Source organism: Oncorhynchus keta, chromosome 18 (genome assembly GCF_023373465.1).
Source record: "Oncorhynchus keta strain PuntledgeMale-10-30-2019 chromosome 18, Oket_V2, whole genome shotgun sequence".
Lineage (NCBI taxonomy): Eukaryota > Metazoa > Chordata > Actinopteri > Salmoniformes > Salmonidae > Oncorhynchus > Oncorhynchus keta.
This window is the reverse complement of record NC_068438.1, coordinates 25,641,688-25,930,045: the sequence shown is the minus strand read 5'-3', so window position 1 is coordinate 25,930,045 and position 288,358 is coordinate 25,641,688. Positions and strand designations below refer to the sequence as shown.

Sequence of the window (288,358 nt, the reverse complement as noted above, 5' to 3'; positions counted from 1 at the left end):
GGTATAAATGTATTTGGCTAAGGTGTATGTAAACTTCTGACTCCAGCTGTATATAGAGCAGATAATCAAGGAGGTGATGGAGTCCAGGTGAGTGTTATTATCCACTGATGCGTGTAATGATGGTGACATGTGTGCGCCCTAACGAGCAGCGTGGTGACTAAGAGGCCGGAGAGGGAGCACACGTGACAGGCTGGGCGGTCTGGTTTAAATCTGATATAGATTATGTCTTGATAAAGACAATCAAAAATTAAGTCTTTTTACTTTATTTGTAAGACGTGTTCATTTGTTTGGCTATTGGTTACCACAATATTGATTATTGAATTATCATTGATCTATTTCAGTCTTATCAATCACTTAAACATATTTAATAATGGTCTCCTACCTAGCTTGATGGCTGTGGTCATTTTTGCTTACCATAATTGCTGGACTATTAAGCGCACCCGAATATAAACCGCACCCACTAAATTATTTAAAAAATATGTATTTTGTACATAAATTAGCCGCACATGTCGATAAGCTGCAGGTGCCTACCGGTACATTTAAACAAATGAACTTTACACAGCCTTTAAACGAAACACGGTTTGTAACAAAAATAAATAGGCTTTAACGAAACACGGCTTGTAACAAAAATAAATAAGCTTTAACGAAACACAGCTTGTAACAAAAATAAATAGGCTTTAACGAAACACGGCTTGTAACAAAAATAAATAGGCTTTAACGAAACACGGCTTGTAACGAAAATAAATAGGCTTTAACGAAACACGGCTTGTAACAAATATTAAACAGTAGCCTACCAGTAAAGTCATTGGTCACCATCTTCCTCCTCCTGTGCACTGAAACCACTGAAGTCATCTCCTTCGGTGTCGGAGTTGAATAGCCTCAGAATTGCTTCATCCGATGTTGGATCGTTTTCATTGTCGCTCTCGTCACTTTCATCCGGAGGCAAATACCCCGCTGAGCTCATGCTGCCCATTCAACACGCAGCAGTCCAGCCTTTCGAAACCCGTTGATGATAGTGGATTTTTTGACAATGCTCCACGCTGTCAGTACCCACTGGCAGACTTGACCATAAGTTGCTCTCCGCATGCGGCCCGTTTTAATGAAGGATTTCTCCCCACTTGTCATCCAAGCCTCCCACTGAACACGGAGCGCCACCTTAAATGCACGATTTACACTGATGTCGAGTGGCTGCAAATAATTTGGGCCATCTGCTTTTCTTCCCTCTGAAAGGTTTGTTGTCTTTTTGCACAGGGTCAGTTCCTCACGCTGCTGTTTACAAAGTCTTATAATCGACTAATTAAGGCCAAGCTCCCATGCAGCAGCTCTATTTCCTTTTCCAACAGCCAGATCGATCACCTTAACTTGAAAGCTGCATCATATGCATTTCTCCGTGTCTTTGCCATGATGAGGGTGACAAAATTACTACCGTATTCAGAATGATGGGAAGTTTGAGCGCGCTCGATTTACGTCACATTATATGACGGTGCTCAGTTTTTTGGCGGCATGAATCTTGTGAAAGCGGGAAAAATCCATAAATTAGCCGCGTCATTGTATAAACCGCGAGGTCCAAAGTGTTGGAATAAAGTAGCGGCTTATAGTCCGGAAATTACGGTACTTTTTGTTTTAAATAGAGATGGCTAGAAGGGCCATTGTCATATTAGATTGGGTAGAAATGTGAAAAATGGGTGGAGCCTCAGACCCCTCGCCAAGTTGTGTCCCCCCACTTCTAAAACCAAAGTTGCTCCCCTAGTGAGTACTCTATAGCAAACACAACATAATAACAAAATGCTACCTAATCTCTAAGCTCTGGGGACCATCCTGAAATTGTTCTTCTTTGAGGTTTCTGATGGTTCAGCCATTTGAATAAACTGCTTGTGTTCCAAGAGCCGCAGTAATTGAGGGAAGTTTGTGAGCAGGCTGCTTGTTTGTAGTTGTATGCAGATCACAGCATTTTCTCCCCCACTTTCTCCCGACTGGTGTTTCTAAGCTAATGCAGTAGCCTGGGTCAGAGGAGGAATGCTGATGATGCCGGCCCCATCCTCTGGTCCTGACAAGTTAATATGGACAAACAGAGCACTCCCTCCTCACTGCAACCATGGCTAGCAGATCGGGGATAGATCCCACTGGACTAGGGGGTGTGCATATCATTATGAAGGCCTCTCATTTCACATCGATGACCTAACTTCAGAGTGTTTGTGGAAATGTGTGGGGATGCCAGAAAAAGAAACAGAAAGTGGGTGGAAAAGACATTTTGGTTTGTCTGAACTGAACTGCTTACAAATTGTGTCACCTGGTAAAATATGAAACTATGAAACCTTCATTACTGTTTGTTTCTTATCCCATGGTCATTCTCTGCTTAAACAAGACCACTTCTTGTGTGTTTTTTCTGTCATTAGTAGTGTTCCCTATACATAGTCTGTCTGTATCCTGTCTTACCACAGTGGGGCCAGGAGAAGGAGTCTTGTTTAGTTACTTTTAAAATGAACACAAATCATGTGATAAATGAGCCAACACGGTTATTGGGTTAAAAGTAACAACAGGGTGGTTGTGTTAAACGTAACAACATGTGTCTTCCCTAACTGGACACATCTGTTCTAAGTGTTCAGGTTTGAATGCTGACGTGTGTTACTATTTTTAAAATGATATGGCATGGAGATAAAAATAGAGGCAGGAGGTATGAAACAACTGAATCGAGACAATATCCTCCACACAGCGCAGGTATGAGAGCCATCATGTGTGTAATGCACAAGAACTTTCCAAATATAATGAGAAATGTGGCAGCCTTTGCCAGTCGATGTGTATCTCTACAAAAATAGAGCTGAACTGGCCTAAGACTAGGCTATAACCCGGTTGTTAAAATCACACAAAGTAAACTTTTCCACCCCGTCAGTGCCTGATCCAACCTGCCTGGTCCACCCGTCACAGAGAGGATCAAACAGCTCAGAGAAGACAAACAAAATCCTACAGATAAGGCAACGGACTCGATCATCCTGAACTTTTTTGATGACTAATAGAAAAAGCTGTGGATGAAAGCGAGGTCCGAACAAGCACTGATGGAGAAAAGAAAACACATTCACTAGAAATGCAGGGTAGGCGCAAATGTGTGTTTGGGGAGAGGTCAGGGTAAAAATGCAGTGAGGGCTCTGGAGAGCGAAGGGTCCGCCAAATTACAGCATGACCCTAATAATTCATAGAGAATATGCTTATAAAAAGAATAGGGAGATTAGCCGTTTAATATTCATTATCGTCCCCCTGGACTACAAACTTGCAGGAATATGCTTAACTTTATTTTCAGCACATTGTTCTTGTATCACCTCTCTGCACACACAGACCATAGAGGGGCTCAATTGCCTTTATATTTTCACCCTCCCATTGAAAGTCACTGCTATTTCTCGAGGGTTTTGTGGGCCCTCTTAATAGAGGGTTCCTGAGTGTACTGTCAATGTCCCCTATTGGACCTTGGCAGACATGTTTGATATGTTCATTATGTTACTGGCTCTGTGAAGCGCTGATGTTGGTGGTGCTTTATGTGACGACCAGGTCCCAGGGACCCATTAAAAACATGTAACCAGAGAAAGTGATGCTGTAAGCAGAGCCACCGCTGCCAGATGGCGCCAGGAGAAGGGGAGGTATACGCTGGCTAATAAAATACCGAAGGTCCTGATCAAACAGACTTACGTATGTATCAAGTGCCACACCTTCAAGTGCATGAGCGGGAACACTGGAGGCCCTCTCCTTGACAGGTTTGAGGTGATTGGCAGGACCTCAGTCATCATACCTCAGTCATGTTTTAATCCAAACCTAGTTCAGACCTTTTAGGAACGAACTACTGATAGGTGGCTCCTCAACTGGAACTCTACAAGTGGAACAATGCCAACAGAACAGAGCCCATGCCTGCTAGGCAGCAGCAGGTAAAGTACCCTCAGTCGCCTGCTCAGCTGAACTGATACATTTCTATCATCCCTGTGAAATGAGGAGCGTATTCCTGGCAGATGAATGACCTGACGGCAGTGAGAGGAGAGATTAGGAAACAAAGACAGAGAGAGTGTTTCTCTTTGAAAGGACATTATTCAGGTCTGACTCAAGCCCATATTCTAATTGTAACTGAGGAGGGAGCAATCTGAAAAGGGAAAAAAAATGTAATTTAACATTAAGGGAAGGGGACAGCTGCCCTGAGGGAGCGGGAAAGGTATGTTAATTAATACAGAAATCATAAATCGCCACCATCCTCAGCACAGGGAACCCAGAGCGGCTGACTGTGTGTGTGTGTGTGGGTGGGTGGGGGGTGTGACTGTGTGTATGTGTGTGTGTGTGTGTCCTTGTGTAATTCTGCATGTAAGTGTGTGCATGCCTTCGTTTATTTGTGTGAGTGCATTTGTGTGTCTGCAGGTTTTTTTTGTCAGGCTCTTGGTTTGGATTAGAGGAGAACCTGCTGGCCCCCTCCTGGTCTTCACTCTCCCTCCGTTCCCACAGCAGCCCCCTGAGGAGGCGACGGGACGTGTCTGTTTCTAGGAGATAAAGGGTTGCTCACCGTGTCCCCAGAGCTAGCCCAGTTGGCACAGAACACACTGGCAGTCTGCTCATGTAAGAGGCCATGTCACTGAAACTGAGAGAGGGAGAGAGTAGGAGGGAGGGAGGGAGTAGAGGAGGTGGGTATGGGTAGGAGAGAGGGATGGTAGGAGAAAGGGATGGTAGGAGAAAGGGATGGTAGGAGAAAGGGATGGTATGAGAGAGGGATGGTAGGAGAAAGGGTGTAAGAGAGAGGGATGGTAGGAGAGAGATGGTAGGATACATTTATGGTAAGAGAGAGGGATGGTAGGAGAGAGGGATGGTAGGAGAGAGGGATGGTAAGAGATAGGGATGGTAAGAGAATGGGATGGTAAGAGACGGGGATGGTAGGTGAGAGGGATAGTAAGAGAGAGGGATGGTAGGTGAGAGCGATGGTTGGAGAGAGTGATGGTTGGAGAGAGGGATGGTAGGAGAGAGGGATGGTAGGAGAGAGGGATGGTAGGAGAGAGGGATGGTAGGAGAGAGGGATGGTAGGAGAGAGGGATGGTAAGAGATAGGGATGGTAAGAGATAGGGATGGTAAGAGAGAGGGATGGTAGGTGAGAGGGATAGTAAGAGAGAGGGATGGTAGGTGAGAGCGATGGTTGGAGAGAGTGATGGTTGGAGAGAGGGATGGTAGGAGAGAGGGATGGTAAGAGATAGGGATGGTAGGAGAGAGAGATGGTAGGAGAGAGGGATGGTAAGAGAGAGGGATGGTAAGAGAGAGGGATGGTAAGAGAGAGGGATGGTAAGAGAGAGGGATGGTAAGAGAGAGGGATGGTAAGAGAGAGGGATGGTAAGAGAGAGGGATGGTAGGAGAGAGGGATGGTAAGAGAGAGGGATGGTAAGAGAGAGGGATGATAGGAGAGAGGGATGGTAGGAAAGAGCGATGGTAAGAGAGAGGGATGGTAGGAGAGCTGTTAAGAGGGCACAATACATCTGGCTCAATAACTTTCAGAAGAAAAGGAGCAGCAGAGACAGAAATCCAATAGAGCCAATATCCTATTATATTTGCCAGAGATAGCTAACAAACAAATTACTAGCACTTAACTTGGTGCAAACTCCTTGGGAAAAAATGCCTTTGGATTCTTTACACGTTTCTTTTTCAGATACAGGTGCTCCATCTGAGGTAAGCATATTGTAACATGTGTTACTTTAAATCATAAAGTAAAAATAAAATTAGTCTATTATGCAGTAGAACATTAAGGCTGCAGGTATGTGTGTGGTTGGAGGGTGGCCATTCCAACCCATAAGTGCCTAGAATTCGTTGCAAAAAAGAGGGATTTCAGGCCTCTTTTCTCAGAATGTTACACAAATAATAGTTCAAGCCATCCATTATGACATTCTGTTACAATATACTTCTGTGATGTGCTACAAGGTACTCTTTCCATGGACCATCGCCAATTCTCCAGAAATGGATGTCTTCGACTTGGCGCTCCAGTTACGCTTGCCGTTCGGTAGCAGAGAGAACAGTCTATGACTAGGGTGGCTGAAGTATGACAATTTGTAGAGCCTTCCTCTGACACCGCCTGGTATAGAGGTCCTGGATGGCAGGAAACTTGGCTCCAGTGATATACTGGGCCGTACGCACTAATCTCTGTAGTGCCTTGCGGTCAGAAGCCAAGCAGTTGCCATGCCAGGCAGTGATGCAACCAGTGCAACCATGCTCTCGGTGGTGCAGCTGTAGAACCTTTTGAGGATCTGAGGACCCATGCCAAATCTTTTCAGTCTCCTGAGGTGGGGAATAGGCTTTGTTGTGCCCTCTTCACGACTGTCTTAGTGTATTTGGAGCATGGTAGTTTGTTGGTGATGTGAACGTGAAACTCCCGACCCGCTACACTACAGCCGTCGATGAGAATGGGGCCCTCCTTTTCCAGTAGTCCACAATCATCTCCTTTGTCTTGATCACATTGAAGGAGATGTTGTCCTTGCACCACACGACCAGATCACTAGAATGGATGGAATATGCATAGTATATGGAGGGAGATCTATAATTGTTTACAGGCTGACCAGGTTACCCAGAATACTGTCTCTGGTCAGGGGACTTCTAGAATCAGAATGAGAAAACAGAGAATTATGCAAAATTGAACTAAACACAGCCTTGCTCATTTGTCTTCGAAAGTTTGTTGTTTGTACCCTTGTTTCTTTCCGCAAACTGTCGAGCCAGGCACTGAATCCTTTTATTGATTTCACAGCTTCACAGGTGAATGTTCCGGCTGATTTCACACCGCCACCTCTGGGAGAAAGTGCTAATGGCACACCACTGGACGAGCTGCTGAGACAGATTGGTAACTAAAAAGGGCACAGGAAATTAAAGAGTCACATTGGACCCAAATTACTGTTTATACTAAATCTGAACAAAGGCAAAAAAGAGAAAATGATACAAAATCTGAATAGTTACCTCAGCCTCCTGTATTTGTTCATCAACACTTTTCTTCATTATTGAGGCTCCATCTTCAATCACAGCCTCCTAACTAATACCACTAAGCCATGAATCTCTCCAGCCTCTTCACACATGAATGCATGCGTATGGAGGGGCAAACACACACAAACACTCACACACAGACTCGTAACCCTCAGAGACCAAGCTCAATATCACAGACTGAACATTCTTACTACTCAGGCAGATCTGCCTTCATTTTACCAAATGCAGGGTGTCCTATATGCTCCACCGGTGGGAATATCAATAGCCAGCTATAGTATTAGCAAAAATCAATACAGTAGAGTACATGAGTACAAATCTCTCTCCCCAGACTATTGGGTCCCTTTGATATATAGTCACAGTGACACACATCCTAGCTGCTCTTATTCTGCACTCTCCTAAATCATATGCTTGGTGATCAACGGACCGTGTGACCTAAATAACAATGAAATGGTTCTGTCCATTGATGCCCAGGTTATAAGACATCTTGAAAGAACTACAAAGACAGTGTACTATATCATGTCATAAATGGAACATTCATGTATGCTTTATTACATCTATTCTGGGGCATTCCCCCCCCCCATTTGGTTACAGTATGGAGCATAGAATCCATGTAACTAGTTAAATAAGGCACCACTAAGCATGTGCTCATCCCTACATGCTTGGGGGCTTTCATGCTCTGCTGGACTTACACTTCAGCAAAGCAAAGACAAATGCTGTAGTCCCAATACAGTTTCCAAGATATGTAACTTTCAAAATACAGAAATCAACCCAAAATGCAAAATTCATCATATGGTGATGGTTTTCTATATTTTCAAAAAGTTACATATCCTGAAAACATTTTGGGACTATGTCAACCATGGATTAATAAACCAAATACCAAAAAAATGTGGTGGAGTTTCCTTTAATTATTAATGTCCATTTAATGCGTTTTAGCTAACATTTTCCATCCACAGGCTATTTTGTTTCAGTATGCCTGAAGACAAAACAATTCTCAGATAATACAACATCTTTTCCCTCTTTACTTTTAGCTATATTCAGCACTCGGATCATCTGCTCTTTCTTAGAGGTTGTTGCCGGAGTTTTTACTTGGTTTGGAATGCACTTGCTCGTCAGTGACCCGGAGTGTTTAATTCACCACGATTCATAATCGTTTTCAGTATCTACTCTATAAATGCACAAGCAGCCACAGAAAATATGCATCATTATCTCCATTTCATTCAAACATCCTCTTTCTCCTCTGTGGCATTTCTGTGTGCATACAATTCATTCTGAGCGTAATCACTCGATACACAGCAGATCAAAGTAATCTCCATGGGGCCTCTGATACAATAGATACATCCCTCCCAGCTAATTATTGATTGGTTGAAACTGGAAATATACACTGTCTATGTGGGTGTTGTTTTCCTCAGAAACAGGCTTGGTGTAGAAAGTATATTCATAGTTGCAATCTTTGTTTTCCAATTATGTAATGCATGTCTTGTTTATTTGTCTTTCTGATTAAGATTCAAGATAATGGTATGCATGCAATGTTTAGTATTCCACTTCTTAATTTCCATATTGAAATGCTAAAATGTACACTACCGTTTAAGTTTGGGGTCACTTAGAATTGTTCTTGTTTTTGAAAGAAAAGTATTTTTTTTTACCATTAATATAACATCAAATTGATCAGAAATAGAGTGTAGACATAGTTAATGTTGTAAATGACAATTATAGCTGTAAATGGCAGATTTTTTTAATGTAATATCTACATAGGCGTACAGAGGCCCATTGTCAGCAACCATCATTCCTGTGTTCCAATGGCACGTTGTGTTAGCTAATCCAAGTTTATAATTTTAAATGGCTAATTGATCATTTGAAAACCTTTTGTAATTATGTAAGCACAGCTGAAAACTGTTGTACTGATTAAAGAAGTAATAAAACTGTCCTTGAGACTAGTTGAGTATCTAGAGCATCAGCATTTGTGGGTTCGATTACAGGATCAAAATTGCTAGAAACAAAGAACTTTCTCCTGAAATTCGTCAGTCTATTCTTGTTCTGAGAAATGAAGGCTATTGAACGCGAGAAATTGCCGAAGATCTTGTACAAGGTTGTGTACTGCTCCCTTCACAGAACAGTGCAAACTGGCTCTAACCAGAATAGAAAGAGGAGTGGGAGGCCCCGGTGCACAACTGAACAAGAGGACAAGTACGTTAGAGTGTTTGTTTGAGAAACAGACGCAGTTCTCAACTGGCAGCTACATTAAATAGGACCCTCAAAACACCAGTCTCAACATCAACAGTGAAGAGGCGACTCAGGGATGCTGGCCTTCTCGGCAGTTGCAAAGAAAAGGCCATATCTCAGACTGGCCAATAAAAATAAGAGATGAAGATGTGCAAAAGAACACAGACACTGGACAGAGGAACTCTACCTAGAAGGCCAGCATCCCGGAGTCGCCTCTTCACTTTCTTCCTCTGATACCCATGATAAGACGGATGCATGCAGATCCCCCACGCAACCAACCACATGATTCACAGAGTTCATTATCAGTGGATTTGTATTGTCTGTCGTCTAATAAGTTTGGAGACATTATCCACAGTACAGTTAATAGAACACTCTGTTCAGTTTTACTCCTTTACACTGTAAAATGAAATAGCACATGCACTTGATAGTCGAGTCTATTTGATATGGACAGCTGGTTTTCCTTTCCTGACCATTTGGATTCTGGAAGTTGGCAAAAATACCATTTATTACTAATCAAATAATACAGGAGTATTCAGGGCTAAGTCTGAAAATGCCAACACTATTTAAATCCAGTCCATTTCAATTCAGCCGAGTAAATAGTGGCACCTGATATTGTACTGCATTAAATCCTAAGGAAATTATGAATTCTTCCTAGAACTAATCAGTTCTAATCACCATGATTGCACTAAGCAGAAAATTAATCTAATTCTCATTTAAAGCAGCTGCCAGTTATTTAAGGAGTGACTTCCCATGTCTCTCTAGGCCATGGTTAATTAAAATGGGAAGGGAAGGGGGTGTATTTAAGGATTTGCAGTCAGTAATTCAGGTCAACCTATTATACAATTTTTTTTATTGTGAAATTATATGAATAACCTTATCAAACAACTGTACTGATATCAGTGAAGAGTAAAGGTGCTAAGATTAATCTACAGCATCACAACCTCCAATTCAGTTTCAAGGTCATAGAGTAGATTGAGCAAGTTACAGTTTATACTGTATTTTCAATGAAAGACATACCCTAGTTGAAGTACTGTATGTGCAATAATAGCCTTCCTTACTTGGTATTTGTGATTGTAGCCTTGACCTGCTAGATTGTCCAACACACCTCAACATTGCGTATAACCTTACAGTTCTGGCACTGCTACATTGTAAGTAGCCTAACTAGCAGACAGAGATGGGCAGACAAAGAATAGCCAGGCTTGAAAAATGTGTAACAGTGACTGCAGCTACACAAGGGGTCTCTGTTGTTTGGTCCAGCCACTGGCGGCTTGCTTGACTAGCCTGGCTGGCTAATCGCGATAGATGAAGCAACTTTCTATCAGCTCTGACCTAATTGGCAGAGCCCACAGTCCCATGCTGGAAGCCAGACGGAGCACAATGCTGTCATTGTCAGGGCCCAGGCCCTAGTCTTGTTGTCATTCTGTTGGCTAGAGCAGGAGAAGCAAACACACAGCTCCCCCAGTGCCCCGCAACCAACACTCCCCCCAAAAAACACATTTTCCCATGTCTTGGAGGCAGACTTTCCGTCACGTCAATCATAATGTGGAGCAATGTGTCAGATAAAAGAAGCCTGTAGGCATTGCCTTTATGTTTTGATTGGAACCCTGACTGTATAGATTCTCATACCGTATTATTATTGCATAGAATACACACAAAAAGCAGGGAAACACACACACTAGTGTTAAACCCATGGTATGATATCCATAACACCTTATATATTTTTGGTTCATTGATTTGATAATAAGAACATTCATATGTATCATAATACTTTCCTGCTGCACTGGAAATGTCAAAAAAAATATGGACTTATGAGCAATGAGATCTGATTCAAATCTGAGTACACATAGCAACGTGAGTCTCATGCTCCTAAAGTAGAAAAACATGTTTTTTACTATGCAATAAAACAAATGTGCTGCTGTAATCATTTTGTATGGAGCCATATGGTGAAAATTGCCGACAAAATCATTAGTGGGACTGTCAAGGTATTGAGAGAGACATATATATCTGTTATAGAGTATATGTAAAAATATGCTGCATAGCATTATTCACCAAATGTGCACCATGTGATCAACGATTTTACATTTGAAAGACAAATCAGGCTCCAAGTTCAGCTATGGCTGAAAATGCAAATAATTTGAGGGAGCCCAATCTTCACCATAGACTCAAACTGGCAACACGAGGATACAAAGGATTTACATTGCTTAGCACAATTTTTATAAATCTGAGAATTTAGGAAATATTAGTGCCCTTAATAGAACTTAAAGCTGTAACAGTTTATATTGGTGCAGTTTAACCATGATCCAAAACAAACTTTGGAAGAAAATATGAAGATAACTGCAGTAATCTTATACAAGTACTTTATCTAATTAATTAACACATTTAAAAAATATTTATACTTTCTAATCCCAAGAAGCCCTTTTCACCATGTTATAACTTTTATCACATTTTGTTTTCATAAAAATATAACAGAACCATACAAGAAGAAGAAAAGTACTAGTGTAAGTCCTCTCCTGGTATGGAGATGAGCTTGAAGTATGAAGATGCAGTGATGAAGTCAGCTGTGTTGGCCTTCCTCTCTCTCTTCACAGAGGGTGGGGCTGAGGGGGTGAAGAGGAAAGGAGGGTTATTATCGGATTCTGACTCATGCCTCACTCGATAAGTCAATGCCGCAGGCTTCGTGGGTCACTGTGCTTGGGATATAAGGCCAGGATTAGATGTTTTGATATCCCTCCCATTCCCTTTCTGTGAGCAATTGAAATCACTGGAATTACCTTTTTTTTATTTCACCTTTATTTAACCAGGAAGGCTAGTTGAGAACAAGTTCTCATTTGCAACTGCAACCTGGCCAAGATAAAGCATGTACATTAGACACACTACCAGTACTAGCTGTGGCAGTTTCTACAGGAGCATGTGCAATAATGTCTGTTTGTTTTGCCTATTTCCTCTGTCATTAAATGTTTGAACAATTGGTCAATCAGTATTGAATACAGTCATATACAGGAGAAAAATGGTTCTAATGCATTTTCAATTCTGATTATTTTGCAGGAGAGAGAAATGTTAAAACATCTTATTGTAGGATATGCAGTATGTTTGAATTGTGTCCTTTGGTGCTCCTTCTACACTGAGTGTACATGGCATTAGGAACAACTGCTCTTTCAATGACATAGACTGACCAGGTGAAAGCTATGATCCCTTATTGATGTCACTTCAGTCAGTGTCGATGAAGGGGAGGAGACAGCTTAAAGAAGGATTTTTAAGTCTTGAGACATGGATTTTGTATTTGAGGGTGAATGGGCAAGACACAAGATTTAACTGCATTTGAATGGGGTATGGTAGTAAGTGCCAGGCAAACCAGTTTGTGTTAAGAACAGCTGGCTTTTTCACGCTCAACAGATTCCTGTGTATGAAAAATGGTCCAACCCCCAAAGGACATCCAGCCAACTTGACACAACTGTAGCAAGCATTGGAGACAACATAGGCTAGCATCCCTGTGGAACACTTGACACCTTGTAGCAACTCAATAATAGGAAGGTGTTCCTAATGTTTGGTATACTCAGAGGCCAACCAGTCTTGCTATTTTCACACCACCAATTGAAACATGGGCTATATTTCAACATCATCATCTTAGTGTCCTTTTTTGAGTAGAATGGATGGAGCAAAAGCTTCATATCTGACTTTTAAATGCTTTACTTTGACATTTAGTGAGGAAGAAAGACAGAATAAAAACTCTTGAGATAATTAAAAAAGTTCCCTGAAACCTTTGACTTAATTAATGTACAGTTGAAGTCGGAAGTTTACAAAAAAATACATTTTTAGTTTTTCAACCACTCCACAAATGTCTTAATAACAAACTATAGTTTTGGCAAGTCGGTTAGGACATCTACTTTGTGAATGACACAAGTAATTTTTCCAACAATTGATTGCAGACAGATTTAATTTACAATTCACTGTATCACAATTTCAGTGGGTCAGAAGTTTACATACACTAAGTTGACTGTGCCTTTAAACAGGTTGGAAAATTACAGAAAATTATGTCATGGCTTTAGAAGCTTCTGATAGGCTAATTGACATAATCTGAGTCAATTGGAGGTGTAACTGTGGATGTATTTCAAGGCCTACCTTCAAACTTAGTGGCTCGTTGCGTGACATCATGGGAAAACTAAAATGAATAAGCCAAGACCTCAGAGAAGAAATTGTAGAACTTCACAAGTCTAGTTCATCCTTGGGAGGAATTTCCAAATGCCTGAAGGTACCACATTCATCTGTACAAACAATAGAACGCAAGTATTAACACCATGGGCCCACGCAGCCGTCATACTGCTCAGAAAGGAGACTCGTTCTGTCTCCTAGAGATGAACGTACTTTGGTGTGAAAAGTGAAAGTCAATCCGAGAAGAACAGCAAAGGACCTTGTGAAGATGCTGGAGGAAACGGGTACAAAAATATCTATATCCACAGTAAAACGAGTCCTACATCAACATTACCTGAAAGGCTTCTTAGCAAGGAAGAAGCCACTGCTCCAAAACCGCCATAAAAAAAAACAGACTACGGTTTGCAACTGCAGATGGTGACAAAGATCATACTTTTTGGAGAAATGTCCTCTGGTCTGATGAAACAAAATAAAACTGTTTTGCCATAATGACCATCATTATGTTTGGAGGAAAAAGGGTGGGTTTGTAAGCCGAAGAACACCATCCCAGACATGGTGGGGGGATTAGTTGGATATATTGAAGCAACATCTCAAGCCATCAAGCAGGAAGTTAAAGTTGGTCGCAAATTGACATTGACCCCACACTTTCTTCCAAAGTTGTGGCAAAATGGCTTAAGGACAACAAAGTCAAGGTATTGGAGTGGCATCACAAAGCCCTGACCTCAAGCCCATTGAAAATGTGTGGGCAGAACTTAAAAAGTGTGTGCGAGCAAGGAGCCCTACAAACCTTACTGTTACACCAGCTCTGTCAGGAGGAATGGGCCAAAGTTCACCCAACCCAAGGGTCCCAGCTACACAATGAATGTTTGTTTTGTTCGATAAAGTCCTTCTTTATATCCAGAAAAGTCTATTTAGTTGGCGCCGTTGATTTCAGTCATCCATTGATTTCAGTAATCCAACATGCATACAAAGGAATCCAAAAAGCTACCAATAAACTTCGTCCAAACAAGTCAAACAATGTTTCTAATCAATCCTCGGGTACCCTAATATGTAAATTAATGATAATATTTCAGACGGAAAGAACGGTGTTCAATAGAAAAGGAAAATAAACAAAGGGCGCACCCTCATTCATGCGCGCCAAAAGCCTACCTTTCCTGATGAGAACACCTTGGATAAACTACAACTACTTTTTCGTTTTTCAAGAAACAAGCCTACAACCCTGTATAAAGACTGTTGACATCTCGTGAAAGCCATAGGAACTGCAATCTGGGAGCATTTTTTTTGTATATCCAATAGGTTTGCATTGAAAAGGCCTGTGACCTCCCCAAACATATTTCCGGATGGATTTTCCTTGGGTTTTCGCCTGCCATATCAGTTATGTTATACACACAGGCATTATTTTAACAGTTATAGAAATGTCAGAGTGTTTTCTATCCAATTAGAAACAGAGAAACAGGCAGTTTACTTTGGGCACGTCAGTCATCCGGAAATTCAGGAAACTTCCCACGTAGTCTTAAGAAGATTTGTTTAATGAGTTATAAAGCAAGAATGTATGGCATTCATTAGAAGGGGACATAGTCAGGGCATAGGATGACATGGTCTGAGATGTACTGTACTGCACAGTATGTACAGTCGTGGCCAAAAGTTATGAGACACAAAATGTATACATTTTATTCATCTTCAAAAATGTATTAATTTTCACAAATTCTGCTGCCTCAGTTTTTAAGATGGGAATTGCATATACTCCAGAATGTTACGAAGAGTGATCAGATTAATTGCAAGAACTGAATCCTCCAAAAAAACATTTCCATTGCATTTCAGCCTGGCCACAAAAGGACCAGCTGAAATCATGTCAGTGATGCTCTCGTTAACTTCTCTAGGGTAGGGGGCAGCATTTGGAATTTTGGATGGAAAGCATGCCCAAATTAAACTGCCTTCTACTCAGGCCCGAAAGATATGATATGCATATAATTAGTAGATTTGGATAGAAAACACTCTAACGTTTCCAAAACTGTTAAAATAATGTCTGTGAGTATAACAGAACTGATTTGGCAGGTGAAAACCTGAGAAACATCCATTCAGGAAGTAGGATTTTTTGTTGTTGTTGTAGTTTTCTATTCAAAGCCATTACAGTATCTATTAACTTAGGACTCAAATTGCAGTTCCTATGCCTTCCACTAGATGTCAACAGTCTTTTTCAGGCTTGTATTCTGAAAAATGAGGGAGTAAAAGCAATCTGAATGAGTGGAACCTGCCGTGTCACAGAGCTATTTCATACGCACGACCGAGAGAGTGCCTTTCTTGTTCACCTTTTATATTGACAACGTTATTGTCCGGTTGAAATATTATCAATTATTTAGGCTAAAAACAACCTGAGGCTTGAATATAAACATCGTTTGACATGTTTCTATGAACTTTATGGATACAATTTGGATTTTCTTTTAGCCTGTGAGCCATTTGAGCCTGTGGATTACTGAAGAAAACGCGCAAACAAACTGAGGTTTTCGGATATAAAGAGAGACTTTCTCGAACAAAAGGAACATTTATTGAATAAATGAATGTCTTCTGAGTGCAAACATATGAAGATCATCAAAGGTAAGTGATTAATTGTATCTCTACTTGTGTAACTCTTCTACTTGGCTGGTTACTGTTTGTAATGATTTGTCTGCTGGGCTATGTTCTCAAATAATTGTAAGGTATGCTTTCGCCGTAAAGCATTTTAATAATCTGACACCGTGGTTGGATTCACAAGAAGTTCATCTTTAAACCTATGTAAAATAGTTGTATCTTTTCAAATTTTCATAATGAGTATTTCTGTATTTGAATTTGGCTCTCTGCAATCTCACCGAATGTAGGCCAGGTGGGACGCTAGCGTCCCACATTCTCTAGAGAGGTTTACACAGGTGTGAGTGTTGATGAGGACAGGCTCGAAATCACTCTCTCATGCTGATTGAGTTTGAATAACAGACTGGAAGCTTCAAAAGGAGGGTGGTGCTTGGAATCATTGTTCTTCCTCTCAACCATGGTTACCTGCAAAGAAATATGTGACATCATCATTGCTTTGCTCAAAAAGAGCTTCACAGGCAAGGATATTGCTGCCAGTAAGATTGCACCGATATCAACAATTTATTGGATCAAGAACTTCAAGGAGAGCGGTTCAATTGTTGTGAAGAAGGCTTCAGGGTGCCCAAGAAAGTCTAGCAAACGCCAGGACCATCTCCTAAAGTTGATTCAGCTGCAGGATCGGGGCACCACCATTACAGAGCTTGCTCAGGAATGGCAGCAGGCAGGTATGATGGCATCTGCACGCACAGTGAGGTGAAGACTTTTGGAGGATGGCCTGGTGTCAAGAAGGGCAGCAAACAAACCACTTATCTCCAGGAAAAACATCAGGGACAGACTGATAGTCTGCAAAAGGTACAGGGATTGGACTGCTGAGGACTGGGGTAAAGTCATTTACTCTGATGAATCCACTTTCCGATTGTTTGGGGCATCCGGAAAAAAGCTTGTCCAGAGAAAAAAAAAAAAAAAAACACAAGGTGAGCGCTACCATCAGTCCTGTGTCATGCCAACAGTAAAGCATCCTGAGACTCCCCAGACCTTAATCCCATTGAGAACCTGTGGTCAATCCTAAAGAGGCGGGTGGACAAACAAAACCCCACAAATTATGACAAACTCCAAGCATTGATTATGCAAGAATGGGCTGCCATCAGTGAGGTTGTGGCCCAGAAGTTAACTGACAGCATACCAGGGCGGATTGCAGAGGTCTTGAAAAAGAAGGGTCAACACTGCAAATATTGACTCTTTGCATCAACTTCATGTAATTGTCAATAAAAAGCCTTTGACACTTATGAAAAACTTGTAATTATACTTCAGTACTCCATAGTAACATCTGGCAAAAATATCTAAAGACACTGAAGCAGAAAACTTTGTGGAAATTAATATTTGTGTCATTCTCAAAACTTTTGGCCACAACTGTACATCAAAGAGAGCAAATGAGATAATGGCACCATAGAGTGAGACATCATTTACAGTTTCAGTGTCCAACCTTTCTAGTGTAGGCCCCCATTTTCTCATTGTAAAAGAAAATAACTTGTAGTAAAGGGATTCCATTCCATCCAATGAGACATTCGATGGATGTATCACCTGTGAGTTGTTCTGGCAGAGAGGAGGAGCACTAAACACATTTAAGAGGCCTAATGGTATTGACCTGTCAACAACAACTTCCATTATTAGTACAACAGGTCAATGTCAACAAAGCCTCACTGTTATTAGCCTGGGACACTATATCATCCCTAGAGATTAACCACCATGTTGTTCCTTTCTGTTTACCTCAGAGACAGCTAGGAGCATATCTTCTTGGGCCAGTACATCTATAAGTCTGTTTTTTGTGTGTTTGTTTGTTTATATATTTGCTTGTTTGTTTATTTGCTTGATGAATACAGTAATTCTATAAGTTTCTTGTTTGTCCAATGAGCGTATTACCATTGACTCATATTGAAGGTCTGGTTAAAAGAGTCCTACTAAAAGAGTCCTACTCCATAGAAGACATTAAATAATGAATGTGGATCTGGCACCCCAGTTATGGTGATTTAGATGGCCTATGGACAGAGATGAGATTGGTCCAAACAAATCAACAGTGTTCTAGAAAACAAAAGGGGGATCATTTACTGGGTAATATATGCAGCACAATCTTGAGACAACGTTATTAATATGCAAACTCCATTTTCAATGTGTGCCTCACAGCACTGTATACATTTCAATTTACTTAGTAGCAGTGACCATGTTTAAATATTGGTTCTGGGACAATTTTCATAATTCATTCACTAGCACTTAATGCATGCCATGTATGAAAGCTTTCGTTTTCTCCCTGGGTGATTCTCTGTCGTTCACAATATATACATCTTGTTTGCATTGTAGTAATGTGCTCATGATTATGGAACAAAATAGAAAGCCTGACTTTGGAAGAGAGTGTTAATATTTCATTTGTCGAGGCAACTTTCTCTTAATTTGGTCTTCTGACGTCCTCCTTGAATGCTAACAAGCTGACATGCCCCTGCTTTTCCAATTATCAGAGTGACATTAAGGAATTATGAGTGAGCGAGAGTGAGGAAAACGGGAAAGGGGAAAACATTTACACAAAAAAAATATAATTAAGTGCCATTTAGATGGGAACAAATATTGCCATGCCATTGTTTTAATACGTGGAAAGGAGTTTGATTCAATTAGATTTACATAGTAGCAGAACTGTAGGCTTACTCTATGGTACTCTAGCAGTACAGGAAAGACTAATGAGTCCTTATTATTGTACTGTGCTGAATCAAATCATGCCTACTCACGTTTCCAGATCAGTTTAAGTTATTCAGTAGTTCATGTCACATGTCCTCGGATCATCATGAAACTAAATGCTCCTAAAATATCTTACAGGCTCTTCTTCATGAATCAATGTCCTTGCAAAGAGTCGTTGCAAAACAGTAATTTAGGGCACATAAAACAGCTGTATGTTCAGTTTTTAGCTGAAACTCAATGAAAAAACACTCAACTCAGTAAGTCTTTAAACTATGTACTGAGCGAGAACTCGATGTGCGTGTTCTTCTGGTCTGACCTATTCTTCTTTAGTTCCTAATAAGAACAGCTGTGTGGATGCAGCCAGGGTACATAAAATGCTGAGCTCTTCCAGGAAACACTTTCAGCGGGTCATCATTAAACTCCAGTTAACAGCTGTGTATGGTCCTATTAGCCTAGCCCAGACTCTTTGTTTGCAGCTCTCTCTCGTATCCCAGAATGAAATGAGTACCTGTTCTGCCACCCAAAGACATCTGCTTTATACACTTACAAATGCTTCACAGATTCCTTTCAAATACATTGGTTAACAAGTTTCTGGGAGAGAACTTCTCAAACCTTATGTTATTCAGAAGTAGGTATCTATTTTGTTAAAGGAGTAGGAGTAGGGCTTTCGAACCAGTCATTGATTCCAAATTATATGGGTGCTTGGTAGCATTGGCAATCATTACAGTTATCTACCTAATAATACAGTCACTCAAGCTGTTGATGATGTTTGCACAGACTGCTGGGCTCTGTGAACGGTATAACTTTATCTCAACCATGCATTTCCATGCACAATCCATAACTCGCTTTGTCCCCGACCAACAGTTTGCTGCTTTGTGAGCAATTGATGAGGCTGCTTTTGCGATTGCCAATATGCATAACGATAACGGGCGTGTAATGCGATGCACTATCTGCTTCTTATTATGGCGGGATGGATCTCAGAAGCCACACGGGGCACATCTATCAGGAAGAAGAGGGAAGGGGAAAATGCAGAGCCACATTCATCAAAAGGTGTCAGTGCCCAAAGCTCTCTCTCTCTCTCTCTCTCTCTCTCTCATATATATTGGACCCCTGGGTTCTTACAACAAGCACATATGCATCCAGCTGATTGGCTCCTGTCCCATATTTTCTATTCATGTTCCACAAGCTCAGCTGAAGATGGAAAGTTTACATGCTACTAAGTCTATAATACTTTTCTGAAGACTGATATCAAACTTTTGTTTGGACTGTGCTAGAGGTTGTTTACTTCTTACACATGAGCCTGCAGTACACTGAATAAAAATAGATTTTTACAACCTCAAACAAAAGCCAATAAGAGAGGGAAGGAGAGAGGGAGAGAGAGAAAATCAATAATTATCATGGCCATATTGTCTTATAAGAGGGTGCTTATGGATTCTCTTCCCACCCTATGGGTTTCTTTATTGCAGGGCTAGTGCATGTAGAATCCCCTTTTGCAACATAGAATGGGAATTTTCTCATTACAGCAATAGGCTACTGATAAATAAGTCTTAATCAATGGCACCAGATTCTAATAAGATTGACCCCCTCTGCAAATTGCATTGATCCCCAGTAAAAGGAGGGAAATAAACTACTGGTCAACAGGTGCATTGTTTTCCCTGAGTATTAATGTCTTCCCATTCCTTTAAAGGTGAGTCAGCAGTCTGTGTATTCCTCCTCTTCTGCAGTGGAGCGCATTTTGGTGCTGCCTGCCTGTCTGCCACAAACTCATTTTATAGCTCCCTCCATCCAGTGCCTCCGCAGATTGGCTGTCATTTGGAAATCCCTTGGGAAATGTTGAATAGAAATGTCTACTGAAGTCTATCCTGGAATGAATATAGGTGAAAAGCAGAACAAGAGCACCGCATGGCCAAGATACTGTACAGGTATGTGAGGAAGCTCATGTATCGCAACAAAATACTTTCTCCAACCCCCATCATTCTTTACCACATATTTATATTACATACTGTGAGTATTTTGTATGATTACATGTACCCAACGTATGTATTAGTTGGCTATTAATATATCAGATGAGGAGTCTGAGTTTCCTCATTTATTACAATAAAAAGATTGCAGACAACTTTGTAGACCAAAGGACTATGCATTAATCACATTCAGTGCGTCCATTTTCAATATAACCTTTAAAGTCACCCTGTTCTGGACAGTTAATTATGAAGTTGGCATACTCTGCTGAGGCCTGTAATTCTCAAGATCAGGGCACAGGTCATTGACTTCAGACCGTTGAGCCAATGTAGTTGATCTTCATTTTTAGTGCCATCTCCCATATACAGTACAGACATAAATGAATATGTTACCTAGATTATAGGAAACACCTACTAAAAGCTATCTTTTCAAGCAGATGAAATGACATGGGAACCTTTTCGATCTGATACTACTTCTGCCGCAGAAATGTATCAACGTTTTCCTCCTAGATGTGTGAGAGCATTGTTAACAGAAAGGTCATACTTGCTTGTTTACTGAAAATAAGACGTGAGGCAATGCTTTTTTGATCCTCCACTTCGAGGCAGGCCATCAGTTATAACCTTGCAGAGAGGGTTGAAAGTCATTTCTTGGAGCACAATGCCCTGGGATGATGTATCGATGGAATGAGGAGAAGTCAGGCCTGAGATGAGATGGGTTTAAAATGTTTCTTCCTTTCTGTGCAATGTCCCATATTCTGGAACAGTATTACCTACTGTATTTGTTTGGTTGCTTGTATTTACACATGTATGTCTTCATTTATTTAGTTATGGTGCTATATTACATCAATTCAAGCACATATAACAATCATATATCTTTCAAAACAAATAATGGGATAACCTTGTTATAACATTGCTATAACCTTGGTATAGCCGTTATTATTGAGTCAGTCAATCCTATAATACATATTTGATTGAATAGTGGCTCTAGCCCTTCAAATACTTAGACGACCTGAGCTGTGCATTGCTTAATCCCTGTAGTTATTGGCAAGACAAGATATGACATTGAGATAACACATTAAACTACGGTGGTGATTGGTGCAGGGGTGCCATAAACAATGACCATTATTTGACTGGTAAGAAAGACTAGCATGGAAAAAGCAATGTGTCTCCATGCTCTGGAGCACTGGGCTCATTTATTTTTATTTAAGGATAGAAAGAAAGCCCAGCGGACTTGAATGTTTTAAGAATCCCTGATTAATGAAACATTAATCATACATTTTGTAGGGGAACAGGAAGAGTTGTCACTTTCTATTTAGACCCAGGAGGAGGAGGAGTAGAGGATAGAGCATAAAGAGGAGGATGATTTGGGGGTGGATGTCAAGGGAGGAGTGGAGGAGGGGGCGGACCAATGGAAAATGAAAGGGAAAAGCACTTTGGAATTCATAAGATGTTGACTTAGTCAGCCCCTTTGAAGATGCAAGGCCTCACCAGAGTAGGGAGGCAGCAGTACGACAAAGCAGGCACCATGCAAGGAAGTGTCAGCCTCACTTTGGAGCCAGTGATAGTGACAGGGACAGGTGACGCTTTAGTGTCTGACACAGTGTTTCTAATGGCTAGTCATGAAGAGACAAATCCCTGCAAAGTGCTGTTGCATGACCCAACTCACTTCTGAGTGGATTTGAAATAGCAGGGTGGTGGTAGATGACTTAATATGTGTGATAGCTCTGATATGTCGGCATCTTTGTGGCAAACCGTAAGAGGACGGCAAAAAAATTGTTGCTGGAATAAGAGAGTAAGGGAGCTCCAATATGCTACTCATCGTACTGTTACCCCTGATTCCATTTAATTAAATGACTAATTATTAGATTTGCAAGTTAAAAAAAGGAATTTAGAGTAAAGCACTTGCTTCCACATAAAGAAGCCTTCCATATACAGTGCCTTGCGAAAGTATTCGGCCCCCTTGAACTTTGCGACCTTTTGCCACATTTCAGGCTTCAAACATCAAGATATAAAACTGTATTTTTTTGTGAAGAATCAACAACAAGTGGGACACAATCATGAAGTGGAACGACATTTATTGGATATTTCAAACTTTTTTAACAAATTAAAAACTGAAAAATTGGGCGTGGGGACATAAAACTAAAACTGAAGGGGCACAAGTTTCAACTGAGTGGGCTAAGCCTCCTTTTGTCCCATTGTGGATCCGTTTCCCTCATAACACTATGCTCTATTCGTAATATATCCAACCAAGGGTATGCAAATCATTTAAAAAAGCTAGAATAAAAAATAGCAATATTTTTGCCGGGTGCAATGGACTCCGCTTCCTCAGTCTGTCTGTGAATGCAAACTACAGAAAGAGAATGAGCGACAGCGGGAACATGAGACTTCTAAATGATGTTGCCTTTGAGGCAAACACTTCTGTGTTGAATGGACGGAAGAGGGAGAAAATAATCCAATAAAATAAACACTGCAGCTTCTTGTGTTGTAGACTTCCAGTGACTTCACAGCTCCCAAAATGTGACAGTGGTGCCACCATTGAGTGACTGCTGATAACAGATTGAATGCTTTGAGCGAACAACACAACATGACAATTTTAGTCCTGCACACTAATAAGCAGTCTCTGGACCCATTGTGTTTTTGTTTCTGTCTTTACCCTTCTAAAGATGTGATGAGGGTAATGGTATTGCACTAGAAGAGTGTTCACAATGAAACACAAACACAGTTGTCTTGGGGTGAAGACCGGTTTGGAGACATACATGGACAGGCTTGGAGCCAGTACAAGGACAGAGGAATAGATGGAAGGAGGGAATGTGGTGCCATGGAGCTGAACTGGATTTGACTTTCTCCATTTCACATTCCTGTCACCACTTGCCTAGGGGTCCACAGTACAAAGAGAGACTGAGACCAGAGAGGAAAGTAATTTCCTTCCTCCACCAATCTAGCACTTTGGCATAGCAGGCACCTGACACTTATCCCACATCTATCAGGGGTAAGTCCTGCTTGGCTCCTGATACCATGGTCCTCTCTCCTTGGCCCTACCCAGACTGGAGCACAAGCCAGGCACATTGGTCATGCATAACTGGGTAACATCAAAGACATGGCCAAAGCAATCTCCTCTTCTATCATCCCAACTAAATTACATCCAATCACAAATTATATATTTGGTCTTGTGTCCAGACATTCAAAGGCTCTGTGAATACTGCAGTTATAATATAACAATGATGAACACCTGAAGGAAAATGTTGCATCATGGATTAAGATCACTAATACCAACATCTGCGGACATCTATCATCCATGTATAAAACATAACTACTTTCTCTCTGTGTTCGCTTATCAAAGACCTTCCTCATGTTTTATTTGCAGTATTCACTGTCAGATGTATCCAACTCTCGAAGGCCCCCCATTGTGTCGCTCGATTTATCAAAAGCAGAAATAATGTGGCCTCATTTGCACAACAGAGGCAGACATCCTCAATCTGGCATTGATTTATTTTGATATACAGTTGAAGTCAAAAGTTTACATACACCTTAGCCAAGTACATTTAAGCTCAGTTTTTCACAATTTCTGACATTTAATACTAGTACAAATTCGCTGTCTTGGGTCAGTTAGGATCACCACTTCATTTTAAGAATGTGAAATGTCAGAATAATTTATTTAATATTTATTTCAGCTTGTATTTCTTTCATCACATTCCCCGTTGGTCAGAAGTTTACATACACTCAATTAGTATTTGGTAGCATTGCCTTAAAAACTTGTTTAACTTGGGTCAAACATTTCGGGTAGCCTTCCACAAGCTTCTCACATTAAGTTGGGTGAATTTTGGCCCATGACAGAGCTGGTGTAACTGAGTCGGGTTTGTAGGCCTCCTTGATCAAACGCTTTTTCAATTCTGCCCACAAACATTTTATAGGATTGAGGTCAGGGCTTTGTGATGGCCACTTCAATACCTTAAGCCATTTTGACACAACTTTGGAAGTATTCTTGGGATCATTGTTAATTTAGAAGACCCATTTGCGACCAATGTTTAACTTCCTGACCGACGTCTTGAGATGTTGCTTCAATATATATCCATATAATTTTCCTTTCTCATGATGCCATTTGCTTTTGTGAAGTGCAAAAAGACCCTCCTGCAGCAAGGCACCCACACAACATGATGCTGCCACCCCGGTGTTTCATGGTTGGGATGTGTTCTTCAGCTTGCAACCCTCCCATTTTTCCTCCAAACATAATGATGGTCATTATGGCCAAACAGTTCTATTTTGTTTCATCGGACCAGAGGACATTACTCCAAGAAGAATGATCTTTGTCCCCATGTGCAGTTGCGAACCGTAGTCTGCCTTTGTTTTTGCGGTTTTGGAGCAGTGTCTTTTTCCTTGCATCCCGGCCTTTCAGGTCATGTCGTTATAGTACTCGTTTTACTGTGGAAATAGATACGTTTGTACCTGTTTCCTCCAGCATCTTCACAAGGTCCTTTGCTGTTGTTCTGGGATTGATTTGCAGTTCTCGCACCAAAGTGCTTTAATCTCTAGGAGACAGAACTTGTCTCCTTCCTGAGTGGTATGATGGCTGTGTAGTCCCATGGTGTTTATACTTGCATACTATTGTTTGTACAGATGAACGTGGTACCTTCAGGTGTTTGGAAGTTGCTCCCAAGGATGAACCAGACTTGTGGAGGTCTATACTTTTTTTTCTGAGGTCTTGGCTGATTTCTTTTGATTTTCCCATGATGTCAAGCAAGGAGGCACTGAGTTTTAAGGTAGGCCTTGAAATACACCCACAGGTACAACACCAATTGACTCAAATGATGTCAATCAGAAGCTTCTAAAGCCATTACATAATTTTCTGAAATTTTCCAAGCTGTTTGAAGGCAAAGTCAACTTAGTGTATGTAAACTTCTGACCCACTGGAATTGTGATACAGTGAAATATAAGTGAAATAATTTGTCTGTAATCAATTGTTGGGAAAATTACTTGTGTCATGCACGAAGTAGATGTCCTAACCGAACTATAGTTTGTTAACAGGAAATTTGTGGAGTGGTTGAAAAACAAGTTTTAATGACTCCAACCTAAGTGTATGTAAACTTCCGACTTCAACTGCAGCTAATATAACTAACGTTTTGCTACAATCATGCAATACAGTGTAATGTCAGTAAGCAGGTTAGCAGGTCCCGGTGGCAATACATTCGTAAAACCAAAAGCTTACCTTGACTTGGAAGAGTTCCAGTGTTGGATAATCATAGCCAGCTACCTAACATATAGCATCCCTCGTTTGAGTAGGCTAAACTAGCTAGCTTCATTTGTTAGTTAAGTAAGTGAATGTGAAACAAAATGATGATATACAGCACACACACACACACACACAGAGAGAGTGCGGGAGCACTGGGGAAGTGGTGGGAGGTCAAGGAGGCACAGGATGAAAACTAGAGGGCGTGGCAGGAGCTCCTTCTCAAATCAAATAGTAATCTGTTGTAAGGAAGGCAGCAAGGTGTATCTTTCAGAAAGACACAACATGTATTTTCCATAAAGTATATGTTTTCTAGGGAAGGCAGATAAAGCACATACAGGCTTTTATCACAAGAGCAATAACGTTGCATGTGAAAACTCAGAATCCTGAATCTGTCACTTTGTTTTGAGCCGACTTTGCCATTGGCTTTAATCAGGGCACCTGGCTCACACTAGGGAGGCAGCCATGTTCAAAACAAATGCACTCACTTTCCACACTAAAATGAAATAAGCAAAATCATATTTTAATATTGGTGGATAGATGGGGCGGCAGGGTAGCCTAGTGGTTAGAGTGTTGGACTAGTAATCGAAGGTTTGCAAGTTCAAATCCCTGAGCTGACATGGTACAAATCTGTCATTCTGCCCCTGAACAGGCAGTTAACTCACTGTTCCTAGGCTGTCATTGAAAATAAGAATTTGTTCTTAACTGACTTGCTAGTTAAATAAAGGTTAAAAAATTGAAAAATTGTATTTCTATGTATGGTTCACGGATCATAGTCTCTTACATGAGGCATGTATATGTAATGGTCCTGTGAGTAGCTGGTGTGGAGAGTCAGGCACAGGACAGCAGATTTGAGTAATCAACGTGCTTTACTCAAAATGATACATTTACAAAGTAACATCACGAGCCCACTAAGGCGAACCGAATTACAATAAACAAACACAATGTGGGGAATAGCCGGTTAAATAATAAACAAGTAATTGGTTGAGTGAAGCCAGGTGTGATAAGACAAAAAACAGAACAAATGAAAAGTGGATCGGCGGTGGCTAGAAATCTTATAATATGTATATGTATAGCTGAATTGTAGACTGATCGCAAAAAAGGCAAACTCTGGAAAATAAAATAATATTATTTAAAGATAATATAATAATAAAAACCTATTTCTGCACATGGACAATCGCCTTTATTTGTCCATGTCTATTTCTATTTCCCCCAGTGTTTTTCTTTGTGCTTGAGTGGGCAAGCAGTCATTCAATTACCTCATGTGATTAGATGTGTAATCAAAGTTAAGGCTCACTCACACTTAGTTTGCCTGTAAAGTCAGCAGGGCTCAACCTTCCTCTCGTATCCCTCCTCTCCTCTGTATCTCCAATCACATCTAATCATTTAATGGCATCTATAATTTGAGTCACTGCTTATTCATCATGCCTGGCATCCTTGCAAATGTGTTTGTCTTGCCGTGACGACAGTATATAGATTAATTAGGTTGCTTGCGATGTTCTGTGCAGAGCATATTCATCACATTGCAAAGGAAGGTGTGGGTGTTTGAAATGACAGCATATGGATCTTGGATCAAGCAATCAACCAGTTACCAAACTTTGCATCTGCACTGCTCTTCAAGTAAATATGTAAATTCTTCACCGCAAATTGTTAAAAGAGGTCCTTGTACATAGAGTTGTGTGGTTTCTTTAACTTTGCAATAATGGTTTGGCATACATTTCAACGTGAACAATTGGAGTCCAGGCATCATTCTGTTACAGTGAAATTGTCCTGAGATCAACAATTAGAAAAAGCAATGCCTGCCTACGATCGCGGCACACACCTGATGGAAAGGAATCTGAAGAGCACAACATGGGGCATTGATTATGCCTGATCTCTGCTATTATAAATATCATAGCATTCAGATGAACCGATACTATATGCTAAAACAGATTTGAGCTTTCCCTTGAACTATCTTGAAGTTCCTTCTTTAACACAAGGAAATAAAAAATGCACAGTATTCTTGAATAATTAATAAACTTCTCCAGTCCCAGAGCCTGGCTATAATAAACATATTCATTGAAAAAGTCCTCTGAAGCCTCCCAAATTCTCAAGCTCCAGAGACAGTGGGCTTTGTTCCAACTTTATTGGGTTTTTCATAAATTAACTTCACGACAATATTTAGCACATGCTCTCTCTAGTCTGGTCTCTGTGAGCAGGTTTTTTTAATTGACTGATTTGTGGCTTGTTTTCTCTCACGCGCTCTTTGCAGAAGTTTAATAACACTGGCTGAGGATGCCTTCTGTTGAATCCATGGGCTGAGTAATGGCTAACCAATGAGCGCTCTTCTACAGGAAGAAAGGTGATGTGATGAGCACATGCATTCTACTATTAATGTGCTTTTAAAAAAAACTTTGCAATACAATATTATATCTTGGGAATCTTCCTTTCATACAAAATTGAGAATATTAAGTAATATTCATATATTGTTCGGTGTTGTACGTCATTTCCACATAATTTTTACCAGCTTAAGCCCTTCTCACATAATATCTACTTGTTGATCTTGTTTTGACCATGAATCCCAACATAACCTAAGCTGAATCTGTATGCAGTACTGTAAGCTGTTACTATGTGTTACTACAAACTCTACCATGGTGTGTATTGAGGCAGTAGATGCCGGAGACTCGGAGGAGTCGAGAGAGATCTTAAATAGGATTTAGCCTGCAAAGGAGGAATGTGATGAGTGATTCGGTTGCACAAGAGAGTGAAGAGATATGAACAGATAATTCAAAGTGAAACTGACCCAACTGAGTAAGAACTTGTCTATTTCTCTAAAATCTTCACAGCAGTTTAATACTGATGAAGATGACTATACCACCTCTCACTGATGACACCTTTTCAGATACCCAATGTAATCCTATCCTTTTCATAATATTAGGCAATAAGGCTCCTCTGGGTTTGTGGAATATGGCCAATATACCACATCTATGGGCTGTTCTTATGCACGACTCAACATGGAGTGCCTGGATACAGCCCTTAGATGTGGAATATTGGCCATATACCACAAACCCCCAAGGTCCATTATTTCTGTTATAAACTGGATACGAAGGTAATTAGAACAGTAAAAATAAATGTTTTGTCATACCCGTGGTATATACTGTCTCATATACCGCAGCTTTTTGCCAATCAGCATTCAGTGCTCAAACAACCCAGTGTATATATAATTATAAATATACTTATCATAGAATGTCAGCCAATGCCTTGAGAGACCGTAATATTTGGGACATACCAATGGTTCATTCTGTGTTGATGAACCAGAGGAACTTACAGTATGGTCCCAGGCTGAGCTATTTCTGCTCAGTAAAGCACACTATAGGCCACCCTATTGAGCCAATTGGAAAGGCCATGAGGGATGGAAGAAAAAGCTGCAAAGCCAATGACCAGGGGAAATGAAGCACTACCAAGGGAATATTCCCAGTTCAATTGAACTGCGGTGGGTGGAAATCAATCTGTCCAGTGGAGAATGCTGCTAAGTTATGTGTGTAGATTTCATTAGGAATGAGAGGATGAGAAATGGCATGGGGAGGAAAAAGAGTAAGAAATAGAGTTTAGAGGAAGACAGCTGAAGTGATGATGGTATTGATTACGTGTTTCTTTTTAAAGACCAAGGCTAGTGCTCGAGTCAAGGAAAATTGGGGATGAGACCTCATCAAAGGTTGTTTTTGTGGCCGGCTGCCATTTATTAATCTACATCCAATTAGTGGGGAGGCCTTGACAATTCATAACTTGATTGGAATGGATTTTTTGACAAAGATTAAGTTAGGGCTCGGCCCTCGACAACATCCGCTGAAAAGGCAGAGCGCGAAATTCAAAAATATTTTTTTGAAATATTTAACTTTCATACATTCACAAGTGCAATACACCACATTAAAGCTTCTTGTTAATGTTGTTGTTGTTCTTGTTAATTCAAAGAATTCAATCCTTTTGGTTTCAATATGAACCATTTTCTTTTACAGGTTAATATGTTTAGGCCTGGTCTCAGATCTGCGGTCTCCCCATCGTACATCGTGTACGATTTCAAAAAGGCTTTACAACGAAAGCTAACCATATGATTATGTTAGTCACAAAAAGCAGAAATAGAGATAAAATTAATCCCTATCCTTTGATGATCTTAATCAGATGGCACTCATAGGAGTTTATGTTACACAATACATTAATGTTTTGTTCAAGAAAGTTCATATTTATTTCCAAAAATCTCAGTTTACATTGGTGCATTATGGTCAGTAATGTTGTGCCTCAAAAACATCCGGCAAATTTTCAGAAAGCCACATCAATTTACAGAAATACTCATCATAAACTTTATTAAAATATACAAGTATTATGCACAGAATTATAGATATACTTCTCCTTAATGCAACCGCTGTGTCAGATTTAAAAAAAGCTTTACGGAAAAGCGAACCATGCAATAATCTGAGTACGGCGCTCAGACACAAACAAGCCATACAGATACCCGCCATGTTGTGGAGTCAGTAAAAGCCAGAAATAACGTTATAAATATTCACTTACCTTTGATGATCTTCATCAGAATGCACTCCCAGAAATCCCAGTTTCACAATAAATGTTTGTTTTGTTCAATAAAGTCCATAATTTATGTCCAAATACCTCCTTTTGCTAGCGCGTTTAGTAAACATATCCAAACTCATGAGGTGCGGGCAAGTCCAGGTGAAAGTACAGACGAAAAGTTCAAAAAGTTATATTACAATTCGTAGAACCATGTCAAATGATGTATAGAATCAATCGTTAGGATGTTTTTAACATAAATCTTAAATAATATTCCAACCGGAGAATTCCTTTGTCTTTAGAAATGCAATGGAACGCAGGTCGCTCTCACGGGTGCGCGAGTGATCAGCTCATGGCCTTCTGCCAGACCTATGTTTGAAACAGCTCTCATTCTCCCCCACTTCACAGTAGAAGCCTCAAACATGTTCTAAAGACTGTTGACATCTAGTGGAAGCTGTAGGAAGTGCAATATGACCCCATAGACACTGTATATTCGATAGGCAATGGTTTGAAAAACTACAAACCTCATATTTCCCACTTCCTGTTTGGATTATTCTCAGGTGTTCGCCTGCCATATGAGTTCTGTGATACTCACAGACATCATTCAAACAGTTTTAGAAATGTCAGAGTGTTTTCCATCCAATACTACTAACAATATGAATATATTAGCTTCTGGACCTGGGTAGCAGGAAGTTTACTCTGGGCACGCTTTTCATCCTAACGTCAAAATGCTGCCCCCTATTCCAAACAGGTTTAAACACCATCAGCACCAGGTTTACATGTTCAAATTCAATGCAATATGCATGCTGCACACTCAGAAGTCACATTAGATTAACTGTAATCTACATAGTCCCTGTTCACTTTTTTTAATGATTTGATCAAATATGATTATTTGGGCACAATGGTAAGAATATCGTAGTGTTGTAACTCTGACATTTGAAAATAGTACAACTTCATCACATGCGCTGCTGCTACTGCTTATTATATATCCTGTTGCCTAGTCACTTTATCTCTACCCATATGTACTGTACATATCTACCTCAATTACTTCGTACCCCTACACATTGACTCGGTACTGGTACTTCTTGTAATATAGTTATCATTACTCATTGTGTATTTATTCCTTGTGTTATTGTCTTTCTATTATTTTAATATATATATATATATATATATATATATATATATATCTGCATTGTTGGATGGAGCCTGTAAGTAAACATTTCACCATTAGTCTACACCTTTTGCTAATGAAGCATGTGACAACATTTGATTTGAACTTATTCCCACAGTGAAAACCTTATTTTAAGACAGAAAAAACATTAGTTCAAATAAGATACAGTTGACACACTCCTCAATCAAAATAGCTTGGTTTTGCAGATACTAAAGAGCATAATTACTGTAAAATAAATGATTAACACTTCTACAAAGACAATTGTTCAATGTAATGCATGCTGCACTCTCAGACACATTTGATGAGTTGTCATCTAAAGAGCGCCTGTTCATTTTTGTTAATGATGATTTGATTGAATATGATTAATTGGACACAAAGGCCAGAATCGTGTTTTGTTATAACTCTTACTTTGTCAACAACTCTTCTGTTCTTACATTCAAAAATAGTGCAACTTATTCACACAGTGAAAATCTTATTTTAAGAAAGAAAATGACACAAGTTCAAGTGAGATACAGTTGCCTTAATCACAATAACTAGGCTATGCAGTTACTAAAGGAGCCTAACTGCTATAAAATAAATGATTAACAATTAGAGCACGGTGTGAGGCGAAACTCTTTCATCCCAAACTTCAAAATGTTGTTGTCAAAATGTTTTAAATTGATTCACCATTTGCTCCCTTTACTTTCTTGGTCAAATTCTTATTTGAAGCATACTTAAAATAATGGTCCAGTGTTTCCAGATTTCTATGAAATATGACCTATAATTAATTACAATATGAGTGAAATAGTTTCCCTCGCAAAAAATGCTATGTTAAAAAGCAGCTTTGTTGTGTTTGAATGATGTGGGCGTACCCTAACAACAGAATGGTGTGGGCGTATACCGGTCATGTGAGTAGACCACTGATCAGCCAGCTCAGCCAATGAGCCAACATGACATCATGTTCTATGTGGAAAAAACAAGAAATGTTAAATGTCTGTTTGCGATACAAGCTTGGCATAGAGTTGTTGTGCTTTGGCCACAAATATGAGTATAGGACGAGTCAACAACATTGTGTGTAAGTTAACATAATAACTTTGAAAAGTGTGATTTACACTGGACAGTATCTTCAAAGTATAACATCTGGATGACATGACAATTGGATGATTAAAGAGATATTGCACTTTTCATATGACCACTTTTTGACATAGCTCAGTAATTTATGTAAAAGCAAAACTACTGAGTAATGTAATACACCTAATTTGCCTGATCTCCAAAGTATTTCAATGATTCATTGCACAATGTGCTAAATGCTATAGAATGCCACATATTTTATACATCTGGTCATCTTAATAATTATATTTAAAAAATGTTGTCGTTGTTTTTACATGTATGACAACTGTTCCACAGTCTTCAGTAGTGATGACAGTGCCTGGGGAAATGTGAGGCTTCTTTTAGCATGCAGGATCAGAGACACGGTTAGTGCTGTGATTGTTCTGAAAAACCCTCTAGTGAAAAATAGGCCTGTAGATCCCATCCTTCTTATGATTGACACTTTCAAGGTGAACTATTAGAAAATAGGTACTCTGCTTTCTTTGATGCTCTAACCATTGTGCCCGAGTCAGCAAAACACTTTACAAATGTTCCCCAGTTCCCCTGATGAGTATGAAATTAGTTCACATTGAAACCAGGCACACCTGCAGCAATGGAGGTGTCTCAGTCAAGTGATCTATCTCCAATGGAAAACCCAGAGAGAACAGTGGAGGGGGAAAACACTGAATGCCAAGCCATTGATGAAGAGTAAGAAATAGACAGGGAAAGCATTGTGTAGTTCGTACAGCATGTGATATTGATGCTGTCAGAGAAGCTACTCACTATCCTATGAATTGATAAAAATCAAGACTCTTTACCCAGTTTAGCACCAGCTACTTTACCTGTAAGTGACAAGCAGGCAATGCATTTCCTTAAGGAGAGTGCTCTATACGTTGGCTTGCAAAAGTATTCACCCCCTTGACATTTTTCTTGTTATGTTGTCTTACAACCTGGAAGTAAAATGTATTATTTTATTTTTTTTATTTTTTGGGGGGGGGGGTCATTTGATTTACACAACATGCCTACCACCTTGAAGATACAAAATATGTTTTATTGTGAAACAGACAAGAAATAATACACAAAACTGAAACTGCATAACTATTCACCCACCCAAAGTCAATACATATTAGAGCCACCATTTGAAGCAATCACAGCTGCATGTCTCTTGGTGTATTTCTCTATTAGATTGGCACATCTAGCCACTGGGATTTTTGCCCATTCTTCAAGGCAAAACTGCTGCAGCTGCTTCAAGTTGGACGTGTTCCGGTGGTGTACAGCAATATTTAAGTCATACCACAGATTCTCAACTGGATTGAGGTCTGGGCTTTGACTCTGCCATTCCAAGACATTTAAATGTTTCTCCTTAAACCACTCATGTGTTGCTTTAGTAGTATGCTTAGGGTCATTATCCATCTGGAAGGTGAACTTCCTCCCAGTCTCAAATCTCTGGAAGACTGAAACAGGTTTACCTCAAGAATTTCCCTTTATTTAGTGCCGTCCATCATTCCTTCAATTCTGACCAGTTTCCCAGTCTCTGCCGATAAAAAACATCCCCACAGCATGATGCTTCCACCACCATGCTTCACTGTGGGGATGGTGTTCTCAGGGTGATGAGAGGTGTTGGGTTTGCACCAGACACAGTGTTTTCCCTGATGGCCAAAAACACAATTTTATTCTCATCTGACCAGAGTACCTTCTTCCATATGTTCGGGGAGTCTCGCACATGCCTGTTGGCGAACACCAAATGTGTTTTCTTATTTAATTCTTTAAGCAATGTTTTTTTTCTGTCCACTCTTCTGTAAAGCCCAGCTCTGTGGAGTGCACGGCTTAAAGTGGTCCTATTGACAAATACTCCACTGTGTCTTTGGTCTCCACAGGTTATCTTGGGTCTCTTTGTTGCCTCTCTGATTAATGCCCTCCTTGCCTGGTCCATGTGTTTTTGCAGGTTTGTTGTGGTGCCATATTCTTTCCATTTATTAATAACTGATTTAATGGTGCTCTGTGTTATGTTCAAAGTTTGGCATATTTTTTATAACCAAATCCTGATCTGTACTTCTCCAAAACTTTGTCCCTGACCTGTTTGGAGAGCTCCTTGGTCTTCATATTGCCACTTGCTTGGTGGTACCCCTTGCTTAGTGGTGTTGCAGTCTCGGGGGCCTTTCAAAACAGGTTTATATATACCTAGATCATGTGACACTTAGATTGCACACAGGTGGACTTTATTTAATTAATTATGTGACTTCAGAAGGTAATTGGTTGCACCAGATCTTATTTAGGGGCTTCATAGCAAAGGGGGTAAACACATATGCACCACTTTTCAGTTAAATGTTTTATTTTATTTTTTAAATAAGGCATTTTTTAACTTCACTTCACCACTTTGGACAATTTTGTGTATGTCCATTACATAAAATCCAAATATAAATCCATTAAAATTACAGGTTGTATTGTAACAAAATAGGAAAACGCCAAGGGGGATGAATACCTTTTGCAAGGCACTGTAGCTTTTTCCTGCATTGTAAAGTCTGAGGTTACGACTAGTTATAGCAGGACATCCTAGTGTAGAAACAGGTCCTGGTGTCACCAATAACTAGCTACAGATGTGTGACTCATTTGGTTTTACATTTACAGTCACTGTCCCAGGTGCTGAGAATTCACAATACAAGACCCTCCAGGCCATATGTCGCTGTCCTGGTGCTGAACCCTGGTGCTGAACCCGCCTCTTGCTTACTAGTTGAGAAGTAAAAACAGAGGTGTGGAATTGTAATGCACAGTATTTAGAATACAATAGTTAAAACAAATTCTGACTATCCAGAAACAGGTGTTGGGCTGAAGCATGTCAAAAATTAAGTTGTGTTTCGTATGGCGTGAAACAGCAGCAAGATTTTCTCATAACATACAGATAAACTGTTATATCATTGTAAAATCTGCCCAACGTCTGCTGCCCTTTTACATGCTACTATACCTGAGGATAGAATATTGACATCTGTAACTCCTCCCTTTCAGTTCTACCCACACAACAGATAAAAGCAGGCATCACACTCAGTGTGTCATGCAACCTGCAGACAAACCTGAAAAATAATAAAAGAATGGGATGGTACACTATGTGGACTCTCTGCCACACCTCCTCCCCCTGTCTCCCTCTCGTCTTCTCTCTTCAAAGGGGAGGGGGAATATTCAGGGGCCAGGGTTAGGATCCCACGAGGGCCCACAAAGAAAATGATCCATGCTGCCGCTGCATGTAACAATTCACAATTTAACCACCTTGGATGATAGTTAAAAGTGGATTAAAGCACAGTGTTATTAGGAAGACACTGATTTGCAATTTAAATGTAAATCAATCCCCTTTTTTCTATTATTATAATGCTGGATAACTTCTAGTGGAAGACGGGAAAAAATGTACAGGATCCCTGGAAATTAATAGAATCCTGCAAGGCAGTGTGTGAAGAGAAGAGGCTTTAACTTAGTCAAGACTATAGCAGTTAATAGCTGGGGGATAGCATGGGAAGACAATGTAGAATGGAGCTATTCTTCAAACACAAAGTCCTGTTATACATTAGTATGGCATAAATTGTATTGCTATTCTGGAGAGTAGACAACACTCTGAGAGTGATCATATTTCCACCTAAACAACATATGTTGTTTCCTTGTTCATTGGTGAGTTCAAGGGAATACTGTTAATACTGAATAATGTTTGTGGTAGCTTATTCACATGATTTATTAGAAGGAAATCCTGTGCAGACAAAAACAGAACCGTTTGGGTCTTGGATCCTCAGACTAGTAAGATCCTGAATAGCTATCTATCCTGTATTACACAAAAATTCCAGTACCTAATCATAATCCACACATCATCTGAATGAATAGTATCTCCAAGGATTCACTAACAAAAACAGAGTAGCAACCCAGTTTAGCACCTCAGAGTTGAGATACTATCATGCTGTGTGAAGCACAGTCTGTTTAAGTGTGTTTGAGATGGTGATGTTACACATTTGGGAACAGCTGTCAGGTATCAGAGTATGCAACAGCAGCCTTCCAACAGTAACTGTAGAACTCAGTGGTTTGACAAACGACTTAACAACGGTTTTTTTTGCTGTTCACATAGTAATCGAGAGGCCCTCGCTATTGACATTAGGCACTGCATTTTGACTTCACAATAGGGCTATGACATGCGCACCATCCTCGGTATCAAGTGTCTCTCCCTGACAGACTCCCTACAGCTTTCAGACAGTCTGGCCACATCAGAGGTGAGAGCTGTTACACAAGGAGCCTCTGTCTCAAATATCCCTCAAAACCTTCAGTACGGTGTATGCAAGCAGCCAGATGACACAAAAATGGGCCTGAAACCCGAGCTTTGAGTGGAATGGATGAGGGCCACTGGGAAAGGGGCAGCAATCCAAGCAAGAGCAAAGAGATATGAGATGGCACCACAAAATCAGTTTGCTTCCGCAATTACCGCTAGATAACTTTTATTCCATCTGGGGAGGCAAGGGCGAGTGCAGCTAGGTCTGTCAGCAAACGCGACCTAAATCCGTTGCCTACAGTAAATCTTGTGGGTTTTTGAGGATGTTTTAATGACCTGCCTTGTCCCCAACATGGCTTGCAATCTGATTATTAGCAGCGGGGAGGACGAGAGGCTAATTGAAGTGTCACTCATAGCAGAAGTGTATTTCTTTCTTTCATTCTGCTGAGAGAGAAGATGATCTGTTTGAATAGGAAGTCGTCAGCACTTGAAATGCAGAGATGGTCACTGATTATTTTCAGCAGGAGCTCTATCATGAAAATGAAAGGAGCATAATATGTAAGAATATCCTTATATGGAATAATGACTGTGAAAAGCTATATATAGGGTAGAATAATCCACTGAATAGTCTGTTTTGTCCAAGGGAGTGCATTATTTTACCATTTACTTCTTCTTTGAAACTCTTTAAATCCCTCTGGCTTGAAATTCAGTTTGAAACAAAAAGGTTTTGAAGATTATGTCAACAGTAATGATTTCCATTAAAGGGAACTTTCAAAGGAAAACTTCATTTTGTACAGAATTTAGAGCATAGCTCCCTTCAGTACCGGGCAAAACATTAGTCTGAAGAGGTTTTCACTTCAGCTTGATAGCAGTGCAATACTATGTCCTGAAAGGCTGTTTACATTTCAAACTGCCCATTCCTGAACCATCATCTAACATTTTCTTCACTTTTCTTCTTCTAAGAACATAAAGTGCCTTTTCGCCACTTGAACAAGATAACCATCAAAGACTATAGGTAGCAATACAATAGTCTGAGCTGTGTTTTGGATCTGATGGAGGGAGGCATGTATAGAGCTTTCTCCATCTTCCATCTCTCACCCAGTTCAGTAAAAGTGTTATTTGTGTAACCACTGGGTTGGCGCCATTTATTTCATTTTCAGCAACGGGGCAAGAGGGAGGGAGGCACACGAAAAAACCACTCTGGAGCCTGTCAACTGCTTTTCTCGTTCCAAAGACATGTGGCGATGAAGACCTTCCATCTGAGGGTAGGGCCGCACTCAGCCATTAATCAAAGCCATAGTAGAGGCTAGCGGCACGCTGGAGGCTGTCAGGGGATAATTCAGACTGACCTATAAAGCTTCCATTGATCCAGGAGAGTCCCCTGTAATCCCACCGGGATTAGTGCTGGCTAAAAGTAACTGATATATTTGCAAACAAAAAGCTTCTTACATTCAAGACATTATTCCCTAAAATAAGTGAGAAATGCAGTAGCTCCATGGAGGGGAGGGTCCTGTGTATCATGATAACTCATAAAGACATCCATAGTGTATAGACCCGTTTGATTCACCTTTCAGTTGAACTTTTCTTTTCTCAATTTTCTCCAGGAAATAGAAGTATGGTAAAACATCTTGTTCATGGAATATGTTGGACACAGTTGTCTCTAAACTCTTGTTTTTTGCTATTTCAGGTTTCGTCTAAGGAACTATTTCTCTCTTGATGTTTGATTTGATCTATTTGCTGCTATTTTATGTTCTTGTTATTGATGGGGTGTCTCCGAGTAGTTGGAAGGGCTTGACGAGGTGGATAGGTGTCCTTCCCATAATATACATTGCTGAAGTCTTCATTGAAATGTATATTGTGAGTATACTTGTAAACAGAAAATGTAGCTCCATGATGACTTTGATGGAGACTGCATGGACTAGCATTATTTGGTCGATCACTTGTATGACAAGCTAGCACACAGACATATTGCACATCATTGTTCTGCTTTTCAAAACCGCTGAAATTTGTATGATATTCTGGATCGATAGCAAATTTAAAAGCAATCCAGAAACCACATTACCGTAAATCCTGAGTAGTTGTCCACTTGATTGATTATGACAACATAATAAACAAATATACATATTTGGCAGATATTATTGCGGGTGTAGCAAAATAATTTTGTTCCTAGCTCCAGCAGTGCAGTAGTATCTAACAATTCACAACAATACACAGCAATCTCTAAGTAAAAATGTTTTATTAAGAAATATACACAGTACCAGTCAAAAGTTTAGACACACCTCCTCCTTCAAGGGTTTTTCTTTATTTTTACTACTTTCTACATTATAGAATAATAGTGAAGCGATCTAAACTCTGAAATATCACACACGGAATCATGTAGTAACCAAAAAAGTGCTAAACAAATAAAAAAAATATTTTATATTTATGATTCTTGAAAATGGCCACACTTTTCCTTGATGACAGCTTTGCACAATCTTGGCATTCTCTCAACAAGCTTCATGAGGTACTGACCTGGAATGCTTTTCCAGTCCAGCTCATCAGAAACCATCTCAATTAGGTTGAGGCCAGGTGATTGTGGAAGCCAGGTCATCTGATGTAGCACTCCATCACTCTCCTTCTTGGTCAAATAGCCCTTACACAGCCTGGAGGAGTGTTGGGTCATTGTCCTGTTGAAAAACAAATGATAGTCCCATTAAGCGCAAACCAGATGAGATGGCGTATCACAGCAGAATGCTGTGGTAGACATGCTGGTTATGTGTGCCTTGAATTCTAAATAAATCACAGACAGTGTCACCAGCAAAGCACCCACACACCATTACACCATCACACCTCCTCCTCCATGCTTCACGGTGGGAACCACACGTCCGGAGATCATCCATTCACCTACTCTGCGTCTCACAAAGACATGGTGATTGGAACAAAAAATCTCAAATTTGGACTCATTAGACCAAAGGAGAGATTTCCACCTGTCTAATGTCCATTGCTCGTGTTTCTTGGACCAAGCAAGTCTCTTCATTTAATTTGTGTCCTTTAGTAGTGGTTTCTTTGCAGCAATTCAACCATGAAGGCATCATTCATGCGTCTCTCTGAACAGTTGATGTTGAGATGTGTCTGTTACTTGAACTCCGTGAAGCATTTATTTGGGTTGCAATTTATGAGGCTGGTAACTCTAATGAACTTATCCTCTGCAGCAGAGGTATCTCTGGGTCTTCCTTTCCTGTTGCGGTCCTCATGAGATCCAGTTTCATCATAGCGCTTGATTGTTATTGCGACAGTACTTAAAGAAACGTTAAAAGTTATTGTAATTTTACACTTCATGATGACAGAAGTGAGTACTATGGGGTGATAGTCATTTAGTTCAGTTAGTTTTGCTTTCTTGGGCACAGGAACAATGGTGGATATCTTGAACAAGCGGTGACAGCAGATAGGGATAGGGAGAGATTGAATATGAATATACAGAATATAAAGTAAGACTATACTTTAAAAAACAAGTTTTATTAATGGAATATTTCCACTGAAATAAGAAATGAGAACATGCATCGACATGGGTGTCACCTTGGCCTTTTCAGATGCTCATTCACTTATTTATCCTTGTATTGAGGACTTATTTCTCCTTGAGGACCAGTAACAAAAGGTTGCTGCTTCTGCCTGGAAAAATAGGTTTTTAAGATGGAACACATACACAATCTCTAATGGGATTGTTTTCACCTGCCGAGCAGAAATCGCTGGTGTCCTTCACAGAAGAAAGAAGGCTCCCTCTGAAAATGTGACATGCTTAATCCAGACAATAAGGACAGTGGACTCTTAAGGCAGGGCAGGATAATATTCCTTCATACAGCAATGATTATATGAAAGTATTTTCTAGTATAAACAGCCAGGGAAAGGTAAAGATCAATAATCGGTTGTGGCTAGTGAGCAGCAGTAGCAGCAGGTCAGCCGAGTGCCTTATTTAACAGCAAGATGTGACCTATTGTGATCCCCACTCTTGCCATCCTGTCCATTTCTGTTTACGTTAATGCAACATTAGAAAATACGATTTTACTGTCATCACTATACTTTGGAGTCCGGGGTCATGTTTTCCTTAGGTCTAAAAGGTGCCCATTGAAAAACCTCTGAAGGTCACTAAGGGATGTGGCATGGATTAGCTTACCGTCTATTAGAAAGATTTGGACAGCACAAATAGGTTTTATCCCCAAAAACTCCCTAGTCCTTGCCAATAACAAGCACACACATAACAGGATGCAGCCACCACCATGCGATAGTCATTCAAAATCATGTTTAACAATATTATTGCACATAGAGTTAATCCATAGAATTTATTAAGCACATTTTTACTCCTAAAAGTATTTAGGCTTGCCATAACAAATGGGCTGAATTAATGAATTAATATGTAAAATTGTCAAAAAACATAATTCCACTTTGACATTATGGGGTATTGTCACGTTCTGTCCATCGTTCGTATGTGTTTTCCTTGTCTTAGTGTTGGTCAGGACGTGAGCTGGGTGGGAATTCTATGTTGTGTGTCTGGTTTGTCTATTTCTATGTTTGGCCTGATATGGTTCTCAATCAGAGGCAGGTGTTAGTCATTGTCTCTGATTGGGAACCATATTTAGGTAGCCTGTTTTGTGTTGGGTTTTGTGGGTGATTGTTCATATCTCTGTGTTTTGCACCAGATAGGGCTGTTTTTGGTTTTCCAAGTTTATTGTTTTTGTAATGTTCATCTGTGTTTATTAAACATGAGTCAATATAACCATGCTGCGTTTTGGTCCTCCTCTACTTCACCACAGGAAAACCCTGACAGAATCACCCACCAACCAAGGACCAAGCGGCGTGGTAACGGGCAACGGCAAAAGCAGCAGCAGGAGAAGGAACAGAGGCAACAGGAGCAGCAGCAGCAGCAGCAGTGGGAGATGCTGCACTCTTTGGATAAATGGACTTGGAGGGAGATCCTTGACGGAAAAGGACCCTGGGCAGAGCCATGGATGGAATTGGAGCTGTCGGTGAAGCAGAGTGCTGAGTCTGAGAGTGTGGAGGATGTATTGGACAGAGTAGAAAGAAAGCTGTTGGTTTGGCATAGTATGCACGGCATACCAGTGCCAGCACCACGCATCAGGCCTACAGTGCGTCCCGCCTGTCCAGCGCTGCCGGAGCCTTCCTCCTCTCCAGCACAGCCAGAGTCTCCCGCCTGTCCGGCGCTGTCAGAGCTACCGCCCCTCATGCCAGAGGCGCCGTCTGAGCTACCCGTCTGCCCAGCGCCGTCTGAGCTACCCGTCTGCCCAGCGCCGTCTGAGCTACCCGTCTGCCCAGCGCCGTCTGAGCTACCCATCTGCCCAGCGCCGCCAGTGCCGCCAGTCTGCCCAGCGCCGCCAGTGCCGCCAGTCTGCCCAGCGCCGCCAGTGCCGCCAGTCTGCCCAGCGCCGCCAGTGCCGCCAGTCTGCCCAGCGGCCAGGATCCGCCAGTCGGCCAGGATCCGCTAGATCCGCCAGTCGGCCAGGATCCGCCAGTCGGCCAGGATCCGCCAGTCGGCCAGGATCCGCCAGTCGGCCAGGATCCGCCAGTCAGCCAGGATCAGTTAGATCCGCCAGTCTGCCAGGATCTGCCAGTCTGCCAGGATCAGTTAGATCCGCCATTCAGCCAGGATCCGCCAGTGTGCCAGGATCCGCCAGTCAGCCAGGATCTGCCAGCCCTACCAGTCAGCCAGGATCCGCCAGATCTGCCAGTCGGCCAGGATCTGCCAGTCGGCCAGGATCAGTTAGATCCGCCAGTCTGCCCGGTTCCGCCAGTCTGCCCGGTTCCGCCAGTCTGCCCGGTTCCGCCAGCCAGCCAGGATCCGCCAGCCAGCCAGGATCCGCCAGTCAGCCAGGATCAGTTAGATCCGCCAGTGTGCCAGGATCCGCCAGTGTGCCAGGATCCGCCAGTGTGCCAGGATCCGCCAGTGTGCCAGGATCCGCCAGTGTGCCAGGATCAGTTAGATCCGCCAGTCTGCCAGGATCCGCCAGTCTGCCAGGATCCGCCAGTCTGCCAGGATCCGCCAGAACTGCCAGTCTGCCAGGATCCGCCAGAACTGCCAGTCGGCCAGAACTGCCAGTCGGCCAGGATCCGCCAGTCGGCCAGGATCCGCCAGAAGTGCCAGTCAGCCAGGATCTGCCAGATCCGCTAGTCAGCCAGTCAGTCAGGATCTGCCAGTCAGCCAGGATCTGCCGGAACCACCAGCCAGCCAGGATCTGGTAGATCCATCAACCTGCCTGAGCTTCCTCTCACTCCTGAGCTACCCCTCGGTCCCGAGCTTCCCCTCGGTCCCGAGCTACCTCAGTCCAGTGGGGCCCATTGTTAGGTTTCCTAGGCCAAGGTTAGCGGCGAGGGTCGCCACTCAACGGACACTAAGGAGGTGGACTAAGACAATTATGGAGTGGGGTCCATGTCCAGCACCAGAGCCGCCACCGCGGAGAGATGCCCACCCAGACCCTCCCCTATAGGTTTAGGAGTCCGCACCTTGGGGGTTCTGTCACGTTCTGTCCATCATTCGTATGTGTTTTCCTTGTTTTAGTGTTGGTCAGGACGTGAGCTGGGTGGGCATTCTATGTTGTGTGTCTGGTTTGTCTATTTCTATGTTTGGCCTGATATGGTTCTCAATCAGAGGCAGGTGTTAGTCATTGTCTCTGATTGGGAACCATATTTAGGTAGCCTGTTTTGTGTTGGGTTTTGTGGGTGATTGTTCCTGTCTCTGTGTTTTGCACCAGATAGGGTTGTTTTTGGGTTTCCAAGTTTATTGTTTTTGTAGTGTTCATGTTTATCCGTGTTTATTAAACATGAGTCAATATAACCACGCTGCGTTTTGGTCCTCCTCTACTTCACCACAGGAAAACCCTGACAGGTATAGTGTACAGGCCAGTCACAGAAAATCTCAATTTAATACATTTTAAATTAAGGCTGTAACACAACTAACATTTTATGTAGAAAAAGTCAAGGGTTGCAAATACTTTTTGAAGGCACTGTATTGCTCATCGGGTTCCTGAGTCATTGGGTAGCCATTGCAAATCTATTAGTCCAGGCTGTATCCTGTACGTGAGAATAAAGAATGAATGACCAGTACAGATTATTATATTTTCAAAGCTGAGTCCTAAGGGTGCATTTGTCGTAAGCACTGTTAGAATGTCTGGAACTCATTGCCGAGGACATCTAGGACAAAATACTTCATTGTTTTAAATAACAGTAAAATAGGGTGATATAGGCTACTGTATAACTTAATTCAGCAAACAACCACCAACAATGAACTATAGTTCACGCCAGATGACTGTTTTCTTGAACGGACCATGGTGTTGTGTCACATTCAAAGCAGACTAGAGGTTGCCTCAAAGCTGTTGAAAAAACGGGACCAATTAATGCCCGTGCAGCATTATGGCCAGCTTGTAGGAACAAGGAGAGGAAAACAATGCATATATTAAGGTTTTTGGTTACATAAGTAAAGTTTATTTGACCTAATTACATTGTTTATGATGTCTATAGAAACAAATCAGATCAAATTGTATTTGTCACATACACATGGTTAGCAGATGTTAATGCGAGTGTAGCGAAATGCTTGTGCTTCTAGTTCCGACAATGCAGTAATAACCAACAAGTAATCTAACCAACAATTCCAAAACTACTGTCTTATACACAGTGTAAGGCGATAAAGAATATTTACATAAAGATATATTAATGAGTGATGGTACAGAGCAGCATAGGCAAGATACAGTAGATGGTATCGAGTACAGTATATACATATGAGTATGTAAAAAAAGTGGCATAGTTAAAGTGGCTAGTGATGCATGTATTACATAAGGATGCAGTCGATGATATAGAGTACAGTATATACGTATGCATATGAGATGAATAATGTAGGGTATGTAACATTAAGTAGCATTGTTTAAAGTGGCTAGTGATATATTTTACATCATTTCCCATCAATTCCCATTATTAAAGTGGCTGGAGTTGAGTCAGTGTCAGTGTGTTGGCAAAACAGCAAATGAGGACAATATGAATGCTTTTCTTGTTTATATAAAAGCACTTTACGAGTCTCTTAGAGAAGTCTGGATACAGTTACAGTTATTAGGATGGGTCCTAAGAGCATCTATTAAATATACTTAACATTTGTTAATGTTTTGGACATTGTGTGTTGTTGTACATTATGGGTTTCTTATTTCATTAACATAATTTATTTATTAAATATACTGAACAGAAATATAAAGGCAACATGCAACAATTTCAGTTCATATAATGAAATCAGTCAATTGAAGTGAATGCATTTGGCCCTAATCTATGGATTTCAGATGACTTCGAATACATCTGTTGGTCACAGATACCTTCAAAAAAAAGGTAGGGGCACGGATCAGAAACTGTCTGGTGTGACAACCATTTGCCTCATGCAGTGTCACTTCTCCTTCGCATAGTTGTTCAAGCTGTTGATTGTGGCCTGTGAAATGTTGTCCCACTCCTCTTCAATGGCTGAGTGAAGTTGCTGGATATTGGCGAGAACCAGAACACACTGTCACGCATGTCGATCCATAGCATCCCAAACATGCTCAATGGGTGACAGGTCTGAGTATGCAGGCCATGGAAGAACTGGGACATTTTCAGCTTCCAGGAATTATGTACAGATCATTGGGACATGGGGCCATGCATTATCAAGCTAAAACACGAGGTGATGGCGGCGGAGGAATGGCACCACAATGGGCATCAGGATCTGTGCATTCAAATTTCCATCGATAAAATGCAATGTGTTCGTTATCCATAGATTAAACCTGCCCATACCATAACCCCACCGCCACCATGGGGCACTCTGTTCACAACATTGACATCTGCAAACCGGTAGCCCACACGCACCATACACGTGGTCTAAGGTTGTGAGGCTGGTTGGACGTACAGCTAAATTCTCTAAATCAACGTTGGATGCGGCTTATGGTAGAGAAATTAACATTCAATTCTCTGGCAACATCTCTGGTGAACATTCCTGCAGTCAGCATGCCAATTGCACGCTCCCCTAAAACTTGAAACATCTGTGGCATTTTGTTGTGTGACATAACTGTCACGTTGGTAACAATGTTTCAGGAGACAGGCACAGGGATGCGTAATAGGGTTTTTATTATACCCCAAATTACGCTGTGCCGTGTAAGGGCATGGGAAAGACCAAACACACAGGATTGACACCCAAACAAAAGAGTGAGGAGTACCTCAAATAAATAGACACATGCACAATTATTAACACACGGGACGAGACCCGTAATCATCTGCGCAATCCACGAGGCACGAAAGCCAAAACACACAGCACAGGTACTCACACGCACCAACGGACATTAAAACAATAAACGAGAGCCCGGCAAAATTATACAAATACTAATAAGTGGGAATAGGGGACAGGTGTGCATAATGAAAGTTCTGGAGGGATGCCCCCAGCACAAGGTGCACCTGTGTAATGATCATGCTGTTTAATCAGCTTTTGGATATGCCACACCTGTCAGTTGGATGGATTATCTTGGCAAAGGAGAAATGCACACTAACAGGGATGCAAACAAATTTGTTCACAAAATTTGAGCGAAATAAGCTTTTTGTGCTTATGGAACATTTCGGTGTCCTTTTATTTCAACTCATGATACCTGGGACAAACACTTTACAAGTTGCGTTTATATTTTTGTTCAGTGCAGAGTCTACTATAATGGATGGTGATGCTTGCAGTATTTTTCATGTTAAATCCTTGACGTGTAGGTCTATTCTGTGTGTGTTTTTCTCTCAAAGTTCTAGTTTTGATGTTTAAAAAAACACTACGACAAATGCCCACATGTGCAGCTAGCACCTGCAAATAAATTAAGATTGGGATCCATCCATCTCCACAACCCTCCTTATGTTTTTAAGTGCATTCCTCCATATCTCAGGAGTAACGTTTGAGAGGGTGAGGGGTGGATTTAGGGCTGCCGGCTGCTTTAGAGGTGTGGAGTGGAGATGGAGCATATTGGCTGCTTCACTTTGCATTTTCAATTGCAACCAGTGGCAAAATACCTAAAAACGGAATATTAATGTATGCTAATAATTGGCTGAATCAGCGTATTTTACAGGGTTTTGCTTTGATGCCATATGGCACAAACATCAGCATTTTCCCCTCTAAATGTATGTGGAACCTCCTCCATCCCCCCACACATGTATAAAACAGTTACATTATTCACTCAATAGCAAATACTGCAATGCAATCTGCTTTTCTAACACGAACTGGGATATTGAAGTATCTCCATGATCTCAATGCATTCACTCATGTTCATATGGATAAACTATACAATATATCAGTGATGTTGTATTACAGTATATCATTTGGTATGTCCTGCAGGCCAATTAATACTTTTATGCTTGAACTCATTTGTTCAAGCATGCATTTTTATAATGACACATTTTCATGGAGTAGAGAAATACATCAGACCTATTTGACAATATTAGTGGTTGTCGCTGGAGAGAATCCGTAAGGCTAATAAAAACATCTGCATGAATGTTTCAGAGAGCTACTTTGATTTACAGTACCACCATAGTGTTAACCGAGATAAGCAGTATTCTATTACTGCCATGTAGAGAGAGTGTTCTTACCACAGCCTGAGTTCAACTCACTGTGGTTGTTTACAGCTGTGTGTCAGGAGTGGGCAGTCGTAGGGATAATACATGCAATGAAGATGTCGATAGTCAGTCTTTCAAATGTAAAACAATAATTTTTATCATTAACCTCTCAAGCAAGGAGTCAAGGAGTCACCTTGAGGGAACCCGTGACGAGTTCTCTCAAGGGGCAGACTGTTGCTGACCACTGCATTGTTCGCTTAACATTAGACCAGGCGAAGTAAACAAACCCATACAGTCTTTGCATAGCATGTAAAACCGCATCTCCTTCAATGCAATGCAGATTACATTGAAATGTTAAGTGGTCGGGTGGCACAGCCAGGCCTGGGGCTGTGTGATCTCATATGGAGTGGAGGCAGTGAAGGGTTGTGTCTCAGAGAGTTTGAGTTTGCTATTGATGCCTTGAAGTTGGGCTTGACTGCCTCAGAAGAGCCACCAGCAAAGTCATTGTAATAATTCCCTGGAGTGTGACTACTATGCCCTTGACACTGGTAACTCTATGATTAATATACTTTAATACTTAACACAAATGATAACTCATTCAGCCACAATATCCTATTTGTCGCAGGGTAAAACTTAATTCAAGAATAAGCCCCAACATCCCTGAACATTCCGCAATGCCTTTATCTTAAAAAGCGCGCCGAGAGAATACGAGGTCTCGTCTGTCTTCTGCTTCCTGATCTGTTGCCCTCCTATTTAATTCCATTCATTTAGCACCTCTGCTGCTAGGCTGTACAAGGTTTATTAAAATGAGAATCAAACACATCTGGGTTGGAGACGTCTCCCCTCCCGGGAACCTGACTGACAAAGATTGAGCCGATGTCCTTCCTTGAAGACAAGAGGCTGTTATACTAATTTCGAACACAAATTGCTGTAAACACACCGAGGTAATACACACACACACACACACACACACACACACACACACACACACACACACACACACACACACACACACACACACACACACACACACACACACACACACACACACACACACACACACACACACACACACACACACACACACACCGACAGGAACACATGTGCGTAGAAGCTTTAGGCGCTTTTCGGCGGAAAGTAGGGGATATGCAGACCTGAGATAAATAAACAGGCATGCCACTATCCATCTAGCTCAAACTGAGGACCTGTCCATCATCTTTATGTCACTGAGTGTGGAAATGTCTCCACTCCTCACAGTTAATCTGGTATTGGGAGGAAAGGAGAGAGCCAAAGTGAGTTTATAGTAACCTGAGCTTAAGAGGTGTACAGTACATCTTCAAAACACATCTCGTGTGTTTTAGGGGGTTTTCATGGTTAGCATGCTGTGACTGAATTGATTTATAGACTTGAATTCATATTTGTTAGCGTAGGTTGGATTCAGAGACTTTCATTTTTATTTTCCATGCCAATGTGGCATTATATCTTCCCTGGTAGACGATTCTGACATTCAGTGCTGCACAGTTACTCATCTGCTCTGAATTCGAGTTTTGGATTGATGCTCAATTCGTTCCAGGTAATGTTTAAGCTTTTAAGTTTCAAAGGTCACTTAGCAGCCCTACTTAATTAATGAAATGAGTTTGGAGCTGCTTCCATGCCTCTGGGCCATACTGCGAGTGGGGTGGAGATGTATGTGTTGTGCAGCACCTTAAGATTACGGGATGAGAAAGTATGCAGAAATAAGATTCATTGCCATTTCTCCAAGTGAGAAAACAAGTCTGCCTGCTGCTCGCATAATGTTGTTGTTGCTGATACCTGGTTAAAATGGAAATCAATTCCTCATCCAAGTGTTAAAGCTTTTGGGTTTTGCTATTTTTTATGCATGTGTATTTTTTTTCTAAACATTTACACCTTTTCTCATTAATTGGGAGTATTCTTCCCAGGCATGAAAATGGTTCTAAAGCTGGGTTTTTGGACCATATTGTCACATACATAAACAAAGCCAACTGTTAACAGTAAGAACCTGTTGCATATTTTCATGCTAGAATGGTTATTAGGAAGTACAAGTACAGCCAGTTCGATGATTCTAGACCAGCCTTTTATCTGCTTGTTATTTCAGCACTACATTCAAGTTGTGGAAAATGTGCTGTAAATTCTTAATGTCACACATATACCTTTGTCAAAGCATGACATGCATCTTTGATACAGGGTTGTTGTTTTGTATTGAGGCATGACTGTGATGTTTACATGGGCAATGTGATCTCAGTAACCAGGTTAAGATAGAATGACCTTGCAGTAACTTGTATAGTACTCAGTAGTATAGTAGGAATGACCTATATTTAAAATGATGGGAGATTTACTGAAAGAGTTGACATTAACATCGCTGTCTTCACTGGTTTCCCCTCATGTCCTTTTGACAGTGGGATCTATGGTAAAAAAAAAAGAAGCTATTAAACCTGGAAAGGACAGCCAGCATCGTGCAGGACCTTGGGTCAATACAGATTAGTCGGTTGTGGTTTGCCTTGTTGGCCTCCTTGCTTCACTTTCAAGTGTACAGTATAAGCTCCGTTGTTGTTTTGTTTCATGTGTCATACTCAGTTTATTATTGGACAAAATACTAATCTGTTTATGTCCCTTTCCTACTGTGTTGTGATGTTTCTGTGTGGAGCCCTAACTGATGAAAAGACCACCTGTCATGGTCTTTTGATTGGATTATAGGGTAAATACCGCATTCATGTAATCATCTTTATAAAACAGATATGAAGTCTAGACCCCATGCCTTGCTTACATGAATGATCACAACATGAAGGTAAATTTGATCCTACTGTATGCTATTTTTGTTTTAATTGACTGACGATCGCTTGCTTTCTGGAATGTTTAATTATTATCACACTCATCTTCATTAGTCATGGTAGACAAGTCATTTCAGGACATTGGACATAATGCACTGCACTGAATGAAGTGTCTAATGTTTAATATGAAAGCCAACTGGAATGCATAGTTTCACAATATGGTGTACAGTAGGTACTATATTTTCTGAACTGAAGTTGTGGCACAGTGGTTAAGGGCACTGTACTGCTCTGTCGTAACCGGCCGCCACCGGGAGGTGCGTGGGGCGACGCACAATTGACCTAGCGTCATCCGGGTTAGGGAGGGTTTGGCCGGTAGAGATATCCTTGTCTCATTCGCACCAGCGACTCCTGTGGTGGGTCGGGCGCAGTGCACGCTAACCAAGGTTGCCATGTGCCCAGTGTTTCCTCCGACACATTGGTGCGGCTGGCTTCCGGGTTGGATGCACGCTGTGTTAAGAAGCAGTGAGGCTTGGTTGGGTTGTGTATCGGAGGACACATGACTTTCAACCTTCGTCTCTCACGAGCCCGTACGGGAGTTGTAGCGATGAAACAAGATAGTAGGTACTAAAAAACAATTGGATACCACAAAATTGGGGAGAAAAGGGGGTACAATTCAACAACAAAAAAAGAAGAAAGAAAAAATAAGTTGTGGCACAGTACTGTGTCCTTCTACTAGCAGCAACGGAAGTGTATCAAGGACACAAAACAGCAAGAACTACTAAAACTGCTGCTGTTAAATATTGATTCCTGTCTTCTGTTTCTTGGAGTAGAAACAGTGATCTGTCTGAGTTTCTCATTTTGAAATCTGCCCAAACAAAAGCATTGATTGTCAGAACTAACAAACACCCAAGGTTCAAAACTACAATGAGGATTAAAAATAAACTCTCTCACAGAAGGTGAAAATTCTATAGTTTTTCTGCCTTTTCAGGCTTTCAGCACTTTGCTTGCTCAGTCTCTGTGAACTAATATCTTTCTGCAGAGTTAGAAAAAAACAAGTTCATTTTGCCGTTTATTTCAATTCCAAAATGATATCCCAGCATCACACACACAGAAACACAAACACTGGCACATACACTCACAGTACATATCCTCATCCACACATGCACTTCCGTATACATTCATTTTTAAGAGGCCAGTAAAAAACAATGTTATTATTGCTGAATAATTTATACAAATATAAAGAAGGTTTCCTTGACCTAGTAGCTATAAGCAACCCTGTAGCGCTATCCATGCACGCTTATTTCTAATTTCTATTTCAATCAATGAAGGACTGCAAATCTAAATCACTCCTGATAGAAATTGCAGACTAATGAATATTATAGGACATTAGTCTTGCATTCTAATGTATGTGTTTACATTATCCTCACTGCTCTATGGGGCAAACACACTGATTCAAACCCAGATCTGATTATGTGGAATACTAGTCCCATGTTAGGAAGGAAGCCAGGAGGGAAAGCAGCACTATTTTTGTGGATGTCTGTGTTATCCTTGGCCAGTGCAGCCAAAGCTGGTCCTCTTTTAATTCTAATTAGAGGAGCTGCCTTTCTGCCTGCCTCCCCTCCCATGGAAGTCCCTGTTCCCAGAGATTTGAGGGAGCTAATTCTCCCAGCCGGACCTGCTCCGGCACAGGCTCCGACACAGGCACTGAGACAGCCAGGCAGGCAGAGAGAAAGAGACAGAGGAGAAAGAGAGTGGGAGCTGGAGGGAGGAGTCTTATTGTGGAGCCTTACTAGGCGCCTCTACTGGGTGAGTGATTGGGCGAGAGAGTGAGAGAGAGAGAGCGTGAGAGAGAGGGAGAGAAGGGAGGGGTACGAGTAGAGACACTGGAACGGCAGTGAGACCGAGCGAGTTTACGAGCGAGAGAACACGAGAGAGCTCACACTGAGAGAGTCTACACATCAACAGGAGAGCAAAGCAAAGCTGACCACTGTCCACAAGAGTGACATAGAGAGAAGGAGCGAGAGAAGAAGAAAAGGAGGAGAAGAAGAGAGGAAAAAAGGAAAGAAGAGTTAAAGCTATATCCCTGGCACAAGGGAGATCATTGAGGGACTGTAGCACTCATCCAGAAGTGCACAGAAGAGCACTGTTGTGTGTGTGTGTGCCAACATCAATTTCACACACTCGTCCACTGTGTTTCAGAGGTTCACCCTCTTCCTCTCCAGTCATGATCCCCTGGGTCGTTGTGTTCCTGTGGATCTCCGGAAATGGTAAGTCAACTGGCTATGGTCCTCTTATCCACTGCATTTGTCTAGCATCTTTCTGTTATTATCTGTGTTAGTTGGTGACTGCATGTGAATCTTGAGCATTTTATCTGAAGTAGTCTTTGGTGTAAGCTGTCAGACCTGATGCTGTCAGATGTATCTCATTTTGCCTCAATGATATGTCCCTGTGCTATATGGGGAAGAAACTGGTGGATAATAACGGAATACTTGTGTTTATAGCTGTTAACATTTGTAGCCGGTGCTATCCTATCTCAGGAGTTCATCATGGCTTGTGCCGATTCAGACTGAATAACCTCATCAGACAAGCTCCTCTGAGTGTTCACATCCCAGCTTGGCGAAGCGTTCGCTCCCCGTGACTCACATTATTTTGAACCTGCGACCATGTCTTTGCTGGGGATGTGCCGGGGGATGGTCAAGACCACAGAGGACCACAGAGAATATAGAGCACTCTGAACAACACAATCGCCTTGGACTAAATATCCAGGTGATTTCATTCTTAGACAGTGTATTAGAAATGAAGATGGATGGATTGGTTGTTTCCCCAACTTGCCAGCAGGTGGTTGTCTTTGGAAACAATGTAACTCTCGCTGTCAGTCATCTGTGAGAATTCTGTAAATTTCACTATGTCGGGTGGGTGAGATGTGGCTGGTCTGAGGGCAGGTAGAGAGTAGATGGAGTGTGTTTGTTCCTCCGTGGCCACTAAGAGAGTAAAGGGAGTGTGTTTACTCCTCTGTGGTCACTAAGAGTGGGGAGAGTGTGTGTCAGTGGAGTCTACTCACAGGAAGAAGGGGAGGACCATACTCCTCAGTGAATTTCTTAAAAATACAAATATCCAAACATTAAAAACGTTATCCTTTTTAGATAAAACTCTAAATATATTCACATGTCACCAAATAATTGATTAAAACAATGTTTTGCAATGAAGGTCTACAGTAGCTTGACCAGCACTCTGTAGGGTAGCACCATGGTGTAGCCAAAGGACAGCTAGCTTTAGTCCTCCTCTGGGTACATTAACTTCAGGACAAAACCTAGGAGGCTCATGGTTCTCAGTCCTTTCCATAAACTTACACAGTAATTATGACAGCTTCCGGAGGACGTCCTCCAACCTATCAGAGCTCTTGCAGCTTGAAGTGACATGTTGTCCACCCAATCAAAATATCAGAGAAGGAATCTAGAACTGAAAGCATAAGCTACAGCTAGCACTGCAGTGCATAAAATGTTGTGAGTAGTTGACTTAAAGAGGTAGAAATACAGTAGTTGAACAGTTTTGAACAAATTAATTTATTTTCAAATTAGGGAGAAGCGCGCGAGAGAGAGCTAGCTATATTTGGTTGCACATTTCTTTTACTTTCACCTTCACTAGCTAGCTAGTTTCGACTACTTGAACATCCGGCTCAAACAGAGAGGGATGTTATGTTAGCTAGCTGCCTATGGCTATCCAACACTGGAACTCTTCCAAGTCAAGGTAAGCTTTTGGTTTTATAAATGTATTGCCACTGGGGCCCACCGGTGTAACTGCTAAACTGCTTTCTGGATGTACTGCATGACTGTAGCTAGCAGGTTTACTAACGTGTTAGTTCTAGTAACTGACTATGACGTGACAACGATGTAGCTGTGTGTAGCAGTTATAGCAGTCATGATATGAAGGTTTGGCTTGGAAAGGTTATTTTGCCTGGTCACAGACAGCTGATGTGTTGTGCGCTGAAGTCCACAAGCGATGGAAAAATGTGAGAGGAGGAGAGCGTGTAGATAGTTGCGAGAAGATTTATATTTACAACAAGCAAATTGATCACGCTGCTATGAAAGTGAAATGTGTTTGTGTGTGATCATTCTGACAATTCAGAAAAAAAATGTGTTTATTTTTTTCCCCCAGACGTTTCTTAAATGGAATCAAATAGAACGAAACGGGTATAAAAATACCTGAATTTGTTCCATAGAAAATCACATTTGCAACCGTTTCTCCCTAGATTCTCACACTCTCGCCTTGCACACTCTCTAGCAGGCGAGAGTGTGCAAGGCGGTATTGAATGTGTGACTGTCTGTCACCTTGATTACTCAAAATGATCTACGTAGGTAAACTGTCATTCATAGGCTAAGTTGTAACTTCAGTATCATCTAGTAGCCTAAACCTATTGACGTTACATTGAACTGGGTGAATGGAATATGAATGACTGTGTCATCATGCTGTAATAGAAATAAGGCCATGCTCATAAAAACATTTAATAATCCTCCCTCTTCTTAAACGGCACCGACCGCCACTGGTGTGTTAGCTCCTACATGGTCATGGTAACTGACCCACAAAGGGAGCAGGAGCTCATCCCAGAGTGTGTCAGGGTCAGCGGAGCTGTCACAGCTTATTTTCAAAGTTTGACCCCTCACGCTGGGCAGCCATCTAAGCAGGGTTCTGTCCCTCAGCTCTCTCAGTGTGTGTGTGTGTGTGTGTGTGTGTGTGTGTGTGTGTGTGTGTGTGTGTGTGTGTGTGTGTGTGTGTGTGTGTGTGTGTGTGTGTGTGTGTGTGTGTGTGTGTGTGTGTGTGTGTGTGTGTGTGTGTGTGTGTGTGTGTGTGTGTGTGTGTGCGTGTCAGATATAGAGAGAGGCATAACCTTTTTTTCAAAATCATCGGGAGGAAGAGGAAACCAAGTCTTTCTAGTTTGTGTCACAATGGACTGAATCTGACAGCTTTGAGGTTGGAACATTTACAGCGGAGGTCGTTATCAACACTTCATTTGTTTTCCAGAATTCTATTTTCCCTTGTTCTCTAGATCACACAGAGAGAAATCAAGTAAATCATTCAAATGATAGAAAAGGTCAAGCTTGTTTTTGCTTTCAAAAACATTCTATTGTGCCCTTTTCAATGTCTAGAAATGATGTATGCATATGTTCAAGTGGCAAAAAAAATATGTTCGGATGCACTTACACAACCCACTAATTTAACGTTGACTATGGTACTAAAGCTGTTAATATTGCTCTCAGTACTGCTGGTTCAGGAGTTGTACATCACATCTGAGGAGGTTGTCTGTTGTATTTGTTTTTATGCTTGTGTAAGTGTATCCTGGGATGTTGACACTAACATACTGGTGTCCTGTGAAGTAGTTTGAATGTACGCAGTAGCTATAGAGACTGTATTCCACAGTTGATGGTTATTTCTTCATGACCAGACGATTTATTTCTGAGATCATTGTACTCTGGAAATAAGTTTAAATTGCACACGTTTAGACTGTAACATTAGGTGTCTGCCTAATTTGTGTCCTTCACTGCATGTTCAAAATGACTGCCTCAAGCTATTTATTCTCCTTTAAGCTAAGAAGCTGACAATTTACAAACTACCTGATGATGATAGCCTATCTGCTGAAATACCATATAGACAGATTGTACATTCCAATCACATCGCTGCATAGATCTCCATACATCAGCTCTTTGTGCACAGGTATTTTACCGGCATGATATTTTATTTCCCTCATTACAGGTGATGCTTTCAGTTCTGGGAAAAACAACTAAAAACCAACCAGCACATATCTCAGATAATGCAGACAAGAGCGAGATTGCTCTGCAATTCAGCTGTTTGTTATTACCATAATATAAAATAATATAAGCCCTGGCAGGTAAACAGGTGATAACAACCTGCTTCTACTTGCCTTTGCCCATCTCTGGTAGAGAACACGTCACCCTGTTGCTCATTCTAGTTTTACAAATTGTTACTCGGTTTATGTCGCCAGCTACTGTCAGCAGAAAACATGAGAAAACTATCTATTTTATGAAGAAGGGACAGAGGGAATTGTGAGGCCAAGACTAGAGAGAGCCATCCTCTAGTGAGAGAGAGAGAGAGAGAGAGAGAGAGAGAGAGAGAGAGAGAGAGAGAGAGAGAGAGAGAGAGAGAGAGAGAGAGAGAGAGAGAGAGAGAGAGAGAGAGAGAGAGAGAGAGAGAGAGAGAGGTTCTGCTGATCTCAATCCTGCCTGTACTGTTTGTAAGTCACCTTTTCTTCCCCCATTCCATGGCAGTCGCCTGGTCCGCAACTGATGAAGTGAGCCAGGAGGACACAATGTTAGCCAGGAGGACACGATGTGAGCCGGGAGGATCCTGAAAGAATGCCCCCAAAGAAGGCAGTCAACGCAAGCAAAACCTATCCCAAACGTAGTCTGTCTCTCTCATTCCCTCTCTCTTTCTCTCTCTTCCCCTCTATCCCTGGCTCTCTTGTGTGGTACAGTGTGATTGAACACCATCTCTGCTGTCAGGGAAATGGTGCTGGAATTTCTGAGTACAGAAAGTCCCTGTGGAGGGAGCCTATTTAAGAATAGAGTCTTGTACTGGATGTGACTGTCCCTGTGGCAGACTGGAACCGAAAAACCACACAGAGGTATATGGAGTGACTCTCTCTCTCAAACTAGACCCAGATTGCTGGCCTCCTTATTAAATCCATCAGCAAACTGTCCAGTGGTTCCTTGGATGGTACTTATAGGCAACACGTCTAATCATTCTGCTGGCCTCGGATTTGCACACTGGGGGCAGTGCAGCATAGCAATGGACTCCATTTCTCTCTCTCTCCTTCTCCCACTCCGTCTTCTGGCTTCCTCCCTCCTTCCCAGCTCACAAGCACACTCCTAGACCTCCTAGTGCTAAGTCACCACCCTGCCATGACACTAAGCTGTTTCTCAACCCTGGAAAGAAGGTCTTAGCACACCACAAGCCTCTATTTCATTTGCTGCTGTCTGTTAACGGTCTGCCTATTCTGAACCTAAACCCGCTTTTCACAGAACACGAGCTTTGATACCAAATTCCTAATAGCTTCATAATTAAATGTCAACACAATGTCATGTTTGGTTTTTGAGATTTTGGAATAAATCTCTTTGCTTCTTTAAAAGAGAACACCCCCCCCCAACACATTTCACAACACAAATCATCCCAAAATGACATTGGCCAATTTTGTCTCCATTTCATTGCATCATGCTGCATTCTAAGTAGTTATTTGTAAATAATGCATGTGTTAAACCCCTTGTAAATGCATGGATTATGACAAAATAATCCAATTGTAATTAATAGATTTAGTTATTTCAACCACAAGCTAAAACAAATTATTATTTTTTTCCATATGCTTTCAAACTCCCTCCTTTGCTCATCATATAGACTTTCTCACACAGCTCCTGCTGTGGTCTACCTTCCTGTTGTCTGTGGTCAAACATGGTGGCTAAGAAGATAGAAGATATACCATGTGTCCTTCCTATATCTTAACTCTTCACTCACTCTTCATTGACGGCACATGCTGTAAGGACATTAACCTTTGCCAGGTCACGTCTTCACAGGAGATTGATATTGATGTCCTCCATTGGGGTGTGACGTTGTAAGCCAACCTTTGTTTCCTTGTTTGTGCTTTCTGTACCATCGAGGCTAGCGTCATAAGTCACCTCAGTCGCCCATGACCCCTGCTGATTTCCGTGTCATGCTAGATTAAGCCTAATCCAATCCAGCCTGACGTTTCCCAAAGGATATTTCTGGTAGTAAACATATGAATAAATAATCAGAAGCTGTCTCTAGAAAGCTTTGGGTCTTGGTCCCAGTGGTTAGCAATGGATAGGTCTTCAAAGGGGTCATTTGACAAAATGTTATTTTCAAGATTATCAGATAAAGTGGGTTTATGCTGGGTTTATATGGGTTTATGCTGGGTCAATAGACCATTTTTAGTAGGTTTTTTCCTTCAGAGTAAATGCCATTTTTTAGTTTTATTACATTCATTGATGATTGATAATAGGTTATGGCTTTTGTTAAAAATTGATTAGAGTAATTAGATCATTGAGTTACCGTTTAATTAAAGCTATGGCATTTTAATCAGCTGTTGTCTGTGTAGTTAATTGTAGTGCATCATGTATCTTTATGCTTGCATCATAGGCCTTTAGCAGACGCAAACAAGTGTACAGTAAGTAAGAGATCAATTCAGAGACGTAATTTTCCATTCATATATTTGTATTACCTTAATTTAACAAGGCAAGTCAGTTAAGAACAAATTCTTATTTTCAATGACAGCCTAGGAACAGTGAGTTAACTGCCTTGTTCAGGAGTAGCACGACCGATTTTTACCTTGTCAGCTCAGGGATTCAATCTTTCAACCTTTATGGTTATTAGTCCAACGCTCTAACCACTAGGCTACCTGCTGCCTAGTGTATCTGACTGCTTCATCCGATTAAATGGACGGAATCTCTTCAAGTCGGATTCCGGTCAGGGAGGAAAGGAAAATTATTAGTTTGGAAACTATTCTTCCAAACCAGGCAATGATCCACTTCCATGTAAGCAATGTTTACTGGAATTCATTACAATTCACCAATGGCATTCAGAATGACATACACCAATATGCACTCCAACCCCCACCTTCTCTCCCTCTCTGAGACTTTGCTCTTGGATCTCATTCCTAGGGGATGAATTTATCCAGATTGAAGCACTCTTGGCAAAAGGGCATTATCCCGGATTAAGTGTCTGCTGGGCGTAATGTTAAGTAATTCAACCAGATGCTGTTGTTATCATGAGGTCACCTGTGGAGTGAGGGTTAGCACCAACCCACACTCCTCTGTCCCACCCTCTCCCCTATTCCCCCTCTTTCCTTGAAGACATAGGGCAGCCCCCTACTTGGCCTGTCTGCCTTTCATAAGGAGTGTTAGGATACAGGGAGATGGCAGAAGAGGGAAGACGGGCACACTGGGCGGCAGCTGCCTTCTCTGAGCACAGTCGGGATTTTTTTGACAGATTAAAGAGGGGATTAATGGGTTCTAAATTGCAGCCTAATGCACAGGAAACAACAGGCGATGTTATTCCCTCTCAGTGGGAGCCGACTGCAGCGGCTTGGCAGGGGAGGTCAACAGAGCCGGAGTAAGGCGGGTCGTACACCACGCTTCTGTTCCGGCAATGTTTTTCTGTCACAGCTGGTAAAAAGTAGCTACCAGTCCTTACCTCCTTGTTCCTGTGTAGAGGGTTGTCCGGCGAAGAAAAGGGGTGGGAAGGAGGTAGTATAGTGGAAGTAATGCTATGACTTTTAGTGTAGCTTGGTAATCAGTTGCTAATAAGGATCTTACCCCTTTTTTTTAAAAATTTGACCTAAAATGACATGTAGGAGAAAATAACACGTTAGATCTGGTAAAAGATAATACAAACAAAAAAACAAGCGTTTTCTATCTTTTTTTCCATCATATTTGAAATGCAAGAGAAAGCCCATAATATAATATTGCAGTTTAGGCACTATTTCGATTTTGGTCACTAGATGGCAGCAGTGTGCGTGCAACGTTTCAGATTGATCCAGTGAAGCATTGCGATACTGGACAATATTTTGTATCAAGTCTGCCCAAATGTGCCGAATTGGTCAGTTGATATATTTTCAAGAACATAACTATAGAGAACATACAAAAATGATATGGTAATACAAAATGTAAGTTTACACACTCCCAGGAATATCATACATGATGGTTCATTAGCTTATACACTAACTTTCACACATCTAGATGGCCGGGCGGAATGGGTGGGGAGCCAGAGACAGCAGGGGTTCAAACTGTAGAAGCCAGTTCCTACATTTGAATATAAAAATAGATTTTATCCAACAAAACTATTCCACATTTTATCTCTGGGACTCTCAGGATGACAAATCAGAGCAAGACTACTGAATGTAAGTACATTATTTATCTTCAGAGGTGAATGTATCAAACCAGTTGCCGTGATAAAAGTGTTTTGTTGTTGTGCACTCTCCTCAAACAATAGCATGGTATTTTTTTCACTGTAATAGCTACTGTAAATTGAACAGTGCAGTTAGATTAACAAGACTTGAAGCAATCTGCCCATATAAGACATGTCTATGTCCTGGAAAGTTTGCTGTTACTTACAATGTCATGCTAATCACATTAGCGCACATTAGCACAACCATCCCTGTATAGGGACACCGATCCTGAATAGGTTATGAACTTGATTTTCTCCCCTTTAGTAAAGAGACATTTCTTTCAATTATATAGTTTAGGATGTATCGTATCGAAAATGTGTGCAGATATGATCAGCTTGACACTATACACTGCATTTTAGGATTCAGAGCACTGTTTCTATTGATTTATAAATGGCATATAATGGTGCCATTCAATCCACTTTGTAGAGTTCAAAAATGATAGTTCTAATGTGTTATAGTTGTCTTTTATGTTCTTGAGAACTCCTGATTTTGCCTCAAAATAACAATCCACATATGTATTTTCATGCCTCGGCTCCATTCGCTGCCCATTTCTATTTCAGAGTGGGGAAAAAGCTGCTCCCCGCATCGATATCGTTATCAGGGCAGATCAGGAGTCATTACCTTGGGTAAATTGCATGCCATCCTATTCGCTGCCTACTGCTGCCAATATAATGTTGTGTATCCTGGAAGCGACTGAAGCATTTGTGAGTAAGCCACCTAGCAAATACATTGACAGGATTGTTACAGGCCATGTTGGAGAGAGGATGGAAGATGCATTTGGTGTTTCGGCACAGGAGGCACTTGAGGAATTGGATTTCTGATCTGATAACAGCTTCAGAGTGTTTTGTGGGAAGTTTCTGGAACAACCCAATATTACACCTGGATGAACTCGGCTGTCTCTACCCCCCTCTCTCCCACCTTCCATTTCTCTCTCTCTGTTCTCCCTCTCTCATGCCAGTGTTACCTACCAGAGATGGAAATGTATTTTAAATTGGCCGATGCAAGTTAGCCGTATGTGTTTGTTCTGTGTGTATCGGTATGCTTGTTAGCGCATGTGTGTGTATGTGTGTCGGAGTTGCAGGTGTACGGTTGTGCAACGCCAATTACGCCTGCAAGCCTTGTGCGGCAATATATACTGAACAAAAATATAAACGCAACATGTAAAGAATTTGTCCCATGTTTCATGAGCTGAAACAAAATATCCCAGAAATGTTGCATACGCACTAAAAGCTTATTTCTATCATATTTTGTGCACAAATTAGTTTACATCCCTGTTAGTGAGCATTTATCTTTGCCAGGAAGCTGATAAACAGCATGATCATTACACAGGTGCACATTGTGCTGGGGACAATAAAAGGTCACTCTAAAATGTGCAGTTTTGTCACACGACACATTGCCATAGATGTTTCAAGTTTTGATGGAGCGTGCAATTGGCATGCTGACTGCAGGAATGTCCACCAGAGCTGTTGCCAGAGAATTGAATGTTCATTACTCTACCATAAGCCGCCTCCAACATTGATTTAGAGAATTTGAAACCAGCCTCAGAACCGCAGACCGTGTGTAACCACACCAGCCCAGGACCTCCATATCCAACTTCTTCACCTACGGGATCGTCTGAGACCAGCCATCCGGACAGCTGATGAAACTGATAATTATTTCTGTCTGCAAAAAAGCAATTTTGTGAGAAAAACTCATTCTTATTGGCTGGGCCTGGCTCCCCAGTAGGCGGCCCTATGCCCTCCCAGGCCCAACAATGGCTGTGCCCCTGCCCAGTCATATGAAATCCATAGACTAGGGCCTAATTCATTCATTTCAATTGACTGATGTACTTAACTGTAACTTCGCTGAAATTGTTCAATGTTGCGTTTATATTTTTGTTCAGTATACATGCAAATTAGCCTTTTAACTTGTATATGGGGAATCGGGAAAGAAAGGAGCGCCTTGCAAACTCAACTGTTGTTAAATATGTGTGTGCTTCCCTGCCAGTACAACACACATGCATCTATCTGGAAACAACAGAACAGCGGCAATATATAGCTCGCTTCTCCCAGTGATGCCTTGCGGCGGACAGCATTGACAGCAGGTGATGGCCTCCGATAGAACATGGGGGTCATGGTGGTCTGGATATGGTTAACAGATAGAGCCCTTCTGTAATGTTCCCCTGGCACTATTGGCTCATTGGAGTATGCCCAACTCATTCCTGCTCAGTCGGGGTCAATTCAACTGGATTATACTTTTTTAAAATAGAGGCCGCTGGGAACAGAATTGTCTGTGGGAACCAGGCATACAGTAATTGTTAAGAAAGGCTCTATTCTTTGAGCAACTATTTAATCCAGCACTGATCAAGAAAAATGTTTTATTCAGCAAAGCAAATCAGACACAACAGCTTTCACTGAACTTTTTCTTCATTCTAAACTTTTTAAATCTGGGGGCTATGTAAGCTTTGTCAATCAGGAGGCCTAATAGTGTCAGGCCTCATCCCCTTCATCAGTCTGTTGATGTGGATAGTATTTCACTAGCTGCCAAACGGGGGGTTGAGCCACCTGCTTGTCCTACTAAGACAATTAGGCAATTGAGGGAGAGGCCATTCAGTAGTCATGATCAGAAGGCTGGTATTAGAGTTAGACAGAGCCGCCCATCTACCATCTCCAACTAACGGTGGCATGATGCCAGTTTTCTTCCAGCCTAATTAGCATGTTTGTTGAAGGAAATGTAGGAGCGTTTGACACCAGGCTTAGGAAACGATGGAACGCTTGGTTGGTGCTTAGACAGAAAAATCCCATTGGCCCCCAGACAAGCCTCTACTGTAAGGCCTGTGGCTCTGTGTCATTGTGGAGTTTCTTACCATCCCACTCCGTCCTCATCAGTTCTTTCCTGGAGTTACCAAAGAGCAATCTGCCAATGCATATGCCTCCCTTTCACAATATGTCCTTTGGTGGGCGCAGCAGTAGAACACTGCTGCTTGAATATTGTGTTTGGGGGGTGATCTTCTGAAGTATATATCCAAGTTTGAATCCATCTCACACTGAACATTAATACAGAATTAGCTTGTATTCACTGAGTCGTCTCCACATGGAACAAAGAGGTCTATTTTTACATGTAGTAATTACTGGTTTTCAGACTCAGGATCAGCTATAAGTAATCAAAACATATTATGTCTCAGCCCCATCCTATACATTATATGATTTGTCTCTCTTCATCTTCCTCTAAGTCCTTAGTTTATCACCATGCCACTTTAAGGGGGTTTCAGAAATTAGTAAGTGTAAATATTGTAAATTAAAAATTGTAAACATTGTGAAAGTGTAAACATTGAAATGAAACTGTAATTATTTGGAGTTGGTATTTATATTTCTTTGAGGATTTGTAGCTTCAAGAGTACTTTTCACACCACTCTCTTTTTGTATTTGGAGCTGGAGTCCAAGTGCAATTTAATATTGTGTAGATAATTTTTTGCCAGGCCCAGGCGAAAAAAAATGGTTAATTCACGATCGGACGGTTAAATGATTTGCTATCCTTTCAAATCTGTTGGCAGGGGTTTCAATCTGGCAGGCCTCCCGGGTGAATTGACAGTGGTCATTGCTCAATCCCTAGGGGACATTAGTGCAAATCACAGAGGCACACCGGAGTCATCGCAGTTCGCCCCTTTCCCTTGGCCAGCACCCAATGCTAAATAGCAGTGCTCACTCTGGCTAACAATATTGGGCAAGGAGAATACCCTTAAACCTGATTTAATTATAACGCCTCAAACCAGGCCTGGCTCTAACACTGAGCGAGACCAAACAAAACATTGAAGGAGGAAGACCTAAGCGTAGGCAGGGAGAAGGGTCGTCCATTATTATTATATATATTTTTTTTATATATATATTTTTAAGGGGTAGATCAGCTTTAATATTGCAGATAGATTGTAGCTTCCATCAATGTAATTGTCTGCATCACTTCCAATCCCCCATATATTTTTTTGCAAATGTATGACTTAAATGTAAATGTAAATGTATGTATGTATATATATATATATATATATATATATATATATATACACATATATGCATCTTTAAAAATATATATATTTCCTTTAGTACCCTCCAACCCTACCAGGGTCGTCCATTATTTCCTGTGTAAGGGGAAGTGGAGGGACACAGAGGATGCTCCGGCAGGCCGATGATAAACAGACTCTATGTCAGAGATTGGATTAGAGGGATAGAGAAAACTTAAAAGCAGAGTGCAGTTTATTGTAGCCTTATCTAAAGTGATAATGTTACCACAGATGGATGAGTGCAATGACGGATGAGTGGATGGTAGCTCTTATACAAGATATAACAATGGGCCAGATAGCTTGGTGGATATGCAACAACTGCCCTTCTGAAAGAACAGGAAGGGCTCACATTCAAACAGCAGGGAATAGCTCCTCCGAAATTCACCATCAATTGCAAGACCTCTAGTTGGCCTGCGGTGTGATCATTAAACCAGGTGTAGACTTCGCTCAGAAGGGCACAGATAGAATCATGGTATGTTGCTGCCATTTGAAGGCTATTTTAGCGAAGATATGACCAAGACATTTCGAGAGTCTGAGAAGTTTTTTACAATGGAGAAGTTATTCTCAGATATGTTTAAGGTGGAAGTATGTATTTCTGCTCTAGTTGGGGGTTGCTATGTTTGAAATGAGTGTTTGACAAAGTTGTGTGTCTGAGAGGATCACTCTCAGGGAGGGTGTAGATTGCTGTTGATGCTCACAGAAAGCTGAAAAAATAACAATAATAGTAATAACAAGAAAGAGGCATCTTAGGTTCCCCGGTAGAACAGTAAGGTAACGTTTGGAGGTATTTAGGTAAGCCAACTGTTCTAGTTTTCCACAATGACTCCTGGGGATTTTCTCTCCCTTCTGAAGTCTATGTTATCTAATTGTTGGTCTGATTAAGAACATAAGAATACAATACCTCCCAAGGTAAACAAATCTATCTCCTGTTTGGCAGATGGAGAGAAAAAAACTCAATGGGAAGGGGGGGATTGTTGTCACAAGTTAAACGTATCTGAAGCTTGCAGTCCTAATCCGGGCTAGGGATGTGCATGTGTGTTTTTGTGTGACTTAGAGCAAATGAGATTATTCTCCTCTTTCGTTGGATGCTAATTGTATTACTAAACATTGTTTGCGTATCTGACTCATAGCAGCGTGACTCTCACGTTGGGTTTCTGTGATGTTGGACACAATTTTGCTCAGAGTTGAGGAATTTAGAAAAAAAAAAAATCTCACTGGGAAAAAACTTGTTGAATCAACGTTGTTTCCACATTTCAACAACAACAACAAAAATCTATGTGACGACCTTGAATCAACATGGAAAACCGATTGGATTAGAGAAAATTAATCAAGGAAATTTAGATTTTTTTTTTCACTAGACGTTGAACTGACATCTGTGCCCAGTGGGATGGGTTTTGAAATACCCTTGCATGACTTTTGAATAATGGTGCAGGGTGGTGCATGCCCCCAGGCCAATTCTGTGTGACACTAGCAAGGCAGGACATAAAAAACGCAGAAGGGCATCTAAAGTTGATCATGGCAGTGCACTGTGGCATGTTCAGAGGTGTCACAAATCCCCCACTCACCTCCTCCGAGTGTCCTTAAACTTCTCCAGGTCTTTGTGTTCATGGGGACCAGCTTGAATTATTAACAGTCTTTCATTAAAAGGCACTTTTCAGGGCTGCAGCCAGAGAAACTCGGGCTAGTTTGACAAACTCGTTTGGATTAAGGGAGACACAGCGCCGTGGTGGAGATTTACGACGGAAAAAGTTGGATGTCCCGCAGCCCAGAGAGTCTCTTCCAGATGGGCCTGTTCCACACAGAGTGGGGAGTTAATGGCTTGGAGTCTGCCGTCACTCCTCCTCTACTGCTGCTCTCTAACTGCCAAATGTGATCTTGTCCCCCTATTTTCTCTTTTCTTCCATGGCAGCCTATTACCTAGGATCGTTTCAACCCAAATCCTTTCTGTTATTTGTAAGGAACCATGGGTATTCATAGTGTGTTCATATTCATACTGAATTCCCTACTGAAAACATACTTTGTTTTCATGAGCCAAAGTACCAGAACAACACTAATGAGCAGTGCCTGTGTGGGCCCTGGCATCATTGTAGTATGAACTGTAATTATTCTCCCAAAAGCAGCCATCATTGCTTCAACTCTGCTGTGCATCTCTTGATCACCTCCATATTGGGAGAAAATGGGAAATGAACAACCCGAAAATACAAGTAACTTTCAGTGCCTCGGCAGCCCTTTGAAGGCTGACAAACAAGTGTCTTTCATGTTAAAACCAGCAGACGTGTGGTACAGAAAGAGAATAACACAGACAGTATCCAGGGGTAGGAGATCAGAGATCAGTATCCAGAGGTAGGAGATCAGAGATCAGTATCCAGGGGTAGGAGATCAGGGATCAGTATCCAGGGGTAGGAGATCAGAGATCAGTATCCAGAGGTAGGAGATCAGAGATCAGTATCCAGGGGTAGGAGATCAGGGATCAGTATCCAGGGGTAGGAGATCAGAGATCAGTATCCAGAGGTAGGAGATCAGAGATCAGTATCCAGGGGTAGGAGATCAGGGATCAGTATCCAGGGGTAGGAGATCAGAGATCAGTATCCAGAGGTAGGAGATCAGAGATCAGTATCCAGGGGTAGGAGATCAGAGATCAGTATCCAGGGGTAGGAGATCAGAGATCAGTATCCAGGGGTAGGAGATCAGAGATCAGTATCCAGGGGTAGGAGATCAGAGATCAGTATCCAGGGGTAGGAGATCAGAGATCAGTATCCAGGGGTAGGAGATCAGGGATCAGTATCCAGGGGTAGGAGATCAGAGATCAGTATCCAGGGGTAGGAGATCAGAGATCAGTATCCAGGGGTAGGAGATCAGAGATCAGTATCCAGGGGTAGGAGATCAGAGATCAGTATCCAGGGGTAGGAGATCAGAGATCAGTATCCAGGGGTAGGAGATCAGAGATCAGTATCCAGGGGTAGGAGATCAGAGATCAGTATCCAGGGGTAGGAGATCAGAGATCAGTATCCAGGGGTAGGAGATCAGAGATCAGTATCCAGGGGTAGGAGATCAGAGATCAGTATCCAGGGGTAGGAGATCAGAAAGGGAAGATTTTGCGGTCTCTCTTTATGTGCCTGTACACAAGGCCTCCTCAGGAAATGGCATCTACTTCATAGTTTCTCCTCACATTTATTCTGACCCGTCTCTCTCTAGCAAAGAAAGATGAAAAAAGGGAGAAACCAAACCCCATCAAAAGGCTCGAGCCCAATTAGGGTGCAAAGTGAACTGACCATTTACTAAACTGGAAAGTCACCCTGATGCTTTCCACAGTTAATGAGGTGGGATGATGAATTGGAACATGTAACTGATGCTCTGATTTCATCAGCCACAGCAGGTAACAGGCAAAGGGTATCAGAGACATAGAGCGAGTATACACTTGATCTGTCTCTGTATTGTTGTGAAATTAGGAGGGTGTTAAACCAAAGGAGACATTGTGTGTTTCACATTCTGTATTTCTTGGGGCTAGTGTGTCAACAAGGTTTAGAGATGGTTACACGTAATATTTTTCCCCGTCCACAACACACACAAGCACGCATACACAGAGAAAGAGCGAGAGAGTGGGCTGTTGCTTCAAGAATCTGTTATCTCTGCATTAATGATGGAGCGGGAGCTGTGGTGGCCCTCACCGAGACATGAACCAGATTTCAACCTGGGCTCCCATGGGTTGAGGGCTGCATGTCTCCAACATGTCACAACTCTATCGCTGCTGGGAGGGGGCTGTATGTCATCATTGTAATACCCCCCCCCCCTCCCCATCTCTAAAAGTAAGGCAGCTTTCAATGGAAGAGGAAGGAGAGTGGAGGGGGTTGGATGTGGGGGCTGTTTGCCTGGCTGAGATGGCTTGCCGCAACAGTTAGACCGACAGCTCTAATCAATTACAGGGACAGACCGCTGTGAACAAACAGCCTAATGGAAATAAAGTGGAAATTATCAACCCAGGAATGAGAGGAAAGAAGGAGGAGAGAGGATGAAAAAGATGCAGGCTCAGACTTGGTCGTTACAAAGGCAAATTGCCACTTTGAGAAAGGAAAATATGTTTTCATTTACATCATTATTTATAATGAAAATGGAGAAAGAAAGAGAATCCACCCGCAGACTGTCAAATGCCCCTTTCTGACTTCTTGTTCTCTAACAGCATCACCACCTCAGATCCCCATCCCTCCATCCCCTCCTCCATCTTCCCTCCCTCCCTCCCTCCCTCCAACACACACACACACACACACACACACACACACACACACACACACACACACACACACACACACACACACACACACACACACACACACACACACACACACACACACACACACACACACACACACACAAACTAACACACACACACACACAAGCACACCATGTTGCTCTGAAGAAGCCACGCTCCACTAATACAGCTCGGCTGGAGAAAGCCTGTGAGCATATGTCATTAAAATGCTTAGACATGTGGAAGGGAGTGTCGAGAGATGGAGAGGAAAGGAGAAACATCTGGGGAAGAGTTTGTCAGGTGCAATCAGCATGATATCTACCCACCTATAGACCCCTGCCAGACAGGTAGGTCAAGGGGGAGCCAAAATAGGACACCCCACCATTCTCCTCGACTTCTCAGAGAGAGAGAGAGAGAGGTGTGTGACTCATATGAGAGAGACAGATGTTTGTGTGAGAAAACAGAGTGTGATGAAGGACGGTGAAGGGGAAGAGAATAGTATTTCTTCTTAAGACAGCATGAGATGTAGAGGATTCAAGAAAATCTCAGATGGTTCCATCTTCAAGAATATGAACTGACAGGTGGGAGTGTTGTTTCACCTAATTTTATAAGAAAAGGGCTTGGGGCAAAGCCGAATGAAGATGTATCGGAGATTTCAGACTAACTCAGAGTGGAGACAGAGGTCAAACAGCTGAGCTGGTGTAACAAGAGAACAAGTGAGGTGAAGCCGATTAACAGAAGACTGAATTTCAAATAAGCTCTATTGGCCTCAGCCGTCAAATTTAAATTTGAGACCTTGTCGTCTGCTTTTCAAAGTGTGCCCATGCTGTTAGAGAGAATAGCCAGCCTTTTAACTGCAGGGATTGTGACGTTGTATCAGGTCAGGCAGGTGAAAGACAAACAAAGTAAGAAGACAAATAATGATAAAGCAGAAACGGTTTGTTCCTAAAGGGCCAGGGAAAGTTTCAGTGTTGTGCAGTTTCTCAGTAAGTGTTGCAAGGGCTAAAGACACCACCGGGGCAATGTTGTGTTACTGAATTAAATTGCTGAGGAACTGACCCTGTGGGGAGGCTCGCAACAGTCCGCTGAAGTTCTGCCCAGTTCCCTTTCTTAACCAGACTGTGCGGCTCTGGTCCAAGGTTAACCAACGCTGCTCTCTGTCCTGCTGCTTTTATTATGAGTCTGAAAAGGACTGATGTAACAGAGGTCAGGCTCAATGAGGCACAGCAGTGAAAGTTGATTTGAGTGTCACCCAATAACAAATGGTTGAATAGCTGCATTCCACAAAAGACTGCTACTGTTCAGTTTGTGCATGGAAGCTGTTTTCATAAGCACGTTAAGTGAAAGCAGGGCAGGAACAGAGGGAGAAGGATGTTTGGTTACGTGTGTGCATGTGTATGTGTGTGTGTGCATGTGTATGTGTGTGTGTGCATGTGTATGTGTGTATGATGGAACCACAGAGGCTGTGTGAAGGCGCTGTACTGCGAAAGGTGCCAGAGTGTGTTTGTCATGGGCAGCGTAATGTCGAGGAGAAAGGGGACTGCAGAGAGAGACTTTCCCTAGGCACACAGAGTCTGTCAGACTGATTAAGTCATACGGGCTGAGTGAGAGCTGGGAAATTGAATCAGTGCATGCTGGGGTAGTATGTCATGAAGGAAAAATAAATAAATAAATAAATAAATACAAACATAAAAGTATTAACATGATGGTACATCAGATATGCACTTATACCTGTTCCCAGGGGCCCTGGTGCACCAGTGTGCTCTCATTCCCCCTCCTCAGGCAATGTAAAGCAGGTCAAGACATCTTAAAGTTCAGCGAACGCAACATGACAGGACAACTCCAACATACGGCCTGTGTGACAGCTAGTGTTGTGGAGAGATGAGTGATGCTGGCCTGTGTCTTGTAGTAGAGGGAGGAATATGAAAGCCTGCTGGTGAGATAGGGACTTATCTATTTTAGCTTCAACTCACAACTAAGAGACATGATAAAAAACCGGATGTGAACCACAAGAGAGTTTCACGTAGGAAGTACAAGTACAAGATTAACTTTTTAAAATTCAAAGTATGAGAGAGGCATACAGTTTCACAGCTATCCACCCAGTCCGTCTCTAGGCTGAGGCTGTCTATCACGTTATGGGGTGTGGTACAGGAGTGAAGACATCTGATGGAACACCGGTCTCCACTGCCACTGGCACACCCTCCATACGAACACGGTCCCTCTCCACCTCTCTAAACACGCTCTCTCTCCACCTCTCTAAACACACTCTCTCTCCACCTCTCTAAACACACTCTCTCTCCACCTCTCTAAACACGCTCCCTCTCCACCTCTCTAAACACGGTCCCTCTCCACCTCTCTAAACACGCTCACTCTCCACCTCTCTAAAGACGCTCCCTCTCCACCTCTCTAAACACGGTCCCTCTCCACCTCTCTAAACACGCTCCCTCTCCACCTCTCTAAACACGCTCCCTCTCCACCTCTCTAAACACGCTCACTCTCCACCTCTCTAAACACGCTCCCTCTCCACCTCTCTAAACACGCTCCCTCTCCACCTCTCTAAACACGCTCCCTCTCCACCTCTCTAAACACGCTCCCTCTCCACCTCTCTAAACACGCTCCCTCTCCACCTCTCTAAACACGCTCCCTCTCCACCTCTCTAAACACGCTCCCTCTCCACCTCTCTAAACACGCTCCCTCTCCACCTCTCTAAACACACTCTCTCTCCACCTCTCTAAACACGCTCCCTCTCGACCTCTCTAAACACACTCTCTCTCCACCTCTCTAAACACGCTCCCTCTCCACCTCTCTAAACACGCTCCCTCTCCACCTCTCTAAACACGCTCCCTCTCCACCTCTCTAAACATGCTCTCTCTCCACCTCTCTGTCTTTGTTCTGGGGACCTCACCTGCTATCAGTGCATCTATCTATCTTTCTTGTTCTCTTTCTCTTCATCTTTCCATCCCTATCTTACTCGCGCAATGTTGAAACTAAGCATGCTGGTCAGCCGAGGATTACACAAGGGGAGCATCATTAACGCCACAGACAAGCCTCCCAGCACTGAAGCCAGGATGAGCTAGTGAACGAGGGACAGAAAGACGTGGAGATGTGAAAGGGCCTCTTGCCTCTGCCTCCCTCCCACGACTAGCCTACCTCCCCCACACTACAGCACATGGGAAACACTGGACCCTGTTGCAACCCCGATATACCACATTTCTATCTATAGCACTGCCAGCGCTAAATGGTCTCGGTACTCTGCAAGTGAAAAGGGCACATTGAATTAAGAGTAATTTAGCTGGAGATTGAGTTCGCTTTCGTAGCACAATGCCTAGCAGCTAATTCACTCGCCTACTGAACCTGGCCTCACACAGAGCAGAGCAGAGCAGAGCACAGAAGCTGCTTTTCACAGCTCAGCTGATGCTTACAATATTCACAATACAACATGTCAGTATACTACTGTAGCTCGGGGCTGACTGGGACCAAAAATCAAACCTGACATTTCTAACACAGGAAACCATTTTTTTCCCTTGAATTCGCCATATTGGCCCATTTTATTTCCTTGTGACCCCCATTATTAGTCAGATAATGATAATTTCGCGTAAAAACTATTTAGACAGGCCCACCAGGTTAAAATAAACCAGCCCATTTGTCATTTGCCCAAAATGCCAGATGCCCAATCTGCCCCTGACTGATGCCATTACCTTTGAATATAAAATGTTTCACTTCCAAACAATTACTGCAGTGAAACAAAAGGTTTAAGTAAGCTTCAAGGGTACCTTTGATACAAAATGTTTCTTTTTTGGGAGGGAACACATCCCCTATTCAAGTTCCGACGCCTCTTTGGTCTGTACATTGGTTTTAATTTGTCAGACAAGGAGTTGTTTCAACAACATCTCTTTCAAAGGGAATTGAAACAGCAATGAATAGACAAGTGCACAGCAGTACTTCACCATCACAGAGAGGAAAGTATCCCCCCATTAAACCAGGACAAGAAGTGGGGAAGAGTGTATCTTTGATCAAGGGCATGTCACTATTTGATCACAATGAGAAGTCTACTGGCTGTCCCAAGAGTGGCATAACCTCACCTTCAAAGTACTCTTTGTTTTTCCTCTCAAACATCCTATTTTCTGTGGGTTTCATCAACATGTTCAGAGAACACTCACTGCAGCGAAAGCAGTCAACAACAAACACAAAGCGATGTGCAGTTGACAGAAAACAAAAATCAATAACGTATTCTGATGGTATTCCAGTCCAAAAAGTGTTCTAAAGATAAATAATCAAGGGGACCAATTTATTTGTTTCTGTCTGTCTGTCGTGACTCAGGTACAGCAATCAAAATGGACCCACAGCTATAGAATTTAATTGAACCACAAAGGAATGTATTCTGTCACGGGTAACTTGGTGCGTGAGGGAAGAATCAGGAGCAGAGAGCATATAGTTCCACAGGAAGATGTGCACTTTTAATATCGCACTGAAATTAATGCCCAACAACACAGGGCGCGGAAAAATGTGGACCAACCCAACACACAGGGTACCAGGTCCAGAGCACGAACACCAAAAGACATACACACGTAACATACAGTATGAGTAATCCCGCACGAAACAAGGGCGGGTAAACGTACTTTAAATAAGGAAGCCCATCACGCACACAAATAGACACAGGTGCAACTAATAAGACAAAACAAACAGACAACGAAAAAGGGATCGGCGGTGGCTAGTAGGCCGGTGACGACGACCGCCGAGCACCGCCCGAACAGGCAGGGGAGCCAACTTCGGCGGAAGTCGTGACAATATTCTGCATAGAATAATGGTGTATGTGGTTAGGGTTATTAAGGAAATAGAGGAATAACTATCATCCAAGATCTTTTACTTTTTCTGATGAAGAGACACAGTGTCAGATGGTGTATGGTTGGCAAGTCGTGTGACAAAGATGAGGCCAGTTCATTCTGCCATCTCCATTCTCAGTCATCTAAGGGGCTTGCACTGAATGTCACTGACTCCCTCTCCTCTGCCCTGCTTGCTCTAAGTTGTGTCTGTGAGACGGGCACACGGAGCAATCCTCTGTGACTGGCATAGACCCTGTACTGCGGCTGGGTCAGGGTCCAGGGCCAGTAGCGCCAGATGGGTCCCTCTGTGACTCACAGTGCCCAGGCAGCGTCACACAGACAGACAACAGAGAGGGTCAGAGGAAGAGTGACAGGAGCTAGTGTCTCTGGAGTTTCTGCAGTGTCACTGTCCCTCCCCAGCATCATTGACACTGTTATTACGTAAAAGGGAAAGTTTCAGAAATTTCACCAATCACACTGACAGGCCCCACAGCAGTGGAACTTCTGTCCCTCTCCGTCCTCATCCAGGCCATACAGTGTAGAATAGGAAGTATGTGTACATACTGTACAAAACAATGGTGAACAGAAAATCAATGTAAACACGCAGAATGATATAATGAGGGAGCTAAGGGAAAGAGAAGCTATGATATTGTTCTTTATAGTCAGGCTGTGTCATTTGGTCAGTAAAATCCAAGAATGAAGTGAAAGGAATCGCTGGGCTAGACACAGCCATACAGCCTGCTCAGACACTCTTTAATCCAATGTTGTTTTTTTCCTTTCCGCACATAAAATGCTCTGGACCTGCTGGGAAATTGAATTTTCCACCCATGTGTGTGTATGTGAATCAGCCGAGCACAGCGTTGTCAGAGTACTCAATTAGCTCCCAATGCAGGAGCCAAAATGTTTCTCAACAGCATGTCTTGAAATATATTCTTTACAAGGAAAACACTCTTTTGCATAATACTATATCCTATACAGGAAATATATTCATGGTCCCCTTCAAAAGGCGAGAACTATAACGACCAAAACAGCCCAAAGCTCAGTACCTGTGCCACATCATCATCCTAATAATAATTTGGTGGGTGCTTATACTTGCCCTATTTCACACATGTACAAGCGTGTATAAATACGCATGTGTGAATGGATTATTATAATAATTTATTTCATATCCTAACTCTCCCTGAGGCATCCTTGGAGAGTGGGGTCACGCCCAGGGTCTTCCATTATCAAATGCGATGTAACGTAGATGCTGGAAGTCGAGAAGCAGGTGGTAACATGGAATGATACAACGTAGGAGTAGTGTCTAGACATGAACAACAGAAACAAGAATGCCTGGGGAAAGAACCTATGGGAGTGCCAGATAAAGGGAAGGTAATGGAGTCCAGGTGTGCCTAATGATGAAGTGCAGGTGCATGTAATGGTCCCCTGGACCGGTGGTTAGTAAACCAGCGACATCTAATGCCAGAGTAGAGGAGCAGGACTAGACATGACAGTACCCCACTCCAGACGCAGGACGACACCGGCCAGAGGGAGGGCCGGTCAGCGAAGATGGAAATCACAGATGATGTTGAGTTCCAGAATATCCTTCATTGGAACCCAACACCGCTCCTCTGGACCGTACCCATTGCAGGCCACCAGGTACTGGAGCCGACCTGGGAGTCCAGTTGGCATAGGTGGGAGCTCCCTCGACGTCCATGGGGGGCAGAGGGATGTTGTGGGGGAGAGCATCAGCCAGGGGATGAGGAACCACCGACCTGAGAAGGGAGACATGAAAAGAAGGTGAGATCCAGTAGAAACTGGGAAGCTGTAACCTATTCATCACCTCTGTGGGCTCAGCTTCTTGCAGGGCAGGTGGAGTGAGAGGTTCCTGGTAGAGAGCCTGACACGATCCCCTGGATGGAACACGGGAGTCTTAATGCGATGGTGGTCTGCCTGCTCCTTCTGATGGTAGACAGTGTGTTGGAGTCTCATGTGAGACTCGCTCCACACCTCTTCTGCATGCCTGAACCACTCATCAAATGTAGGAGCTTCAGTCTGACCCGGGGTCCATGAAACCAGAGCCAGCTGAAATCCCAGAACACACTGGAACTCCCTTCAGCCCGGTGAAGGAATGAGGTAATGAATTCTGGGCATACTCCGCCCATGGAAGGAATTGGGTCCACCCCCCCCTGCCGGTCCTGGTAGTGACTCCTCAGGAACCTCCCCAGCTCCTGGTTCACCCTCTCCACCTGCCCATTGGACTGAGGTCAATACCTGGAAGTGAGGCTGACCATGACCCCGAGCTTCTCCATAAAGGCTCTCCATACCCGTGATGTGAATTGGGGGCCACAGTCAGAGACAATGTCCTTCGGGAAGGCCATATTGCCAGTAGACCTGCTGGAATAGTGCCTCCGCGACCTGGAGAGCAGTAGGGAGAACAGAGTGGGATGAACTGACAGGATTTAGAGAATCTATCGACAACCACCAAAATGGTGGTGAAACCATCAGAGGAGGGGAGATCAGTGACAAAGACAATGGATAGATGAGATCAGGGATGCTGAGGCATGGTTAAGGGGAAGGAGTTTCCCTGCTGGAGCATGCCGGGAGAATTTGGTTTGAGCACATACAGAACATGAGTTGACGTAGCGACTAACGTTCTGCGACAAGGTAGGCCACCAATACTTCTCGGAGATAGACTGGGTTTTGCGAGAAATACCTAGATGTCCAGCGATGACAGCTGTGTGCGCCCAGGTCAGCAGCCGATCCCTTATCCCTGTGGGATTGCTCAGGAGGACAGTTAGTGGGTGAGGGCTCACTATCCAGAGCCTGGTGGATGTCCACATCTACATCCGAGACCACAGGGGCTACAACTCAAGAGGAAGGGATTATGGATACATTCTGGACAGGACCATCTCCAGAATCGTAGAGACGGGACAGGGCTTTGGTGTTCTTTTAAACTGGGCAATAGATCAGCATGAAGTCAAATCTTGTGAAGAAAAGGGCCCAACTTGCTTGGCGCAGATTCAGCCTCCTCGCTGTCTGTATGTACTCCAGGTTCCAATTGTTGGTGAGGATGACGAATTGGTCCTTGGCGCCCTCCAGCCAGTGTCTCCACTCCTCTAATGCCAACTTTCTGGCCAGGAGCTCTCGATCACTGATGTTGTAATTCCTGTCTGCAGAGGGCAGTTTCTTAGAGTAATATGCACACGGATACAATTTCTGTGGATTACCTTGTTGTTGAGACAGAACTTCCTCCATGCCTACCTCTGAATTGTACACCTCCACCACAAAGTATATCGTGGGCGGAGGTGAACGTCCCTTGAGTAGGCAAAAGGCCTTGTCAGCTGCTGGACTCCACATCAACCTACGGGGACCACCCTTGAGGAGAGAGGTGAGAGGAGCGGCGATGGAGCTGAAGCTCCTGTTGAAACGGTGGTAGAAGTTGGCAAACCCCAAACACTGTTGTAAACCCTTTATGGTGGTTGGAACTGAACATGACCTGACCACATCTAATTTCTTGACGTCCATCTTCACTCCTTGCTGGCTGATTTGGTAGCCTAGGAAGGAGACAACCTCCTGATGAAACTGGCACTTCTTAGCCTTGATAAACAGGTGGTTAGCCAGAAGGTGTTCCAGGACTACTCAGACGTGAGCGATGTGATCCTCCAAGGTAGCTGAGTAGACCAGAATGTCGTCAATATACACCACCACTTGGCATCTGAGCATGTACCAGAACACCTTGTTGACAAATGCCTGGAAAACTGACGGAGCATTGGCTAAGCCAAATGGCATCACCAAGTACTCATAGTGACCAGACGTCGTGCTAAAAGCTGTCTTCCATTCATCCCCCTCCCAGATGCGGATGAGATTGCATACACTCCACAGGTCCAATTTGGCAAAGAACCAGGCCCCATGGCTGCACGCACCAAGGGGGTAACGGTATTTCGTGGTGACTTCATTAAGTCGTATGTAATCAATACATCCATCTTGGCCACAAAGAAGAAACCTTCCGACGCAGGAGAAGTGAGGATGAAACCTTGTTGGAGCACCTTATGGATGTACTCCTTCATGGCCTGGGGTTCAGCCACTGACAGAGGGTCAATGTGTCTGTGCGGGGCGCTGAGCCTGCAAACAGGTCGATGGCACAGTCCCAGGAGCAATGAGGAGGGAGACAGGTGGCGCGGGTTTGGAAAAAATACCGCAGGTACTGGTATAAGTCTGGGATGTTTGGCTGAAGGGCAACCACAGGACTCAACCGACATGAACCACGGGGACGGGGAAGCAGATCCTCCGGCATTCGGGTGACCAGTCTGTGATTTTCGTCCTCGACCATGAGATGGTGGGGTTGTGGTGTTAAAGCCAAGGTAGGCTGATCTTGTGATCTGGTGCACTGGTGAAGAAGGGGATGTTCCCCTGATGGATGGACACCAGTGAGGGTGAGTGGTTTGGTGATGTGTGATGGTCCCGGAACATAATGGCCGATTATCAAGGGCTTAAACCAGGAAGGAGAGGAGAGTGGGTATGATGTGATGTTGAGAGAGAGGAGGCAAGGGTCTGGTCAATAAAGTTATCTGCAGCACCGGAATTTAGTAATGCTGTAGAAACAATACACGAGGGACAGTCAACTAGTGCGATCGCCACCAAAAAGGGTTGTCAGAAAGTGATGAGGAGGGGATACTCACACCTGCCCCAGGAGGTGGAAGATCACGTAACCATCCCTCTGCTCTTATGGATCTCGAGTTGAGACGTATCGTACGCTGCTGTAGCTGGTGCCCTCCTTGACCACAATAGAGACAGAGCCGCAGCTGTCTCCATCTGTGTCGCTCCGCCACAGGGAGGCGTGTGACCCCTACCTCCATGTATTTAGGCTCTGGTCCAAACTGTTCACTGAGGTAGGGAGAGAAGCAATGAGAGTGCCGACGATCCCAAAGAAGGTTATCCAGATGGATGGCCATCGCGGTAAGTGTGTCCAAGGACAGGTTGTCATCTCGATAGGCCGGTTCCATCTGAACCTCCTCACTCATTCTGTCTGCTGGATTCTGCAACTGTCCAGAAGGTGAGTGGATACTCGACAGCAGTCTGGTCCTCCTGCCGTAGTTGGAGTAGGAGCTCACCTCGCTCTCTGCTCTCTGGTGGATGATTGAAGATACCTCTGAACTGAGCCATGAACCCCTCATATGAATCCAGCTCCTCCTCTACTCTCTCCCAGGAGCCATGGCCCATTCCAACACTCGCCTAGCAAGCAGAGAAATAACCATGGCAACGAAAAGTAAAGGGAGAACTGTAGTAGGAGGCCAAGGCATTTAGATGAGGTGCCGTCATATTTAACCAGGAGGGACAAACGAGCATCGCTGACCTGGGCAGGTTGCTGAATCGGCTGGTGTGCTGGCTCGCTGGGTCGACTGGTGGTAGAGTATCCTTTGCTAGTTGAAGGCAATGCCTCTCGGGTATGTTTGAGATGTTGAACACTGCGATGAACCTCTTCCATAGCCGTCTCCAGTTGTGCCAGCTGGTCGTGGTAACGAAGTAGGTATCCCTGTTCGTCGACTGTCTGGGAGATGTTCTGATTTCCCGCTGCTTCCACTTGTGAGGCAGTATTCTATAATGTAGATGCTGGGAGTCGAGAAGCAGTTGGTATGTTTAATATAATGTTTAAAGTAACAAGTATACAACGTAGGCGCAGCATCTAGACATGAACAACAGAAACAATACTGCCTGGAGAAAGAACCTAAGGGAGTGCCAGATAAAGGGAAGGTACTGAGTGAGGTAATGGAGTCCAGGTGTGCCTAATGATGAAGCGCAGGTGCGTGTAATGATGAATGCCAGGTGCACGGAATTATGGTTCCCAGGACCGGTGGTTAGTAAACCGGCGACGACGAACGCCGGAGAGGAGGAGCGGGAGTAGACGTGACAGGCGACCCTGGAAAAGGTTTAGGATTCTTGCTCAAGGGCACAGCGACAGAATTTTCACCATGTTGGATCAGTGACTTGAGCTAATGACCTTTCAGTTACGGGCCCAACATTCTATATGCTAGACTACCTGCTGCCCATCATCTCATTTCGTTATAGCATTTACAGTAACACTCAGCACTCCCGTGGAGGAATATTTAACATGTGCTGTGGGTGACTCATCAACATTAATATGGCCACTTAAGTTCTACTTGCACCACTTGGCTTCTTAGATATTAAGCAAATAGGAATGTGTTACCCTTTCTCCTCAGTCCTTATACATACACTTTAGTATGACCCTTTCAGGCTGCACTTTCTCTGTTGACATGTACTCAAGTGTACTCCCAACATGAAGACAACAAGAGTCCTCAGAGTGTGACATTACTCATGCGCACCAATGGGAAAACCTTGCTCTTGTAAGTGTTTGTTCACAAGAGACATTTTCTGAAGCACAACGAGTTCAATCGATACATAAAATAGGAGCAAAGCTCTCCAGTTAGTTTTTTCATAATCTATAAGTCTTTGGTCCTTCAAAGTTTTAGTGAGATTGAAACATGTTATTTACTGAACAGACGTAACTGGCATTGACGAAGTTGACCAAATGACAGTAAGATTCCAAATTTTTTACAGAATTTTCAATTTAAAAAACAATTATTTCAATCAATACAATACAGATTAGACGCAACACTCAGTTTTGTTACTTAATGACCTTCTATTTCCATTCTGCAAGCAAAGGACCTTCAAAGTCGATTGAAATCTTCACAAAATGCTTCAAAAAGCATATGTATGTTCTATGTATATTCCATAAGGTCCAGATGCATGTAAAAAGAGATTAGAGACTGAATAGGAGATGAAGGAGAAAACAAAATGACGTGAGAGCTCCATATGTGTATGAGTCACCTACAGCTAAACAACCCATTGCACAATGGTGACTGACTGGGGCATGTGGGGAGCATACCGCAGAGTTCATCTCCAGTGTTCCATCACAGTGTCACAAAGAGACAGCTTGCATGGTCGTCCAATCATGGGCTTCCAATATTGCCCCTATCTCCTCCCATTACCAAGGTGCCACCACCTCCAAATTTAGAGCTCCTGTGCTAGCCACCTGCCCTAGGACCTGTACACCAACCCCCTCCACCCACAGACAGGGCCCACTAGCCAGACTGGGGTTGGCTCAGAGACAGAGGGGAAGAGGGCATCTCCACACCATGCCCCCGTGTAAATCCTCTGGCTTGTTTCCTTACAGAAGTCCTGTCAGGACGATTGGACACAGATCAATCATACACTGTCTGTACATGTCACTGTGCCAAAATAGACTGTGTGCATTTAGACATGTAGGGACAATAGGTGTTGATAATGGGATTTTCTTATTCTTACTTATTCTTATTTTTGACTGAATATTGTTTACCTGATTGAACTTGGCATTACCTTAGTTTCTATTGGGATTGTGTTTTTATTAAAATAAATAAAACATGAACTCAAATGGAGTGAACAATTGCTGTGAGGGAGAAGGCATGCCTGTGCTTATTTTGTCATCAGGCATATGATAGCTGTCCTGACTGCTTGATGTGATTGACAGGTCAAAATGTGTGAAATCACCCTAAAGACATACAAAATTGTATTGGTAACATCAAAATATTTATTAGATCGTAACCTACATGAAACACAACAATGATTATCAGAAGTTATACTTGCAATTCAAGAATCATATAATATTGTTTATATGTGGACTAAAATGAACAAACAGGAATTTGTTGTAGAAAACAGTGCTCTCAGAATTTGAATAGAATGAACTGACCAATGGCTTTTCTCAAAGGAAAGTGAGCACTGAACTGGCAAGGAAATGTCATGAACTGTAAGAACCAAGTGGACAAAACCATGTCCGTTACTGCCCATTGTATTGTAACTGCACAATTGTATCATGGCTCACAAACCTGTTAGGGTCTCCACACGGGAGTGTGTGTGTGTGTGAGTGTGAATGTTTGTGAGTGTGTGAGTGTGCGTGTGTGTGTGTGTGTGTGAGTGTGTGTGAGTGAGTGTGTGTGTGTGTCAATACACATGTGTGTGTGTTTGTGATTCAAAAGTGGCCATTTGTAAGTGTCTGTTCTGAAGCTTTTGAGTTAACCTCTCTGAGCTTTTAAATGGCGCGCTCATAAATGGCGCGCTCAGATTAGTGTACCCTATATAAGGTGCAGACAGAAAAAGGATGAACCTTGTTTTAAAGATGCATTGTGTAGAGATTGGTTGACCTTAGGATGACTGGGGTGAAATATCGCAGATGATCCCCTGGCTGCTGACGGTCCTCACTGTGCAAAGAATTGAGAAGTCATAAATACATTTTTGAGGTAAACAATGTTGTACAACAGCTATCAACTGCTCTCTCTCTCTCTCTCTCTCTCTCTCTCTCTCTCTCTCTCTCTCTCTCTCTCTCTCTCTCTCTCTCTCTCTCATTTTAAGCGAACACATTTCAAAGTACATTCGCTATAACAAAGTTTCTAAATGACTGTGCTCTAATGTTTTGATTAGTATCCATATCACATGCATGGTACCCATTGCCTAATGCTCTAATTGGCTTAAAACTGCAGGTAAAAAGTCAGACCCATCACCTTGTTTGCCATCCTATTTTTAACATACAAATTACAGGTGGTAATGAGAGGAGGGGAAACAAAGACCCATACAAAAGGTACTGTACATAAGGACACTTGACCTTTCTGTTTCGAGTGATTGAGAAAATTATTACTGGAGAGGAAGATGGGGAAAGAGAAATGAAGGCAATTTAATAGCTTGCAATAGACAGAGTATTGTGGAGGATGATGTTAGAGAGGAGAGAAAGATAGAAAAATCAGACAAGAGGAGGAGGATAGCTAGATACCTTAAATCCTTCCCATTAGAGGACTCCATTGCCAGGGAGGGATTGTGGGGTTTGATTCAGTGTCCGAGATGAACCAGGCTTCCTGGGAAATGAAACAGGATGATGGAGATCAGTGGAAATGCTGGAGGGATAATCACACCCAAAACACAGCCATCTGCTTTCAATCTCTACCCCGATCCACACGCACCACCGGCAATCCCTCCTTCCAAATCCTTAAATCCTGACAATCTGCAGCACTCAGTTTAGGGGCATCTTAATCCACATAGCACCCCACATTACTGGACAGTAAAACCCGCCATCCTCCCCTCCCACCCTGAGAGACACACACCAAGTCTGATCCCCACTCCAACACCTTCCAGACACATCCCTGATCCCAGTAATATCACTGATCCATGATCATTAGAACCTCAACCTAGACGACCACCAATCCTTTTGTTCTCAACCACTTCTCTTAGCCACCAATGACCTTCACCTCCCAAACCAACCCACCACACTATATCCCCATGCACTGACTCTTCCCCACTATCACATATATTCAACAGCATCAGTAACAGAGGGATGCTTCAACATTCTGAAATGAAAGACCTCACTGATTGTCAGAACAGGCAGTTAACCCACTATTCCTATGCCGTCATTGAAAATAAGAATTTGTTCTTAACTGACTTGCCTAGTAAAATAAAGGTGAAAAAAAAGATGATAGTTGTTTGGTTCTCTAATGTGGGAGGAATAGTACAATAAAAGGAGAGATGATAAAAAAAGAAAAACAGTTTGAATTCCATAAGCGCACAATTTCCTTGAGGGTTTAATAGACTACAATATTGCATATTATGTTGTAATTGCTTGAGTGTATCTCCAATGAGATTACATTGATTGGAATCAAGGTATTCGTTTTTGTATTGGTCCAGTAAGGCTTGTATGTTGCTAGTAAGGATCGGATTTTCTCATCTCTGTATCAATGGCACTATACAAACATGCTATCTTCAAAACTAATAAGGACGTTGCCAGTAAGAGGCAGTGTTGTAATTTCTGCCCTGGTGCACCACCGACAATGGGTCCTACTTCAACTGCATTTCTTTTTATCGAGATCCTTTATCCTATCCAATCCAACACTAAACCAATTCTATTTTATTTTGCCAAGATTGGAAAGCAAACATCCTACTCTGAAAGCAGAGAAAATACGGGAAGAAGAAGCAACTTCCCCTTAACTCAACCCCCAGGAAAGGTTTAGATAATGGTCTGAGAGACAACCAAACACAATTGAATCTTCCCCTCGCCCTGGCGTCTTAGCGAAGAAATGGACCACTTAAAAAAATGGTCATTCTGATCAGTACAGTATGACGTTTAAAAACTTGATATAAGATGAATTTATTGTTGTTGTCTTCCCCCTGCTATATATCTTAAGTGCCATCTCTGTGCTGGCTAAACACACAGTCGGCTAGCTAACTTGGTCTGTTTTATTTTCCCTTCCTCCCGAGAGCCTAATGCTGTCTGACAGCCTGTCCGCCTATCCAAGACCCATGTTAAAGGGAGGATTCTATCCACTGCTCCTTCCTTACCCCAAGGGACTGGAAGAGGAGGGTGGAGGGGCCCCCTCCACTCGGCCCAAGCTGCCACTCTCACAACAGGAGGCCTTTTATCGACATCTTGTTTGTTTACTCAATTTGTTAGCCCACGTCGTCGCATACACTCCGACGGTTTGTTGTCCGAGTCTTTTTCTTTTTTTCCTTATTGCATCCCATCTGGTTGCCTATGTCTCTTCATGGGTGTCACTTAACCAACTCTCTAAACCACACTGTCGACTATGTAGAAACGAAACAGTATTTATCGGTCTTAAATCCTCGACACGACAGAGACGACAAGTGTCCCTGTTTCTCCTTAAAAACAGTTTATTTAATTACAGCGTGGGTTTATGGGTAATACATTATTGATGTTCCCGTTTCCTGAAGTTTACACGTAACAGTTTAATGGGTCTCCACCAGGACATTATGTATTCACCAACCTATCAATCAAAAGCACTCTCAGCTGACACTTTCAAAATTAAAATAACTTAACAAAATGTTGTTCTGCCATGATCCACTGATTTAGTCTCTTTCCTTTGGGATGCATATATTGTGTTATGATGCTTGGGGTTTATTAAAACAATCTTCTATTAATGCAATCACTATTTTAGGCTTTCTGAACTTTGAAAGCTTGAAGGCACAAAACTATCAGAAATATAAGTTTTAAACCTGTTTCAGATCTAGAAGTTCCTGTCCTTATAAGACAAGAGAGTAGATCCACTCAACAAGGGGTGCTTACATCTCTCTGGTCTTCTGTGGTACCGAATGGTAATAGACTGGTCAGAGTCCTGGTCTTTAAGAGGGATTTCAAACAAAAGTAGCCCAAGAGCATTGAACCTAAGAGGGATTAGACACCAGAATAATACAGGCAAATGTGTTTATTTATGTCCCTTCTCTTCCTTCTCATCCTAAGTATGTTTGTCTTGGAAAGAGATTGGACGAAAGCTTCAAGACTCCTAGCTGAATCACTGCTGAAGAGATTCATTATCCTTTGACATTCCACCTAATCCTTTCGCATTGCACATTTCTGATTATTAATCGAGTGCCTAATGCCGAGCGGAGGCCAGGCTGTTTGTTGTTCGGGTTTGGCAGCCTGAAAGAATCTTGGTGAGGAGAGAGAGAGGACGATTCCAAATCCATGCCCCCCCTGCAGAGCCAAAACAGGGCAGAGGAAACTGTACTGTACACACAGTTGCTGAACAGTTCTGAGTGTATTTGCATTATACCCAACTTGTTTTGGTGCACTCACAACCCATGCGGCGCCTCATCTGACTGCTCCATGTATTTGTGAAATCAGAGGCAATTTTGGCCTTTTTCACAGTGATTGGTCTGTGTCACCATGGATATCCACTGGCGCAGGTCTTACAGTACTGTTTGGGTCAAGTAAATTACACTGAATGGGAATTCAGTCTTGAACTGACTTAGTTAAGCTGTTCATAAAAGCCCAAAAACATCCAAATGGGATTTTAAAATATCACGAATGACCCCACTGCATAGTCTTTATGGTTGAGAGACCAGTAAAATTGAAAAATGTTTACCTGCAATTTAGCCACCATTCAGTCACACAGCTCTCAAATGTGAAAGGAGCCCTATAGAGGGACCTAGGCAGTAAGGAGCTCTTCTGTTGGTCAGTTCCCTCTGCATAACAGATGTGTCTAGATGTCTCCATGTCCTCCCTCTCCCTGCTGCTAAAGCATGCACTCTGTGATGGATAACGATCAAACTTGCCCACTTAATTGTTTTAGATCAAGTAAATCATTAGATGTCGTCTCCTTTTGCACAGGTTTTACTAATGTAGTTAGGGCCAGATAGCCTCACAATTTTGGAGGCTTGTTATCATAAACAGCTTGGGAGCTCAAATCATAAGGCCAGCTGCACTGACTATGGCTGGTACAAGTCTGTGCTGAACTATTTGTTTATCATAACAAATGCTGGGGAAAGAACTTGGACTTAACTTATAAAGACACTAATTATTTAGTACATATGGGAGTGTTTAGATTATATGGCAATACCCCAGACAGGCTTGTTGATGGAGGGATTCAATGTGGTGTGCACTATGTATGAGCAAGATGTGCTGTGCCTGGCTGGATCCACAGATGCAGAGATCATATCTCAATGCAAGATTGTGCCTCTATGCATTTAGGATAGCATGGATGGGGTAGTTGAACAGACGTATCTCCCTATTTGAGAGTGCTCAAGGGATGTTATCTGGAACGCACTTTCAAAGAGCTGACAGCGGAAATCTCTATTTCAGTCCACACATCAATGTGAGGAAGATCTCTCCAAACCCTATTGGGGGGGATTAATGTACATTTTAAAAGACAGCTTACATTTCTAAACTCAGTCTTCAATTCAAATTTTGACTCTGAAAATCACATTCTCCAACACCATTACAATAAATATCCTGCCACAGAGATTCCATCCATGCTTGAATATGGAAAGTAAAACGACCATCATATGCCTTGTCACCGGAGGAAGCTATAATTTCACTTGTAATTGTTCATTTTCAATGAATGAGAAGCACACATTTTAACATGGCAAATATATGATCACAACAACCCTGTAGCTTAAACATGGAGCGCTTTGTTCTCTCATCGTCTTTACTTCCCCCATCATTCTACTCTGAAGATGCAGACCCGGGTACTATTCATATATCTACATTAAGGATAAAGCTACGTTTAGTGTTGTGTTCCAAACTGTACTGCATATTAACTAAGACGAGGTGAACACTTGAAGTAACGGAACAGCGGGGACCGCTACTCTCTGTCTCTATCTATCTGCAGCGGGTAAAAGTAACGGAACAGCGGGGACCGCTACTCTCTGTCTCTATCTATCTGCAGCGGGTAAAAGTAACGGAACAGCGGGGACCGCTACTCTCTGTCTCTATCTATCTGCAGCGGGTAAAAGTAACGGAACAGCGGGGACCGCTACTCTCTGTCTCTATCTATCTGCAGCGGGTAAAAGTAACGGAACAGCGGGGACCGCTACTCTCTGTCTCTATCTATCTGCAGCGGGTAAAAGTAACGGAACAGCGGGGACCGCTACTCTCTGTCTCTATCTATCTGCAGCGGGTAAAAGTAACGGAACAGCGGGGACCGCTACTCTCTGTCTCTATCTATCTGCAGCGGGTAAAAGTAACGGAACAGCGGGGACCGCTACTCTCTGTCTCTATCTATCTGCAGCGGGTAAAAGTAACGGAACAGCGGGGACCGCTACTCTCTGTCTCTATCTATCTGCAGCGGGTAAAACAGCGGGGACGGTCTCTATCTATCTGCAGCGGGGACCGGAACAGCGGGGACTACTCTCTGTCTCTATCTATCTGCAGCGGGTAAAAGTAACGGAACAGCGGGGACCGCTACTCTCTGTCTCTATCTATCTGCAGCGGGTAAAAGTAACGGAACAGCGGGGACCGCTACTCTCTGTCTCTATCTATCTGCAGCGGGTAAAAGTAACGGAACAGCGGGGACCGCTACTCTCTGTCTCTATCTATCTGCAGCGGGTAAAAGTAACGGAACAGCGGGGACCGCTACTCTCTGTCTCTATCTATCTGCAGCGGGTAAAAGTAACGGAACAGCGGGGACCGCTACTCTCTGTCTCTATCTATCTGCAGCGGGTAAAAGTAACGGAACAGCGGGGACCGCTACTCTCTGTCTCTATCTATCTGCAGCGGGTAAAAGTAACGGAACAGCGGGGACCGCTACTCTCTGTCTCTATCTATCTGCAGCGGGTAAAAGAGCCATCCATATAAGAGATTTTATCATTACCAAGCACAGTGCATGGATCCACACAGGGAAACAGGTTCACCGGGAAACTAATGGTACTTAACAGATACTGGTGTGAGATTGCATACTTATCTTTGTACTATGTGAAAAGGAGGCATTTTGAGAGATTTGACAGTGTGTGTGGTGGTAGTTTTTGGAGGGGTGTAGATAGGGATGTTACAGAACAAAACCACCACTGCACTCACACAGCTCTCTTCAGTAATGGCAGTTTGAAATAACAACAACAACTAACTATCCTCTCTCACTCTGTTTTTATCCATTTTAGTGTAGATGATATAAAAAGGTACAAAAGACCTGATTTACTCCCAAGAGTAGTAGTCTTCTTCTCTTGCTATCACCACTCCTCTACCACTTGTTTTTTTTACCTTTATTTAACTAAGCAAGTCAGTTAAGAACAAATGACGGCCGAGGAACAATTTCAGCTCAGGGATTCAATCTTGCAACCTTTCGGTTACGAGTCCAACGTTCTAACCACTGCCGCCCCATATTACTTAAAGATATGTTTGCATGAAAGGCTGCTAGCAATGTCCCCCTGCAAAGGAATTCACAGCTCTCCCTTTACCAATCACAGTGGGAAAAATACAGAACAGAATCATTTCCTCAACTGTGGTCTGAATGCAGATTATTTGGGACCTACCTACGATAGTGCAGAATACTCCACTCTGAGCTTTTCCATTCCTTTACACTGGTACTGTAGCCTTCCCTCGCTGTATCCCCATATCCACTTCCTCTTCCCCTCCTCATGGTTGATATATGTGTTATTAATTGCCCTGTCGGTGCTGCGCGATTCATCTGGTTTCTCTGGAAGGAAGACTGAACCCCGATTAGAGTCTGTGTGTGTCACAGTGGGGAGATGGGCCTCCTAGCCTACGTCAATGCACTTCATTAGAAGGTGAGCGGGCCCACTGATTGTTCACTACAATTAGTTATGATTCAGTTATACAAGGTCAACAACTTCATCTATCACTATGGCCTGGCACCGCCATGCGGCTTCCACGGTTAATCTTCAATAAAACTAGATCTTTGTGTGTTTCCTTTTTGATTTTTTTTATCACACCATGAAAAACACATCTGACATAAATTAGATGTATGACGATAATTTATTGTGGTGCCCTAGCATTGCTTCCAATTGAGCAGTCTGGCCACTTTGCCATGAATGATAGCTTGGCAATGTACTGTATATGCCTTTCTCATTTTTCCACAAGACTTGAATGAATAGCACAGTAGATTGAACTACCACCCAAAAACTGTTTCCAAAGCCCAAGTGATAAGAGAAATGACTTGGTATATAACAAAGACATCCCTGTAAGCTCTGTTTGGGAGACTCTCCTACTAAACTGCTGCCCTCAATTAAGAAAGATGTTGTTTTCACTGGATAGAGCCCTGTGATTCGGTGATACTCTCCCGTCAGAAGACAATATTTAATAGCATCTCTCTCTCTCTCTCTCACACACACACACACACACACACACACACACACACACACACACACACACACACACACACACACACACACACACACACACACACACACACACACACACACACACACACACACACACACACACACACACACACACACACACACACACACTACCCTCTGCTCTGCTCTATTGAAAGGTGATAGTCACAATTAAAAGAAAAGAAAAAACGTCCAGGTCTTGATTCAATAAACCATTTACTGAGGCCTATTGCTTTAACACGTTTATTGCCTGTTATACACTGCAAAACCCCATACATCTCCCTCTGAGTTGCCACCTGAGGAAATAAACATATTAGTCTGCACAGCTTGATTTATCCACTATAGCAATGACACATTTTGCACAACATGTTTGCCTTTTGCCAACACATATATAGTACAGAACATGTATTTCATGGCTTCTTGCTTTGATTGTATTTCCCAACACAATGTGGATAGTAAAGGCACAGAGTGTATGACAGACAAGTGGCTGTGATCCTTTCTGACTTCGACAATATCAGAACACGGTGGCCTTAGTACTAGTACGATAGTCCAGGGAGCATTTTATTGCAAAGTACCTATTATTAATGCATCGCCTCACAAGATGGAATGGAACGATATTTGCTGTTGTTTGAATGCGTCGTCCAAGGGCTATTAATAGAAACTGGAAGAAACACACCAGATAATTACTGCTGGGATGCTGCTTTTTTGTAAATATATTATTATTTAAAATAGGGAGTTTTAATGCTTCAGTAACTCCACTTCCTTGTAATTGTCCAATGCACCATTTTCTTCCTTCTCTCTTCTCTATTCCTCTCTTCCCCTACCCCTCCCCCTCCCAGCGTTTTACCAGCAGAAAAGTTCACCCTCTCCTCTTGCTGCTGTCCAGGTTCATCTGAGGCACTCAGCATGAAATTAGGAATCGATTATTGTAAGACACTTCTGCTTGGTTAACCCCATTCAGCTCTGTTCGCTCACACGCTCCTCCCTCCTTTCACCAGGTCAGGCATTCATTCTCTGTGTTTAAAGATTTACACAGGCAAGCCTTCCTTCACCTCTCCGTGTCCTTGCTGCCCAGAGCTCGGGCTTCCTCCATGTGTCCTTGCAGCCCAGAGCTCAGGCTGTCTCCATGTGTCCTTGCAGCCCAGAGCTCAGGCTGCCTCCATGTGTCCTTGCAGCCCAGAGCTCGGGCTTCCTCCATGTGTCCTTGCAGCCCAGAGCTCAGGCTGTCTCCATGTGTCCTTGCAGCCCAGAGCTCAGGCTGCCTCCATGTGTCCTTGCAGCCCAGAGCTCAGGCTGTCTCCCTGTGTCCTTGCAGCCCAGAGCTCAGGCTGCCTCCATGTGTTCTTGCAGCCCAGAGCTCAGGCTGCCTCCATGTGTCCTTGCAGCCCAGAGCTCAGGCTGCCTCCATGTGTCCTTGCAGCCCAGAGCTCAGGCTGCCTCCATGTGTCCTTGCAGCCCAGAGCTCAGGCTGCCTCCATGTGTCCTTGCAGCCCAGAGCTCAGGCTACCTCCCTGTGTCCTTGCAGCCCAGAGCTCAGGCTACCTCCCTGTGTCCTTGCAGCCCAGAGCTCAGGCTACCTCCCTGTGTCCTTGCAGCCCAGAGCTCGGGCTGCAGGCTCCACAACCCCCGCAGAGCCCACTGACAGACAGTATTAGTCCTTGGTTGTTATCGCAGGTGAAGATAGCGGTCAGAGTCACCCAAGCAATATCTCCCCAACTTATTTCTGATTGCAATTATAGTTGTGATCCCTGACATGTGTATTCCTACTGTCCATCATAATTTACTTAAGGCAGATCTACAGGAGACTGCAATGCAACATAAGAGAGGAAAAATAAACAAGCCGCATGCTGAGATGCCATGAAGGATTGTGACATGCGGCTAGGGAGTTGGTGATGGGTTTGACAGTGGTTTTGTCAACAATACACTTGAGGACAACATATATTTAGATTCATCTTGTTTAGTCTTTCATCGTCCTCACTGGGAATGTCAATTGCTCAAGAATACTCTTTGGACAATTGTTTTTTTGTTTGTTTTTACACCAAAAGAATTTGCCTTATTCAATGCATTACACAGCTACACAAATCCTGATATACTTTGTATTTTACTGTATGTGGAGCCATTCAAATCATACCGAAGAAGGTGGAAACTAAAACTTCAAAGATCCTCTGTGAAAAATGAAGTACTGAGCAGACTTCATTGCTCAGTAGAAAAGAGACACCTCTAAAAAGTGGGTCCCTTGTAATTCAATTCAGGGCTTCCATGGTGGTCTGTACAGTGTTGTGTGTGTATCTGTATGTATGTGCGTGTGTGTGTGTGTGTCCTTTGTAAGCAGGTGTCCCAAAGCCCCCTAATCCTGCTATCCGGCAGACGCCATGTGAGAATTCAGCAGGAGGTAAAAGTGATGGGGGGCCTACTACTGAGTCAAGGACACTCTACAGAGGCCTAACCTGCATCCCCATCCTCCCCTGCCTGGTCCGACCCCATTTAACACCTTTAAGTAGCAGTCTAGGAAATAATCTGAAGAAAATCAGTCCTGGAGACGACGATAAGCAGCTTCATCCTTCAATAAGACGAAGCAGATAAGTGCTGATTAAACAAAGGGTCGTGGGGGGGAGAACACAAAGTTATGGTTCCTAAGGGACATTGAGTGTGTTCAATCTCTCAAAAATGTAAGTTACTTAAACATGTAACTTACATTTAACTTACATGTAACTGTGGAAAGCCACAGGTCGAACTCTGAAAATGTTCACACACTTATGCGCTCGATTCAGAGCCTGCATGCCAAAGCCAAATAGAGAGGGGGATGGGTGCCAGACAACAGTAGGAGGCAAATGGTAAGCATGAGTGTTCTGTGTACCTCGGCCTCTGGGAAGCTTCTCTCCATGCCGTTTTACTGTATCTCTCTCTCTCTCTCACACACACACACACACACACACACACACACACACACACACACACACACACACACACACACACACACACACACACACACACACACACACACACACACACACACACACACACACACACACACACACATACAGAGATGCACAAAGATCAGCAACCCAAACATGTAAATACGTTTCTTCTTTATCTCTCCCAGCCGTGGGGTTGTGCTGACCTGGTGGTTATAAGAGTGATTTTTTCCATGATTCTCTTTGTTACTTGTTTTTCCTGACCACCAGAGGGACCCATTATAATCAATACATGCCAACAAGTGGAAGTCACAGTGGTGCTCTGCTCTGTCTGCTATCTTCTATATCCTGTACCACAGATGCCTCATTAACAGCAGGCCCATTCCATTCTCTCCATTCGGCCACTATTTCCTCTACTGTGTCCAGTGTATTACTTTACTCCTTCCTTCCTTTCTTTCTATCTTTCTTTCTTCCTTACTCCCCTCCCTCCCCCTCCTGCTCAGTGCTCTCTCTCTCTTTTAGTGTGATAAGATCAGGTGCCAGTGGACTAAGATGGCCACCCTATATTTTCCTCTCTCCTCGCTCTCCTCTCTCTCCTCTCCCTCCTCTCTCCTCTCCCTCCTCTCCCTGATATAATAATTCTACACCTGTGCCGGCCTGATATTTGTCAGCTTAAAGGCTGTAGCTCTGGCTGCTCTGGTTGTCATTTTGTGAGACAGCAACGCATAATTATTTTCCATTCTATTTCGAGGTCTGATTGACGGGCCGACAGGCTTGACATTCTCCGCAGCATTGTGGAGCCTGTTATTATGCGAACATTAACATTCTGATAAACACATGGTCTCAAACAGTGGGATGTTCGTGGACGTGTGTCTTTCTGTTCTCATGTGCATGTGTGTACGACGCGTTTGTTTTTCTGCACCATTTCCTTCCCCCCCTTTCTACCTCTCTTTCCATCTATTCAGGCCTTCATTATCTCAGTAGTGGCTCCTCTTATTCTGTAGGGATTTCATGTGTTCATTATATCCATGTCTGTCTTTCACTTTCTGCTGCTGTAAACATGCATACAACAGTCCTACATGCAACATGTTCACTGTATATGTTTTGAGGACTCACACATTCAACCTCTCCCATTATTCTCTCAAGCCTTATTATAATGTGCTAGTTGAAAGCAATTTCAATAAACCTACAACAATTCAAAGCAAAGAAAATATGATGTGAGGCATCCTGGAGACCTGTCTTTTGAATCCATGGCAAATGCTGAGAGCAAAATAACAACGAGGTAACAAAATAACAACAGAATGAAATAGATTCAAAATTAATGAAATTGACATTCAAAATCTATTCCAATGTTAGTTTTCTGTTCATTGGATTACCAACTCAGAGTATTGTAATATGCTTGAATTTCAGTACAATACCCTGAGTTGGTAATCCAATGAACAGAAAACTAACATTGGAATAGATTTTTTATGTCATTATCATTGTAGCTCCCTTCAGTAACCACGAGCACAACCGTTCCTTGATTTTAACTGGCGGCTTTATTCTGTAGTTTTAGTCAGAATTATCACCTTCCGTGAGAACTATAAAGTAAATGAAAAATACAGTTTACAACCTTATCTTACGGTGACTTATTAGCTTGGTATAACTTTGCTTATTCTTTAACCGTTATAACAGGTTTTAACACATGAATAAAGGAAAAAATACCTCATTGGCTGCTTATTACAGAAGGGAGGAAATCAAACTTCACACTTATTATTCCTGGCATGAATTCACACTTCATCCTAACATACACTCTTCAACCTTTATGAACTACACCCGATGACATGAAAACTTAGCTAACGCAGCGCAGGATTGCCTTCCCTCCAAAAGTGTGTTGCTACAATAAGGATCCCCGTTACAACAGTGTTAGCTACGTAGTTCCGCTTGTATTATCATTTCCCCCGCACAGCGGACACGTAAACAATTCAAACAAAAGACAACGACATAACCTGTAAGTCTAACTGTCAGTTACAATCATTATTCTTATCTCAGGGTTTTCTATGATCACATGAATGTGATGATTCAAAGCCTATTGTAAAGACATTTGGCTTCATTGTAATATTTTTGAAGCCATTGTGCTCTAAGCAAGTATATAATTCCCACTCACACACATATTGTGTTTCTATCCTGTACGTGGAACAATGACGACACCCAATGCTAAAGCTGCCCTATGCAAAAGAGTTGATCATGTCTCGGTGTTCTCCCAGCCTTGCCCTGGCACAGCACATTGACATCATGACATTTATAGTTAGACCAGTGTTCTTTTACGCAGCTTGAAAACTGATTCATAGTATGACCTTGCCCAGCAGTAGAATGCCAATTTAATAATTATAGTTTGGCATGGAACATATTGCCAGATGCTTTCAGGGCCACCTAAATCAGATTCCATTCACGCTAAAATTACACACGATATCAATCAGTTGGGTCAGAATCGTCCGTCACCCAGGATCTGATTTATGGGGCCTGGCAGTGAATGATTGTGTTTGTGTCAGCAGGTGTCCAGCCTAATCACCTGAGTGCAGTCCCCTGCTCCCATTTTAATGCAGGCACCGAGGTAGGTGCCATTTGCTTTCTGTGACCTGTCTTACTTACAGGTGCATAGTAAGTTGGGACATTTGTATTTTTTTAAGTATCAAGTATTGTGCATTATAGGTCCAACGAAACAAAAATAAAATATTGTACTATATCAATATAAAAACACAAACATGTTCAACTCTTCATCTCCACCATTGCAGAAATATTTAGTGGATATTACGACATCTTGGCTGGCATCATCTGCAGCATTGACTATATGCGAAATGTGTATGTGTCAGCACATGCCTGTATGCAGTCTCCACACAGCACCAGTAAAATGGGGCTACAGTAACAATATAATAGGGCATTGAGTTGCAAGCCAAGCAGGAGGTGTCAGATTATACTAAAGTGGAGCTGGCTAACTTAAAAGTAATACAGAGTGAAATGGAAAAAACCAGGCAGCAGAGAGAGGAGATCTAGCGTCCATACAGTGTGGTGTGAGTCACGCCTGCTCCCGCTCTGCCTCCCTGGAGCTCGAGGGCACCAGGCTACCTGTCTTTACATGCACCTGTCACCATTATTACTTGCAGCAGCGCTCATTGGACTCACCTGGAATCCTTCACGTGGTTGATTACCCCCTGAATATCTGTCTGTTCCTCAGTGATGTTCCCTGTGTCCACATTAATGGTGGTTCTTTGTTCCTGTCCAGACGCTGTTCCTGTTCTTTTTCATGTCCGTCACTCTCTGTACTTGCTTCTCATTTCCTGCGTCGATCCTTTCAGTGTGTATATGTGTATGTGTTCGTCAGAGAGAGTGAACGGGAGTCAATGTACAGTTCAAGTCAGAAGTATACATCCAACTTAGCCAAATACATTTAAACTCAGTTTTTCACATTTTCTGACATTTCATCCTAGTAAAAATTCCCTTAGGTCAGTTGGATCGCCACTTTATTTTAAAAATGTGACATGTCAGAATAATAGAAGAGAGAATTATTTATTTCAGCTTTTATTTATTTCATCCTAGTGTTTCAGAAGCGTGCATACACTCAATTAGTATTTGGTAGCATTGCCTTTAAATTGTTTAACTTGGGTCAAATATTTCGGGTACAAGCTTCCCACAATAAGTTGGGTGAATTTTGGCCCATTCCTCCTGACAGAGCTGGTGTAACTGAATCAGGTTTGTAGGCCTCCTTGCTCGCACATGCTTTTTCAGTTCTGCCCACATATTTTCTATAGGATTGAGATCAGGGCTTTGTGATGGCCACTCCAGTATCTTGACTTTGTTGTCCTTAAGCCATTTTGCCACAACTTTGGAAGAATGCTTGGGGTCATCATCCGTTTGGAAGACCCATTTGAGACCAAGCTTTAACTTCCTGACTGATGTCTTGAGATGTTGCTTCAATATATCCACATCATTTTCCTGCCTCATGATGCCATCTAGTTTGTGAATTGCAACAGTCCCTCCTGCAGCAAGGCACCCCCGCAACATGATGCTGCCACCCTCGTGCTTCACGGTTGGGATGGTGTTCTTCGGCTTGCAAACCTCCCCCTTTTCCTCCAAACATAACAATGGTCATTATGGCCAAACAGTTATATTTTTGTTTCATCAGACCAGAGGACATTTCTCCAACAAGTATGATCTTTGTCCCCATGTGCAGTTGCAAACCGTAGTCTGTCTTTTTTATGGCAGTTTTGGAGCAGTGGCTTCTTCCTTGTGGAGCAGCCGTTCAGGTTATGTCGATATAGGACTCGTTTTACTGTGGATATAGATACTTTTGTACCTGTTTACTCCAGCATCTTCACAAGGTCCTTTGCTGTTGTCCCGGGTTGATTTGCACTTTTCGAGTACGTTCAGCTCTAGGAGACAGAATGCGTTTCCTTCCTGAGCTGTATGACGGTTGCGTGGTCTCATGATGTTTATACTAGCATACTATTGTTTGTACAAATGAATGTGATACCTTCAGGCATTTGGAAATTGCTCCCAAGGATGAGCCAGACTTGTGGAGGTCTACAATTTTGAGGTCTTGGCTGCTTTTGAGGTCTTGGCTGATTTTCCCATGATGTCAAGCAAAGAGGCACTGAGTTTGAAGGTAGGCCGTGAAATACATCCACAGGTACACCTCCAATTGACTCAAATGATGTCAATTAGCCTATCAGAAGCTTATAAAGACATGACATCATTATCTGGAATTTTCCACGCTGTTTAAAGGCACAGTCAACTTAGTGTATTTAAACCTCTGACCAACTGGAATTTTAATACAGTGAATTATAAGTGAAATAATCTGTCTGTATTGTTGGAAAAATTACTTGTGTCATGTACAAAGTAGATGTCCTAACCAACTTGCCAAAACTTTAGTTTGTTAACAAGACATTTTTGGAGTGGTGGGTTTGGGATTTAAGATGATTTGTCTCTAATTTGTATTCCACTGAAGGCTGTGATTTTGCTCCTGCTTCTTCACACCTTCGCTGCCTAAAAGGATGGCCCTCTGGGGTCTAAGGGGGAAGATCCTGTCGGTAAAAGCTCGCCTGGCAACACGAATTGCGTCAACCTGACAAGCAGCCCCAAGTCCTGAGGGAAAATCGTTGGTAAACCGCCGTCTACAAAGCCCGCTATCTGTGCAGGTTGACTCTCTGCTCCCTTTGTCTTAGTGGGCCCGATCAGTAAATCAAAGACTGCAAACACTATCTCTCTCCTTTTTTTCTTACCTTGAATAGATCGCCTGTGGTCATGGGGGAAATAGGGTTTACGTGAAAGAATAGCTAATGGTTCACCAGGCCGCACAGAGCAGACACACCAAGTGGAAAAGTGAATGCGATGTGATGTGATCGTCAGGTTCTTTTGACACGTAGTCCTAGCGAAAGACTTTTAATTATTCAACCTTTTCTTTTCCCTTGAAGTGTACATTAATCTTGTTAGTTTTTTCCTGTGTTAGCAGGCGATGTCTGGCCTGTTCAGGCGAGGATGTGGCTGTCGCCACCATTTCACTTCATAGTGTTTTGGGAGCTGAGAATAAAGGCCAAAAAGAGAGTCCTCCACTGACAAATGGAACCCGCTGTGTATTTTTATAAAATACCTTTTCAGCTGTAAAATCACAGAGGCTACTTACTGTCTGTTGACTATATGAAAGGGAAATTATGATCAAATTGATGCCGGTAGGATGCTGGTGCATACAAGCGTGTGACTGTGTGTGTGTAAGTTTGCGAGCACATATCTGTGTGTGTGTGTGTGTGTGTGTGTGTGTGTGTGTGTGTGTGTGTGTGTGTGTGTGTGTGTGTGTGTGTGTGTGTGTGTGTGTGTGTGTGTGTGTGTGTGTGTGTGTGTGTGTGTGTGCAGGTTTTGTTAGTTCTAAATGTAATCCGTTGTAGTTACTAATTACCTGTCCAAAATTGTAATCAGTAATGTAACTTTTGGATTGCCCAAACTCGGCAATGTAATCTGATTACTTTTGGATTACTTTCCCCTTAGAAGGCATGTAGCCTAGTGGTGAGAGTTTTGAGCCAGTAACCAAAAGGTTGCTACATTGAATCCCCGAGCTGACAAGGAAATAATATGTCATTCCGCCCCTGAATAAGGCAGTTAACTCACTGTTCCCCGGTAAGCTGTCATCGTAAATAAGAATTTGTTCTTAACTGACATGCCTATTTAAATAAAGGTAAAAAAAGAACCATCAAACATTCGGTGTGTCAAAACAGTTGTTTCTGACTTCAACTTGTGCCTTTTTTCAATGCTGAATTAAATGTCCCATAATGTGTCATAATGTATTTTTTCCCAAACATCCTTTTTGATTTGAAAAGTCATCCAAGAAGTCAACAACTAGTTTTTCAAATGTATCTGTAATTGGATTACAATATTTTAGCTAGTAACGTTTACAGTTATGGATTACATGTAACTGATTACATGTAATTACAGTACATTTACATTTTAGTAATTTAGCAGACACCCGTATCCAGGGCAAGTGTTTGTTTTGGAATATGTACATAAGATACTCTTTGATGAGCTCGGGTTTCAGGTGCTTTCGGAAGATGGGCAGGAACTCTGCTTTGCTAGCATCAGGGGGAATCTGGTTCCACCACTGGGATGTGTCAGGAAAGAGAAGACCTTAGTCAGGGCTGAGCGGGAGCTGGGATGGGGTGGGAGGGCCAAGAAACTATGGAGTGCTCGGGTTGGGGTGGAGGGTTTGAGCATAGCCTGAAGGTAGGGAGGGGCAGTTCCTCTTGTAGTAGAAATGAACTTCGACTGGAAGCCAGTGGAGTGTGTGGAGGAGCGGGTTGACATGGGAGAACATCGGAAGGTTGAAAGCCAGACAGGCTGCAGCGTTCTGGATTAGTTGCTGGGGTTTGATGGGGAAGCCCAGCCATCAGCGTGTTCCAGTAGTTCAGATGGGAGATGACAAATGCCTGGATTAGGACCTGATCCACTTCCTGTGTAAGGTAGGTTCGTACGCTACGGATGCTGTAGAGCATGAACCTGCAGGTGTGAGTCACTGCTCTGATGTTTTCAGAGAATGACAGGGTGTTGTCCAGGGTCACGGCAAGATTATTTGCACTGGGTGGGCGACACTTTGGCATTGCCAACCATGATGCTCTTTGAGTGGACAGGCCTTCCCCGGGACGAAGAGCAGCTCCGTCTTGTCGAAGTTGACATTGAAGTAGTGGGCTGACATCCAATCTGAGATATCTGCCTGGCATGCAGAGATGCGTGTCGCCACCTGGGTGTCCGAAGGGGGGAAGGAGAAAAGTAGGTGTGTGTCATCTGCATTGCAATGATAGGAAAGACCATGTGAGGATATGACAGAGCCAAATGACTTGTGTGTGTGTGTGTGTGTGTGTGTGTGTGTGTGTGTGTGTGTGTGTGTGTGCGTGTGTGCGTGCGTGCGTGCGTGCGTGCGTGTGTGTGTGTGTGCGTGTGTCTGTGTTGGGAGGTTCTTAATTGACAAACACACAGGCTGGTGTAATGAACTGAGACATATCTCTGGGTGTAACCTACAAGTAGCAAACACGCAGCTACAGCTAATTAATCTGGCAGAAGTGCCTGTGACTCCCTCTGAAATGCATTTGCAGTATTTAATAGTTAGTCATTGACTTGTATCCTGTGAAATGTGAAATGCAGAGAGTCCCTCCCATGGGGAAGACTTCCTGTGGAGGGAGCTACACAGTGAGGTAATACAGTCGGGAAGAGGGGTTTCACTTTGTAAAGCACTGCCAAGAGATTTCAGAAAAGTTTTCTGTGTTGAGCTGAGACTCATACATCACATACCTGTATACAGCCCAGATACTCAAGCATAGTTTGCACATACAGATAAACCTTATGGAGTTAGTCACCCATTAGAGCAGTTATCCCTGGTGGTCCTTGTCAGTTTTGATGATAGCTCCACAATTGCACATCTCCTGTTGGTCTGCTAAGTCTGGGGCAATGCTCCAGAACAGACCCACCTGACCTGGATTCCTCCATTGTGTCAGGACTGGGTCATCAACCTGTGCCAGTGAGCACAGCTTGACTACTTATATTTAGGAAGCATTACCGTCTGTCCCAAAATGATTCAAGCTGTGTTCTCCCCTGGGTATCCAGTTAGCTCATCCTCCCACTGCCTCATCTAAAAGGTAAGGCTGTGACCTTTCATCATGACCCACGCTGTTTGTCTTTTGCGGGGTGCTGTACCTTGACCTTTCCAGTCCTTTTAGCCCCAGCAGGTAATCAATTAGCTTATATTATTACAGTCAAATGTGAGTATTACATGGCGGAGTGAGCCGGATGAAATATAGTTTTTAATGATTACTTGGTCTCAGATCCCTCGGGTAGTTGAGGCCGGCCGGTAAATGGGAGGACACATCCTTGAAGACTCTGGAAGGGTATGAGAAAGTGCATACGGTGGTTTTCAGATTGTTAGGTCGTGGCTGCACTGTTTACAGATGTGCGAATGGAGGGAGTCCATGGCGGGTTTTTCGTGGCAGAAGAATGGTGTTCAGATTTGTTGAACAGTTAAAAAAAGATATATATAGTCCTTGACACTCGTCCATCTTTCTTCTCTCCCTTGACAAGACTTAGTGTCTGGCATGAGAGGGAAGGAGGGAGAGAGAGAGTGTGGCAGCCTCCCTGGTTCCTGCTCACTGTCATTGCGGGATGTGCCCTCTGATTAAAGACGAGGTCGTCCCTGGATACCACAAAGCTTTTTAAGTGGCACGCCGATCTTCAACCTGGACCAGAACTACAGTAGCACCAGCCTAGTGCACCTGGGACAACACACACAGCTCCCTATAATTGTCACAAATCTCTTCTTATTAAGTGGGGGAGTTGGCGATGTTCATGTGACTGAGTGAGTGATAAGATGAGTGAGTGATAAGTTTGGCTGGAGGCATAACTAAAGCTGTGCCCCTCTTTATCCAAGACGATTGAGGGGAGGAGACTTGAAGAAGCTATATGTTGATGTCTGAGCCAGTGCATCAGAAATAGAGAAACAGGAAGCAACTAGATAGCTAAGCCTTCAGAGGTGTGACAGCAGTGGGTGCTGTGTAACAGCGGAACCATCCAATCCAGTTTTCCACATGACCACTTCTCTGCTTTTAATGACCTTTTGGCCTGCGAGGGCTGGTGTAGAGACAGCAGGAGTTAGCCCGGCAAATCTCATTCTCTTTCTCAGGAGGTTTACTGCTACTCCTGTGAGACGCAAGGTTTAGCTACTGTACCATGCTGATTTTACCAGCACCTGAATGACCAAGTCAGTCAACTATAAAAACTTTTCTGAAGAATATATGAGATTTGTCCTTACCCACTTGGTTATGTATTCATATTGTAATCCTTGGAATTAAAGCCTTGATATTTTGTATTTACTTTTGATATGGTTAGTTGACTTTTACTTATCAAGTGTGTTAAAAGTAGATTTAATTGTAATTTTTGGTCAACGATCTACACAAAATACTCTGTAATGTGAAAGTAGAAGAAAAATTCTAACATTTGTAAACAAAGAAACGGAAAAAAAACAAGTCAAGACATGTTAGAATCCCCTTTGGAAGTGATTACAGCTGTGAGTATTTCTGGGTAGGTCTCTAAGAGCTTTGCACACCTGGATTGTACAATATTTGCACATTATTATTTTAAAAAATATTCAAGCTCTGTCAAGTTGGTTGTTGATCTTTGCTAGTCAGCCATTTTCAAATCCTGTCATATATTTTCAAGACAATTTAAGTCAAAATTGCAACTAGGCCACTCAGGAACATTCAATGCTGTCTTGGTAAGCAACTCCAGTGTATATTTGGCCTTGTGTTTTAGGTTATTTTCCTGCTGAAAGGTGAAATTGTCTCCCAGTGGCTGTTGGAAAGTAGACTGAACCAGGATTTCTTCTAGAATCTTGCCTCTGCTTTGCTCTATTCCATTTCTTTTTATCATAAAAAGCATCCTAATTCTTCTCAATGACAAGCATACCCATAACATGATGCATCCACCATTATGCTTGAAAATATGAAGAGTGGTACTCATTGATGTCTTGTGTTGAATTTGCCTAAAATATAGCACTTTGTATTCAGGACAGAAAGTTCATTTCTTTGTAAATGATTTAGCTGTCTTACTTCAGAGCCCAATTGCAAACAATATGCATGTTTTGGAATATACTTATTCATTCTTTTCAGTCTTTTAGGTTAGTATTGTGGAGTAACTGCAATGTTGTTGATACGTCTTCAGTTTTCCCATATCACAGCCATTAATACATTTTGGAACTGTTTTAAAGTCACAATTGGCCTCATGGTGAGATCCCTGAGTGGTTTCCTTCCTCTCTGACAACTGATTTAGGAAGGACGCCTGTATCTATGTAGTGACTGGGGGTATTGATACACCATCCAAAGTGTAATTAATAACTTCATCATGCTCAAAGGGATATTCAATGTCTCCCTTTTTATTTATCCATATCCATCTACCAATAGGTTACCTTCTTTGCGAGGCATTGGAAAACCTCTGTGGTCTTTGTGGTTGAATCTGTGTTTGAAATTCACTGCTTGACTGAGGGACCTTTATGATAATTGTATGAGTGAGGTATAGAGATGAGGTAGATATTCCAAAATCAATGGTAAACACTATTATTGCAAACAGAGTGAGTTCAATTTATATGACTTGTTAAGCACATTTTTACTTTTGAAGTTATTTAGGCTTGCCATAACAAAGGGTTGATTACTTATTGGCTCAATACATTTATTTATTTTTTGCTTTTATTTTTTTATTTTTTTGTAAACATTTAGAAAAACATAATTCCACTTTGACATTATGGGATATTGTGTGTAGGCCAGTGACACAAAATCTGTTTTATCCATTTTAAATTCAAAACAAAATGTGGAAAAAGTCAAGGGGTATGGACACTTTCTGAAGGCACTGTATACACAATGGGAATTATGTAAAGAATTGGCTTTAACTGATGGTATTTTAGCACATGATAAAGCTGCAGGCATCATCAATACATCAATATACTGTATGGGGTGCTGACTGAGAGCATAGGCTGTGTTTACTGTGAAATCCCTGGACACATTCCTTCACAGCTATTGATCGGTTATCCCACAAAACACAAGCCTTAGACTTTCAAGGTTCCACACACGCTCACACACACTGAGCGCCCCTATGCCTCTTTTGGAGGAAGAACTCACTCCCGCAATGCACCAAAGGTCAGTGGACTTATTTTCTCTCTCTCTCTCTCTCTCTCTCTCTCTCTCTCTCTCTCTCTCTCTCTCTCTCTCTCTCTCTCTCTCTCTCTCTCTCTCTCTCTCTCTCTCTCTCTCTCTCTCTCTCTCTCTCTCTCTCTCTCTCTCTCTCTCTCTCTCTCAAGCAGTGAAAACGCCACTTTATCATTTTGATGAATCTGCTTCTCAAGGAAAGCCCATCTATGTTTCCCATGAGCTAATGCCAAGACAAATGCCCCGTCCTCCTCACCGGTTTTATGTTTAGGGTGATGCCGAGTGACACCTTGATTAAAGAAGGTTAAGGGATCTGGCGAAGCTGTCAGTCACGTCCATGACGGATTGGTGACAACGGGGTCAAGGCTGCAGTGGAGAGGGTGGAAATTGTCCCCCAGAATCTCTGTTGGCTCTACAGGTTTGGTGGATTTACGATTGCCCAGGTGTTCATGCAGAGTCATGGCAGCCATGTTTAAATTTAACCAGACGTCTGAGAAGGGACAGTGGGAATGTGACTTTGAGGAGAATGTTCGCTGGAAGGAGAAAAAGGATGATGTGATATACCTTTTTTTCCTACTTAATACCCTATGACTGACCTCCATTGTTTTATCAAATAACACTCTCGGGAATGCAGTGTCCGTCATAGATGTCCCTAAACAGACCCTTGTGGTTGCTGAAGGGTACTCTGTGCATAGAAGGGGGGAGATATTGTCCTTAGACAAAGTAGCCAAGATAGAGAGACAATTCTCATACATACCACTACACGGCAGAGCATTCTAACACATAATCTCTCTGTTACGTACTACCTGAGAACTGGAGAAGTGACATTGGAAAGAAAACAGGACCATTGTCGTTTGAATGTAAATGATGCACAGGGGTGTATTATGTTATTTTGCTGTAGATTACCACTGTTTTCGCAGATGGGTTGTTTGACCTTGAATAAAGCTGTGGAAAGTAGTCTCGGCAGAACTTGGTAGCATGGGAGGGAGAAGAACAACTCGCCTCGACGTGAGTAATTTCCCCGGCCCCACTCATCCATATCTGGACCAGAGAGATCTGCACTCTCACTGCAGAATTATGTATGCTCCTTTGAGAGATAGTTCCAAGCACAGAGAAAATAACTCTGGCCAGCTGCAAAGGCTTTGGGCCGCTGGGCATGTCTCTGTTCGACTGCTATATCTTAGATAGGCCATATTCTATATTTGAGTCCATTCTTGTTGTGAGGAATCTGAAAATGTGCTCCAATTATGTTAGTTTTGAGCATTATTGGCGTTTGAGGTTTTTTTTTCCAATGCAACTTTGAGACTTGAGGATACAATTGACGGTGTCAACCTTAGTTATCCTCCAATGTGGATTCTACATTTGATTGTTATTGAGCTTTTGTGTTGCCCAACTGTCAAACAGACACAGCTGGATACCTAGGATAAAAGTAGAGACACAAGCAAAAACATACAGTATCAGAGGCTTGTGTGTTTGTTTGATGTAAAGAACACCCTCAGCGATTGTCACTTTCTGACCATAGTTCTGTTATTTTATTATTTGTTTTAGTATGGTCAGGGCGTGAGTTGGGGTGGGCAGTCTTTGTTTGTTTTTCTATGTCGGTTCTTGTGTTTGGCCTAGTATGGTTCTCAATCAGAGGCAGGTGTCATTATTTGTCTCTGATTTATAATCATTCTTAGGTAGCCTGGGTTTCACTTTTGGTTTGTTTCCGTGTGAGTGTTTGGGCCACACGGTACTGTTTCGGTTTTGTATGTTTCACATTTATTATTTTGTTCCAGTGTTCAGTTGTGTTTTTTGAATAAATCAATATGGACACTTACCACGCTGCGTTTTGGTCCGATCCTTACTCCTCCTCAGACGAAGAGGAGGAAATCCGTTACAGTGATCATCATTTTCCTGATAAATATTTGAGACATGGCTCCAAACATCCAAACACACACACACATGTGCTAAGCAGTACTTTAGCGCGTGTGTGTATGTGTGGGCGTGTGCGTGTCCAGACACTGGTGTGTCCTCTCAGACTCTGGGCATTGTGGGTTTATATGTCTAACAGATCCATGCTCTCCTAGTAAGCCACCCTTACAGGCCTCCACCATATAAACACTGGGCTAAACAGCTCCACTGGTGCTTCCTCTAGCCTAAACACACCCTCCATACCCAGAGGGCCTTGCTGGCTGGCCTCAGTGTGCCTCAGTGTGGTATACCAAACACAACAGCATTCTATAATAACAGTCCTCCTTAACAGCCATGACTGGAAGCGAGAGGCTAATTGGCACAGACAGGGGGCTTTACAAAGAAGAAGACCTTAGGAGTTTTTCTGGGCTTTTGCTGGGTGGGCTGTGTGCTTGTAGATAAACACGTCACCAACAAACCCCTATCAGGGCTTTCCCCGTTGTAGTTGTTGGTGTTGTTATAGCTGAACGGCTGTTTGTAGTTCTGCTGCGCTAGCTGTTGAGAAACGTGTTTGTTTTTCCTATCTGTCTTTATAATGCATGAGAGAGAGAGAGAGAGCTGCTGTCATTCCGGATGGCTATGCCTTGTTCATGTCAGACATCAAATCAAATCAAATTGCATTTGTCACATGTGCTGAATTCAACAGTGAAATGCTTACTTACAAGCCCTTAACCAACAATGCATTTTATGAAAAATACCTAAAAAATAAGAAATAAAAGTAACAAATGATTAAAGAGCAGCAGTAAAATAACAATAGCGGGGCTATATACAGGGGGTACCGGTACAGAGTCAATGTGCAGGGGCACAGGTTAGTTGAGGTAATTGAGATAATATGCACATGTAGGTAGAGTTATTAAAGTGACTATGCATAGATAACAACAGAGAATAGCAGCAGTGTAAAAAGTGGGGGGTATGCAAATAGTCTGGGTAGCCAAAGGATTAGATGTTCAGGACTCTTATAGCTTTGGGGTAGAAGCTGTTTAGAAGCCTCTTGGACCTAGACTTGGTGCTCTGGTACCGCTTGCCGTACGGTAGCAGAGAGAACAGTCTATGACTAGGATGGCTGGAGTCTTTGACAATTTTTAGGGCCTTCCTAGGACACCGCCCAGTATAGAGGTCCTGGATGGCTGGGTGAGGTACTGGGGCCAAGCTTTCTGTCGGTCAATGGGTATCTGGAGGGGGCAACGCAAAGCAGACAGATATATTGTTTACGCTTTCTGAAGAAATGCTGATTTGAAACCATAGAGTACGAGTACATTATATACCTAAGACATGAAAATAAAGTTGCTCTGTTGACATGTAACAGCACTTTAGTGTTGGGAGAGTTTATCCTGGCTTTAGCATTTATTTACCACAGCTTTTGGTCAGGGATAATTCCTGGACTTAAATTCAGAGGAAATCCTCAAATTTCCTGAAGGGGAGAGTTGTGTGGGATTAAAACGGCCCGGTCTTCTTTTCTACCCTGTCTTATATGAACATTTCCCCCTCTGCCCCGCGAGGCTCTAGCACCGGGAACTTGGGTTGCTCGTCTTTGGATTTCCATGTATTACTCTGAGAAAAGTTCTCTCTCCAGCTGAATTGTAAATAGGGAAGCATGGGGACATTTTTCTCCCCTAGTAGCCCCATAGGTTGGCTTATCAGACCCAGCAGATGCACAGAGCTCATGGGACCTCATCAAGCAGTCTCTTGGAATGCATACCTGCTGCCGCTCAACCGTTACCCCGTCCCTGAGAGCCCCTTCTCTCCAGGGACAGGCACACCAATTACCTAAGCCAGGGAAGAAACCTAATGTAAGAAGTTCCATCACATTCAAAAAGTCTATGCGGTTGGAATTCGTTTTCTATAGCAGCATCATATCATAGAATTCCTCAAGAGGGTATATTGATATACAGTGGTGTGTGCAGTGTATCAGTATACTGTTGATGTATATACAGTGGTGTGTGCAGTGTATCAGTATACTGTTGATGTATATACAGTGGTGTGTGCAGTGTATCAGTATACTGTTGATGTATATGTATATACAGTGCTGTGAAAAAGTATTTTCCCCCTTTCTAATTTTATCTACTTTTGCAAATTCTTTACACTGAATGTTGTTAGATTTTCAAACAAAACCTAATATTAGATAAAGGGAACCTAAGTGAACAACAATGACATCATTTTTTCAGTTATTTCACAAACAAAGTCATGCAACACCCTATGCCCCTATGTGAAAAAGTATAATAATAAGATAAGATTAGGGAGATACCTAGTCAGTTGTCCAAGTGAATGTTTTCTGAAATGTGTCTTCCGCATTTAACCCAACCCCTCTGAATCAGAGAGGTGCGTAAATTGCCCCCTTACACTCAATAACTAGTTATGCCACCTTTAGCTGCAATGACTGGAACCAAACATTTCCTGTAGCTGTTGATCAGCTTCTCACGTCACCGTGGAGGAATTTGAGCACGCTCTTCCATAGAGAACCGCTTTAACTCAGCTTTCTAACCATTTTCATGTGGACTTGATTGTGTGTTTTGGATCGTTGTCTTGCTGCATGACTCAGCTGCGCTTCAGTTTCAGCTCACAGACGGATGGCCTTGACATCCTCCTGTAGAATTCTCTGATACAGAGCAGAATTCATGGTTCCTTCTATTAAAGGCAAGTCATCCAGATACTGAAGCAGCAAAGCATCCCCAAACCATCAAACCATCAAACCAACCAACCACATTTCTTACGGTTGAATGCAGTGTTTGGTTTTTGCCAGGCATAATGGGACCCATGTCGTCCAAAAAGTTATACTTTTGACTCCTCTGTCCATAGAAAATTCTTACAGGAGTATTGATGATCATTTGGGTGCTTTTTGGCAAACTTCATTCAATTTTTTAGACGAGATGGGTCCCATTATGTCTGGTGAAAACCAAACACTGCATTCTACAGTAAGAACCTCATACCAACGATGTTGGTAGTCTGATTGTTTGGGGATGCTTTGCTGCCTCAGGACCTGAAAGACTTGCCTTAATAGAAGGAACCTTTAATTCTGCTCTGTATCAGAGAATTCTACAGGAAAATGTCAAACAAATATCGCTGAGGTAAAGCAGTTCTTCATGGAAGAGTGTGCCAAAATTCCTCCACAGCGACATGAGAAACTACTGGAAGCGTTTGGTTCCAGTCATTGCAGCTACAGTGCCTTTCAAAAGTATTCATACCCCTTTTCCTATTTTGTTGCATTACAACCTGGAATTTAAATAGATTTTTATTTGGATTTCATGTAATGGACATACACAAAATAGTCCAAATTGGTGAAGTGTAAAAATTACTTGTTTCAAAATAAAAACAAAAAAAATGGTGCATGTATATATATTCATTTGCTGCAACCAATTACCTTCAGAAGTCACATAATTAGTTAAATAAAGTCTGTCTGTGTGCAATCTAAGTGTCACATGATCTCAGTATACACCTGTTCTGAAAGGCCCCAGAGTCTGCAACACCACTAAGCAAGTGGCACCATGAAGACCAAGGAGCTCTCCAAACAGGTCAGGAACAAAGTTGTGGAGAAGTACAGATCAGGGTTGAGTTATAAAGCAATATCTGAAACTTTGAACATCCCATGGAGCACCATTAAATCAATTTTTTTAAAGAATATGGCACCACAATAAACCTACCAAGAGAGGGCTACCCACCAAAACTCCCGGACCAGGCAAGGAGGGCATTAATCAGAGAGGCAACAAAGAGACCAAAGATAACCCTGAAGGAGCTGCAAAGCTCCACAGGGGAGATTGGAGTATTTGTCCATAGGACCACTTTATGCCATTACGCTCCACAAAGCTGTGATTTTACGGAAGAGTGGCCAAAAAAACCATTGCTTAAAGAAAAAAATAAGCAAACACGTTTGGTGTTCGCCAAAAGGCATGTGGGACACTCCACAAACATACGTAAAGAAGGTACTCTTGTCAGATGAGACTAAAATTGAGCTTTTTGGCCATCAAGGAAAACACTATATCTGGCACAAACCCAACCCCTCTCATTACCCTGAGAACACCATGGGGATGCTTTTTATTGGCAGGGACTGGGAAACTGGTCAGAATTGTATGACTTAAAGATTGCTGTACACCAGCGGAACCCATTCAACTTGAAGGAGCTAGAGCAGTTTTGCCTTTAATGGGCAAAAATCCCAGTGGCTAGATGTGCAAAGCTTACAGAGACATACCCCAAGAGACTTGCAGCTGTAATTATCAAGCCACAAGGCAAGACCCAAATGCAGACACAGGAGGCAGATGGCTGGAGTCTTACAATGTTTATTAATCCAAAGGGGTAGGCAAGAGAATGGTCGTGGACAGGCAATAAGGTCAAAACCAGATCAGAGTCCAGGAGGTACAAAGTGACAGACAGGCTCGTGGTCAAGGCAGGCAGAATGGTCAGTCAGGCGGGTACAAAGTCCAGAAACAAGGGTCAAAACCGGGAGGACTAGAAAAAAGGACAATGCAAAAAGCAGGAGGATGAGAAAACCGCTGGTTGACTTGAAAACATACAAGACAAACTGGCACAGAGAAACAGGAAACACAGGGATAAATACTCTGGGGGAAAATAAGCAACACCTGGAGGGGGTGGAGAAAATCACAAGGACAGGTGAAATAGATCAGGGCATGACAGTAATTGCTGAAAAAGGTGGTTTTACAAAGTATTGACTTGGGGGGGGGTGAATAGTTACACATGCTCAAGTTTTCAATTTTTTTGCCTTATTTCTTGTTTGTTTGACAAGAGAAAATATTTTACTTCAAAGTGGTAGGCATATTGTGTAAGTCAAATGATACAAACCCCCCCAAAATATATTTTAATTGCAGGTTGTAAGGCAACAAAATAGGACACATTCCAAGGGGAGTGAATACTTTCGCAAGCCACTGTAATGGTGGTACAACCAGTTATTGAGTGTAAGGGGCCATTACTTTTTCAGACAGGGGAATTAGATTGGATTTATTTATTTGCAAATGCAGGTTCCCTTTCTCTAATATCAGGTTTTGGTTGAAGATCTGCTAACATTCAGAATAAAAAACTTGCAAAAGTTGTGAAAATTAGAAAGGAGGCAAGTACTTTTTCACGGCACTACTTTGTCAGGACTTGTACACCTCCCACACTATACCCAAATCTAGGAATTAAATGCAGGCTTTATTATACTTAGAGGGTTGCAATTAGCTTGTTGTTAGAGGGTGGACGTTCCATGTATACACGATGTATGAAGCAGATTCTTTGCTGAAGATCCTTTAACTGCTTCGAAATGGGAATCTGAGGAAGCCGTTGAGTTCAGAGAATCTGTGACCTTTCGTAGTTCAGACTTCTCTGCTTATATTATTTGTCTGCCAGATATACATTTTTAATCAGCACCTCCATCAAATGAGGCCTCCAGATAAGGACCGAGCTCACATCTTGCTTAGCGGTAGGAAAGGAATGACTATCCGCAAGCAGCTTGAATCATAGACATCCCTCTTTTCATTTAACACAAAAAACATGTATCTCTAATACTTTTGTCAGTGAAGGTAAAGAAAAGTATTTCATGATGAAAACAACATATTTTCTTCAATTAACTTGTGGTTTTCCATAAATTCTGTCTACTCTCCAACCATCCCTTTAATATGGTCGGTGGTGGTGTCTATCTGAAGACAACTAACCTTTCCATTATCTGAAAGCATTCAAAGGTGAATAGAACAGAAAATTGAAGTGTGTGAACAAACACACTTCTCTCATTTACAAACATTTACAAACCCTACCCCACAATGATGTAAATGCTCATATAGTGCATTCAGAAAGTATTCAGACCCCTTCCCATTTACAAACATTTACAAACCCTGCCCCACAATGATGTACATGCTCATACAGTGCATTCAGAAAGTATTCAGACCCCTTCCCATTTTCCACATTTTGTTACGTTACAGCCTTATTCAAAAATTGATTAAATATTGAGCGATTGAGGGAAAGATGAACAGAACAAAGTAGAGAGAGATCCTTGACAAAACCTGCTCCAGAGAGCTCAAGACTTCAGACAGGGGTGAAGGTTTAACTCGGTACTCGGTACGGTTTAGCTTCGGGACTAGTCTCTGAAAGTGCTTGAGTGGCCAGTCAGAGCACGGACTTGAACCCAATCCAACATCTCTGGAGAGACCTGAAAATATCTGTGCAGCAACACTGACAGAGCTTGAGTGGATCTGCAGAGAAGAATGTGAGAAACTCCCCAAATACAGGTGTGCCAAGCTTTTAGTTTCAACTCAAATCAAATGTTATTGGTCATACCCATGAACACTCGAGGCTGTAATCGCTACCAAAGGTGCTTCAACAAAGTACTGAGTAAGGGTCTGAATACTTATGTAAATGTGATATTTCCGTTTTTATATATATATTAGCAATCATTTCTCAAAACCTGTTTTTGTTTTGTCATTATGGGGTATTGTGTTTAGATTGATGAGGGAAAAAATGAAGGCTGTAACAAAACAAAATGTGGAAAAAGTCATGGGGTCTGAATAATTTCAATATGCACTGTCCACTTTAGAAATGTGCGTATGAGCAGAAGAACTAGGGGATAAATTGTCTGAGAAAAACTGATGATTGAGAAAGTGGCAACAGTGCTGGGGAGTTGCCAGCTAGAGGGTCTGTTGTGTCCAAGGGGGAGATGGCCAGGTGGTTTTCGCTCGCTTTCTCTCACATGTTGATGCTTTCCTCACCTGTGCCAAACCGACTCACCACACTGGCCTCATTTACGCTGACATTCACATACTGTATAGCCTGGGCATCCACACAAGACATCTCAGAGAGAACGTGCACGGAGAAACCCATTCATTTGAGGATAGAGTGGGAAGGAAAGCCAAGGTTGATGTGTGACCTTTAGGTGCTTGATTAGCATTGATTCTAGACGCGCTCATAATTGTTTCTCCGATTTTTAAAATTGCTTTTCCCCAAAGAGCTCTTTCCATTTACTACAAGCAAGCAACCTGTGTAAGGTAGAAAAAAGAGGATAAACAGGACTTGTTAATTGGTGAAAACGACCTACCACACATGCAGCCAGGCCTTTTTGTTATTATTAGGAGAGAAAAGGGCTCTTAACTTCTCAGCAATTATGCTTACACATTACTTGCTTATTTTCTGCCTCCCTGGCAGGTACTAATTAATTGCTCTCCACTGTTGGAAGCACATGCAGACTATCTTTTAATTAAAACTGAGGTATCCAGGTAATTTACTTTCATTAAGCGTTAAATGCGGAGTAATTGGACTACAGATTGTAAAAAGATGATTAGTGGTGTTTGAGTCATTTGCCGAGTTGAACTATCAACGAACCTGCTGCTACACTCTGGTAGGGGGGCAGATGCTGTTTGACTCAAATGCCTTGTGTCCGTAGATCAAACCACACAGATGTACAGAATAGTAGTAAATCTGGTGTCAACTCAGGGCCAATGTTATTCTTTCTCTCTCCCTCTCAATTATCTTTCTCTTGCGTGCTTTCTCTCTCACACTCTCTCTCTCTCCCTCCATCAAAACCCTCACTCCCTTCTCTTTCACTTTCTCTGTGGTTACTGTTGCTCACTTGTGGCGGAAGCCTGTGTGTGCAGTGGTGGAGTTGGTGGGAAGACGGTCAAGTCTAACGGCTATAAGGGAAGGGAAGTGGGAAAGCTGTAGTTGAGATGGGGCTGAGGAGGAGTTGTCAGTTTTGATTTATTAAGTGTAGCTCCCTCCCTGACTGCTGGTAACTTGTCAGTCCCCACATAATGGATGGGGCTCAAAGCTCGCTGTGCCGTGATTGGCTTTTTTCCCTGGACGCCAGGCAATGTGCCTCCTTTTCTTTGCCCATCTTTCTCCATTCTTAATGAATTTGTTATTCACATCCCCAACCTCCTATGTTTGCCCCGTGTCGGGAGGACCAGGCAGGGCTTTTCTATTTCTCACTAAACTTCCGAAATCCTTCATTTAATTTCCTGCTCTGTTTCCGGTTTCCACCATTTTCTCTCCTCTGTGTTGAATCTGGCAAATAACTGCCTGTCTCGACCCCGTCATTCCACTACAGTATCTGTCCATTGTGATACCAGTTCGCTCTACAGTCAGTCAACAGAGATTGAAAGCATTTGTCTTCACCTTTCACACCTGGGAGTCAAAGACAACCATTGGCTCTGAGCAGATAAAGCTCCTAACCAACTCTGTGCTCTCCTGTTGTGTTGGTTGGGATCCCGTTACAAGTTAGCTGATCTTTTATTACACTAAATATCTAAGCCGAATCCCGAATCCCTCACCATTACCCCCGAGCCTGTTCACCCAGAGAGATGAAATGCGTATTGATGGTGAGGTACAAGAAAAGTGCAGTGTGGATAAAATAAAATAAAATAGAAATTGATTGCACTGAAATCGCTTGGCTCCTTTCCAGCTTGGGAGCCTTACAACTTGCCAGAGAGGCAGACTATGTGGGCCAGTTCAACCTATCAAATATGATCCATTCTGAACAAGGAACAGATACATTAACTCTGGCTGGCATGTTGGACATACATAATCAACTGTATCACTGTATCTAAAGTGTTAACAAAATATGATATGCAGAATTGGAAGAGGATGCATAGCTAGACAAACATTTTTAATAGAGAACAAGTTATATTGAACTAATAGCGGCAAAGGCAACTACCCAGACACGCTAATGTTGTTTGTCGTGTAGACAGTACGCCACAGAAAATGGGCAGTAATATCTGCAACGCTTGCCAAATCATTGTAAGCTGTGAATGGACATCCCAGTTGGGTCAACAGCTTGAAGACATATACACATACACCCACATGAGAGAACAAGGCAGAGAGGTACATCTTTGTGATATGTGGACCACGAGACTTACAGCCGAGAGCTTCTGGTCATAGATGTACATATCACACCCGGCATGAGCCCAGCTGCCCCGTGGTCAGCCCGTCCACAGTGATCCCTCTCATCGCTGTTGCTCGTCCCCCAGCATTAGCTTTGTCCTCACCCAGATAGGATGCAGCGCATGGACCTGGAGGAAGTAGCACAGCAAGCTAAGTTATTACTCAAAAAACATCCATCAAAGCAACCCCCTGATGCCATGTTTTTAGGTCTGGGCACAGTAGGATGGCACACTTTGAATGTGAAAGTGATTTCTTTTCCTACTATAGAGATTCATTGGTGCCAGCATTGAGCATATTTATCAACTACCTAAAGCACAATACAATTGCTTAAAGAGAATGCACCCCTTTCAATGTTAGGCACGATTATCAATTAGGCGCTGTCAATACTATTCACTGATATTACACATATCCAGAGATATGTAGTTTTTTCACAGAAAAATTGCAGCCCAGACAGGTTGAGATGGGACATGATTGGTCACTTGCTTAACTCTAGTTGTTGTGGATGTGTAGGTGAGGGGGATGTGTCAAGAACGCATCAGAGTTACCAAATAGAGGTGTGGTTAACAGACAGCACTGATGTCATTATTAGACATGTCTGCACCTCAAGGGAAAGAGGGTGGGCTCTGTTCAGGACAGGATTGCAGCTTATCGATTTGAACAGTTTATCGATTTGAATAACCATTCCCCACAGCTAATGGGGTGCGTCATTTGGCTTTTCCCCACAGCTCCCGTCATCCATCTCCAATCCGTCAAGCGTGGAACCGGGGCACACGCCATTGTTTAGGTGATTTATGAAGAATTTCGTCGAAAGGGCAGTTTGTCATTCAGAGGAGTCCGGGGTTCAGCATTTCAATAGGTCCAGGATCCGGAGGGGAGAATGGCAGGTTTGGAGAAAGAGGGTTCATGAAGGCATCGCGGGAAAGAAAATCAATGGTTTTTCAGGCTATCAGAGATGGAAGGGCAACTTGAAAATGGCACTCTCTGATGATTTTAAATGGGGTCACAGTTTTGGGTTCTATTTGCTTTGTTTTATTTCATCTGGCTCCCAGCCCACATCCAGCTTCTATCCTGACAGAAAGTGTTGAGCTGTAAAGTGTTTTTACAATTAGCTAAATCTAACACAAAATAATAACAGAAAAAGTTTCAGATGTGTTTGACCTGTGAAGGTAGCGGCAAGAACTACGAAGTCAAAAGCAAAGTTGTTGTTATTGGTGCCAGTGACATGTTTTACACTTTCCCCTTGCAACACTTTCCTCTGAACACCTCACACCTTGGCTGTGCCGAGAGCTTGTGTGTGTGGGCGTAGTGAGGAAGCCAGTGAATACAGAATGCAACACTCGAGCACATTTGCATCATCTATCTTGATTAAATATGAATCCACCTCTGGTTCTTCTCCCCATGACACCAATAGCATGGTTGGCATAATGTTCAAACTGTACTGCAACACCTGTTGTCTGATACAGAAAAGACTGTCTACTTTAATGTGTCTTTTATTCAGATCCCTTTCTACCTGCAGCATAGGGAACAAGCCCTTGACAGAAGTGAGCCGTGTAATGTAAGGTTAGATACAGACGAGCAAATTAGCCCAGAGTCCAGTCAATTTGACTACTATGTTTCAGGTTTTGTCAGGTGTCTATCTTTCCATCTTCCTGTGATACAGAACTTAAAGGAAACTGATCGCTGCAGCTGTACATAGTCCATCTGTAAATAGCCCACCCAATCTACCTACCTCATCCCCATACTGTTTTTATTTTATTTACTTTTCTGCTCTTTTGCACACCAGTATCTCTACTTGCACATCATCATCTGTTTATTTATACTTTTAGTGTTAATCTGCAAAATTGTAATTATTTGCTCCTATGGCATATTTATTGCCTACCTCCTCATGCCTTTTGCACACACTGTATGTAGACTATTTTTCTACGGTGTCATTGACTTGTTTATTGTGTTATTGGCTTGTTTGTTGTTTACTCCATGTGTAACTCTGTGTTGTTGTCTGTGTCACACTGCTTTGCTTTATCTTGGCCAGGTCACAGTTGTAAATGAGAACTTGTTTTCAACTAGCCTCCCTGGTTAAATAAAGGTGAAATTTAAAAATGTAAAAAAATCAATGCATACAGAGTTAGTATTGACAGGAGCGTCTTTGTGAATAGTTACAGTGAAGATAAATCTGATGAGCCACAGTTATCTATTATCATCCATCAGCCTTCAGATGGTGAAAAGTGATGTCCAATGACAATCTTTCACTCAAACTCCTAAGTGATTGATGCACCGTGACTCAGTGTGTAGTCACATGCACAAGAATCTCATATTCTTTTCAAATAACTATGCTGTAACTTCTATTTGCTAGGGAAGAACATGTTACTATAGTGCCCCACTATATAAGTCACGTGGAGGGAGAGGGAGAATATAGTAGCCATAGAATAAAGATTTACAATAATTGCCTCAACTAACCTGTACCACCGCACATTGACTCAGTACCATTGTTGGTTAATGGCTTGTTTTTCTCATTTCATTTAACTAGGCAAGTCAGTTAAAAACAAATTCTTATTTACAATGACAGCCTACAGAGGAACAGTGGGTTTGCTGCCTTTTTCAGGAGCAGAATGACAGATTTGTACCTTTTCAGCTTGAGGATTCGATACAGCAACCGTTCGGTTACTGACCCGAACGCTCGAACCACTAGGCTACCTGCCACTTTGTAAGTAAGCATTTCACAGCACGGTTGTATTTGGTGCATGTGACAAATAAAATGTGATTTGATTTGAGGAGAATAGGATCTCTGTGAGAGTGACCATACTAATGATTGTCATACACCATTTAGTGATATGGGAGTGTAGCCATAGCTAATACATGTATGCTCTTTTGGGTTATAGTGTTTAAGATGTTCTGCTGGAAGATGCAACAACAAGCTACAGTATGGGACTTTTGCTGTCTCTCTAATATAGTAGATCCACTCTCCACTAGATGGCCTACTTAAATTAATAACGCCATATTCTACAAATAGATGTTTCTGTTGCCATGTTATTGATCGACATTGGCCAATGTAAACAACATCTGAAGAAATTGTAAATATTCAGGAGAAGAGTTGCATTTTTAAAGCTGTCAAAAAGTTACATGCAAATTGTAAACTTGACTAATTGTAGAGGAGCAAGCTTCCGTGTGCACAGATGTGAGATCAATCAAATCTAAGGGAATGTTTCCTGGTGGTATTTATTATCTCTACTCTATCTGTCTCACAATTCGCTCGTAAGCTGATGCTATTTGATTAACATATGCCAGTGGAGTAATTTCTTAGCAAAATAACTATTCTCCAGTGGCTGTGGACCAAGTCTTTGAAGAGCCATTAGTCCAGAAAAGCTCAAGATGTATCTCCCTCCCTTAAATGAGCTGTCTACATCTTGCCCATGTGAGACCATTTTATTTCAATCTTGAAGGTTCAAATTTTAACCATTTGTTGCAGGGGCGTAACTTTCACTGGGGAGGAGGGCATGACCCCCACCCCCCTCCATTCTGAAATTGCATTTATATCATTGGAATGTGATACATAGTGAGGCAACGGTTTGCTTTCGGACCATTTTCCATCAGGGTAATTCACCTGCACTCCGACACCTTATGTTATTGTGCTCAGAGGCTATAGTCACTATCCTTATTGGGTTGTTGGAAGGCTGTTTACACTAGGTTTTATATATAGCCTTGTTTTTTCCAACTGTGTTTGGGCTTTGGTCTCTGTGTAACATCTTATGTTAGACAGATCTGTCTTCTGTCCCTTGACGTTTTCTCCACTCCAACAAAACACTAGCTCTAGCACAAGCTAAACTTCTACTAATAATTTAAGGTCAGTGAATGACCTTTAGGTGAGTGGAATGTATCAGTGCAGAGACGTTTGGAAGATCACACACAATTGAGCCAGGGTGAGAGTGCATTGAGTCAATTTCACTGGAGTCAATAAAGAAACACATTGACTAGAGTGATTGGAAGAGTAATCAAGGAATGGGAATCTGAGTCCTATTCACCATTTCACCCTCTATCTCTCTTCCCTTCGTACTCTTTCTCATCACCCTCAATCTCTCGCTCACTCCTTTGCCAGCTCTAGCTATCCTCGACAATCCAATAATTTATACTTAGGATGGAATGGGCCAGGGGATGCAGTAGAGGGAGAGCCAAAAGAGCTAGCGATAGCAGCTAATTAGCCACAGCTGCTGGTGGGACCACCGCATGTCGGCTGCCAGAAGAGCCTTGACAAAATTGTTATCAAATGCAATTAGAGAAAGACAGACATTTTTAGGGGGATAAGACCCTGGGTAAACCTGGATGACGGAGGATTTGTGTGTGGTCAGGTTAGATTTGTGTGTATTAGGTAGTTGTTGTGGAATTGTTAGATTACATGTTAGATATTGCTGCACTGTCGGAACTAGAAGCACAGGCATCTCGCTACACTCACAATAACATCTGCTAACCATGTGTATGTGACCAATAACATTTGAATTGATTTTAGATACTGTTTCAGCAGGTGTCTGCTGGGAAGCTTTGTTAGCTTAATGTGTATTCTGCATGTGTCTACTGCATGTGTGGGTGCATGTCTCCGTGTGTGTGTGTGTGTGTGTGTGTGTGTGTGTGTGTGTGTGTGTGTGTGTGTGTGTGTGTGTGTGTGTGTGTGTGTGTGTGTGTGTGTGTGTGTGTGTGTGTGTGTGTGTGTGTGTGTGTGTGTGTGTGTGTGTGTGTTGGTGTGTGGTCAGGTTAAACCAGTAGGTGAACCGTTTTTTTAATGTTTAAATGAGGTCACAGAATACGTATCAAAAACACCTTACAGATCCCTTTACAGTACAGTGTTTCAGCCCTGTACTACGACAGCACTGTACACAGACTTTACCATGACACAGTCACAGCATGGCAACTTGTCACAAAGTTAAGGCACCAGATGGGATCGCTGTAGTGTGTGTGTGTGTGTGTGTGTGTGTGTGTGTGTGTGTGTGTGTGTGTGTGTGTGTGTGTGTGTGTGTGTGTGTGTGTGTGTGTGTGTGTGTAGACATGAACATGCATGCTTATGTCTGCATATGTGCGTTCTCATGCATGCCCACTCATCTTGGTCTATATATGCACACGTTGACGTTGGGAAGCTAGCCGTTCTGTTCTACCATACTGCTCTCACAGACCATCCAGATGGCCCAGTAGGTAGAGAGGCCTGGTGCCTAGCCAAGCATACAATCATCACTGTCTCCAGAAAAATATTTGAATAGCAATCCATATACTGTATCCCCCTCCGCCTCACATGCTGTGACTCACACAACCACATCAAGTAGGTATGGGTGTTCTGGTGGTTGATTTGGACTGGGCCAGCACTGGTTTAATGAGCCTTCTGGACAGATAGACCTAAGGGGAGCTTTCTGAACCCCAGGTTGCACCACCAATGGCTGGGCTGACTTTGTGAGAGAGCAGCTTGAGGGGAGAACATGAGTAAAGTCCTGGAGCCACAATGCCGCTCGCATTGGAGAACCAAGTCATCCCTGGTAACTTTCTCTCTGCTGCCTCTGTCACAGACACACATTTAAGCCTGAAATGAGCAGCAGCAATGGCTGTCACAGAGGGGTTTCACGTTGCCCTCAGGTGGATACCAGACGCTACGTCCCTAACCACTTCCCTGGAAAACATGTAATGGCCCTTGATTTGGGTCTGCTGTTGGATGAGGGATGTGAATGGATGTAGTCTCGAGTCTAAATCCTTACTGTGTTTATGCGAGTGTAATGCCTTTTTAAGGTGAGTGTATTTGTGTGTGTGTCATTCCCAGGTGTGGGCTCTGGCCGTAGGCCCCTGTCCAGGGAGGCCCAGTCAGGCTGGGGTGCTGGCAGAGGTTGGAGAGTGGCAGCAGATGTGAATTGTCAAGCGTTGTGTTTGGCTCATTAGCTGCTCTTCCACTTGCACCAAACACAGCTGTTGCCTGGCCAAGGAAGCAGAGGGGAGAGTGTGTGTTTGCACAATATGGAAGTGAAATATGATTTAGGAACTTATTTATATGTAATTTCCTGATCTTTAATGCAATGCAATGCTATGTGTCCTTTAAATTCCTTTATACTATGTAGTGTGTACCATCTCTCTCATTCCATTATCATCATATCCATTTCCTATATCCTCACAGACAGTTCAATACATCCACATGCAGGTTATTCAGACTGAATTAGGGGCCTCATAAGGAACCATACAATAATGAATACAGTGTGCTATGTGTTGTGATTATTCTGCCTGTCTAACCTCCCCAGCCCACTGATATCAGCACGTTATCTCCCATCTGGATGAACTTGCAGTAGCTGGCTGTGGATATTGCTCATGTAGCCCAGTGTTTAGCTATGTTATTGATGTCCCTCTGACCACGGCAGGTATCTTGTGGTCATTAGTTTGCTACATAGTCAAACCCAATGCCCTGCTAGTTCTATGATTGTAGCCCTAATTTACCTCATAGCTGGCAGTCGATGTGTTTCGGAAAAACCCCTAAGAGTGTATTGACATTGTGGTTGTAATTAATATTCAGGGAAAACTTTGATATTTCAACAGTAGTTACAGTATCCTAAAGACTGGAAAGCTGCCGCGGTCATCCCCCTATTCAAAGGGGGAGACACTCTAGACCCAAACTGTTACAGACCTATATTCATCCTGCTCTGCCTTTCTAAAGTCTTCGAAAGCCACTGACCATTTCAAATCCCACCGTACCTTCTCCGCTGTGCAATCCGGTTTCAAAACTGGTCACGGGTGCACCTCAGCCACGCTCAAGGTACTGAATGATATCATAACCACCATCGATAAAAGACAGTACTGTGCAGCTGTCTTCATCGACCTGGCCAAGGCTTTTGACTCTGTCAATCACTGCATTCTTATTGGCAGACTCAACAGCCTTGAAATCTCAAATGACTGCCTGGCCTGGTTCATCAACTACTTCTCAGATAGAGTTCAGTGTGTCAAAGAGGGCCTGTTGTGAGGGCCTGTTGACCTCTGGCCGTCTGGATGCAGTCTATCACTGTGCCATCCATTTTGTCACCAAAGCCCCATACACCACTCACCACTGCGACCTGTATGCTCTCGTCGGCTGGTCCTCGCTACATTTTCTACGCCAGACCCACTGGCTCCAGGTCATCTATGTCTTTGCTAGGTAAAGCTCCGCCTTTTCTCAGGTCACTGGTCACCATAACAACACCCACCCGTAGCATGCGCTCCAGCAGGTATATCTCACTGGTCTTCCCCAAAGCCAATACCACCTTTGGCCGCCTTTACTTCCAGTTCTCTGCTGCCAATGACTGGAACGAATTGCAAAAATCGCTGAAGTTGGAGACTTATATCTCCCTCACTAACTTTAAGCATTAGCTATCTGAGCAGCTATCTGAGCAGCTTACTGAGCGCTGCAGCTGCACACCCAACTACCTACCTCATCCCCATATTGTTTTTATTTACTTTTTTGCTCTTTTGCACACCAGTATTTCCACTTGCACATCAACATCTGCACATCTATCACTTCAGTGTTAATTTGCTAAATTGTAATTACTTCTCTACTATGGCCTATGTATTGCCTTACCTCCTTACTTCATTTGCACACACGGTATATAGATGTTTGTTTGTTCTCAACTGACCTACCTGGTTAAATAAAGTTGAAATTATTTTATTTTATTTTAAATGTTCAGTACAGCTCTACACTCTTAGGAAAAAAAAGGTTCCAAATGGGTTCTTCGGCTGTCCCTATAGGAGAACCCTTTTTGGTTTGAAGTATAACTATTTTTGGTTCCATGTAGAACCCTTTTGGTTTCCATGTAAAACCGTCTGTGGAAAGGGTTCTACATGGAACCCAAAATGGTTCGACCTGGAATCAGAAAGAGTTCTTCAAAGGGTTCTCCTATGGGGACAGCCAAAGGACAGTTTTAGGTTCTAGAGTGTAGAGGAGATACATATTGTATAGCACGCTTTATATCAGAGATGTGGTTTTAATATTTTCCTCCTCTTGTCTCTTATTTAAACCATTTAGAGCCCTATCATTACTGTGGTATATGACCATCTATCAAAGTAAAGCAGTGACATTTTTTTTATTGAAGTTACAATTCAATTAAGGAGAATTTACAGAGAACATCAATTACTTTTAGTTCAATTTGACTTGTCAATTGCTCAAACTTTTGTAAAACACTTGAATCTCCTAAAGATCATGTCAATTCAATGGGATTACAGATCATTGAACTAGCTATTGTAAATCTTATTTTGTGTTCGAGCAAGTTGATTTATAAAACGTGAACTCAATATCAATGTATTTAATTGCTATGTCTATTTTATAAAACTTAATCTGTATTTACCAACAGAGGGTATGCATTTAGCACTTGTAAATCAGAACACCCAGCTGGGATATAGCGATTTGGCTCCAGGAGATTAAACACCACGTAACGTAAGGCCTCTACTCCACCATATCTCAATTATCTGAGTATTCTGTTATTTTATACTGTACATATTTACCAGGTGTTAACGTGCAGTCCACTGGTGGAGCATCAGCCTGTTGTACTGACCAAGCTGGATCTGCATGGAAATTGTTGTACAAATATTTACATAGAGCTCAGGCCCGCAGTAAGTAATGGGTAGGAGGATGGAGGAATTCTATTATCCTCTGCTGAACCCAGGTCAGTGTCCTGGGGCTGGAGCGGGTGTGGAGCTGGCTCGGTCGACAGGGGAGTGGGGAGAAGAGGGGGGCATAGAAGACAGAACCATTAAAGGACTGGAATAATTGCATTCAGATTAGTACTCTCTACTCTATAATCTAATTGGACAGTACTGTACATTTATTTTGCTTCTTGCATTATGCTGTAAGAAAGGAATTCAGTTAAAATCACAAAAGTAAACACTTTCTCACTTTATTCATGTTTGTTTTGCATGATTAGGATGGCCAAACTGGCTAGTAGTTCAATTTATAAACTTGCTCTCATAATTTCTATGGAATAAAAATATACAGTATGAATTGTAAACTTTTAATAGTGGATATGACCCCTGGAGATAATCAAACAAAAATCTTAAACTGTAGCCATGCACCAAGCAGTATACATACAAAATATAATTTTTAATGTTGTTCATAAACACTTGGATGCTGATATGCTGTTTGTAATTGAGAGCTTAGAGAGAGAGAGAGAGAGAGAGAGAGAGAGAGAGAGAGAGAGAGAGAAAAGATAGAGAGAGACAGGGAGAGAGAGGGAGAGAGACAGGGAGAGAGAGAGAGTAGAGAGAGAGACAGGGAGAGAGAGAGAAGAGAGAGAGAGAAAGATAGAGAGAGACAGGGAGAGAGAGAGAGACAGGGAGAGAGAGAGAGAGTAGAGAGAGAGACAGGGATAGAGAGAAAGAGAGAGAGAGACAGGGAGAGAGAGAGAGAGAAAGACTGGGAGAGAGAGAGAGAGAGAGACAGGGAGAGAGAGAGAGAGAGAGAGAGTAGAGAGAGAGACAGGGAGAGAGAGACAGGCAATAGCTAGATTGCTTCAGTATTACTGGTGTAAGTAGAAAGCCCCCACGCCAGTGTTTTTAATGAAATCCCTCCAGCCTAATTATGTGAAAAAGCACAATATGTTTGTGAAGCACTCTCTGTAGCCCTCGATAGGCACTAAAGAGCCATCGACAGCTAAAGAGCGACAGGGCGAATAGACTGTACACAGAAGAATGTACCACAGGGGTATTCACCTCAAACCAGCAATGTTTGCACATATGACATCTTAATAAGCTAAGCACCATAGAACAGGATCCATTTTGAATAGTGTGAGGAGGCCTCTAGAGGGCCATGTGCAGTGCCAACATCTAATTGTTTTTATGTTACTTAAAAATCTCTCCAGCGTTTCATTATTACAATAAAGTTTTACCTTCATTCCCAATGAATTCAGATGTAACTTGCCCAACAAATAACATAAAATAGCCAAACAATTCATTCTGTTTTGCATTCTTCCTTGAGTTATGGAACAATGACGTAATTGACTAAGCACTTTCTGTATAAGCACCTTGTGACAACTGCTGATCTAAAATGGGCTTTATAAAAAAAATATATGTATTGAAATAAATTCGTTGGATTATGCCACATTGAAACACATTTAAGCTTTTATACTCCCATTCATTTCTTCTCATCAATTAATTTAGGCTCATGTAAACCTTGAAATATGCTAACTATACTGAGTGGTTGTTGGTATTATTGCTGCAGTAGTGAGTGTTAGACATACAGTAATTCACCCAGTAATACAGTTGTGAAGAGGAAGCCAAGGTTATTCGACAGCAAAGATGTCAGAGCCAAATGTTTCCTTGTCACAAAGCATCCATTCTTCCCTTTAATTGCTTTCATATGAAGGAGTCCATTTGGAGTTAATTATAAAGGCATTCATTGACTGTCTAATGAGTTGAGTTTGTGTGAAGGGGACAGTGGCAGGTCAGAGGCACCATAACAACTGTGTTCACCTGTTAGAAGGCAATCACAACTTTATTAAGGGGAGGACAAGAAGTCACCAACAACATCATGGTGTATTGTCTTCATTTGAATGAAACAATAGAAGGGATGGAAAGTGGGAGTTGAGGGGAGTGGCCGTTTTTAGCATCTGACACTATTGGTTTGTGATTCGGATAGATGCCAACCATAATATTTCTACCATCTCCCCCATTGGTCGAACGAGAACATGCGATTGTGTCTCCTCTCATTGTTTTTGTTGAAGTTTTATTTTTCTGGCCTTGCCACTTCAGAGAACTCTGTGTCTGGAATGCTGCATATCAAATGCTTCCCAGGTCACCATCATGCTGCACCATCAGTGTGTAGCAATGTGGAGCCTTTGTCAGCTGAGACAACTGTATGTTGGAGGGGTAAAAAAAAAAGTGGGCAATTGTGTCACGTTTTTAAATTGACACACCTAGTTGCAGTGGCTCCGGGCCTGGTGGTTTAGCCATATACTAAAATAAGGTGTCTCTGTCTGCTGCCTACACCGGCTGCTGCCTGCAAATCTGTTAATTTACCCGTGCTAATGGTTGTAATTGCAGGCGTTGGTGAACCCAGCAGCTGAGGTAAATGCTAGGTTTACCACGGCTGCCAGGATTCAACTGTCTCAAAGATGAGAGTACCCTGACTGCTGTGCGTGGGCACAAAATGCTGGGAGGGAGGAAGGCATTTGTTAGGTGAAAGGGGAGGGATATTGAGGTTTTACCTCCTGACTCCTGCTCTCCTGCCCCAGGCAGATAGCAGCTGCTCCCAGCCAGATGCCCAGCTGTTGGCGCAAGCCCCAGTCCTCTCCAGGGACCAGAGATCAAGGAGCAGGGAGAGAGAGATGGGGTAATGCAGGAGCTCATCCAGGACATGATGTATACAGTACAACAGCCCACCAGACCAGGTGTGGGGGTGGTCAGCAGGCTAGTTTGCTACTTTGATCTGTTGTGTCTACTTATACTATAACTAGCAGGACAAGCTGCCATGTCTGATTGATGGACACACACCTCACAAAATGCAGTGCTTTTAGCTCACACAGTGAAGTACGTATTTCTGGATTGTGGTACTTTGGGTAATTGGTTTCACTGCCTGCAGAGAGAGCATTACTTTATTCTCCCTTCAGGAAATAGACTGTTAGTGGCATATGTGATCCTGGCAAAGACTCTATTTGATGTAGCGGATCTATAGTGTCTATGGTGCTTGATACACAACATTATTTTTGGACAGGTATTGGTGGTACACTGTACCTGATGACCCTGTGGTCTCATCTGTTGTGGTAGAAAGTCATTCAGAGGATTTGAATAGCATCAGCTCATAGAATCCCCTAACTCTCGATAAAATAGTATTTTTCATGGAAAATTCACAAAAGATACCCTTCGCTGAAGGACCACTTAAGAGGGGCTGAAAAGAAAATAATGTGTATTAATGAAGCTTTTTTTATTTTTTATCCCCAGGTCTGCATTTCATCTGTCCCCTTTCATGTATTGAATCCGGATGAGGGCCTAGCACAAGGCATTTCTGCATTCTACTTGAACTCATTGAGAGCGAGCCATTTTGATTCTCTAATGGTCTTCAAAGCAGGTTCTGGTATGAGAGAGAAGCTTGGCTTTTGTATCATCTCCACTTCATATATTTAAACTCCACTAAATACATTTATATTCAGTCTTATTCTCTCTCCCTTGCATACTATTCCATTTCCTTCCCCTTATTCTCCCAGTCTTTCTTATGAAAGCTGGACATTAATCTATAATGTTCTGTCCAATAATGGGAGTAGTGAGAGAACATATTATGCCTGTGAGGCAGGGGGACAAAATGTGATGAGGCCTGGAGAGCAGAGGCAGAGGCACAGGGCTGTTTGGTCTCCCTCCCAAACCCTGAGGCGAACGAATTAAGCCAGGGGGCCTTTGGATTATACAGCTCTCTGATACCCCTCGACTTCGATTGACGACTAAATAAACGTGTGATCATTTAGCAACTCCATAACAAAGGCATGATAAAGAGGGCGGCGATCATTACCGGTGAGGTCTTGGCGATGTGCAACTCTTCTGTAAACCCACCATGCACCCAAGGAGGGACATACGTTTGCAACCCTGAGGAAGTTTGGTCTCATCTGTAAAACAGAGAAATCCATTACAGGGGACAGATCCTCATCAGCCAGACCAGAGAGAGGAGAGCTGTAATGTGCTCATTTGGACTTGTACCCTATGTAGTTAGAGCTGAATTCAAATCTATATTTATTCATAATTGTATAAGATAAGAGTGATTTTTGTGATTTAATTTTTTTTTTATTTATTATTATGTTCTTTCTAGCATCTATACCCATTGGATTTACGTTATTGAAATACTCAAAGTAATCACTGGTAAACTTAATTGCTATATCATTACTTAAAATTGCATAAATACAAAACAGCCAATGATGACGTCAGCCAAGGGGATAATACATGTTTGCAGCTCTAACCCTCCTTGGCTTGGTCCATAAACCAGTCAGGCTAGTGTAACATGCAGTAGCCGTTGATGTTATAAATAACCTTCCCTGTTAAAGTCAATAAGTCATTTTACGTTACTCCTCAATTGATCTGAGAAATCACACGGAGTGATTGAGGGAGAGGAAAGGGAAACGGCTGTGTGCGCTGTACTGAGAATACGCTCTTTGTGTATTTGTGTGTCCTCTCTCTCTGTCTCTGTTTTTCTCTGTGTCTCTGGTTCTCTCTGTGTGTCTGTATCTCTCTCTGTCTCTGTTTTTCCTCTGTGTCTCTGTTTTTCTCTGTGTCTCTGTTTCTCTCTGTCTCTGTTTCTGTCTGTGCCACTGTTTCTGTCTGTGCCTCTGTTTCTGTCTGTGCCTCTGTTTCTGTCTGTGTCTCTGTTTCTGTCTGTGTCTCTGTTTCTCTCTTTGTCTGTTTCTCTCTGTGTCTCTGTTTCTTTCTGTCTCTGTTTCTGTCTGTGTCTCTGTTTCGCTCTTTGTCTCTGTTTCTCTATGTCTCTGTTTCTCTGTGTGTCTGTTTCTCTCTGTGTCTGTTTCTCTCTGTGTCTCTGTTTCTTTCTGTGTCTCTGTTTCTGTCTGTGTCTCTGTTTCGCTCTTTGTCTCTGTTTCTCTATGTCTCTGTTTCTCTGTGTGTCTGTTTCTCTCTGTGTCTGTTTCTCTCTGTGTCTCTGTTTCTGTCTGTGTCTCTGTTTCTGTCTGTGTCTCTGTTTTGCTCTTTGTCTCTGTTTCTCTCTTTGTCTGTTTCTCTCTGTCTCTCTGTTTCTCTCTGTCTCTCTGTTTCTCTCTGTGTCTCTGTTTCTTTCTGTGTCTGTTTCTGTCTGTGTCTCTGTTTCGCTCTTTGTCTCTGTTTCTCTCTTTGTCTGTTTCTCTCTGTGTCTGTTTCTCTCTGTGTCTGTTTCTCTCTGTCTCTCTGTTTCTCTCTGTGTCTCTGTTTCTCTCTGTGTCTGTTTCTTTCTGTGTCTCTGTTTCTCTCTGTCTCTGTTTCTCTCTTTGTCTCTGTTTCTCTCTTTGTCTCTGTTTCTCTATGTCTCTGTTTCTCTCTGTGTCTGTTTCTCTCTGTGTCTGTTTCTCTCTGTGTCTCTGTTTTTCTCTTTCTTTGTTACTCTCTGTGTCTCTGTGTCTCTGTTTCTGTTTCTCTCTGATTCTCTCTGGTTTCCATGTGTGTGATGCCATTCCATTAACTCCGTTCCAGCCATTATTATGAGCCATCCTTCCCTCAGCAGTCTCCACTGACACATACACGCTCCACACACACCCCTCCTGTCCTCTCCTACCCTAATCGTGTTCATCTGTCCGCGGTGCCGGGTCGGGCTTTGCTCTGCGACAGACAGCCGAGTAGTGTGTGTGTGGGGCTGATGATGATGATGATGTCAGATGGAGCTGATTAGCCTGGCCGTTACCTCAGCAGCTCCCAGGAGATGGGGTCCTGCCAGTGGCAGCAGTGAGGGATGAGGGGCTGCTGTGTCATTACTGCCAGCCAGCACAACTCACTGGCTGCTCAATAATCCCCCACTAGCTACCTATCAACCCGCCCGCTGCATTGGAGGAAGAGGAAGTTTCTATCCAATGCTCTCTTATCACATCACACTTCAAGACAACTTTTCAGAGATTAATAACTCACTTGGTGCTGTGGACAGTGTACATGGACATATCTCTGTAATATGAATAGAGAAAGTAGGGGGACTGTGTCTATGCAATTGGGGAATGGTGCTTCTATGGGGAATGGTGCTACCCCCCCCAATCCCCACCCCTTGGTGTACCGAGGACCGATTTTGAAAAACGCAGGTGTACAGTTTGTGTAGAGTATGTGCATGCCATTTTTACCTCTGTGGTATTATGAATTGAAAGAGTTTTACAGACTGGAGGGTCTCAGAGGTACTTAGCTGTCACTATCAGAAATAGGCCAGAGGACACAACAATGGTCAAACATCAAGATATACCCTGTTGGCTTCAGGGTGGGCTCAGATATGGAGCTCCAAATTGCTTGTTTGTAATCCATTCATTCTCAATGGGCACCTCAAGCTGCAGATTATTCTAGTAATCTCTTCCAAAGACTCCTTTGTTCTCCAGCACAGTGTCAGTAGTACTGTAACATACACAGGAATTGTAGGGACATCTTTTTTTAGCTGTGCAGAAGACAGACATTGGGGTCACCAGGACCGTCCTCATTGAGTAGAAAATATCCACAATAGGACATAATGTAGTGTACAAAACAGGGCACAGCGACTGGGTTCTGTCTCAATCATAGCAGAGCCCAGTAATGACTCATGAGTGGACAGATCAAGCCTGTATGCTTTAGAGACCGTGTAGGCTCTCAGTGCCACCAACAGGAAGGGAACAGGGAACAGGAAGACAGAAAGACAGGAAGACACAGGCCTATTAATCTGCCAAACCCTCTCTCCTCCCAGTTTCAGACAACAGGGGCATACCAAACGTGTAGGGAACAGGCGTATGAGCCATCGCTACTCTCCTGTGGGTATCCTCCGGCACAGGTATCAGAGACTATTAATCTGTTTGTCACCCAGCCCCATGCATTTGTCACCAATATGAAAGGGCCGGGAGCCTGGACAGGTAGGGAGGGGGTTAGAAGAGGGGGGAGAGGGTGAGTGGATACAAATGATGGCCTGCAGGCCATACTCTGGATCCTGAAATCTATTGTGAGAGAGAAAGGGGGGGGGAGTCTTTGTATATCAGAACTTATGGATGTCTCTTCTCTGTTTTCTTTCTTTCATGTCTCCATTGGATCCACGTCCTATATTTCTGCTAATCCACAATAGGTAAGTACCTTGATCCAACTAGCTACCCTGAGTTAACCTGGTGATTTGTCAGTTGAAAAACCTTTATAGTAGCACGTGTCTATAGCGTGGTAGTGGAGGGGAGCTGTGTGATGAGGCAGTATGTCTGTCACTGGGCTCACCGCTCCAAGTATATGAGAGAAAGAGAGAGAGAGAGAGAGGTATTTACCATTGTCTTATCTTTGTATCTGTCAAACGTGATGCTTATGAAGTCTCCATAAGAGCGATGCACCCCGCTCTCCAACTGATGAGGCCCTGGCTCCTATTGCGATAGAGGGGATATAATAAAGGTACAATGGGATACCTAGGGCCTATGAAATGCCAGACACACGTCATAATAAGGATCCCTCACTGGGATCCGTTGCCTCTCCACAGCCTTTGGCCACTCTCTCAGTCTGGCACCACGCTAACGGCATTAACACGTAAACACTTGTTCTGTGAGGTGTCTCTTCTTCAGAAGTACATAAAAGGCATCCCTGTATCCAGCTGGTGCCATGTCCTCATTCTGCTGACTCGGGGAACCAGTTCCTAACAGGGGGGAATGGGTACACCATGTGTGAAGGCCGATTAAAGGATAGAAAAAATGCCTAGGAAAATGTAGCGACGGCCTGGACAATTACAGGCAAGCAGAGCAAGCAGAACAGGGATGTTCAGGGACGTTTGTGGCACATGGCTGGTAAGGTAAAAATTCCTGGAGTCTTCATGGAGAGCAGGTTTGTCACTGCAAGGCTAGTGGATACCATTAGTTACCGGCGGCAGTTGCTCTGAAGTGAAACTAACTAAAGCTGAGAGACTGAACAGTAACCTCCCTGAGCAACAAGCACAGGTGGCCACAACAACCGCTGGCTTTGATGTGCTGGCTGCAGAGAGATATCATCACGCTACCTTTGTCCTTAAACAGACTGACTGGCCAATCTGCTTCATCTCTCCTCCCCTGGCGGATCGTTTGTCGAGAGGCACTTTTGCAAATGAAATGTGGCAGGCTTTCATTTTGATAGATGTGTGTGTGTTCGGAGAAAAGGAAGAAGGGGCAGAGCTTGGTTGCTTGTGGATGCTTGTGGGTGCTTGTGGATGTGCGGGGGCCCTTGCACAGGTAAATATTTATTCAGTGATTTAGATTTGGTCCCTGGTCTTTCCTCTGAGAAGGCCAGGTACGTCTGGATGATTTGTTCTCCCTGAGGAGAGGATGTGTGGCACAGTGTTTATGTATCCCCCCTCCTTTCACAAACACACTCCCACCCACCGCTGCCTGTCTGCAGTCCTGGGGGAGACAGAGAGAAGACAGTGGAGGTGGGAGTAGAGCACTCGTTTACATTTCTCCTTCGCACATTTGAATGTGGTGATGTCACAAGGGCATGCCACAAATAAAACACCCAAACCTGTTATTCTAAAAAGGTTTCACCCCGGATCCTGCCTGACCCCTCACACACGAAAGTGGTGATTCATGTTTATGGCCATGCATGCTTAGGTCTGTCCTCAGTGTATTCAGTAAAATTCTACCATGATACATCTTACACATAGAACTCTGCTACATACCTATGAAAGCACATCCATTATCCACGCTGTCAAGAAGTCCATTCAAAACCGTACATCTACGTCAGAAATAGTTATACCCTAACAATGTGTTAATGTTGATTGAAACGCGTGTGATTAGAGATATTTTAATTTGTATTAACAGAGTCGGTAGCTTTGTGCTGCCATTAGCTGATCATGTCAATTAAGCATTCATTACTGTACTCTGCTCCCTTTGAGAGATACATGCTACATGCCTTTGAGGTAGCTAATGGTAATTGTATTTTAGTGCTACCATATCAGATATGTGACCTTATGTAATATGTGACAGGTGTTCTAATTCTGGCCATGCCATTCATTAGTGCTGTTCAAACAGAAACCCCATGGGAGAGAAGCACATACTGTAACCACATATGAATCACTAGTCAATATGATGACCTTTATGTAGTGCGGGAGGGGTCACACACACACACACAGACAATGATGCTGGGCTAGGGATTTGGGTGTTAGGATGACTAGGTCTGAGAAAAACAGCCTGGGTATTTTAATCCAGCATGTCACCAATTAAATCCCAATCCCTTTCATTTAACCTCCTTTTGGTTAATTAACCCAAGTTTGAGCGCTAACAAGGAGCAGGTATTAAAGACAGACTATTTCTGCCAAGGCCGACCTCCTGGAATGAGTGTAGATGCTGTTTTCAGAAGACCATGGAGATGAGTGTGTCTCGGTACAGGTCAGATTAAATGGGAGGTAATTGGGATTTGCTCAGTATGGATGCATGCCCATAGGACAACCCTTTGAAGAACCCTTATTCGTTCCAGGTATAATCATTTTGGGTCCATGTAAGAGCACCTTTTGGTTCCATGTAGAGCTCTTTCAACAGAGGGTCCTACAACAACCTGAAACCAAAAATGGTTAAATGGTTTTCCCATACCTCTGACAGAAGATACAACGCCAACAGACAAAATAGATCAATCTGAAAAACAATGACGAGACAAGCAAAACAACTGATTCATACAGTACATCATCTGAGTGGAGAAAGTCATTACTGATATCAAAATATGTTTTCTGTTGTTTCTCCCAGTCTCTTTCCATTATACTTACAAAAAATATCATGACTTCGAACTATCAATGTGATAAAGGCAAAGCTTATGCACAAGCAACATCACCCTTCACCTCCTCTCTATCACTCTGCTGCCTTTCTTCCCTCATCCATCCTCACTGCCACCTAAAAGCTAGTTTCCTTGTATCATTGCAGCACATTAAAACCTGTTGACGGTACAGGTTCCCCAAGGGGTACAACACCCCCCCCCGCTCAACTGAAACAGTGGCGCACAGAATGGAAAAATATTCTTAGAAATATTTAACCTCCACACATTAACAAGTCCAATAGCTCAAATGAAAGATAAACACCTTGTTCATCTAGCCAGCGTGTCAGATTTCTACAATGTTTTACGGTGAAAACATAGCACATATTTATGTCAAACCACCACCAAAAACACAGACGATATACAGCCATTTTGTCGAACAAAAGATGCAATCACAAACGCAGGATTAAAAGAAAAATAATTCACTAACCTTTTGAAAATCTTCATCAGATGACAGTAATAGGACATGTTACACAGTACATTTATGTTTTTTTCAATAATATGCCATTTATATCCATAAATCTCCGTTTACATTGACGCCATGTTCAGAAAATGCAAAAAAATGTCCGGAGAAATTATAAATAGCACCGCCAGATAACAGAAATAAACATCAGAAACTTTGACTAAATATACATGTTCTACATATAGTTGGAAAGATACACTGCTTCTTAATGCAACCGCTGTGCCACATTTATTTTTAACGTTACAGAATTAGTTCACTACGTAATAATCTGAGACGGCGCTCAGACGTAAGCAATATTTCTCCGCTATGTTGGAGTCAACAGAAATACAAAATTACAACATAAATATTCCCTTACCTTTGATGGTCTTCGATCAGAATGTAGTGGAAGGAGTCATACTTACCCAATACATCGTTTGGTTTCAAGTCGTGTGTCTTTGTATTAGCATATGCTACAAGTTCCAGCTGAAATGCATCCAAAATTACTTCTGGTCCCGAACAGTTGCGCATCAAAACTTCAAAATTACATATTATATGTCGACTAAACTGGTCAAACTAAGTGCAGAATCAAGCTTTAGGATGTTCTAAACGTAAAAAACAATTCTTAAATCTACCGGGCAATCCTACTTCTTCTCAGGCATTCTGGAACAAAGGAAGATCTGTTCCAAACGTGCGCTCTTGACCCCATGTATTTTCTCGCGACACTCACTGTTTTGCCTCCCAAAGGGTCAAAACTCGCGGGATTTGCACAATTAAACGCTGTACTGAATGAGGACATCTAGTGGAAGACATAGAAAGTATCTCCAGATCCATAGCTGGTTGGGAAGGGTGGGGCGATGCCGTCAAAGTTGCCCCAACTTTCATGATTCCAAAACTAGTTTGGGAGATCGCCTGCCCTGTGAGTTCTGCTATACTTTACAGACATAATTCAAACGGTTTTAGAAGCTTTAGAGTGTTTTCTATCCAATAATAATTATTATATGCATATATTAGCAATTTTGGTCAGATTATTTTTCAGTTTACTATGGGCACGCAATTCATCCAAAGGGGGCAGTATTGTCCCGAGCCTTAACAGGATTTATTAACATAATGGAAAAGGCCCTTGTTAATGGCACCAGGCAGAGAGATAACGGAGAGACACCAGGGTTTCACCACTGCTTGTTGCTCTCACATAATCACTGAAATGCCTATCAGGACTTCAGAGGATTTTGACCTCTGTCTGTAATAAGGCCGTAATGGCTCTAGTATGGTGCAGGGACTGAGAGATTGGCCTAGACATACATCTGACAGACCACACGCACTGTGAGCTGGTCCTCGCCCCACCGTCGGGCTGTCATGGCACACCTCGTTAGTCTGGTGGGAGATCCATGCCCAGCGGCCCCCATACTAATCCCAGCAGCCTGGAAATCAATGAGTTCACAGCGAGGTGCAGGAGGAGGGGTCTGGGCTTCGGAGCAGTGGCACGCGTCAGCCACATCCTTTGGGCTGCCAAGCGTGGGTTAATTATCACCATGGTGATTGCGGACCGCCGAGTTACTTATGAGTGGAGCATCAACAACGACAAATTGGAACAGGTATTACATGGCGTCCAATTTAGTCCTCCTGGAGGGCCTGTGCTGATTACAACAATCACTGCATGTGTCGCTGGGACAGATGAGTACATGGAGTGGTACTTATCAGTGGCTTATCACCAATGTAATGGCAGAGTTCAATTCATCCATCCACACAGCTCATAGAGCTATTCAACTGCTCTTCTGACAGATGAAGCTAGTTCACAACAGAGAACTTTCATTATTACAGATTTTTTTTTTTTAAAGAAGAAATTTAACACTCCATAACAGAGGAAAGGATATTTTGGGAGATGTTTTTTTTATTTTTTATCCGGTGTCAAGAGTTGCTATGCTATTTGAGTTGCTATGCTATTTGAGGTCCAGAAAATCCATTTGGAGCAGTGTTTCATTTTGTAAGTGTGTCCTTTTTGTGGACATGCTTCTATAAACCATGGCAAACACCATGGCAATTCATCAAACACGGTTCTTCTTGATTTCCACTTCCAGGTGTACAACCAGCAGGTACAGGCTGAGGACAAAGACCACTATAATCAGGTCAGCTACAACAAAATGGTAGCAAATGAGTCATAGATTGATCATTGGTGGACATTTGAATGTACTGTATATGTTGTGGTAGCTCTGTGTGTATTCGTTGTGTCTTAACACACTTTAATCTGGCTCCATGTTTAGTCAGTTCTCCTCTTTAAGTTGCATTCAACTACAATATATTCATATGTGTAGACACTCAAAAGGAATTTAGGGCACTTCCATGGTGTGCTCCAATCTTATTTTCCGCTCCTTTGGTTCCTCCTTCACAAGCCAGTCATCTCCTGCAAAGGTATTGTCATACGTTTGCACAGATCAATATTCAGAGATAGGGGGAAAACACCAAAGCCTGTAAGTCATTTACAACACCTGGCTCAGTGCTTGAAAAGGTTCCTGCCTTTACCTTTTAATGTCTCTGATTTCACCTCCTCTGAGAGTTGCAGATACGGGGCTGATAATCAACGTTTTTCACACACACTTCCCTCAAAACCTTCCCATCAACCAAAAAAAGAGAGAGAAAAAAAATGTATGCACATTTTTCATCAAATGTGTTTAGCATTTCATGAGGGGCATATTTTCCTCAAACACACATACCCATACACACCAACATATTAACCAGCCTTTATATGCATCAGAACTCCCTGTAGCCAGCCCATCTCATAATACAAGTTTAGCTAAGTTTTGTCAGCAGTATGCAAGCGACCGGTAGTTTACCAAAGTTACCTGAATCTTCAGTAATTTTGGTTATTAACAGAAAATCTATGGCAATCTATCGATGGCAATCTATTGTAACTTTGGTCATTAATACTTGAAAACTTAACAAATAAAAACCATATGTAGTATTTATTTTTTATATATGTGTACATATTGTCCATGAGTTTCTAGTAAAAAAAACATATGGGTCAAGAGATAGACTAATTCATTTTAAAAAGTATCTACTCAACAATGGCATCATTTCCGAATAACTCTGCAACTCTTCCAACCAATGACTGCCACCAGTTTGACGCCAAAACACTGAAAACAAATACATTCTGACACAGTGAAATATGTCATTCCATTAATTATTTCATATATTTGACATGTGAAAAGGCCACACAGAGGGCCAGAGATAATTACAAATGCCTGTGATCCTCTAAATTACCCAAAAATGACCCATAGATGTCGTGTAATAGATTACATAAAATCCATAAAACCAAAATTCTGTTTACAATAATATAACCTCCCTTTGCAACCCTAGTCAGAAGTTTCTGAGTTTAAATGAGGTAAAACACTTTTTAGTTCCTCATCGACTCTCTCTGGGACCAGTCTTCTTGGTCATGTGTTTACGGGGTCATGGCTGCCCCTTAGCCGCCCGACAGAAGAGACAAACACACCACAACAAGCCTGGCTCTGCCATAATTAACTGGAGAGGCTGAGTTTAGAGATAACTCCAAGAGGAGCGGCAAATTAAAGCTCAGCTAATGAGTTCAGGTTTCTTAATTTGTTCTCCCCCGTAATTCCAGAATGGATTAACGTGGCTTTATTTGCCTCTTTCCCGTCGATTAGCACGGCGCTCGGTTTAGGAGTTTAGGGGGGAGAAGGGGAATCGGGTTATAGAGCTTATGAAGAGACTGGTTCAGTGGCTTCCGCAGTGTTTAGCAGATAAAGGAGTTCACCTTTTCTGGAACGTCGGAGACAGTATGTCGGGGACTATTATTTAGTTGGCCTGATAAAGGGAAAGCGCAATTCTCAACAGTGATCCCCTATCTTTCTGGGATCTTGGGTTGGTTTGCCATTCAGGGCCCACCTCACAGATGCAGCCACACTGCATCGTTTCTTTCCTAGTTTACAGAGATTTGCTTAAGCACTTTACCTTTCTTTCACATCTCATCAGTCACTCAGGATTTCTTGGCCAACGTTCTCTCTCTCTCTCTCCTCTCCTCTCCCCTCCCCTCTCCCCCAGGCCAGGGGTGCTGCAGGCTGCACCAGAAGAGTGGACTTCAGGCTGTTAATTAGGGTTAAAAGGCTGGTAGCACGGCAGTGTGCAACAGTGTGTGGAACCCAGACCTGGCATGGCACCTGATACTGCTTTTGATTCTCCTGCTGCAGGCCAAAACTCCAGCACAGCACAAAACAGCCGCAGGGCAGAAACTCACATCTCCAGGCTAGATGCTTCTCCCATTAGGGTAGTGCCTGGATTGTGCTGGAGAGCAATGTGTTAGTAATACACAGTTTGAAGTGCCAATCAACATCAGTGAGAAGAATACACCACGCTTTGCCAATACTGATAAAACAGCTCCACAACACTGCCTTTTACCTCTCCATTCTCAATAAGACAGACCTGTGTAGCCTCTTCAAAATAGTTCAAGCAGTTCAAACTGTCTTAGATACACATATAGGGCCTCCGAGTCACATTACCTCCCACCTGATAACTCCCAAATCTCCCAAAATAACTGATCAAATGCTCTCATGGCCCCAGGTGTTTATAAATGCATGGAAACCAAAGCCTTAAAGACAATTTCTAACCCAGTGCTTTGTTTGAGAGGTAAATATACACTCTCCATTTGATTCCATGCTCCTGGAGAGTAACGACAAACACACCGAGAGACAGTAGGTTGAGATGGCAGGGAGATTTCAACTGTGTTGTTTGTACAGGCCTGCCTGGAGTATATATTTACTCAGATAGGCAGGCCTCCTTTGACCAATTTTACATCTCAAACACACTGTGGACATCACCTTTGTTGGAATATCTCTCTACATCAGTCACCATGTTGCTGTGCATTGGTGAGTCATGACTCCTATGCCGGTCAGCGCTTTATACTGTATCCACTCTCTCATATTGTCAAAACGTCTAATAAGAGAGGTCAGCCGCAGGGGGGTTTGGCCAATTAGACTGCAGTATCAGACAGACCTGAGGTGGTTGTAATATTGTGATATGGCTTCTCATTCTCGTCATCCTCAGTATTTTTACCCCCACCACGGCTCTGTGGTTTTGAAAGGTATGTGTAAATGCACCGGAAAGAAGGCACATCCACCCCCCTCCGGCTGGTATGATGTCAGAACCACTCTTAACTCCAGAGCCGCACATGTGCGTTTTTGTTAGACTCTAACGTGGGGAACATGAAAGGGCTGGGATCCTAAGGAGGATCAGAGCTGATAAATTAATACGTAGACCACCTCCCTTGTGTGAGTCTGTAGCGTGTCAGCCAAACCATGACTCAGAGCTTGCAAAGGTGGACAGCTTGTCATCAGAAGATGCAAATCGCCATGGCGACGGCTATGAGTCACAGCAGCCAGGGCCAGTGAGCGGTCGCTCGGATACATTAGCAGCCTGTTCATGTTGTTTGGACAGTCTGATGCCGTCTCACTTTGAATGGGCTGCTCAGCTTCTGAGTGTATTGGTTTATTATTTTCTTTAAGTGCATTTTAGTGATTTGGATTCGCATTACAGGATTTCGAGCTGGAAGGCATGAGTATCATGTATGAGTGTTGTGTATGAGTATCATGTATGAGTGTTGTGTATGAGTATCATGTATGAGTATCATGTATGAGTATCATGTATGAGTATCATGTATGAATATCATGTATGAGTATGTGACAGATATGCAGGGACAGGGAGGGAGTAAGAATGTCTGAGAGAGATACATTGAAAAAGAGAGAGAGGGGAGAGAAAGCACTGTGATCCTGACATTAAAAGAGGAGACCTTAGCTTTAGCCTGGGGCCAACGGCACTGACCGTAGCCGTGACCTCTGCCGTGACCTCCGCCGTGACCGGTGTAGACAGCAGACACACATCAGAGACACTCCCTCAGGTCCGATCTGTCCACAAGCCTCTGAGAGAGAGGGGACGAGACGTTTGCTCGCACCCGCCTGCCGCCGAGCCTAACATAACACCATACACCATGTTGTGCCATATCACTCATATAGCACATGCAGCCAGACTGAGATCAGTTCCTCCGGTAGGCATTCATCTCAGTGGGCTGCCTGTGCCCGTCAGGGAAGATATGAAACCAGAGCAAACATAAAGTGCCAACATTCGTGCATAGCATTGTAAGCCATCGACTCCAATATTAACTTCAGGGTTTGATCTCATTCATGTTTGCTCAGGATTTTGTCTGTTGCTTTCCGCTGCTTTCCGCTAGGTTTTGGGGAGGTAGAAACAGCTTGTGTTCTGTTCAGATGCAGAGCCAGTTGGTCCTCCACTGGCGTGATGTAATTAAGCAGCCAATGTGTTTCTATAGTATTGGGGGCTTGGCTCTTGTGTCCCAAACACTAGCCAGCAAGCTTTTCTTGAGCTATTTTTATTTATATATATATATAAAAAACTGTTTTAATAAAGTAACAATTTAACAGCCACCCAATTTAAACAGTATAATTTCATCTAATTGGAAAAGAAGAGCCAAGGAAAAAACTACAAAATAAACTGCTTCAGTTGAGATGGCATCGCACACTGTTGGATTTCCCCAGGTTTTAAGTATTCATAAACTGGCCTCTGCACTTGAATTAATTCCTATATGGTAATTAACCATGTGTAATCATATTCCACACCATACAGAGCAAAGGTTTCCCTCTGCTCACATAAATGTCCATGCGCTTATTATGTAATAAATGTGGCAATTAATTTTATGGTAATAAGAGTCCCATTTTCCCAAGGTTATTTGCAGGTCTCATCTTGGTCCCTTTCCGTCAGTGGCGTTATGTTGAGTTGAGGTTGGTACTGGGGGTAATTGCTCTCGTTCAACACAATAAAAACGGCTCCGGGAATCCTCAGGTGAACTGATAATGGGGACAAAAGTGTATGTTCATTATGTGTCTAAGTCCATTCTTTTATGGGGCAGATGGGAGATAGGATGACTCCTTTGGACTTGTGTGTGCAGAAGAAAAGTCCCCCACCACTTTCATTACGCCGTTCCATAATTCATTCTGCATAGTGAATTTTTTAAGAGTCCTCCAATGTCGGATTGGAGATTTCTATCTACAATGGGCTGCTTTGTAGTTCACTGAGTGGCGCTCTGCTCAGACTGGGTCAAAAGAGAGACAAGAAAGAAACATGAAAACCCCTGTCAGAGAGAGGATACCTGCCAAACCTGTCAATGTCCCACGTCTATTCTGCTATTCAACTCCTGTGATAAATGAGTGATGAATCATGTCCAGGAGAATGATACAAACGATTAAAGAATAATGATTTACAGAGCAAATTGCTCTCAATCATGAATGTATATTCAGAATTATTAAACAGTGCACATTCACCATTTCCAAGCCTACTATTACCGTGCTAAGTAAAAACACATGATATGCTCAGCAGTCTAGTCAAGAACCATTTCACACTCTTTACAGCTCAGGTGAACGAAACCATACTGGTACTGTACTGTACCTCTCAGTAAATGTAGCCTTATTATCTCCATGATTGGACTTCTTGTGTGGGAATAGTGCTGTACTCTCCTCTCCTCTCTTGCGGGTTGAGTCTAATGCTGTGTGGCAGGGCCGGCACCCCACTGTCCAAACACATCTGTCATGTCATGTATCAGTGACACCGCAACCAGTCAGACTCCCACCTCTACTGTACGGCAGGAACCTACGCCACACACTCATACAGAGGCACACACATTGTGCACAAACACATGAGACACACACACAGGTTCACACACTGCACACAAACATATGACACACACGCATTAGCTCATGCATGAAATACGCAGTGTTTACCTTCAATGCGATCTCCTTGATCGCGGTAACATTGCTTTTAAATGGTCCATGGCCGAAAAGGGCCGATCGGATTTAACCCCGGCCAATATCAGACTAATGTGAAACCTTTAGTTTGTAGTGTTTGATGTATTGTTATTTTAATTTTTCATGTACAATACTGTGGAGCCATCAAGACATGAGTGATGTCAGGGAAAATAGCTCTGACCTAGAAAATACGAATAAATCAAAAACAATATCTGTTGGCCAACATTGCATTGTAATGTAATTCACTGTTTTTACCCTATAGCATCTGCAATGCAATTTTGACTTATAATGTAAAGAGATTACCAGATAAAGATTTACGTTTTGCAAAAGATGTTCCAACTTACTTTCTAAGGTCTCTTTTTCATCGCTCTGCATATATCTGGTTCAGCTTCTGAATTACTTTCATAGTAATTACATCTCCCAAATAGCTGCGAGAGGATTACGTTTTTTGCTTTTACTTTCCCATTAGGAATGAGGTGTGAGTGAAGCTTTTAAAGAACATTCACGGAATCAAGCAAAGCAGGTTGAGTACTTGGCTTGACATGATTAGGCTGATTCCTTGCTAACCCTGGTGTGGGTTCTGTAATACAAGGCAAGGCAGCACTCTCTCTCCTCCAACCGGGCCCCCTGTCAGGCTTTGACAGGCAGGCAGGCATTGTCAATATGGGTCACGTTGGCATGGCAGAAGTGTGTGTGTGTGTGTGTGTGTGTGTGTGTGTGTGTGTGTGTGTGTGTGTGTGTGTGTGTGTGTGTGTGTGTGTGTGTGTGTGTGTGTGTGTGTGTGTGTGTGTGTGTGTGTGTGTGTGTGTGTGTGTGTGTGTGTGTGTGTGTGTGTGTAAGCGAGTGAGGCAGGAAGCCCCGGTGTAAGTTAATTACCAGGGCTGAACATGATACACTCTCTCCACCCCTGCTGTTCTGTAGAGAGAGAGAGAGAGAGAGAGAGAGAGAGAGAGAGAGAGAGAGTCCCTAGCTAGATTGGGAGTAGTGGAGCAGTAGACGCTTCACTATTACTGGTGCAAGTAGAGTGTGTATACGGCCTCTTAACCCCACATGGTGCAGTATGTGCCAGATGTTGCAGTGTGCAGTGGAAGGAAGATGTGACTACATCTAAATGTGTGAGGGGATGATATGGCACCAGGGTCGTAGGAGCCTTCGAACTCTCAGTATGTTGTTTCACGTTGTTCTCTCCTCTGTTCTGAAGAGAGCTGACTATATGGCAGGATGCAGGCATTTATTAGGTAGGAAGGAATTTATCAAGCCAGACTTCAATGCTGTCCACTTCTATGATCATCTAAGCTTTTATCAAATCAAATGTTCAAATCAAATGTATTTATATAGCCCTTCATACATCAGCTGATATCTCAAAGTGCTGTAAAGATACCCAGCCTAAAACCCCAAACAGCAAGCAAGAAAGGCCAAAACCTAGGAAGAAACCTAGAGAGGAACCAGGCTATGAGGGGTGGCCAGTCCTCATCTGGCTGTGCCGGGTGGAGATTATAACAGAACATGGCCAAGATGTTCAAATGTTCATAAATGACCAGCATGGTCAAATAATAATAATCACAGTAGTTGTCGAGGGTGCAGCAAGTCAGCACCTCAGGAGTAAATGTCAGTTGGCTTTTCATAGCCGATCATTAAAAGTATCTCTACCACTCCTGCTGTCTCTAGAGAGTTGAAAACAGCAGGTCTGGGACAGGTAGCACGTCCGGTGAACAGGAGCAGCAGCACGGCCATGTGGACTGGGGACAGCAAGGAGTCATCATGCCAGGTAGTCCTGAGGCATGGTCCTAGGGCTCAGGTCCTTCGAGAGAAAGAGAGAATTAGAGAGAGCATACTTAAATTCACACAGGACACCGGATAAGACAGGGGAAGTACTCCAGATATAACAGATATAACATCAACCACCAACTTACCATCCTGAGACAAGGCCGAGTATAGCCCAAAGATCTCCGCCACGGCACAACCCAAGGGGGGGCGCCAACCCTGACAGGAAGATCACATCAGTGACTCAACCTACTCAAGTGACACACCCCTCCTAGGGACGGCATTAAAGAGCACCAGTAAGTCAGTGACTCAGCCCCTGTAATAGGGTTAGAGAAAGAGAATCCCAGTGGAGAGAGGGGAACCGGCCAGGCAGAGACAGCAAGGGTGGTTCGTTGCTCCGGAGCCTTTCCGTTCACCTTCACACTCCTGGGCCAGATCTAGAATTGGCTTCCTATTTCACAACAAAGCATCCTTCACTCATGCTGCCAAACATACCCTTGTAAAACTGACCATCCTACCAATCCTCGACTTTGGCGATGGAAACACTTATCTCCCTCACTAGCTTTAAGCACTAACTGTCAGAGCATCTTACAGATTACTGCACCTGTACATAGCCCACCAATAATTTAGCCCAAACAACTACCTCTTTCCCAACTGTATTTAATTAATTTATTTATTTTGCTCCTTTGCACCCCATTATTTTTATTTCTACTTTGCACATTCTTCCATTGCAAAACTACCATTCCAGTGTTTTATTTGCTATATTGTATTTACTTTGCCAACATGGCCTTTTTTTGCCTTTACCTCACTTCTCACCTAATTTGCTCACATTGTATATAGACTTGTTTATATTGTATTATTGACTGTATGTTTGTTTTACTCCATGTGTAACTCTGTGTCGTTGTATCTGTCGAACTGCTTTGCTTTATCTTGGCCAGGTCGCAATTGTAAATGAGAACTTGTTCTCAACTTGCCTACCTGGTTAAATAAAGGTGAAATAAAATAAAAAAATAAAATAAAAACACTCAAACATATGACCCACTGAAGAGATGAGTCTTCAGTAAAGACTTAAAGGTTGAGACCGAGTATGCATCTCTCACATGGGTAGGCAGACCATTCCATAAATATGTAGCTCTATAGGAGAAAGCCCTGCCTCCAGCTGTTTGCTTAGAAATTCTAGGGACTATTAGGAGGCCTGCGTCTTGTGACCGTAGCGTACGTGTAGGTATGTACAGCAGGACCAAATCAGAGAGACAGGTAGGAGCAAGTCCATGTAATGATTTGTAGGTTAGCAGTAAAAGCCTTGAAATCAGCCCTTGCTTTAACAGGAAGCCAGTGTAGAGAGGCTAGCACTGGAGTAATATGATTAAATTGTTTGGTTCTAGTCAGGATTCTAGCAGCCGTATTTAGCACTAATTGAATTTTATTTTGTGCTTTATCCGGGTAGCCGGAAAGTAGAGCATTGCAGTAGTCTAACCTAGAAGTAACAAAAGCATGGATTAATTTTTCTGCATCATTTTTGGACAGAAAGTTTCCGATTTTTGCAATGTTATGTAGATGGAAAAACGCTGTCCTTGAAACAGTCTTGATATGTTCGTCAAAAGAGAGATCAGGGCCCAGAGTAATGCCGAGCCTTTTATCACTCAATGACTTCCAAATACTGTTTGCAAATGATGTAGAAGAATGCTTGAGTGTTGACAAAATCATTTGCAAACTTGTCCCCAAGCCATGTAGTGTAGAATGTGAAATCAAATAATACACAACAAAATATCAAAAAGTGTTATTATTTGAAAATGATATATTGTACAGAGAGGCAGGGAAGCATAACAAACAAGATTGCTGCACTCCCATTGCCTGAAGGTAGAACCTGGAGTTTGGAGAAACACAACAATAGATTAAAGAATATGCCATTGGGCAAATTTGGAGAGTCCCATAGGTGCTAGGCCCCGCTTGTTGCCCCCCCCCCTCGGTTAACATAAACTACACTACATGACCAAAAGTATGTGGACACTTGCTCGTTAAATCTCATTCCAAAGTCATGGCCATTATTATGGAGTTGGCATCCTGGTCTTTGGAGGGGATCAGGGAGAGAACATCCTGGACATGGGACGAAAAAATGACAGGAGACAAAAGCCTGCCATGGAAGCAGGCGGAAGCAGCGAAGGAGGGAGAATGACGAAGTCGGGGAGGAAGGCCACAGAAGCCGCAAGAAACATTTTTTGGGGGGGTCACATGGAGCAGTCGGCGGAGCCGAGGAGTGAACCAGAGCCAGTCTGGGAGAAGAGGGAGAATTTGGAGGAGAGAGAAATGTGTTCCAATTCATCCCAAAGGTGTTCGATGGGGTTGAGGTCAGGGCTCTGTGCAGCCCAGTCACATTCTTCCACACCGATTATTCTTCCTCCAACAAACTTTGGCACCATGAATTGGGACAGGTAGAATCGTCCGTCGGATGGTGCCAGATAGTGAAGTATGATTCATCACTCCAGAGAATGCTTTTCCACTGCTCCAGATTCCAGTGGTGGAGAGCTTTACACGACTCCAGCCGACACTTGGCATTGCGCATGATGGTCTTAGGCTTGTGTACAGCTGCTCAGCCATGGAAACCCTATTTCAAGACGCCCCCAGTTCCTGTGCTGACGTTGATTCCAAGGGCAGTTTGGAACTCGGTAGTGAGTGTTGCAGCTGAGGACAGGCGATTTTTACATACAAACAGGTTCTGTGCGCTTGTGTGGCCTATCACTTCGTGGCTGAAGTGATAGGCCACACTCACTACCGTTTCCACTTCACAATAACAGCACTTGCAGTTGACCGGAGCAGCTCGAGCAGGGCAGAAATTTGACAAACTCACTTGTTGGAAAGGTGGTATCCTATGACTTTGCCATGTTGAAAGTCACTGAGCTCTTCAGTAAGGTCATTTTACTGCCAATGTTTGTCTATGCATGGCTGTGTGCTCGATTTTGTGCTTGATTTTATAAACCTGTTAGAAACCAGTGTGGCTGAAATAGCAGAATCCACTCATTTGAAGGGGTGTCCACATACTTTTGTATGAATCAAAGAAATAAACAGAAGTTGCTGTCATTCAAGATGTTTCCTTTGTTATTAAGAATGATGCATACATTGTAGCACAATGGGCAGTGCATGGAATAGAGGTGGAGCTAAATAAAGGATTTAGCAATAAGGAGAAGGAACATTGATTGACAGAAAGAACAGTACTATTATAGTACCTGCAAAGCTAGAGGACAAAGGAGTGAGCATTATTTTGCTATCCCTCCACCTCTCCTCTCTTTCTTTCACTCTCCTTCCTTCTGTGTGTCAGACAATCTCCCATGCACACCAATATATATTTTGTGTTCAGCACATGTTTTTAACACAATGAGCCCATTTGCTCAGCAATTACAGAACAATGAATGCTCGTCCACATGAATATCTATTAAAAACCCGGATGCCTCTAATTTCAACATACATACTATAACTGCCACATTGTTCCTCATAGCAGCAGCCGGTCTGTCCTGTTATTTCCTTTCCTGACGGTGGTCACGTCAGAACAGTAGAGTATGATGATCTGTCCAGGCCATCTGACAGTTCAGTGTGGCCTTGCCATGCTAAACAGCTGGAGACCAATATGGCCACTCTCCAGGAACACAAGATGGCAGAGGCAGATGGCCAATTACATCCCATAATGCCTAATTGTAAATGATGAGGCAGGTGTCAAATTAGGCATACCTGCAAATGAATAGGAATTCATTAACTGGCTCACAGAATATGCTCTAATTCAGAGAAACAGAGGAGTAAGCAGGACTCTCAGGATCTCTCCATAAATTCCTGGGTGAGATGAAATGGAAAGGTAAAATGATGTAAATGATTTATCGGTAGCAAGTCCTTGTCATGCTAAAAGCTGTGGTTCTAATGCTCTACTGTCACGTTATGACATGATTCACCCAAGGTCACTGTAATGAGCTCTTCTCAGAGGACACATAGCGTCTCCAAGTCATCAATGTGGCTTCCTCCTCTCTGTTCCTGGGGACGGCAGCTTTGTCCCACCCTCCCTCCAACCCGCCATCCTTCCTCACAGGTTAGCGCGCCCTCGTTCCCCCTCCTCTCTAACCCGATTATCGCCTCTCCATCCAGACACTGCCGCCCTCTGCCCTGTTAATTAGAGCAAACCCTTTAGTCACAGAGCACACAGAGATGTCCCAGTCACCCAGACAAGGCAAGACAGCGCCCGGCTCACCACAGACAAACAATCATTAACTTAACGTTGACCCTGTGATCTCCCGAAGCCCTCAACCTCAGCCAGAGTGACTCTATCTTAAAGGACATAGGTGGCTGCCACATCCACCCTTCCGGAACGACCCGGCAATGAATATTAAAAATCCATCAGGCAGCAAGCAACAAGCCAATACACGGCAACACTATTATTTCATCCGGTAGTACAGTTACCTTTGCCCCCCCATTAATGCCACAGCGTTATAAAGAAAGTGATTTAATGCATTACCGTTCCTGTGCTAGTCCCAACAACCAATTGACCCGCTGGATTAACAATCTGTCACAGCTGTGCTGCTTTGCAACCATTATGTTCAAAAAGGAAGGAAAAAATGTAATCAACTAATGCTGCATGTCCACCTAACTGCTGGAAAAGTGGAGGATGTTAGAGAGCTTTAGAAAAGTTTGATTACAAACACAGATAGCCATAGGTTGTTAAGATAACAGCTTGGCCTTTCGTGATGATCCAATCCTCTTCTCTCAAACACACTCAGATGCTTTTAAAGATGCTATTTAACGTCCCTGGCCTACCCCCCACACAAACAGATTTGATGATGCCGCCTGCTTCGCATGGAGAATGGAAGCTCTTCTGCTCCAATTGTGTTGGTGGAGGATCTCTCAGCAAGCCAGGCCCTGGGCTAACAGGTGTTGAGGCGGATTAGAGATTGAGCGCTGGCTTAGAGGGGGCAGAGTGAAGAGAGACCTAGGCTTGAGGAGAAATGAGCTACTGTACTGTGATGAGGAGAGACCCCGGCCTCTGGATAGATGAGCCAGTGGGATGAAGCGAGACCCAGGCCGGAGGACAGATGAGATACTGGGATGAGGAGAGAGACCTCAGCTGTGGAGCTCAGCTCAGTGTACTGGAACAGAGACAGAAGAGCACTAACGATGATGATGGATGATAGATGATAGATGATAGCGGTTGCCATGCATATGTCGGGAATCAACCAGATCTCTCCTGGGTCAGCGGTGGTGAGATGGAGTCAGAGATTGAAAAAGACCTTCTCCCAGTCCTATCCCAATGTGACGTGGCAACTACCTTTCAGAATGACTTGGTCTACAGGGAAGGATGCTCTGTCCTCTGCTATAGGCACAGTGTGTAACAACAGCAAAGGCAGGAGGATAAGTCTTCTGGAGAAATACATTCTCTGAGTCCTCTCTGAGTTAACACACTCCCCCATATCCATCTCCATCCATGGCTGCTGCAGCCTGAGGTCCAGTCGGTGCCTGTGCTCTGGGCTTCTCAGCCTTGCTCTCCAACTCAGTTAATGAGGGCTTGTATGAGCTGCCAGTTTACAGCGAAAGCTGTAAACACCAAAGAGACAGAGTGTCCCCAGCTGTCCAGCCCTGGACTCACAGACCCCAATGCTCACCTCCGCAGGCAACAGCTGAGTGCCCCAAATCACCCATGTGCTCCACAGCATATGGAGGCAAAGCGCTGCCAACGGGTCGAGAAAATGGTGGTCGAGCGAGGGCCATCTGAGCCCCTCTGTCACTCTGTGGCACCTACGGCATCTGTCTCACCCCACTGTGCCACATTCAGGCTGTGGGCGAGCATTCAAGTGGGAGAGAAACTGCCCCAATATCAGGTTAAGGATAAGCTCTTTTATGGCCCACTTTCCAAAGCTATTCACGTCAATAAAAAACAAAACAATAACGACGAATCGCTTGTGAGAGCTAGTGTTATTGTTGACGTACGCTCCCAAGCATCATAACGGCCCTAAATTGGATTTTGACATTATTAAAGTATATGTTTTTTGACTGAGCATACTTCTGTTCGCTTATGCAAATAAATTAATATTCCCTGGCGCTGATTCCCCAGCCTGCCACAGGGCAGGCATTAATGTCCCACTCTGTTCAATGGAGGTTTGTCATAAAAGAGACATCAACAACCAGGACGTCTAGCTGTTCGGCAGTATACAGTATTAAGCCATTATTATTATTGTTCTTTAATGCTGGGTTAGTTTGATTTAATTCCCCATGCTTTTTTTTGCCCGTCTTTGCTTATCTGCAGAGTTTCATTAGCATGCAAAGTCCTCTCTTGGTGGTGGGGGGTTGAAGATAGCAGTGAGCGAGTTAGCTCAGCTTCCTACTCCCTCTGTGCTGGCAGCCCGCGGGACACTACAGATGATGGGAGTAGGGGGCTCTGGCACATTATGGCTTCCCACACACTGGTCGCAGGAAGCCAGCCTCCGGACCCAAACACTCCCACCCTAGAGAAAGAAAAAAAGACTTGATTTGGAAAGCATGGGGATAAGACAAACAGCAGTTGGCTGGCAGAAGAAGGGGCATCAGCGAAGGTAAAAAAAGTCACTCAGACAGCAGTGCTCACTCAGCTGGGGCCGGTGAGAAGCGGTGAGCCTTGCTGTGCCTCGACTGGGCTTTATTTTCGGGAAGTCGCTCTCCACAGTGATGGGATCTGCCAGGTGGTTCCTATTCCGAGAGACGCTGGCTTTTGGAATGCCACTGTTGTCAGGAGTTTGAGGGCTGCGGTTTATTCACACAGCCAGGCTTGGCCTGGAAGCAGAATACATCTCAACCTCCTATCTGGAGAGCTGCTGTCTTCAGCTGTATGCCTGTTGTTCCCCTGGTCCAGGCATCTCCACTGTCTTCAAGTCCTTACCGTTTTCTGTTTCTTTAAATGGTAATTGTCAGGGAGAGAAAGAAGGTGCAGACATCCAGTCAGCAAACTACATATGTTCTTCAGTCCTTGCCTCCCTAACCATGACAACCCAGAACAAACAAGAACACACATACCTAAATGCAGACTGGGGCCCCTCCAATGTGTAGAGAGGGAAATGTAATTTTTTGTTCATAAATCTGGCTTCATTATTTCTGTATGACTTGGAGCCATCCTGCTTGCTGAACCAGCCCTCACGCAAATGAACAAGTCGGCCTGATAAAGTGGTGGTCTCACTGGGGTAGCATTTGCTGTCATTCCTGCAGGTAACACTTTCACACACAACACTCTGCACCTGTAACCTGCTGCCACAGGGGTAAATTGGCTCTGCTCTAATTGGTTTGTTCCAACCTGGCGCCATACGACCGCACTGGGCTCTTTTACAGCCAGCGCACACCAATTGCTGTAGAGTGGGAGGGGGTGGGGGGAGGAGGTGGGGGTGGCTCCGCGGATAGAATTATGTGGCAGACAGGAAACAACCATTCATTATGAGGTGTTATTACCAAGTGTCTCTGTGAATTGTATGTTACTACTAGCAAGGAATTCATAGTATTTACAAAGAGAATCTGACAGTTACTTTTTCCAGCTCTTATGAACACAGAAGAAGACAGAAGTCATATCAGGTCTTTTCTCATCCCCATAGCGTGCAACATCAGATAGTGTTTCAGTGTTGGATGTTAACGGCTCTCTTCTTTCCCTTCACACCACTGCCCTATGGCTAACCAAATAACATGCATTAACTGTAAGCACAACCCCAAAGGGATCCTCCTTCTTTTGAGGTATTGGGTGCATCTATGTCCTCCACTTACAGCAGCATCCCTCACTCTGGGAACCCTTGGACAGGGAGCAATCTGGGGCACCCAGCGTTCACGTGGATCTTATCGCACTCGTGTAATTCTCTATCTATGTGTGTGTGTGTGAGTGTGTAGCATTGTTCTGTGACAGGGCCTGATGGTCTGTTGTTAATTCTCTATCCCGTAACTAGATGCCTGCTGCCTGTTGACAGGGAGTCTAGGCACTGGATGTGTACTGGAACGTAGTGGGAAGCTGACAGGCCAGTGTGCCTGCGTATTAGCGCCCTCTGTTTTGGTGGCTGCATAATTAGGCCAATCTGTTGAAAGTGCTGGAAAATGACCTGCTGCTCTGAACCCCACCTCCTTCACCATCTCCTTCTCCTTATCATCATCTTCCTCTTCCAGTGTGTGTACTCCCCATGTTAGGGCCAAATGTAAATATCCAAAGTACTAAATGGGTTTTAGATAGACAGGTGGCAAATTAACTAAAGTATTCAGGTATTCTGGTGTGGAATGGGACATAGTTAAATCATGGATACAGAGGTTCTGCAGCAAATAATGTATGCATGTGAATGGAGATGGTGAATGGTGATTTTATCCAGTTTAATACAAAGTAAAATTCTCTTGGCCTTAAGGGAGCGAGGGATATGATTGAGGGAAAAGAGAGGTTGTCACGCCCTGACCATAGAAAGCCTGTATTTTCTATGGTAGAGTAGGTCAGGGTGTGACTAGAGTCTAGTTTATTATTTCTATGTGGGGTTCTAGGTTTAATTTTCTATGTTGCTGTTTGGGTATGATTCCCAATTAGAGGCAGCTGGTAATCGTTGTCTCTAATTGGGGATCATACTTAAGTTGCATTTTTCCACCTGTGGGTTATGGGATATTGCTATGTTTAGTTGCCTGTTAGCACTGCATTGTCCTCACGGTTTGTTTATTCTTTATTGTTTTTTCTAAGTTTCACTCTCTAATATATGTGGAACTCTACGTACTCTGCATCTTAGTCTGTCTATACTAATGAACGTGACAGAGGTAGAGAAGCCATGCATTTCGATTTCCACCTCTGTCTGACAGAGGCTCTCCCTTTCATCAAAGTGTTCTTGGGGGTACTTGCGCATCGCAAGCGTCAAAAATCTCTCTTCTCTTACTCCTTCTTTTCTTTGTATTTCACTTTCTTTCCCTTTCCTCCCTCTCCTTAGTTCCTTCCAACTTCCACTGCGCTGTGTTTAGCTGAGAGCCTGAGCTGTGGATGCAATGTCTACATGTCCTCTCAGGACAGCCGTCATGCCTAAACTGCAACAAATATCTATAATTGAGCCACACGCCTCAGTGCCGTCGTCTTGCCAGAGTCAGTCAACTACCCCTGACATAGAGGGGGAAGGATTTCTGAGTGAGTGAGTGAGTGAGTGAGTGAGTGAGTGAGTGAGTGAGTGAGTGAGTGAGTGAGTGAGTGAGTGTGTGTGTGTGTGTGTGTAGCATTGTTCTGTGACAGGGCCTGATGGTCTGTTGTGCTCCAGGTAATGGCTGACATTTCTTCATTTGTGAGGCTAATTGCTGATTTACACTGCCTCTAATGACATGTGAAGTCTGATCCAGAGTCTGTAATGGGAACGGGATCTAGCCCGGGGTGCAATCCTCTCTCCTTCCTTCTCTTCCTCTGTCTATTTCACTCTTCTCGTCTCTGACATCTGTTCTGCATCCCTTATTTATCTACTCTTTCATCAGGGTCCGTTCTCCTGGCATAACGGCAAGGCAAATCGTCACTTAAGATCAGAGATTAATTTATGTCTCTCTCTTTCCGCCTCCATCTCTCTTTTCCTCTCTCTCATCCTCTCCCAGTGTCACACTAGTGGTCCCTGAACACGGCGGCTCAAAAACGATTTAGAGATCAGTTGGCTGGAAAGAATGTCATGCCGGCTGGCGTAAAGAGATTCAATACCTCAGCTCTAACTGACACTAAGCAGAATCTTATTTTTACCTTTTACTCATACGGTACATATATATCACATCTGGCATTCTAGACATAGCCAGGCTCAGATGGACTAACATTTCAAAATATTAAGCAATAACGTCCAAATTAACACCTCACCATCCATTTTGCTAATTTACAGTTCACTGTACATGCATATCTTCCCACACATTTTAATTTTCTCTATATCTGAAAGTGTTCTCCTAAGATACAGTCTGCATCTCAGCCAAGTAAAGAATCAAATGAAGATGTTCTTGCATCCCACATATTTCAGTTTGAAGCTATACTCTGGTGCAGGGAGAGGAAGATTGGCATTGCACCATACATCACAAAATAGGGTGGAGGAGGATGGGGGAAATATTCTGAGGTCTACTTCCATGTAACGGCAATCTCATTGTCCTTTATGTTTTAATTCAAAATCCATCCGCCATGAATTTCACACTAAACGAATTAGTGCAACATGATCGATTGCCCCCCTGCGAGGTAGGAAGGCGGAAGTCACTCTCCCAGCACCAGTGTTTCTTAATTATGGTGCCTAGCTAGGAGTTTGTCCTGCTACGTGTCGTAAAATGGCCCACCAGTTGTGCAGTGTGGGGAAGTGGAAGGTGTATGGGTAATGGCTGTGGAGCTCCCTCCATCGTGGAACTCTGGCTGGGGTTTACGCTAACCGGAGCTGACGTTAATGGCTGCTTTAATGAAAAGCTGGAGCCCTAATGAAGCCTCCTCAACATTGCCGAGGACAGGCAAGTCACTCTCTTTCCCCAAGTGCCCGCTCCGTCTATCCTCCAGGAAATATTTGCTTGACGCGCAAAAGCTTTCTTTTAATGACTAACGTGTGTCTGCGTGGATGTTTGCCTGCGCAAACATATGCTCGAGCAACAAAGCTTTGATAATGCAAAACCCACTGTCAGCCTCTTCCTTCTGGCATCAGATCATCACTGAACCATTAACAGTTTCAGCTTCCCTTTGTTCATTAGGAATCAGCCTGATGTCTTAACAGGCTAGAAAGGAAATGCGGCTCTGTTTGAGATGTCATTATGGGATCGGAAAATGGAAGATGCAGGATTTTTTTCTCTATGGAAAAGGCTTGACAATCACTCCCTTTGAGGATCATCTTTCCAAACAACCTTCTTCCCCAAAGCTCATTTGCAGCTGATTAGAAAAGGCGATGCGTTCTGCCATTGTCTTACAAGATCAACATTTTCAACTGAGGACGACATAAAACCATGAACGCAGGGGGCACAATAAGTGAAGGGACCCCAAAATGTGCCCTGGTGTAGTAACAAAGTCAGATGACAAACGGTGACTCACATGTGCGCACACGCACACCTTTTGTCATACTGATGTCAAAGTCTTCTCTTTTCTTGCTGTAGCAGAGCATAAAGACAGGGCTATTTTATTTTCCTTTTAATTAGCATCTGCGACCTTCAGCTCTTTTTAAGTATTATATTTGATGAATTCTTCCCACTATCTATACTGTATTTGTTTTCTTCCTCTATTTCATTTTGCTTCCTTTAATCAGGATCTGTGCTCACTGTCACAAATACATAATGAGTGAACTCAAGGTAGTCTTTGATTTGCTAGAGCTTAGCCAAGTCACAGCTCAATCGGCAGGGAAAAGGTTTGTAGTTCCATCCGTTTGTAACTGTGAACAGGGATACAGTGCCTCATTAGTAGTCAGACAGTGTAGCTACTGAGTGCTATGGAGTCTCCCATTGGAAACTCTTGATCCTTGAGATCATGACAATATGCTGTGCCTGACTGGAGAAAAGAGAACACTTCCTCTGCATGACAAATTGCACTCTTAGACTGGCATTTAATAACACATTGATTCATTGATCATAGAAATCCAGAGGAAAAAATTGCAGTGTTAAGTTAAACCAGAGGCTTGCGATGGGGAACAGCAGCGAGAGAGCGAGAGAGTGAACATAATCTACACCTACCGTGTGACCACTCTCCTGATGAAAAGTCACATCAAGTAAGGCCCTGCATTTAACTCGCACTGCCCAGAGCTGTGGCAGAGCAATGGCAGCCGACAGATTTGTGTCCACATATACGATCCCTAGCGCCCCCTAGGAGTCAGAGAGTGGATTTAAGTCTGTCACATCAATCTTCAAGCCTACAGTCAGAATTAACACATTTGCTGTTATTAGTCCATCATGTTTGAAGGTGTCTGTCTCTCTGTCAAAGGGCCAGTAGCTAGTTTATGAACGTAAACAAGTCGGCTTCTCTCCCGTAGGGCTGCGCTCCATCATGCTCGTGCTAGCATACTTGGTATGCATGCCCTGTGTTGCTGGCCTGCTGCTGATTCAGTTTAGCACGATAGCTAGCGTTCAGCACTAGCCTCATATGACCACAGGGGGGCTTCTTCTGATTCTCAGTCTGGACTCTCCACGCTGATCTAATTCTTATAGAGCCTCACCTCTCTCTCTCCAGCTGTCTCGCCCTTTTCTTCCCAAACACTAGAGCCTTTTCTTCTCCCCTCCGTCAAAAGACTCAGCACTGATGAGATAGAGATGCACAGAACAGTGAAAGTAAACAATGCCGCTTCCTCAGACAGCAGGGAGGTGGGACAATGAATATGCCTGCAACAGCGATATGACACTGAAAGGAGTAAATCAGTAGGCGTTCCATCTCCACTTTATTTCAAAAGACTTAAACACTCACCAGTCAAAAACTTGATGTGTCTCCCTAGCTACACACCAGATGGTTTTTCCATAGGAGCATCATACGAGCCACTAAAGCTAAGCAGAATATCTGTCTGCATTGTTGGTTAAGGGCTTGTAAGTAAGCATTTCATGTTAAGTATTTGGCGCATGTGACAAATAGAATTTGATTTGAATGTATGTTTTATTAATCAAATAAAAGTTTGAGTTTCCTGGGTTACAAATTATGTTATGCATAATTACAACACATACCTCTTGCATGTAGTTACAGGATACCAGAAATCCTTAAGGATGGATATGTTAAATACTCTCACAAACAAGAGGTGTTTCTGGTCAATAGAGATTACATTTTGTGGGCAGTGAACCTGAATAAATCATGTTATGTTTTTAATTCAACTCTCAAGCTAATTTGTCCACTTTCCCCTTATCTCTACCAGCAGGCAGTTTAGAGCAGTTTAGAGCTAGTGGTCAAATCTCAGTTATTGTGGCTCATCTGTCCCCATCCGTCAGCATGGACACTATTCACTGCACCTGCAAATTGAACCAGCAAGCATTATGTCTAGTGCTCCATCTCTGTAATGTATTTGAAGGTATATTTAACACCAGATAGCACAACACACATTTGAATGAACTGAAACACATTATTCATTCTGTTTTTTCAAGGTTAAAGAGGGACGTGAAGAGGACACCTCTGAAATAGGGACGCCACTACAAGGGGATATATGTTAATGCACACCACACTCATGTTATCAAGAATTCCCGCTTGCATGCTCAAGCATTTCAATCAGATAACCACTCTTCAGTCCTCTGTTTGGTTCATTATCCTGCTTGTGTTTGTTATTGACTGGGACTCTATTTGGCCCTAGAGATACCTGGCCGGTAAATCAAAGCCTTACACATCCATGTGGATGCAGGCAATTTGAAACTCGATGACAAAATGTTCAATCAAAGTCCTCATTATATCTGGTTTGAATCAATGTTTTAGGTGGTTTGGTCGGAAAATATCAACTTTTGCATGGGTTGTATGGTTTGATAGCACTATGATGGCTGCCCGAAGTCGTCATGGTTACCTAGCCTTCATGTACTATTCAGGAGCCACCTCTAGTTTTCCTTGAGCATTGGAGATGGGGAAAAAGCGGTTTTCACTAGTGGCACAATGTGAAGGACAGCTGAGCTGCATCTTTTGCTTCCCCCTACATACCTACAGTACACATGTGGCTGCTGTTGGCCAACGGTAAGCTCTGTTAATTGGGGGCTGAAGAGAGCAACTATGACGACACCTGTCACCTTGACCGGGGATTGCTGGGTCACACCAGGGCCAGTGGGGTAGCAGGGAGAGGGGTGAAGAGGTGAAACAATACAGAGAGGTGTGGGGTGTAAGAGAGAAGCAAAGAGAGAGAGAGAGCGAAATAAAGTGAGAGAGAAAGAGAGAGCGAGCATGAAAGAGAGTTAGAGAGAAAGTGAGAGAGGGAGCATAGGTTGTGACATTGTAAGTACAGAGAGAACCTGCTTATCTCCTCTCCAGCCATGCAGGTGTGGGAGAGAGTTGTCAACCTGCAGTCCACAGGGGTTAAAACAGGAACCGCCAGGGTGTCGCACACATCTCCTCTCCTCCCTCTTCTCCTCCTCGCCTAGCTCCCTGTCACACACTGGGAACTAACAGAGACATGCTTCGCCTCTTTCAGTATACAGACAAGGACTAACGGAGACTCCAGCTTTGCACTGTAAACAGGTACATACAGTAGCCTGCTCATTTACAGAACATCACTAAAGCATGGTTTGTGGTAGTGACACTCATCATCTTTGTTATCTCTGAGTTGTTCTCCAGTAAGACCACTCATCATTATCCTCCCACTGCTCTTCAAGTCCTAACATGTCCTTAATGGCTTCAGACTGAAACGTGTTAGCTATGTTAATGTTGTAAGCCTACAGTACATGACCTGAAGCAGTCATACCGGCATATGCCACCACTGGGTAGTTTAACGGAGCATCCTAATCACTGTTAGTATGCCTGTTGTTCCCACTGCTAATTTCACCTAGCTGTGCTCTAGCTCGTCACCTACAGTAAACAAGCCACATACCCTATGTCCTACAAGTGGAAGGCAGCAGAGCAGGGACATGGGCAGGGACATGTTAGTCCACCCCAGGGCACCAGTCCAACTCACTCAGCCTGGCTGGAACAGTGTTCCCCCTCACAGCAGCATTTTCACACTGTGTGCCAGTCCACATTTGGGTTGAGTTGAGGTGAGTGCCCCCTGTGCCTGGGAGGGAGGCAGGAGAGCTAGCACAGACATGGCTGGGCAGGATCCTTCTTGCAAGGATTAGCCTGCTAAAGGTCAGACTAGCTGTCAGAGCAGGGCATGAGTTCTAATCTCCCTCTCTCCATCTGACCTTTCCAGGGCTACATTAGCTCCATCAGTGGCTGCTGAGGTTACAATGCTACACCATGCAGAATCTGCCAACTTGTGGGTGTGATAGGTGGCGTTTTGCAAGTTAGCAGGGCTATAGCTGCTTTAACCTGTGTGACAGTGAGGAAGGGTAATATCCTCCTAGTGCAGGAGTTTAGTGTAGGAGGTTAAATGAATGAGTCACCAGTTAGGCTAGGCTAACAGGCCTGTCAGCTCTCTGTGCTCCAGCTCCAGCCAGTCATAATGGTCGCCCTCTCCTCGTGAAGCCCTCTAGCTAATTGGTTTAGAACACGTCATCATCACCACTTAGGGTGGTTAAGACATGCCACATACCTCAGTAGGCACACATTCCAGTGGAGAGGAGAGCAAGGCTTCCTATATCATCAACAGGTTTAAATGGATCTCATTGCGACATAATGAGGTATATATAACCTCTGTGGAGGGAAGTGGATGGCACAATTTCTAAGACTAACTTCTGGATTCTGAGTCGGATACAGTACAGTATATCCCCATTACGCTCTCATTAGATAGAGACAAGGCCATTGTTGAACATTTTCCCACTTCACTGTTCACTTCTGGCCTTTTCCTACCCTCATCAAGTCCAAGACGATCTATGTCGAGCAGGATTCTTCACCAGGGACCATCCTCCTTCTGCAGTGTTAATGAGACTGGAACCGTGGGCCCATTTGGTCACACAGACATTAAACCATTGTTAGGTACACAGTTAATTATCACTTGTTAACTCTGTATGAAACAGTTAGGGAACCTCCCAAGCCCACTGAGGTAGAAAGTGGTGCACAAGCAGTGTCTGAACTCTGCTTTGGGTCCTGCGGTGCCCGGGCTACCACTGTCACAGCTGGTCGGGGAAGTACCCCAGTGTATAATCACTTCAATACCATTAGTCAGACAGGACCCGACAAAGCTAAAGTTTACCTTTGTTGGAAGCTGTGTGTGTGAGTCAGTGAGCTCATGCCATGCGTGTTGATTCGCAGGAGCATGTCTAAAATACATGACATGTTGGGATTGACAGGAGTATGAAGGAGACATCAGATTAGCAAGGGGAAGAGTAAGATGCTGTAGATGGGTTTCAAAACTCTCTGACTTTCAGGAGCTGAATTATTGCCCCAGGCAACGCTTCCGGCAACAGAACTTTCAAGAGGTGGGGAGTTGAAGTCATAAGGTGGGGAACCGTGCAAAAAGGCTGTCCTGTGGCTTCACACTCCAATGCACCAGTTGTGGATGGGGATCTGACATGGGCCCCAGAGGGAAGGCCTGCAGCCCAGAGTGAGTGAGGGTAACTTGGGAGAAGACTCCCCTGAGCTACGACATCAAACCTCTAGCACTCCTCAGAGGACTGGCTCTCTCTGTTCACTATTATCCAGACAATGCCCAGTCTTAACACCATCGTCAGTCTCCAGATGCCCCCAAGGCTCATGCAGTCAGGGTGGAGTAGTGTGGGTGATGTAGTACCTTTGAAATGACTGGAGATTGAGATGTGCTGTGAGATACAGGTCCCTGCCTTTTTTGAAAAGTGTTATCTATAGTGCAGATTCCACTTCCAACAGTATACTAGTGGGATGTTTTTATTTATAAAGAAAATAACTTTTATGTTGAGAACAAAATATTTTTAGGGTGGGTTTGACTTAAGAGCAACACCTTCACCTAGCAAAATGGTGACATTTGGCTCTCTCACTGAATCCAGCTATTGCATAATTTGTTTTCTCCTTCACTGAAACACAGTAGTTTGATAAACAGTGTTTTGAAGATCACCCTAGAACTGGTAGGATAACTGGTAGGATAACTGGTAGGATAACTGGTAGAATAACTGGTAGGTTAACTGGTAGGATAACTGGTAGGATAACTGGTAGAATAACTGGTAGGATAACTGGTAGAATAACTGGTAGGATAACTGGTAGGATAACTGGTAGAATAACTGGTAGGATAACTGGTAGAATAACTGGTAGGATAACTGGTAGGATAACTGGTAGGATAACTGGTAGAATAACTGGTAGGATAACTGGTAGGATAACTGGTAGGATAAGCACGCATCTCTCAGGTGAAAAATGCAAGAATAAAGAGGAGCATTTCCATTGATTTATTTCACGTCTGATTAATACTGATGCATTCTGGGGCTATTTGCACACAGAGTCTCTGGCAAACCTTTACCCTCTCGTTTACGTCACTGCCTAAATGCTGTGCCCACAGAATAAGGCACAGCTGTGCACTTAATGGAATTTGTTAATGTACTGTAAAGGACATAAAATATAAATGGCTTCGTTTTCTGCAAGCTCCCTCTTTTATATAATATGTTTTATATGTTGAATTCCCATTTATTTATTTGAAGGCAGGTGTGATTTATGTCCTCGCAATTGCTGTAAAGTCGTTACATTGAAAAGCTAATTCTGTTTTGATTGAGTGATTTTCCTGAAAATGGTGTCGTGTACAAGGTAGCAGCATGATAGCACATCCAAATTGAGATGTGTTTGGTCCCATTTGGGCATGGATATGCACTTCTGTAAAAACCCATTTGAAGAAGACATCCAGGGAGTTGCCAGAAATTGCCAACCCTGTCTGGTCCTCTCTGAGACAGAACTCTCTGTCATTGTGTCACGCCCTGACCTTAGAGAGCCTTTTTTATGTCTCTTTTTGGTTTGGTCAGGGTGTGATTTGGGTGGGCATTCTATGTCCTTTATTTCTATGATTTGTGTTTCTATGTGTTGGCTGGGTATGGTTCTCAATCAGGGACAGCTGTCTATCGTTGTCTCTGATTGGGAATCATACTTAGGTAGCCCTTTTTCCCTCCTTTCAGTGTAGGTAGTTAACTTTGTTTATGGCACTTGTTTTGTTTGTGACATTTTAAAAATAAAGAAAATGTACGCTCACCATGCTGCACTTTGGTCTACTTCCAACGACAGCCGTGACACATTGACAGGTCATCTCATTCTATAACCTTTAGCCCACATCCCCTCCTCTGTAGCACAGAAATGCTAGACCATGTCCAGACATTCAAGGAAAGTCCATAATCTTGTCTTTTTTTCAGTAATAGGATATACTGTATGTAAAAAAAATTCAAAAGGGCTTCCTGGATCTTAACCCACCTTCCCCCATTTTCAGTAAAACATTAATACAATGCTGTCAGGGAAGGATTCAAAGACAGACGAAGGAGGTCCACATTCAATTATTTTTACCTTATATACACTTATGGTGAAGTGTGCACTTGAGGGATAATGACTTTCTTTAGCCATGTGTTATAGCGCCCAGGACTGAAATGGATCTCTTCATTACGAACTCAATGGATTCCTTTTAGCGAAGGTGTGGTGTAAGGCCGCTTTGACTCAGGATGCTATCTCATGTCAGCAGCCTCATACACATCTTATGATAAAGCCTCCTCCCCCCCTCGTCCTGTAATAACAGCCCTGTCTCTGACAGGTTGCTACCTGCAGTCTGCCTCTCATCTCCAGTCTCACAAAGGCTTTCCTCTCTAATGCTACAGATAGTGTTGGGAGATGGATGCTGCTCAAGTCAAAGAAGTACATTAGCGACACTTCCATCACTTGCATTCTTTATGTGCTACGAGTCCTCAACCCCCAGACTTGAGTTGAGATAAGAGAGCTCTAATGGTTACACAAACATTGTCCCCATCGGGACGATGTAGTTGAACTCTGACCCAGAACCCTCTCTCTGTGTGTCTGTCTCTGCCATACGAAGTCTATTTCCTACTGGCAGGGGAAGAGTGAAGCGTTACAAATGCATCACGACTAGATTGGAGAGCAGTTGCACTTAGTGCTAGGCTGCTCTGACAAAACAAATGTGGCAACATACCGTCTTAAAGGATAAAACCATGTAATGTGGTCCATTTGGTGATGTCCAGTGACAGCTGTGAGATGGAACTCTGTACTTAACTTAATGCCACACAATGCTACGTATTGGGAGAAAACAAAAGGGACTGCAGGCTGTTGTAACCTGGTGGTGGCTACACACACACACGCACACACACACAGAGAAAAACTAAGCAAAACAAAGAAACAAATGATTTGTCATTATTTGTCACAATATCCAAATCCTAATCACAGCTTATATGACAATAAATAAGCATGGGATCATTATGTCAGAGTTCATGGTGATGGTGGTGGGATGGCTTCTTAGTGGTAATGGCTATGGCAGCGCTGTTGTCGTTGTTTTGATTTAACCTGGCAGTTTTGCTGTGGCGAGCAGCTCCCCCAAATCAAGGCTAAGTGGCGGATTCATCACTATCCCGCCGACACAGAACACTCGCCTGGTGGTGACACTGTGGCGGCCACTGATTGGGACAAATACGTCTCCCTCTGGTGTCAGCTCTCATTCACCTATCTGAGCGTCGGTTGAAAGAAAGACAAATGTTTTGATTAGGGGCCTTTCTCAATGTCACGGCGGCCAGCGGATAAAAATGAGACGAGGTCCTCGCTAAGGGAGCAGCAGAGATGGGGGAAGAAGAGGAAAATGGATGTATCCGCTGTCTGGAGGGCATTAAATGGGCTTTTTATGAGCGAGAGAAAGCGTCAACAGTACAAGCATCTATTTTAATGAGTCCCGTATCCCATTGCCAGAGGATCATTTTTAACCTTTGCTTGGTAATACCATTTCCAATAACATGATATTCGGAAAACTATAAACAATAACATAAGCCACATTACTGCTGCCTTCATGATAAAACATTATGTTTAGACTGCATGGCATTGTATTGATCAATCTTCTTGCCATAGATTCTTAGATTCTCCTCTGGTAGTGTGAGGGAAAGGCCATCTATGGGGAGAGATTCTTCCTGCGTAGACAATTAGGAGCCTTGGTGACAACAGTGATGTAATCACCATGGCCTTCACTATAGTACACCTGGCTCTGGCTGGGAGCATACGTTTGAACGGTTTACCTTACGCCCACCCATGTCTCATCAACCCTCCTATCCATCTCATCTCCTTGCCATGTAACTATCTGTCAGTTATTCCCGCTTAGCTTTCCAACTTCTGATGCCATCCATGAGGAGTCTAGGCCAGGATTGGAATCACATTTCTCTTGGAGCATGGAAGCATTAGCAGTCTTATTTCACCAGCAATATATGAGTTGTGGTGCTCTCTCTTGCTTTTTCCTCTCAGACAATAATTCATTATAGCAGACCCCTGTAGAGCCACCCAGGAACCTTTCAGAATTCCTCAGATGTGCTTTAATGGACCTGACCCCCTGGCTGATCACACACTGAACAGGAGATGTATTAACTTGAGCCATCTCCAGCCGGCTTTGTTCCTAAAAAGAGTCAAAAATGTATTTTGATTTGTAAAGTTGCTCTATGATTTTTTTACCTCCCCCTATTCTTTCTCCCTCCTTCCTGGCTGGCGGCCTTGGGCTGTGTTTTAGTCTTTTGTACTTGCAGCAGGAGAATCAATCGAAGGAATCAAAGTCGCTGAGGATACATTTCTCTCTCTCTCCTACACCCTCCACTCTTGTTCAATCAGCCAAACACTAGGCAGACTGAACCCAGCATCTGATATAGAACACTTTTTCTCCCACGGAGAAATTAATGCACTTTTTTATGTTGGGTTTGAGAGAAAAACCTTGAAGAATTTGACACATCAACAGCATGCTGTAGAAAACGTTCAACAACTTGAGCTGCATTTGCGCTTCTGTGTTGCACTTCTCAAACAATACTCAATTGTGGCTAAATGAGAATGGTGTCAATCAATTACATTTGGCAAGGCCAACTTTTTAATTGTCATTGGGACAAACCAGGCCCAACTGTGAAGCAGCAGAAAATACAGCAATACTTTATTCCCATTGTTATTTTGGACACAGCAAGTCGGCAAAGGAAGGACACATTGTAGAACAATACAAGTCGAGAAGGGAGAGACCACTTATGGGACAACTTAGTATGTTGAGCACTGCTAGCATTATAAAGCTGAACTAAAGAGCCATCATCAACGCTTACATTTAATTGCTTACACCATTTATCACAAACTCCCAATTTCCCAGTATACCTTTTCCTGTCTACTGTAACAATTAAATAAAGCTGACAAATTAGTGTCCTCATCCAGTTTAAGTGTTTGGGGATTTGCACCCTCTACGTAAGCTCGCTGACTTTGTCATCTCTATATTTCTCAGTAATAAGATTCACAAAACACTTTTCAGGGTGAAGACATCTTCAAAACAAACTCCCTGTAGACAAGGTGTTGCATGTGCTCCAAGATACATTTAGTAGGAAAGAAACGCCTTCCACACAGAAGAATGTGTGATGCTGATAATATTTCATTCTCTTTACAATACTGGGGTTGACAGCTTTAGTAGGCTGATCAAATATCACTGCATATAGTTCAGAACTTGACATACATATGTTAACTTGGTTAGGTTATCTCTATTTATTAGACCCTGAACGTGAATTGTACACATTTCCTCACCTTTCATGACACAGCAGTTATGCCTTTGGGCTTATTTCAAAACACTTCATCTGTCTTTCGATTTAATTTTTGTCAAAAAGGAGATAGTCGCTCAATGCCTTGAACCCAATATGCCATGAAAGCCGTATCTTTTATCTCATCAACCCACAAAATATGAGCTATGGCTTGACAAAGGGCTGTGTGGCTCTCGACCTGTTGTGACACAGCATGTAATGGAAAATTGGACTCTCCCTTTAAATGTATGATGTGTCCATTGAAGGAAGGCCCTCTCTATAGCACATCCATCAAGCAACTCAACCGAGGCTGGCCAAAGATCTCATCTCTCAATAATGAATCTGATCAATCCCAATAAAAGCACATTGTGACTGGACATTTCAAGGTCCATCAAGAGTTTCACTACACAACTATTCAAAGAAAGTGCTTGGTCTTAATGTCTCAGCTACAACCCCATTGTGATATCTCCTTGAAGCCTTGCCATTACACCTTTTATTATTTTTACCTAAGTCAGTTAAGAACAAATTCATATTTACAATGATGGCCTAGGAACAGTGGGTTAACTGCCTGTTCAGGAGAATGACAGATTTGTACCTTGTCAGCTCAGGGATTTGAACTTGCAACCTTCCGGTTACTAGTCCAACGCTCTAACCACTAGGCTACCCTGCCGCCCCATTGCACTGTGTGATGGAGAGGCCTGAAGAGCCAGGGAGGAAGTTCATAGAGAGAGAACATAATTGCAATGCTGGGGAAACAGAAGGGGCCCTTCTATTTCAATCAGACACATCTGATCTTCACACTCCTTCTCCCCATTTTTCATTACCATCTCTTTTATGTTTTTACTTGTCATTATGAAAAACTCAAAGCTTCTAAAAAAATTTTTTTTTTAAAGAAGTAAAGTTTGCAAAGATAGCCTCTGGGTTTTCAATCAATACACGTCCTGAGAGACTGCTGTGTTACATTGCATTCTATGCTAAGTGAACTGTTATGTCTGTTCAACTGGAGTTACCTTGGAAACAAGCCCATGGTACTATCTTTATCCATGACAGTAATCACAATCGCTGGTCAGATTAGTCCCATTGTTTACAGCAAAAAGCCCTAATAAAATATGATAGGCCAACTTTATATTTATCTCTACTACATTTGAACACTTAAAAACTCAAAAGGCTGTCTGGCTAGCCATTTCCATTAGCCCTCCTTCCTGTCTATTATAAAAATGTGGAAACAGAATTAACTTAGGACAGAACATAACTTAAGAATCCGTTCTTTAACTTTTGAAGCCTTAAAGCTCTTTTGACTTGATTTTATGCCAACTGAAAGAAAGATGCAGGCCAGAAAGATTTAATAAAGGTTTCTGGCACTAGATACTCGAATGTCTGTATTCCGTAGAAACAATATTTTTTCTTTCTGCGCCTGTGGCTGATGATAGAGAGTGTGTCTATGAGGCTGTCTCTCGTTGCCATTTGTAATTTTTTGAACTCATCATTGGAAGCAATCCGTCTTGATTGTGCCTCAGCAACTGTCCTGTTCCACTAACGAGCAGGGCGAGAGCGGGCATAAATACACAGGTTTCCCGCGGCTGCAGTGTTTATCTTTCCTGCTCCATGTATTTACAGTCTCAGAGACAAATCTTCATAAGAACAGCAGCCATCACATGGCAGAGAGGGCCTGGTGGATATGTTGGCTTATTTGTTTTAGCAGTGGCCGGGTGAGGAAAATGGGTTCGTACATTCTGAGGGAAGATAAAGACATCAATGCAATGCCTCATCTAATGGATTCCACAGCCACTTTATGAAATGTTCATTATTGCTAACTATTGCTATATCTTTGCAAGCTGTGGCTGAGGGATTCAGTTTTGTCCACATTGATGAAGTATCCAGAAAAGCCAATACATGATGTAATGTGCAGCTCAGACAATTCATATAATTATTCAGGCAGGAGAGAAGAGAAAAAACTTGAGGCTGGTCTGAACCTAGTCTGAATCTATAAAAAATCTAACTTCGAACTTCATCGTTTTGGCCCATCATCACTAATACATAGAATTGTAGCTTTTTCATGAAGACGTGGATTCTTTCCTGGTTGCCGCGAAAAACAATGTTCCATGATGATCACCCTAATTTCTAATGGACTTTCAAAATGCTTGTTCTACATCAAATGTAATTGTCAGTAACTGGGATAGAGACAAAAGCAATTCGAATGAATTTGATTTTCTGAACAGCTCACTTAAAGCCTTTCAGTGCATAGGCTTCAGGTGTAATACCAGTTAATTTACATCTGCATATCAAAAGTGAGTTATTCTTGGCTGGCAAGCTAACCATTTGTCCATCTCCAGGCCCTTTCATTTGAAGTGTCAGTTAGTCAGACTGCTTCAGACATTCTGTGCTCAAAGAATCCCTCTGAAGAGATCCAGAATATTTCAGAAGATAAAAAAATGAAGAATAGCAAAGTGTCTTATCTTGCTTTCAAGCAAACATAATTTAAAGGCTATTATCTACCACGAGAGCTTGGACTATAAGGTTCTATCTGCTAAAAGATGATTCTGACAAAATGTACTTTTCATTTCCAAACCCTCATTGGTTTGAATGGTGTAAGCAATTTTGTTTCTTGTGTTCTTTTGAACTTAACAACATGCATTGGGATATTTAGAGTACTATATACTGTAGGTAGAGAACATCGAACAGAACAAGGCTTTGTGAATAACAAAATGGCAACAAAAATGACTATAGAACCAAGCTCATATTACGATACTTGTGTGTACATCTGTGTGTGTGTTCGAATGCAATGAAATATCAAGGTGACCAAACATCAGGAAAGTGACCTTATAATTGGCATATTAAGCTCTATTAAGAAGTCAATTAATGATAAATAATTGAAAAGTTAATATGGGACTGACTGGCGTGGTGACCCGCAATCTCCTCAGTACTATTTTCCTATGTCATTAATTATTATAATATCATAATAGATAAGATTATAATGACCATTGATTTGAAGTTGACCTTCAGAACATGACAACATGTAATCAGGTCCCAGTATGATGTCATAAAGATAAGTATATCATAGCAAAGGAATCCATTAAATCTCTAACTCGTCCATTTTAGTCTTTTGTGGGGTCCCAGGGAATATCATACAGTATGTTAGCTATCTCAAAAGGGGATGACTATATGGCGTGATTTCAGTGCCAACAGTGCTCCCCAGAAGACCCTTATTTTTCCATCTGATTTGTGTTTAGCACAATGGAGATAGATGAGGTGTAGGGCCTCAGCCGTGGCCTCACCTTGCTGTAGTTAAAGTTAGTCAAACGCTTCATGCATCACATCCTCATAATTGTCCAGCCTCACCTCACTTCCTGTCAGCCACTTAGTCCCCATAGTCCAGTCTAGAAGTAATGGTAGAAACAAAGGAGATTGATAAGTAGTGCATGGAGTCAGTATAGCGAAGCAACTAGCTAGCTTATCCTCATACCTAATGAAAGAAACTCAGGAAAATGCCACGACTTTGAGTATTATGCACTGTGGCTTTCTGCTTTATGCCCTACTAATTAATTGATGCACCTCACAGCACGGTTCTGTGAGGTAGTCGAATTAGTGATTGCGCTCCAGATAATTAAATGCGTCAATCATGGCCCCGGCACTGTCAGTCGGAGAGGGAGTGGTGGAGTGGTTAGTGTGTGACTGATCAGCGTGTGGCGATGAAGGGCAAGAGCATGTGTCTCTGTCTCCAGGAGGAAGGACAACTGGCGGCGAGATGGAGGGGGATGCATTGTACATTTCTGCTGTCAATCACAATGTGGCATTTTACTCTAATAAGTTGGAGGCAAGTCCAAATGATCGGGGTTTGAGTTGGAACAAAGCCATTTGAGGAGAAATTACATAGAATTGAGAGTGCTGTGTGTATGGTGTAGTCTAGTATGGCTTCAAAGATCATTTACTAATGTATGACGTTTATGACTCCCTCAGCAGAGACAGATGTAGTACAGACATTGTTTACAGTTGGGAATCACATTCAATTAATTCATTTAGTATTCTTGTTATCCTATTCCCATAAAACCCAGAAGTGAATACACTGAAATACATGAATCAGAAATCCTGACTTGATGCTACTGTGGGGACTCTTGAAACAAAAACTTCCTGCAGGGAACGTCTGTATTCCGATTAGATGTTATCAATGTGCAAAAATCCAATGACGTGGAAGTGCTGTCATATTTATGCCATTTTGTATCATATTCCCAGCAAAGGAAGATTCATTTTTAAAGTAAGACTGCATTCGGGCTCCCGAGTGGTGCAGCGGTCTAAGGCACTGCATCTCAGTGCAAGAGGCGTCACTACAGTCCCATCACATCCGTCTGTGATTGGGAGGCCCATAGGGTGGCGCACAATTGGCCCAGAGTTGTCCGGGTTTGGCCAGGGTAGGTCGTCAAGAATATATTCTGAACTGACTTGCCTCATTAAATAACGTTTTTTTATCTTTATTATAAAACTGTTAGTGCTGTCTGCCCTTCTGAAAGCAGTTATTTTAATCCTGGATTTTTAACACTTGTTGGTCCAGTTTAAAATGTACCTTCATCCACTGACCTCCCTGACCTGCTGGTCCACATTCTCTGGTGTCTTTCTTTTTTGTGGAATCTACACATCGCACATATGGATACACAGTTTTAAGATGTGCCTTGTTGGTGATTGAGTTAGGAGAATTAGGGAGCCAAAGCGATATATTGGGTGATAAGCCGGAAGGATGAGCTGTAGATAAACATTTGTCTATGGAGATATAGGCAGAGAGGTGGGGAGCTCAGATTGATCCAGACATCAGGTTAGGCCCAATAGGCAGAATTCAATTAGAGAGAGATGGGCTTAGATACAGTAATCCATATAGCTGGGGTTTGTGTTTACTTTGGTCCTCAGGCTTGGATTAGTGGAGAACTGCTGGAGTCCTTTTACCCATTATTGTGTCCTCAAATAACTCACATCGCCTCGGCACAGGTAAATTTAAAGCCTGTCGCTGCGATTAGATAATTTTCCTATCCTATCTTCAGTGGGGGACTTTTCATCTTTGGGCAGGAGGAAATGGAACTGTGGGGGCCCACTAGCTGAGTGGATGGTGATTCTAACATGACTGAGGTTGCCTTGGATGTTGAAAAGGAAAACACAATAATGATGGGATTTATTCATTAATTTCACACTCTCATTAGAGGTAGCTGGGCTCGGGAGACAGTCCCCATGGAAAACAGGCACAGGATTAGGAGACGGAGCTGCCCCAGCAAATGAATACACCGACACAGCATGCCCAGTGGGTGGGAGAGGAGGTATAGGGAGGGATGTTAGGAGGGGCAGGTGATTGGCATATCCATGCCAATGTAGCCGTCAGGGAAGCCATACCATGCGCTCGGCCAAAGTTGTCACAAAACTACCTTGCAAACAACTTCCCTATTGTACATTCCACCTTCTCCCTAGCTCTCTCAGGGCTGAGGAAATGTGAAGACCAGGGGGATAATAGTCCCTGCTTATGATCCGTAGCTGAGCTTCAGGCAACGCGGACGGCATGACAGGCGTTGGGCGGCCGCCGCTCTGATTAGTAATCTCAAGTGGACTGGATGTGTGGCTCTAATGGTAATTTCTAGGTCTGATTGGCAGACAGCGGTGAGATTGGGGCCCGCAGCGAGGCCGTTAGCGCTGGGTGAAGTGTGTGTAGTGTGTGGAAACGCAATCACCATCCAACTGTAAACAAATGATCTGAAGTGAAATGTAAACATTAGGTGAAGGCAATGTACTCATACAGGCATTATGTGGCCCTGCTCAGCGCCTCTAACAGCCTGCTTCCTCCAGAACCCTCAGCCCTTCATTCCCAATCATAGGTCTGCCGCCTTTAATTAATCAATTGACCCACAGAGTTCAATCAAAAGGCATTGTGTGAATGAGCAGTGATTTGTGTTAGTTAAATAGGGAGAGATGCAGCTGCAAGTTCACTCAGGGGTTGAGCAGAGGTCGGGAGGCTGATGGGTCAATGGTGAGAAGTATTCATGTACTATATGGCCCTACTTGAAAAACAACAAACGATAGACCCCATTTATTCTATTGCTGCGGACAGAGACGCGCCAAGGTATCATGTAGTGGCACTCTGATATCTCCATCTGAGAGAAACATACCTCCCATTCACAGAAAAATTGAGACTTAACTGGTCAGCGCTTTTTTTATATAATTTCTTTGTGAAAACGGGTGAGAGGTTTAAGCTTCAGGAGGTGTTGCTAGGTGGGGAAGCCTCCCTACCTCCCTCCTTCAGGTTGTTGTCAGAGATCGTCACCTGGTGTCTACACTATCTCTACAAATGCCACCACATTCCTACACACATACACACACACACACACCTGACCCCTCTAATCAGGCCCCATTTATCTCAGCATATTGCTTTGTCTAGACATATCACAAGGCTCATTCTCATCTTCCTCCATTAGCAGAAGTTAATAAAGCGTTATTAAGAGGGATCTCTGCTCTCTTCTGTCTCCTCCAGCACCTGAGCCTCACTGAAATCAGCATTCTCTCCAGCTACCAGCACCTCCAAAACCCCACCATTTTTTTCATTCACTGTCTATTTGTTATTATAAAATCGGCTGGGTTTTTCTTGCTCCACTTTAGTTTTTTTTGTCTCTCACTCCTCATTTTTGATCATCTGGTGTTATCGACCCACCATTCTTCTGCATGGGGAGAGGAGGAGGAGAGGAGGAGAGGAATCTGTTGTCTCCACTCCACTGCACGTCATGCTCGGCTGCCCCTGCAGCTGGCCCAGCGAGGAAAGGGGGGAGGTAAATGAGGGGGCTCCGCTAAAGCCGCCCTGCTGTCCAACGGAGCCGAAAGCTGGCAGATGCGACAGAGCCTTGTACGACGCACAGGGCTGTGACTTCACCGACACTGCTGAAGGACCTCCAGTATTAAATGGGCTTACTCTGCTCCCCCATCCCCCCCATCCTCCCTAACCCCCACCCCTACCCTGTTCTCAGTGCTCCTCTGGTGACCTACCTATGTGGACTGCCATAGATAGCCTTTTTACGTGAATGAAGCAGATCTCCATTTTGCTGGTCAGGTGGCCACACCAGGTGTACCTTGTTTTTCTCTGTGGGTGGGCACCTCTTAATCTCCCAGCTTCTCTCTCCCCCTCTCTCTCTCTCTACCACAGACTTCTGCAGCCCTCCTACGTCTGTATGGGTCTATGAGAGGCTGTACTCTTGAGAAACCTCTGTGCTCCCGCATTTATGTCTGTGGAGAATGGCTCTTTCATCAACTAAGGGGGTGGTTTATGAATACTGGGGGGTTAACAATAGCTTTGGCATTGTTTGATCTAGTCTCTATTCACCTAGTGAACCTGGAATTTGTGCATAATGTGTGTAGTGTGCATATTTCCTTTATGCAGATTTTAGAATATTAACTTGAAAATCTGTTGCCAATTGGATGGAAACCAAGCTACTGTCTTGAAACAGAGTATCTCCAGAAGGGAATATTTAGGTTAGCATGTTTTTTTGGCAGGAGTTTTTAGGCATTGAATTATTTTTCATTACCATTTTAATTAGATGTTAGTAGTAATTAAAATAATCATCCTAGGCTGTGAATAATAATAATTACTGGTGAGTTGAAGACCTGATGCAGGAGGAAGGGAGGCTGTGACAACCTCTGAGAAAATCATCCTAATCTGTCTAATTTGTTACAATGACGGGAAGGATTTTGACGGGGTGGGGAGAAGGGATTTGAACAGCGGGTTAGAAGATGGAGAAGGTATGGGGGTATTAGTGCTGCCAAGGCGGAGACGCCCCCGACATTAAATCAATTACAGCACAGGTTGAAGTGGTTGATAATAGCAATCCTGACTGCGAGGATAGAGAGCGGAAAAGAAGCTAATTTTCTTGCATTCTCTTCTTCTCTCACATGCCAAGAGATTTCACAAGCTGCCGTCTCCCCTACTATGTGTCTGAGCACTGACTGGTTCACTGCGTGCAGCCAAGATATACCCCTCCTAGGGGAGTCGGAACAAGGCTGTCTGGGTAGTATACCCAAGGCCAACACAACAAAAACGTCACAGGAAAACATGCCAGAGAGGCCCGTCGTGTTCCCAAAGATGAATAGCCCAGTATACTGTATGCTTACAGATTCTCAGCTCATTTTTTCAGATGTTGATTTATAATAATGAGGGCGCATGCACGAGATGCGGCATACAGTGGGGGAGAATTTGTATAAATCAACATGGAGACTTGTGTTTACCTTTTAACTAGCTGTCAGTCATGTTGCATCGGTCACAGGACTAAATATGACTGATGTGTTTACTAATGTAATACTTACACTGATGTAAAGACATTGTGTTTATATTTCTATCATCTATTATTGTCCCTCTCTCTGCTTTGTGTTAATGTTTTCTCTGTAATTGCTATCAGAAAATAGGAAAACAACAACCCAAAGCATGAAAGAACAGGATTATTGTAAACAATTCCAATATTTTGTGTAGATAGAGGTGCATTAAAGACAGGAACATCATTTACTATGTTTGTTGTTATTGCTATTATTGCAATCCGTTACCTTTCCTCTCCTATCTGCCACTTTTATTCCCCTTGGACACATTGCAACAGAATTATCAGGGGGGAAACACATACAGTATCTCTTCGTTATTTTCTTTGTTTGTGTGTGGATTGGGTTTTTTGTGTGTACATAAGAGGGAAAGCCAAGGCCATCCTAAGCTTTGCACAACAATTTCACTTGAAAGTTTTAAAAAATAAGATAAAAAGAACGGAGAGAAATCAACGAGAGTCCGTCTTATTGATCTGAGACCACATGTCACTTGTTACCCTCAGTCAAGATTCCTTCCTTATTCCCCCCCATCCCAAGATGCATTGCCTGTCTTTACATTATAGTATGCCGAACACCGGGCTTTACCTCCTGGTAAACACAATGTGCTGGAGAGGCTAACTTCTCAGCCAACCCCAGCTTCAGATGATGACAGCGAGACGCAAGCAGGCAAGAACTATGGCCCAGATGACAGGCTGACTTAAAAAGGCTTTTTTTCTCCCTGCTATTCCTCTCAGAAGACCTTCCAATTACCCAATGGTCTTTGTGCTACAGTGTGGTAGGATGCCAAGGAGAAGGGGATGGAGGGCTGCTGTTCAGGTGGACTCAGAGGGAGATAGCTTCAAAGATATCCGAGCCTCAACATGCTCACCAACACTCTGCATGTCAGTGACACTTCTCACTAAGTGCCATTCCCCGACTGCACCTCCAGTACCCCCTGTCCACCCCACCACCCCCTCCCTACCCCTAATGGGGTCCGTCACACCGCACTTTCTGCCTGAGCTCTGGTAGCACCATGCGTCTAATAAAGGGAATGGATGAAGTACATTAATGTGAGTGTGAGGGAATGTCTGCCAGAGATGTGGTGTTAGCAGACAGGGCTGTGATTTCGAGTGTGTGTCATGCGAGCAGCCAATCTGCATGTGTGAAATCCTATGTAAATGAAGATTGCTTTTCTGAGTAGAGTTTCAGCAAAGTGGAACAACTCTAATGCACCTATCTTGTTGGGTTAGGGGTTTGGTGTTTGCAACAGTCCTTTTGGGTTAGGTGTTTGTGCCAGTCTGTATGGGTTAGGTGTTTGTGCCAGTCTGTATGGATTAGGTGTTTGCACCAGTCTGTTTGGGTTAGGTGTTTGTGCCAGTCTGTATGGGTTAGGTGTTTGTGCCAGTCTGTATGGATTAGGTGTTTGCACCAGTCTGTTTGGGTTAGGTGTTTGGTGTTTGCAACAGTCCTTTTGTGTTAGATTTTTTGTTAGGTTTGGTGTTTGCACCAGTCTGTTTGGGTTAGGTGTTTGTGCCAGTCTGTATGGGTTAGGTGTTTGTGCCAGTCTGTATGGGTTAGGTGTTTGTGCCAGTCAGTTTGGGTTAGGTGTTTGTGCGAGTCTGTTTGGGTTAGGTGTTTGTGCCAGTCTGTTTGAGTTAGGTGCTTCCACCAGTCCTTTTTTGGTTAGGTGTTTTGAAGGTGATGTCTTTGAATGTCTTATAGAACTGGATCATAGTATCTGACTGTTCATCTATCTTTCTGTGTGTTTCTCCAGGGGTCCAGGCCATGTTCTCCCAGCAACCCCAGGACCTGGTGGTGGTGGCCGGTCAGCCCGTCACCCTGCCCTGCTCCATTCCTGGCTACCATGGTGTTGTCCTTTGGATCAAAGATGGCCTGGCTCTAGGCGTTGGCAGAGACCTATCAGGTAAGGTCAATCTCCTTCTGTCATGTGTCTGTTTCGGAATCCCATTTCCAATCGCTTACACGCCAGTAATATTACTTACTCGCTGTCATATATCTGTCAATGTTAGACTTCTACCTTCACTGCTTTTCATCTTTTGAAAGCTTAAGTCTTCTTTCTCATCGTAATAGAAATGTCACTGCAGGTAGATAAGCATACAGCACAATCCTATAATAATGCAGCACTGTGCATTAAATGTGGTGTTAACTTCATTGTAACCACAACACAAGAAGCTGAAATTCACTACTTTCATTAATCTGCATGCTCTGCCTTCATATTTAGCCTAACATTGAAGTGTTTGCAAGTCAAACATGAAGTAAAATTTGACAATAACAGTTACATGCATGAGATGTATTGACAAATGTCAATAAACAAATGAACAAAACCATGATAGAAAATGTAATCATAATAATGCTGTAAGTACAGAAATTGTTTACTCAGTGCGAAATGAATATCCAATTAGTAAGTGACAACTGTGTGGAGTTTAAAGTTTGTGACAGCAACTATGTGAGCTTACAGTATTATAGACAATATGGGATTTCTTATGATCTCTTTGTAGAAAAACCTCTCTATGTAGGAGAACCCCTGAGCGTCATAGAACAAAACAGATTCCATGTACAATGTTCGTGAGAGTCTCAGCATAATAGTGTGTAGCTCAAACCATTCGAATTCTACAGACATTGTTGTGAGAAGGACCCCTTTGGGATCCGCCCTTGTCTCACAAACACCACTCTAACTCAGGTCCCGTTAATCACACATACTGTGCTAATGGTTGGTATCAGCAGATGCAGAAGACATCATCCAATGGTACAACCCTGTAGCGCTAACACAGTGTTTAAAAGGGGTCCAAAACGCAGTGGAAATGGAATTGAAGATTTAATTACCACACTCCATTGTCCACCCCAAATATCTAGGGTCCAATAATATATGCAGTGAAATAACCCAGACAGTTGTATTCACTTTAGCACTACCAGAAAAATGAGGCCCCTTTAGTATCTAATAGAAAGATAAACCTAATTCAATAACAGTTTGTGTTGAGCAAAGAAGCCCCAAAATCAACATTAAATGTGAAATCAATATAGCCAGGGGTCACATTTCAAGTACTTTTAGCTAGTAAATTGGTTTTAGAAGAGTAACTCACAATCCAAATGAAATCGGGCCTCTTGTATTATTACCTTAATTGTTTAATTTTAAGTACCACTTACTGCTGCACTGTCATTTTAGTAACCTGCAGCCTCTCCACTTGACGCTGGCGCCTGATCCATATTCATGATACGCTATGACTATCTATTCTTCCAAATAAATATTTACAACCTTTTAACTTCCGACCTCTTGAGAGAGTAAATCCATATAGCTTGGAAAATCAGCAGTATTTTGAAAAATATATTTTAATTCGATTGACTTTAGAAATGGGATCCCTGGGATTCACAGCCTTAAACAGGGAGTAAGGGAGATGAGTCTGAAAACACCTCTCTTCCTCCATCACTGAGGGATCACTAGCCTGTCTCTCAGAGTACTTGCCATTCAAGTCATGGCAAAAAATCAACCGGGGCCCTTTAAAAGCGGAACCTCTTATGCTCCGTGTGATTAAATATGTATTCCACTAGAGATCTGGGGTCTCCTACCCTCTTACCTTCAGTGACTGCTCTAGTGTGCCTTTCTTTTCACCGATAGAGCTCTTTAATTAAACCTCACTGGACGACGGTGCCCAATAAATCCATTCCAGTCACCGGTCTGGCCCTTATCACACCCCGGGAGGCTGGGGAAGGCAGTAAACAATGGCCCAACAGTTTTGAAGTGGTCGGGAGGAGAGGGAAGAGAGGGAGAAGGACTTATGATAATGAGGAGAGAGAGAGAGGATGTGAGCGACTCTTAACGGCACATCAGCAGCAGTTTAACAGTCATGGGCGAGAGAATGTGGAGGGAGGCTGTGGACTGAACTCATTGTGTCTCCACCACGGTGAACCAACACTCCACTCTGTATGCGGATCAATGGCCGGGCCAGGACGCTCAGAGATGGGCAGAATCTGAATGCCACTCTCCATACAGCCTGTGTTGTTGAGATACATCGAATTGGAGAAGATTGCCATGGACGAAAGCGATCTTTATTAAAAAGCAACAGCATGGACAGGGTCTTAGAGCAGTATGAATGTCACTTTTTGAAATAAAGTGTACCATGGCTACTCTGTTTATTGTCTGTGCCTACGTCAACAAGCAATACAGTCGGCCATAAATAATGATGGCATATACACAGCTATATACACAAGAAAGCAGCTGTATACATAAAAGTGTGAGGCGTCTAATATTGTGCAGCGCATTTCAATATGGGACCCACTCTGCTATTCATAGAAGGAGCTGCGTTTGCAATAGCTCGCTCTGCCTGGGCCTGTTTCAATTCAGGGGAACAGTGATTAAAATGAGAGAAATCTTTCACTGTTCAGTCTGATAAATCAGAGGACAAAATAGGATGATTCCTATCGCTCCCTGAATTCCTGCTCATTCTCTTTGTGAAGCGCCTTCTATTCTAATTAAAGAGAGAAATGCAAAGCTGCACCAAATAACTGGCATGAATGGCATGAATATATCTCAAAACAGTCCATGGAGAGTGCCCACCGGTGTACGCTTTTGTGGAATGGAAACACATGAAATGATTGAAAAGCTAAGTCTTAGAATGTTCCAGATAGTGTTCTTAACATTCTAGACAGAGGTGTAGAGTTATTGGAATCTACCTGACACATGTGCTCCTCTGGCTTGTCCCCCAACAACAAATTAATTGGTCATCAATTTCCGAACACCAACTACCCTATTTCCATCCCTGGAGGTGTCAGTGTGAGACGTGTCCTTCCTGAATAGCGTAAATCACTATTCCCCTGCCTTTATTCATCGTCCCTTCCCCTGCCATTGATCCACCATAAAGACAAATCCATTTCTGTCCTAATGGATTCATTACACTTAATGGGGCTATTTTACATGGTTTTGCTTTAGTTAACAAACATTGTCTTTGAGATTCATTGAGATTAATGTGAGTTATACTTATACAACAGTGACATCCCTGAAATGTCCTCCCGTAGAATGAAGCAGTGTTGTTGTATGCTCTACACTCTACATAAGAATGCCATTGTGTGTATGATATGTTTGACATGAACGTAACCCGGTTATGACTGACTTGCCTAGTTAAATAAAGTTTTTTTTTAAAGTGTTTCATGCCATGGGACAACGGCGTCACTAAATCCACTAAGGTCTATTTAAAAGGCATTTAGATGCCATTAATAAACTGTTTTTTACATAAAGGTATTTTTGAAATTTACTCTCTGCAAGATTTATTGTATTACAACAGCACATCTTATTATGTGCAATCTGCTAGAGGGCAAGAGGAGTCAATTGACCAGGTCATTTGTTTATGTACATGAACAGGGAAACTCAGTGGGATGCTGTTGTATAGTACAACACAATATGCCTACAGTACATACACTATACAGTGCCTTGCGAAAGTATTCGGCCCCCTTGAACTTTGCGACCTTTTGCCACATTTCAGGCTTCAAACATAAAGATATAAAACTGTATTTTTTTGTGAAGAATCAACAACAAGTGGGACACAATCATGAAGTGGAACGACATTTATTGGATATTTCAAACTTTTTTAACAAATCAAAAACGGAAAAATTGGACGTGCAAAATTATTCATCCCCTTTACTTTCAGTGCAGCAAACTCTCTCCAGAAGTTCAGTGAGGATCTCTGAATGATCCAATGTTGACCTAAATGACTAATGATGATAAATACAATCCACCTGTGTGTAATCAAGTCTCCGTATAAATGCACCTGCACTGTGATAGTCTCAGAGGTCCGTTAAAAGCGCAGAGATCATCATGAAGAACAAGGAACACACCGAGCAGGTCCGAGATACTGTTGTGAAGAAGTTTTGTGTTGAATCACGCTTCACCATCCTGCAGTCTGATGGACTAATCTGGGTTTGGCAGATGTCAGGAGAACGTTACCTGCCCCAATGCATAGTGCCAACTGTAAAGTTTGGTGGAGGAGGAAGAATGGTCTGGGGCTGTTTTTCATGGTTCGGGATAGGCTCCTTAGTTCCAGTGAAGGAAAATCTTAATGCTCCAGAATACAATGACATTCTAGACGATTCTGTGCTCCTAACTTTGCGGCAAACCATTTGGGGAAGGCCCATTCTTGTTTCAGCATGACTATGCCCCCATGCACAAAGTGAGGTACATACTGAAATGATTTGTTGAGATCGGTTTGGAAGAACTTGACTGGCCTGCACAGTGACCTGACCTCAACCCCATGGAATATATTTGGGATTGGAATGCCGACTGCAAGCCAGGCCTAGTCGCTAAACATCAGTGCCCAACCTCACTAATGCTCTTGTGGCTGAATGGAAACAAGTTCCCGCAGCAATGTTCCAACATCTTCCCAGAGACTTGAGGCTGTTGTAGCAGCAAAGGGGGGACCAACTCCATGTTAATGTCAAAGATTTAAGAATGATTTAAGAATGAGATGTTCGACTAGCAGGTGTCCACATACTTTTGGTCATGTAGTGTATAAGGCAGATGGGATCACCTGTTACCATTTACAATGCTTACTGTGGAGATATTTATAATTTGTCCTGAGTTTACACAGGGTCACACCATTGCATTGTGCTTAAGCAGGTCCTTATACTTGAACACAACATGGAAGGATCTTTATTCAAAGCTTATATTCCAGGAATGGAGTCTCATTCAACTTCAGAGAATGATGTCAGTCAAGCAGAGCCATTGACTCACTGACTGCATCAACAACAGCATGGAACTCAAGACCAATGGTCATTAATGTTATTAAGCGAGTGATGCCCAGTTTAATCAACACAATATCAGAGTGACGTGTAACCTTTTTGACCTTCTTCTTCTTCTTCTGTATGGAAGCTTTTGTACCAATGTAAATAATAAGACCCAGAACTGTAAGCGGTATGTGGGCAGATGAAAGCGCTCTCTATCTGAGGATCTGGCTGTCCTATTAACAAAGGAACCACTCAGAGCTCACATAGCCAACACCCTCCTGTCTGTTTATTTGGTACCTCATTGTATGCTGGTCTTGTTATGTTTTCCTATGTTCTATGTTTATGCTATATACTCTTCTATCCTGCTTCCACCCCTCACCTTCTTTAGGCATCAGCATGCCTCAGTTCGGCTGGCGCCTAGCCGAACTCAACAAGTGCTTGCCTACTCCCTTAAAACCTCTTGGAACTACCCATCCCGGATCCGGGAGAATTGTCATCAACTACACTAATTAGCATAGCGCAACGGTCAAAAAATATTACTAGAAAATATTTATATTCATGAAATCACAAGTGAAATATAGTGAAACATAGCTTAGCCTTTTGTTAATCACCCCGTCATCTCAGATTTTGAAATTATGCTTTACAGCCAAAGCAAGACAAGCGTTTGTGTAAGTTTATCGATAGCCTAGCATAGCATTATGTCCAGCTAGCAGCAGGAAGCTTGGTCACGAAAATCAGAAAAGCAATCAAATTAACCGTTTACCTTTGATGATCTTCAGATGTTTTCACTGACGAGACTCCCAGTTAGACAGCAAATGTTCCTTTTGTGCCATAAAGATATTTTTATACCCAAAATACCTTCTTTTGTTGAGAAATCCACCGGAAATAGCGGTCACGACAATTTTTTTCTCCAAATTATGTCCATAATATCGACAGAAACATGGCAAACATTTTTTAGAATCAATCCTCAAGGTGTTTTTCAAATATCATTCGATAATATTTCAACCGGGACAATTGGCTTTTCAGTAGGAGCGAGAGGAAAAATGACTACCTTTGTCTTTTACGATATAATCTGAGAGCCATCAGGTGGCCACTGACGCAATGTAGTCGTTTACGCTCATTCTTCAAAATAAAGGCCTGAAACTACGTCTAAAGGCTGTAGACACCTTAGGGAAGCCACAGAAAAAGGAATCTGGTTGATATCCCTTTCAATGGGCAATAGGGATGCATAGAAAGACAGGGGTTTCAAAATAAGAGTAACTTCCTGATTGGATTTTTCTCAGGATTTCGCCTGCAATATCAGTTCTGTTATACTCGCAGACAATATTTTTACAGTTTTGGAAACTTTAGAGTGTTTTCTATCCTATCCTCTCTATCCTCAATTATATGCATATTCTAGCATCTGGTCCTGAGAAATAGGCGGTTTACTTTGGGAACGTTATTTTTCCAAAAATAAAAATAGTGCCCCCTAGTTGCAAGAGTTTAGATTTCCGCTTGAAAAATGAGAAAAAAGCAGCAATAGTGATGTTCGTCCATTTTAAGACACCATAGCCAGTATATCTGTCATAAATGTTTATGTTTTTGCCAAAGAGATCTGCGTAGCGCAATTCTTCGTCTGACGAAGATTTTGGTGCAGTATTTTTCAATTACAAAATGTGCAGGAAAATGAGTCATCTCTAGTTGAATGACAACAAAGACTTTATTGAAGAATCGCGACTGTTGACCAATCACCGACAAAGAGGCTTAGGTGTTGACTCTGAACTTCGGCTTGCCTCCAGATAAGAGAAAACTACTGAACTGTTTCGGCTGGGAAGCATGAGGACGCCTTTAAAGATTAAAAGCTACATGTGGGTAGGTGAAATACAGAGTGGTTAAATCGGCTGTAACTCATTCCAATATCTGAAAATGAGGGCCACTTCATGGTCTAGCCATTGTATCTCCTAGTCCATTTGTTCTAATGTATTATATTCATATTTGGTGGCATGTGCTAAAACATACCTCTTTATATCCCCAGTTTTTAATACTAAGTCACTGAAAAATATTTGAAGAGAACATGACTCATTGATGGATGCAACGGAATAGATGTTTCATCCAGACATGTATTGGCAGTATTCCAACAGCGGGGTTGGCAGAGATTGTAGCTGGTTAGAGTGGAATACCATCTGATTTATAAAGTTCAGTTTGACTAACCACATCATTGGATAAAATGTTTAACTGTTGGCCTGGTTATGCTTAAACTCTCCACTCTATCGGGTTCTGTCATCAGTGAATTACAGGAGAACCTTAGGAGGAGAAAGCAATCTCTGCCAAGAAATACTGAACATTTTGGAGAATTTCACAAGCAGAGATTCTTGTTTAATTCACATTGCTCAAATAATTAGACAGAGTTCAGCCTTTAGAGAACTGTTCATGTTATTCATATTGAAACTTTGTACAGTTTTCCATAAATATTCACAATCAAACATATCCTTTTCTGACTTATTTTTTCTCAATGGGGAAATGCGCTCCTCGACACACTCTCAATGCAAATTTCAATAAGTGAAGTGTTTTCGAGCTCTCCCACTGGGCACACACTTGTTGAATCAACGTTGTTTCCACATCATTTCAATAAAATTATGCTGAACCAACGTGGAACATATGTTGAATTGTGCTGTAAAACTGTTAGGACTCCTGGACATACCTCTTCCTGCATTATTAAACTATAAATCTCACACCGCTGTGCTGCTAAAACACATCTCAATCTCTAGCCGTGCCTCTTCACCATTGCAATAAAACATACCGTCTCCCCAGAATACAGAAACCTCCTCAACCCCTATCACCACCAAGACAACATACTGGCTCTCCAGAATACAGAAACCTCCTCAACCCCTATCAACATCAATAAAACATGCTGGCTCTCCAGAATGCAGAAACCTCCTCAATCCTCTATCATCATCAATACAACATACTGGCTCTCCAGAATGCAGAAACCTCCTTAACCCCTATCATCATCAAGACAACATACTGGCTCTCCAGAATACAGAAACCTCCTCAACCCCTATCATCATCAATAAAACATGCTGGCTCTCCAGAATGCAGAAACCTCCTCAACCCCTTATCATCATCCATACAACATACTGGCTCTCCAGAACACAGAAACCTCCTTAACCCCTATCATCATCAATACAACATACTGGCTCTCCAGAATGCAGAAACCTCCTCAACCCCTTATCATCATCCATACAACATACTGGCTCTCCAGAACACAGAAACCTCCTTAACCCCTATCATCATCAATACAACATACTGGCTCTCCAGAATACAGAAACCTCCTCAACCCCTATCATCATCAATACAACATACTGGCTCTCCAGAATACAGAAACCTCCTCAACCCCTATCATCATCAATAAAACATGCTGGCTCTCCAGAATACAGAAACCTCCTCAACCCCTATCATCATCAATAAAACATACTGGCTCTCCAGAATACAGAAACCTCCTCAACCCCTATCATCATTCTCATCTACGGAATTCACTCTGCCAACATTATCATCCAGTGTTAAAACGTTAATTTCAACATGTAGTGTTTTTTTAACCCTTGTAATAAGAACATTTGTTTTCACGTTGGTGACACTAATAATTCAAAGACAGTTATACTGTATTGAAGTGACCTGCTACCCAATCTCATCTCATTTGAAAAATAATAGCCCATCTCAAATGAGCATTTGCGGTGCGTGGGTAAAATCACTGGGCCAGAAAAAGCCAGAAGAAATAAGCCATATTACAACCTATGTGTTATGAAAATTGCATTGTTGTGCTATAACCTGTTAGTCCAGATGCTTTGCCACCATGATATACAGTGGGGCAAAAAAGTATTTAGTCAGCCACCAATTGTGAAAGTTCTCCCACTTAACAAGATGAGAGAGGCCTGTAATTTTCTTAATAGGTACACTTCAACATTTCAACATCATCAAATCACCTATGCTTAGCCTAATATGGTGATAACTTAAAGATACCAAAAACGATTTAGTGCAATCAACGTAAGCTAAATATGATGTCAGCTATCCATGGTTCTGATTTCTGTATGTGTGTGCGTGTGTTCGTACAAGTACAAAAAACATGTTGACTCACCCTACTTGCAGAGAAACGCCAATGACATCCTCCTTTCTTTTATGTTGACTAAATGGTCTCTGACTCTGTCATACAGTACATGCTTTTTATTTTTTGGTCCTAAGCTACCTGGCTAAAATGCTTGCTCTTAGCCTAACTTCCATTCATGGCAGCTTGTTAACATGAATTAGCCTTCTACAGCCTTCTACAGCTAGCTACATATTGAACTTCCATCCTCTCAGGCCAGGGGCACAATGTATAAATTTATGGTTGGATCAGAATCACCGTTATAATCATTGGCCAGTACGAAGAATTAAGTAAAACCACAGTCCAAATCTCTATCTCCATCCATGGCTAATTTAGGAAAGGGACAATTTTAGCTAGCTAGCGAGCCACCGGAGGACAACACAACGAGATGCAACAATTCATGTTGTTTCTGTCAATGACGTTTGGCTCTCGATGTGATGTGATTGGAGTGAAGCCAAATCCAAACTGACTTCCCTCAACACTTATTTTTGTGCACCAGGACCATTTTATGTATTTGTATTTTGTTTTATTTCACCTTTATTTAACCAGGTAGGCAAGTTGAGAACAAGTTCTAATTTACAACTGCGACCTGGCCAAGATAAAGCAAAGCAGTGCGACACAAACAACAACACAGAGTTACACATGGAATAAACAAACAAACGTACAGTCAGTAACACAACAGAAAAAAATCTATAAACAGTGTGTGCAAATGAGGTAAGATTAAGGAGGTAAGGCAATAAATAGCCTGTAGTGGCGAAGTAACTACAATTTAGCAATTAAACACTGGTGTGATAGATTTGCAGAAGATGAATGTGCAAGTAGAGATACTGGGGTGCAAAGGAGCAAAAAATACAGTATGGGGATGAGGTAGTTGGATGGGCTATTTACAGATGGGCTATGTACAGGTGCAATGATCTGTGAGCTGCTCTGACAGCTGATGCTTAAAGTTAGTGAGGGAGATAAGAGTATCCAGCTTCAGTGATTTTTGCAATTCGCTCCAGTCATTGGCAGCAGAGAACTGGAAGGAAAGTTGACCGGAGGAGGAATTGGCTTTGGGGGTGACCAGTGAAATAGACCTGCTGGAGAGTGTGCTACGGGTGTGTGCTGCTATGGTGACCAGTGAGCTGAGATAAGGGGGGACTTTACCTAGCAAAGACTTATGGATGACCTGGAGCCAGTGGGGTTGGCTTCGAGTATGAAGCGAGGGCCAGCCAACGAGAGCATACACAGTGGTGTTTAGTATACAGGGCTTTGGTGACAAAACGGATGGCACGGTGATAGACTACATCCAATTTGTTGAGTAGAGTGTTGGAGGCTATTTTGTAAATGACATTGCCAAAGTCAAGGATCGGTAGGATAGTCAGTTTTGCGAGGGTTTGTTTGGCAGCATGAGTGAGGGATGCTTTGTTGCGAAATAGGAAGCCGATTCTAGATTTAATTTTGGATTGGGGATGCTTAATGTGAGTCTGGAGGAGAGTTTACAGTCTAACCAGACACCTAGGTATTTATAATTGTCCACATATTCTAAGTCGGAACCGTCCAGAGTAGTGATGCTGGACGGGCAGGCAGGTGCGGGAAGGTTCAGGCAGCGATCGGTTGAAGAGCATGCATTAAGTTTTACTTGCACTGAAGAGAAGTTGGAGTCCACGGAAGGGGAGTTGTATGGCATTGAAGCTCGCCTGGAGGTTAGTTAAACACAGTGTCCAAAGAAGGGCCAGAAGTATACAGAATGTTGTCGTCTACGTAGAGGTGGATCAGAGAATCACCAGCAGCAAGAGTGACATCATTGATGTATACAGAGAAAAGAGTCGGTTGTTGAGCTCATTCACAGGTTGAGCTCACTCAGTTTAGCTCAATGCTGATTGGCTATTATTTAATTATTTTTTTTATGATTACTTGCCCTTCAATGCTACGGGAATCAACAATGTCATACTCTTTTTGACCAGACAGCATCAGATAGATGGCCAACACATTTAGAGACTGGGGCGCTGTTTCTCTCTCTGATTGTGTTCTCCGGTGAGATACATTCAACGTCTTACAAACTGAAGAAAATCATGAAACAGAGCATTATTTTTATTGGTACATTTTTAATGCTTCCCTTGGCATCCATGAATACACGCCACTGCAAATGACCTAATGTTTAAGGTAACACAGTAGTCAACAATCTATATTGCACCATTGATCCTTTGATTGCCTATGTTCAGGCATTGTTGCCCATTTCATAGCATGTCAGTTGGATTGAAATTTGCTTATAAAGGTTGAAAGACCAGACTCCAAGTTCTGACAGGGAATGTGTTGTGTCCCAGGCTACCCTCGTTACACAGTGATTGGGGACCACAGTACAGGGGAACACCACCTCCGGATCCAACGTGTGGAGCTGATGGATGACGCTGTCTTTGAGTGCCAGGCAATCCAGGCAGCAATGAGGTCCCGTCCTGCCAGACTCACTGTGCTGGGTAAGTGAGGATTACATTTACACACAAATGCACACCACACATACATGCATACAGTAGACAAATGTACAGTAATGTGCACAGAGAAAATGGCAATAGAGGCAGGCAGTGACTTAGTAGCCACCTCAAACCAACCACAATGTCATATATGTAGTGCTTCTCCCTTCCCTCAAAACATTCAACATTCAAAATCCACTAAATCTGTGTACTGAATCAATGATTGTGCCAGAAAAGCCACAACTTTGTATTAGCATAACAGCAACTACCAAGATAATGCTACAGCAAATAGAAACAATACAGCATCTCTAAACTTTGCCAGTCCCTAATGTTTTTACTTTCATTTCTTAATATATATAATATAATAATAATATATGCCATTTATCAGACGCTTTTATCCAAAGCGACTTACAGTCATGTGTGCATACATTCTACGTATGGGTGGTCCCGGGGATCGAACCCACTACCCTGGCGTTACAAGCGCCATGCTCTACCAACTGAGCTACAGAAGGACCACTGAGCTACAGAAGGACCACTCCCAGCTGGCTTCAGTGTTAATTCTGAGAGGCTACTGGTTCTTCATTAAACTTTATTGGGTTATCATTCAGTTTGGCCAGTTCTGCTTTATTGGGCAGCATTAGTAAAATCACTGCTCACTCTTCTCTATCTCTTCTCTCTGCCCTCCACTCAGTATACCCTTCTGCTGTGGAGGATTATGGGTAATATGAGGGGGAGCTGGAGTCAATGACAGAGCCAGAGAATAAGGGAGAAGGACTGAGGGGAGAGGAGGAGGGAGAGTGGGAGGTTGTGGAGCAGAGTATCCTCACACGAGAGACTCATCCACCTTATTGATCTTCGCTAATGAAAAGTGAAACTAATGATCTGGAGGCAGCCAGAGAAAGGAGAGAGGGAAGACAAATTGCGACCCAACGTCTCTCACTGCCGCACCCCATGTAAATGGTTATGAATTAATAATTACAAGTTCTTTACCGAGAGTCAAAGGAACTTTACCCCGCTTCCCCTTCCTACCCTCCACCCTTTCAAAGTTAAGTTTATCTTCCACCAACCCCACCATTCAAGCATCTAAGTAGTTTGATCAAGGCCTCAGGGATAGGAGAAGGGTATGACACTAATGATTTAGGATCCATTGCTATACTGTACCCTCCATTTATTTGTGGTCTTTCTCAACTGTCTCCGTCAAAGGGACAGTTATAAATCATGCAGTGCCTTGTGTCACCATCGCAGATTTTAGAGAAACAACAAATGTCGGTACATATAAGTGTCGTGTCGGCCGAAAGCTTCAATTCTTGTTAATAAAGCTGCATTGTCCAATTTACAGTAGCTATTACTGCGAGGAGCAGAGCTCCGAACAACAAAACACTTTTTCACCTCAATAGGTTTATAAATTCACCTCTGAAGGTGAAATGTGCACTTGCATTTGAAATCTTGCTCTGATTTATCATCCAAAGGGTCCCAGAGATAACATGAAGTGTTGTTTTGTTAGATAAAATCATTTTCATGTCCTAAAAAGGTCCATATAGCATGCACGATCGATTTTGTATTCCCACAATTTGCAAACAAAGCAATCTGTGAAAATTGCATTTGTATGTATTCACCAGAGATCCTAGAACGTAATGAGACTTCACTATATCATTAGGGCTGTAGTTTATCCTACAGGACACCATATTTGGTCAGCGAGCGATCTCCTCATGGCACGCCGATGATGCGGGCGGTCTTCACATGAACGACTCTAACTTTGTCAAATAAGCACCAATCGGGGTCAAACAAACCATGCATCTGTCATAAAATGTAGCTACTAACCTTGTACGACTGCATGCCTTTTCATTTTGGACAGAAATTATACGAATATTCAGAGTTATGAAGTTATGAAAACGTGTTGTTTTAAAAATGTTGAACTTATAATATGGCTACTAATAATGGAAAAGCTAAATCAAAGTCCAAGTATTCAGATTTGACGATATTCTTGCAGAAAAACTGTAATATGAATGTGAATGTCTCCTTCACGATTTGCCAAAATGTACCTGGATGTCACACTAAATGTCATGTAGCTCGCTCATACTTCAAGTTATTCGTCTGAAACGTCTGAAACGTTGGACATATGCTGCTGCCATCTTTTGGACTCCATCGGAATTACAACCAGGGTGATGGCTGGAACTGGGTCCTTTCTGATGCATTTCAAAGTTGGTGGTAGAAAAAAACATTTAGGTTTTTTCTATGAATTTTCTTTTACCAGATCTATTGTGTTATATTCTCCTACATTCAGTTCACATTTCCACAAACTTCAAAGTGTTTCCATTCAAATGGTACCAAGAATATGCATATCCTTGCTTCTGGGCCTGAGCTACAGGCAGTTAGATTTGGATTAGATTTGTCATTTAGGCCAACATAAAAAAAGTGGGGCTATCCCTAAATTAATTCAATCTTGATGATAGTGTTGCTTTGGGGCTTGCTCAACATTGAGTTTAACTAAAGCATATTTTTCCTGTGCAGTACACTACTGCAACTGTTGATACATGACCAATAGTATATGGACGCTGGACTTGCTTCCATTCAGCCACGAGATCATTAGTGAGGTCGGACGATTAGGTCTGGCTCATAGTCTGCGTATGAATTCATCCCAAAGGTGTTCGAGGGGGTTGAGGTCAGGGCTCTGTGCAGGCCAGTCAAGTTCTTCCACACCAATCTCGACAAACCATTTCTGTTTGGAACTCGCTTTCTGCACGGGCGTATTGTCATGCTGAAAAAAGGGACCAAACTGTTGCCACAAAGTGTGCAATAGCGTTAAGATTTCCCTTCACTGAAACTGAGGGGCGTAGCCAAACCATGAAAAACAGCCCAAGACCATTCTTCCTCCTCCACCAAACTTTACAGTTGACACTGTGCATTCGGGCAGATAGAGTTCTCCTGGCTTCCACCAAACCTAGATTTGTCCGTCGGACTGCCAGATGGTGAAGCTTGATTCCACTGCTCCAGAGTCTTAACAGCGGCGAGCTTTACACCACTCCAGCCAACGCTTGGAATTGTGCATGGTGATCTTAAGCTTGTGTGCGGCTGCTTGGCCCTTTTCATGAAGCTCCCGACAAACAGCTATTCCAGAGGCAAGGCTTCCAGAGGCAGTTTGGAACTTGGTAGTGAGTGTTGCAACCGAGGACAGGCGGTTTTCACGCGCTACGATCTTCAGCACTTGACGGTCCCACTCTGTGAGCTTGTGTATATATAGTGTACGTTTTTAACCCAAGTCTGTTGAGCTGCAGTCACATTCACGACAATGTAAAGATGGCTCCTAAAAGGAAAGAGCTGTTTAAGCCCCATTAAAATGATTAATCATCAATAAACGAGGGGAGCCATTTGTCTCTATTCCTCTTTGGCTATTTGAGGGTGAAACACTTATCATCCTTTCTCATAAGCCCCGCCATAAGATGTTGTTTAGTCCCCTGCTTAGCTGGCTGACTCCTGAATACATTGTGAAGGAGGGCCCCCAGGCAGTCACACATGCAAGGCAATGTAATAAATATATGCAAGCCCCGTGTCACTGCAAACTCTAAGCTGTCAATTACCCGCCAGTGGTGACAGAGTGTGTCTATCGACTCGGAAGACAGTGACTGTCCGTCCACAGAGTGGAACAGTCTCCCTTCTCTCTTACCTGACTGTCAAATGAATCTAAAAACATTCCCCTACTCTCTCTCTCATCAGCCAATATATGTTCCAGCTCTACTGTTTTCTACATCAAAGGGAACTGTTTTCTTTATGACTTTGCTATTTACAGAAAAAAAGACACAGATTTGGAGTGCTTTTTTGTCACGCGATATTCTCACATAAGATTGGTACTGTGTCCATTTGTTCATTTATTACAGAAAGGCTTACAATTCTAGTCTTACAGGCAATTACCAGTCCATTGAATTCATAATCCTGAATCCTGATGTTCCAACAGAAAATCCTTGAAATACCCAGCAAAAAGTTAAAGGATACACAGTCTCTAACCTGACCTTACTCCTGTTTAAACATTAGCAAAACATTTGTGGGGGAGTTTGGAGTGTCTTAATTGAGTAGCATTAGGAGTAAAAAGTAAGCTTATCAAATAAATGTGGTATGAGGAAAACACCATAGAGGAATGAAAAGGGTCATCAATAATGTAACGAGGCATCAACTTCCCTACCCAGAAACGTTTCCCCTCTGGAAAATTGTCTTTCAACGTTGAACCCCATACCTGATTGCAATCATGGGATCCAGGTTGCAGCCATGGAGGCCAAGAGGCTTGAGGTTTGGTGAATTAGCCATGAAGGTCAAGAGTGATCTAGGGGTTATGGTCTGGGGGTAGTCCTGAGGCTAATTATATCCCCTTCAGCAAAGTAGCAGGCATCCAAACCAATACCTCAATGTGTTAACCTGGGGTAGGAAAGAAGGGGGAGGAATGGGCTCTCTGGAATAAGGTCTCTCCCCTTAAACAGATCTGTGAGACCAGGTAATCCTTTGTAAGAGAAATGTGCACCATTTACCATTTAGCGATGGAGAAAAAGTTGCTGCTTTTTTATAGAGTAGACCAACACTGAATGATGAGGACTGCTGTTGACTCTAATGTGACTTTTAGAGAGCTCATTGACATTCATCCTCTGACAAGTATTCTAATGAACCTTCATTCCTCATCAATCGCTTATGTTGATCGCTTTCCTTTGTTGTTCCTTCCCGTTCCTCGCTAGGTCTTGCTTTTTAATGCCGTAGCCCTCTGTGATCACAACATTTTATGCACTCCAAGATGAAAAACTACATTTAAGGCATGTAAAGTAATGCCACAAGGCCCTAATACATTCATAAGTATTCTCTGGGAATTTATGTTTTGATACTGCCCATTAGGAAATATTTACATTGCTGCAGATTAACTCCACAGAAAATACGAGGGCCAGATCTGTCCTCTGTTTTTCATTTGCTGTCAAGATAATTATTAATTAGATTCACACTGCTACGGGAAGATCAAGTTTCCTTAGCATGGAATTAATAACGGTGTCCCAGCCACTCTTCTGCCCTGGTTTGTAACTTTAGAGAGCATCCAGAGGCACACTGATTATTCATTTTTAATTACAAGAGTGCAAGATGTGAGATCTGACAAAACACTTCCTTAAAAGTGGAGCAGCCAAAGACAAGGAAGGGCACTCAGCTGTGTTGAATTCAGAGGCAAAAATCACATTTTCCAAGAAAGCTTGTTGATTATAATTCTCTGGCTGGTCTAGCCTTGCGCAGTGCCAGGGGTCATGGTGTGCCTCACAGCACAACGCTGGAATGGGGTAATCTAGTTATATCTAACTATGCACAGATAGTTTGCTTCCCAGTGTCCTCTTTTTACTGCTTGGAGCTAACATCTAGTCTTTTGTCTAGTTTTTCTTCCTGTGGTGAAATTGATTGTCTGTTCAACATGACCCTTTGTTATTTTTACTTTTCAATCCACCTCATCCTCTTGTCATTCCTTTGTCCTCCGAAAAATAGACTTACTTGACTTTCACACACCTTGGAGAGTGTAGGTCATCCACTAGATTTTTCCAATAGTGGTGGAGCAAACAATGCTGCTCTGCACTGCAGGGTCTTCTTAGCATGACATCTGATTAAGAAGTACTCTCTCTACTGAACTGCATCTAATGTCAACTTCGAAATTCTTCCGTCATAAGGTTATTCTATTACATTGCAATTTTTTAAAACTTTAAAGCAGTGATAGACAAAGGGGGAAAAAATGCAATCATTTAATGAAAAAGTGTCCTTCAACTGTAGTTGTTGAAGGTAAAACTGAATTTTGTCTCGCTCAAGGAACTCTATTGAAATCTTGACACTAAACCGAAGGGCAGTTTTATGAGGAACATTGTGTTTTTAACTAGACACAAACAAGAAGCAGTAATTGTCCCTAGGTCTCCTGTAGTTCAAACCACTGAATCCCACTTATGATTTATGAAATCATGCATTTCAAAATAGATGCACTATATGAAAATAGAAAGGACACAAAGTATATGCCTTATTGAAGAAGCACAAGGGGGAGAATGCAAGTTGATTGGTTTCCAGTAACAGTCACGACGGGAGCAGTATTTCCATCGGCAACACTTTTACCGTTCCAACTAATTAATGGAAGTGGTTTTATGCATTCCCCAGCTCTCTCTTTCTCCCTTTTTCTCTCTCTCTCTCTGAATGTTGCTCCTTGACTGTGCATGCCAAAATTGTAAAGTCTTGAAAGAAAATGTTGAAACACCTCATTAAGCAGTTTAAGTGTGCTAGTTTTCTGTATGTAACCAATTTATCTCTCACATAAGTCAATTTGGCTCTAGCCAAGAATGTCCGCTGAAGTAGGGCCAGATCAGAACCCCCTGATCAGCAGTCCTTTTGTTAGATATATGGCTCTTCCATTTTTATCTTGCGAACACTACCCTGATTTACATGAAAGTACATTACTGAGATCTAAGATAAAGAGAACATCTATAATATCACGGACTCTATGAACAGCTGTATGTTAATACCCAACAGATTGCATGTAAGACATGGTTTGAGTGTTTTAAAAGGGAGGGGTACTTTTAAACACACACACAGCTGTGTTTTGAAATCTTTTCAAAATCAATATGTCATGTTCAGTAATAAATGATCATAACAAAAACGATTATTGACTTAAACAAATCTAGAACTGGAAGAGATGAGAGCTTGATTGACACTCTATAAGGAACAATCCATTTCGATAACATTTAATCTGAAGGTATATATTAACAGGAGTCTGTTTTTACATTTCATGCAAAATGACAGCCACATTGCTACAGAAACGAACACACACACACAAACACGGCAATGTCAGTGCCCTCCCAATCTGTTGAGAGCAACTTTAGCGCTACACATCGCTGCTCGGTGACGGAGCCATCTCTGCACGCTGCTGACAGCTCTGGCATCTCACCACTCCTCCCATATCTCCAGAAAACCTCCTCATCCCTGCCTTCACTCTCCCTCTGTTGGTCAGCATACACACACCTACACCACCTACACCACCCACCCACACACACACACACACACACACACACACACACACACACACACACACACACACACACACACACACACACACACACACACACACACACACACACACACACACACACACACACACACACACACACACACACACACACACACACACAGTCATATCGTCATACCTCACATTAATCTCTCTATCACTGATCATCTAACACAGCCAGTATTAGCAGAGTGGGAGAGATAGAGACAGTCTGTGTGAGCCAAGATCTTGTGCCCTACAAACAGGTGTATGGTGACAGCACTTGAAGAGGCCTGTGATTTGGGCCAGTGAGCCACGTATGTCTCTTGTCTTCCACCTACGATGGATCGTTCTTTTCGCCCTTCTCTTTTGTGATCTATCTATCACAACCTCTGCAAGCTGCCAGGGCGCCGTCGAATTGGGGTGACAGGTGTCTGGTGCGAGCATTCTGCCGAAACCGGCGGGGCGAGCCGACCCATTGTTGTTCCAGACATGTCGGCAGAAGCCCAGCACTATGCACACTGCATTTCCAGACACTGTCGGCAGAAGCCCAGCACTGTGTACACTGCATTTCCAGACACTGTCGGCAGAAGCCCAGCACTGTGCACACTGCATTTCCAGACACCCCACCCCACCCCCTCCCCATCTCAGAGCTCTTCTGAGGTTACCCCTCTCAATCACCCACCTCCAAATTGCCTTTTGAACCCACTCTCCTGTTCCTGGAAGGCTGTGTGTAGGACTATAGGCTGTTTGGAGAATGTTCCTCAGCCTGGCTTTGGTTGTTTATGACTCAGGTTGTCCGCCATCAGCAGAGCCCCAATGGTAATAGACTGGCTTTACTTCTCTTCCAGTTCTGGCGCCGTCAGGGTGTTTTCTCAGACCAGGCTAATCCCAGAGGTTCTGAGGTATTGAAATGTCTCCCAGGACACAGGGCAGGTTTATACTCTAGGTTTATTCGGACAAGCCCTGCCTATAACAGACTTACTGTCACACATGGTTGGGTTAATTACAAATCCATATGCCTTTGTCTCATTTATAGATATCTTTGATTATACACTAAAAATAAATGAGCTCACTAAAACACAATCAATCCGACCTGCCCTCTTCTCCCCAGCCTGCTCTGAGTTTTATGGTAAAACATGGCTCTGAGATCTGGGTTGGGCAAAAACCTGAAACAAACCATAGTGCTATCTCTCTCAGGAAGGGGCGATGCAATTCCATTAAACTCCATTGCTCCTTTAATGAACTTCTTATCTGAGGCAGAGGGCTGGGCTAATGGAAGTTGTGACAGACTGTGTGCCCCCTCAAAACCCCCATCGCCTAGTAGTCTCACTCCCTGAAAAAGGTTGCATGGCCCAGGTGACAGACAGGCACATCATAATCATCCAGATAACCATTAAAGGTGAGAAAAAGTAATAAGCAAGGTACATTTAGAGGTAAAATGTTAATACATGCCTGAGATCCCTCCTCCAGAGCAGGAAGGAAAAACAGGGAAACTAGCAGTATGAGCCAAGTAAGAGGAGAACACATACTATAGAACTAATCTCCTATTGATTAATCTACTCCTTTGAAGAAAACCCACAGAATCTCTCTTCCACGTCATATCTCAGACAACAAGAGGATGTTTTGCCCTCAAATCTAGGAGTTGAGAAACTATTGAGCAGTGTGTATGTTTGTATGAGTGTGGAAGTGTGTGGTGTGAGATTGCATTATACTCTCCCAGAGTGAAGTGGGGAAAGAGGAAGTATTTCAGCAAGCCAGCTGGTAATTAAAGAGGCGCAATCAATCCGAGCCGCTGACCGGCTCGTGAGAAATCCATCACGAGGCCGCAGTAAAGCGCTAATTTGGAACCATTAGGGGCTGCCGAGTTTGCAAACAGGACTGTAATGATGATGACTGGCGTGGTTCGAGGCCTTTGTGCGGCTGTCAGACTGGCCCACAAGAGGGACGGTTGTGGAGAGATGGCTTAACAGCAACCCAGTATGGAGAGAGAGAGAGAGAGAGAGAGAGGGAACTGGAATTGCACTTCCTTTTGTAACTTTTCTGGCTGTTAGACTGTGACTTACAATAGGCTACTCTTTACTGTTGCTTTACTGTCCACTGTAGCAGGTCCACTGTGGAATGTACAAACGTAGATCTATGGCTTGTGAGGTAGAGCGGTTGAGGTAAACTACCTGCCCATTGTTTAGTCATGCAGTGCTTACAGTACATCTGAGTTAGCCTTTGTTTTGTGAGGGGATTGCCCCTACGTCCCTAAAAGGGAAACCGAAAGTGGGAGATGGAGGAGTGCAGATGGAGAGCATGCCACCTGTGCCAATGACTTAGCAAAGAGATTACACTGGCTCTCATTCTACTCAGAGATCCTCGGTGTCATCCCTGTGACAGATATCACACACATGGAGGAAATGAAAAAAGTCCTGTCGGAGGCAGCCAAGCGAGTCTTTCACCCTCTTTGTCTGTTTTCCATCCACCCTTGACACATCACCGCCTGTCTCCCAGAGCAGAGCACACGGCCTGAAAGCATAACGACAATCTGTGCGTCTTGCCATGGACCTCAGCGTATGGAGATTACCATGCATTAAATGTTAACCTTCACTACAGCGGCACTCAGATAAACTATTATTAACTTTACAGGTCAAGATGGGTCAATAATATCTCTAGGAGAGGGGTTGAAAGTAGCCTTTAAATTATTACACTCTTTCATATTCTGTAGTGGCATCACATCACTTCCTGGCTGTACTGTACCTACTGGGCACAGTCATCAATTCAATGTCTGTTCTACGATGGTCCAACATAACTTTATTGAATTGACGTGGAAACAACATTGATTCAAGCAGTGTGTGCCCAGTGGGTAGCTGGTTTCTGGAAGCCTTGAGCTGTCATGTTCTGTTTTAGAAAGTCAACACATTTTACCTGGATTAGTTCACAGCCATTGCTCTTCCTTGATGGCCTGGTATTGTGACTGGAGTGGTGACAGTCAATACCAGCCTGAATCCACAACCCACTTACTCCATCTTTAATATGCATCTCTGTGCTGTCATCAGTCACATAATGTTAGGCTCTCAGAGAGCTCCAAATGGAGCAGTTTTTCTATTCAATTTGCCCCTTCAGAAGATGGAAGCTATGCATACCTCAAACAACCTGACAGTTAGTTAATGTTTCAGCAGCATTGAGTGAGCGCTGACAGCAAGCCAATAACACCAGATCTCTAGAAGCATCTCTCCATCTCTGTTGCTCACTATTTCATATTTTCATAAACCAATGAGAGGGTTGATATGGCTTCTCTCATTCTGGTGACAAAGAGAAGGAACAAGCTTGTTTCCAATCTTAAACCACAATATTACCATACTACAATATACTGTATATCCATTTGTTCAGTTCCGTAAATATCTTCGTATTCTAAATAAGACCTAGTATTTCTATCTTCCACCAACTTGTGTAACTTCAAATCGTGAAGAACACCAGATCAAAAGGACATATACTAACCACAGTATTTTCTGTTCAAACAAAACGTTTCACACTATATCACTGTTTCCAAAGCCATTTGACGAGGCAGGAATGTGTCTCTGGGTCTGGTCTAGAAACAGGTTGGAGAATCACCTGGGAGCTGAGTCACAAGGCTTAGTCGGACTGAACTGGCAAAGCAGAAAAGCAGCCCTATTCCCAACGCTCCCCTGCTGCAAAATCTCACACTTTGTCATAGTGTGTCACCGGTACTATACAGCCCTGCCTTTTTAATTGCTTGTCCTAAGGAAGGAGGATGTGGGTGGAAACAGGGGAAAGCATCAGTTATATTTAGTCTGCAGTTTTCATTCCTTTCATAACCAAAAAATACAATTAACTAGAGGCAGTAAAAATAACCTGTATGAGCTTCCTTCCTGAGTTTGGATGTTACAGCAGCTCTATTTTATGTCAGACGGTGACACAGTCCTTGTTGATCATCCATAGGTCTGCTATGAGTCCCTCAGGATGTTAACGAGGCATGGCTCCCTGTTCCTATTTTACTTAACTAGGCTAGTCAGTTGAGAACCAATTCTTATTTACAATGACGGCCCACCCCAGCCAACCCCTAACCCAGACGGCGCTGGGCCAGTTGTGCGCCGCCCTATGGGACTCCCATCACAGCCAGTTGTGATACAGCCTGGAATCAAACCAGGGTCTGTAGTGACACCTCTAGCACTGAGATGCAGTGCCTTAGACAGCTGCCCCACTCAGGGGCCCTTTAAATGTTCCTGGGGAATGGCTGAAAGTGTAGATCCTGTTGAAAGTGAGTAGTTTAGTACTGTAAGTCATGAATGGAAGATCAACCATCAAAGTGATGCTCTGGAACTTTTGTATAATTTCAGCCAGTAGTGCTCATGAGCCAAAACAGGTCCCCATTTTTTGTGTACTACAGTAAGTCATCCAATTCTGTGTAGCTTCATCCATTTCGTATTATATGTTACGCCCTGTAATTTGTATTTATATATATTGTTTTAATACAATTTGTACAATATGTTATGAATTTGTTGTGCTTAAGATCCCTGACTGCATCTTTAACCTTTAGCATTCAATGAGTCAGTGACAAAGCAGAACAGGAATATGTCCCCTTTCAACAACAACAAAATGTATAACTGTGTTGTATGTATAGGCAATCAAACCTTTCACTAGAATTGACAGATTGCTAGGGAATTGCGGTCAGTCGTCATCTCATAAGCAGAAAAGAGACAGATAGAGGAAAAGAGTGGTGGATGACTGCAAAATGCAGATCCGTGAATTGGGCTCCCGAGTGGCGCAGCGGTCTAAGTCACTGCATCTCAGTGCTAGAGGCGTCACTACAGATCCAGGCTGTATCACAACCAGTCGTGATTGGGAGTCTCAGAGGGCAGCGCACAACTGGCCCAGCGTCGTCCAGGTTTGGCCGGTGTAGGCCATCATTGTAAATAAGAACTTGTTCTGAACTGGCTTAAATAAAAAGAAATAGGCCATTATCCATAAAACAATTCAACAGTGTATCCATAGCTCACCTTTTTCATTCCAAGCCTTGGCTGTTTGACAGAAGACCCCCGCCCACCTTCTCTCTCCGACCCTCTCACTCTCACAGGCAAATATGCCAGCTGCTCGCAGCCTTTGATTTCATCATGCCCCAGATCTGCACTGTAATGAGCGTGCAGGCCAATCAATAATTCACTGGAGTTTGAATAATAACAGGGTGATCAGCATGTGTGTAAAAAGAGGCGTGTAATCAGTGCCATTTTCAGGGGCCTGCATTCTGCATTCATCCACCACTCTCTTCCTCTATCTATCTATTACCGCTTATGAGATGATGACTTGACTGCCATTCCCTGGCAATCTGTCAATTCTAGTCAAAGTTTTGATTGCTTCAATTGCCTTTATGTACGGACAAGTCATGATTAAAATGCACCGGTGTCTGTATCATCCATTCACATTGTCAGTAACAGCACAAAGCTGAACTGTGCTTTGGATTTCTTAGGGCTCTTATTCAGAGTCTATTGTTGGCTACACTCCAGACATATGATGTGACCAAAGTCTGCCCAATACGGCTCTGACATCTCTGCATCAGTGACCATGGACACCAGAGATTTCAATCTCACAGGAGAGAAAATGGACAAAAGAAACTGAAACCCCTCACCTCACCTGTCATTCATAAAGCTATATTGTATTTGAAGTAATCTCCCTGTCCTTGGCTCACACAGGTATTACTCAAAAAGTGAGAACAAGCTGTTTTACACAGTCCCACAGATATTATATGAACCTTCTTATGTCCAAGACATATCTTCTATCAATCCAATGGATGAGTCTGAGGTTTGATCAAATACCTTCATCATTGAAAAGAATGACACTCTGGCTTGAAGAAACAGTTGTTGTTGTATACAAGTATATGCTATTACATGTTTATAAAGTAGCTACAACACAATGCCTTTCTGTTTTCCCTCCAGTGCCTCCTGAGGACCCAGTGATCAGTGGTGGTCCGGTGGTGAGCCTGAGAGCAGGAGATCCCCTAAACCTGACCTGCCACGCTGACAACGCCAAGCCAGCCGCATCCATCATCTGGATCCGCAATGGAGAGGTCCTCAATGGAGCCATGTACTCCAAGGTAAGCATCGAGGTGTGTAATACACAGTTTGTTTTTTAAGGGTGGAGGGAGGGCTGGGGCTTTTGAGGGGGGAGTGGTTAAACACTTACCCATTCCCATAGGTAGAAAGCAAAAGCCCTCAAACACTATTTCTTCCATGTAATAGTTTAAATCACTCATCAAATTCCAGTTGATGCTAGTCAATCCTTCCCTTGAAATTTGTTGTGAATAGCCACTTTAAGAGCACTAGCCGTCTGTAACGGGTGATTTCTTGTGCCATCTGTAAACTGTGCCTCAGCATTCAGCCTAGATTGATTGGAATAAAATCCCCCGAAAATACAGTGTCTTCTCTGGGATGTCTAAAGGATGTTTGTCCTCTTTGCCCAGCTAATGCCTCTACTCAAACAAGCAGATGGTGAGCAATAAGAATGCAAGTCGGTGACTCTCCAGCACCTTTGCTGTCTCCTAGGTGCCATGCTTCTCTCTTTTCAGTGGCAGGGTCCATAAAGAGATCTGTTCGGTAACTTCTCTATTGGAGAAGCCGTCCCTGATCTGTGGTATTCAGAGAAGATGCTCTGTCAACCAACCCTCGCCTTCAACTCAACCATCACCGCACACAATGCCACACCAGACTGCCAGCTGGCCCCTCTGGCAAGTCAATGACACTAACCCGCGGGCTGAACATGTAATCAATGTCACTATCTGAATTTCCATATAAACAAGGAGAGCGAGCGGGCAGCAACTCTCTCTCCACTGTCTCATCCCGTTATCGGCTTTTTTCAAAGAGCAGATAAATGCCATTGATTGGGCTGGGATATGGCACAAGCCCAATTGAATAAAACAAGGTGCCGTTTGCTAATAGTAAGGGGGATAGCGTGCTTCCTACATACTCTTCCTCTTTCTGAAACAGCAGCAGCAGTGATGTGGGGACATTGTAGCCCAGCTGATGGATGGCAGCAGCAGCTCAGCCATGCAGTCTCTAGCCACAGCCTTCTCCTAATATCACTACCATTAAAAATAAATGTGTTCAATTAAAAGTGGATGATTGTCTCGTGAGAAATGTAGCTTTTGAGAGGATAATTGGCTGTCCTGCCCCACCTCGACCCTCGCCTCGCTCCACACCCCACAGATGATGGGCCAGATGCGCCAGAGTAAGAAGGTAGTTTCCTGATGCATGGCTTCCTCTACTCTACAAGAATGGCTTTGACCCCTATAGGTCTCAGAATGACCTCCCTCAAAATCCTAATGGATCAGTTATTTGCCATTTATCTTTAAGTAAGTTGTTACTTTGTGATAAGTACTTGGACCTGGTATGGTCTGACTGTATGAAGCAGTCATTCAAAAGATCTGGTTATACTGCATGTGAATGGCATTGAGTATGGGCTTGACCTGGTACCTATGGATGAGGATTGTTATACTCATTGCATACTGTACATTGTGAGGAGGCCCAGTACAAGCTTCAGATGATTGAAAATCTGAATTTGAGAACAAGGGAGAATATCCAAATCCTAACCGTCTCATATTCAGTTCCATTCCACGGGGGACTAGTACGAAAAAAGTAGGAAAATGAATGCACTCACTACTGTAAGTCAAATTGGATAAGGGTGTCTGCTAAATGACTAAAATGTATCATGTAAATGTAAACCCAAACCACATTTCAGTCAGCTCCTTATGGATGGACTGATGAAAAATTGTAAGTGGTGTCATCATAGTAACTTCCACAGGGCTGAGGGAATTCATTATTCTGTGAGAGCATTCAAATGCATGACACCAGAAAAGAAGTTCTGCTTATCGTCCCTCTCTTCCTCCACAGATAAGTTTCCCTGCTCTTTCCTCCCCTACTCCCCCACAAACCTTCAAAGACGCTTCTTTATCTGTCTCTCGATTTCATTATTTTCCTCCCAACCTTCATCTCAGCAAAGTTTTCTGTATAATTAGAGAGATTTTCTTTTAACCCTCCTGTTGTGTTCGTTTCATGTTAATAAATCCTGTGTTCCCAGTCCAAAATGACCTCCCCATTTTAGCTGATTATAAATCCATAATAATACATGTATTATAACCTAATGTTGTGTTAGATCTTCTTATCAACTTAAGTTATTGTGAACATAACAAGTTTTGAACTTATATTTGCTATTTATGGCCTGTAGCTTATACAACTTGTTTGTGAGTTTAAAAAAAAGCATAATGTATGGATTATTTTGACTATAACAAATACTCAGATGAAACATATTGTGCTCTTTACCACAGACTACTTTGTGTCAAAGTGTAACAAGGACTCGCTCCTCACCAGTGTCATGATCAAAGATATGATCAAGAGCCTCAGATACTGTATTTTTGTTCATTGTGCTGCCACAGAATGAATTGTGAGCAAGACCTCAAAAAAGCATTATATGCCAAAGCTGAGAGTAAAGTTCTACATATTATTGAAACAATGTTGCGATTGTTTGTGAGAATTCCAACAGGTGTGGCTCCCGTGGGGGAAAAGTTCCCATGAGGATTGCCATGGAAGCCAAGAAGGGGAGTGAGGTTTGAGTGTGTGTGTGTGTGTGTGTGTGTGTGTGTGTGTGTGTGTGTGTGTGTGTGTGTGTGTGTGTGTGTGTGTGTGTGTGTGTGTGTGTGTGTGTGTGTGTGTGTGTGTGTGTGTGTGTGTGTGTGTGTGTGTGTGTGTGTGTGTGTGTGTGTGTGTGTGTGTGTGTGTGTGTGTGTGTGTGTGTGTGTGTGTGTGTGCGTGCGTGCCCTGGAACACACATGCATGTGGGGGTCTGGGAGAGGAACTGTGTCCATCTGATGACTGGGCATGTGCCTGAACTCAATTTTATACACTAATTGTAGTCTCACTCATTCATTTCTAATTACCAGTCATTTTTGACCGGGAACATCACAGGCGTACAAAGGTTAAATAAAACACCCAAAATGTAATGAAAATCATCAACATTTATATGGTGTATTCAGATACCCTGTGTGGACAAAGTCATGGAACATTTATGACAGTCAGATTAAATTAACTACATTTTTCAGAGAGAAAACTTGTAAATCGGTCCAATTCGAGGGGAACACAGCAGGAGGGTTAGTAGTAATGCTCAATACCAAGTGAGGCTGTGGGAAATCATCCCGGGAAAAAGTAACTGATTAATTTTAAAGAGTGTATAATACATGTCACATTTTTCATACTCAAGAGACAGGTAGAGTTCCCAGTACTTTCCCTGCATAATAATCTATAGTTCCCAGTACTTTCCCTGCATAATAATCTATAGTTCCCAGTACTTTCCCTGCATAATAATCTATAGTTCCCAGTACTTTCCCTGCATAATAATCTATAGTTCCCAGTACTTCCCCTGCATAATAATCTATAGTTCCCAGTACTTCCCCTGCATAATAATCTATAGTTCCCAGTACTTCCCCTGCATAATAATCTATAGTTCCCAGTACTTTACCTGCATAATAATCTATAGTTCCCAGTACTTTCCCTGCATAATAATCTATAGTTCCCAGTACTTCCCCTGAATAATAATCTATAGTTCCCAGTACTTTCCCTGCATAATAATCTATAGTTCCCAGTACTTTCCCTGCATAATAATCTATAGTTCCCAGTACTTTCCCTGTATAATAATCTATAGTTCCCAGTACTTTCCCTGTATAATAATCTATAGTACCCCTTAATTTCCCTGCATAATAATCTATAGTTCTCAGTATTTTCCCTGTATAATAATCTATAGTTCCCAGTACTTTCCCTGTATAATAATCTATAGTACCCCTTAATTTCCCTGCATAATAATCTATAGTTCCCAGTATTTTCCCTGTATAATAATCTATAGTTCCCAGTACTTTCCCTGTATAATAATCTATAGTACCCCTTAATTTCCCTGCATAATAATCTATAGTACCCAGTACTTTCCCTGCATAATAATCTATAGTACCCCTTCCTTTCCCTGCATAATAATCTATAGTACCCCTTACTTTCCCTGCATAATAATCTATAGTACCCCTTACTTTCCCTGCATAATAATCTATAGTACCCCTTCCTTTCCCTGCATAATAATCTATAGTACCCCTTACTTTCCCTGTATAATAATCTATAGTACCCCTTACTTTCCCTGTATAATAATCTATAGTACCCCTTACTTTCCCTGCATAATAAACAATAGTACCCCTTACTTTCCCTGCATAATAATCTATAGTACCCTTACTTTCCCTGCATAATAATCTATAGTACCCTTTACTTTCCTGCATAATAATCTATAGTTCCCAGTACTTTCCTGTATAATAATCTATAGTACCCCTTACTTTCCCTGCATAATAATCTATAGTACCCTTACTTTCCCTGCATAATAATCTATAGTACCCCTTACTTTCCCTGTATAATAATCTATAGTACCCTTACTTTCCCTGCATAATAATCTATAGTACCCCTTACTTTCCCTGTATAATAATCTATAGTACCCCTTACTTTCCCTGTATAATAATCTATAGTACCCCTTACTTTCCCTGCATAATAATCTATAGTACCCCTTACTTTCCCTGCATAATAATCTATAGTACCCCTTACTTTCCCTGCATAATAATCTATAGTACCCCTTACTTTCCCTGCATAATAATCTATAGTACCCTTACTTTCCCTGTATAATAATCTATAGTACCCCTTACTTTCCCTGCATAATAATCTATAGTACCCCTTACTTTCCCTGCATAATAATCTATAGTACCCCTTACTTTCCCTGTATAATAATCTATAGTACCCCTTACTTTCCCTGCATAATAATCTATAGTACCCCTTACTTTCCCTGCATAATAATCTATAGTACCCCTTACTTTCCCTGCATAATAATCTATAGTACCCCTTCCTTTCCCTGCATAATAATCTATAGTACCCCTTACTTTCCCTGCATAATAATCTATAGTACCCCTTACTTTCCCTGCATAATAATCTATAGTTCCCAGTACTTTCCCTGTATAATAATCTATAGTACCCCTTACTTTCCCTGCATAATAATCTATAGTACCCCTTCCTTTCCCTGCATAATAATCTATGGTACACCTTACTTTACCTGCATAATAATCTATTGTACCCCTTACTTTCCTCGCATGATAATCTATAGTTCCCTGCATAATAATCTATAGTACCCTTACTTTCCCTGCAATAATAATGATCTATAATCTATAGTACCCAGTACTTTCCTGCATAATAATCTATAGTAATAATCTATAGTACCCTTACTTTCCCTGCATAATAATCTATAGTACCCCTTACTTTCCCTGCATAATAATCTATAGTTCCCAGTACTTTCCTGTATAATAATCTATAGTACCCCTTACTTTCCCTGCATAATAATCTATAATAATCTATAGTACCCTTTACTTCCCTGCATAATAATCTATAGTACCCTTACTTTCCTGCATAATAATCTATAGTACCCTTACTTTCCCTGCATAATAATCTATAGTACCCAGTACTTTCCCTGCATAATAATCTATAGTACCCTTACTTTCCCTGCATAATAATCTATAGTACCCTTACTTTCCCTGCATAATAATCTATAGTACCCCATTACTTTCCCTGCATAATAATCTATAGTACTTTCCTGCATAATAATCTATAGTCCCTTTACTTTCCCCTGCATAATAATCTATAGTACCCCTTACTTTCCCTGCATAATAATCTATAGTACCCTTACTTTCCCTGCATAATAATCTATAGTACCCCTTACTTTCCTGCATAATACTTTCCCTGCTTTCCCTGCATAATAATCTATAGTACCCTTACTTTCCCTGCATAATAATCTATAGTACCCTTACTTTCCCTGCATAATAATCTATAGTACCCTTACTTTCCCTGCATAATAATCTATAGTACCCTTACTTTCCTGCATAATAATCTATAGTACCCCTTACTTTCCCTGCATAATAATCTATAGTACCCCCCTACTTTCCTGCATAATAATCTATAGTACCCTTACTTTCCCTGCATAATAATCTATAGTACCCCTTACTTTCCCTGCATAATAATCTATAGTACCCCTTACTTTCCCTGCATAATAATCTATAGTACCCCTTACTTTCCTGTATAATAATCTATAGTACCCCTTACTTTCCCTGCATAATAATCTATAGTACCCTTACTTTCCCTGCATAATAATCTATAGTACCCTTACTTTCCCTGCATAATAATCTATAGTACCCTTACTTTCCCTGCATAATAATCTATAGTACCCCTTACTTTCCCTGCATAATAATCTATAGTACCCCTTACTTTCCCTGCATAATAATCTATAGTACCCTTACTTTCCCTGCATAATAATCTATAGTACCCTATTACTTTCCCTGCATAATAATCTATAGTACCCTTACTTTCCTGCATAATAATCTATAGTACCCCTTACTTTCCTGCATAATTCTATAGTACTTTCCCTGCATAATAATCTATAGTACCCTTACTTTCCCTGCATAATAATCTATAGTACCCTTACTTTCCCTGCATAATAATCTATAGTACCCTTACTTTCCCTGCATAATAATCTATAGTACCCCTTACTTTCCCTGCATAATAATCTATAGTACCCTTTCCCTGCATAATAATCTATCCCTTACTTTCCCTGCATAATAATCTATAGTACCCCTTACTTTCCCTGCATAATAATCTATAGTACCCTTACTTTCCCTGCATAATAATCTATAGTACCCTTACTTTCCTGCATAATAATCTATAGTACCCTTACTTTCCCTGCATAATAATCTATAGTACCCCTTACTTTCCCTGCATAATAATCTATAATAATCTATAGTACCCTTACTTTCCCTGCATAATAATCTATAGTACCCCTTACTTTCCCTGCATAATAATCTATAGTACCCCTTACTTTCCTGCATAATAATCTATAGTACCCCTTACTTTCCCTGCATAATAATCTATAGTACCCTTACTTTCCTGCATAATAATCTATAGTACCCTTACTTTCCCTGCATAATAATCTATAGTACCCTTACTTTCCCTGCATAATAATCTATAGTACCCCTTACTTTCCCTGCATAATAATCTATAGTACCCCTTACTTTCCCTGCATAATAATCTATAGTACCCCTTACTTTCCCTGCATAATAATCTATAGTACCCCTTACTTTCCCTGCATAATAATCTATAGTACCCCTTACTTTCCCTGCATAATAATCTATAGTACCCCTTACTTTCCCTGCATAATAATCTATAGTACCCCTTACTTTCCCTGCATAATAATCTATAGTACCCCTTACTTTCCCTGCATAATAATCTATAGTACCCTTACTTTCCTGCATAATAATCTATAGTACCCTTACTTTCCTGCATAATAATCTATAGTACCCCTTACTTTCCCTGCATAATAATCTATAGTACCCTTACTTTCCTGCATAATAATCTATAGTACCCTTACTTTCCCTGCATAATAATCTATAGTACCCCTTACTTTCCCTGCATAATAATCTATAGTACCCCTTACTTTCCCTGCATAATAATCTATAGTACCCCTTACTTTCCCTGCATAATAATCTATAGTACCCCTTACTTTCCCTGCATAATAATCTATAGTACCCATTACTTTCCCTGCATAATAATCTATAGTACCCCTTACTTTCCCTGCATAATAATCTATAGTACCCCTTACTTTCCCTGCATAATAATCTATAGTACCCCTTACTTTCCCTGCATAATAATCTATAGTACCCCTTACTTTCCCTGCATAATAATCTATAGTACCCCTTACTTTCCCTGCATAATAATCTATAGTACCCCTTACTTTCCCTGCATAATAATCTATAGTACCCTGCATAATAATCTATTACTTTTTCCCTGCATAATAATCTATAGTACCCTTACTTTCCCTGCATAATAATCTATAGTACCCCTTACTTTCCTGCATAAATCTAATCTTATTTCCCTGTAATAATCTATAGTACCCCTTACTTTCCCTGCATAATAATCTATAGTACCCCTTACTTTCCCTGCATAATAATCTATAGTACCCCTTACTTTCCCTGCATAATAATCTATAGTACCCCTTACTTTCCCTGCATAATAATCTATAGTACCCCTTACTTTCCCTGCATAATAATCTATAGTACCCCTTACTTTCCCTGCATAATAATCTATAGTACCCTTTCCCTGCATAATAATCTATAGTACCCTTACTTTCCTGCATAATAATCTATAGTACCCCTTACTTTCCTGCATAATAATCTATAGTACCCTTACTTTCCCTGCATAATAATCTATAGTACCCCTTACTTTCCCTGCATAATAATCTATAGTACCCCTTACTTTCCCTGCATAATAATCTATAGTACCCCTTACTTTCCCTGCATAATAATCTATAGTACCCCTTACTTTCCCTGCATAATAATCTATAGTACCCCTTTCCTGCATAATAATCTTTCTTTCCCTGCATAATAATCTATAGTACCCCTTACTTTCCCTGCATAATAATCTATAGTACTTTCCCTGCATAATAATCTTTACCCTGCATAATAATCTATAGTACCCTTACTTTCCCTGCATAATAATCTATAGTACCCCTTACTTTCCCTGCATAATAATCTATAGTTTCCCTGCATTACTTTCCTGCATAATAATCTATAGTACCCTTACTTTCCCTGCATAATAATCTATAGTACCCCTTACTTTCCTGCATAATAATCTATAGTAATCTATAGTACCCCCTTACTTTCCCTGCATAATAATCTATAGTACCCTTACTTTCCCTGCATAATAATCTATAGTACCCCTATACCCTTACTTTCCTGCATAATAATCTATAGTACCCCTTTCCCTGCATAATAATCTATAGTACCCTTACTTTCCCTGCATAATAATCTATAGTACTATTACTTTCCCTGTAATAATCTATAGTACCCTTACTTTCCTGCATAATAATCTATAGTACCCCTTACTTTCCCTGCATAATAATCTATAGTACCCTTACTTTCCCTGCATAATAATCTATAGTACCCCTTACTTTCCCTGCATAATAATCTATAGTACCCCTTACTTTCCCTGCATAATAATCTATAGTACCCCTTACTTTCCCTGCATAATAATCTATAGTACCTATAGTACCCTTACCCTGCATAATAATCTATAGTACCCCTTACTTTCCCTGCATAATAATCTATAGTACCCCTTACTTTCCCTGCATAATAATCTATAGTACCCCTTACTTTCCCTGCATAATAATCTATAGTACCCCTTACTTTCCCTGCATAATAATCTATAGTACCCCTTACTTTCCCTGCATAATAATCTATAGTACCCCTTACTTTCCCTGCATAATAATCTATAGTACCCCTTACTTTCCCTGCATAATAATCTATAGTACCCCTTACTTTCCCTGCATAATCTATAGTACCCCTTACTTCCCCTGCATAATAATCTATAGTACCCCTTACTTTCCCTGCATAATAATCTATAGTACCCCTGCATAATACTTTCCCTTACTTTCCTGCATAATAATCTATAGTACCCTTACTTTCCTGCATAATAATCTATAGTCCCTTACTTTCCCTGCATAATAATCTATAGTACCCCTTACTTTCCCTGCATAATAATCTATAGTACCCCTTACTTTCCCTGCATAATAATCTATAGTACCCCTTACTTTCCCTGCATAATAATCTATAGTACCCCTTACTTTCCCTGCATAATAATCTATAGTACCCTTACTTTCCCTGCATAATAATCTATAGTACCCCTTACTTTCCCTGCATAATAATCTATAGTACCCTTACTTTCCCTGCATAATAATCTATAGTACCCCTTACTTTCCTGCATAATCTATATCTATTTCCCTGCATAATAATCTATAGTACCCTTACTTTCCCTGCATAATAATCTATAGTACCCCTTACTTTCCCTGTATAATAATCTATAGTACCCTTACTTTCCTGCATAATAATCTATTACCCCTTACTTTCCCTGCATAATAATCTATAGTACCCCTTACTTTCCCTGCATAATAATCTATAGTACCCTTACTTGCTTTCCCTGCATAATAATCTATAGTACCCCTTCTAATAATCTATAGTACCCCTTACTTTCCCTGCATAATAATCTATAGTACCCCTTACTTTCCCTGCATAATAATCTATAGTACCCCTTACTTTCCCTGCATAATAATCTATAGTACCCTTCTACTTTCCCTGCATAATAATCTATAGTACCCCCCCTGCATAATAATCTATAGTACCCTTACTTTCCCTGCATAATAATCTATAGTACCCCTTACTTTCCCTGCATAATAATCTATAGTACCCCTGCATTACTTTCCCTGCATAATAATCTATAGTACCCCTTACTTTCCCTGCATAATAATCTATAGTACCCTTACTTTCCCTGCATAATAATCTATAGTACCCCTTACTTTCCCTGCATAATAATCTATAGTACCCCTTACTTTCCCTGCATAATAATCTATAGTACCCCTTACTTTCCCTGCATAATAATCTATAGTACCCCTTACTTTCCCTGCATAATAATCTATAGTACCCTTACTTTCCCTGCATAATAATCTATAGTAGTTTCCCTGCATAATAATCTATAGTACCCCTTTCCCTGCATAATAATCTATAGTACCCTTACTTTCCCTGCATAATAATCTATAGTACCCCTTACTTTCCCTGTATAATAATCTATAGTACCCCTTACTTTCCCTGCATAATAATCTATAGTACCCCTTACTTCCCCTGCATAATAATCTATAGTGCCCCTTACTTTCCCTGCATAGTAATCTATAGTACCCCTTACTTCCCCTGCATAATAATTTATAGTACCCCTTACTTTCCCTGCATAATAATCTATAGTACCCCTTACTTTCCCTGCATAATAATCTATAGTACCCCTTACTTTCCCAGTATTTCCATATTACTCGCTACATTTAACCTTTTTTCAAATGATTCAACAAGTGTCAGTCTCTCTCTCTTCCATTGTTTTTCTCTCTTGTCAAGCTAATTAACCTCACTGGCTTTGTGCAAGAAAAATTAGAAGTAGGCCTTGGGTGCACTTCATTTAATACATGTTGTTAAACAGAACGTCAGAAATTATCTGACTTTCTGGTAGTAGGTGTTACGGTTTTCTTCCATCAAAGGAGAGTCGGACCAAAATGCAGCGTGGTAATTTCCATACATGTTTATTGAAGAAAAAAACACGAACAATACAAAAACAACAAACAGAATGTGAACACCTATACAGCCTATCTGGTGACAACTAACACAGAGACAGGAACAATCACCCATGAAACACTCTAAGAATATGGCTGCCTAAATATGGTTCCCAATCAGAGACAACGATAATCACCTGCCTCTGATTAAGAACCGCCTCAGGCAACCATAGACTTTCCTAGACAACCCTCCTCAGCCACAATCCCGATACCTACTAAAACCCCAATACAAAAACACACCACAAAATAAACCCATGTCACACCCTGGCCTGACCAAATAAATAAAGAAAACACAAAATATTAAGACCAAGGCGTGACAGTAGGATTATACAAGTTAATCAATTAAGACCTCTTTAACCTCATGACCAGAGAAAATAGTGAAAATATATTATTTTCTCTTTCGTAGAAATAGGTTGTACAAAGTTTATGCAATTTATATTTCTTCTTTGTGAAATTAATATCCAGTAATGAGCTTTGAAATGTGCCTCTGGTTTGGTCTGCAATTTAACAAATGCTGATTTAATTTAACTTGGAACCACATTTCATGTTTGGACATATCAAAGGCACATTAGATTAACTGCAGAATATTAATGTCAGTCAAATTATCAGCGTAAACAGGGACTAGACATCCCTCTGAGCCTCCCTTCATATTCCCTTTCACTGGTAGTTTTACCTAAATAATGGAAGTATTTCAGGCATGTCTGAAAGGTGAAAACTGTCCATGTTTTATTTTGTATTAGCCTGTTAATTGTAATAAACAGAATTAGTGTAAAGGTTAGGTAAAAACAATTTACAGATATTCCTGAAAAATAGAAAAAGCTCCATATTTATCAGTAGAAACGTAACCAGCATTATCACTATACTATAGGTTCACTCATATTCGTTCAATATGACCTTCTACTGTCTATGCCCCCTTATCCCATATCTTGAAGAGCAACCTTCACACTCTCCCTCACCATTTTTCAATTCCTTTCTTAACTTGGGAAAGGTATTCTCCTCACATGCTCCAGGCAGTGATATGGGAAATCATCAATTTGTAATTCGGGCTATTTTAAAAGAGCTAATCGCTGGGTGTTGAGTTCTATGCTGTACAAGATGAATGACTTCAGACAGGTCCAGAGCTATGAGAGAAACAATCGTGATGGTGTCAGAAAGGATATTACATTGACACATCCCGCTGCTGACAGCTAATACGTACTGCTTTAGAGGTGAGGGCCAGGGCTTCTGTAACCTGGTGAGATCTGAGACTCTTCACCAGGTCATTTTGTTTTCATGCAAATGCAGAATAAGATTATATGATCATGCATCTTTATGCTATTTTGCGTATTCCTTACATACATATTATTTCACTCCAAGACAATAGTATTTTTGCTTAGCTAGGTACAGGAAACACTTGAGTAAATGAGGGATACAAAGTATATTGAAAGCAGGGGCTTCCACACAGGCGTGGATCCTGAGTTAATTAAGCAATACACATCCCATCATGCTTAGGGTAGTGTATAAACATGTTGGGCAGGCCATTATTTTGGCTACCATGGCTATTCTCACATAAGTTGACAATGTCCCCATCCACAGGGCACGAGTGGTGACTGAATTGTTTTATGAGCATGAAAATGATGTAAACCATATGCCATGGTCATCTCAGTCACCAGATCTAAACCCAATTAAACACTTATGGGAGATTCTGGAGCAGCTCCTGAGACAGTGTTTTCCACCACCATCAACAAAACATTGAATTATGGAATTTCTCGTGCAAGAATTGTGTCGCATCCCTCCAATAGAGTTCCAGACAATTGTAGAATCTATGCCAAGGTGCACTGAAGCTGTTCTGGCTCATGGTGGCCCAACGCCTTCTTAAAAAGATTTTGGCAGTTACCTGTATATCTTAGGAAGACAGTCGTTGACTGGAGAAGGCAGAAAAGTAAGATGATGAAAAGGCATGCATTGAACCCAAACCTCCAAACCTCTTGGCACACAGCTAATATAATGCCAGGTTCCTTGACACTTTAATATGCAGTCTGTGTGTGACATATCGAGCTGGGTTTCATTACAATTCTCAAACTTTCATGAAAGTAGAGAAATGAGGTGGTAATTACTGCCATTATCCAATAGCTTTCATTGTGACATGACTTAATATGTAACGAACATTGCAGCTAAAATATTTATTGTCACCATTTGCAAACTTACAGATATTATTATAAAACAAGGACTTGTCGAGAGCTGGTTTCAGAGGGCAGCTGTGATGTTTCAAATTTCCTCCCACGCAAGTCATGACCTTGGTTTGAAAAGTGCATAAAGTTCCTCAAAGGAAGTTTGATGAGCCTTCTTGTCTACGGTATTTTCTCATCAGAGCTCCTCATCATACTGCTAGCAAAGAAAGGGTTTCATCACAACCCATTTGTTTGTGAAGTGAGTCATTGAATCCTGAATAAACTGAGAAATCGCAGAGTTTTGCGGCTATAGTGGGACACACACACACACATAAAGCACCAAAGGAGTTTAAATAATGGAGAGCAAAATGTCCCAACTTGCCATTGTATAACATGCCCTCCATAGCTGGACCTCTATAAGTGAAAAGTAAACTCAAAACCTCTTGAGGTTCTCTACAGATTGATGTCCCATCCTCGGGACAGTTAAGCAAATGTGTGCTAATGTGATTAGCATGACGTTGTAAGTAACAAGAACATTTCCCAGGACATAAACATATCTGATATTGGCAGAAAGCTTAAATTCTTGTTAATCTAATTGCACTGTCCAATTTATAGTAGCTATTACAGTGACATAATACCATGCTATTGTTTGAGGACAATTCTGAACTTGAAAATGTATGAATAAACCAATTAGGCACTTTTGAGCAATCTTGATAAAACATTTTGAATAGATATGCAATAGTTCATTGGATCAGTCTAAAACTTTGCACATGCACTGCTTCCATCTAGTGACCAAAGTCCAAACTGCGCCTGGGATAGAATAATTTCAAAAATTCAAAAATGATGGTACAATTTATTTATTTTTTAAACGCATGTCTTTTCTTTGTATTATCTTTTAACAGATCTAATGTGCTATATTCTCCTACATTACTTTAACATTTACACAAACTACAAAGTGTTTCCTTTAAAATGAAATCAAGAATATGCATCTCCTTGCTTCAGGTCCTGAGCTACAGGCAGTTAGATTTGGGTATGTCATCTTAGGTGAAAATTTAAAAAAGGGGCTGATCCTTATTATTAATGGCCATCATATTTTTACTTGTTTCATTGAGTGAATAAGTATAATATTACAAGACCTTCTACTATGAATCCCAGTAGTTTATTTGTAAAGCAAACCCATAAGTTGTGTTAATGAACACTATATTTGTATAGAGCAACAATAGAGTATTATTTGAAGCAGTGTCAATCTTGACTTTGTGGTTTGCCACACAGTGCTCCTGGCATGGCCAATTTGTTCTGGTGGGTCAGCTTGCACTGTTGCATGGTGGTTAGCAGGGTTACCACAGTCCTCCCTGAGCACCAGGCAACGCAGAATTGTACCGGGGCGACCTTCAGGTGGCTCTCACAATGCAAGAAGGGCTACAGCTCGGAGAATGAGCACTGAAAAGAAGATTGATTTCCTTTGCGGAGTATGACAAGCTATGCGCCAGAGCACAGCTCCAGACACACAAAAGAGGCTCAGAAACAGATTCCTTTTTTCGGATCAATCAGCCTTGGAGAAAGACTACAGGCTTGAGCATGCCAGGGGTTTATTTGTCTGTGTTGTCCCCAGGGCATCCAGGTGAATTGCTGCATTTGGGTTCCAGGCCTTGAGTTTCGATTGATGGTGTTATTCAGACTGTCCCACTATCTCCACTACCATATCATCGTTGAACTCTAAACTCTTCCTTTTTTTTCTCCTCTCAGACACTGCTTCGTGATGGAAGGAGGGAGAGTACGGTTAGCACCCTCTACCTGTCTGCCTCCAACATCGAGACAGGCCAGCAGATCATCTGTCGAGCGTCCAACAAGGCTGTGCCCAACGGCAAAGAGACCAGCGTCAACATTGACATCCAACGTGAGATTCCCCTTCTCTAAAGGCCTATAACCTGGTCCCCAAACAAACTTTATTGTGCCCCAGGGTATTTCCCACCACAGTATCAGCCCCTGACTCGATGAATAAGACGTTTCTTGGTGTTTTTCTATGTTTACCATTTCTACTTGAAAGTGGAGGTATTAGCACAAAGAGGCCATTTTGACAGTTTCAGTTAAAAACCCATTATAAACATCTAGATTCATTTTAAGCTCTGGTGAATATTCATAATTGGTTTTGAGTGGTTTTGCATTTCTTGTGTGGTTTGGTACGAGATCACCTTTTTGTTTCCAGTGATGAAATATCACTAGACCCGTCTGTCTTAAGTGAATGGGATTTTTTCTTTGCTCCAACAATCTCTTCGCGGCATTGTGCACATAGCCCTGGCTCTTTTATTTCCTCTCCTATGCCATCAATCTTCTTGACGAGAGCATGCACAATCCCCTCTAAAATAGGAAAAGTAAGCCCCGTGTGTAAAACACAATGAGCCTCAATTTTCTGAAAATCTTTTTCGATCAAGAACTATTCACAGTAAGAGTGTGATTCTGAACAAAGGGATTTCGCATCAGCCCCCTTCAACACCATTAAGTACGACTAATAAAGCATAAAATGCTATTTAGAGATCCATTACAAGTGACGGCTCCATTCTTTTCATTATGTACACCACGAGAGGCACATTACAGCTCAATGCCAGCATGCAGGCGATTGGAGGCGCCGGTGTAAAAATGATTAACAGTTGTTGGTGTTTGCAGCCCTCGCAGTTTGTTCTAATGTTTTTGTCATGCAAAGTGAGAGGAAGTGCAGTGTGTTGTGATTGTGTGACACGGAGAGTAATGAGGAGCTACGGTATGATGGCTGTGGCGGGCATGTTCCCTCCAATCTCCAGATCCGGCTTCCTGTGGGTGTGACAAAAGGCTTAACAAGGGGAAGGAGTAGTTGCTTGCAAACAATCCTGGAAAACGATTTTTGCAACTTGCAAAACTGGGGCTTCAACTACAATTTTTCACAGGGTGATGAACAAATGAGTGTGAGCAGGACCAAATTGACTAGCATCATGTTGCGTCCCACTCACCTCTTGTCTAACCCCAGGCCTCCCACTCACCTTCTGCCACTCTCCACCTCCACCTCTACACTTGGACTGTGGACAGGTAGCGAGGCTGGTGCTCCCCGCCTCCGTCCCTGGTATCATGCTGAGATCGAGAAATAAAAGGCACTGTAATTTAACTTTGAGTCATCGGTGCTGGGTAGCAATTTGATCACTCCCCATGCTGACTCATTTGATTATGGGGTTCATGCCTCGCGACTGGATATGAAACGCTCAAAATACACTGTTGAAACCAATATCATTCAGAGGAAAATGAGAACGAGGAGTATGTAGCCTATATGCAATGAGATACATATTAGGAGGTGGATAGAGCTAATGGGATCAGATTCCAATGAGCATTTATAGACAGCCTAAAGACCAGTTGAGTGTGAATACAGAGGAAGAATTGTCTAGTAGAGGAAATGGGCAAAAATTGGTATCCATTTGGTTTCCCATTGTAACAAGAGAAAACAGGTGTTAAATTAATAAATTATGGAGCAATTGGCTAGTAGAGAGAGGTAGACATGCACCCTCTTTCCCCACTAACCTCTCCTTGGCAGAGTAGTCACCACAGAGGCCCTGTTCTCCTCTCCACAGGGGCAGTGTGTATGACAGGGGGAGGTAAATATTGATGAGAGACAGCTATCTGCTCACAGAACAGGGCCTCTGTGGTGACTACTCTGTAGGAATGCTGTGCAGTAAAGTTTTGGGGTAAGGACCAAAAGAAAAACCACTTCAGCCCTTTCACACTGACATAGACACACAGAAATGTAGGACTAAGCCAAGCCGAGGATGCAAATTCAACATTTTTTGGGGTCACCCACCCAGTACAACCTGATCAAGGCTAAGCTAAGAGATTACACAGCATGACCATGTTCCCTGTACTCTTTTGGGTTGCTTTAAACCCTCCTCAAAACACATATTCCGTTGGGCCCCACACACCATTCAGGCCTGAATGGGCAACTTAATAGTACAGTTGCTGTGTTACCAAGACAAACTCAAGATAAAAAGTCTGAAATAACTTACATTACAGCCATGTGTGTAGCCCATGTCAAGTACTACGACAAAATCAATACTTGTTTCCTTTGTATGTTGTATCTCATGTGTTATGACTGGTGAACAACTGTTCCCAGGCCCCTCCAACTAAGGCAGGCAGGACCGATGCCAGTTCCAGGTGAATAGAGGCTATTAGTCCAGCCTAGGCATTGGTTAGTTATAGTACAGAGAGTCTTTGAGGTGTCGGTGAAACAGCGCTACACATCCGCACACCATGTCTTATTTTAGTTAGTCTGCTCCTCCAGCATGGAATTCTCTTTGGAATGCTGAGTATTTAGGTTGTGCTTTTTATTAATTTATCTATTTCAATGGAGGCCACTTACAGTGGGAGAGGAGAAGAGAGGATGGTTATGGAGAGGGTTGATAGTGATCTTCTGTCACAGATACAGAGTGATATTTGACAGTCATGAGATGGCATGTGTCTGTGTGTGCATTTCAGAGAGGGAAAGAAACAGAGAGCAAAAGAAAGAGAGAGAGAGAGAGAGAGGGAGATATGCTACTGTGATGCAGAAGACACGGTACTGACAAAACCTAATCTAATACTGTATTTCTCTATGTTTAAATGCTATTGAGAAAGAGAGAAAAGCTGTGTGTGTACGTGTGTCTCCACGTATGAATTTTAATGATTGTCTCCAATCCTCTCAGTCAAAGTTGACTAACTGACGTTCTGGTTCAATGTGATAATGTCAGTTGCAACAAGAGTAATTAAAATGTTTGTAGATTTAACGCCAATATGGATCATTATTTTATTTTTTCCCAGTTAAAAAGCCTTAACTCTCTCAGTCTAATTTAGAGTAATCTAAACATTACCTCAAAACTTTACAGCACAGCATAAGCCTGTGTCAAATCCAATATATTTGTGTGGACTATTTCCCTTTATCATCACTTTAATGTGCTTGTGAATTACATTGGCCTCAGCATTTTCAGCTCAACATAAGTTCATATGGAGTTATCTGACCTGGGGGTTAAGCACATTAGCATCTTTTGCCAAATGGGATTTAAAGCAGGAGGCAGGCTGAGTTCAGGACCATGGACAGAGTCCTGACTTTAGTTGTGTGAGTGAGTACATGAGCTCACTAATTATTTAATAGCAGGGTTAGCTCATGATTCTCTCTCAACAACACCATGACTTTGGGCAACCTTTATATTGTGCTCTATAGCCTTTCCAGTATTAAAGCAAAGCCTGAAAATCACCTACTCAAAATCTGAACTGATAACACCATGTAGCAAGCCTTGTGATAACATCTTCAGCCTGGCTGGGTGTGTCTATCTGTCTGTTGAGCTGCGTACAACAAGCGAACACGGCATCCCACACACAAGGGCTGATGGGAGAGGTGGGGGTTAAGGCTAACGTGTTTGCATTGCAAATAAGGCGAGCAGCAGGATAATAATGCCATTTGTTGAGACTAATTAATAGAAAACATGCAGATGTGTGGTGGGGGAGGATTTTTGTTTGTTACTAAGCTCCGCTTAATGCCCTTGTTGCCCAATCAAGCAGATAATGACAAATTCATCTGAAAAAAAACATGGATTTGAAACGAGTTTTGGTTGCTAGTTTGAGTATGCCAGAGGTGTGATGATGTTATAATAAGGAATATATTCAGGAGCAGTGGCTTAATCTGGATTCATTGTATCGTCACGTTCATGTCACGTTTTTAATGGAGATCAGTAGCATCTGTACCATCACTCAACTAAGCTATGCCCACCAGCCTCCACTGTTTTCTCTTCAAACTTTTGAAAGTCTACCATGCGTCAGATCTACTGTTGAACCTTGCAGGTATACTTGAAAATGTAAAAAGCTCAAACAAAGGGCCTACAGTCTGAATGGCAAAGACATATGCCTGCATTGTGTGAGTGGGTAAATAAATGCATGGTGTTGGCTTTGGGGGCTAGTCAAGCTGTGAACCTGCAGTTGTCTGCCCCTGTGTGCCCGCCTCCAGTAATACACTGGGCCAACCAGCAGACAGCATCCATCTCCATATGGCTAGGGATATGCCACAGCTCTAGTAGCAAATAAACAGACTCCCCATCCTTCAGAAACAGCCTTGGCTCCTGGAGGCTTATCCTCATGGAGGAACAGCTGTCTACAATGACCCAAAGAGAGTGGAAATTGAGCTTTCAGAAAGGGAAGAAAGCCATTTACGTTGGCACCATCTCTGGGAAATCTAGAGAAGTTGGCTGATTGTTCAAAAATGCCATCTGCTCCACTCTTTGAACTTCCAATCAAAAGCAATCATCAGACTACACTATCTTCCTCTTTTTTAGCCGACCTGTTGTTGTTGCTTTACTGCCATCATCACCATCACTACTGATCCCAGCACCCCTCCCACCATCTCTATATCACTCGCCTGATGAATCTGAGGAATTAATGGCCCTGCATATTGATTTGTCTGTCACGTGACGCCTCAAACAAACTCACACTCACTCATGCATTTATACATCAAAGTGACAAACAGACTTCTTAAATAAGTGGCTGTCTGTCTCCATGGGGGTCAGAGGGCGGCAAGTTGGCGCCCCAAGATCCCATCCCAGAGCCCTTCTCATTGGGCATTTTGGCGGCCGTCACACTCTTCCCTCCTGTTCTCCAAGGACAAAGCTATCCAAACAGACTGGCCGAGTAGCTCATCTTAAATACATAATGACATTATGCCACAATGTCTCATAAGTGAGATACACTCAGAGGCTTCTTTCATTCAGGGAGGGTCAGTCTTCACAGGCTGATTGACTTGAAATAACTCCCTGGCCCAATCAGTAATAAAAAACAGCAATTGGCTAAGATGCCCTTAGATCTCACTCGCAGCTGAAAAAAATGAAGTTTGGTATTAAGGAGTACAAGCATAATGTTGTCGAGGTAGTAGGCCCATGGAAAACCTCCCACCGCAAAGCAGAGTAGCAGGGTACACTGCCACCACCTCCACATCTGCCATTCTGCCTCTCTGCAGTTCTTTCTGCCTGCCTCTTTGTCCGCCCAATTAGCCAGCCATAGTGCTACACACCTACCCTGCTGCTAACACTGCTGCTCACAGCTTGGCCTAGGTTCATGTTAATGATGGCCTGGTGTCTTCCAGGATTCAACATGTTGTTCCTACCTTCATTGGCCCGCAGGAGAGACCTGGCACGGGTGTGTGGGTTGTTGTGTGTTTGTAAGCGGGCATAGTGTCCCAAAAAGCTATTTGAGCAGATGAGGGGTAAAAATGGCACCTGGACCACCCTCCCCCTGGGGTGCGGTGGCAGCTGAGCTTGCCTAGAGCAGCTGCACACCCACAGGGCAAACAGAAACGTGTATTGCAGAACAGTGTGTTACGGCACAGTGTATTACGGCACAATTTATTACGACACAGTGTATTACAATAACAGTGTACATACACACACACACACACACACACACACACACACACACACACACACACACACACACACACACACACACACACACACACACACACACACACACACACACACACACACACACACACACACACACACACACACACACACACACACACAAACACACACCTCAACACTGGGAGGATTGGGCTGAACAACAGCAGCCTAACTGTTCTCTCTGCTAGTGGCTGTGCCCACAGCCCACCACACTGTTACCTCTGCATCCAAACAACTGGGCCCCTGGATGTTACGTTAGTGTAATTGGACACAGAGCACATGGAGACATGACACCATCCAAATGGATGTTTGCTGCACCTGCACAAAAACCCACTCCAATCCCATGGGATCTCCGTATTTCTCTTTGTTAGTTTACTAATGTGCCCAAGGCTCTCCAAATTACAGAACTACAGATGTGTAATTATTCTACTTCCCCAAAGTTTAAAACTAGGGAGGTCTAAGGTCTGGAGAAGCTTTGGAACTTTCCAGTTTGAAATAATTATGTTGTAATATCTTACTGCACATATCTATCATTCCTCATTCATGTATTCGTCTGTAGCCTGTAGGGTCAAGCCAAACCTATCATTGGAAACAACATCTAGCCATAGCAACTGCAATCATCATCTTGCATTTTTCTATTTTCAAAGAGATGTAACGTAATGACAGTATAAAATAAATTACTCAACTACTGAGCAATATTGTATGCAAAAAATAGGGAAATTATACTTTTATACTAATACAATTTCACAGAAAAAATAGATTTTCTTTAAAAAGTAATACATTTCTTCTCAAAAAGGTTGGATCAAAATTATTGACACCCCTAAAGATTCTTATAAGTAAAGTAGTCAAAAGTTTACTTGGTGAATCATGAATAATGGTGAATAAGAACCTGTTGTCGAGTTGTCAAAGTCTTATTTTGTTTTATTATTATTTATTTTTTCATAAATGTTTTTGTCAACACCTGCTACCAACTAGATGGCATACAGTACCAGTGGAATATACCAAACTTGTTTTATATACTCAGAGGACCATTATTAGCATGTTTTAACACTCTTATATAAACAGTATCGGACATGCAACAAGAATGTCTGATTTCATTATTACTGAAACAGGATCCAAGTTGTACATATAAAGATCCAGTCCATTTAAACAATCGGAGGCTTCTGCAGCTTCAGTGCTGTGATGAAAAATTCTAGCTAAATGCCTGTCAAATATTATTCATCCTAATCAGACAGATTTTTTAGATAGATGATACATTGGAGAAAATACAAGACAAGTGCTGGAAACAATATAATACTATGAAATATCTGGGAAACCAGGCTTGGTTTTCACAGCTGACATTGAAAACGCTTTTGATAAAGTATGAGTTTATATTTAAATAATTGGAATATTTCCATTTTGGAGAATCTCTTATGAAATGAGGTAAAGTTATGTATAGTAACCCTAGGTGTTAAATAATAAATGGTGGCTACATCTCACAAAGTTTTAAACTGTCGAGAGGAGTAAAACAAGGTTGTCCACTATGAGCACATCTATTTATTATTACCATCGAAATGTTATCTGTTAAAATTAGATCCAACAATAATATTAAGGAATTAGAAATCCATGGCTTAAAATCGAAGGTGTCATTGTACGCTGATGATTCATGTTTTCTTTTAAAACCACAATTAGATTCCCTCCACAGCCTCATAGAGCATTTAGATACTTTTTCTAACTTCTCTGGATTAAAACCACATTTTGATAAGTGTACTATATTACGTATTGGATCACTAAAAAAGGCTACTTTTACATTACTGTGTAGTTGACCAATAAAATGGTCTGATGGGGATGTGGACATACTCGGTGTACATATCTCGAAAGAAAGAAATGATCTCAGTCCAATACATTTTCATAGAAAGTTAGATAAGATCTTGCTACCATGGAAAGAAAAATACCTGTCTATTTGTGGAAAAATCACCCTGATTAACTCTTTAGTCATCTCACAGTTTACCTATTTGCTCATGGTTTTGCCTACATCTGCTTTAACAATTATATGAATAAAAAATATTCCAAATTTAAATGGCCTATTTATATAATGAATATGAATTTGGAAGGAAGAAATTATTAAATATTAAAGCATTAGACCTCTCACTAAAGGCATCAGTCATACAAAAGTTATACTTAAATGGTTATCATATAAATTAGTACAAATGTCGCACCCCATGTTCAAGAATGGCCTTTTTACCTTTATTCAGATTACAACTGCTCACTTTCTGTTATTTGAAAATTAAATAATCTCCCAAATATCGATATAGTGTAAACATGCCTTAGAAAGTTTGCAATTTCAGTTTAATGCATCTGAAAAGACAGAACAAATAAGACAACAAATATTGTGGTTACATTCAAATATACCATTTGATTACAAAAAAATGTGTTTTTCCATAAAATGTTTAAAAAGGTATAATCTTTGTAAACTATATTATAAATAGGACTGGTGGAGTTATCTCACACATGCAGCTAACACAGACATATGAACATGTCTGCTCTACCCAAAATTACAACCAACTAATTGTAGCATGACCAAAGAATGGACAAGGCAAGTGGAAGGGGGAAAAAGTAAGGAACTTGTCTGTCGGCCCTGCATTAAAGACCACAAATGGTTAAAGAAAATTGTGATAAATACAAATATATACCAGTTTCATTTAAGAACCAAGAAATTGACAGCTGTGCCATATAAACTGCAAAAGAGTTGGGAAGTGATTTTCGATGTACCAATTCCATGGCAAATGGTTTATGAATTGACACGCAAAACGTTGCCGGAATCAAAACTTCAATTTTTTTTGTTTAAATTATTATACAAAATTCTTGCAACCAATAGAATGTTATATATATGGGGGATACAATCTTCCCACCTCTGCAGATTTTGCTGCGAGGAGGCAGAGTCATTATATGATTTATTTTGATACTGTCCATATGTAGCTCGTTTTGGTCGCAGGTCCAGGAATGCCTGACGAATTGCAACATTTACCTATAATTAATGCTGCAGATAGCAATACTGGGTGTTTTGAAAAAATCAATCGATCAATAATAGTGGGACTAATAACAACTAAATAACAAATGTAAACTGTATATAGGTAGAGAACTGTTGTGACATAGCACAGTTAGAAATAGAAATCAAACTGGATGGATATCAGAAATAAAGTAAGGCCAGGACTAAAAACAAACAAAATATAACTATTGTAAAATAGATTGTGTCTGTAAAATGTGAATAGTAAGTATAAACTGAAGGTAGAAGCCTAAGTGTTATTGTTTATTAGTTTACTAATAAACTGGTTTACTAATAAACTAATTCATTGGGGAGGGGTGGTATGGTTTGCGGCGCATAATTAAGGTATTGTCACGATCACTGTCGTCGTGGAAATGACCGGACCAAGGTGCAGTGTGGTGAGCGTACATTTTTTCTTTATTATAAATGTCGCCAACAAAACAACAACAAAAACTAACGTGAGGCTGCCTAAGTTTGATTCCCAATCAGAGACAACGATAGACAGCTGTCCCCGATTGAGAACCATACCCAGCCAAAACATAGAAACACAGAACATAGGGTTTCCCACCTGAGTCACACCCTGACCAAACAAACGTAGAGAATAAAAAGATCTCAGCGGTCAGGGCGTGACAGATATAATCTAAAAAAGGTGTGTACATGTATGTATGCATATACTGTATTTGTGTAAACAGTTGAAGTAGGACGTTTACATACACTTAGGTTGCAGTCATGTTCTACCACTCCACACATTTTTGGTTAACAAACTATGGTTTTGGCAAGTCGGTTTGGACATCTACGTTGTGCATGATACAAGTTATATTTCCAACAATTGTTTACAGACAGATAATTTCACTTATAATTCAATGTATCTCAATTCCAGTGGGTCAGAAGTTCACATACACTAAGTTCGACTGTGCCTTTAAACAGCTTGGAAAATTCCAGAAAAGTATGTCATTGCTTTAGAAGCTTCTGATAGGCTAATTGACATCATGTAAGTCAATTGGAGGTGTACCTGTGGATGTATTTCAAGGCCGACCTTCAAACTCAGTGCCTCTTTGCTTGACATCATGGGGGAAAAAAAGAAATCAGCCAAGACCTCAGAAAAAAAATTGTAGACCTCCACAAGTTTTCTTCATCCTTGGGAGCAATTTCCAAATTCCTGAGGAGACCACTTTCATCTGTACAAACAATAGTACGCACGTATGAATACCACACAGCCGTCATAGCGCTCAGGAAGGAGACGCGTTCTGTCTCCTAGAGATGAATGTACTTTGGTGCGAAAAGTACAAATCAATCCCAGAAAAACAGCAGAGGACCTTGTGAAGAAGCGGGACGAAACAGGTACAAAAGTATCTATATCCACAGTAAAACGAGACCTGTATCGACATAACCTGAAAGGCCGCTCAGCAATGAAGAAGCCACTGCTCCAAAACCCACCATAAAAAACCCAGACTACGGTTTGCAACTGCACATGGGGACAAAGATCGTAGTTTTTGGAGAAATGTCCTCTGGTCTGATGAAACAAAAATAGAACTGTTTGGCCATAATGAACATCGTTATGTTTGGAGAAAAATGCGGAGGCGTGCAAGCCGAAGAACACCATCCCAACCGTGAAGCACGGGGGTGACAGCCTCATGTTGTGGGGGTGCTTTGCTGCAGGAGGGACTGGTGCACTTCACAAAATAGATGGCATCATGAGGTAGGAATATATTGTGGATATATTGAAGCAACATCTCAAGACATCAGTCAGGAAGTTAAAGCTTGGTGGCCACCACAAAGCCGGGACCTTAATCCTTTAGAAGATTTGTGGGAAGAACTGAAAAAGCGTGTGCGAGCAAGGAGGCCTACAAACCTGACTCAGTTGCACCAGCTCTGTCAGGTGGAATGGTCCAAAATTTACACAACCTACTGTGGAAAGCTTGTGGAAGGCTACCTGAAATGTTTGATCCAAGTTAAACAATTTGAAGTCAATGCTACCAAATACTAATAGAGTGTATGTAAACTTCTGACCCACTGGGAATGTGATGAAAGAAATTAAAGCTGAAATAAATCATTCTCTCTACTATTAATCTGACATTTCATATTCTTAAAATAAATTGATGATTCTAACTGTCCTAAAATGGGGAATTTTTACTAGGATTAAATGTAAGGAATTGTGAAAAACTGAGTTTAAACGTATTTGGCTTAGGTGTATGTAAACTTCCGACTTCAACTGTATATGTTACATATACAGTTGTTCGTTACGAACCTCGTCCTCCTCTTCTGAGGAGGAGAAGCGAGAAGGATCGAGGGACCAAAACGCAGCGCGGTAACTGTCCATAATGTTTATTTTAAAACATAAACTGAACACTACGAAATACAAAACAATAAACGTGAAATGAACGAAACAGTCCCGTGTGGCAACAAACACTGACACGGAAGACAAACACCCACCACCCAAAAGTGAAACCCAGGCTACCTAAGTATGATTCTCAATCAGGGACAACAATTGACAGCTGCCTCTGATTGAGAACCATACTGGGCCGAACTCAAAAACCAACATAGAAAAACAAACAGACTGCTCACCAAACTCACGTCCTGACCATACTAAAACAAAGCTAAAATAACAGAACTAAGGTCAGAGCGTGACAGTACTCCCCCCAAAGGTGCGGACTCCGGCCGCAAAACCTAAACCTATAGGGGAGTGTCTGGGTGGGTGTCTGTCCGCGGTGGCGGCTCTGGCGCGGGACGTGGAACCCACTCCACCATAGTCCTTCTCCGCCTCTCTATTCGCCTCCGTGGCCTCTTCGACCTCGGACTGGGGACCCTCTCCACGGGTCCCGAATGGACAGGAGATTCCGGCAGCGCCGGACGGACGGGAGACTCTGGCAGCGCCGGACGGGTGGGAAACTCCGACAGCGCCGGATGGGCGGGAGACTCTGGCAGCACCGGACGGGCGGGAGACTCCGGCAGCGCCGTACAGGCGGGAGTCTCCGGCAGTGCTGGGCAGGATGGAGGCTCTGGCAGCGCTGGAGTGACTGACGGCTCTGGCAGCACCATGCTGACTGACGGCTCTGGCAACTCCTGGCTGACTGATGGCTCTGGCAGCTCCTGGCTGACTGACGGCTCTGGCAGGTCCTGGCTGACTGACGGCTCTGGCAGGTCCTGGCTGACTGATGGCTCTGGCAGCTCCTGGCTGACTGATGGCTCTGGCAGGTCCTGGCTGACTGATGGCTCTGGCAGCTCCTGGCTGACTGACGGCTCTGGCAGGTCCTGGCTGACTGACGGCTCTGGCAGGTCCTGGCTGACTGATGGCTCTGGCAGCTCCTGGCTGACTGACAGCTCTGGCAGCTCCTGGATGACTGATGGCTCTGGCAGCTCCTGGCTGACTGACAGCTCTGGCAGCTCCTGGCTGACTGATGGCTCAGGACATACTGATGGCTCTGGCAGCTCAGGACAGACTGGCGGCTCTGGCAGCTCAGGACAGACTGGAGACTCTGGCAGCTCAGGACAGAAGGGAGACTCTGGCAGCTCAGGACAGAAGGGAGACTCTGGCAGCTCAGGACAGAAGGGAGACTCTGGCAGCTCAGGACAGATGGGAGACTCTGGCAGCTCAGGACAGACGGGAGACACTGGCAGCGCCGAAGAGGAGGAAGGCTCTGGCAGCGCTGGACAGGAGGGAGCACCTGTAGGGAGAAGACAGAGAGACAGCCTGGTGCGGGGGGCTGCCACCGGAGGGCTGGTACGTGGAGGTGGTACCGGACAGACCGGACCGTGAAGGAAGGTGCACTGGAGCGCTTGAGCACCGAGCCTGCCCAACCTTACCTGGTTGAATGCTCCCCGTAGCAGGGCCAGTGCGGTGAGGTGGAATAGCCCGCACTGGGCTGTGTTGGCGAACCGGGGACACCATGCGTCAGGCTGGTACCATGTACACCGGCCCAAGGAGACGCACTGGAGACCAGATGCGCTGAGCCGGCTTCATGGCACCTGGCTCGATGCCCACTCTAGCCCGGCCGATACGAGGCACTGGGATGTACCGCACCGGGCTATGCACACGCACCGGGGACACCGTGCGCCTCACGGCATAACACAAATACATTTTTGGGGCTGCCTCTTGGGCTTCCAGCCGCGCCACCGTGCTGCCTCCTCTCGGCTTTCGCTGCCTCCAGCTCAGCCTTGAGGCAGCTATATTCTCCTCCCTGTGCCCAGGGTCCCTTGCCGTCCAGAATCTCCTCCCAAGTCCATGAGTCCTGCGATCGCTGCTGCTGCCCGTTACCACGCTGCTTGGTCCTTTTGTGGTGGGTGTTTCTGTAACGAACCGCGTCCTCCTCTTCTTCTGAGGAGAAGCGAGAAGGATCGGGGGACCAAAACGGAGCATTGTAATTGTCCATAATGCTTATTTTAAAACATAAACTGAACACTACGAAATACAAAACAATAAACGTGAAATGAACGAAACAGTCCCGTGTGGCGACAAACATTGACACGGAAGACAAACACCCACCACCCAAAAGTGAAACCCAGGCTACCTAAGTGTGATTCTCAATCAGGGGCAACAATTGAGAGCTGCCTCTGATTGAGAACCATACTGGGCCGAACTCAAAAACCAACATAGAAAAACAAACAGACTGCCCACCCAACTCACGTCCTGACCATACGAAAGCAAAGATAAAATAACAGAACTAACGTCAGAACGTGACAGTATATTTATATGGGTATGTGTATGTATATTGATGTATACGTATATTTACCACAAATATATGGGGGATTGGAAATGATGCAGACAATTACATTGATGGAAGCAACATCTATCTGCAATATGAAAGCTGATCCACCCCCTAAAGTAAGATTAGAAAACTTAGGCATGACATGCCAGCAACAAATGCTGACACTACACATCCAAGTATAACTGATCAAATTATGAAAGACAATCATTGTAATATTGAATTCTGTAAAGTGAGTGTGGAGGAAGTGAAGCAATTCTTGTTGTCTATCAACAATGACAAGCCACCGGGGTCTGACAGATTGTATGGAAAATTACTCAGGATAATAGCGGACAATATTGCCACTCCTATTTTCCACATCTTCAATCTAAGCCGACTAGAAAGGGTGTGCCCTCAGGCCTGGAGGGAAGCAATTCTGATACCCAAAAATAGTAACCCCCGTTACTTGCTCAAATAGCCTAACAATCAGCCTGTCACCAACCCTTAGCAAACTTTAGAAAAAAAAATTGTGTTTGACCAGATACAATGCTATTTTACTGTAAACAAATTGACAAAAGACTTTCAGCACACTTATAGGGAAGGACATACAACAAGCAAGTCTGGTTTAGGGGAGGGTTTGCATTTTTTTTTTTACCTGGCAGGTGTCGACTCTTGCACTGAGATGCAGTGCCTTAGACCGCTGTGCCACTCGGGTAGGCCATCATTGTAAATAAGAATGTGTTCTTAGCTAACTTGCCTAGTTAAATAAAGGTTAAAAAATATTTAAAAAATACACAAATGACTGATGATTGGCTGAGAGTAATTGATGATAAAAAATATTGTGGGAGTTGTTTTGTTTGTTGTTCAGTGCTGCTTTTGACATTATCGGTCACAGTCTACTGTTAGCTATCGCCTCTGTCCTGAAGTCAGCACCAGCTATCTTTGAGCTAGCGTCGAGCTAGGCCCATATACCAACTAATTCTACGGTTACCATACCTTCTTTGCCAACTGGCCTGGATCCTTTATTGTCGACACGGAGCCCCGCTGATCCATCACAACTTGACTGCCAACGTGTTCGCCCGATGTAGGGCGATCTAGTCTGTTACAATATCGCCGCAGAACCATCTACTAGCCCTGCTTGCCCAGCGTAGTAGTGAATACCGTACAGCAACCTGACTCACCTATTGCTGCTCTTTTGACCCTATGATCACTCGGCTTCACAGCTGATGCCCCCTGGACTGTTTCAATAACACGGTACCTCATTTTGTTTACCTGTCGGCCCCAGCCTCGTACTCAGGTCCTGTATGTATCTAACTGACCTGCTCTGCCTATTCATCGCCATTTACCCGTTGTCGTCTTAGCTCTCCTGATCAACACCTGTGATTGCCTCATGCCTCTCTCTAATGTCAATATGCCTTGTCTACTGCTGTTTTGGCTAGTTTTAATTGTTTTATTTCACTGTATAGCCCTCAGTCCCGCTCAACATGCCTTAGATTGCTCTTTCGTCACACCCCACACACATATGGAGACCTCACCTAGGTTAATTGATGCCTCCAGAGACTAAACCTCTCTCATTGTCACACAACGCATAGGTTTACATTGACTATACTCACATCCTACCATACCATTATCTATACATTAGGCTTTGAATCTATTCTACCACGCCCAGAAATCTGCTCCTTTTATTCTCTGTCCCTAACACACTAGACAACCAGTTCTTATAGTCTTTAGCCGTACCCTTATCCTACTCCTCCTCTGTTCCTCTGGTGATGTAGAGGTTGACCCAGGCCTTGTAGCCCCCAGTTCCACTCCTATTCCCCAGGCGCTATCATTTGTTGACTTCTGTTACCGTAAAAGCCTTGGTTTCATGCATATTAACATCAGTAGCCTCCTCCTTAAGTTTTTTTTTCCACTGCTTTAGCACACTCCGCCAACCCTGATGTCCTGGTTTAGGAAGGCCACCAACAATTCTGAAATTACCATACCTAACTATAACAATTTCTGCCAAGATAGAACTGCCAAAGGGGGTGGATTTGCAATATACTGCAGAGAAATCCTGCAGTTCTGTCATGCTATCCAGGTCTGTGTCCAAACAGTTCAAGCTTCTACTTTTAAAAATTCACCTTTCCAGAAATAATAATAATAATAATAATAATAATATATGCCATTTAGCTGACGCTTTTATCCAAAGCGACTTACAGTCATGTGTGCATACATTCTACGTATGGGTGGTCCCGGGAATCGAACCCACTACCCTGGCGTTACAAGCGCCATGCTCTACCAACTGAGCCACAGAAGGACCATAAAATAAATAAATCTCTCACTGTTGCCACTTGTTACAGACCCCCCTCAGCCCCCAGCTGTGCCCTGGAGACCATATGTGAATGAATTGCACCCCATTTATCTTCAGAGTTTGACTATTAGGTGACATAAACTAGGATATGTTTAACACCCCGGCCGTCCTACAATCTACAATAGATGCCCTTAATCTCACCCAAACTATTATGTAACCTACCAGGTACAACCCCAAATCTGTAAACTTGGTTATCCTCAAAGATATCATCCTGACCATCCTGCTCTCTTAATACACCTCTGCTGTCTTCAACCAGGATCTCAGTGATCACTGCCTCATTGCCTGCTTCCGTAATGGGTCCGTAGTCAAACGACCACCCCTCATCAGTCAAATGCTCCCTAAAACACTTCAGCGAGCAGGCCTTTCTAATCGACCTGGCCTGGGTATCCTGGAAAAATATTGACCTCATTCCGTCAGTAGAGGATGCCTGGTTATTCTTTAAAAGTGCTTTCCTCACCATCCTAAATTAGCATGTCCCATTCAAAACATTTAGAGCCAGGAACAGATGTAGCCCTTGGTTCACTCCAGACCAGACAGCACAAAAACATCCTGTGGCGTACTGCATTAGCATCAAATAGCCCTCGCAATATGCAACTTTTCAGGGAAGTTAGGAACCAATATACACACACAGTTAGGAAAGCAAAAGCCACCACCGATAAATCCACAAGAATTTCAATAAGCATTTTTCTACAGCTGGCCATGCATTCCATCTGGCTACCCCTATCCCGGTCAACCGCTCTGCACCCCGCACAGCAACTTGCCCAAGCCTCCCCATTTCTCCTTCACCCAATTCCAGATAGCTGATGTTCTGAAAGAGCTGCAAAATCTGGACCCCCACAAATCAGCTGGGCTAGACAAGCTGGATCCTCACCTTCTTAAAATTATCCAGTGCAATTTTTGCACCCCTATAACTAGCACCTCTTTTACGTATTGTCTGAGATCCCCAAAGATTGGAAAGCTGCCGCAGTCATCCCCCTCTTTAAAGGGGGAGACACTCTAGACCCAAACTGTTACAGACCTTTATCTATCCCATCCTGCCTTTCTAAGGTCTTCGAAAGCCAAGATAACAAACAGATCACCGACCATCTCGAATCCCACCGTACCTTCTCTGCTATGCAATTTGGTTTCCAAGCTGGTCATGGATGCACCTCAGCCACGCTCAAGGTCCTAAACGATATCATAACTGCCATTGACAAAAGACAATACTGTGCAGCCGTATTTTTCGTCCTGGCAAAGGGTTTCGACTCTGTCAATCACCACATTCTTATCGGCAGACTCAACAGCCGAGGTTTCTCAAATGACTGCCTCGCCTGGTTCACCAACTACTTCTCAGACAGAGTTCAGTGTGTCAAATCGGAGGGCCTGTTGTCTGGACCTCTGGTAGTCTCTATGGGGGTGCAACAGGGTTAAATTCTGGGGCCAACTCTTTTCTCTGTATACATCAATGATGTCGCTCCTGTGGCTGGTGAATCTCAGATCCACCTCTATGCAGATGACACCATTCTGTATACTTCGGGCCCTTCTTTGGACACTGACCTCCAAACCTCCAGATGAGCTTCAATGCCATACAACTCTCCTTCCGTGGCCTCCAATTGCTCTTAAATACAACTAAAACTAAATGCATGCTCTTCAACCGATCGCTGCCCACACCTGCCCGCCTGTCCCGCATCACTAATCTGGACGGTTCTGACTTAGAATATGTGGACTACTACAAATACCTAGGTGTCTGATTAGACTGTAAACTCTCCTTCCAGACTCGCATTAAGCATCTCCAATCCTAAATTAAATCTAGAATTGGCTTCCTATTTCGCAACAAAGCATCCCTCACTCACGCTGCCAAACATACCCTTGTAAAACTGACTATCCTACCAATCCTTGACTTCGGTGATGTCATTAACAAAATAGCCTCCAACACTCTACTCAGCAAATTGGATGCAGTCTATCACAGTGCCATCGGTGTCGTCACCAAAGCCCCATATACTACCCACCACTGCAACCTGTATGCTCTCGTTGGCTGGCCCTCGCTTCATATTTGTCGCCAAACCCACTGGCTCCAGGTCATCTATAAGTCTTTGCTAGGTAAAGTCCCCCCTTATCTCAGCTCACTGGTCACCATAGCAGCACCCCAACATAGTACTTGCTCCAGCAGGTATATTTTATTGGTCACCCCCAAAGCCAATTCCTTCTTTGGCCGCCTTTCCTTCCAGTTCTCTGCTGCCAATGACTGGAATAAATCTCAAAAATCACTGAAGCTGGAGACGTTTATCTCCCTCACTAAATTTAAGCATCAGCTTTCAGAGCAGCTTGCCGATCATTGCACCTGTACATAGCACATCTGTAAATAGCCCATCCAACTACCTCATCCCCATATTGTTATTTTTTCCCTCCTTTGCACCCCAGTATCTCTACTTTTACATTAATCTTCTGCAAATCTACCACTCCAGTGTTTATTTGCTAAATTACAATGTTTTCGCCCCTACGGCCTATTTATTGCCTTACCTCTCTAATCTTTCTTCATTTGCACACATTGTATATAGACCTTTCTATTGTGTTATTGAGTGTACGTTTGTTTTTTCCATGTGTAACTCTGTGTTGTTGTTTGTGTCGCACTGCTTTGCTTTATCTTGGCCAGGTCGCAGTTGTAAATGAGAACTTGTTCTCAACTGGCCTACCTGGTTAAATAAAAATATTTTAAAGTCTGCTGCTGTAAAAACGTATGTTTTATGGCTTTACACCCCCTAATATATTGTGGAAAAAGAGTTACCCGTCTAAGTGAATACAGAGGGTCTTCTTTAATGGAAGCCTCTCCAACATAATCCAGGTAGAATCAGGAATTCCCCCTGGCAGCTGTCTTGGCCCCTTCATTTTTTTCAATTTTGACTAATGACATGCCACTGGTCTTGAGTTAAGCTAGTGTGTCTATGTATACAACACTATACACTTCAACTACAACAGCAAGTGTAATCACTGCAACAGAGCTGCAGTTACAGTAGTCTCAGAATGAGTGGCAGGGAATACGTTTTTTTAAACTGAAAGCATTTTATTTGGGACAAATCATTTACTAAACCATAAATCTCAACTAAATCTTGTTATAAATAATGTGGAAATTGAGCAAGTTGACGTGACTAAACTGCAAGCAGACGAACCCTGGATTGTAAACTGTCATGGTCAAAACATATTGATACAACTGTAGCTAAAATGGGGAGAAGTCTCTCGGCCTTTTTAACAACACTATCAACAAAGCAGGTTCTACAGGCTCTAGTTTTGTCGCACCTGGACTACTGTTCAGTCGTGTGGTCAGTTGTCACAAAGAGAGTCCTCAGAAAATTACAATTGGCTCAGAACAGGGCAGCACAGCTGTCCCTTAAATGTACATAGATAGCTACCATTAATAATATGCATGTAAATCTCTCATGGCTCAAAGTGGAGGAGAGATTGACTTCATCACTACTTTTGTAAGAAGTGTTGACATGCTGAATGCACCGAGGTGTCAGTTTAAACTACTAGCAAACAGCTCGAACACCCATGCATACCCCACAAGACATGTCACCAAAGGACTCTTCACAATCCCCAAGTCAGTCAAGAACAGACTATGGGAGGCATACAGTACTTCATAGAGCCATGGCAACATGGAACTCAATTCCACATCAGGTAACTGAAGCAAGCAGTAGAATCAGATTTTTTTTTAAACATACAAAAATACACCTTATGGAACAGTGGGGACTGTGAAGAGACACACACAGGCAGAGATACACATACACATGATAATAAATGCACTCTACACACACGTACACATGGATGTTGTATTGTAAAAACAGTGTCTTCGGAAAGTATTCACACCCCTTGACTTTTTCCACATTTTGTTACGTTACAGCCTTATTAAAAATTTTATTTAATTGTTTATTGCTCAGTTTGGCTGGGCGGCCAACTCTAGGAAGAGTCTTAATGGTTCCCAACATCCTCAATTTAAGAATGATGGAGGCCTCTGTTTTCTTGGGGACCTTTAAAAGCTGCAGACATTTTTTGGTACCCCTCCCCAGAATTGTGTCTCGACACCGTCCTGTCTCCAAAAAATTTGGAAAAAGTCAAGGGGTCTGAATTCTTTCCGAAGTGTTATGAAATGTAATGTCATGTAATATTTTTTATTGTATTTAACTGTCTTAATGTTGCCTGGACCCCAGAAAGAGTAGCTTCTGGCTTGGCAGGAATTAATGGGGATCCTTAATAAATACAAATACAAAAAATAGTGTCAATAATTTGGAACCAACAATATATTTGATTAGTCATATGATTTATGGATATGCACTCAGAGAGAACTCCCCTCTAGTGTTCATGCTGCCCTCTTTTGCAGCTGAGGTTTGTTAGATTTCATCAAGCAAAGTTAAATCAAGGACTTGATTGTATTAAAAGCAATCTACATATAAAGCTAGAAATGGAAATGGCTTGGACAGTTGCCACAGTAGACGTAAAGAGGCAGTAGCCCATTTGAATTGAAGCAGCGGACGTAAAGAAGGAGAGAGGGGCCATGCTCGTGGCTGCCGTGTTCCATTAGTGATATCAGACAACCTTTGAGTCGCTCCACGATGTTCAGAGATGGGGCTTATACTGCTGAAAGGCCATAGTTTTTTTATCACTCAGACTCCCAGTGTTTGATGAGGACTTTTGGCCCTCCATTACTTTACATTCTTCACAGGCTATCCCTATTTCATCAATGCTGGACTTAATTGAAAAATAGCTTGCCGTACTTGAAATGTTTTATGTGAACATAAAGGGGGACCGAAGTGGAGGATTCACCAGAGATGAAAAAGTGATTCAAATCAAATCAAAGTTTATTTGTCACGTGCGCCAAATACAATAGGTGAAATGCTTACTTACAGGCTCCAACCAACAGTGCATTTTTTAAGTAAAAAAAAGGTATTCGGTGGACAATAGATGTGTAAAAAAAAATACAAACAATAGTAAAAAAGACAGTGAAAAATAACAGTAGCGAGGCTATATACAGTAGGGAGACTATAACAGTAGCGAGGCTATATACAGTAGGGAGACTATAACAGTAGCGAAACTATATACAGTAGGGAGACTATAACAGTAGCGAAACTATATACAGTAGGGAGACTATAACAGTAGCGAAACTATATACAGTAGGGAGACTATAACAGTAGCGAAACTATATACAGTAGGGAGACTATAACAGTAGCGAAACTATATACAGTAGGGAGACTATAACAGTAGCGAAACTATATACAGTAGGGAGACTATAACAGTAGCGAAACTATATACAGTAGGGAGACTATAACAGTAGTGAGGCTATATACAGTAGGGAGACTATAACAGTAGCGAAACTATATACAGTAGGGAGACTATAACAGTAGCGAGGCTATATACAGTAGGGAGACTATAACAGTAGCGAAACTATATACAGTAGGGAGACTATAACAGTAGCGAAGCTATATACAGTAGGGAGACTATAACAGTAGCGAAACTATATACAGTAGGGAGACTATAACAGTAGCGAGGCTATATACAGTAGGGAGACTATAACAGTAGCGAAACTATATACAGTAGGGAGACTATAACAGTAGCGAAACTATATACAGTAAGGAGACTATAACAGTAGCGAAACTATATACAGTAGGGAGACTATAACAGTAGCGAAACTATATACAGGCAACGGTTAGTCGGGCTGATTGAGGTAGATTAAAATGCATCTTCAAAAATAATTCTATACCTTTAGTTACATTTAATTGCCGTTTATTGAATTAACATAATCTATGTGTTTGCTTTTTTAAGATCATTTTTAATTGTGTCTAACTCAGTGTTTGTTAATTATTGTAATTATAATGGAGTGCTTGGCGGAAAAATCACTGTCTCAATTAATCCTTATTTGCAAATTGCCAATTACTGAAAAACTCATTATCAAGAGTTGCATTATTTGGTTTGATTTCCTGTGTTTTTCTGCTCTTTAATGTCTCAAATGAAAATGTAAAACAAGTATAGGTCGTGTATTTCCGCACCTGTAAAAATATCTCACAACATAACTTACTATAGGGGGAATATGCTGGTCTATTTGGTAAATGCAACAGCCCTAGATTACTGTAAGGTTGTTACAGGGGTCTTTTCTAATTGGTCGTCTGTCTCTGGTCTGTGTCCATACAGATTTGCCACTTGTCAATCTGTCAGTGGAGCCTCAGCCCATTCTGGAAGGAAACCTTGTCAAGTTCCACTGCTCGGCCAAGGCTAACCCACCCGTCACACTGTACAGGTAAGATTACCTACCTATACATTCATACCTTCTCTCTCTCTGTCTCTGTCTGTCTCTCTCTCTCTCTCTCACTCTCTCTTGATAGTCTATATCAGATTATTTTCACTCTGAACGTGGTTCCTTGGTAAGACTTTGAACGTGCTGTCTCAGAACTTTACTTTAAACTCCATTACTAGTTTCTCAATGAGAAATGTATTATAGCAAAATATATGTGAGCCAGACATAATGCATTATGCAATGCCCCATAATGAGAAAGAAAAACGCTGACAAAAACTTCAAATGATATACAAAGGTCCTGTCTGATTAATGTTGCTTGTTGCTAATAACTTCTCACATTAAGTCAAATGTGGCACTTCACTATTGATGGTATTAATCATTGTCAGAGAATTCTTATGATGCCGTGACACTATTAAATCTCTTGTCGATTTGCAAAATATTCACAGAAAAACATACAGAGAAAAATCTAATGCCAAACGTCTGTTGAAATTCATTCCCAGTCATGTACTTAGAGACTAATGAATGCATTGACTTGCATGGCTTTGCTTTGAGATACTATTGTCTATATAGCTGACGCACGCTGGACTGTCCATTAATCACGGTACTCCATTCTGCTTGTTTGTTTATCTGTCGGCCCAGTTGCCTAGTCAACGCCATTTTACCTGCTGTTTGTTGTGCTAGCTGATTAGCCTCGCCTACTGTTTTTAGCTAGCTTTCCCAATTCAACACCTGTGATTACTGTATGCCTCGCTGTATGTCTCTCTCAAATGTCAATATGCCTTGTATACTGTTGTTCAGGTTAGTTATCATTGTTTTAGTTCACAATGGAGCCCCTAGATCCACTCTGCATACCCCTGTTACCTCCTTTGTCCCACCCCCACACATGCGGTGACCTCACCCATTACAACCAGCATGTCCAGAGATACAACCTCTCTCATCATCACCCAGTGCCTGGGCTTACCTCCGCTGTACCCGCACCCCACCATACCCCTGTCTGCGCATTATGCCCTGAATATATTCTACCATGCCCAGAAACCTGATCCTCTTATCCTCTGCCCCCAACGCTCTAGGCGACCAGTTTTGATAGCCTTTAGCTGCACCCTCATACTACTCCTTCTCTGTTCCGCGGGTGATGTGGAGGTAAACCCAGGCCCTGCATGTCCCCAGGTACCCTCATTTGTTGACTTCTGTGATCGAAAAGTCTTGGTTTTATGCATGTCAACATCAGAAGCCTCCTCCCTAAGTTTGTTTTACTCACTGCTTTAGCACACTCTGCTAACCCTGATGTCCTTGCCGTGTCTGAATCCTGGCTCAGGAAGGCCACCAAAAACTCAGAGATTTCCATACCCAACTATAACATCTTCCGTCAAGATAGAACTGCCAAAGGGGCGGAGTCGCAGTCTACTGCAGAGATAGCCTGCAAAGTAATGTCATACTTTCCAGGTCCATACCCAAACAGTTTGAACTACTAATTTTGAAAATGACTCTCTCCAGAAACAAGTCTCTCACTATTGCCGCCTGCTACCGACCACCCTCAGCTCCCAGCAGTGCCCTGGACACCATTTGTGAATTGATCGCCCCCATCTAGCTTCAGAGTTTGTTCTGTTAGGTGACCTAAACTGGGATATGCTTAACACCCCGGCAGTCCTACAATCTAAGCTAGATGCCCTCAATCTCACTCAAATCATCAAGGAACCCACCAGGTACAACCCTAACTCTGTAAACAAGGGCACCCTCATAGACGTCATCCTGACCAACTGGCCCTCCAAATATACCTCCGCTGTCTTCAACCAGGATCTCAGCGATCACTGCCTCATCGCCTGTATCCGCCACGGAGCCGCAGTCAAACGACCACCCCTCATCACTGTCAAACGCTCCCTAAAACACTTCTGTGAGCAGGCCTTTCTAATCGACCTGGCCCGGGTATCCTGGAAGGACATTGACCTCATCCCGTCAGTTGAGGATGCATGGTCATTCTTTAAAAATAACTTCCTCACCATTTTAGATAAGCATGCTCCGTTCAAAAAATGCAGAACCAAGAACAGATACAGCCCTTGGTTCACTCCAGACCTGACTGCCCTCGACCAGCACAAAAACATCCTGTGGCGGACTGCAATAGCATCGAATAGCCCCGTGATATGCAACTGTTCAGGGAAGTCAGGAACCAATACACGCAGTCAGTCAGGAAAGCTAAGGCCAGCTTCTTCAGGCAGAAGTTTGCATCCTGTAGCTCCAACTCCAAAAAGTTATGGGACACTGTGAAGTCCATGGAGAACAAGAGCACCTCCTCCCAGCTACCCACTGCACTGAGGCTAGGAAACACGGTCTCCACCGATAAATCCATGATTATCGAAAACTTCAATAAGCACTTCTCAACGGCTGGCCATGCCTTCCGCCTGGCTACTCCAACCTCGGCCAACAGCTCCGCCCCCCCTGTAGCTCCTCACCCAAGCCTCTCCAGGTTCTCCTTTACCCAAATCCAGATAGCAGATGTTCTGAAAGAGCTGCAAAACCTGGACCCGTACAAATCAGCTGGGCTTGACAATCTGGACCCGCTATTTCTGAAACTATCTGCCGCCATTGTCGCAACCCCTATTACCAGCCTGTTCAACCTCTCTTTCATATCGTCTGAGATCCCCAACGATTGGAAAGCTGCCGCAGTCATCCCCCTCTTCAAAGGGGGAGACACCCTGGACCCAAACTGTTACAGACCTATATCCATCCTGCCCTGCCTATCTAAGGTCTTCGAAAGCCAAGTCAACAAACAGGTCACTGACCATCTCGAATCCCACCGTACCTTCTCCGCTGTGCAATCTGGTTTCCGAGCCGGTCACGGGTGCACCTCAGCCACACTCAAGGTACTAAACGATATCATAATCGCCATCGATAAAAGACAGTAGGGTGCAGCCGTCTTCATCGACCTTGCCAAGGCTTTCGACTCTGTCAATCACCATATTCTTATCGGCAGACTCAACAGCCTCGGTTTTTCGGATGACTGCCTTGCCTGGTTCACCAATTACTTTGCAGACAGAGTTCAGTGTGTCAAATCGGAGGGCATGCTGTCCGGTCCTCTGGCAGTCTCTATGGGGGTGCCACAGGGTTCAATTCTCGGGCCGACTCTTTTCTCTGTATATATCAATGATGTTGCTCTTGCTTCGGGCGATTCCCTGATCCACCTCTACGCAGACGACACCATTCTATATACTTTCGGCCCGTCATTGGACACTGTGCTATCTAACCTCCAAACGAGCTTCAATGCCATACAGCACTCCTTCCGTGGCCTCCAACTGCTCTTAAACGCGAGTAAAACCAAATGCATGCTTTTCAACCGATCGCTGCCTGCACCCGCATGCCCGACTAGCATCACCACCCTGGATGGTTCCGACCTTGAATATGTGGACATCTATAAGTACCTAGGTGTCTGGCTAGACTGCAAACTCTCCTTCCAGACTCACATCAAACATCTACAATCGAAAATCAAATCAAGAGTCGGCTTTCTATTCCGCAACAAAGCCTCCTTCACTCACGCTGCCAAGCTTACCCTAGTAAAACTGACTATCCTACCGATCCTCGACTTCGGCGATGTCATCTACAAAATGGCTTCCAACACTCTACTCAGCAAACTGGATGCAGTCTATCACAGTGTCATCCGTTTTGTCACTAAAGCACCTTATACCACCCACCACTGCGACTTGTATGCTCTAGTCGGCTGGCCCTCACTACATATTCGTCGCCAGACCCACTGGCTCCAGGTCATCTACAAGTCCATGCTAGGTAAAGCTCCGCCTTATCTCAGTTCACTGGTCACGATGGCAACACCCATCCGTAGCACGCGCTCCAGCAGGTGTATCTCACTGATCATCCCTAAAGCCAACACCTCATTTGGCCGCCTTTCGTTCCAGTACTCTGCTGCCTGTGACTGGAACGAATTTCAAAATCGCTGAAGTTGGAGACTTTTATCTCCCTCACCAACTTCAAAGATCAGCTATCCGAGCAGCTAACCGATCGCTGCAGCTGTACATAGTCTATAGGTAAATAGCCCACCCATTTTCACCTACCTCATTCCCATACTGTTTTTATACTGTTTTTATTTATTTACTTTTCTGCTCTTTTGCACACCAATATCTCTACCTGTACATGATCATCTGATCATTTATCACTCCAGTGTTAATCTGCAAAATTGTATTATTCGCCTACCTCCTCATGCCTTTTGCACACATTGTATATAGACTGCCCATTTTTTCTACTGTGTTATTGACTTGTTAATTGTTTACTCCATGTGTAACTCTGTGTTGTCTGTTCACACTGCTATGCTTTATCTTGGCCAGGTCGCAGTTGCAAATGAGAACTTCTTCTCAACTAGCCTACCTGGTTAAATAAAGGTGAAATAAAAAAATATAAAAAAATATCCGCTGAACATAGATACATTACATTGAGTGGAAGAAGAGCTGGCATTGTGTTGTATCTGATGAGGATGCCAGGGTTACAAGGTATCATGTTAAAAAGGTGACATGAGTGTCTGAGTACTGCAGCAGGGCCAATGGACATTTGAGTGGAAGGAGTGGGTTGATCTTCTGAATCTACGCTGAACCCATGCCTGTGCTTTTTCTCAATCCTTTTTGGATTCTGACTGACAACTTCAAGCACACACTGAGAGACTTGATTTGGAACACTGAGTTCTTCAATTCTCACAAGAAACGTTTCCTTTCCTCTCAGAGAGGATTGGGGATGAAGAAGAAATTCTCATGAAACTTGATCCTTGAAGAGGTGTAATGCCAAGGTGATTTGTCAAGACATGCTTTTCTGTGAGGGTTTTAAAACCAAGGGAAGAATAAGTGGAACAAAATCAATAGCGAAGGGAATTGCCCAGCCGACACTGAGTCTGAAGCAGTATTGGGAAATGAAATGGATCTACAACACACTCACAGGTGGCAAAACAGAGACGTTCCTTTGATGGATTCTGCCCTTTTAAAAAACAGATATCAAGGCAAACAAGACTTGTGTTTGATTGTGCAGGTTTACACCAAAGGCAGGTCTTCTGCTACAATCACCGTGGAACTCAGTCTCTATTGTTGTGGGACATGGATCAATGTTCCACTAAGAGGGCCTGGGTCCTTGGGAGCCTTGGTGGGTCAGATTCCTTTTAGCCTTGGAAACCAATGGATAATGTAATGAAAAAAGTAGGAAGGTTGAACTTCAGGCTGAAATAGGCACTCTCTAGAAGGGTTTCACTAGTGTTAGGATCCAATACCACTTTGAGTTGAGTCCTCTGCACGTCTGCACCCACACTTCACTGCTGTTCATTGGGCTGTGATTATATATCAATATTTTTCAATATGCAACCATGCAGATTCATTTACGATTCATTTTAGCACACATTCTGTAACGGTTTTCGTCCTCCTCTTCTGAGGAGGCGTAGGAAGTATCGGAACAATGCGCAGCGTGGTAAGTGTTCATAATATTATTCTAATGAAATATAACTGAACACAGAAAACAAAGAATAAGAAAATAAATTGAAACCGACACAGTCCCACAGTCCTGGAGCAAACATTGACACGGAAAATAATCACCCTCGAACAAAACAGGCTACCTAAGTATGATTCTCAATCAGAGACAGCTGCCTCAGATTGAGAACCATACCAGGCCAAAAACAGAAATATAAAAACATAGAAAAAGAACATAGACTACCCACCCCAACTCCCGCCCTGACCAAACTAACACAAAGACATAATAAAGGAACTAAGGTCAGAACGTGACACATTCTTCGAAATAACTATTTGATATTTTATCTCCAGGCTCTCTCAGTCTACATTTGGGAGTGATGCACTGTTCCTGTCTCCACTGGGGAGTTGATTGAGGAGAACCCTCCTTGTCCCCCGGAGAGCGTTACAGCAGTGCAGAGTAGGGATCTAGTGGTACGGTGTGTCTGTTAGTCAGCTCTAATACACCCTGTCTCTGGAGATCAGATATGGCACAAGGACAGGGCAGCCCTTAGAGTGATGGCCTCTCTTCTAACCTCCAGAGTGCCATCCATCCTCAGCACACCACTCTGCCATCCTCCACTTCAATAAGCACTTCACACACATACAGAGCCACGGTAGCAGAGGAAGAGTCAATGACATGGTGATTTCTATTCTCTATGATCTGCTGTGATTGGCTGCTCTATGAATGTTGCTTAACAAAGCGAATGGAAATAAGTCTCTAGTCTACAGATATCTCTCAGGCAGAGCCAGAACCCTTACTCCTGGGAGGAAAGAACATGTACCTCAGGGATAGTGGATAGGATAGGAGTAGAGGATAGTGAGTAACCAAACGTAACAGGTAAAAAAAAGATGCCTGAGCGGAGTTCTCATTTATGTTTTTCAGGGAAAACGGAAGTTAGGTTGAAAATACTGTATCTCTGAAAACCGGATGTTAGCGTTTTCTAGCGACTCATAGGCTAGATAGGGGGGGAAGTACTGTTGGAAGTAAGTTTGTGTTTTTGTCTGAGTGTGTTGATGTGAATCGAGGAATTGTAAATAATATATAATAGAGCTGTTAAGGGATCTTCATTACATAATGGAAGGAGGAGGGGCAACCATAATAATTCAACATCATGTTGAACACCCTGGTGGTACAGATACAAAGTTTTTTTTTCACTACTCCAAGAAGAGGCACTCCGGAGAGGGACACAACAGAAGAGGAGTTTCAGCTCTCTCACCTGCACACTCTACCATAAACACATCCCTCTTCACGCCCAGAAAACACCATCCCCAATTCTCTCCCCAGTTAAACAATTAGCGTGTTGTTGCTACTTTGATTTTTTTTGGTCAGTTCTACCATCTACCTTTTCCTTGTCTGTGTCGCTGAGGTGGCTAATGAAGAGGTTTACCATCATGGTGCTTTCCATCACATTGTCTGTGGGCATTGCCACTGTTTGTTTTTCCACAACCGTGCTTCCCCTGCGACTCGCTTTGTGCCACCCAGTGCATCCAGCCTACGAGAATAGCGAGAGAGAGAAAAAAACAAAGTAGCAAATTAAATCCATCTTGTCTGTTTTACTGGCATAAACACTTTGGCTGTACAAAATAGTTTGACTGGTACCATGCCACTAATGACAGTAATGTTTTAAAGGAAGGTACAACAGCGATGTTCTATGATGTTGTTATTTCATTGCCAGACAAACAGACTTCCTGGTTTTATTTTTTTTATTTAACTAGGCATGTCAGTTAAGAACAAATTCTTATTTTCAATGACGGCCTAGGAACAGTGGTTTAACTGCCTGTTCAGGGGCAGAAGGACAGATTTGTACCTTGTCAGCTCATGGGTTTGAACTCAAAACTTTCCGGTTACTAGTCCAACACTCTAACCACTAGGCTACCCTGCCGGCATAGTCTCTAAGTACAATTGTGAGGCACCAAACTGATAGTCTCATCATCTTTGCTCATGTTCTCTATCCAATGGCAGACAGTATATTGGAATGTCATTCACAATGTGTTGAAACTATAGATAATGTGTTGTTCTCTCTTCTAATATTGGGCCTTTTGTCATATTATGTCAAATCAAGAGACATTTCTGTATTATTTGTTTTACACATTTTATTCAAAGAACATCAGGGTGCGATTTGATCAACACATCATTATGAAAGTGTCTCTTTTCCATTGAAATAAGTATTTTTATATATTCAACATTATGAAAATGCAAATGAGCAACATAATCTGTGCTGTGATGTACATAACCATGCTGATAATAATAATAATGTATTCTATATGTTAATAAGATAGCTAGATGTTTAATTTAATATAATTCAGTTTGACCATTCTTGTCCCCTCATTTCAGTGGGAGAGAACAAGGTTGGGTTTTCACTGTTCTTTCCCTGGTAAACACAGATTTCACTGATGTTGCCGCACGCGCGCGCGCACACACACACACACACACACACACACACACACACACACACACACACACACACACACACACACACACACACACACACACACACACACACACACACACACACACACACACACACACACACACACACACACCCTAAGGCACACACCTGACTTACACCTCATCGTGTGACCTACATCCATGAATAGGTCCGGGTGGTAAGTGAGCTGTTGAGTAAGTTCTCGCTGGCCCCTCTGCCCTCCCAGAGGAGATGCAGGTGTCTGATGGATGCAGAGCGGGCTTTGTTTAGACTCTATTGGATGGGGACCAGCACACCAGCAGAGCTTTCACACTCCCTGCAGGCACTAGCATTCTGTCTCTGCTCTCTCTGCACTGTGGACCTCCCAGTCCTGGCAGCCTCACACTCCATTTGGGAGAAACCTGCTGGCCAAACTTCTGTGCTTAACTCACTGTAACTCCTCCAGTACTCTATCAACCCTACACTCTCAGTCACAGCCTGTGGAGAGTCATTCATCATCAGACACTGAGATTCAGAGGGCATTAATGATCACTGTCATCATCAGCGCATTTATTGACATCTAATATTCATAGACAGTGTGTTGTCATTATCATAGTCATTATCATAATACTTCATTCAATATTTTGTGTACAGAATTGTTTTCTTGAGGGACTATACACACAGAATGTTTGCTTTGTGTAGATTACTGTAACGGTGTTAATATTTTCTCGAATCCAGCACATTCTCCTCCTGGATCAGTTATGTAAGGAAGGGACAGGCGAGCCAAGCACACCCATATGCCCTAATTTTTATATTTTTGGAAGCACAGGTGTCCCTGTGCATATTCAGCAAACAGTGATCTCAGTGGCTTGATTTTGCACGCAGTGAACTGGCTCCTATAGTGTGGAAACATAGTCTTCTCAGCAGCAAAATGAGCAGCAGAGAAAAATCTACTGGAGCCAATTAGAAAGCTGCTTCACTTGCTGAATGAATGAGGAAATCTAAATTATACTATTCCAGTCAAGCAAAGACCAAGGCTTCACTCATGGATAACAAACAAGTCCCCTATCCCTGGAATACTGCACAGTGTACCCTGTATTCTTGGGTGAGAAAATAGATCCATGTTTTGTGACAGTTAGAAGTGAAAGGTTATCTTCGCCCACAAGAGCATGCAAATACATCTCTTTCTGGGGAAGGGGAGAGGATTAAGAGTATACAGAGTTGAATGTCCCAAAATACCTTGTAAATGTGACCGAGAAGCAGCCCCAAACATCCACTCATGCCCTGGCTCGCTTTAATAAATGGTCCCTGTCTCCCACAGCAACAGGGAACCATCCAGTATGGCATGCCGAACAAGACAGAAGCGGTGAAATCAGGAGGCATCGCTCCAACACAAACGGATGTTCTTCATGCAATCCTGTGTCAATGTATTAACATCAGGTGCCTTTACGTGCATACAGTACGTGTCAGCCGGCATCGTCAGGGGGACTCTACCATACAGTACGTGTCAGCCGGCATCGTCAGGGGGACTCTACCATACAGTACGTGTCAGCCGGCATCGTCAGGGGGACTCTACCATACAGTATGTGTCAGCCGGCATCGTCAGGGGGACTCTACCATACAGTACGTGTCAGCCGGCATCGTCAGGGGGACTCTACCATACAGTACGTGTCAGGGGGACTCTACCATACAGTTTGCATCGTCAGGGGACTCTACCATACAGTACGTGTCAGCCGGCATCGTCAGGGGGACTCTACCATACAGTTTGTGTCAGCCGGCATCGTCAGGGGGACTCTACCATACAGTACGTGTCAGCCGGCATCGTCAGGGGGACTCTACCATACAGTACGTGTCAGCCGGCATCGTCAGGGGACTCTACCATACAGTACGTGTCAGCCGGCATCGTCAGGGGGACTCTACCATACAGTACGTGTCAGCCGGCATCGTCAGGGGGACTCTACCATACAGTACGTGTCAGCCGGCATCGTCAGGGGACTCTACCATACAGTACGTGTCAGCCGGCATCGTCAGGGGGACTCTACCATACAGTACGTGTCAGCCGGCATCGTCAGGGGGACTCTACCATACAGTACGTGTCAGCCGGCATCGTCAGGGGGACTCTACCATACAGTACGTGTCAGCCGGCTCTACCATCGTCGTGTCAGCCGGGGACTCTACCATACAGTACGTGTCAGCCGGCATCGTCAGAGGGACTCTACCATACAGTACGTGTCAGCCGGCATCGTCAGGGGACTCTACCATACAGTACGTGTCAGCCGGCATCGTCAGGGGGACTCTACCATACAGTACGTGTCAGCCGGCATCGTCAGGGGGACTCTACCATACAGTACGTGTCAGCCGGCATCGTCAGGGGGACTCTACCATACAGTACGTGTCAGCCGGCATCGTCAGGGGGACTCTACCATACAGTACGTGTCAGCCGGCATCGTCAGGGGATGGATGGCTGCCACAAAAATATGCTGAAGCCAGCAGAGAACCTGCACAGGAATGTTTTTTTTTCAGAGAACAACGTGGTCCTGACATGGAAGGAGAGGAACTGTCTTAATGTTTCATCCCTCCCTCCTCTCCCCCCATCCTCTCATCCTTCAGACAGGTGCCATCATCCCTCACTGATGACCGGGACTGAAACGTTATTAGTCAGAAGCAACCCATTCTTCATATTGGTCTGGTGGTAATGCGTGTTCAAAATGTCTTCCTCCTGCAGATATTCTGGGCCCTCAGCAGAGTATTTTCCGACAACCATAGGCCAGGCGACCATAGGTCAACAATAAGGTCAAAGCAATTTGCGAATACCAGTAGATTATCAGACCACCCCTCTCATGCAGGGTATCTCTCTCTATCTATCTATCTCTCTCTCTCTCTCTCTCTCTCTCTCTCTCTCTCTCTCTCTCTCTCTCTCTCTCTCTCTCTCTCTCTCTCTCTCTCTCTCTCTCTCTCTCTCTCTCTCTCTCTCTCTCTCTCTCTCTCTCTCTATTTATCTATCTATCTATTGCACTTCACTACAGGTGGGCCAAAGGAGGTAATGTGATAAAGGAGGTCTCTGGGGACACCTATGAGGTCATTGTGGACCATTCCTTCTTCACCGAGCCAGTCTCCTGTGAGGTCACCAACCCTCTGGGCAGCACCAACATCAGCCGTAACGTCGACGTCTACTGTGAGTGCTTCTACAGTGTTGCACTTTCTGTGGCTATCCAACATTGATGTCCACCCAATGTTATACATCCTATTTAGATACATTCTGCAGCTGACCGTATGGTACTGTGTTATAGAGTGTTCTGTGTTGCTGGTGGCGTTGTGTTGATTGTACTGACTGTGTCTGTGTTCCTGCAGTTGGTCCACGCATGTCTGCAGAGCCCCAGTCCTTACAGGTGGATCTGGGGTCTGATGCTGTATTCAACTGTGCTTGGACTGGAAACCCCTCCCTCACCATCGTCTGGATGAAGAGGGGCTCTGGGGTGGTAAGTATACACTTATCCAATGTCTTTCAGAATTTCATGATTGTTTTGACTAGGTGCGATACACTGTAGATTGTGATCCATTGTTCCAATCAGGTTAGCCTATACTTTCAATTTTCACAACCACCCCCGTATCATGCTGGCCACAGCAGTAACTTCATTAATTATAAAAAATCTAACCGCAGCAGTCATGCAGGATTCAGGTGACAAAGCAGTGCCCTTTGAGCTCAAATCAGTTGTTTTCAAAATCTCATTAATCTCAAAATTCTGAGGCAGCTAGCGGTTCGGGCTCGTTAGCGGCCCTGCTCCCTGACTCCTGGCCGGAGATGTGTTGAGGTGAGCAAAGGGGCATGCAATTCATCTGCCAGCCAGGCTCATTCCTCAACTCCGTACACATCAAACTTCCAATCCTGGAGATGGAGCCCAAAACCGCCCCTCTCTCGTATGAGCCTGGCCTCAAATTGGATTTTAATAATAGAAGAGAGGTGACCTTTAAGGCGTTAAGAGGAGCATAGGCTGCTTTGTGCTGCCTGAAATGAGAAGGTGACCTCTCACTGCTCATTCAGTGACTCTTGACCTCCGTGCGGCAGGTACTAAGCAACGAGAACATCCTGACACTCAAGGCTGTGAGGCAGGAAGATGCTGGGAAATATGTGTGCCGTGCAGTGGTTCCGCGAGTCGGCGCCGGGGAGAAGGAGGTTTCTCTGACCGTCAACGGTAAGTTTCACACTGGTCAGGAATGTATTGAGTGGTTTGGGGGTCACATCTGTAAAGAAGAAAGCAATTTATCACTACAGCCTGTATTGAGCATCGTCTGTGGTTTACACACAAAAACACATCTTCACCCCAAAGACTTTCCAACAATACGGGCGAAGGAGAAGGTTTGCTATTGGGTCTCTCCAGGTGTTCATGCTCTGAATAAATGTATGCAGTGATGCCATCTCTCAATGTGCAGTATTTACTCTAGAAAAGGTTTCACATTCAACAGTGGGTAGTAGCCTACAGCAGAGAGATTCACAGCATTGATCTGGTGGTAACGCGTGTAACAGATGCATGAAAATGTATTTCCTTGACATTTCATCAGTCCTTAGAAAGACACAGGGATGGATGGATAATATAGCTAGCACATCCAGGATATTGCATTATAATCCTTAAACTGCTTTAATGCTGATTAGATTCTGTAGGAGTCGAGGACAGGGTTGGCGTTTTCAGGCCGTGACTGACTAATGAATGCAGAGCAATGGAATGGTGGGAGACCCCGCAACTCGCAGACAAATGACTTCATTAACACCGCTTGGTATTCACAGAGCGTGCATTAGTGTTGCAGCAGCTATCAGTCGCAGAATTTACACGTTCTTTAAAGGGCTTTTTCTCACCATGTCCATTTGCATGGGTGGTAGATAGAAGTAAAGAACAAAAGGATTTTGGTGAGGTATTGTCCTCGACAATATATTGGATATCTTGAATGCAATCGTACAATGTCTGTTGTTAGCAGCGTTGTTGCTTATTTTTAAACTTGTACAGTAGCTGAGCATCAGAGAGTTGGCATCCAAATGCCCCTTTCGTCATTGGATTACAACCACTAGTGTGTGCTTTTCTATCAGTAGCCTAGTTCTGTTCAAGATCAGAGCTCCAATAGTATGGAGCAAAGTCATTCCTAATTTACATCTTAACAGTTTTGTTTTATCCCAGCATCCTTTTTACTGTCTGGACTAGTAAACAAAATCTCTGTTCAAGTTTATTTTCCCAATTGAATTGGTCTTTCTTTCATGTAAAACTATCTATGGGGATTGCGTTACTTCTGTATACAACACTATACAAAGAGAAGATACATTGCTTTAATAATAATAGTGATAACGCAACTCATAGAACACACATTGGGAAAAATAACACAAAGCGCAAAATGTTTGCTTCAGTCTCTGCAAACTTCAGTCAAGCCGTTATGCGCTTCTTTATTGGTGTTTACTTCTCTTGTATTTGTTTATGTTCGACTTTTCTTCAGCCTCTCTTGCCTCACGGCCTGGATCTGTCTCTGACATTAAAAAGCCAAATTCTTTGTTACAGTCTGAATAACTGAAATACACGCTTTCTTAAAACCACACAATGGGTCCTCAGTCGAAATGTTCACATTTCTAACCTGCCCAGTCCTCTCAGCGAATCAGACTGTCAAGCCGAGGAAGCACAAACAGAGTGTTTGAAGTGGCAGCATGTGGAGAGGACTCTCCCACGGTTTGCTGCTTGATTGTTGTAAGTTGTCTTCTTTATGGCAGATGAAGCTGTATTCTCCTCAGCCCTCATCAACCTGAGGTCTTTGACATCCAATTGGATCCAATTGGATCTGACAGTGAAAGAAGGGCATGACTGATGACCGTGCGTTTTGGGAGACGCCTTGATCGTGTCTCAGAAAGACTGAGTATATGCACGGTGTGAGGGAGTGTGTGTGTGTTTGCATGTTTTGCTATTTGTTTCCCATCGCTTATGCCTGGATCATTTTACACAAACAATTGAAATGCATGTGTTTAGAATTTGTCAATATGTTCTTTCTTCCGTTGCATGTCAACGACTCCCACTGCGCAGCAACACAGACAAGAGAATCCTCTCCTTCCCTGGGGACTGGTGTAATTTAATTAGAATCAAATAGCTAGCAGGGGAGGCAGTTTATGTTGAAGTCACTAATGAATACGTATTGCTCGCTCTAGTTTAACATCCTCACACAGTCAGTCTGAGCCTCAATATTTGTTTGAGTGAAGATATTGTATTGTGCTTGTTTTTTGATCATGTGTTCAATGCATCCTTGTGCAATATACACACACAGAGACAACTAGTAGGTATATGGCTGGATCTTTGCTTGAGATTTGTAGCCTACATGTGTTTGTGTCCCTATCAATGAACTTGGACATATTATATTTGAATGAGTGTTTGTTCGTAGAGGTATGAGTCTGTCCATCTTGTGTATTTCTTGGTAGGTGTGTGTTCCTGTGTCTGTGTCTGTGTCTGTGTCTGTCTGTCTGTCTGTCTGTCTGTCTGTCTGTCTGTCTGTCTGTCTGTCTGTCTGTCTGTCTGTCTGCCTGCCTGCCTGCCTGCCTGCCTGCCTGCCTGCCTGCCTGCCTGCCTGTCTGCCTGCCTGCCTGCCTGCCTGCCTGCCTGCCTGCCTGCCTGCCTGCCTGCCTGCCTGCCTAATCAGATGTTAGGCAGCCCAGGGAGAGGGAGCACATTAACACATTAATGGAGAAAGTGGGCCAATGTGCCTTCTAGTCTCCCACGGGGCATCTTGTTGTTGTAGTTATATTTTTCTTTGCCAGACATAGTCTTTATATGCTCAATAAATTAGCATTTCATTCCTTCTCCAAGTGCCAAGACAGAGCTTAAAGAAACCAGCACAAATTAATAATTCAGTTGAGAAATACCATTCAATGGATGTGACAGAGATTGTAATAGAATACAACATCTCTGAGGTGCTTTGAATGAGCTGTTGCAAGGAAGCACAAAAGGACACACCTTTTCAAAGCTCAGGCTATACTTCCAACTCTGTTTGCAAATGCAAGGCCCGGTCTTTGACGTAGGCTCTTTCGACAAGGTGATGAACAAAGAATAACAAATAATCCGATTTTGAAGCAGCCCATTTCATACTCTTAAAAAAATCTCTGACCATATTGACTGTGTCCACTGACAGTTGGAGCACTCACACCACCTACCAGCTCCCTCTCTCTCTGATCAGACAGTCTGCGCGCGCGCACACACACACACACACACACACACACACACACACACACACACACACACACACACACACACACACACACACACACACACACACACACACACACACACACACACACACACACACACACACACACACACACACACACACACACACACACACACACACATACACACACTCCTCCCTTTCCTCTGGAGGAGCCACCACACCCCAACAGTCTGAGTCAGAGAGATAAAACCATCTAATTATATTCCTCATTTGCAGCCCTGATCCACAGAGCAGATTCTCCCGAGCCACCAGCACTCGCCTTGGGCAGCCCGGGAGGAATAGATCTGAGTGTGTTTACCACAGGAGCCCATTCCAGCCATACACACACACACACACAAATACACACACACACACGCACACGCACACACACACACACACAATTTTATGCATCCAACTACACTGACACATCTGCACAGGTCCACACAGGCCGGGCCCCCATGCCAGTCCACCATAGGCTACTAAGACAATGGTGTTGGGACATAGTGCTCAATGCAGTGCTGTTTGTTTGCCACAATCATTCCATAGAATCAGCAATCAAACTCCCAGTCTCCTGCATGAAGTGGCATACCGAGAAACCATCTGCCAGAATCTCATTAAAATGCTAATTTATTTTAATAAGAGACAGGTAATAAACTGCAATTATGTACATGCAAAGAGATGCCAGGGAACAGGTTGGAGTGGAGTTGGCAGTAAGCTCACCTTCTTACTAATCAAGTTGTTTCCCCACTACTCTATACTTAAACATCTTAAATCACACAAAAAATGTTTTTTCAATGTTTTTACTGGCTATTTAATCTGATAGACTGCTTCCTCTGTTGTCTTGTTGGGAGGACTGGAGGTTATCCGATGGATGGAATCTCTATGGGACAAAGTGCAAGGCTCTGGCGAGCTAAATTGAATGTTCAGAGACACAGGGAGGAGTGTTATCTCTCCACAATGACACTTCTCCCATCATGATTATACCCGTAGAAATGCCTCTCCACTCGCCACCATGACCCTTATCATTGTGGGAGAAATCAAGAGCACCATAACATTTTGGGCCCACACGGATGCCCTTCATACAGCCCTAAAATGCCCTTGGTGATATTGTGGAGGTTGGATGAGATGTTTGCATCAAACCACAATGCAATCCTCAGCGCCAGGATTAGGAGTCAGTTGGAAATTGGAAGTAGGATTTACTATGTGAAAGAATGCAGTCTACCTCTTAATTGAATGCAGCACAACCTGATTGAACGAGTGTTACATGGCATGAACCTGAACCCACAGGAATCTGGCAGTAGTTGATTGTGGTAATGTGTGGGTTTGTGATTGGCCTTTGTGGTACAGTGTTGATATGTTCTCCTCTGTGCCCTCTCTATAGGCCTTCATGGTACCGTGTTGATATGTTCTCCTCTGTGCCCTCTCTATAGGCCTTTGTGGTACAGTGTTGATATGTTCTCCTCTGTGCCCTCTCTATAGGCCTTCATGGTACAGTGTTGATATGTTCTCCTCTGTGCCCTCTCTATAGGCCTTCATGGTACAGTGTTGATATGTTCTCCTCTGTGCCCTCTCTATAGGCCTTCATGGTACAGTGTTGATATGTTCTCCTCTGTGCCCTCTCTATAGGCCTTCATGGTACAGTGTTGATATGTTCTCCTCTGTGCCCTCTCTATAGGCCTTCATGATACAGTGTTGATATGTTCTCCTCTGTGCCCTCTCTATAGGCCTTCATGGTACCGTGTTGATATGTTCTCCTCTGTGCCCTCTCTATAGGCCTTCATGGTACAGTGTTGATATGTTCTCCTCTGTGCCCTCTCTATAGGCCTTCATGGTACAGTGTTGATATGTTCTCCTCTGTGCCCTCTCTATAGGCCTTCATGGTACAGTGTTGATATGTTCTCCTCTGTGCCCTCTCTATAGGCCTTCATGGTACAGTGTTGATATGTTCTCCTCTGTGCCCTCTCTATAGGCCTTCATGGTACAGTGTTGATATGTTCTCCTCTGTGCCCTCTCTATAGGCCTTCATGGTACAGTGTTGATATGTTCTCCTCTGTGCCCTCTCTATAGGCCTTCATGGTACAGTGTTGATATGTTCTCCTCTGTGCCCTCTCTATAGGCCTTCATGGTACAGTGTTGATATGTTCTCCTCTGTGCCCTCTCTATAGGCCTTCATGGTACAGTGTTGATATGTTCTCCTCTGTGCCCTCTCTATTGGCCTTCATGGTACAGTGTTGATATGTTCTCCTCTGTGCCCTCTCTATAGGCCTTCATGGTACAGTGTTGATATGTTCTCCTCTGTGCCCTCTCTATAGGCCTTCATGGTACAGTGTTGATATGTTCTCCTCTGTGCCCTCTCTACAGGCCTTCATGGTACAGTGTTGATATGTTCTCCTCTGTGCCCTCTCTATAGGCCTTCATGGTACAGTGTTGATATGTTCTCCTCTGTGCCCTCTCTATAGGCCTTCATGGTACAGTGTTGATATGTTCTCCTCTGTGCCCTCTCTATAGGCCTTCATGGTACAGTGTTGATATGTTCTCCTCTGTGCCCTCTCTATAGGCCTTCATGGTACAGTGTTGATATGTTCTCCTCTGTGCCCTCTCTATAGGCCTTCATGGTACAGTGTTGATATGTTCTCCTCTGTGCCCTCTCTATAGGCCTTCATGGTACCATGTTGATATGTTCTCCTCTGTGCCCTCTCTATAGGCCTTCATGGTACAGTGTTGATATGTTCTCCTCTGTGCCCTCTCTATAGGCCTTCATGGTACAGTGTTGATATGTTCTCCTCTGTGCCCTCTCTATAGGCCTTCATGGTACAGTGTTGATATGTTCTCCTCTGTGCCCTCTCTATTGGCCTTCATGGTACAGTGTTGATATGTTCTCCTCTGTGCCCTCTCTATAGGCCTTCATGGTACAGTGTTGATATGTTCTCCTCTGTGCCCTCTCTATAGGCCTTCATGATACCGTGTTGATATGTTCTCCTCTGTGCCCTCTCTATAGGCCTTCATGGTACAGTGTTGATATGTTCTCCTCTGTGCCCTCTCTATAGGCCTTCATGGTACAGTGTTGATATGTTCTCCTCTGTGCCCTCTCTATAGGCCTTCATGGTACAGTGTTGATATGTTCTCCTCTGTGCCCTCTCTATAGGCCTTCATGGTACAGTGTTGATATGTTCTCCTCTGTGCCCTCTCTATAGGCCTTCATGGTACTGTGTTGATATGTTCTCCTCTGTGCCCTCTCTACAGGCCCACCCACCATCTCTAGTACCCAGACCCATCAGGCTCTCCATGGGGAGAAGGGCGAGATCAAGTGCTTCATCCGGAGCACTCCACCTCCAGACCGCATTGTGAGTAACACCACTTCCTTCAATATCTATATATTTTACTTATCTCTACTGGCCACAGCATTGCATGGTATATGGGTCGCATTACAGCCATGGTGCCCTGACAGGGCTACTGTTGCATTATCAGCATTTCATTAAACCATCAAGTTAACATGCAATACAACTGAGAAAGATATCAGTTTAATGAATATAATAGTATTCTAACTGCTTGATTTTGTATGAATGGGAGGGCATGAAGCATGGAAAGCTTACACCCTTAATTTCTAATGTAATGCATGCTGATGCTCTGTTAGCACAGATCCCATTAAGATTTATGGCCCTTAGATAAACAGCCTACTCTCTCAGAGCCCTCTCTTGTTCCATTAACAGTGTGTGTGTGTGTGTGTGTGTGTGTGTGTGTGTGTGTGTGTGTGTGTGTGTGTGTGTGTGTGTGTGTGTGTGTGTGTGTGTGTGTGTGTGTGTGTGTGTGTGTGTGTGTGTGTGTGTGTGTGTGTGTGTGTGTGTGTGTGTGTGTGTGTGTGTGTGTGTGTGTGTATGTAAGTAGTGTGTGTGTTTTGGCATAATTGCAATCTACAAATGAATGTTTTGTGTGTTGATAATTGGCATTAACTTGCTGCATAATTAAAATGCTGTTGATTTGATGGGAGGGTCTAAAGAGGTAGCATGAATATTTATCCAACATAAATGTGAATGTAATTTTGCTTCCATGCTTATGAATATGTTTTAACCACCAGAAAAGTGCTTGCAATTCATCTTATTTGTCAGCAATCAATTGTTGTCAATTAGAACAGTACTTCTTGCTTCAGATCACCCAGTGAAAGATGGGGAACTCTTCCCCCCTCATGTTAACCTTGTGATTCCCTTACAGGCCTGGTCATGGAAGGAGACAGTGCTGGAGTCAGGGACATCTGGCCGTTACACAGTGGAGACGGTCAGCACCGAAGAAGGAGTCATCTCTACTCTGACTATGAGTAACATCGTCCCTGCAGACTTCCAGACCATCTACAACTGCACAGCCTGGAACAGCTTTGGGTCTGACACGGAGATCATCCGTCTCAAGGAACAAGGTGGGAGCCAAGGTTCAACAGGTTCCACCTTCTCTACTTCAACACTGTGGTGGCCGTGGTTCTAGTATAGTGTAGAGAATGCATGTGTCAACTAGAGAGGGTGTGTGTCAGTGGATTTGATAGGTTTACAAGTGTTGAACCAACCATTGTCATTATCAGCCACAAACCACAATGAACCCCGATGCACCATACAGTGTTTAGGTGCTGACAACACCTATCTCATTTGAGTGACATTTTTGTGGTGTCTGATTTATCAACACTTCACATTATTTCACTTTAGAACAATAGGATGACCCAGACTGTTGAAATCGGACAGATACAGCATGAAATAAACAGCCAATGCATTTGTAGTTACTGCACTCATTTTGTAGATTCAGTCAGAGTGTGAGTAATTTGTAGCTAATTAGCTAGTTAAAAGATATTGTTCAACTCAAGTTCAGATTCATAGTAGGCACACCAGATCAGTAGTCATACCACACGACAACATAAATATTCCACTATGGCTTTGTTTATACCAATGCTTTATTATTAAATTATTGGCTGGGTTTCATAGCTGGACGTGTTGCTCTGTCTTTTCAATGGGGAAGTTTTGTTTTTGTTCACTCCCCATAAATTATACTGTATTGCTGGCTTAAATGAAAGGGACATTGATTAATTAAGAAATTAAATAGACGTCAATTCTGGGGAAAAGGCTATCTATTGTGTTGCGTTTGTTTAAAGTGTGGGGAGGTAATTAATGTAGGTGGATGTCTAAGTCTTCATTATAACAGTGAAATCAGACCACGCATAGATACTTTAAAGGGATACTTTGAGATGTTGACAATAAAGTCCTTTATCTACTTCTCCAGAGTCTGATGAATTCATAGATACCATTTGTATGTCTCTGTCCAGTATGAAGGAAGTTAGAGGTAGTTTTGCGAGCCAATGCACAATGACTGAAATCTACAGGAGCATACTGTTCCCATAGATTTCCAAACATTGCGCTAACGCTAGTTAGTAATTTCACTTCTTTCTTCAAACCACGGAGAGACGTACAAATTCATCTGACTCTGGGGAAGTAGATAAATGGCTTTATTGCCAAAATCTCAAATTATTCCTTTAAGGATTAGGCTGACTCAATTTACAGCCCTGTTGCTATTTATACACTCAATTAAAAAACTGTCAGCCACTTTTGTGAGTATGAATTAAATGTGATTGGAAGGAATCAGCACTGTAATAAGAAATATGTTCAAATACAATCATGTTTTCTATCAACCTTATATAGATATTTTTTATGTTAGCCATCAAAACATTTGGGAAAATATGTATTATTAATATGTTATTGAGATGTGTGTATTTGTAAAACTAAGTAATGTCTTATTTTACAATGTAATTGTTTGAACTTTGGTCCTTGTTTTATATGTTTGTATCTATGTATACTTTATATGTGTGTAGTATACTGGTTGTATTTGCAATGTGTTATTGTAGAAGGGAATGTTTTGATGTCCACAGAGTCTCTCCCGGTGGCGGTCATCATCGGGGTGGCAGTTGGTGCCTTGGTGGCTTTCATCGTCCTGATAGGGACCATCGGAGCTTTCTGCTGTACTCGCTCTCAGAGAAGTACGTATCCCCGTACCTGTGCCACCCACTGCATGCCAAAGCAAAATGAGGCATGGTCCTCAGCAAGAGATAGACAGGGTGTGAGGGCTCATGTCTCATAATTGAGCAGTATAACTTACCTGACTATTCATTACTAGCTCCAGCTACTTCCATTCTGTCTCACGTTCAAATTCAAAACTCCATCCCTAACAGTGCCTCAGGTTAGAAACAGTCAGCCATTGCGCTTTTCCAAAACTGTGCTGCTGCGTGCGTGCGTCCCTGTGTGGGACCTTTTACTAGCATTCAGCATGTTGTTGTTGTATACCACAGAGGAAGCGCACCTGGTAATGCCCTCACTACCCGTCTCCATCTGTACTCACCAGCGAGAACTTGCAAGCAAAATTAAGACAGAAAGTAAGACTTTGTTATATGATAGTATGAACCGCATTGTTCTAAATGAGCCACCGCAAGGCCAGTGTGAGATGTGCTTATGTACGTAGAAAATAATCTTATCTTGACAACAAAACAAAATAAATGTAATCTCTTGCTCTGTACTGTTGGGGAAGGGGACACTACTTTCAAAAGCCATGCCAAGAAGATTTGAAGTCCAGTGTATTGAAGTTATTGGGGGAAGTGCAATGTCTCTGTGAATATTGTGTGTCTCAGCATCTTGAGCTGTAACTTACTATCGTTTCCAACAGATCTGAAAGGGGTGGTGTCGGCCAAGAACGACATCCGAGTGGAGATTGTACACAAAGACCACAACGCGGCACGGGAAAATGAGGAGCACACCGCCATGAAGCAACTGATGGTGAGTGTGAGTGTCCTACCACCATTTCCACTTCTGTACCCAAGGTGAAAACAACAGAAAACCCTATCCCTTCCACCCCTCTTTATACTCACAGATAATGAATGCTAATTATCTCTGGGATAGCATTAATAGCACTTCACTAGGGCACAAAAGCAACCTGCTGAATAATGGAACAGCACTGAGGTGTGTAGATGTACTGTATATTCGCTGTGATCAATGCACTGTGTTGGCCTATATCTAGAGAACTGACCCACGTTGTTTCTCCCTGTGAGGGAAAAGGCCACAGTAAGGCATAGCTTTTTTAATTGTGCCCTATGTCTGTCTATTAAAAAACCCTTCCTCATTTTTTGGAATGAAATAAGTTCTGCGCTTTGAAAAGGCCCAGGAGAGCAGGGCTATGGTTTCAGCAAGGGGCTTTGATTATATTATTAACACTTCATGGGAGTTCATGGGTCTGCATATGATACTGTACATATCTGCATTTCTCTAATGAGATTCATGGATACATTATTTATAGTTACGCGCCCGAGTGAAGTTGAAATGTGTCTGAAAATTATTTTCCGAATTTTTCGAAAGTGATATCCCTGCATGCTGACTGTTATGATAACATCATATTTCTAAACGTGCCTTGTCTATTTTATTTATTTATTTATTTCACCTTTATTTAACCAGGTAGGCTAGTTGAGAATAAGTTCTCATTTGCAACTGCGACCTGGCCAAGATAAAGGGTAGCATTTCGACACATACAACAACACAGAGTTACACATGGAATAAACAAAACATACAGTCAATAATACAGTAGAACAAAAGAAAACAAAAAGTATATTTACAGTGAGTGCAATGAGGTAAGTTAAGGAAATAAATAGGCCATGGTGGCGAAGTAATTACAATATAGTAATTAAACACTGGGTAGATTGGCAGAAGATGAATGTGCAGGTTGAGATACTGGGGTGCAAAGGAGCAAAATGAATAAATAAATAAATAAATACCAGTATGGGGATGAGGTAGGTAGATAGATGGGCTGTTTACCTAGCAGAGACTTGTAGATAACCTGTAGCCAGTGGGTTTGGCGACGAGTATGAAACGAGGGCCAACCAATGAGCACATACAGGTCGCAATGGTGGGTAGTGTATGGGGCTTTGGTGACAAAACGGATGGCACTGTGATAGACTGCAACCAGAAACCCAGGTATTGTAGTTGTCCACGTATTCTAAGTCCGAGCCATCCAGAGTAGTGATGTTGGACGGGCGAGCAGGTGAGGGCAGTGATCGATTGAATAGCATGCATTTAGTTTTACTTGCGTTTAAGAGCAGTTGGAGGCCACGGAAGGAGAGTTGTATGGCATTGAAGCTCGTCTGAAGGTTAGTTAACACAGTGTCCAAGGAGGGGCCAGAAGTATACAGAATGGTGTTGTCTGTGTATAGGTGGATCAGAGAATCACCAGCAACAAGAGCAACATCATTGATGTTTATAGAAAAGAGAGTCGGCCCGAGAATTGTACCCTGTGGCACACCCATAGAGACTGTCAGAGGTCCGGACAACAGTCCCTCCGATTTGACACACTGAACTCTATCAGAGAAGTAGTTGGTAAACCAGGCGAAACCAAGGCTGTCTAGTCTGCCAATAGTAATGTTGCGATTGACAGAGTCGAAAGCCTTGGCCAGGTCGATGAATACGGCTGCACAGTAATGTCTCTTATCGATGGCGGTTATGATGTCTATATGCAGGTAGAACGCGGGGAGTTCCAGCAGGAGTCAGTGCTGAAGCAGCTAGAGGTGCTGCAAGAGGATGAGAAAGAGTACCAGCATATCAAGGTAGGTCCATGAACATGGATGATGGAGGGGGGACGGAAGGAGATAGAGGTGGAGAAGGAGAAAGACGGGAGGAGGCAGGCAAGAGGTTGATCTTCAACAGGACCATTTCCTTCCACATTGGCTAAATAAAGCCAGGGGTCAAATGTATCTAATTAAAGTTTAATTTGATGAATTAAGGGGTCAACCAAGGTGGTGTATTAGGAATCAGAATGTGTATGGCCCTAGAGGTTCAGGAGCCATGTCTTAGAATGCAGAGTACACTGGCATTACCAGTTACCAATGACTTTGAATGAAAACCATACAGCAAGCATAAAGCTAAATTGAAGTCGAAAGTTTACATACACTTAGGTTGGAGTCGTTAAAACTCGTTTTTCAAACACTCCACACATTTCCTGTTAACAAACTATAGTTTTGGCAAGTCGTTTAGGACATCTACTTTGTGCATGACACATGTCATGTTTCCAACAATTGTTAACAGAAAGATTATTTCACTTATCATTCACTGTATCACAATTCCAGTGGGTCAGCATTTTACATAAACTAAGTTGACTGTGCCATTAAATAGCTTGGAAAATTCCAGAAAATTATGTCATGGCTTTAGAAGCTTCTGATAGGCTAATTGACATCATTTGAGTCAATTGGAGGTGTGCCTGTCAATGTATTTCAAGGCCTACCTTCAAACTCAATGCCTCTTTGCTTAACATCATGGGAAAATCAAAAGAAATCAGCCAAGACCATGTTCATCTGTACAAACAATAGTACGCAAGTATGAACACCATGGGGACCGTGCAGCCGTCATACCGCTCAGGAAGGAGACGCGTTTTGTCTCCTAGAGATGAACGTACTTTGGTGCAAAAAGTGCATATCAATCCCAGAACAATAGCAAAGGACCTTGTGAAGATGCTGGAGTTAACAGGTACAAAAGTACCTAAATCAATAGTCAAATGAGTCCTATATCGACATAACCTGAAAGGCCAATCAGCAAGGAAGAAGCCACTGCTCCAAAACCGCCATAAAAAAGCAAGACTACGGTTTGCAACTGCACATGGGGACAAAGATCGTACTTTTTGGAGCAATGTCCTCTTATCTGATTTATCAAAAATATAATTGTTTTGCCATAATGATCATTGTTATGTTTGGAGGAAAAACGGGGAGGCTTGCAAGCCGAAAAACACCATCCAAAACGTGAAGCATGGGGGTGGCAGCATCTTGTGGGGGTGTTTGCTCCCAGACAAACTAAAGTATTTCTTTGCTCGCTTTGAGGACAATACAGTGCCACCGACATGGCCCGCTACCTCGCAAGGCTGCCGGCCCAGATGGCATCACAAGCCGCGTCCTCAGAGCATGTGCAGACCAGCTGGCTGGTTTGTTTATGGACATATTCAATCAATCCTTATCCCAGTCTGCTGTTCCCACCATTGTTCCTGTTCCCAATAAAGGTAACTGAGCTAAATGACTATCGCCCCGCAGCACTCACTTCCGAAGTGCTTTGAGAGAATAGTCAAGGACCCTATCACCTCCACCCTACCTGACACCGTAGACCCACTCCAATTTGCTTACCGCCCCAATAGTTCCACAGACGACGCAATCGCAATCACACTGCACACTGCCCTAACCCATCTGGACAACAGGAATACCTATGTAAGAATGCTGTTCATCGATTACAAATCAGCATTTAACACCATAGTACCCTCCAAACTCATCATTAAGCTCAAAACCCTGGGTCTCGACCCCGCCCTGTGCAACTGGGTCCTGGACTTCCTGATGGGCTGCCCCCAGGTGGTGAGGGTAGGAAACAACATCTCCACCCCGCTGATCCTCAACACTGGGGCCCCACAAGGGTGCGTTCTCAGCCCTCTCCTGTACTCCCTGTTCACCCATGACTGCGTGGCCATGCACGCCTCCAACTCAATCATCAAGTTTGCAGACGACACTACAGTGGTAGGCTTGATTACCAACAACGATGAGACGGCCTACAGGGAGGAGGTGAGGGCCCTCAGAGTGTGGTGGCAGGAAAACAACCTCACACTCAATGTCAACAAAACAAAGGAGATGATCATAGACTTCAGGAAACAGCAGAGGGAGCAGCCCCACATCCACATTGACGGGACAGTAGTGGAGAAGATGTAAAGTTTTAAGTTCCTCGGAGTACACATCACAGGCAAACTGAAATGGTCCACCCACACAGACAGTGTGGTGAAGAAGGTGCAGCAGCGCCTCTTCAACCTCAGGAGGCTGAAGATATTTGGCTCGTCACCAAAAACACTCACAAACTTTTACTGATGCACAATTGAGAGCATCCTGTTGGGCTGTATCACCGCCTGGTACGGCAACTGCTCCACCCCCAACCGTAAGGCTCTCCAGAGGGTAGTGAGGTCTGCACAACGCATCACCGGGGGCAAACTACCTGCCCTTCAGGACACCTACACCACCCGATGTCAAAGGAAGGCCAAAAAGATCATCAAGGACAACAACCACCCGAGCCAATGCCTGTTCACCCCGCTGTCATCCAGAAGGCGAGGTCAGTACAGTTGCATCAAAGCAGAGACCGGGAGACTGAAAAACAGCTTCTATCTCAAGGACATCAATCAGACTTTTAAACAGCCATCACTAACATTGAGTGGCTGCTGCCAACATACTGACTCAAATCTCTAGTCACTTTAGTAATAAAAAATTGGATTAATAAATGTATCACTAGCCACTTTAAACGATGCCACTTTATATAATGTTTACATACCCTACATTACTGATCCCATATGTACTGTATATACTGTACTCTATACCATCTACTGCATCTTGCCCATGCCGTTCCGCCATCGCTCATCCATATATTTGTATGTACGTATTCTTATTCATTCCTTTACACTTGTGTGTATAAGGTAGTTGTTGTCAAATTGTTAGATTACTTGTTAGATATTACTGCACGGTCAGATCTAGAAGCACAAGCATTTCGCTACACTGACATTAACATATGCTAACCATGTAAATGTGACAAATAAGATTTGATTTGATTTGCTTTGCTGCAGGAGGGACTGGTGCACTTCACAAAATAGATGGCATCATGAGGAAAGAAAACTTTTGGGATATATTGAAGCAACAACTCAAGACATAAGTCAGGAAGTTAAAGCTTGGTTGCAAATGTGTCTTCCAAATGGACAGTGACCCCAAGCAGACTTCCAAAGTTGTGACAAAATGGCTTAAGGACAACAAAGTCAAGGTATTGGAGTGGCCATCACAAAGCCCTGACCTCAATCCTATAGAAAATGTGTGGGCAGAACTGAAAAAGAGTGTATGAGCAAGGAGGTCTACAAACCTGACTCAGTTACACCAGCTCTGTCAGGAGGAATGGGCCAAAACCTATTCACCCAGCTACCCAAAAAAACAATTTAAAGGCAATGCTACCAAATACTAATTGAGTGTATGTAAACTTCTGACCCACTGGGAATGTGATAAAATAAATAAAAGCTGATATAAATCATTCTCTCTACTATTATTCTGACATTTCACATTCTTAAAATAAAGTGGTGATCCTGACTGACCTAAGTCAGGGAATTTTTACTAGGATTATAAATGTATTTGGCTAAGGTGTATGTAAACTTCCGACTTCAACTGTATGTATGTGTATTGTAAAATGACATTTGTAATCACTGATGGATGGTTTGGAAAAATAATTTCAGAACGTTTTTCTTCACCAGATAGAGAATCGTATGATATATTGTAATATTCATTAGTCACACTTCGGCAAAGCAGAATCAGTGTTAAACTTTCGTAATGAGAGTTCACCATTTCTGCAATCAAATCACTTAAAAGTGAAAATAAATTTCCAGAGCCATTGTATTCAACTAAAACCAATAATTTATAATAGAACGTGTTAATTGCCTTCCTCATATTTTCACTGTAATGAAAGAGCTCTTAATGTGACAAAAATTAAGTGCTAGAATTGCAGTATGCTCAATCAACAATACTTGTTATGCCAGAGAAGCCCCATTACTGATACTTTAGGTACAGTTTGGAGGACTTGGTGAGTCTGTGCCTCGCAAAGGAGCGTTTAATTTGTCAACACTGTGACAACAGATATATTACTGTATGTTAATAGCACTATAACAGACTCACAAAATCCAGCATACTATACCTGTCTGGACCTACTGTACAAGCAACAGGTATTAAACGTTCCCTCTGAATAATAGGTGGCTATCCTGTACCTTTCTATGTTGATAATGAGCAGTCTTTGCACTGCTTTTGTTCCAGACCCTTCTCACGCATGACACCAGTTCTTGTTATTTCAACAGAAACACTCACTTGGAGTGGAATATAAGGCAGTTGCGGAAGTTATAGTTAAAACAGACAGGCAAAGAGTCAGTATGGGGTCTTTTAACAAGAGGCCCCCTGGTTCTCAGATATGCAAATTCCTCAATTAGACTAGCACTGTGCTGTTCACTTCATCATTACCTCACTCTGCATGCAGAGTTTAGCACATCTACAGTGTGGGAGATATGGCATAATCCTTCTGAAGAAATAAATATTGAAATAACAACCTCCTTCAAACGTGACACACAGATAATATCATTAGACTGTGGAACAAACAACTTACTATGGGTGATGTCCAATTCAGGCTCACCCCACAAACGCAAAAACGAATCAGGAGCTGAAAACAAAATTGTGGTCCAGTTTATTTATGCCATTGTACAGATGATTGTTCACCCAGTACACAAGAGTATTCATCTGGTGTTCTGTCTGCATACCTGTTCCCATTGGACCCGTGGCTCTTTTGATCCACACTGATGAGTGTGTGTATGGGAGGAGATCACCGGGAACCAGACACCAGATAAGGGGACACAAAGTCTGATAATGACACTCATAATGAGGATTCTCCCAGGTTGTCATAGCTGTGCCATTTCGCCATGATTAGCATGGCTCCTCTGGGATCCAGCATTGTTCTCGTTGGGTTTGACATTCACGTTCATTCTCACAGCCTTGTCACGGCTGCTTCTTAGCAACAGCATCGTCGAGGCAAGAGCCAGGAGCTGTGTGACAACAGCAACCTCGGCACTGCAACCATGGCGCATTGTGCTCGTTGGGTTTGACATTCACGTTCATTCTCACAGCCTTGTCACGGCTGCTTCTTAGCAACAGCATCATCGAGGCAAGAGCCAGGAGCTGTGTGACAATAGCAACCTTGGCACGGCAGCCATGGCTCCACACAAGTCATTTATTTTGCATACATCAAATTCAAGACTTTGTTTTCACAAACCGTTTTGGGCCCAATTAAACTGGGGTATTAGTGAACTTTGGGAGGACGTGTTGGCTGCCAAACTGAATCATCAAGGCCTGTTAATTAGCAAGTAACATGATTGTAGAGGTTTATGCAAAAGAAGACAAAATCATAATATTGAGCTTTAGCTACTATTTTTCCTGGTTCAGACCTGACACATGCAGCAGCAGCCGGTTTCCTTATTTATATGCCAATTTGAATGGTAATTAAAGCCAGTTTGACCTTGACACTGTAAGCTTTGAGAAGAATAAATACATATAAACGATGGGATGATTTACTTTCGTCTGTTTTCCTCCAGAGATGTACTGCTTTTCAGACTTCTGCCTCTCTTAGAAAAATATGTTCTTGTGGTCTATTGTGCTTTGCCAACAAGGCATACCCAGTGGGGTAATTTTTCAAAATTGACAATGACAAAACTAATTAAACTACTTTAACTTTCTCATCTCCTCTCCTCCTCTCCTCTTATATTCTCTCCTCTCCCATATTGCCTCCTAAAGGACCCCACCAATGGATACTACAGTGTCAACACCTTCAAGGAGCACCACTCCACCCCCACCATCACCCTTCAAGGTAACCAGACTACAGAGATGCGGAATCCCACCGCTGCCACCACCGGGGGCAAGCAGCGGGTACCCACGGGCATGTCCTTCACCAACATCTACTCCACCCTAGGTGCCGGGCCAAACCGTCTGTACGACTACAGCCAGCGCTTCGTGCTGGGCATGGGTAGCAGCTCCATCGAGCTGTGCGAGAGGGAGTTCCAGAGAGGATCACTCAGCGACTCCAGCTCCTTCATCGACACGCAGTGCGACAGCAGTGTGAGCAGCTACAGCAAGCAGGACGGCTACGTGCAGTTCGACAAGGACAGCAAGGCCTCCGCCTCCGCCTCCTCCTCATCCCACTACTCCCAGTCCTCCTCCCAGAACTCAGATCTCACACGGCCCCTCCAGAAGCGCATGCAGACCCACGTCTGACCTGACAGCCAGAGAGGGCCTGCCTGTCCTGGGGTATCCAGCCGTGGATTGGAACTATGGGAAACATACAGCTTCCTGAAAGGGACCTACATTTCAAAGCACATGATGTGTTGGTGAGAAGCCTTGAAATAGGTGGCTTTAACTCACATTGGACTTGTTCATAATTCTCTGTGTTCCAACCAGTGTTTCAAAAACCTGGCATTCCCCCCACATCCCATCCTAAGCTCATCAGAAACCACCTCCTGTTGTCCAGTTCTTCATTTAGTAAATAAAGGCCCCATAAACCATAAACATACAGTAGCTGTGCCACAGAGAGATCTTTTGCCAACATGGACACAACTCAAGTGTGGAGGTGGTTGTTGCACTGATAGACAGTGGAAATAGGCTCCCATGTAAGCTAGCAAAATAACCAAACGCTGTGGCTGGGGGCTAGCAAGTTGTCTTTAAAACAAAGCGGGACCACTCTCTTATGGGTGGCAAAAGTCACCCATCACTTTGTATGTGTAAGCCAATATTCTGCTGCTCTCTTATAGTTCTAAGCACAACTATGAATGTGTGTTAAATGTCAAAGCTTCACTTCTCTCTTATACCCTTTCCCCCCAGCCTCCCCTCACACACGCTCTATGTTACGTTTGGCTAATCCAACTTCATCCCTTGTGTAAGTGGAGTAGGACTCTCAAAATGTGTCCAGACTTGCCAAACAATTAACCAAAGGCAGTCTTTTCCCCGGGGTTCCCAGCCCTCAGAACTCTACAGATAAGGAGGCCCGTGATCTCAACCGGAAAGCTTGAGTTGTCGTTTCAGAATTTGTGACCCTGAGATAAAGGAATAATATCAGTGTACATTACGTATATTTTATTCAGCATTCTTTATTTTTACTCAGATGCTTGATTTAATTTGTTTTGAGGACTTGGACTGGGAAATGAGAGTAGAGTTTGATCCCATTTTTTCTTCTTGCCTTGAGTGGGACTGTTTGAAATGCCGAGAGACATTTCATGAGACAAACTTTTACATTCAGAAGCAGAACGGGGTGTGTTCTAATTTAAAGAAGGGGGTTGGTTTCTCAGTCAACCTGTCGGCACCATGCCAGCTCAAATGGAGGGGAGCATAGCTGCCTGACTATAATGTCTGTCCTACCCATGTAATGTGAAGTCTCTCATACTAACTGCTTTATATCATCAGCCATGTCCACATGATAGGATGCTGCCTGCGGAACCAAATGTAAACATTGTGTATCAGAGCTTTTCATCATGTGGCTTTCCCAATACCATGTTAATACTGGAGCTCAGTCAATCCAGACTGTATACTTACTGTGATCTAGCTGCTCATCGAAGGAAATGGATAGGAATATGTGATGTAAATTGTTGTTTTGATTTCTGGTATTTTGTTCATTTGGCTGCTGTGAGACTACTGTATAAACACTGACTGTTTTAAGTGAGTGTATTGTACATGCCAGATATGGAATTTCACTTTCTTCACCATTATCATTGTTGTCATTTTATTTGAGAGATTAGGGAAACACAGAAACAAATCCCATCACTGATAAAGACAAAAGCACTTGTATGGTAGATCCACAATGCCTCCTCTCTGCTAGCTAGCCTGCTGTGGAGGGCAACATGGTAACATGAAACACAGGACATGTCACATACAGGACAAGTAGTACTACACTAGACAAGACCAACCACGGTAATGTTAAACTAATACAGCACATTCTATTCTATGGATGCGATAATCAATGTGGTGGTGTTAGTGATAATGACTAAAATATACAGTACATCATTTTGCCACCACGCTACATATCACCACGCACCATACAGTCAGGCCTGAGCTACCATACAGTACAAGACTTACGAGTCCTCCATTGTGGAGGTTTTAAGTGGGTGCGGCAGATGTACATTAATTCTCAAGCGCAGTTCTTGGGGTGTCAGTTAGTTACATTATATTACTCGTCTGCAATTTACCCTCGCAAATACGTCAAATGTTACATCATCAGTTAGTCTTCAAAAGTCTAGAAAAGCTGTTTGCCTATGGGTGGCTTCTAGGTCTGGACAGACAGACCCTGCTTTCTAACATCAGTTTGATCGGTATTAGATAAAGCATTAGAGAAGGGTAAAATGTTGCCTAATGCCAGAAAAACAACGTTCCAGTTTTACCGCAATACAGTGGATGATGTCATTTCCTGTTTTTCAAAAATCTAAAACAGTCCTCTCTTATCTCATCATTTTGCATTAGTCTTCCTCTGCGGGACTACTCGGCCAATGGAATAGATATCAAATGTTTAACTAGTCCTTCACTTGTGTTGTCTTGCTGAAAATGTTAAATCCTGTGTAAGAGTTAGACAGTACCTACGACAAATGAGAAAGTTGTTGCTGTAAGCACTTTACATGTGATTATATTCAAGGCATTTCAATGGGCTTTTCTACTTGAGTGGTGGTGGTTTGACTCTAATTTTACAAATGGATTGGCGCCCATTGTGCGGCTTAAACACAAAAAGGTCTGTTTCAATGCTGATAATCCAGTTTGCCGCTTAGAACACTGTATATAAATCTCAATTGCTCTCTGTATATAATTTTGCTGTTATTTCTTTTCTCAGTCAGTTTTCAGTATATTAGGGCAAAACAAATCCCTATGTCGTCAATATTGTACAGACAGACAATCAATTATCCGTCCTTTTTTTTCTCTCTCAGCATTCATTGACATCTCCAACCAAGCTTGTCTTTACAAACGAGTGATTTGTGTGAGCAGTTTTTAATCTCTTTGTGGCAGTCTCTCTCACACAGTCACACGGTCAAAGCTGTTTGGCTCTAGGGTTTGGCACGGGAACTGTTCATGGGGTGAGATAGGAGCTAGAATGTCCCTAGAGAAAAGAGACTCTCTTCCATGTGCTTCAGTTCCCAGATACAGCATTGTCTTACTGATGGGTTAGAATAATACCAACTGACTCGGGCCGCAGTGCAGCAACTCCAAACACGCAATGTTTTTTTTTAGGTTTTATAACATCTCCCTTTGTGTGACCAGCAAACTGGATGGATTAATAATTGAAATGCCACTCTACCAACTAGGATTGAATATCTTCCCGGTATTTTACAAATGTTCCATCCCAAGAATAAATCACTTTTCTCCCGGGTAACTCAGTATTTCCCTCCAAAGCCGGAAGTGTCATTCAAAAGCATTATAAATCATATAAATTGGCCTATGTCTGACTAGAGCTTTGATCGAAAATTCAACCCTGATGCTACCTGAGCCTGATGAGCCATACATTAAATACATTTAATGAGCCCAAGGCCAAAAAAGTCTAAATTATTGTGCCGATATCCAACACATAGAGTATATGATATGCACGACAGAAAAACATAAATGCCCATAGATGTAGCTAGCTATATGCTCTCTTGGGTAAATAAATTAAACTAGCTCTAATAGGCTATTATTTTTGAGTGTGAACTGTATTACTGTACTGTATTGTATTATACTGTATTATATGGACTAGAATTATGTAAATCGTTCAAATCATGATAAAGCAGGGAGGGAAAATGTGATTCTGGTGCAGCACATACGGCCTAAAAAGTTACAAGTATAGGCTAGAATCTATTTATAACTTTCAAATATAATAGGGCCTATTTGTATAATTAGTAGGCCGACGCTTATATACCTTTCAGAATATTTCCCATAATGTTATTGGACTACCTCCTCTTCCTCTCGCTATTGTTGCTTCATTTCTTCCTAGCGTTGAACAGAGCCTAAATGAAATAACTTTTGTTGTCCTTATTGTCATCATTCTGATGACACCCTTGAATAATATAGGACAAAAATTAGATGCAGAAGGCTTTCACTTCTCTTCACAAAGATTGAATGGTTAGCCTATGGGCCTAAATAAATAACTTCTATAGCCTACCATCATCGTCCGTTTGCTCTTCTTTCAAACTTCCCATAAGTTATATTGGCTGCTGTATTTAACATTCATCAAGCAAGAGCTCACATCCCTCTTCGAATAGTCTATTGGAATAAGAAATGCTAAAAACTATTTTGTCCAGCAAGCTATTCTAGTCTTGCTTTTCCTGCATGGGACTCAAAGGGACTCATGGGACTCCAAGAGTCCAAGAGTTTTTTAAGTTAATGAGAGAGGGCAGCAGAGCACAGGTATGTCCGTATTGCGCAAGACACAGGGGCTGTAAGTTAGAAGCTTATTATGCATAACCCATCATTAACTAGCTAAATATATGGCTAATGATGTATATAATTTATATCCTGAAAGAGGTAGGCTAAGACATCTATATATATATATATATATATATATATACATATATATATATATATATATATATATATATATATATATATATATATATATATATATATATATATATATATATATATATATATATCTGGGGTGGCAGGTAGCCTAGTGGTTAGAGCATTGGACCAGTAACCGAAAGGTTGCAAGATCCCAAGCTGACAAAGTAAAAATCAATCATTCTGCCCCTGAACAATGCAGTTAACTCACTGTTCCTAGGCCATCATTGTAAACAAGAATTTGTTCTTAACTGACTTGCCTAGTTAAATAAAGGTTCAAAAAATATATCAATCTAGAACAGGATTATCTATTTTGAATGGAACTAACGGAGAAAGAGAAAGACTGCTGATATTCGAGTGATAGGCTGTTTTAAAAAAGCAGCTGCAATTAAAATAATATATTCTTTACAATAAAAAAATAAGATGAGCCAGAAAGCCAGATGGAGATTGGTAAATTAGATGCGGATTCAGTCTTTTTATTATTGTAGGTTAGACTATGCTGCAGCAAATGTAGGCCTACCTGTCACAACAACAAAATGTTAATATGATGAGATGATAGGTCTACATGCACTGTGAACTGCGCTCCATACTGAAACGGCTGTCTGTCCCCAGACTGAGCGTTGTTGATTCATCATGCAGAGGCCGTAGAGAAGCCAGATTTAGACATGGCATATAATTGAACAGTTCCATTTAACGCCATGCTGTTCATATAAATAATGTATTATAATTTGCCGGTTTCTTGCAGTTATTTATCCAGGGAAAAGGGAGTGGTAACTGGGTTCCCTCCATTCTACCCTACTACCAACCCCCAACTTCCAACTCGCTACCGTGGGAGTCTGTGTGTCACCTGTGCCATGCTCATCACATGCACTGCAGTGGGAATCAAAGCCCATGTGGGTACGCATACACCAGTCTGCATGTTTGACCTGAGGACGGTTGTTTGTTTGGCACCAGCTGGTGCTGTTTGCCATGCTGTAGAAATATGCCTTGGCCAAACAGATGAATAAATAAGCCCACAACGATTACATGGGGTTGCTGCACCTACCTGATAAAACACAACATCCATTTGCCAGGGTCAATGAGACAGGGAGGTAAATCCTCTATTTTTCAGTGGTGTTGATGACCATTGTTTGGTCCACAATTTCCCCATCCCACAAGGCTGTTTCTGAGGTAAAGGAGAGAGGGGTGAGCTAGTGGTGGATAGTTCACTTTGAAATTATTTCTGTGCCCAGTGGCTATATTGCATCAGTGACCTTTGCTTGGTCTGAATTAAATATTATAAAAAATCTATGAATAATTATATCATGCCTAACACTAACACTGTCATAATGTAGCTCTGCCTGAAAATGGTTGTTTATGGTTATGTATAGTTTCTCGCAATGAATTATGTCTTTACCAACACTAAGAGAGCGGGCACATGAAAAGATGCCAACCAAACTGGAAAAACTGACAGTCAATCACATTTACAGTGTAAATGCCACAACACTCTCCATTTTCATTTCTACCTATCAATATCTTGTTCGTCTTTCAATAACATGCTACAAAAATCTTTTGACATGGAAGTTTTAAAAGTCAATGTACAAAGTGAATCATCAACGTATATACTGTAATGTAAAGAGAAAGTGAACATTGTACTGGGTAAACCACTATTTTCAAGCAGTGGCCCTGTATTTAAAACAAATGAAAAAATGTGAAAAAAATGTATTTTACCTGTACTGGTCTGTGAATCTATGATGCTTTTGCTCTGTATATTTGGGGAATAAAAAAAAAATTATAATAAAAAGTATAAAACTGTCTGAACGTGTCTTAATTTCAACATCATGAGTGCTTGTTTATTTGTCTTTGTGAGAAGGGTTAGTGTTGATGTGAGTGCTTGTCTACATACAGTAGCTGTATGATTATAATACAGGTTTGGAAAAATGCTCTTAAACATTACAATCAGCTCACCATCTGACCAGATGTATGTTAGTGGAATTTCTAAATTCCTGTATGTTTTATAGCCAAAACCAAATTTGCACTCATTTCTAATTCATTAATGATTTGTAAGTTCATTAATTATACATTAAGTAAATTGAGACCAGTCTTAAAAGCCAAGGTAACAGCGTTTAATTCAAGTGAGTACTAACCACATTGTAACGATCTGAGTGTAATGGGTGAGGAGTCAAGCGCAGGAAGCAGAGAGTTCAGGTGAGTGCTATTTTAATGCACCGACAAACGGCGAACATAAGCCAACCCTCACGAACACACAGGGCGTAATGAACACACAAATGCCCCCAAACGGTCTAGGGAAAACCCACAAAATGGGAAAAACACAAAATCCATAGACGTGCACACAAGTACACTAAAACAGATGGTCACAATAATTAATCCCGCACAAGGAACTCTGCGGGCCGGCTGACTAATAAAGCCTACTACATAATTCAAAACAGGTGCACTCAATCAACACATAAGGAGGGGGAGGAAATAATCAGTAGCAGCTAGTAGGCCGGCGACGACGACCGCCGAGCGCCACCCGAACGGGAAGGGGAGTGTCCTTCGGTCGGAGTCGTGACAGTACCCCCCCCTTGACGTGTGGCTCCCGCAGCGCGCCGACACCGGCCTCGAGGTCGACCCGGGGGACGAGGCGCAGGGCGATCCGGATGGAGGCGATGGAAATCCCTCAACATTGACGGATCCAAATTGTCCCTGGTGGGTACCCAGCACCTCTCCTCCGGACCGTACCCCTCCCAGTCCACGAGGTACTGCAGGCCCCTCACCCAGCGTCTTGAGTCCAGAATGGCCCGTATCGTATACGCCGGGGACCCCTCGCTGTCCAGAGGGGGAGGAGGGACCTCCAGTACCTCACCGTCCTGTAGGGGACCAGCTACCACCGGCCTGAGGAGAGACACATGAAACGAGGGGTTAATACGATAATAGGAAGGCAGTTGTAATCGATAACACACCTCGTTTATTCTCCTCAGGACTTTGAACGGCCCTACACACTGCGGCCCAAGCTTCCGGCAGGGCACGCGGAGGGGTAGGTTTCGGGTCGAGAGCCAGACCCTGTCCCCTGGTACAAACACGGGGGCCTCACTGCGGTGGCGGTCAGCACTCCTTTTCTGCCATCCACTAGCCTGTTGAAGGGATTCCTGGACGGCCCTCCAGGTCTCTTTGGAGCGCTGCATCCATTCCTCCACCGCAGGAGCCTCGGTCTGGCTCGGATGCCACGGTGCCAGGACCGGCTGGTACCCCAACACACACTGAAAGGGGGACACATTAGTAGAGGAGTGGCGTAGAGAGTTCTGGGCCATTTCAGCCCAGGGGATGTATCTCGCCCACTCCCCTGGCCGGTCCTGGCAGTACGACCGCAGAAACCTACCCACCTCCTGGTTTACTCTCTCCACCTGCCCATTACTTTCGGGGTGATAACCGGAGGTCAGGCTGACCGAGACCCCAGACGCTCCATGAACGCCCTCCATACTCGGGACGTGAACTGGGGGCCCCGATCAGAAACAATGTCCTCCGGCACCCCGTAGTGCCGGAAGACGTGGGTGAATAATGCCTCCGCAGTCTGTAGGGCTGTTGGGATACCGGGCAACGGGAGGAGACAGCAGGACTTAGAGAACCGATCCACAATCACCAGAACCGCGGTGTTGCCCTGAGACGGGGGTAGGTCGGTCAGGAAATCTATGGATAGATGTGACCATGGCCGTTGTGGAACGGGGAGGGGTTGTAACTTCCCTCTAGGAAGGTGTCTAGGAGCCTTACTCTGGGCGCATACCGAACAGGAGGAGACATAAACCTTAACGTCCCTAGCCAAGGTAGGCCACCAATACCTCCCCCGAAGGCTCCCCACTGTCCTCCTCACCCCAGGGTGACCCGAGGAGGGTAGGACATGAGCCCACCGAATCAGTTGGTCCCGAACACAAAGCGGCACGTACCTCCGCCCCGCCGGACACTGAGGAGGCGCGGGTTCAGCCCGTAACGCCCGCTCAATGTCCGAGTCCACCTCCCATACCACCGGTGCCATCAGCTTTGAGGCAGGAAGGATGGGAGTAGGTTCGGTGGACCTATCCTCCGTGTCGTAAAGGCGGGACAGTGCGTCCGCCTTCACGTTCTGGGAGCCCGGTCTATATGATAAAGTGAACCGGAATCGAGTGAAAAACATGGCCCACCTTGCCTGCCACGGGTTCAGTCTCCTAGCTGCCCGAATATACTCCAGATTTTGATGGTCGGTCCAGATGAGAAAGGGGTGCTTAGCCCCCTCAAGCCAGTGTCTCCACACCTTCAGAGCCCTGACCACCGCTAACAACTCCCGGTCCCCCACATCATAGCTTACGATCACACCGGCCTGAGTACTACTCATCTCGTCTGATCTCGGAAGCTAAGCAGGGTTGGGCCTGGTTAGTACTTGGATGGGAGACCGCCTGGGAATACCAGGTGCTGTTTTTCCTGTTGACTCCATTCCAGTGGTGCGGGATTCTGTAACGATCTGAGTGTAATGGGTGAGGAGTCAAGCGCAGGAAGCAGAGAGTTCAGGTGAGTGGCGTAGTGAGTTCTGGGCCATTTCAGCCCAGGGGATGTATCTCGCCCACTCCCCTGGCCGGTCCTGGCAGTACTACCGCAGAAACCTACCCACCTCCTGGTTTACTTTCTCCACCTGCCCATTACTTTCAGGGTGATAACCGGAGGTCAGGCTGACCGAGACCCCCAGACGCTCCATGAACGCCCTCCATACTCGGGACGTGAACTGGGGGCCCCGATCAGAAACTATGTTATTTTAATGCACCGACAAACGGCGAACATAAGCCAACCCTCACGAACACACAGGGCGTAATGAACACACAAATGCCCCCAAACAGGGGGACTTAAACGGTCTAGGGAAAACCCACAAAATGGGAAAAACACAAAACCCATAGACGTGCACACAAGTACACTAAAACAGATGGTCACAATAATTAATCCCGCACAAGGAACTCTGCGGGCCGGCTGACTAATAAAGCCTACTACCTAATTCAAAACAGGTGCACTCAATCAACACATAAGGAGGGGGAGGAAATAATCAGTAGCAGCTAGTAGGCCGGCGACGACGACCGCCGAGCGCCACTCGAACGGGAAGGGGAGTGTCCTTCGGTCGGAGTCGTGACACACATACACATATTTCCACAGGTTATAAACTGAAAATGACATCATCAGTTTCCCACACTCTCTCCGATTCTCACAATAGCCCAGTGTTTTTAGGTCCGGAGATGTTTTCTACTCCACTCCTAAACCAGACATTCCAATCTGTCTAAAAGATATCTTCTCCTCCACAAATGGTACATCAAGGACCATTCTTATCTGTCAGAAAAAAAATGTCATCTCTCTCCCTTAAACCACCCGAGAGGTACAGACAATTAATTCATTTTGCTTACATTTTCAGTAACAGCTTAACCAAGAGCCCATACGTAATATAATTAGAATAAATGGTTCTAATTGAAATGTATACATTATTAATCATTTCAACTATAATTTCCTTCAACAATGTAGAATTCCCATTAAGGATCAAATATGTGGGAAGGGAAAGAAAGAGGCGACTGTGACATAACATATGTGTACCAAGGAATTCTCCTTCTCACAGTGTTAGCTGCAGTCTTGAAATCCTGAAATTCAGACAGCATTCTCTCTCTTTGTGAGCCCTGAAAGGCTATGAAAAAGGTTTTTCACTACATCAAATAAGTAACTAGACAGACTGTGCACTTGTTGTTCCTGCATGTTATGAAAGTTCCTTCAAAGCCAATGCCACAACAAGCTCTCAAATTCTCTCATGGTCTTATAATGTAACACCTACAGTACCTGTCATTGAAAATGTTTCTTGAAATAAAGTATATATGATTATTAACACAGCATCTGCATAGAGGGAAATATCAAATGAACTAGAACATCAATAAACTAATTAAATACAACCCAGAAGGTACATACTTGGTTATATCAACGTTACAGTGAAGTCGTCCTCGTTTACTTCACCAATGCATTTTAAACACATGTTCCTGACTGACCTTTAATTATTACATTTCCAGACAAAGTAAGGGGCTAACTCCACCTCTCTCTCCCCAAACCCTCCCAGGGCATCATCACCTATTCCCAATTACCCACAAATGCAGGATTGTTCCCGAAATGACTCCCAAATTACTCTGCATCCTCCCAAATGAGTGATTACAGCAGGTTATTGTGTTGTGAATTACTTTGCCTGATAATTGGATTTGAAATCCAATTTGACAAAAGGACCAAAATTGGTGCGGACGGCAGAAACAGCATTTGATGCGCTGAAACACTCTATTACAGAATTATCTACAGACAGATAATACATGGCATTTGAGAGGAAGCAGAGAGAGATGGAAAGAGGGAGGGAACTATACAATGAAGGCCTGCGTAGTGAGGTCCGATTGTCAAATGACGTCTGATTGTGTGTGTTATTCCGATAAACAAAACCTAACAAAGGTGCTCCCTCTCTTAAATCCAAACCAGTAACCTTAATGGTTGTACCCAGTCAATACTTGGCAAAGACCTGCACTGGTGTAGCCTCAATGCAATTTCCTGTAAAATGCCTCGCTTACTCCCTTATTTGTTTAAGGGCAGCTGTTGCAGTGGAAAACTCATTATACCAACATCTGTCTTTTAGTAAATGATGGATCCTCTATCTAAAGCCTCCAACAAAAGCTTTCATAAAATGACTGATTTATAGGCAGCCTGTGTTTTTTTCTCTCTTTGAACCCAAAAAGTTTTCCATACGATCAAAGTTCAAACCAACCAAAAAATTGGACAATGGAAAATCCGTTTTAAATTTACCCCATACTAGCAAAAGGAGGACAACGGGCATTGTTCCGGATCCACATTGGTTGCTGATTTTAATGCAAGGACAATGAAATCCATTTTACCTCAATTTACCAGCATGTCACCTATGAGACAAGAAGCGCCAAAACTCTACATCACCTTTACTCCACACACAGAAGCGCCTACAAGGCCCTCCCTCGCCCCTGTCATGACGTTGGCCTCTTTGGGATTAGCAAGCCCCACCCCCCTCTCCCTGCCTCCCCCTTTCCTCCTTCAACTAGGTTGCTGTGGTCAGAGAGACGTCTTAAATTCCTGAGGATCTCATCATGGACACATAGTATAGAGAGAGTAAATTTTCCTAGAGGACAAAGGAAATCCTTCCACCTCACAGAACTTGAGGTACGAACAAATTTCATGTCCCAGAGAAAGTATAAAAGATCGGTGAAGAATCCAGCTACGAACTGGTCCGTTTGTCACAATTTGGGGAAGCTCATGGGAGACGGTGTGGCCACATTACCATAACGCTGTTTATATAATAGCCTCAGATATGAGGATTACATCTAATTGTTGTATAAGATGAATGAGTGAGTATGATACTGTTTGTATCATTGTGTAATATGATTTTGGACTGTTTAATGAAGAAAAATACAATTCCCTTTTGATTAGGGTCAGGCCTCCTGGGACAGCCCTTTTTCAGCCCTTCCGAATAAAACCCCCACTCGGGTTTTCGATCAGCAGACCGAGCTTACCTCAATTACGAGATGGCTAAAGGTTGCAGACCATGTTTTTCTCCATTAAGAGGACAAAGATTGTAGACCATTGCTGAATCTTTTAACCTTACCACGTGGTTAAACTCTTAGACTATCGATACCGACAGAATAAGAACAAGTCTTTGATATTAATTACTAGTCTGTAGCTAGGAATTCGGTATCATTGAACGCGAAGAACAACAACCGCCGAAACATCCATTCTATAACAAAACGAATTAATGTCACTCTGAACTATTCACTATAACCGCGGCAGAGAGAGAGGGAGAGAGACGGACAATTCTAGAAAAGAAACAAACTTTTCACCAGCGATCAAGACGACACACTGAGCGTAAATATATATATATATTTATTGCAATTGTTCCCGAATGAGTGAGCGTTCATGTGCAAAGGATTAGCATTTCAATTGTTATAATTATCACTCTGTAGTGAATTCTTAGTCGACTCCCCCATTTCCCCTTTTGTCTAACAAGCCACCATGCCGTTTTAGCCAACTTGGGCACATTCTCCTATCATTTCATGTAACCACATTTACCTTGTTTGTTTGTTTGTTTGTTTATGCAATTCTGTGAATTACTTAGTTAGTAATAAATACATGATTTAAGACAATTGATGTATGGATGACTCATAGTGAAGACTGGGTTCGTGCAGATAATCAACAATTTACAACGTTTGGAATGAGACTAACGTGAGGTAAAGTAAATAATTAATTTATTCGAAGACTAATTGATCAGATAAAATATCTGAATAGTTATTTTAGGAAATGATAACTTTGTAATCTGAATATTTTTCATTGGTGCCCCGACATCCTAGTTAATTAGTTACGTGATTAATCAGTCTCGTAATAACTAATTACAGAGAATCGTTGATAAAAATTATCAGTCTTCAGTTAGTGATAGTAAAGACATGACACCCCCTTATTTTGGCAAATCAGCCCATGAATCTATCCTCCTGCTTCCTGCTTACCTGCAGAAACTCAAATGGAAAGTACCAGTGACGCCCTCATAACGGAAGTGGTCCAATGAAGCAGATGCTAAACTACAGGACTGTTTTGCTAGCAAAGACTGGAATATGTTCCGGGATTCATCCGATAACATTGAGGAGTATACCACATCAGTCACCGGCTTCGGTAATAAGTGCATCAACAACTTCATCCCCACAGTGACCGTATGTACATACCCCAACCAGAAGCCATGGATTACAGGCAACATCCGCACTGAGTTAAAGGCTAGAGCTGCCGCTTTCAAGGAGCAGGACACTAATCTGGAAGCTTATAAGAAATCCCGGTATGACCTCTGACAAGACATCAAACAGGCAAAGCATCAATACCTGACTTAGATCGAATCCTACTATTCCTGCTCTGATGCTCAACGGATATGTCACGCCCGGACCTTAGAGATCCTTATTCTCTATTTTGGGTTAGGTCGGGGTGTGACTAGGCTGGGCATTCTATTTTCTTTATTTCTATTTTGGCCTGGTATGGTTCCCAATCAGAGGCAGATGTCTATCGTTGTCTCTGATTGTGGATCATATTTAGGCAGCCTTTTCCCACTGGGTTTTTTGTGGGATCTTGTTTATGTATGGTAGCCTGTGAGCCCTCCATGACTTCACGTTTTGTTTGCTTCTGTATTGTTTTGGTGAGTTTCAATAATTAAATATGTGGAACTCTAGCACGCTGCGCCTTGGTCCGTTTATTCAACACACGATCGTGACAGGATATTGCAGGGCTTGCAAACTATCACAGACAACAAAAGGAAACCCAGCCGTGAGCTGCACAACAACGTGAGCCTACCAGACTAGCTAAATTCCTTCTATGTTCGCGTTGAGGCAAGCAACACTGAACTATTTATGATAGCACCAGCTGTTCCAGACGAATGTGTGATCTCACTCTCCGTAAACGATGTGAGTAAGACCTTTAGTAAGTTTAACATTGGCAAGGTTGTGGGGCCAGACGGAATACCAGGACGCATACTCAGAGCATGCACTGACCAGATGGAAAGTGTCTTCACTGCCATTTTTAACCTATCCTTGACCTGTTTTCAAGCAGACAACCATATCCCATAGACTCCATTCCCAAGAACACCAAGGTAACCTGACGAAATTACTCTTGCTCGGTAGCACTGATATCTATGGCCATGAAATGCTTTGAAATGCTTTGAAAGGCTGGTCATCATGGCTCACATCTACACCATCATCGCAGACACCCTGGACCCACTCCAATTTGCATACCGCCCCAACAGATCCACAGATGACGCAATCTCTATTGCTATCCACACTGCCCTTACCCACCTTGAGAAAAGCAATACTCACACACCTGGACAAAAGCAATACCTATGTAAGAATTCTGTTAATTGACTACAGCTCAGCATTTAACACCATTGTCCCCTCATAGCTCATCACCAATCTAAGGACACTGGGACTGAACACCCCCTGGACTTCCTGACGGGCCACCCTCAGACAGTGAGGGTAGGCAACAACACATCCCCATGCTGACCATCAACACGGGGGCCCCTCCAGGGTGTGTGCTTAATCCCCTCCTGTACTCCCTGTTCACCCCCAACAGCATGGCCCCACACAACTCCAACACCATCATCAAGTTTGCTGACGATACAACAGTGCTGATTGAACACAGATGACGATGAAGCAGCCTATAGGGAGGAGGTCAGAATGGTGCAATTATCGCAACCTCTCTCTCAACGTCAACAAGGTAAAGGAGCTATTCGTGGACTACAGAAAAACGGAGGGACGCGCATACCCCTTCCACATTCAAGGGGCTGTACTGTAGTGGAACTGGTTGAGGGCTTCAGGTTCCTCAGTGTCCACATCACTAAGGAATTAAGATGGACCACACACACACTCACATAGTTGTGAAGAGGGGACAACAGTGCCTCAACTCCCTCGGGAGGCTGAAAAGATTTGGCATGGGCCCTCAGCTCCATAAAAAGTTCTACACCTGCGCCATTGAGAGAATCTTGACAGGCTGCATCACTGCTTGGTATAGCAACTGCAAGACACCTGACCAAAATAATTACAGAAGGGGGTACGGCCCAGTACATCACTGGGGCCAAGGTCTCTGCCATCCAGGACCTCTATACTAGGCAGTGTCAGAGGAAGGCCCGAAGAATTGTCAAAGACTCCAGCCACTCAAGCCATACTGTTCTCTCTGCTACCGCATGGCAAGTGGTACTACTGCACCAAGTCTGGAACCGCCAGGACCCTGAACAGCTTCTTTCCCCAAGCCATAAGACTACTAAACAAGACTGCTAAATAGCTAAATCAAATGGCTTCCCTGAATACCTGCATTTACCCTTTTTCGCACAAACTAGCACTGACTCTACTGGACTCTGACTGGACCCACACACTCACACATACAATACTTACACTGACACCCCAACACACATACACTACATACGCCCACACACACACACACACACACACACACACACACACACACACACACACACACACACACACACACACACACACACACACACACACACACACACACACACACACACACACACACACACACACAACATAACAAGCGTACACATGCATACTGACGTCACACACACACTCACACACATCCTTACACACACCACATACCCTGCTGCTACTGTTTATAAGAGCAGAATATGTGCTGTGTGTGTGTGTGTGTGTGTGTGTGTGTGTGTGTGTGTGTGTGTGTGTGTGTGTGTGTGTGTGTGTGTGTGTGTGTGTGTGTGTGTGTGTGTGTGTGTGTGTGTGTGTGTGTGTGTGTGTGTGTGTGTGGCATCAGTATGTGTGCATAGCAGTGAGGAGGAAGGGGAGGACCATGCTCCTCAGTGAATTTCATGAAAATAAAATAATCCTTTATAGATAAAACTATACTAAATATATTCATGTTACCAAATGTTAAAACAGACTGTTTCGCAATGGTCTACAGTAGTCTCAACAGCACTCTGTAGGGTAGCACCATGGTGTAGCCAGAAAGCAGCAGGCTTCTGTCCTCCTCTGGGTACATTGACAATACAACCTAGGAGGCTTATGGTTCTCACCTCCATAAACCATAAACAATAATTATGACAACTTCTGGAGGATGTCCTCCAACCTATCCGAGCTCTTGGAGCATGAACAGGCATGGTGTCCACCCAATCAAAGGATCAGAGACTTAATCTGGTACTGAAGGCATAAGCTACAGCTAGCACTGCAGTGCAGTGCATACAATGTGGTGAGAAGTTGACTTAAAGAGAGAGAAAGACAATAGTTGAACAGTTACAAACAAATGAATTGTTTAAAATTGAAGGAGAAGCAAGAAAGAGAAAGAGATTTCATCATTTCTTTCCCAATTTCGGTTTCACTTATTTACTTAACTAGCAAATGCAGCTAGCTAGTTTAGCCTACTCAATCATCCTGCTCAAACAGAGGGATGCTATGTTAGCTAGCTAGCTATGACTATCCAAAACAACACTGGAACTCCTCCAACTCAAGGATAAGCTTTGGTTTTACTAATGTATTGCCACTGTGGCCTGCCGGTGTAGCAAACAGAGGGCCACCATGCTACCTCCCCATAGACCTTACGATTGCCCCATCGACCTTTGCTGCTCCAGGAAGCAGTTGTCTTCACTAAGCTTGAACTCCTGCGGAACGCATACCATCTTGTGCGGATCAGACCCGGTGACGAGTGGAAGACCGCTTTCAACACGGCTACTGGTCACTATGAATACTTGATGATGCCCTTCGGCCTGACCAACACCTCGGCTGTGTTCCAAGCGCTCATAAACGATGTGCTTAGGGATATGCTTAATATCTTCGTGTTCGTTTACTTGGATGACATCCTCATCTTTTCGAGCTCCCTTCAAGAACACACTAAGCATGTCAGACAGGTACTCAAGTATTGGACTAATGATTACACACTAGATCAGCTTGATGCAGGAAAGTGTGTGCATTTTCTCTCAACCTGTATGCACCTACGTTGTAATCTTTCATTCAAATTATGCTCCCTAATCTTAAACTGCACTGACCGCCACTTGTGCATAGAGTCAGTTCAGGAAAGTGTATGTGTGTGTTGGAGTGTGTAAAGACGCTCTATATGTATGCCTACATTGCTACATCAATTACCTCGTACCCCTGCACATCGACTTGGTACTGGTACTCCCTTTATATAGCCATGTTATTAACTCGTACCCCTGCACATCGACTTGGTACTGGTACTCCCTTTATATAGCCATGTTATTAACTCATACCCTTGCACATCGACTTGGTACTGGTACTCCCTTTATATAGCCATGTTATTAACTCATACCCCTGCACATCGACTTGGTACTGGTACTCCCTTTATATAGCCATGTTATTAACTCATACCCCTGCACATCGACTTGGTACTGGTACTCCCTTTATATAGCCATGTTATTAACTCGTACCCCTGCACATCGACTTGGTACTGGTACTCCCTTTATATAGCCATGTTATTAACTCGTACCCCTGCACATCGACTTGGTACTGGTACTCCCTTTATATAGCCATGTTATTAACTCATACCCTTGCACATTGACTTGGTACTGGTACTCCCTTTATATAGCCATGTTATTAACTCATATCCTTGCACATTGACTTGGTACTGGTACTCCTTTTATATAGCCATGTTATTAACTCATACCCTTGCACATTGACTTGGTACTGGTACTCCCTTTATATAGCCATGGTATTAACTCGTACCACTGCACATCGACTTGGTACTGGAACTCCCTTTATATAGCCATGTTATTAACTCATACCCTTGCACATTGACTTGGTACTGGTACTCCCTTTATATAGCCATGTTATTAACTCATACCCCTGCACATCGACTTGGTACTGGTACTCCCTTTATATAGCCATGTTATTAACTCATACCCTTGCACATCGACTTGGTACTGGTACTCCCTTTATATAGCCATGTTATTAACTCATACCCTTTGACATTGACTTGGTACTGGTACTCCCTTTATATAGCCATGTTATTAACTCATACCCTTGCACATCGGCTCGGTACTGGTACTCCCTGTATATAGACATGTTATTTTTAGTCGTTGTTATTATTCGTAATTCACTGTGTATTTATTTCTAGTTTTTTTGGTGTGTGTGTTTATCCTCTTTAACTTTTCTTTGTTGGAAGAGGACCCATAAGGACCCATAACATCACTGTTAGTTTAAGAAACATGAAAATAAAATGTTATTTGATTTCAGACTTTTCATTCCTTGGCCTTGTGAGGGCACTGAAAATCGACTGCCGTGGGACTTTGGGCTTTTTTTTACCAGAGAATCTGTATTGAATGTTAGTAATAGATAAATAAATATCCCCTCTTGATTACAAGCAGAGTGGAGAGCAGAATCCCTGCGAACATCTTAAATGGATTATTGATCCTGTGACCTTTCTCTGGTTTAAGGTTTTCTCTTGTTTCTTCCAGCGGTGTTGCCTTAACTCACACTATAGACAGTGTTGATTAATCAAAAATAACCTTTCAATATTAGACTGTTAATTACCCACGCCAAAGTTTGTACACAATTTATACAGGTGACGTGAGAATGAGGAGTCTCTCTCTAGGACCTCTATCCCCTACTGGTTAGTCTGTTTGGACAAGGTTGTACTCTAGTATTGAAGATAAATGTAAGTCATAAAAATCTATTTCATTAAAGAGCTGAAGTATAACATTACCCAGCATTATGGCACATCATCTTCATCATAATTGTTTATCTGAAGTTGGAGAAAGCTGTATTGAACTGATCTCATTCTGATGCTTGATTTATTGCTATATTGATTTGGGGGACAGTTTGAACAAAGCAGTCTAATAACACATTGTCCGTGGAATTAGAAAACAAAATTAAATCAATACACTTTTTGGGGGAGATTGAAAAAAAAGCAATAGCAATTTCAGAAACGTGGCAAATATTCAACTTAATTACATTACCCATCATGCATTGTGCATTCGAAAGGGCTTGCAGACGAGAGCAGGGTAGTTCAGGTCTTATTGTTCCCGTTGGACATAAATTAAAGTCTACACAGTCTGCCAGCAAGAGAATAGAAGTGTCAACCAGTTAATCAACTGCTGGTATTGATGTGACAGCTGCAGCTTCTTGACACAGTATTGTTTATAATTTACTGTCTACGAATATATTGACATTTTTTAAATGTCGACGTGCGGCGTCACTTAATTTGCATGAGGAAGTGCTGACAAAGTGGCCGAGACAAATGTAGAAGAAACTGCGTAGTGCAGACTTTTAATTTTCCTAATTAATGTTGCCTTTGCACTTCAACAGTGAGGGCTTTTTCTAAAGGTTGGCGCTCTCAAATTGCTTTTCAGTTGGAGTGCATTCAAAACAAATGGAGCAGTGTCCCCTCTCCTTTCACCAATCCATTTGCCGAATTAGCACACTCCTCAATTTGGAAGGGAGTCATTATATTACCAGAGAGTTGTTCATGACCCACCAAAATAGATAAACTTTCTAGATCTAAATCGAGTTGAGGATGTCAATAGGATGTCAATATCACTACTCTGTGGCATCATACAAAGTCTTCCAAAAATATACATTCTTATAGCTTAACATTCTTTAGAGCTGATGGTGGATATTGCTCGTCCGCCTGCCACTAACTCTAGCAGGGTTGTAACTGCACATGCATGTCGCACAAGGCTAGTAGAAACGCCAAATTCTTCACTGAAACCATGCAGAAAAATTAATCCATGGGCTAGTCAGACCACATTTTCATTTGTGATGAAATCAAATTGAAAGAAAAGTTGTCTTTCAATTTTAGCAGGCTATGGTGTGAAATAGGCATTTAGAAGTGCCATCTTTATTCTAATACTTACCGTTAATGCAGTCTTAGGTGTGCTTATCAATGCATGCACAAGTACCTTTTTCCTACTCCTATAGCTCCATTTTCTGTGGAACAGTTTGTTGAGTTGTGGCTATAGACATATAATTTGTATATTTTTTGCATGCCAGCAAAGCCACTACACTACACAACACACCACTAAACAATACATGAATTGCACTATAATAGTGACAAACGGTGCCCAAAAACTGTTAGGGCCTACACCAGGGAGTGAATCCTTAACACCGCTACACCTGGCTATCAGAGGAGCATTGTCTGGCATCAAAACACTTTATTCAGCCTCATTTACTGGCTTTTTAAAAACATAGCTGATATGCATGACTTGCTTAAACAAATGTGGTTTCTACTGACAATTGACATGTGAAAACTATGGCATGAGGGAACGATGAGCGGATAAGAGGCAATCCGTCATCTCGATTAAGACCTTAATTAGCGAGCTAGAACGGATGAAGTCAAAATGACTAATTGTTCGGCACTATTGAAATGTACAGTGACAGAATTCATAACATGGGTCGGTTTTACAGTATTCTCCCTGTAAACCAAGTCAGAACAATAGGATAAAGGGGGCATATAAGCTGACAATGAAAGCTCTTACAATATTCGATGATGAATCATTTTGCACGCCCAATTTTTCAGTTTTTGATTTGTTAAAAAAGTTTGAAATATCCAATAAATGTCGTTCCACTTCATGATTGTGTCCCACTTGTTGTTGATTCTTCACAAAATAATACAGTTTTATATCTTTATTTTTGAAGCCTGAAATGTGGCAAAAGGTCGCAAAGTTCAAGGGGGCCGAATACTTTCGCAAGGCACTGTATCTGATGCTGTCTATTCAAAAACAATATGACATTGTTGCCGCCCATTGCAATGAATGGAAGGGAAGCCAAGGAGCATTTGGCTTCCCATGAAAATAATAATTAAAAAGAATAGCCAATCAACATTGAGTTCAACTGTGAATGGTCATGGCACACGCCAAAAAAAGTGTCAAGGGAAGCCAGTTTGCATTTGGCTTCACCCCAATCACATCACATCAAAAGCACATGTAATTTACAGACAACATTTGAATGGCTGCATGTCATTATGCCATCCTCAGGTGGCTAGCTAGCAAACTAATATAGTCCCATTTCCTAAATCAATCAATTAGTTGTCACTGTATTAGACTAATCATAGGTGATTTGATGATGTAGAAATATTAAGTTGAAATGGTGCTGGAATAGTGCAGCTCCTGTTTTTTTGCGACTTGAGGTAACTCTCTGTGGCTCTAAATCAGTAGATGCCTAGTTGTCCGAAAATGTTGGAAAAATGTACTAGCTTGACCATGCTATAGGTAATGTAAATGTTTGTTACATGCAATATGAATTGTGGACTTCACCAGACAGATGTTGCTCTCAGGTTTTGTGAGGAAACAATGGTGTGGTTGAATTTATTCTGCCACTGTGTCTTCTTATTGTCTTGGCCTTAGGTCTATATATCACGGAGGCAAGGCATATGAACTAACAGGTTATAGCAAACAACACAATTTTCTCAACAAATAGGTTGAAATGGGGCTTTTTTTTCCCTGGCCTGGCTTCCTCAGTGATTTTACCCATTCACCACTACTTGCTAAGACAGATGTCTTCACTCACACAGACCACTGTGACAGGGGCGAAGGCGAGGGTGGGAGGCGGAGGAGAGGGGGAAGGGCTGATTGTGACACGACACTATGGCACATCAGACCACGTACAGCCCTGCCGCTCTGGCAGATGAGGAGTGCCCACATGGACTGCCACTGCACAGCTGTTGGCACTGACATGACTCACGATTCCATGGCTCTGCCCGAAGGGGGAGTGGGGTGAAATGGGTCAGAGATGAGGAGGGGTTGCCAGGGTTTCACAGTGGCGATGGAGAGGGTGGGCGATTGGAAGGAGGGGAGTGTGGAGGGGAAAGCCCCTCTGGTTGAGCCTGGAGATTGGGGTCCAACGGAGGGTGTAATAATGTCTTAATTGTGCCACGGATGGGAGTTGAGTTATTGACACAGGGGGCTTGGGGTGATACAGCTAAGCCAGTGGTCAAGAGGCCTGGGCTCTGGGAACAATGATTCATCCCTAATGAGCATTCTATCTTTATAACGTCTCCATGTGCAGTCAGACGTGAACCGATCATATTAGAGAGCATCTGCTTTGGCTACATGATATTAACTATGACTAACCGGTTTCCGTCCTAGAAACATAAGTAGTTGTTGTAGATGTGGCCTATTATTACAGTGGCTGCATGTGGTTATGGTTTGTACAGTGTTAGATGATAGAACGGTGGTCATTGTAGTATGGGTGCTGTTAACAAAAGAGGTATTGGGTTGGAGTATGTACAGTGAGGGAAAAAATCATTTGATCCCCTGCTGATTTTGTACTTTTGCCCACTGACAAAGAAATGATCCGTCTACAATTTTAATGGTAGGTTTATTCGAACAGTGAGAGACAGAAAAACAAAACAAAAATCCAGAAAAACGCTTGTCAAAAATGTTATAAATTGATTTACATTTTAATGGGGGAAATAAGTATTTGACCCCTCTGCAAATCATGACTTAGTACTTGGTGGCAAAACCCTTGTTGGCAATCACAAAGGTCAGACTTTTTTTGTAGTTGGCCACCAGGTTTGCACACATCTCAGGAGGGATTTTGTCCCACTCCTCTTTGCAGATCTTCTCCAAGTCATTAAGGTTTCGAGGCTGACATTTGGCAACTCGAACCTTCAGCTCCCTCCACAGATTTTCTATGGGATTAAGGTCTGAAAACTGGCTAGGCCACTCCAGGACCTTAATGTGCTTCTTCTTGAGCCACTCCTTTTTTGCCTTGGCCGTATGTTTTGGGTCATTGTGTGTTTTGGGTCATTGTCATGCTGGAGTACCCATCCACGACCCATTTTCAATGCCCTGGCTGAGGGAAGGAGGTTCTCACCCAAGATTTGATGGTACATGGCCCCGTCCATCGTCCCTTTGATTCGGTAAAGTTGTCCTGTCCCCTTAGCAGAAAAACATACCCAAAGCAAAATGTTTCCACCTCCATGTTTGACGGTGGGGTTGGTGTTCTTGGGGTCATAGGCAGCATTCCTCCTCCTCCAAACACGGCAAGTTGAGTTGATGCCAAAGAGCTCCATTTTGGTCTCATCTGACCACAACACTTTTACCCAGTTGTCCTCTGAATCATTCAGATGTTCATTGGCAAACTTCAGATGGGCATGTATATGTGCTTTCTTGAGCAGGGGGACCTTGCGGGCGCTGCAGGATTTCAGTCCTTCACGACATAGTGTGTTACCAATTGTTTTCTTGGTGACTATGGTCCCAGCTGCCTTGACATCATTGACAAGATCCTCCCATGTAGTTCTGGGCTGATTCCTCACCGTTCTCATGATCATTGCAACTCCACGAGGTGAGATCTTGCATGGAGCCACGGGCAGAGGGAGATTGACAGTTCTTTTGTGTTTCTTCCATTTGCGAATAATCACACCAACTGTTGTCACCCT

The 288,358-nt window shown here is 42.8% G+C and overlaps 1 protein-coding gene and 1 pseudogene across 2 annotated transcripts; both read left to right on the top strand.

Moving 5' to 3' along the window:
• Nucleotides 1–52,031: 52,031 nt before the first annotated feature.
• Nucleotides 52,032–269,420, top strand: LOC118397520 (kin of IRRE-like protein 3). 2 transcript variants are annotated; one of them, XM_035792378.2, is made up of 16 exons: nt 52,032–52,455; nt 173,475–173,624; nt 184,856–185,005; nt 197,969–198,126; nt 213,179–213,329; nt 235,085–235,190; nt 246,105–246,253; nt 246,430–246,557; nt 247,145–247,271; nt 253,546–253,646; nt 254,512–254,710; nt 256,202–256,309; nt 256,619–256,702; nt 256,990–257,099; nt 258,827–258,913; nt 264,683–269,420. In XM_035792378.2, the coding sequence occupies exons 1-16, from the start codon at nt 52,413–52,415 to the stop codon at nt 265,157–265,159; spliced, it is 2,328 nt and encodes a 775-aa protein (XP_035648271.1). In that variant the 5' UTR covers nt 52,032–52,412; the 3' UTR covers nt 265,160–269,420. The 2 variants fall into 2 exon arrangements, with proteins under 2 accessions (XP_035648271.1, XP_035648272.1); XM_035792379.2 differs by lacking the exon at nt 256,619–256,702.
• A 4,341-nt stretch (nt 269,421–273,761) lies between these two features.
• LOC118397613 (uncharacterized) lies at nt 273,762–273,880 on the top strand (annotated as a pseudogene).
• The last annotated feature ends 14,478 nt before the right edge of the window (nt 273,881–288,358 follow it).

Bases quoted from the DNA above. Each gene is read 5' to 3' on its own strand.
- LOC118397520 (XM_035792378.2), top strand. From the start codon at position 52,413: ATGATCCCCTGGGTCGTTGTGTTCCTGTGGATCTCCGGAAATG. The intron at 253,647-254,511 runs GTGAGTAACACC...ATTCCCTTACAG, and splicing joins CTCCACCTCCAGACCGCATT to GCCTGGTCATGGAAGGAGAC. The intron at 254,711-256,201 runs GTGGGAGCCAAG...TGATGTCCACAG, and splicing joins CATCCGTCTCAAGGAACAAG to AGTCTCTCCCGGTGGCGGTC.